The 278,128-nt window shown below is 40.2% G+C and overlaps 16 protein-coding genes across 17 annotated transcripts; 8 read left to right on the forward strand and 8 right to left on the reverse strand.

Annotated features, from left to right (window-relative positions):
* Positions 1-613: 613 nt before the first annotated feature.
* LOC139466797 (sorting nexin-24-like) lies at positions 614-18,251 on the reverse strand. Its single transcript, XM_071248493.1, has 6 exons — positions 18,143-18,251; positions 17,119-17,202; positions 12,394-12,498; positions 7,992-8,068; positions 5,966-6,057; positions 614-2,833 (listed from the first exon to the last, which is right to left on the reverse strand). The coding sequence occupies exons 1-6, from the start codon at positions 18,206-18,208 to the stop codon at positions 2,757-2,759; spliced, it is 501 nt and encodes a 166-aa protein (XP_071104594.1). The 5' UTR covers positions 18,209-18,251; the 3' UTR covers positions 614-2,756.
* A 5,892-nt stretch (positions 18,252-24,143) lies between these two features.
* Positions 24,144-26,698, forward strand: LOC139466805 (uncharacterized). Its single transcript, XM_071248503.1, has 2 exons — positions 24,144-24,909; positions 26,578-26,698. Exons 1-2 carry the CDS (start codon positions 24,241-24,243, stop codon positions 26,626-26,628), a joined length of 720 nt encoding a protein of 239 aa, XP_071104604.1. The 5' UTR covers positions 24,144-24,240; the 3' UTR covers positions 26,629-26,698.
* A 2,250-nt stretch (positions 26,699-28,948) lies between these two features.
* On the reverse strand, positions 28,949-32,935 carry LOC139466814 (ankyrin repeat and SOCS box protein 3-like). The gene is made up of 3 exons (XM_071248515.1): positions 32,853-32,935; positions 31,513-31,569; positions 28,949-31,014 (listed from the first exon to the last, which is right to left on the reverse strand). The coding sequence occupies exon 3, from the start codon at positions 30,464-30,466 to the stop codon at positions 29,306-29,308; it is 1,161 nt and encodes a 386-aa protein (XP_071104616.1). The 5' UTR covers positions 30,467-31,014; positions 31,513-31,569; positions 32,853-32,935; the 3' UTR covers positions 28,949-29,305.
* A 6,977-nt stretch (positions 32,936-39,912) lies between these two features.
* Positions 39,913-58,599, forward strand: LOC139474653 (ubiquitin-associated protein 1-like). Of its 2 annotated transcripts, none has more exons than XM_071258134.1 (9): positions 39,913-40,052; positions 42,301-42,401; positions 44,407-44,464; positions 45,247-45,320; positions 46,201-46,260; positions 46,931-48,055; positions 48,741-48,962; positions 49,627-49,728; positions 51,374-58,599. In XM_071258134.1, the coding sequence occupies exons 3-9, from the start codon at positions 44,419-44,421 to the stop codon at positions 51,497-51,499; spliced, it is 1,755 nt and encodes a 584-aa protein (XP_071114235.1). In that variant the 5' UTR covers positions 39,913-40,052; positions 42,301-42,401; positions 44,407-44,418; the 3' UTR covers positions 51,500-58,599. The 2 variants fall into 2 exon arrangements, with proteins under 2 accessions (XP_071114235.1, XP_071114871.1); XM_071258770.1 differs by having other exon boundaries at positions 46,931-47,944.
* Positions 58,600-60,047: 1,448 nt separating this feature from the next.
* On the reverse strand, positions 60,048-68,400 carry LOC139476249 (uncharacterized). Its single transcript, XM_071259436.1, has 10 exons — positions 66,840-68,400; positions 66,530-66,589; positions 66,192-66,244; positions 65,669-65,813; positions 64,677-65,228; positions 63,973-64,087; positions 63,439-63,571; positions 63,119-63,233; positions 62,678-62,787; positions 60,048-60,929 (listed from the first exon to the last, which is right to left on the reverse strand). Exons 1-10 carry the CDS (start codon positions 67,986-67,988, stop codon positions 60,824-60,826), a joined length of 2,538 nt encoding a protein of 845 aa, XP_071115537.1. The 5' UTR covers positions 67,989-68,400; the 3' UTR covers positions 60,048-60,823.
* Positions 68,401-68,644: 244 nt separating this feature from the next.
* On the forward strand, positions 68,645-70,819 carry LOC139466825 (elongation factor Tu-like). Its single transcript, XM_071248527.1, has one exon. It carries the CDS (start codon positions 68,645-68,647, stop codon positions 70,058-70,060), a length of 1,416 nt encoding a protein of 471 aa, XP_071104628.1. The 3' UTR covers positions 70,061-70,819.
* Positions 70,820-73,049: 2,230 nt separating this feature from the next.
* Positions 73,050-75,157, reverse strand: LOC139466830 (uncharacterized). Its single transcript, XM_071248541.1, has 3 exons — positions 74,969-75,157; positions 74,358-74,532; positions 73,050-74,027 (listed from the first exon to the last, which is right to left on the reverse strand). The coding sequence occupies exons 1-3, from the start codon at positions 75,155-75,157 to the stop codon at positions 73,111-73,113; spliced, it is 1,281 nt and encodes a 426-aa protein (XP_071104642.1). The 3' UTR covers positions 73,050-73,110.
* Positions 75,158-78,818: 3,661 nt separating this feature from the next.
* On the forward strand, positions 78,819-115,352 carry LOC139477461 (pinin-like). Its single transcript, XM_071260259.1, has 9 exons — positions 78,819-79,302; positions 82,082-82,136; positions 83,703-83,760; positions 89,867-89,977; positions 91,417-92,567; positions 98,538-98,560; positions 98,929-99,072; positions 103,329-103,370; positions 109,668-115,352. Exons 1-9 carry the CDS (start codon positions 78,928-78,930, stop codon positions 109,800-109,802), a joined length of 2,094 nt encoding a protein of 697 aa, XP_071116360.1. The 5' UTR covers positions 78,819-78,927; the 3' UTR covers positions 109,803-115,352.
* Positions 115,353-116,011: 659 nt separating this feature from the next.
* On the reverse strand, positions 116,012-127,249 carry LOC139466839 (tRNA modification GTPase GTPBP3, mitochondrial-like). The gene is made up of 9 exons (XM_071248554.1): positions 127,149-127,249; positions 125,816-126,102; positions 125,212-125,347; positions 124,567-124,720; positions 123,842-123,914; positions 123,201-123,344; positions 121,956-122,121; positions 120,012-120,362; positions 116,012-116,246 (listed from the first exon to the last, which is right to left on the reverse strand). The coding sequence occupies exons 2-9, from the start codon at positions 126,093-126,095 to the stop codon at positions 116,012-116,014; spliced, it is 1,539 nt and encodes a 512-aa protein (XP_071104655.1). The 5' UTR covers positions 126,096-126,102; positions 127,149-127,249.
* Positions 127,250-127,487: 238 nt separating this feature from the next.
* LOC139466843 (hsp70-Hsp90 organising protein-like) lies at positions 127,488-142,102 on the forward strand. Its single transcript, XM_071248568.1, has 8 exons — positions 127,488-127,633; positions 128,730-128,942; positions 130,723-130,791; positions 132,078-132,162; positions 133,808-133,908; positions 136,441-136,511; positions 138,878-138,936; positions 140,407-142,102. Exons 1-8 carry the CDS (start codon positions 127,622-127,624, stop codon positions 140,535-140,537), a joined length of 741 nt encoding a protein of 246 aa, XP_071104669.1. The 5' UTR covers positions 127,488-127,621; the 3' UTR covers positions 140,538-142,102.
* A 2,666-nt stretch (positions 142,103-144,768) lies between these two features.
* Positions 144,769-150,084, reverse strand: LOC139466847 (phosphomevalonate kinase-like). Its single transcript, XM_071248584.1, has 4 exons — positions 149,999-150,084; positions 148,813-148,876; positions 147,801-148,089; positions 144,769-145,094 (listed from the first exon to the last, which is right to left on the reverse strand). The coding sequence occupies exons 1-4, from the start codon at positions 150,082-150,084 to the stop codon at positions 144,943-144,945; spliced, it is 591 nt and encodes a 196-aa protein (XP_071104685.1). The 3' UTR covers positions 144,769-144,942.
* Positions 150,085-150,326: 242 nt separating this feature from the next.
* Positions 150,327-155,696, forward strand: LOC139466852 (tRNA (guanine(26)-N(2))-dimethyltransferase-like). The gene is made up of 5 exons (XM_071248595.1): positions 150,327-150,376; positions 150,494-151,919; positions 153,469-153,559; positions 154,428-154,706; positions 155,418-155,696. The coding sequence occupies exons 2-5, from the start codon at positions 150,523-150,525 to the stop codon at positions 155,529-155,531; spliced, it is 1,881 nt and encodes a 626-aa protein (XP_071104696.1). The 5' UTR covers positions 150,327-150,376; positions 150,494-150,522; the 3' UTR covers positions 155,532-155,696.
* Positions 155,697-156,158: 462 nt separating this feature from the next.
* LOC139478450 (IQ domain-containing protein H-like) lies at positions 156,159-195,430 on the reverse strand. Its single transcript, XM_071261307.1, has 23 exons — positions 195,223-195,430; positions 190,506-190,619; positions 189,211-189,338; positions 187,166-187,280; positions 186,609-186,728; positions 185,781-185,858; positions 184,949-185,120; positions 184,054-184,274; positions 179,660-179,793; positions 178,092-178,169; positions 176,040-176,148; positions 175,241-175,468; positions 174,558-174,708; positions 172,323-172,498; positions 171,337-171,609; positions 170,626-170,814; positions 166,866-166,986; positions 166,389-166,663; positions 164,876-165,055; positions 163,052-163,177; positions 161,457-161,518; positions 160,448-160,556; positions 156,159-159,432 (listed from the first exon to the last, which is right to left on the reverse strand). The coding sequence occupies exons 1-23, from the start codon at positions 195,280-195,282 to the stop codon at positions 159,340-159,342; spliced, it is 3,312 nt and encodes a 1,103-aa protein (XP_071117408.1). The 5' UTR covers positions 195,283-195,430; the 3' UTR covers positions 156,159-159,339.
* Positions 195,389-204,328, forward strand: LOC139479240 (alpha- and gamma-adaptin-binding protein p34-like). The gene is made up of 9 exons (XM_071262401.1): positions 195,389-195,533; positions 196,693-196,883; positions 198,306-198,405; positions 198,792-198,881; positions 199,437-199,526; positions 199,912-200,265; positions 201,755-201,862; positions 202,509-202,558; positions 203,630-204,328. Exons 1-9 carry the CDS (start codon positions 195,467-195,469, stop codon positions 203,717-203,719), a joined length of 1,140 nt encoding a protein of 379 aa, XP_071118502.1. The 5' UTR covers positions 195,389-195,466; the 3' UTR covers positions 203,720-204,328.
* A 1,632-nt stretch (positions 204,329-205,960) lies between these two features.
* LOC139466862 (TIMELESS-interacting protein-like) lies at positions 205,961-217,135 on the reverse strand. The gene is made up of 9 exons (XM_071248601.1): positions 217,051-217,135; positions 214,479-214,647; positions 213,583-213,673; positions 211,559-211,634; positions 210,544-210,666; positions 209,768-209,881; positions 208,326-208,505; positions 208,051-208,141; positions 205,961-207,270 (listed from the first exon to the last, which is right to left on the reverse strand). The coding sequence occupies exons 2-9, from the start codon at positions 214,624-214,626 to the stop codon at positions 206,627-206,629; spliced, it is 1,467 nt and encodes a 488-aa protein (XP_071104702.1). The 5' UTR covers positions 214,627-214,647; positions 217,051-217,135; the 3' UTR covers positions 205,961-206,626.
* Positions 217,136-236,797: 19,662 nt separating this feature from the next.
* Positions 236,798-238,807, forward strand: LOC139466873 (C-C chemokine receptor type 1-like). The gene has a single exon (XM_071248609.1). It carries the CDS (start codon positions 237,169-237,171, stop codon positions 238,333-238,335), a length of 1,167 nt encoding a protein of 388 aa, XP_071104710.1. The 5' UTR covers positions 236,798-237,168; the 3' UTR covers positions 238,336-238,807.
* The last annotated feature ends 39,321 nt before the right edge of the window (positions 238,808-278,128 follow it).

A 278,128-nucleotide genomic window follows, 5' to 3' on the forward strand; every position in this document is an offset into this window, starting at 1 on the left:
TGTATCCTTAGCCCTTTCACGATCGTTAGTGTTAGTCACCCCTTCACGTGCATGCATGCATTATCTCAGTTTTAAAGTGCTAGCCCACTGATTTACTACGCTTCAGCTTAACAGACAAGGCCCTGTTTCATTACCCTCAGTACCGAGCACCAGGCAAGATTTTTGTTTGTTTATTTGTTGTTTAACGCCGCACTCAGCAATATTCCATCTATATGACGGCGGTCTGTAAATAACCGAGTTTGGACCAGACAATTCAGTGATTGACATCATGAGCATCGATCCATGCAATTGGGACAATGACCTACATCAACCAAGTCAGCAAGTCTGACCATATGATCCTGTTAGTCGCCTCTTACAACAAGCACAGTCGCCTTTTACGGCGTGGATTGCTGAAGACCTATTCTACCCCGGATCTTCATGGGTCACACCAGGCAGGGACACAAGTACCATCATTTACCGTCTTTTGGTATGATGCAGCGGAATGAGCGAACCACCAACCTTCCCCTGCTGCAGCAGATGCTCTATCCACTACTACAGTGGCGGTCAGACAACATTAGAGGTTAAGTCAAGAAAAATAACCAAAGTAAACAAAACAAGTCAAATTACATCGCTGTATTTTATCAGTGCATGATTCAAGTAACAATTTATTGACAATAACAATGAAACAATCACCAGGCTACTTGACTGCCTCATGATTGAGTGAGTGAGTTGATTTTAATGCCACTTAGAACAGTATTCCAGTTACATATCTGCTTACTGCGGAGGGAAGTGGAGACATTTGTAGTCGGTTACCACTCTGGTGGAAACCATTGCTCAATAAACATAAGAATAGATCTGAATAAACATAAGAATAGATCTGTCAGTAAGGCATAGATGCAGATTGGCAAATGACGGTCATATTTCAAGTGACAGAGTAATTGCCAGTATTATTTTGGACAACATGTCACGATTGCATCAATAGCAGCACAGCAGACTGATTCAACATTGATTGACAAAAGCATCTCGGGAGACTTTGGGCCGGCCAGCACACACAGAAGTTATGCGGCATGTCAGAGCAGTATCTTAAAACAAACGTTCAGGCAGCAAACTACAGAAGACGCTAAAAATACTGAAATGGAATTTTGTTGGACTTTTGTATATGTTATGAATGACATTATTTTGTTTGTTTGTTATTTAACGTAACACTCCTCAATATCAAAGCTACAGGACGGCAGTCTCTAAATAATCGAGTCTGGACAGACAATCCAGTGATTGACGTGACTAAATGGGGAGGGAGCAACCAGCAACAATTATCCTCCAGTTTACACAAAACACATAATTGTTCACTGGGCACATTCTGAAAATAATGTGCTGTGGGGCCAAACGAAAATGTCTGGACTACGTTTCAAAGAATGAGTGTGTGAGTTGGGTTTAACGCCGCTATTAACAGTATTCCAGTTAAATGTGGAAGGAAAGCCTAAAGTGATGTAGGTCTCAGACGTTTACCACTTGGTGAAACCCACAAGCACGGGTATTGTGCTGACAAACCTAGAAACATAATCAGGGCAAACCAAGGGAAGCAACTCTGCACAGTGAATCGCGGCGCCATAGACGACTCGGCCAACCGTGCCCCCTTTCAAAGAATGAAATGTCTTAAAGTGCTGAGTTAAAATAATGGGAGTAGTAGATGGTCAGTCCTAGGGGGGGTACAGAACTAGAACAATTAATCAACAAGTAAAGTTAAATAAAATATTCATTTGTCCTACACATGTTTATCCTCATAACAAGAATTTGTTGATAGTGTATCCTTCATAATAAGTGCACTTGGCACTAATAAAACTGAAAAAGGTGGGAGCTTTATTTAAACCATACAGTAGCCTAGTGGTTAAAGCGTTCGCTCGTCACGCCTAAGACCCGGGTTCGATTCCCGACATGGGTACAATCTGTGAAGCCCATTTCTGGTGTCCACCGCCGTGATATTGCTGGAATATTGCTAAAAGCGGCGTAAAACCATACTCAGTCACTCACTTAAACCATACATAACAATTTCAATTGTTTTCAGAGGTGAAGCTTTTCCATAATAGTTACTGATAGACATTTATATATACCCCTTCTGCACTGCTGTTTTCTGTAAAAACATTTTTCTTAATGCCAACAAATATGGACTGTCATGTAAAGGTTTAGTTTTAGTAGGGTCTACATACAAGCATTTCTCACAGATTGGTCTAGAAGAGGATCAGGGGAGCTGATTAACCGATTAATGTATGCATCAACTCCTCCAATTATCAAATCTATGTGTAATATCCGTTTTGTTGACCTGGTTGTGACCATATTTCAAACAAATCATTCATATAAAGAGGCTAGTAGAAACTACCTCAGACTCATAAAATTATAATTCTACTTGCCCATAGGGTTTCCTGGCTTTTTGGCACATGCTGTGAATTACCTATCATTCTCTTGATTGTCCAATTCGCACTGCTAGACCTTTGGCACAACCTTCTGAGTTCTTAAAGATTTGAATGTTTTTTCATTGACAAGGACTAGTAACTCTTTGCAGGGCTAGCAAAATAATCCCGCTTGAGGTCATTTCGATCTTTGAAGAGTCTAAATGTGTGGAAAGCAAAGTACAAAGACAAACACAGGTACAAAGAGTCATGTCACATAACACAAAACTTCCTCCAATATCTGTAAAAATTCGAAATAAAAATTTCTTCCACTTTTCACAAGGAATTTGGTGACCAACACAATGTAAGATTCAATATGATGGCGAGTCTGTGTCATCTTGGGCAGCCAGCATCTCCGGGGGAGTACAGCCCCCTTGTCACCCCCTCAGCAACAATGTCGGGTAGGGTACCTGCGGTACGGAAACAACGTTATACTCCAGGACATAGACATTGTAACTGACACAACGTACGTTAGTGAGTGAGTGAGTGAGTGAGAGTGAGAGAGAGAGAGAGAGAGAGAGAGGGCCACCTGTGCCACCACAGTGACTATTGGCAATGACTGAGATAGTATTTCACATTAATCATATTAGTGAGTGAGTTGGGTTAATCGCCGCTTTTAACATTTTTCAAGTTATATCACGGCGTGCCAGCTTAATGTGGGAGGAAAGCCCGGAGTGATGCAAGTCTCAGACGTTTACCACTTCGGTGAAACCCATGAACACGGGTATGGTGCTGACAAACCTAGAAACATAATCGGGGCGAACTGAGATTCATAGGTTTCCACAATCATAGGTTTCTGGCGTGCCCAAGGGACGCAACTCTACACAGCAATTTGCGGCGCCTTAGACGACTGGGCCACCCGTGCCCTCCTTAATCATGTTAACATTTGCTTCCACAGTGAGGCAAAATCAACTCATCTGTTTGAGGATATCAGAGGTATGATACGGTGATTTGAAACTAATGACTGACCAATGAGAATCGCGTGTTTCAAAGTCATGGTAGAATGTGTAATAAAATGGTAATGGGCTGTGATTATGACAACCATATCTTGGTAATAATACAAATGATTTTAATGATTCAACAAAATTTGTTTTTTCCAGAACAGTCTTGAAGAAAGGCACAGTATAAGAACAATCCTGGGCCAACTTGCACAGAACACTCTTAGTTACGACTGACCATTGGCGCCTACAATCGACTTAACAATCACCATACAATTGTCCTATTCCACTTGCACAAACCGATCTTAGCGCAATTGTAAGACGGCTTGAATTTAAGATTGCGCTTTTAGCTAAAATCGAATCCTTCAATGGTGGCAGTACGATTATCTAAAACTCAACTCCTGTCTTTAGTTTTCTGCAAAGGCGCATAGCTTGCTGCACACACAGTAATGGAACCGATAACGACACACAACAGTACCTTCCTCCATGGCACCTTGCACAGATTAAGACCCCAATTATTTGAAGGAAATGATTACTAGAATGATGGTATATATTTTTGTTGGCATTAATACTGTCGTGATTTAGGAATTGTTTGCTATCGCAATTAGAGAAATACCTACTCATGTTTTGAAGAATTGAAATACGAATACATACCGATACATTCTTTAGTGACATAATGATAATGAAAATTTATATGAATAATAATAATATGTCCTATTAACATAACAAGTAAATGTATGATCGTCATCAATTTGGGGGAGATTTACGTAAAATACTAAATATATCCTTCATGTTTTCGCTTTGCTGCTATAACAAAGGATGTTATGATTACCTTTAAAAACACAGAAAGACGGAGGATTTCAAGAATGCATGGACCGGAAATAATAATAATAATAATAATAATAATAATAATGTTTCGAGAAAGCAGTTGTTTAATATATATTCACTGGGTATATATTAATTATATTGATAATTATTTTTAAAAGGAGTGAATTTTACTTTTGCTATTTATGGGATATTTTATGTCTCAACATGCGTATTTGTTTGTTTGATGAATACTAGTATATGTTTCTTTTAAATTCATATATAAAAACCCTTGTCCCCTCCCCAATCGATTTTAGAATTAAACATGTATGATTTTTCACTCTAACTTGTATTTATAGTAGATTAATTTAATGATAAACTAAAGACAAAAGAACTGCCATGAATGTGACCCAGAAGAGTGAGTGAGTGATGCCGCTTTTAGCAATATTCCAGCAATATTCCAGCAATATCACGGCGGGGCATACCAGAAATGGGCTTCACACATTGTACCCACTTCCGGAATCGAACCCGGGTCTTCGGCATGATGAGCAAATGCTTTAACCCTTAGGCTACCCAACCACCCCCTGACCCAAAAGAAATACAGGAGGAGCTCAGCGATTCTATAATATTAATACACTGGGCAAGGTAGATTCTATGCTACGTGCTTATACAAAGGGAAACCCCTCCCATCTAGTATATGAACTAAGATTAGCTGCCCTTGAGTTGTCCAAAAGGTCACGGACGTTACTAATCGCTTGCAGACAACTTAGGTTCTTATCCTTCCCTTGTTTAGCGAAAAGGTATGTTGTTTAAATTTTCTTTCAGCATTGAGTCGGGTGGGAATGGTACTTATAGCTATCGACTCAATATTTATGTGGTTCACTATCGCAATTAACAATATTTCTGACGTTAAATCTGTGGTGAATTCTGCGTATTGTTGAAGTGTCGATTCGAATCATAAAGTTAACAAAATAAAGAGGCTATGTTTGAATGTAAAGCAAATAATTTATGTGAAACAGACCCACCATCTTGTCAAGTTTATCCAGGGACCACAACAATCTTAACTACTTAAGATTGGTCCAGACCAATTGTACGTTTCGCTTGTAGCTTACAATGATCTTAGCCTACAATTGCTTTTGTGCAAGTGGATGGCGAAGCCTAAGATAGCGATCTTAAGGATTTACAATAATTGTAGCGCTAAGATTGTTATGTGCAAGTGGACCCAGATCAGTATGGTATGATTGGTTGGTTGGTTTGTTGCTTTACGCCACACAGCAATATTCCAGCTATATGATGGCGGTCTGTAAATAATCTAGTCTGGACCAGACAGTCCAGTGATTAATATTATGAGCATCGATCCACGCAATTGGGATTGATGACTGGTATCAACCAAGTCAGCGAGCTTGACCACCCGATCCTGTTAGTTGTCTTTTACGACATGCATAGTCACCTTTTACGGCAAGCATGGGTTGATGAAGCCCTATTCTACCCCGGAATCTTCATGGGTCAAGTATGGTATGAGAACAGAATGGCACAATAACAGTAGGGTAGGGTGCAAGCACAGTAGGGTAGGGAAGAACAGTAGGGTAGGGTAGAAGAGTATGGTAGGGTAGAAGAGTATGGTAGGGTAGAAGATTATGGTAGGGTAGAACAGTATGGTAGGGTAGAACAGTAGGGTAGGGTAGAACAGTAGGGTAGGGTAGAACAGTAGGGTAGGGTAGAAGAGTATGGTAGGGTAAAAGAACAGTAGATAAGGGTAGGGTAGAAGAGTATGGTAGGGTAGTATGAATGTGTTCTCACTGGTAGTATTCTCCTGGAGGAAGGAGTCGGCGGGGAATGAGATGACCGGCTGATGGCTGACCCGAATGTCCTGGCTCAACTTGTCCAGGGAGCTGAAATATACAACAACGTAACTATGGTAACATATCTGAGGGCTGAAATATACAACAACGTAACTATAGTAACATATCTTAGGGCTGAAATATACAATAACGTAACTATAGTAACATATCTGACGGCTGAAATATACAACAGAAATTCATGTCTCAAGATTGAAATACAGAACAAAGTCACTTCTGCCTGAGTGTCCATGTTATTATTATTTGTTTGTTTTGCAGGGCTATGCTGCAGTATTTCAAAGTATTAGTAACAAAGCTGACCTTGTTGTTCCAAGCACTGTTGAGTTACAAGGTCAAATGTAACTCTCACACGTTAACACAGATTTATGATTACCACATTTTCCATAAAACAATCTTAGCACTACACAAGGGCTGGAACGAGTCTATCCGGGTACCCTCCACCCTCCACCCTATTGCCCGACCCTACCCGGGTACCCTCCACCCTATTGCCCGACCCTACCCAGGTACCCTCCACCCTATTGCCCGACCCTACCCAGGTACCCCCAACCCTATTGCCCGACCCTACCCGGGTACCCTCCACCCTATTGCCCGACCCTACCCAGGTACCCTCCACCCTATTGCCCGACCCTACCCAGGTACCCCCCACCCTATTGCCCGACCCTACCCGGGTACCCTCCACCCTATTGCCCGACCCTACCCAGGTACCCTCCACCCTATTACCCGACGCTACCCGGGAAGCCTCCACCCTATTGCCCGACCCTAACCAGGTACCCTCCACCCTATTACCCGACGCTACCCGGGTACCCTCCACCCTATTGCCCGACCCTAACCAGGTACCCCCCCACCTTATTGCCCGACCCTACCCAGGTACCCTCCACCCTATTACCCGACGCTACCCGGGAAGCCTCCACCCTATTGCCCGACCCGAACCAGGTACCCTCCACCCTATTACCCGACGCTACCCGGGTACCCTCCACCCTATTGCCCGACCCTAACCAGGTACCCCCCCACCTTATTGCCCGACCCTAACCAGGTACCCTCCACCCTATTGCCCGACGCTACCCGGGTACCCTCCACCCTATTGCCCGACCCTACCCAGGTACCCTCCACCCTATTGCCCGACCCTACCCAGGTACCCTCCACCCTATTGCCCGACCCTAACTAGGTACCCCCCACCCTATTGCCCGACCCTAACCAGGTACCCCCCCACCCTATTGCCCGACCCTAACCAGGTACCAAATATTAACATAGAGTTACGAGTGTCATATTTCGACAAAACAATCTTAGAACTATGCCCGACCCTAACCAGGTACCCTCCACCCTATTGCCCGACCCTAACCAGGTACCCTCCACCCTATTGCCCGACCCTAACCAGGTACCCTCCACCCTATTACCCAACGCTACCCGGGTACCCTCCACCCTATTGCCTGACCCTAACCAGGTACCCTCCACCCTATTGCCCGACCCTAACTAGGTACCCCCCACCCTATTGCCTGACCCTAACCAGGTACCCTCCACCCTATTGCCCGACCCTAACTAGGTACCCTCCACCCTATTGCCTGACCCTAACCAGGTACCCTCCACCCTATTACCCAACGCTACCCGGGTACCCTCCACCCTATTGCCTGACCCTAACCAGGTACCCTCCACCCTATTACCCGACGCTACCCGAATCCCCTCCACCCTGTTACCCGACCCTACCCGGGTATCCTCCACCCTATTACCCGACCCTAACCAGGTACCCTCCACCCTATTACCCGACGCTACCCGGGTACCCTCCACCCTGTTACCCGACCCTACCCGGGTACTCTCCACACTACTACCCGACCCTAACCAGGTACCCTCCACCCTATTGCCCGACCCTAACCAGGTACCCTCCACCCTGTTACCCTTTTACCTGACCCTACTCGGGTAGGTAACTTGTATGTGTATTGTAACTTGTATCCTCACGGTGTTAATTTACTCACTCAATACTGTCAGAGAGGTTGCTAATGCCCAGAAACTTGAGGAGGGATTTCGGGAGAATATCCCCGTCTAGTGTTCCCTGAAACAGAAGGCATGATGAACAACAAGGACATAACAAGAAACCAGAACAAAGTGAGTGTCAACCAACTGATGTACAGGAGAACACTGAAACCGACACCGCAACAGAAACAAGGAGCCTCATGCTGAATATAGACAGCGCACCTGTACGAATTTCTGAAATGAATTGGTTAATTGTGTTGAACCCTGCTTTGAACACACCCTCTATTATCCAGTGTATTAGATATCCATCCCATCCTGATAAATACTTTAAAAAATGAATAATGGAACTTTGAACATACCTTTATTTTGCAAAAAATAAGTATGTTTCTTGGCAAGATAAAGCCAACAGATATCAAGGCCGTGGTTAACTTTTTTTGACAGGGGGGGGCAAATATTTGTACAAGTATCACTTGTCCCCTACTTGATTCAAATAAAACTGTTTTCTATAAAAAATCTAGGGGGGCAACTGCCCTCCCTGGCCCCTCCAGCTGGCTACGGCACTGGATATAAAACAGTATCTGTCAGGTAACCTTTCAGTGTTTTGTAATACTGTTACATAATTCGTAATGATGATGGACGTTTTCTTGAGGCATGGTATTTAACTGTCTGAAAAAGCCCAGTTTCCACCCTTGCCAAACTAGCCTGAGAATTTCTAGGTACGAGCATAGCGCCACCAGTGGCTATTATGGCATGTCCCTTCTATGTCCCTCCTATAGACCAATCAGATTCCCTCTCTCATATCACATGCATTTGCTTCAAACAATACGGTGGCGCCCTGTGAAGATGATATGATCAATAATCAAGATCAATATTGTAATAAAACCGGTCTTACTTCACGCAAAGTGCATCAAATCATGTGAGCACCTTGATTAAAAACCAGAAAAGATTTGAAAAATATCTGTTGACGCGAAGTTGATGGTACACATGCGTTGCAAATCCTGCAATCAACCGAAATCTGCACGACAGTTTACGCACCAGATGTTGATAAAGTTACACGATTTTGATCGGACTATGCATAGACTAACTAGTCCTGTCAAAATATTACTCCATAATTCCAGCCTAGTTCAGCTAGGGTAGAAAATGGACTTTGATAGTCCCTTCCAAGAATGACCACTTCTATTCTTTAAGGTTGGCAAACCCATGAAGGTTTAGGATTATAGGGCCATCACACCGACAAATGAGCTAGATTAACAATGGTGAACTAAGGTCACACGAGTTTCAACCCAACCCAAACTACCACCCACATTGAAGTGTGTCATTCTAGTTTTAATAATCGGGGTCGAAGCCATCCAAATATGTTCAAAGTTATAGAAAAAACAAACTGCTACAGAAATCTTGGGCATGTAGGTGAACGGCGGAGGTTGCCTTCCACCTAGGAAAAAGATGTAAGGTGTCTGAGAGGCCACACAACCATCCATCAATATCATGACACTATGTCACATTATGTTGGCTTGTAAACGTAAATGTGCTAACATAAAAACATAAATGGGCAATTATAGTGTCATATTCCATATACTATTTCACACTTATACTTTTTCTCTTTTCTGTGAGTGCCATTATGTAAATTGTGTATCTGGTGAAAATTGGTGAATTTTGAACGTATGAAACCGTAAATTATAAATTAAAAAGAAATGTCTGTCCTTTTGAAATTCTTATTTGAAATATAGGTTTGGAAAATTATTTATGTATCCTATCCTTGACAGTAACCCCATGCTTGTGACAACAGTGGCATGGTTACCATGGTTACACTACTACTACCTGCGGGCATAGGGGCAGTGAACCAAAATTAACTAATCTGAAACTAATGACGACCTAATGATCCCTGAATGGAATCTAACTTCAGCAATGTCAGACAAGTCCATTTCAAGTCCACTTTATTAACAGGGGGGTTAAGTTTGGTATTTCCTGCATATTCTCACAATCCTCACATCGATTATCTGAACCTAATACCCATTTTCTCCTAATAACAATTATCACATCTCTCCCACTTTTTGATGCGATGTGATCGTTCGGCCACTGCATTTATCTAAGTACCCCAGCTGAAAATGGGCAACAACTCACTAGACACGTCCGTCTCAAAACTAACGTCGTCCAATATGCGACATAAAGTTGTGAGCGCATATTAGAATCTCCAGAAATGATGTCATGATAGAACCATGTATTATTGTGAAAAAAACCACACTACGTTCTTTATTGCTTTTTGCGATTTATCATGTAGCTGTGTTATATTCTCTACCATGCAATCACGTAATGGTCATTAATTATGCAGCCAGATGCTAATCTCTGTAAGAGCTTGCTTTTTTCATCTGTAGTTGCATTGTCTCGTACCTTTATTGTCAGCCACAAGGGCAGACCCAGCAGTTTTGCAGGTGTCCGATAACAAAATCCTCTCTCAGTGGTGTGTGTGTGTGTGTGTGTGTGTAGACCTGGCACATTGTTGTCATTGTACACAGTTGTTTATCATGTCAGTTAGTGCGACAAAACTTGATTACAGGGTTTGGCAAATATAGACATGCAGGTCAAACTGTCTGTATTTTACACTGTATTCCATTGATCAAAACTATTGATACTATATTGACATTTGGTACCAACACTGATCAATACCTTGCCATCAGACCATGACCAACTGCAACACATCAGTTGCTGACAAGAGTGAACTCTTTACCCACGAGGCTACCAAGCAGCCCCTCCCGTATAAGACAGCTGGGTTGTGCACTCGTTTCATGGCCTAGTTATACAGCTGTAAGATAATTTGCTCTCTAAATACCAAACACATGAGCCAACTGTTTTTGTATTTCTTCAAACGGTTTTGTGCTGGAATGCATGAACTTACACCAGTGACACTGCTTGAGGAAAATTGTCAAATACCAAAAAAACACACGACCAGGAATGTAGAACAACACCTGTGAATTCCCAACCCTATATTATATGGCCATCTTCCTGAGGCAAGGGAGTTAACTGACTGTAAAATTCCAGTTTCCACCTTTGCCGAACTAGGCTGGAATTTCGTGGTTCGTCAGTCGCGCCACCAGTGACAAATACGAGTCATGTCCCTTCTACATCCCTCCTTTTGACCAATCAGATCTCACGTCTCATATTACTTTCCTTCAAACTTCAACAGGCGGCACCCAGTCAAGACGATCTGATTGATAATCAAGACCTTTATTGAAATCACTTTAGCACCTTGATCAATGCCCAGTTGACGGTACACATGCTCACCATGTTTACGAACAAAATGTCAATGTCGTTACACAATTTTGATTGGATTATGCATAAATTTGTTAGTCCTGCCAAAAAATAACTCCTTGTTCGGCAAGGGTGGAAAATGGACTTCTATAGTTAGTTAACTTCCTTACCTTGGGTAGATGATGTATGGAAGCACAGACATGATAAGTGTTGTCTTGAACTTCCATGTGCACAAGATGGGTGAGTGAACAGAGTTTTATGAATGAATATCACAGTGAGGAGCAACCAACCACCAACCAACCAAACAACCAACCACCATCCAACCAGCCAGCCAACCAACCACCAACCTACCAGCCAACCACCATGCAACCAACCAACCACCAACCAACCAGCCAACCATCCAGCCAATCAACCACCATGCAACCACCCACCAACCAACCATCCACCAACCACCAACCAACCAACCACCAACCAACCAGCCAGCCAATCAACCACCATGCAACCACCCACCAACCAACCATCCACCAACCAACCAACCAACCACCAACCAACCACCATCCAACCAACCACCAACCAACCAGCCAACGACCATGCAACCAACCAACCACCAAGCAACCAGCCAACCATCCAGCCAACCAACCACCATGTAACCACCCACCAACCAACCATCCACCAACCAACCACCAACCAACCACCAACCAACCAAACAATCTTTATTCATGATACTGATGAGGCCAAATGCCTATAGTACATGGTCTGGGGCTGAAACTATTACACTTTCTTAGTTTCATAGCATGATAAATAAACAGTCAGATTTCCGATAGTTTCTGTACAATCACATGTCATTAATTTACAAAATTTGTTAACATGTGGATTGTGGTAGAAATAGTTATTTAAAAATTTTGTTTTTAAATCATTACACTCTGTACATACACATAAAAAGTGAAATTCAACTTTAATACAACCACTTTTACAAATCCTATTTTCTCTAAAAATGCCTACATATCTGCCTGTTCATAAGTAAAATCATGGAAGCTACAAAAAAGTCAAGACAGAGCTATTGGGTCATTGATGTAGCAAGCCGACACTGAGAGCACGGGGCCACCCCAGCGCTCCCTTGCACAAGATACAGTTTGAAAGACATTCCTATGTACCTACCTGTAAATAGCTTTGTAAACCACTTCGTCTTTGCTCTAATACTTTGGAATTCCACTTGAGAACCTTTTTAGGAGGAAACTCAGGTGTTCTCATTACTTTCTTGAGCTGAAAAGCAATGTGATGCTGAAGTCATGTTTATGTAGCATAGTATGTCAAAGACATTTGAAAAATATTTGTATGTGATCATGATGACAGGAATAAAAACAATGAGGCAATATCGAAAACAAATGATTGATTTTTTGTGGCATTTCTTGGATGGCTAAGGGATTTTATTTCAACAAGGTCTGTGTATCAAAGACAAGGGACAGAACTCCTGATATATTATGCACAGAATCAGATCCAACCGAACAAATTTGGTGAAAATATGAATGTCAAATTGAGTATCATATTTGTGTTAATAATACATACAAAAACACATTATATTTCTATATGTGTGACATGTTGGCAGAAAAATCGTAAATTTTGATTATTTTTGCTCTCCATATTTGATTAAAATAGAGTTGTGAAGTCCAAAGTACTATGTAGATACTCATTAGGCAAAAACAAATACCAGTCTTCGTTCTCAGGTACCGTTCGCATCATCAGAAAGTCTGCCAAATGTTTCGGTTTTTATTTCCATTTTTGAAAAAATAAAAATTCCTAATACTTTAAAACAATGTGCACACAGTTACTTCCCTTTACATGCACACTGCCTTACTGTGAATCTCATGTTATGGCGACAATAGGACTTTGTATGCTTGTTTATGTAGGGAAGGGAGGACCCTTTCTCAGGTTGATGGTACACAACTATTTATTTGGTTACATACCAGTTCGAACAAGCCCAAAAAAGCCTGGATTATATGTTCAAAAGTCATTGCCTGGGAACCACTTCTTTTATTTTTTTAAGCCTTATATCTCCAGCAAATAAGCACAACAGGTACTATTTGTTCAGCCTTGCTTCATGGCTCTACTGAAAGATAAGTCCATAGATGTGTAGTAATTTTATCCTTATAATAGGCAAGTCTAGATAAGCGGACAGTCTAATGACATGGGGACAACATGTTCTTATTATTTATAAAATCTAGAAATTATGATTTAAACTTATAATTATTGGCTTAGAGACTTGTGCAAGTGTCCTGTTTTCCTCCTAAACATTTTTGGACATGCCATAATAAATAAATTGACCCATGAAAATTCGGCGTAGAATAGGTCTTCAGCAACCCATGCTTGCTGTAAAAGGCGACTATGCTTGTCATAAGAGGCGACTAACGGGATCGGGTGGTCAGACTCCCTGACTTGGTTGATGCATGCTCATGATATCAATCACTGGATTGTCTGGTACAGACCTGATTATTTATAGACCGCCATCACAAAGCTGGAATATTGCTGCGTGCAGTGTTGAACAACAAACAAACAATAAATCAATTATTACATTTTCATCCCCACCTGGCTCCCTGCCAAACATGCCGCACATCATTTTATTGTCCTGAAGTACCTACAGAAATATCACTGTGTGTTGCCTTCATTCTGTACTTGGAAGAAAAGCATCATCCAAACATCATGAGTCATGTGAATCACATCCATCAACAGTTTATGTACACAGATGTCTTGAACAGTTTGTTAAAAAATATATATACTACTCAAAAGAAGTTAAAGAACACCCAATTCTTTCATATTACTATAGTTAATCTCACATGCCAAGACAGATTAACTATAGTAATATGAAAGAATCGGGTGTTCTTTAACTTCTTTTGAGTAGTATATAAAGAATGCCTCCTGCCTCACATTTTTTTATTTCGATGCAAATGTAATAATTCATTTATTGTGGCCATAAATCGGATCACATATTTGTTCAGGTCAACCCTTGAGTTCAGCACAGACATCATGAAGTACCCAGACAGCAGTGTCCATCTGCAGAAACCAGGGTTCACCATGTACACTGTGCCTTGCCTCAGTGCATTCACTGACACCATCGACAATAGCACATCATTAACCATATATCACACATGCAGTTCTTGGAAATTTTGCCATAGATGGACAACCAACAATGAGTGAGTGAGTATTGTTTTACGCCGCTTTTGGCAATATTTCAGCAATATCACGGTGGGGGACACCGGAAATGGGCATCACACATTGTACCCATGTCGGGAATCGAACCTGGGTCATCGGTGTGACAACAACTAACAATGAAAGCACGTACAATGACATCCTCTAAACACTGGTGTGTATGTTCTGTGATACTTGCCTCAAGCCTAGACTATATGAGACAAGACAAAGATGCATGATCTGTGATGATGATGAAATGAAGCGGCATTGTTTGTAGTAGCAGAGTGAGTAATATTTCCTTAACGCCGCATCAGCAATCTTGCAGCTGTTCTATGTAGTAGCAGAACATGTATAGAATTCAAAAGAAATTAAAGAACACCTGATTTCTTCATATGACTATAGTTATTTTGTCATGGCTGGTGGGATTGCAACACACTGCCTTCCAATTGTGGGTCTTCTTTAACTTGTTTTGAGTAGTGTACAGAGCTCCAGATAAGCTGCGTATCTGCGTAAAATACGCATCAGAAATGCAGAAATATGCAGTGAAATAATATTCAACCGCATCAAATACGCAACGAACATTACAGATATCCTCCAAAAATAAAACTTGTGCGTATCATCAAAATATTGTGAAGTAACCCCACGTATTCGACTAGCAAATCAGCAACTTATTTTGAAATTATTTACAGACATTCCGTCAACCTTGCCATTCTCCACGATGACAGTTACATCATGATCATTTGCCATCACACTTTCTTGTGGAAGTATCGTGGTATTTTTGAGTCCTATAAAGCTCTCGAACCCACACGACACCAGTTTGCAGGGATTAGATGAATAGTGTTTTTAAATATTTAACTTAAATACCCACATGTGTAAAAACTAGAGGGTAACAGAAATTTGAATACCCAGATAGAATTACTGATACCCAATGATTTTAAAATGCATGGGTACAATACCCACAACACCCAAAGCTTATCTGGAGCTCTGAGTATATATATGTATCCTCGATGTGTAGCTTGTAGTATGAGAGAGAGTGACTATTGCTGAGCGCTGCATCAGGCCTATCAAAAAATATGTTTGGGTCCTCTTACGTGGAAAAATAAAAGAGGGTAGGTAGGTAGGAAAATTACTTTATTATTCAAATATTTTACACAGCATATTTATCACTAATGTCTCTTGTTGCATGGATGACAACAAAAACGTTTTTCACCAATGTCAGATTTACAATCAATCTTTAAACAGAGTAAAAAGAATTAATGGAACATGTTGAAACCAAATTGTCAGCACTGAACAAAATAATGAAAACATCAAGATAGAGTCGGGGGATTGTCTTATTTAATAAATCTGAGTAAGAATAGGTATGATCGGGAGTAAGATGAAGGTAGGGTCGGGGAACCAGATTCAAGCATATTTCTTTGATACGCCTAAGCATTCTTGCATCTATTTGTGGTGAGCATATGTGTGATCATTGATGATGAATAAACTGCACCTACTGTATTTGACGTAATAAGCGCCCAGGGCGCTCTCAAAATTAAAAATAGGGGGCTCTTATTAGAATATTACTTTGGTGGAAAAAACAGAGTTGAAAGATAAATTTTGTGGTTTATGCTGACAGTCTGAACTGTTTATTTACGACAGATACATTTTTCCAGAATTTAATTGCCCATAATTAAGGGTGCATATAACACATGAGTGTGTATTATACACGAATAAATAAGTCTTGTGTACATTGATAAATCGGAAGGGGGGCTAATTGGGATTGTTCACTAGCCAATATATTAGCAAATATCGCTGTGAGCGCTTATTAGAGCTGGGCGCTTATTACGTCGAATACGGTATGTCCTGTCATGCTTGTATCATTGTGACTGATTTGAGACAACCATTGTCTGAAGAACACTTGATTCCGAAGGCTAATTACCCTGTAGCCATGACATGTCTCCATAACTTAATTGCCATTATTTATAACACTCATCCCCGTTGTTAATCCTCACCTACATTTCATTGTATATTGACTGTCAGCCAACCTGGGCCACCATATCACATCCCGTTTACTACTGTTATTTATAGTATGACATTTATTGCCTTACTTGATCATCCCCTGAACTGGGTCAGTTCATCACGGCCATATGTCCAATGTCCAGAGCAACGTCTCTTTTGTCAGTCCATTGTTTGTTTCTATATATGTGTTATCATTACACTTTTAGACTAGGTATTCCGAGTGCTGGTGTTGGGACGACCTCGAGCAGGATGTGCAGCTCGTAGGAAATGTCCTGAGGTTGAGATGGAGCTCCGCACACCTCATGTATGCCTGAGCTGGAAGATCCACTCATCGCTGTGTTTGTGTTGTCAGAGCAGGTATTCCGCTCATTGTGTAATTGTTGTTTATTGTTAACATGGTGTGCATAAAACGTTCCGGGACTGTGATGTCAATTTTGTCCTTGATTCCCCCAAGAGCCAATTCCCTGTTGCGTGTTGACACTTGTACCAGCAGAACGTACATGAAGGATCAGTGATGATGGCATAGAGCGCCCTTGGTTCACTGGGGCACAGAGATTACATTCACAGTAATCTTCTGATACACTGTTCTGCATACATCACAAAGATCAGATCAATGAATATTGAAATTATTAGTACACACTGCTAAATCAAACACTGTTGTGTACATCACCAATGCAGATGTTGGGAACCAAATTATTCTACCTGTTTATGAAGTTCTTCAAACTCTGTGTATCTCTTCTCCACTGTGTGTAATCTGCCAGATACCCAAACCTCTAAGAAAAATACCTGCAATTAAGAAATAGAAGGTTCTACAGGAAAATAAAATCGAACTAATATCTAAGTTATTACCAGTCATTGAGGAAAGACAATGGCAGCAAAATCAAATATGTCATATGAATGATCATTCCATAACTAATATCTGGCCACATTGCACCCACATTACACCTTAGAGTGAGTGAGTATGGTTTTACGCAGCTTTTAGCAATATTCCAGCACTATCATGGGCATCAGACATTGTACCAATGTGGGCATCGAACCCGGGTCTTTAGGGTGACAAGCTGACTTTTTAACCACTAGGTATCACCCCCCCCCCCCCCCCCCCCATAGTATTCTTAGATAGATTACCAAGGGATGCCAATTGGTTTGGTGTGTTTGTCTAATGCTGGAGGTATGCTGAGGGCAAGTACACTTGTTATGGGTGTTCATATATATATATATATATATATATATATATATATATATATATATATATATATATATATATATATATTACTATCAGCTAGTATACACAGGCCAGTAAGCAAGTTTTTCAAATTCAGGTTAGGCTGCATTCCCGTTTACCCCCCCTCATGGTTCTCAGTTAGTTTTAGTTTGTCAGCACTGTTTTCAAAGTACAAAGGAAAATCACTGCTTAACACAGGACCTACATCTAAACGCAAGCACCTGCCTGCTTCCTTCAAAGATTTTCATAAATATTTAGGCTACTGTGTAAACTGAAAAGGTCACTGTAAGGTAAGGGAATACCTCTTATGACCTACTGGCTGGTGTCAGCAAAATGTCACGTAATGTTGAGAGCATGTTGACTCTAACATTTAAACGGATGTTGTGTTTGTTTATGAAGAGACTGACTTTTCATTTTTCTGAATTTCCTTACGTCCTTGAAGCTTGCTATTATTTCTGCAGCAATAGACGTATACATTGTAACGTAACCTCAGGTAGCACTCACCGTGAATGTGTTTTCGTGTTCATCTTTGATTTTCCGATAACTTGGCACAGAAGCTCGTATGAACATTGCGAAGGATGGAAATAAAATGCCTTCGTATGTTGACAGCTGTTAGCTGAAGGAGGGAGGGTCGTGTACTAGAGTGACTTCCCCTTGGTTGATACAAAATCTCAGTGATTATTGTTACAATCGCGGCTGCAATCAATACGACAAGACAATAGTGATGCAGAACATCACAATCTGGATGCAACTAAACATCGGTATAAATATGATGTTAAAAAGTGTTTGGAGCACAGATAAAAATGATCAAAGCAGTCTATATTTATAAATATAAATGGTCTCGATCCTGCATGTCATCAGTGGGTAGGATAAGAAGGATACTGCGGATCCGGGTTTTTAAAAAGGGGCGGGGAAAGGGTTCCACTTGGGACAGTTATTAGTAATTTTACTTTGTCAACCAATTCACGTGTCATTATGGTAGGAAGGAGTGAGTATGGTTTAACTCCGCTTTTAACAATATTCTAGCAGAGACCATATGAATATTGTAGTAACCGCAAATCTGCATTGTGTGCTATAATGGTACATAGAATTATTTCAGAATGCCTACCCGTGAAGATTCGGGGTAAATTATATGGTCTCTGATTCAAGCAATATCACGGCAGGGAACACCTGAAATGGGTTTTACACATTGTACCCATGTCGGGAATCGAACCCAGGTTCGACGAGCGAACGCTTTAACCACTAGGCTACCCGACCGCCCTCATCATGGTAGGAAATACGCATACAAAATGTCACCAGATGTGAAAAAACGGGGTGGGTGCATGCATGGTCACCCTCAGAATCCCTCGGGATCCGCCAAGTACTGCACACGACGTTCATTGAGGATCCCGCTAAAGTAACTGAGAGCTATACATATATACTCTTAAAACATAACCTACTCAAAACGTATGCCCAGTTCTCACAATTCCTCAGTATTATATAAGTCTGGCACTGGACACACAGCTAGACTAACATCTAGTCTCTGAAATGAACATATCGTACCGAAACAACAGTTGTTCGGTTATCTTAATAAAAATATTATAAAAGGGAGCCCAGTGACTCACTTCATTTTCAGATACTGCAGTAATCTAGACTTGCCAAACATTATAGACTTGCATGGGCTGTATTTGATATATATTTGTATGAGGGTCTGCAAGACAGACTATAGACAGCCTACAGTTGAATATTTAGAGACAGTAAAAGAGTTGGATTTTACGCCGCTTTTAGCAATATTCCAGCAATATCGCGGCGAGGGGACACCAGAAATGGGCTTCACACATTGTACCCATGTGGAAATCGACGTACCGAGCAAACACTATAGGCTAACCCAACGCCCCATGAATATTTTAAATTCCTGAATAGCAATAGGCACCCGTTCAGATGTTGCCAGATGTATATATATAAACTGTTTTAAACTAATGAGTTATCTTCCGGAAGTGAAACCTGTATCTTACATTTGAACGAAAAGTTTAACAAAATACAGATATCATGAAAAGCAAAAGGCACCGGTTCGGTAGTCATGTCTGATTTTTTTGCAAAGCTTCATGTTATGCTTTCCAAGTGAGAGATTATAATTATCACTGGCTCGTGTGGTCCAGACTAGATTATTTACAGACCGCCATATATGGCTAGAATATTGTGGCGTTAAAAAACAAACAAACAAACCACACACATATTGCTGTAAAGCCGTAATATAGAAAAGACACTGTGAACAGATTGATAAAACATTATTTCCCAGTATAAATAACTCATAAGTCACAAAATTATCATCGCCAAAGAAAAGAAAGTAAACCGTAATTTGACAACCAAATTACTTTCAGCTGGAGTACAATTAAGCGGGTTAATCGTCTTTAACCATTTATAGCTCTTTGGTTGTGTAATTTCAGCTGATTCGGCTTCTTCTACATATTACCTGTTGGATAGTCTAATATATGGTCCACGAAATAGAGTTATACATAAATTACTACAATTACTGGTAATTCTATAAAAGAAACCCTTGAGTGTTCAGGAACCCTAAAAACGGATGAGTTTGGGATGCTAAAACGGAGAATAGTATGAGAATGCAAATATATACTATGCAATAAAAGCAGGGGATATTTTGTTTTGAGGTGAAACTAAAGGAAATTACACGAAAGTAAGTGATTGGTGTGGCAAGAACATTTCCAAGGAAATCAAGTACCTAAACACAACCTTGTGACAGCCAAGAAGCACGTGACCTCGAACAGCACGTGCAAGGGAAAGCATGCCAGTGTTACCGTCGCCACTCAAACTCGGTTGTGAGCAGACACATATTGTTTTCTTGGAGCTAAACGCCCAAAGACACTTTGTTAAACACATTTAATCATTAAGGAAGCAACAGTATTGATCATGCATGCGCTGTTTGCAATGTGCTGAACGTTTACGTGTCACGGGGACCCCGTGAAGATTCGGGTTAGAATAGGTCTTGAGCAACAGATGCTTGCCGTAACAGGCGACTATGCTTGTCGTAAGGGGCGTCTATGCTTGCCGTAAGAGGCGTCTATGCTTGTCGTAAGAGGCGACTATGCTTGTCGTAAGAGGCGTCTATGCTTGCCGTGAAAAGCCTAGAGGAACCGGGTGGTCAGGCTCGCTGACTTGGTTGATGCATGTCATCGTATCCCAATTGCGTGGATCGATGCTCATGATAACAATCACTGGATTGTCTGTTCCAGACTCGATTATTTACAGACCACCGTCATATAGCTGGAACATTGTTGAGTGCGGCGTTAAACAACAAACAAACAAATCCTAGTGAAATAGAACTATTGGCATGAACTGACACAATTATAAATTATCCTGTTAGTCTAAAACTGGTTTCTTTGGCGATATGTGATAACAAGAGGTTTTGTTACAAACATCTGCCCACCAGCGTACAACGATGAAAAAACATTACTCATTATATGTGTTTACAATACCAACGGCCCCGTCACTATTTAAAGTGCATTTCTTTACTCTTATAATAAATAATCTTATTTACTCTCATAATATATATATCTTATCCAAATTTGACTTAATGCTCAATGATATGCACACTATTTAAACATGTTTAGATTATTAGAATAATACACAACGATATGCACTTAGTAGTAAACATGGTTAGATTATTAGAATGATGCACAACGATATGCACTTTGAAGTAAACATTTTTATATTATTAGAATAACAACGATATGCACTTAGTAGTAAACATTTTTATATTATTAGAATAATACACAACGATATGCACTTTGTAGTAAACATGTTTAGAGTCTGATCCAGACAATCCAGTGATTCATATTGTGACCAACGATCCACGCCGTAAAGGTACATCTTCCTGAGGCAAGCGAGTTAAAGGGCAAGTTCACACGGAAATGAACCTATTTTTCTTGTACTTTTTCCACATTAAAAGTGTTAACCTAGTAGTGTCATAGACAAAAATATAAAAAATATCACAATTAATTAACATATTTTTTGCATTAAAACGATTGATATTTTTCACATTTACCAAGTGTTCTATTTCCAGAACAAAAAACACCATGGCTTATGCCCCTTGCAATATGACGTCAATGGTGCCAATTGATAAACATTATGACGTCATCATGCTTTGTTAGAGCCGCTTCACGTGGTGTAGGTACAGGTGTGTGATTCTAGCGTCTCAGATGCCAGCCAGCATAGTGTTATGCTGAGTCACCACTGCGCCGGAGTGTGTCATAGGCCATGTTGTTTTACCGCAAACTGGTACTTGATATCTTTTGCGTTGAGAATAGACAGGGACCCAGTTGAATTGGCACCAATTACGTCATAATCTAAGGTGGAAAACTCAGGCCTGTTTATCTCGAAAAACGAAGGCCTCATAACGGCATAGCATTTTCACACTATTGTGAGCTTCCTACTTTCACTGTGAAAAAAATGAGTTTATATTTTCAAACACAGATACTAACTAATTGTAAAATTGCGTTTTGTTTAGAAAAAGAAAGAAAGTGATTTTTGCGTGTACACTTCCCCTTTAACTGACTATAAAGTTAGTTAATTCCCTTGCCTCGCGAAGATGTCAGGGTACGATGACAGCGACCAACCAAGTCACCAAGCCTGACCACTGTGGTCGCCGCTTAAGACCAGCACAGGTTGCTGGGGACCTATTCTAAACCGGAATCCCCACGGGGGCATACAACAAACGGAAAGGAACATGCTACAGGTTTACTGTGTTTAGTGACGCCCTTCACATTTGGTTGTATGAATGGTATCTGCGCCACGATTTGAAGTATTTCAGCTATATAACGGCGGCACGTATATAAACGAGCCTGGGCCAGGCAAACTGATATAAGGGTAACGCTATTTTATCATTTGCAGAAGCCCGAGGTCTTCCATTAACTGCCCGACAAAGGAGGGCAGTTGAAAAGACCGAGGGCTTCTGCAAATGATAATGCCCTGAAAAATAGCATTACCGTTATTCTGGCTAAAATGGATGGAATTTGTTATCAAATAAAAAGAAACAACAATGTCGATTTTGAAACATTTACTGCAATCAACACGAATGTCACTGACCCACTTTTACAAATATGGAAACGTCATAGAACAAACCAGATGACGTCACTTTTGAACGTTACGTCACTTATCCCTATCCTATGACGTCACCTAACAACGGGCCTGATAATGGCCCGTCGTCAAGTAATATGAGGGCATTATCAAGTTACAGTGGCCCGCTCATTTCTGAAACATGCGGGCGTTTTTATGATAATTCTATCCATTTTAGCTATAATGATTGATAGCATGAGCAACGATCCACGCCGTCGCTATATACGTCAACACGATGTTAGCCTGGGGCCCCGTTTTACAAAGCAATCTAAGCAGTATGACTGTCCTAAGTCTGTGTTAAAGTATGGGAGTAAAGATCAACTTAGGGCTACGAACGCTTTCTGGAATGGGGCCATGCAGTCCACTTGTGCAACACGATCAGAGAGCGCCGAGATGATCATTATTCCCATGGGCAGATACAGAGGACCACCCCCCCCCCCCCCCCCCCCCCAACCCCTCTCCCCCTTTTTAATTCGAATAAAATCTTTATTTCTGTATAAATTACCACCAAAGACAATGAATAGATCTTAATTGTGCGCGCGCACACACACACACACACAGTCGTAGTCTTAATTGGGGAAATTATTTCAGTCCGTAATTAGATAGTGTGCTACAGATCGTTAAAAATGTTCTATAAGACATAGACGACTGTGCGTATTTTGTCTTATTAATGAAATTGTAGTATGTTCCTATGTGTACAAGTGAATGTTGTATAAAACGCCTCAGTTTGCAATATTTCAATTCTAATCACATGTAATAAGTCGGGGCTGGGCGGGGCAAACCAGACATTGGGCAACGAACCACGCCCTCAGGACATGATGAAACAGTCAGCCTGGTGACAGCTCTCATAACCACCTGGTCCCACGTGTTCTTATAATAGCATGGCGTCAGGGGTCGAATTCTGCCCCGAAATTCCCACATTTACTTGTAAATTATTACCTTGCATTATATTTGTCTGTCTCACAGTCACTGGACTGTACATTTTCTTTCCACACAACTTTACTGTAAAGCTATATATGGCCCTAAATGAAGCAAGTCTAGATTTTCTACACGTTCTGTATATGTCATCTCGACAACTGGGGCTCCTGTTTAATTTAAATGAAGCTTGTTTCCATCAATATTATATATTTTTCTAAGCATTCGTCTTGCACTATATATACTCTATGTGATTATTATTTTTTAAAGATTTCATTCTTGCAATGGTTCATGAGCAATCCATACTTAGGGATCGAGTTTCCATAATTGATTTGTGCACAGCTAGTGCTCTGTTGAATGTGCACACCGAACACGTGACATTTTCTTTACCTATTGATCTTCGACAGTTCTGGTTGGTGGTGGGGAAATAGTTTGTGAACAGTTACATCCCTTGTCTGAGCATGCGCACTTCGATGCATCGTCTGCTAATCAGAAAGGAACGATGTTGATGTTTCGAATAATAATGTTCTTTACATAGAATTACTGGAACCCATGTGTGATTGTTTCCATGCATAATGGCCACAGATACCACAGTGCGACTTGAGCTCACCTTTAACCCGGAGGATGACGACAGCTGTCACCCTAAACGCAAGAAACGAATAGACAGTGATGGACTCTCCAATATGACGATGTGGTCAAAATATGAGTATCAAGAAGACATGGACTGTTCGAATGATACACTTTCCGCAACAGTTTCTTCAGGGGAGGATACAAGAAAGGGGTCAGCTGCGTTGTCGGAGTCATCCATACACGAGTCAGGGGACGATAAATGCAAAGAGACATTTAAATTCCCATCATTCAAATTCTACCGATTGCGCGTGCCTAGCTGGCGTTGGTCTCGGCAAAAGGAAACAGCGATTCACGGGGAACTGATCGAAGAACTAAGCCCAGAGAATACACTGGAAAGGGAGCAACGTTCAAAATTAGAGGAATCCGAGGAACATGTTAAACTGAGGGGGCATAGTTTGGAGAGGCGTTCTAGTTTGGACAGGCTTAGAAAAATCGGCATTAGGGCACGGCGATCACTGTCCACAGCGCTGACATCATTCGCTTGTCTGGGAGGCCAGCGGTTTGAAGACGACGATGATGATACACCGTATCTGTCGGCGAAACACGAGAGGGATTTAAACCCGCCAAGACTAGAAATTATTGATCTGCACATGCTGAACACCGTGGATAACCCGGTACAGATGATTACTGGTCCCTTTATCAGAAACGGCAATTGGGGGGTCGGTAGCCTACTGATATTTATTCCCTTCCTGCATTTGTGTTTGGTTGTTTTAGATGTATATCAATAACGTGTTGCCGATTTTGGATCAAATTGATTAGAGTCTAAGTTGTAATCTGGTTAATGTCTGTTAGGGCTACGCGCGTTTCAGAATATTCTATCATGTTTTGCCAGCTTCTGGGGTTGGTAATCAAATGTCATATAGGCCAAGGCTACCACTTGCATGAACAGGTCAGTACGCCTAGCTGTCTAAAAAATGTTAATTTAAGTAAGGAATATATTGGACATTTTTGGACTATTTGCCCTTTCAATTTCTATAATTGTTGCTATATGTTATCGTTATTCCGACAGTTATTGGTTTCTCCTGCCAAAAATCTAACTCTGATACGAACTACAGGAATTCATATTCATATTCCTGTAGGCCTAGATCATGTGGTTCATAGCTCAAAGCTCAAAGCGAATTTAAGCCTCGTATGACACGTGGGCCATAAAAAATGTATATTTATCTTTGTGAACAGCTACGAATTCCAGTGTATCAAGAACCATCTATTTCACATGTTACTTATTCAAAATTGATTTGGTGACATGTGTAGACACTCTTTCTGTGCTTTCTTTAGCCTGCCACGATAACTATAATGATAGCATATGTATTTGGAAATGGACTGACCTTAAACATGTACATTGGTGCACTGTTTAGTGTTAATGTGAGTACTATGTCAAATGACCAGTGTACTTAATTGGTCTTTGTTTAGAATGGAAATGATGGAGTACATATCTCTAATGTTTGCCCTTGGGCCTAGAAGAAAACTATTAAATGCATAGGCAGAATGTTGTAGGCAGTAAACTTATCTTAGGGAGAATTTGGATATTTTGGTCCCCTCCTTTTTAAAAATGCTGGCTCCCCCCATGAAATGTGTCATTGGAATTATTTATACAACCTAGCCATTAATTGCATTATATTCTGTGCATCCCTCATTGTTCTTTAGCACATCGATAAAAGCCTACACTGGCTACTAAAATGATATTGCTTGTATTACCCTATATTTATTTCAATGTATCAAATGTACATATATTGACTATTGAATTTATTCCTCTTTATTTCTGACTATCCAGGCAAAAGCTGTTCATCGTATTTATATTTCAAGGATTACTATATCAGAGATGCTACTTTCATGGTTACAAATAGGGATGACATCACACATTATGCTATATTCACGATTCATGTTATTATGTCATTATCAAACCGAACAATGCCTTCAAACATTGCAAGGAAACACGAAAAAACACAAACATCTCTTCCTGCCAGACACCATCGTGAGCTTGTTTAGTTTTCCACAATAGAAATTATAATGGATTGATTATGTTCAGTTATGGTTGCGGTATTTGCCAAAGAAATTTTATAATGAGCCGACTTCATGTGTTTGTTTTTATATTCTGTTCACTGTGGCACGCAGTATGACACAGAATGGACGTGGCCTTATTAATCATATATATGTCCCCAGAGGAGACCACTTTCAGTTCTTGAATCTTGAATTCTAAGTCAAAGTGATAGGGTTTTTCAAACAGCTAAATGAATATTGACTAATATTTTCACTTGAAGTGACATTATGTTTCCTATTTTCAGAATGCATCGGTTATTGATTCAAAGGACCATATCAAAGACACTGGAAACTGATTTCCCTTTCTCAGTTTCAAAGAACTGGTCGGGGCGCACTTAACTCTTCATTCAACGTGGTTTTACATATCTGTGCACTTACAAACATTATGCATGATGTATATTTACTTACTGTCATTAAACTAATTTTATAAATTGTGAAACACTTTGACTTATTGAACCAAGCACTATTCGGTGTCTTTCAGTAGCTGCATGCCCCAGCCTTAGAACCTGGTATTGTAGTCCTAGCCACTTGAAATAGAATCACGAAAATCGCCATGATTAATTCACGAAGATAACTGCACGTGTGTTAATACTTATAAAGTGAAAGAAAGCCATTCCGTCGATAAGGAATATTACCTACAGTAATGACAAAAATTGCAAAGTGTACTTTTAAAGAAATGTCCCTTTTCTTAGCGATAAACCTTTATAAGGTGGCTTCGATCAGGGTAATAATCAACAGTCAGGTGACTGTGAGCGGTAAAAATTAGCAGTGACCTTGGTCAACGTCGTTTTTAATACTACTGTGCATGTACTTTTCTTTCACATGGTGCTGGTAATGGACGTACACTGCACGCTACTAAATATAGTCGCCAGCAGTCACCTGACTGCCGATCCTCAGTGATGATGTTTATCGCGAAGAAAATGGACATTTCTTGAAAAGCAGACTTGTATTTTTTGTCATTACTGTAAGTAATATTCGTCGGAATGGCTTGTATTATTAGCACATATGAAGCTATCTTTGTCAATTAATCATCGCGGTATTTCGTGATTCTGTGTCAAGTGGCGAGGACTACAGTTCCCCAATGGATAAGGATAAGGATAAGGTATCCCATTCTTACAGAACAACCATACAAATACTTGTAATTTCCTCCAGTCCTTTCACAAGACAAGTTTTCATTACGAACGATTTGAAGGTTTTCATAAATCAATGTTCATTATAGGGACTAGCGATCAAAATGAGTTTCTGCTGCTGTGTTCCCGTACCCCCCAAGGTGAATCCTGGTCAGAATAGGTCTCCAGCACCTAATGTTAGTCGGAAGACCCTACCAAAATAAAGACCAGAGTGGTCATTAACCCACTATGTGTATCTCTTACAAATAGTGTCATCCGACACCGTACTGGGCACAGATAGCAGTTGGTCATGCTTTTAACAACTACAGACCGCATGCCAGGCGGGATTACGTACAATCCTCCGTGATATAGCTGGAATATTTCTGTCTGCGGATTAAAATTACATTCACGTACTCATCCAGGCTTCTGCTGTTAGCTCCACAGATCGATATGACCCGGATTTTCAATGTTTACGCATCTGTACTGTAAATCATTTATTAGTTGCCCTTTAGTGTAAACGCCTACAAATGTCCCCATCAGTCGAAGGGTTGGATATCCTGTTATTGCTAAACGAGGTCCTCACGTAGCTATTAGGTGTATTGAACGGTGTCTGTGATGTCGAAAAGATGTTATGCAATGGGAAATGTATTGTGTGTGAACTGCATCTCTCGTATAAATAGCAGTTAACCAGCTCGTCGACATAGCGGTGATTTGCATCTTTTCGTTCCTGCCAGTCGTAGCCATACTGAACGAAGTGTCGGATAAGCATGAAGATATTAATAGTTTGATAAAAAAAACAGAATTACCACGGTTTCATCATAGAATGCGTCATTGCTTGCCATACTTATATTTGTGATGCCGTTTTGACGGCGGTCTGTAAAGAATCGAGTCTGGACCAGACAATCCAATGATTGATATCATGAGCATCGATCAACGCAATCGGGAGACGATGACATACATCAACCAAGTCAACGAGCATGACCACCCGATCCCGTTAGTTGTAGATTATCCCAATGTGGAATATTGTAGAGTGCAGCGTTAAACACTGAACATCCAACGTGTTTGTTTGGGGTTTACCCTGTCAAAGGCAAAGCGGTTGGAAAAAAAGGTTTAAAACCTTCATCAACAGAGTTTGGCATCGTACGTACCTGCACGGTGCGTACAAAAACGTCACACCTGATTACTAAATGGTCATCGATTCTCGTGTAATTATTGATCCTCCAAATTAAAACCAGGAACACTGTAGTGATTTTGTTTTTCTAAAGCAAGATTGAATGAATACTTTATATGTGGGCTGCGGGTCAGAAAACTCTTCTTACTGTTGGATATCTGTAAATCTATGCTGATTATTAGTGTGCATTGTTGAAAGAATACGACTGGTAATCTATACATGTGCGGGTAGGTTGACATTTAAGCAATTTGTACTGCAACGTGGAAGGCGCAGGGATTCCATCTTGTGCAAGGAACTGAAAAATATAACTCCATCTTTCAGTCATATATTATTTATTCATTTAGAAAAATATATATACCCATGTTCCAATTTAACCAATTCGCATATCAATGTAATTGCGGTTTTCGAAGCTTGTTACAAACAACAATGTCGTCTTCTATTATTTACATATACAGATATCAAATATATACTCTCCAAAATCATACATCCCCCGACCATCATACTGCCTCATGCCTGGGAACTGATAACCTAATTAACGTAGCGACTAGAGAGTGTGTATGGATTTACGACACTTTCAGCAATATTCCAGCAATATCACAGCGGGGCACACTATAAAGGGGCTTCCCATATTGTACCCTTGGAGCATAGCGACTAGGAGAAAAAGTCCTATTACGATTGCATCGGTGTTGACCATTATAGCAGTGGCTTATCAAGGCAATATTCTCTAGAGAAACACAAGTATCGCTGGAGCCTACTGGGCAGAGGTAGCGTCTTCACCTTCCGAACCACACCCAGACCCAAACCACATCTGATCCTGGTTCTACACAGCATCTTCAAGCTGAGCATTTGGTATCCTTTCTCGTCCTTGATCGTTGACACAAACGTCCTACATATACATGTAGATAAACCCTTTGAACAAACCCACATGTTCCCTGAGCTGGTGATCTGTAGGCCATACAAAAATGCTAGTTCCAAGATTTGTGATCCTTTCTCAAACATGTGATTACTGACGATGTGTCGCACCAGTTTGTTCTCAGGACCGGAAGATGTAAGGTAGCCGTATTCTGACATAAGAGCACTGCGTAGTATTGGCCATGTGATATTTGATACTATTATTGTCTTAAAGGAATTGCATACGTTGTCTGGACACGGATCTACACCAGAAGAAAGGAGTAACTGTACTGCATCTGTATAATTTCTGTCCACAGCGTTTAGTAGATCTCGTGAAAATGTTTCGCCTTCAGCAAAGCTCGCATTTGATTCGAGGAGAATCTGAACAGTCTTAGTGTCTTTGTTTGCCAGACAGAAAGTTATTGGGGACTTTCCCCGATCGGTTTTGACTGAACTATCAGCACCATACTGCAGTAATAATTTTACAGTCTCTGTCTGCATCATTTGAGAAGCAAAATGTAAAGCAGAAACGCCATCTTCATCTTTGACATTGACATTACAACCTGATCTACAAAGTTGTTCTACGATTTCATAATGATCGTTCTTTACGGCCAGCATCAGACATGTTTTCAACTCCTTGTCGTTCTGATCTACATTTGCTCCACGCGCAAGCAGGGCCTTCACAAACTCAAGCTTTCCCTCCACACACGCCCAGTGTAATGCAGTTTTTCCAAATTCATCAGCTGCTGAAACATCCACACCTAACTGAAGACACCTATAGAACATACGTTGTTGATCCTCTTCAATGCATCCAATCAGGAGAGACTTCCGGTTTGGACCATTGATCTTTAGTGAGCCGCCATTTCTGACAAAACTATCCAAGACAGATAATCCCCCGTGGATCAAAGAGTAGAATAGGTCGTGAATGTTACTGTGATTCATCCGTTTCCTCATCATGGTCATAGAAAGGATGTTTAAGCACTTAGTGTAATCAGTGTCAGTCAGTCAGTACAATAACCCATGGCTGTACTGTAGAGGGGCAAGGGAGTTGACCATAGGAGTGATGCCGACAGATTTTGGTTACGGATCAAGGTTTCCAAAACCATAACAATGAATGGTATTATGTTCTTATGGGGATTGATGGAGATACGTCGTTGAAATATGCAGTCCAACAGGTACCATAGCACACACACACACAAAAGACAAAAAGCTAAATAGACAGAAATAAATGCAGACAAATTCTTCAGAATCTACAGACCTATATACAGCACGCGAAAGAAAGCTGAACCGTAACAGGGAGGGAACGTAAACATCATAATGATAGCATTGCCTTGTACACAAAATAACATGCAACAGATGAGATTATTTTGTTTGTGCTAAAGAGCAAACGTAACATGAAAGGCGTTCCTGGTCACAGATCTGGGTAGTCTATTCCTCTGTAAGCTGCCCTACGATGCCGACTGCATCAAGTTGTTTCTCTGCAGAACACGGCGTTCTAGTTCAAAGGAGTACTGAAACAGAGAGAAGTGTTTGCAAAGGCATGTACGTAGCATAGCATCCTACAACTTACCCGTCTTGTCACTGGGTAAGTAAAATGAGATTCCATGAGTTGTTGATATGGCTAAACTCAGTCCCACTCCAAATAGTTGGTTAAACATGATTTAACTAAATTACCTGCAATGGTGGGTGGTGAGTGTGAGTTTGAATTATATAAGATCATTTATTTTCAAACTATTACACATTAGATTTAGACCACTGAAGATCCGGGGTAGAGTAGATCTTCAGCAACCCATGCTTGCTATAAAAGGCGACTATGCTTGTCGTAAGAGGCGACTAACGGGATCGGATGGTCAGGCTCGCTGACTTGGCTGATGTATGTCATCGTAACCAAAGTGCGTGGATTGTCTGGTCCAGACTCGATTATTTACAGACCTCCGCCATATAGCTGGAATATTGCCGAGTGCGACGTTAAACAACAAACAAACAAACAAACATTATATTTAGCCTACCTGGTATTTTTTCATATCCGACCTGTCCCTCAGGTTACTCAGCTCAGGTCCGTCAAGCTGAAATATGATTGACTCAATCATTACTTTCGCTGTATTGTCTAGCTAGTGCCACGTCGGCATTTTAGGTAGAGGAACTTAATGTGATGGTTCAGGTGTTAGTCACAGTTTAGTGATGCCGCTTGGGCTTTTGGTCTGTCGTAATAGAGTGAGTGTGTTAGTATGGTCTTACACCGCTTTTAGCAATATTCCAGCAATATCACGGCGGGGGAAATGGTCTTCATACATTGTACCCATGTTGGGAAGCGAACCCAGGGCTTCGGCGTGACAAGCGAACGCTTTAACCACTAGGCTACCCCACCACTCTTGGTGTTGTATAAACAAAATTCAACAGTCCGAAGCACCATAACCTTTTTTCAAGAACCCCCCCCCCCCCCTCTCTCTCTCTCTCACACACACGCATTCTCTCTCTCTCTCTCTCACACACACACACACACACACACACATGGTCGGACCCCATGGCCGCTGTCAGATAGCTGGAAAACTGCTGACTGCCGTCATCCTGGTGAACATAATATGATACTGGAGAGGGATATTCGAGATATGCTGATAAACTAACGATCATAATTGACCATTGGATTCTGGTACGAGTGAGCGTAGCTACTCGACAAAGCGAATTACGGTGCCTTGGGCATCTGAACCTCGCGTGGCCAGTAGATAAGTGATTCCACCACTAGACCACTGATTCCACCAGTAGATCACTGATTCCACCAGTAGATCACTGATTCCACTAGTAGATCAGTTATTCAACCAGTAGATCACTGATTCCACCAGTAGATCATTGATTCCACCAGTAGATCACTGATTCCACCAGTAGATCAGTGATTCCACCACTAGACCACTGATTCCACCAGTGGATCAGTGATTCCACCAGTAGATCACTGATTCCACCAGTAGATCAGTGATTCCACCAGTAGACCACTGATTCCACCATTAGATCAGTGATTCCACCAGTAGATAAGTGATTCCACCAGTAGATCACTGATTCCACCAGTAGATCACTGATTCCACCAGTAGATAAGTGATTCCACCAGTAGATCACTGATTCCACCAGTAGATAAGTGATTCAGTAGATCAGTGATTCCACCAGTAGATCAGTGATTCCACCAGTAGATCAGTGATACCACCAGTAGATCACTGATTCCACCAGTAGAGGATCATAACTTAGATTCGAAGCCACAATCAGCGGATCCTAGAATGACAAAGGGGTGCAACTGTAGCACAGGTGCTGGGCCGGATCACCCATACTCCCGATCATAACTACTGAGCAGAATACTGGGTACCTGCAGCCTGCGTGTGATTTCGTGTACGTTGTATTTATCTGCTATCTTCATCTGAAGTCCCTGCAGCTCGCTCGGCCGCCCTGTGGAAAGCAAAATAATAATAATAATAATTCCGTCATCTGCCTTGATAAAGGCATGAGCGAGCAACGATCTAAAAAGTCACCGAGCCTGACCACCCGATCCATAAAGTCGCCACTCATGTATACGACCATGCAGCATAGGTAACAGTAAATGACTGAGTGAGTTGTGTTTAACGCCGCTTTTAACAGTATTCCAGTCATATCACGGCGTGTCAGGTTAATGTGGGAGGAATGCCCCTAGTGATGCAGGTGTCAGACATTTACCACTTCGGTGAAACCCACGAGCAGGGGTATGGTGCTGACAAACCTTGAAACATAATCGGGGCATAATCGAACCCACAACCATAGGTTTCTAGCGTGCCCAAGGGACGCAATTCTGCACAGAGAATTGCGGCGCCTTTGACGACGGGGTCACCCGTGCCTCCGCATAGGTAACAAGGAACCAGGGCCGGGGTGGGGTAGCCCAGCGATTAAAGTGTTCGCTCGTCGCGAAGACACGATTCCCCATAGAGCTGCAATGTGTGAAGCCCATTTCTGGTGCCCCGTCGTGATTATTGTTGGAATAGTGCTAAACGCGGCGTAAAACAATACTAGCACAATACAAGGAACCAATTCTAACCTGGCATTCCCACTGGTTTCCAGTTTATCCGGCTATCAAGACTAACATTTGAATACTAGGGCATATTCTAAGCCAAGTCCCGAGGGGTAGAGATCCTCTCATCAAAACAACTTCAGTGTGAGAAAACACTGGGTTACTATCTTGATAATCTAATTGATCTAAATCATATGGTAAGCACCTTCGGCGAGAAGCAATCAATAGAACATCACACGTTTTTGACATGATATTTGTTTGCTATGATTTCGTTATACGCTTGAGTTGCACAAGCTATTTCAACAATCAATAACAGAACTGCACCTACCATATATGAGTGCACAGCATGGCTATGTGAAAATAATATGCAATGGAAAATTATCTTTTCTGTTTGATGCCAATTGGGACTTTCTCCCATATTCCTTCTCAGCCAAAATAACCCTTGCTACAAGTGCATGTAAAGGGTCACGTGGCGTATCTGTACTTGAGGATGCTTTTGACTGAATGGATACTGCTATAACGCTCCATCTGAAATTGTATAGCTATTTCTGAAATATTCTAATGGGGAAGGAACTATGGCGTTGTACGGAAATGCGTGAGTTGGGCTTAATGGCGTCTCGAGCAGGGTTTCAGTACTAACACCGACCACGGAATTAAAAATCCATCGATCATACCGGAGGCCACGTAAATATGGGACTCGAACTCTCGATCAATTATCCTGGCAGACCTAAGGGATATAACTCTGCATAGCGAGTAGCGATGTTTGTGATCAACGGGTCACACGTGACGTCGATGTATTGACAAAAACATCCAGTTGTATGTATATAGCATTTACAAATGCAACACATTCCTCAGAAAATAATCAACAACCATAGATAAACTATGGTTACCGGTCTCGAGATAAATTAATGGTCTACGTAACGCCGGAGCTAACAACATGCGTGTATTCGGGAAACAGGAAATTGTCAATGCCGAGTTTAGAGTGGGTCAATCTGTACATAACCATAATCGTTTCAAGAAAAAAAAACATGGATGGACGTTCAAACCTACACATTCCTCACTTTTTTGTTTCGTTTATTTGTTGTTTAACGCCGTACTCAGCAATATTCCAGCTAAATGACGACGGTTACAAATCTTCTCTGAAGTAATCCTGTTGTTTGGTGGCATACATCGTCATGCATCAAGCGTGCAGCCGCATGGCCTCTGGGCTCTGACCCAGGGTACCCGGATGCTGTATTACGACCTTTTGCTATAACTGACCGATTATTTTTTTTTAGAATGCCTGAAGTGAATATGTGCAAAAACTACAAAGTTGTCTGGATTCTATATTTCATCCTACTATGTTTTATTTGGAGAATAAGCAACGAAATGTGAGGAGTTATATGGAATTATTTGTCCCCGACTCGTGTAATATCGGTTTGCGTTCCGAGCACGTTGCTCTTTATTACCCACAAGTGAGTGAGTGAGTGAGTGAGTTGGGTTTAATGCCGCCTTGAACAAAATTCCAGTTATATCACGGTGTGTCAGCTTAATTCGTACCTTGTTCACCCATAATGGTAGAATGATCGTGTAATAACTTTCCAATATTTTCAGTGCAATTTAGCGATTCTCAATGCTGATTGGGCAGTTGACTCCATAATACGCCACAATGCTTCATCGTCGGGAAAAAGCGACATGTCTTACATTGTTTATGACGTCACAACCACAAATTGATTACATGACGCCATCTTAAATTAATAGGCTACCATCGTTGAAGTTTATCTGTAGGGTAGGTATTCACTCGTATTACCTCGCAGTTCAATCCGTGACGTCATGAACAATACACGACGTCATACGACAATGTTCAACAAAATATGACGTCATACCCCTTATGGAATGTTGCGGGGATAGCCTCGTTTTGGAGTTTGACCTCAGGGTCACGCATAAATATTAAGTGACGGCTATTGAGTCACACTCGCCTCACCATTCCTAGACCACGTCCACGAGACCTAACCACACGTGTCTAATGGAGTTCAAATGCGTGATGTATGATGTGACCGGTCATGGTAGTTAATATGGATATATTTCATGTCTCCTTCGGACAGATTTGATTAAAGAGCCGAGGGAGCTCAAGTCATTGAATGTCTTTTCAAGCCTTTCCGTAAGCCAGATCGATTTTACCAAGATGATTTCTTTTGAGAATCACAGTTAATAGTTTTTAAAAAGTTCATATTTCCCTGGAGTAATGTGTGCATTTTAATTGACAACTCGGCAAATGGATCGAAATTGTTCTTTCATGTCTTTAACTAAAAATATGACTTTCGAAGAGTTACGAGAATCAGTATCGAATTGTGGCCTCGTATCCTACTGGTGGGTGGTCTCCCTTAAATTAAGCATTGCATGCTTGATTGGCTTCAGTTATCCATACATTCCACTTCATCAAGCAATTTGTATCTAGTTCAATCTGACAGGAACTGTTAATTCTCAAAAAGCCTAATTATTCGAGGCGTTTTCTCCCATGAGTACTCTGTAGCCCCTTGACGCCACACCTTTCTATGCAGCCACCTTCATATGGATCGATACGGATCGTATATATGTGTCTGATTACTGACACATTTTGCTTTTAACCATACTTCGGAGTAAGAGCAAGTCGCAACGATTATGCTCTGGTAAAATACGAGACTTATTTTTAATCTGCATAAGATTTAGCATCTACCCGAGGATAGGGAGTTAACTGACTTTAAAAGTCCAGCTCGATCGTAGTGCACCAGTGGCTATTACGAGTTATGTCCCTTCTATGCCCCTCCAATTGACCAATCAGATTCCACCTCTCATATCATTTGCATTTGCGTCAAACAAAATGGCGGCGCCCTGTCAAGACGATTTGATCTATAATCAAAATCTATCTTGTAATAAAAGCAATTTCGAACCGGATGTCGATTTCGTTACGCGATTTTGTCTATGCATAAACTCGTTTGTCCAACTAAAATATTACTTCATAATTCCAGCCTAATTCGTCATGGTTGGAAACTGGACTTATACATGATGAAAGATGAAAATGTAGACACCCGAGATCAATGCTGCATGGTCGTAAGAGGCGACTTCAATATAATTTTAGTCAGAATGTGAGCAACTCACTCCATATTTCTCAGTACAAATATAGTAGAACACGGATATAACGAACACGGATATAGCGAACAAACGGATACAACGAACTGTTAAAAAAATCCCCGCTTTATCTCCAATATAATATCCTATAAAATGTACGTATATAACGAACTCTCTACAGTAAACTGATATCTGATCTCAGGAACTCAGTAAATATAACGCGTAGCCCCTAAATGTTAGTATAGACCACAGGAACTCGTTGTTGGTCAGTATATATAACATGTAGCCCCCATATGTAAGCATAGACCACAGGAACTCTTTATTTGTCAGTAAATATAACATGCACCCTCAATAAGTAAGCAGAGACCACAGGAACTCGTCATTGGTCAGTAAATAAAATACGTAGTCCCCATATGTAAGCAGAGACCACAGGAACTCGTTATTGGTCAGTGAATAAAACACGTAGCCCCCATATGTAAGTAGAGATCACAGGAACTCGTTACTGGTCTGTGAATAAAACGTGTAGCCCCCATATGTTTGCAGAGACAACAGGAACTCGTTATTGGTCAGTAAATAAAACATGTAGCCCCCATATGTAAGCAGAGACCACGGTAACTCGTTATTGGTAAGTAAATAAAAAACGTAGCCCCATATGTAAGCAGAGGCCACAGAAAGTCGTTATTGGTCAGTAAATAGAACAGGTAGCCCCATAATATGTAAGCAGAGACCACGGTAACTCGTTATTGGTAAGTAAATAAAAAACGTAGCCCCATATGTAAGCAGAGGCCACAGAAAGTCGTTATTGGTCAGTGAATAAAACATGTAGCCCCCATATGTAAGCAGAGACCAGAGGAACTCGGTATTGGTCAGTAAATAAAGTACGTAGCCCCCATATGTAAGCAGAGACCACAGGAACTCGTTACTGGTCAGAGAATAAAACGTGTAGCCCCCATTTGGAAGCATAGACCACATGACCTCGTTATTGGTCAGTAAATAAAATATGTAGCCCCCATATGTAAGCAGAGACCACAGGAACTCGTTATTGGTCAGTAAATAAAACATGTAGCCCCAATATGTAAGCAGAGACCACAGAAACTCGTTATTGGTAAGTAAATAAAATACGTAGCCCCCATATGTAAGTAGAGACCACAGGAACTCGTTATTGGTCAGTGAATAAAACACGTAGCCCCCATATGTAAGCAGAGACCATAGGAACTCGTTATTGGTCTGTAAATAAAACATGTAGCCCCCATATGTAAGCAGAGACAACAGGAACTCGTTATTGGTCTGTAAATAAAACATGTAGCCCCCATATGTAAGCATAGACCACAGGAACTCGGTATTGGTCAGTGAATAAAACATGTAGCCCCCATTTGTAAGCAGAGACCACAGGAACTCGTTTTTGGTCAGTAAATAAAACATGTAGCCCCATAATATGTAAGCAGAGACAACAGGAACTCGTTATTGGTCAGTAAATAAAACATGTAGCCCCCATATGTAAGCAGAGACCACGGTAACTCGTTATTGGTAAGTAAATAAAAAACGTAGCCCCATATGTAAGCAGAGGCCACAGAAAGTCGTTATTGGTCAGTAAATAGAACATGTAGCCCCATAATATGTAAGCAGAGACCACGGTAACTCGTTATTGGTAAGTAAATAAAAAACGTAGCCCCATATGTAAGCAGAGGCCACAGAAAGTCGTTATTGGTCAGTGAATAAAACATGTAGCCCCCATATGTAAGCAGAGACCAGAGGAACTCGGTATTGGTCAGTAAATAAAGTACGTAGCCCCCATATGTAAGCAGAGACCACAGGAACTCGTTACTGGTCAGAGAATAAAACGTGTAGCCCCCATTTGGAAGCATAGACCACATGACCTCGTTATTGGTCAGTAAATAAAATATGTAGCCCCCATATGTAAGCAGAGACCACAGGAACTCGTTATTGGTCAGTAAATAAAACGTGTAGCCCCCATATGTAAGCAGAGACCACAGGAACTCGTTATTGGTCAGTAAATAAAACATGTAGCCCCATAATATGTAAGCAGAGACCACAGGAACTCGGTATTGGTCAGTAAATAAAACATGTAGCCCCCATATGTAAGCAGAGACCACAGGAACTCGGTATTGGTCAGTGAATAAAACATGTAGCCCCCATATGTAAGCAGAGACCACAGGAACTCGTTATTGGTCAGTAAATAAAACATGTAGCCCCCACGTGTAAGCAGAGACCACAGAAACGCGTTATTGGTAAGTAAATAAAATACGTAGCCCCCATATGTAAGTAGAGACCACAGGAACTCGTTATTGGTCAGTGAATAAAACACGTAGCCCCCATATGTAAGCAGAGACCACAGGAACTCGGTATTGGTCAGTAAATAAAACACGTAGCCCAAATATGTAAGCAGAGACCACAGAAACTCGTTATTGGTAAGTAAATAAAATACGTAGCCCCCATATGTAAGTAGAGACCACAGGAACTCGTTATTGGTCAGTGAATAAAACACGAAGCCCCCATATGTAAGCATACACCACGGGAACTCGTTATTGGTCAGTGAATAAAACACGTAGCCCCCATATGTAAGCAGAGACCACAGGAACTCGGTATTGGTCAGTAAAGAAAACATGTAGCCCCCATATGTAAGTAGAGACCACAGGAACTCGGTATTGGTCAGTGAATAAAACACGTAGCCCCCATATGTAAGCATAGACCACAGGAACTCGTTATTGGTCAGTAAATAAAACACGTAGCCCCCATATGTAAGCAGAGACCACAGGAACTCGGTATTGGTCAGTAAATAAAACACGTAGCCCCCATATGTAAGCAGAGACAACAGGAACTCGTTATTGGTCTGTAAATAAAACATGTAGCCCCCATATGTAAGCATAGACCACAGGAACTCGTTATTGGTCAGTGAATAAAACATGTAGCCCCAACGTGTAAGCACAGATTCTCTGCTTTCTAAAAGGGGGTACATATCTTACTTACTGACCAATAAGGAGGTCCTGTGGTGTCCACTTGACACTGAATCTTTGCCCAACTTGCTCTGTATCCACTAGTTCATGTTATGTCCGCTCCTCACTCAAGTACACAAAACAGGATCGTATCGATGAAGGATTACTCAAGTGAGTCATATGCCCATACTTCGCCAAAATACTCTAAATATAGGCGAATAGCCATTGAGTGTAAACATGCCCCACCGAGTGACGATCGACACGTTCGTTCGGACAGGGACAACAGCTTCAGGCAACACCTTCGAGGGCGATAACAGCTAAGCTGCAACAATGATTGAACTGTTGAGTATATTGACCTGACAGTGTCCTTGAATCATATTCCTCTTGATACATTTTGGTCACAGGCTTGGTCCACTGTACATGAAAAAGCAAAAAGGAAGGGCTTACCTACACAGTGGTGACAACTTCCGTGACTAGTCAAAGGGAGGTAAGTCGCGTCAAGTGTGTCTTATCAACGCGAAGCATTCGTTATATATATCTTAACGAGGTCAAATCTCACTTTTTGATACAATAGTTATTAAAAACTTTTGATTATACATTTCTAAATATAAAATCATGTATTATTTCTTTTTGACTTGCTCCTTTTCAACTTCTTACATTTTTGGGACTTATGGCAACCCCAAATGCAGCGGTTAAGCACGTACTGTCTGTAATGCTCGGGAAAGAAGTGTTTTCATATTATCTGAACATGAGCAAGCCGTTGACCCAAAATGATTTCTTGGGTGATAATGGTAAAACAGTTCAGACATGGTGAAATATTCTTCGTGGGTCACGGATTGTCTCATAGTCAGTTTTCTTCTCGACAGTTCGAAAATCGTCAAACTTACCGAGGTGCTTTATTATTTCAAATGTCCAGCATGTGAAAGCGTAATAAAGAAGGACGCTAATAGTCAGTATATGACGCATACGCACATGCCCAATGATGTTCATAAAACTATCAACGTTTCATCTAATTTTAAAATAATTATTTGACATTCCAGTTGGGACCCTGAAGGTTCGGGGTAGAATATAGGCCTTCAGCAACCCAAGTTGTCGTGAAATGCGACTATGCCTGTCGTAAGAGGCGACTAACGGGATCGGGTGGTCAGGCTCGCTGACTGGGTTGGTGCATGTCATCGTATCCTAATAACGTGGATCGATGCTCATGACATCGATCACTGGATTGTCTGGTCCAGACTCGATTATTTACAGACCGCTGTCATATAGCTGGAATATTGCTGATTGAGGCGTTGCACAACAAATAAACAAACATTCCAGTTGACCGAAAGAGGCGTTGTTACACCTCGTCCTATACAATATGATAATTCTCTTTATACAATCGTGTTACCAATATTCATAGTGCTTCAGTATGACTGCCGGGTGTATAGTCCTAAACGTAATTGCACACATTAAGAATCTGTCGTGACCCAGTATTCTAAAGTGCCGTGATTCGCCGTTCAGAGTTGTGACCCTTGGGTGTGATGGAAACCAAGCTCCTTCCCAGCGCGTGACACCTTCGTTACACACTCGGTATCGAGAGCTCCGCGAACAGACTATCGCTGTGGGGAGCTTGTGTCGGAAACATGATCGTGGGTTCGAATTCCAGATTCGCCCTTGAACACTATGTTTCTAGTTTTGACTGCACTATACAACCGCTTGTCGGTAAACATCTTAGATCGGCATCACGCCGGGCCTTCCTCATAAAACTGAAATACTGTTCAAAGCGGCTTAAGTTGCTGCAAGCAAGAAAATAATATGTATGTTAGAAAAAGGCAAATAGATTTGTTTCTATTTGCTAAATGCAACTGAAGGAAGTGGTGACTCGGTTACTAGGTTGATTGTGTGTCATCAAACTCCCAACGGCGAAAGATTGTTCATGATATCAACCACTGTTTTTATTGATATTGATATTGCATGCCACAGTTTAACATGAATACCCAACTCATACATAATTATACTTTTTCCGAGCCGACCTCTCCTTGTTTTCCCGTAATTGTCGAACGCCAGGTAACAACAAGCACCACATCTTAGCGTCTTTTTGGTATGACGTGGCCACGGGATCGAACCACCGACCTTCCCCTCACCCGACATACGCTATATCCACTAGACCATTGGTAAACTATATAACACTGCTTTCAATGTTTGTTCGTGGAACTTGTTCCGGCACTATATAAGCACGCGTTTTGGTATTACACAATGTGTAATACAGCTGTACTTTTATTAAACGGGTGATCTCTTCACGGGCAAGTAATAAAAAAATATTATATACTTGTAATAAGTATATATTTCATTGATAGAAAACATATAACTCTTTGGTAAAGTTGTGTCAATTCGGTGACATTTGTGTCTCATTTTAGATTGTACGTCCCACATAAGTTGTCATAACACTTGAGCCAGCAAAGGCACATGCAACTTTTTGATGATTAATTACTGTGCGACCAGATATATGCTCTCGGCCCTATTAAAAGTGTATTACGTAATCTAGGAAAGTAAATGCACCTCGTTCATATTTTATAGTCCATTATGCTGACCTTTTAGTTTCAATAAATATCATTCTTTCGCACTTAAGAAAGTCAACCCAAACTTTGAAGAAAAATAAATGCACTCTGGAACAGGACATTCATTATTATCTTTTGTATTGATTACAAGAATTCGTTTGTAAACACTGATTACCTCCCTTCTGTTGTTTCCGGAAGTGACGTCCGTGGAGAAAATGGCTGTAGAATGAGTAAAAGGGAACTAGATGTCAAGATCTTGTGACGATTTCGCAATGGTTTCATTGGAGATAAACTGATGTGTGAGTTCTGTATCCGATTATTTAGAAACAATTTAGCCTCGGTTGTATCCCTAATGGGTTTCCTTCTTCGTTTAACAACTATCGTGCAGGCGAGGCCTAGGCTAGTTTACATCGCAAAACAAGAAGAGACAGCTGAGAGATGGAACATGTTGAAAAAGTGCTACACAAATATGTTGTCAATGTTACCTCGAGGTAACAGGAGCACGTTTGCATCTCTTTGGAACTCATGTTTGGGAGTCTTGATTGTGACGAGTACTATCACATTATGGCTTCCTATCAGGCTCCAGATAACCTAAAAATATCTCGTAATTATCTTACAACTTCGAGGTCCATCATGTTAAAAATTAATGTTGTATTTATGGCTTCACATCATACAATTATTTTAGTTTATTTTTTTTTTTATATTTGTTAATTGTTTGAATGTGTGTGTGTATGTTGGAAGGGAATCTTGGCCATCTATTACCACAACCCGCAATATTTAAGAATGGACTTTCACTTTGTGTGAGTTCAATTAGCAGATGAACACACTAATGTTTTAAATAGAGTTATCAAATGGTCAGTTTGAGGTTTCAAATTTTAAACTTTGTTTCAGTCTAGTAAGCTCAGCAAATAATAGTCTGTATATCCTTGCATACAGTGTTTTTTTAATTGTGTATATGGGCATGACATGTATACTTTAAATAGGCAGTAACATTAGGTGATTAACGAGGTATAATGAAAAGATTATAAATGGGCCATATGAATTATGGTCAAAACAGGAATAAATGCAAGCTTGAGTTACAGTCCACTGACAAGACAATTTACTGTATTTTGAACTATTTGAAAAATTAATTTTATGATTAAATTACGTAGAAAATTATTAAATTTTTATACTTTTAGAAATATTTTTTTTAATTTGAAGTTTATACGATATACAGCTTTTCCATTGGACGAGAGGTCGGTCACATGACCGTGAAATTGACGTTCATAAGTGTATGAACGACACAATTTGACGTTCATATGTTTTTCACGAGACCGTGTTCTTGAAATGACGTAAACACAGACAGACTACTTCCACACTCTTGGGGAAACCCCTGGGAATTCCCTAGGACGAAAACATGCATAAGCGTTCTTTCTGATCATTTAGAACCTTTATTCTTGGTCTCAGCGTTTCAGTATATATTGAGAAATGTCAGAGAGCATGACTGCATGATTGTTCACAGATATCCTCGCTACGGCCCATCCTAATGAACAAACGAAGAAATGCACATCTAAACTATCGTAGTATCGACTTGATCCATGCATAGGTTGACATTGACCGTCTCCAGCAATCTATGACTTTACCTTTATTCACCTTTCAATGATCGGCCAGTTGATCAATGTCGCAAGCTCCGACGTTCATACAGTTTGGCCCTCACTCTATGATGGTTCATACTCCAATGAACTTACACAAAGTAAAGGTCAATTCTTAAATGAATGTATTTAGTACTCAAATGATTTTTCCAATTTCCCACAAATGGTCATTTCCCCAATGACCCATATACATTTTATTTTAAACAACCTACAAACAATAACTGAAAAAAAGATGTTTCTATAAATATTAGTTTCAGCAGTGAAACGTCTGCCAAATTGTCTTGAAAGACATATGAGCGTTGGAAGTACACATGCTGTGCAAATCCTGCAACCGACAGAAATCTCTGCACAACAGTTGACAAACCGGATATCGATTTCGTTCGCAATTTTGATGGAATTATGCATAGACGTTAGTCCAGCCAAAATATTACTCCATACTTCAAGCCTAGTTCGCCAAGGGTAGAAACTGGACTTTCATAGTCGGTTAACTCCCTTGCCTCAGGAAGATGTAAATAACATTGAGCATGTTGAGCTATGGGTCTCTAATTCTAAGAATGTTCAAACTGAAGTTGTACCTCTGGGTGCATTTGTGAATAATATCACTATTTTCTTGCCTTGCCTACAATTCAGCATGTTCAGAAACACTGACTCTGGTGTGTTCCATTTCTTGTAGATCACAAGAGAAATGGCTTACCCATACAACAGAAGTCATTCTAGAAATTCCAGCACAGGTATGTACTGATTATTTCATTCTCATCTTCTTTTAACATGAGTGAGTGAGTATGGTTTTACACCGCTTTTAGCAATATTCAAGCAATATCACGGCAGGGGGACACCAGAAATGGGCTTCACACATTGTACCCATGTCGAGAATCGAACCCGGGTCTTTGGCGTGACGAGCGAACGCTTTAACCACTAGGCTACCTGACCGCCCCTCTTTTAACATGAGTCAGCATGTGTAAAGTTATATATGTGATAAAGTGCATTGACATTTGAAGATGCAAACATCAAACTCATTCACTCAACCACCTGGCACACTGACGATTTACAGCTGGCAGTGTCAAGTATGATGCAGCGGATGAAAATATGAACATTTTTTATATTAATTTTCACTACTAATTAGTGTGTGGTGTAACAGCCATTAAAGTAAACATTGAAGGTATGAATCGATATTTTTTTACTTCATGCGCGACTAAGAAGTAAGATCGATACTTGTATCAGGAAGTAAAATATCGCGATCCTTCTATGCATTGGTGTATTGTCCCACCACTAATGAACACACCTATTTGTAACCTGTGTATGCATGGCAGGGGTAGATGTCATTGGTAATATGTAACTAGTCCACAGTTCATTTCGGACAAGTGATGTAGGCCTTTGTGTAAACATGGTAAACACGGAATGTGACTGCTAAACATGTAAAATGCATGTTTGTGAATTGGACAGATGTTGGATTATAAATGAGTCTGGCTCTCCTGGCTGACTTTTTGATCATGGTTATTGGATGACGTTTCAGGTCTAGCATCCAGTAATTCTTGTCTCGATGGAGTGCCTTTCAAAGTGGGACCAAAATTCAAACCGCCACCAAGGGTAAGTTTTAGCATTTTGTTTACAACTATGACCTGTGAAATGCATGCTTCAGAATAAATATTAAATGATAAGCATAGTCGCCTTTTACGGCAATCATGTATTGGTGAGAAAATGGTTCTGTGACAATTACCTCTATCTTGTGGCCGACTTACAGTGTGGTGAAACTAACAGGATCAATTATGATGTGACAAGCAAGTGATGCTACATCAAAGGTTATATCATGAAGTCGTGACAAGACAGCAACTGGCCAATCAGATAGCTGGATTCTTTAACAAGTAATTGGGGGCCCAGTCGTCTAAGGTGTCGCAATTTGTTGTACAAATTTGCGTCAATTTAGGCACGTGATGATCGTGGGTTCGAATCCTGCTTTGCCACGATTATTACATTTCAATATTTGTCAGCACCATACCCACATCATGGGTTTCATCAAAGTGGTAATTGTCTGAGCACTTCGGGCTTTCCTCCCTTATTAAGCTGACACATCGTTATATGATCATGAGTTCTGTTCAAAGCGGCATTAAAGCAGACTTGCCTGCTTACACATGTTACAAGCAGTGTTCGAAGTATGCACCTGGCGTAGGCACGTGGCAGGCAGATCTTGAGTTGGGCTCATAGTTTCAAATTTGTATGGGTCCCTATGGCCTGCAGTAAATTTATGTGTCTATTTATTTGTCACAATAAGCTGCAGTTATTTAAATGAGGACTTGAAGATTTTTCCTCGGGCCTGCAGCTTCTAATGTCCTGATGGCAGCCTGGCAGTTGTTTTTACTTCTTACTTTTTACACTACTTACTTTTTACACTACTTACATAATGTTGTTCTTAATTTCACCTATGATTCAATCACTCATACAAGTTTTCAATGATTTTGCCAATTTGCAGGTTTTCCTACCACCTGAGTTGAGGGATACAGCCAATGCCTCACAAGTTGTGAATGATGAAGTAGGTGCAATATAGTTGTCATTTCAGGCTTAAAAAAAATACAATAATTGGTTCTCAGGCAAATATGTTGTGGGAAAGGGCCTTCCAACATGAATGTATTCCTTGCCTGAGTAAATACTGAAATATAGTATTTATCTACCGTTGGACTTTATATTTGAGGATTTTTTTATTTAAAAAAAAATGGAAATAGAAATTAAACATGCGGCAAACTTTATGATGATGCAGGAGGTGCCTGGGAACCAAGACTTACTTTTTTTAGCCTAATATCTAAGACAGAACACACCAAGTTGAACTGCAGGTAACATGAAAGTCTGTTCAGTCATTTGTGACTTGAGCGAGGGTGGTTTTGTCCTGGGACCATTAGATTCTGTTGATAGGGATGTTCCTGATGACTAACTTAGACAATTTTAGTGTCGTCCACCCTAAATGATCAATCAGGTGACACCACAAACATGGCAAAGCTAATTTTGTGACAGTGATGTAATTGTGATATCTATGGGATGGTTGTTGAAGTGCTTGCTCAGCATTCTGAAGTTGTGGGTTTGATTCCCACATGGGTAAAATGTGTGTCCATGTTTTGTGCACCTTCCCTGAACTTACTGAAATTTTGCTGAAGCTGCATTCACTCAGCCACTATTATGATAACTTCTATGCTGCTGTTTTTTTCCAGTACCTGTTTGAGACGGAAGATGCAGTGTTGCGGTGGGCACAAGCCCGAGAAGAAGCCAAGGTGGAACAGGAGAGGCTGAAGGCAGAAAAAGTGGCCAATGCCATCCAGGAGTTATCTCAACCACAGGATTCAGATGACAGTGATAGCTCAGATGGGGGGGAAAACGGAACAGCTGAGGCACCATTCCAGGGAAGTGCATTACTCCCCCAGCAAGCACCTGCACTTCAACCCCAGCCAGCCCTTGCTACAATGTCCAATGATATCCTCACACCAGTTCCTATCATGCCAGCAAAGACTGTTGAACCAGCTCAACAAGAAACCACAAAGACTGTTGACCTTGATCTCGCCCTGTTTGAGAGGGAGGATGACCCATTTGAGAATGTTGAACGTCAGTTGATAAATGAAATGGAGGAGCTCAAAACTCTGTTAGGGCCTCTAAATAATCCACCATCAGACTTGTCGCCTAGCAACAATACAACTAACTGTGATACCAACATGTCAAATAACACATGCAACAGTCCTGCTCTTAATGGCGCCATGTCAAAAACAGATGTACAGAGCACAACAGCACAACAGCCTGGCAGTGATGGGGAGAGGTTGGACAGACACAGTCCAGCACCAGTGTTCGCTCCTCGGAGTCAGCCCTTTGAGGAGGGTGACTATGTTGAACTGAGGCTAGACTACAACAGTCAAGGGAGTAACAGTGTCTCCTTCAAGGCCAGTGACAAAGAGACAGTGGACAGTGTTGGCAACAGCAGCCCCAGGGTGGATCCTGCTGCTAGCAATAAGATATACAGACAAGTGTTACCCCCTATAGGTACCCCCATGTCCAAAGTCCGACCAGTGTCGTCCCCAGGGCTTGATAGTTTAGCGAAGACATTAAGTGAAAACACTGTCCCCGAGCCCAGTGCGTCGACTGTAGCCGCGAACTCGTCGACTGTTAGGAATGGCGTATTGAACAAGTACAGTCGACATTGTGAGACTTCTTCTGTCACATATGCACAAGAGAGTGAGGCAAGTATGAAAACGGCCCGAAGTAACCCTGACTTGAACTCCGAGTATAGCAACGTCTCTACCGTGTATCCTCTCTCTTACTCACCACCGTCAAGACCGTCGTCAGGACAGGTGGGTTGCCTGCAGTTTAGGAACATGGCTGAAATGCCTACTGACACCCTGGCCTTGTATAAATCATACCCCTTGACTTACAGTGTCAGCTTTGTTGAGATCATATTGACACAGTGATGATGGGCTATTTGATTCTCTACAGCATTACCATCAGTGCTAATCAGTGGCCGATGCTTATTTAATTATGCTGAAGAGTGAGTTACATGTATTACTAGATTTATAATAGACCTGATATATGCACACATTAGTTAATACCAGACTGATAACATACCTGACTTATGCATGCATGCATGCATGATTTTTTGCATACATCCTATTTCTGTTGTTTGTCTGATTGTTGTAAGAAATTGCATGTTACCATGGTTACATTTAACTACGGTAACCATGCCACTAACTATTCTAACTACTAACATTGTCTGTACTATATCGTTGTTTCTTTGTTGTTTTTGGTGTTGACTCTTCAGGAGTTTCAAGTCAGGTCTTTTGTTTGATCAATTTTACAAGCTCTCAAAAATAATTATTTTAATCTGATTTAATAAGATTGTGATAAACATGATAAACATTTCCTTTTTAATAATTATATTATTATTACAAGTATTAGACCTCTTATTGATATAATTTTTCCTAGTATCCTAAGTTTATGCTTCAGCCTCATGACCTAAATGTTGTGTATATTTGCTTGCAGAACTGGAACCCCTATAAGCCCCTGCCCCCGACACCTGACGCCATGTCCTCCTCGGTGCACTCCTCCTCCAGCAGCTCGGACCTCACCAGTCCCTCCGAGTTCGACCCGTACACAACCCTCTCCAGCGAGGCGCAGAAGTTTGCTGCTAACCTCATCTCCATGGGCTTCTCTCGACCACAGGTGGCTCGAGCTGTACATAAACAGGGAACAGACGAAAAACAGGTGAGGACTGCATGCTTATTTAATTAACTTGTTTGGGGTTTTTTAAAAACTCTTTTATCTCAGATCTGTGGGCATAATATTCTTTACACTTATATGGTGACTTTTACATTGAAATTGTAGTAAATTGGCAGGAAGCTAAAAAAATAGAAATAAATAAACATCATTTTAAATTTAATGTCAATCACTGGAGTGTCTGGTCTAGACTCAATTATTTACAGTTCACCGTCATGTAGCCGGAATATTGCTGAGTGCAGCGTTAAGCCAAAAACAAACAAATGATGACATTGTTCAGTACAATAATGCGAGACAAACCTGGCCTATTCTATAATCAGCCAATCAGAAAATGGTGGTCCATTAGTGGGCATTTCCTTAGTCCTTTTCATTTATGGAAACATAAATGCAGAACGATTGCTTGTTAACCAATCATATAGTTTCTCGCCACTTGACCACCACCCAGGCATCTGTAATGTCATTAAAAGCCCTTTCTTAGAGTATTAGGCATTCAACATGCGTAATTTCAGTCAGAACATTCATGCTTGCATCAGATATAAATCAGTTGCAGGTGATGCTATACCTGTCCAACCTATACATGGACATCAGGCAGTTCAGTTTAAGTCCCCGTGGACAGTGTAGACATTTAATTTGACTGTGGTCTTGTTTTCAGGTGGTGGAGTACTTGTGTCATGTTAACAATCTGGTGGAGAAAGGATTCAATCCAATCCGTGCTGAGTTGGCACTGAATCTGTTCAACAACAATTTCCCAAAGGTACAGTTGGCTTGACTGCGTTTCATTTGATTGAACTTATATGTTTTATTTAACTATGTTATGCATGTTTTGAAACCATGATGGACATGGGTCAGTGGTCTCGGTTGCCTAGTGATTAAAGCGTTTGCTTGTCATGCCGAAGAACGGGGTTAGATTTCCGACATGGGTACAATGTGTGAAGCCCATTTCTGGTGTCCCCCGCCATGATATTGCTGGAATATTACTAAAAGCGGAGTAACATCAAACTCACTCACTGTTAGTGTAACAGATGCTGGTTGTGGGCTGCCTAACAAATTAGTTAGTGGAGGTACCTGGGATAGATTCATGTACTACACAGACCTGTGAAGATCCAGGTTAGATAAGGTCTTCAGCAACCCATGCTTTCGAGCAGAGGGGACTGCTTGTTGTAAGAAGTGACTAACCAAATTGGGTGGTCAGGATCGCTGACTTGGTTGATGCATGTCATCGTATCCCAATTGGAGGTGTCGATGCTCGTGATGTTAATCACTGGACTGTCTGGTCCAGACTCAATTATTTACAAACCGCTGTCATATAGCTGGAATATTGCTGAGTGTGGCGTTAAACAACATACAAACAAAAACTACCTAATAGGACAAAGACCCCATCAGTTTGTCAGTGCAAGAAGAAAAAGAGGTAACAGATTGCCCATGGTTTGTCCACACACCGGCAGATCCCGGATTTTGAAGAAGGAGGCTGTGTACTGCATACACATTGGGCTTCACTGCCACTACATGATTGTGATACCTAAAGTTCAACATGGTGTTAAGACCCATCTTACCCAATCTCTGAAATGAATGGATTGCTTGTACTTCCCTGTTTTTGGTGTATATGTTGATCCACTAATGATTGAGAACAAAGAATATTTTGAAAGAAATCTTGAAAAAATGTTGACTATATATTTTTACTTATCCTACATTACTCCTACATCTGCTGCTTACCTGACAGAGCGTCTCCATGGCCTAGTGGTAGAGCCTCTGCCCAGGGTTCAATCCCCTACCGAGTCATACCAAAAGACGTTAAAAGATGGTACTTGTTACCCTGTCTGGTGCTCAACATTAAGGGGCTAAAACAAGGACTGGTCGGCTCGGAGTCAGTAAACTGTGTCTGAGTATGGTATAGATGTTACACTGCGACATGGTATCTCTGTGGGCTAGCACTATAAATCGACATCAGTCCGGACTAGTACAAGCAGCCACACACATGCACTCACACACGCACGCACGCACTCACGCACACGTGAATGCACATCGCTATGTAAGTGCAATAATCTTGAACGTAATGTTAAACCCAATTTCACCTCACCACCTCTTACCTGACAACAAAGAGAACAACACCTACCAATGGTCCTAGATGAAGAAAAAATGTTGTTTTCACATTCAGTCTACTTTTGAAAGAACCCATCGCCACTATCCAAATGTAAAAAATATTTCGATTTTACTAAATTTTTTGTTTTTAATTGTTAGCCTTTGATTCAAGAAGGAAGTGTTAGTGAGGGCCTTTACCCTGAAAGGTGGTGAAAGGTTATTATAGTTTAAGGGATGTAAAAGAGACTTTCTTGTTTTCACTCTAAGATAGGACTGAATCTGAATAGCTGTCTTGACGTGGCACATTGTTCATATTTCAGGCTGTGAAGTACCTCGAGATGTTTGTGCAGTTCCAGGAATTAGGATTTGGTGAGGACAAGATCCGAGAAGCCCTTGTCAAGGAGAACATGGATCGTGACAAAGCTTTGGACTTCCTCACCGCGTGACACACGCCACCAGTTAGAGCTGACACCGTCACTATGATCAACCTCCTTCGATTGTTAGTTCTGTTACACGATCTTTTAGCCATGTGTAGTACATGTACAACTACAAGACAAAACACTATGTTATCTTGATAAGTCAGTTTATTTTATATTTTTGTTCTACTGTTAAATTTGTTTTGTCAACTGGAAACATTCACTAGTGTGACATTTCACTGTTAACGAAACCAAGTGGTGTAAAATGTGTCATGCCTGGCTTGATGCACAGAAATAGTGGAGGTAATTCCAGAATCAGTGTTGCGAGGCAGTGATATGCATCACTGTAGTGAAATGGTGTGTGATAGCTTCACCATTTGTCCATTGAGATTTGTTTTCAACTTAGTGATCTCCTGTTTAACCTCAGTCTAACAGGATGACATGTTCGATTGCAGTCAGTCATAAACAGCATTTCATCCTAGTCCACGACAAAGTAACTTATTGGTTTTATGTAATGCACCCTGGGATCTGTCACTCAGGGGTTAATGTTGCAGATCATCACAAGGATACCGTGTGTGAAGCCTTGTCTTAATATACCCTTACTTGTTCGCATAAGACACCAGCTCCATCAGTAGGCCATGGTATAACATACCAGCTCTGTCACTAGTCCATGGTATAACACTCCAGATTTGTCACTAGGCCATGGTATAACAACCAGTTTTGTAACTAGGCCATGGTATTACTCCAGTTTTGTCACTAGGCTATGGTATAACAACCAGTTTTGTAACTAGGCCATGGTATTACTCCAGTTTTGTCTCTATGCCATGGTATAACACACCAGTTGTCACTAGGCCATGGTTTAACACATCAGCTCTGTCACTGGGCCATGGTATAACACACCAGTTTTGTCACCATGGTATAACACACCAGCTCTGTCACTGGGCCATGGTATAACACACCAGTTTTGTCACTAGGCCATGGTATTACTCCAGTTTTGTCACTAGGTCATGGTAAATGACACCAGCTCCATCACTAGGGCATGGAATAACACATCAGTTTTGTAACTAGGCCATGGTATTACTCAAGTTATGTCACTAGGCCATGTTATAACTCTAGTTTTGTCCCTAGGCCATGGTATAATACTAGTTCTGTCGCTAGGCCATGGTATGACTCCAGTTTTGTCACTAGGCCAAGGTATAACACACCAGCTGTGTCACTAGGCCATGGTTTAACACATCAGCTCTGTCACTAGGCCGTGGTATAACACACCAGCTCTGTCACTAGGCCATGGTATAATATGCCGGTTCTGTCTCTAGGCCATAGTATATGACGCCAGCTCTGTCACTAGGCCATGGTATAACACACCAGCTCTGTCACTAGGCCAAGGTATAACACACCGGATCTGTCACCAGTCCATGGTATAACACACCAGCTCTGTCACTAGGTCATGGTATAACACACCAGCTCTTTCACTAGGCCATGATATAAAATGCTGGTTCTGTCACTAGGTCATGGTATAACACACCAGCGTTGTCACTAGAACATAGTATAACATGCCGGTTCTGTCACTTGGCCATGGTATAACACACCAGTTCTGTCACTAGGTCATGGTATAACACACCAGCTCTGTCACTAGGTCATGGTATAACACACCAGCTCTGTTACTAGGCCATGGTATAACATGCCGGGTCTGTCACTAGGCCATGGTATAACACACCGGCTCTGTCACTAGGCCATGGTATAACACACCGGTTCTGTCATTAGGTCATGGTATAACACATCAGCTCTGTCACTAGGCCATGGTATAACATGCCGGTTCTGTCACTAGGCCATGGTATAACACACCGGCTCTGTCACTAGGCCATGGTATAACATGCCGGTTCTGTCACTAGGCCATGGTTTATCACACTGGCTCTGTCACTAGTCCATGGTATAGCACCAGCTCTGTCACTAGTCCATGGTATAACATGCTGGTTCTGTCACTAGGCCATGGTATATGACACCAGCTCTGTCACTAGGCCATGGTATATGACACCAGCTCTGTCACTAGGCAATGGTATAACATGTCGGTTCTGTCACTAGGCCATGGCATTACATGTCGGTTATGTCACTAGGTTAGGTATGTATGAGGGTGAATTTGATGAAGTCAAATGATTCAGAATAGATGAGTTAGAGTAGATTTATAGTAGATTGATTATGTAATAGCCAAGGGATTTACTTTTGTTTTTAGGAAGAATACTATGAAAAACTGTGATATTTGTGAGCAAACACACCAATAATGGAAACACATGTTTCTTAAGAAAGCTACTGTGTGTAGCTACAAGTTTGTATATCTGCAGTAGAAACTTCCCCATATTGATATATGTGCATTCTCATGTGTGTGGGTAGGAGTTTTGAATGAACACACAACATCTGCCCGGGACATGACCTAGTTGCTGCTACAAGGAGAGCAGCGGGATGCAGTCATGTTACTCTTCGTCATGATGTTTACCAGGGTATATATATGCTGTGGCACAAGAAGTGCCTGCTTATGTCTTAGTTCTGAAATAACTAAGGCAGACAAGTGATATTTTCAACATCATATTTGACAACAGGATGTTTCTTATTGAGTATTGGGCATGATCTTGTGAATCGAAACAGCCCATGCACCCAGTCTTATGAATTCCTCAACGAGCAGGTGATTAAGGGCAATGTTGATATATGGTAACTGAAGTGAAGAAACATTAAGTATCAAATCAGAATGAAGGGTTCATGTATATAGCTCAACATTTGCTAAGGACCTAAATAGTCATCTTCAGTTGAAGGTGTGGTCCTTAGCAAATATTGAATTGTATATTATTTAATCATTAGAACATTGTCATACTGTGTTGCCTGCTTGTAGGGCCTGTCAACAGTATTGCTATATTGCAGGGCTTGCCAGGAGAACTGTGTTGTAGCTAATGTTTTGTCTTTTATTATTTGCTCATGGTCAGATGAGGATAAATTGAAGCCAATTCTTTTTTTCGATTGTGCAATATGAACAGAGATCTTATGTAATTTCTGCTGTCTTTCTATATTCATGATGTTTGTAACACGTTTTTGTACTTTTGTAAAGAAAAACAATTTTAATTTAATTTTTGTTTATCATGTCAGTTTACTTGATCACAACTTGTATGTATTACTATTAAGGCCAGCCTGTTCTTTTCTTATTTTGCAATCGGCCTGTTGTAAATTTTGCATAAGTACAAAAAAGGTCATTGGATTAAAAAAGGTTTCATTAAATATATGTGGGTTTTTTCATATCCATACTTGTTATGCTTATTGAAATGTTTTAGATCCTTGTCAATGAAAATGTATATATGATTTACAGGAGTTTTAGGTGGGACATGCAGAATAAAAAGTCCATACAAAACGGTAATGAAAGTCTGGCCTACAAACAACTTGTGATCCTATTTTCCATACATGATATTATTAGCGTGATAAGCTGGGATGTAACTTCAGTGTGTGTTCAAGGATGTATCTACACCTGCTTACAAGCCAATATTTGGCCTCAAGTCTGCAGCAAATGCCAGTACAAAAATTCCCAAATTAAAAATTATATTTTCCTAATGCATGTAGTAAGATTATGATTAAATGCTATGGCTTTGTTGAGGTGACTTGTGTTACACAGATTACAAGAGAATAAAGAGGCAAAGGTTACAATGATTAGTTGTACAGTGTTGTATTGAGTGCAATGTTAAATACCTGTACGAAAATAAGAACTTGGAAACAAAAATCCCAATTTTGAAAAATAATGATTTGTTGCAGCAATTTGTCTGTCAGAGGCACTGTGTTTGGAACCGTAAATAAATCCATGGTGTTGATGGATGTGACTATGTTTATAACTTCCCCAGTTTGGTAAGGGAATACTGTGTGTGGTTGAGTGTTACGTGAGGTCAAAAGGCCTGTGTATAAATAACCTTTGTGTCATGATGTGCCTCGTTACCTGGTACTGACCCAACCCTGTGGGGATAGGTCCAATTTATACTACTCAAAAGAAGTTAGGGCATGACAGATTAACTGTAGTAATTTGAAAGGATCATGTGTTCTTTAACTTGTTTTGAGTACTATATATCAGATGAAGTGACTACAGTGAGGATCAGTCGGTCACCTGGTTAATTGTATGTCATCGTGTCCTGACATATGTCATTGTTCTTGAGATCAAACACGGATTTACCTGGCACAAACTTACCTTTACATACAAGCCATTGCAACATGGCGGAATATTACTGACTGTGGCATAAAACAACATCCAGTCACCAGTCTTTGTTTAATTAAAACAAAAATAGATTATATGAATTAGCAATTACTTCTAGTAGCTGTATGAAAGTGATAGAAACTTCTGTGTACTAACAGATTCTATCGACTATTAAGTTGAATGTTACTATGTAATCTTAGTGTACGACACAGAAATAAAATTTATTTTTCTCAGACTTCGGACAAGTGGTGGGGGCACGGGTGGCCCAGTCGTCTAAGGCGCCGCGATTCGCTGTGCAGAGTTGCGTCCCTTGGGTACGCCAGAAACCTATGATTGTGGGTTCGAATCCCGGTTTCGCCCATATATGTTTCTAGGTTTGTCAGCACCATACCCATGCTCATGGGTTTCACCGAAGTGGTAAATGTTTGAAACCTGCATCACTTCAGGCATTCCTCCCACATTAAGCTGACACGCCGCGATATAACTGGAATACTGTTAAAAGCGGCGTTAAACCCAACTCACTCACTCAGACTGTTGAACTCTTATGGTGGCAGGTTCATCTTATTAATACAAGAGTATATTATTGCCTCTGTAGAAGTGGAAGTAACATCTCAGGGTTAAATTTATTGCTTAATGTTTCACATGGCCATGTTCAGCCAGGATCCATTAGGTCACAGACCGGTATGTCAAAGCTGCATGCACCCTGTGGTATTTGCTCCATGTTGCTGATGACATGCAACGAGTGTGGACACACGGGGGAATCTGTCTCCACCTGGATTTGAGCTACTGGGAGATGTCTTCATGTGTAATAAGACTTGACATTATAACTTCACTTGTTAAGATCCTAGTCAAGTTTCAACAGAGCCTCATGTTAGTACACTATACTGACTAGGTGTAGCAGGATTACTTGGGGTATAGTGGGTTTTATGCGTTCAGCGTTAGGTTTTATACCAAGAGCCGTAGAAAACAGCTGGAAGCGGTTGGTATAAAACCTAATGCGGGACGCATAAAACCCCTGGTATCCCGAGCGATCCCGCTTTAACGAATATATCTTACCAACATGTTTTAATGCGACATTGTAAAAGAATTAACACAAATTCAAAATTCAGAAAGCAGCTGTTCGATTGAGCTGATGTTAGTTTGTGCCATGCCATGTGACTTCCACGGACTTGGAAAAATTGTGCCGCTTTTTGCTTTGAAGCAGGGTATAAGGGATTTATTCTGCCACTCAGAAATCCATGTGCAGCCTGTATTGCTTGTGGCAGGGTATAAGAGATTTATTCCCCCGCTGAGAAATTTATTACCCTCTAAGGCGCTACACAGTATTTTATCAAGATCATGTGGACCAATCAGATCTCATCATTCTGACATGGGGGTAATACAATGTGTTTTGTCAATATTTATTTGTCATAAGCTTTGTAGCATTTAGTTTCAACATATGCTTATTGTGGGGTCAAGTCCCCAGTTCAGTTGATTCAGAGCCTTTGTTTGCACCTGCCCTGTGCTTCTTCTAGATGTTACCTGTTTGTTGATCACAACACTAAAATATGAACATTGAATATTCTTAAGTGTGAGCGCCAATTCATTGTCACCATAAAATCATTTCTCATCACTTTAATTTATTCAAAAGGCACATTTTTTCTTATTTGTGTTATTCTGTTACGATTATTTTTATAAGCAGAGGAAAATTAACATAATCTCATAGTAATGAAAACTGATGCACTGTCATACTTATATGGTTTGTTATGGTTTTGCATCAAAACTCACTTGTATTATCACCTGTGTTTTAAAATGGTCAGTATATATTCTACTTAAAAAAATGTTAAGGATTACCTGATTCTTTCATGTTACTGTAGTTGATAGATTGACTATACTAATATGAAAGAATCGGGTGATCCTTAACTGTGTTTAGGTATAAAATATTGTCAAAGGTATGTATTACATGGAGTAGCGGGAATGTGAAACTATCTTCCATCCAGAGATAAATTAGAGACACTGATGTTTGCTACTCCACTGTGCCAAAGGACTAAGATAATCATTAACATGTATCAAAATTAGTTATTTGAACTAGTTATTCAAATTGTTAAAAATTAATTCTGTTCTAGTCTCTATATGTCAAATTTATTTTCACTATGTTCCCAGGTGCTAATAGTCTGCAGTTGAACTGTATTGTCTTTAACAGAAATTTCAAAGTGGATGTAAAACTTCTCTTGATGATATAGGTTTTCTTTTGGTTAACAATCAAAATACTGAGTTCCCATTCACACTGGACTGTTTGAGGTATGGTTTTGAAGTTGCGATGGATGAGAGTGGGTGATTCGTTTAAGATGAATTATACACCAGCTATCAATGTCCTGACCGATTTTCTAAGGTGGCACATTTCACATTGCAGACTTTCATCCTTCAGGTACTCGGGGAGGGATCCATGGGTGAGAAACCCAGATTCACCCCGATTCTGATCCTTGCTTTTTCAACACCATGCTCATGGGATCCGCCAACGTGGTAAACATTCGAGACCTACATCACTTTGAGTTTTCCTCAGTCAGTAAGCCAATACATGATTTATTTGAAATGCAAAATTCAATGTGGCGAAAGTCCCAGCTTACTCATTGTCAGGATTTTGTACACTACCGTACGTCATGTTTCATACACAGAATATGTCGTCAGTTTTACAGTGAATATTGTTAATTATATTTTGTTTTTCAATATGGTTGTGCTTTCATGTGTTTTGTACTCAGATGACTGTATATACATGCTGTTGTTTCTGTGTGGATCTCGGCTCTAGACAACCATCCTGTATGTATATATTGATTTGCATGTGTATATTCGTGCCACCTGACTCGCTATAGAGGAACTGTCATGTATATTTATCATTGTAAATTCAAAGGTGTTTAAAATTTCAGCTGATGTACAGAATGTATATTAAATGATGATCTATAGAAAAGTGTATTTGTTTTTATTTGGTAAGTTCATCAAAGAGTAGCTTATATTTCCAGGCTGTTGAACAAGGGTTCTGAGTTTTAGTAAGAAGTTTCCTGTTATTCAAAGTAATTGTAGCAGCAACATTTTGTCCATGGATTCCATGTTTTTGCGGAGATGCCAGCAAATTCGAATTTGACAGAATCATTACAATATATAGGAATAATATCCATAATTAATTATTAAATCACATTTACTAGGCAAAAGAAGTTGAACACCCCAATTTTTCATATGACTCGAGTTAATCTGCCTGTCATACATAATTTTTCATTTCATGACAGAGTAACTATAGTCATATAAAAGAATCAAGTGATCTTTTGTATATATTATTAATTTGATAAGAAAATACATTTACAGTAATTCAGACAAGTGACTGACCTTGTTTCAGGCACTGTCAAATGACCAATAAATAAACAAGTCCTAATTATTTTAGCTTCAAGGTTTACAGAGTTCTGGTGATGAAATTTAATGGGTGATTTATTTTTATCACTATACCTTACAGTTAATCATGATAATAATAGTAACTAATTATTTTTTAACCAAACAATTCTTCGTTTCCATCCACCAAAAATGATTGACTTCTATGGAGTATAGTAACTGTTCTGGATACATCTGTGTAAGCACTTCTCCCTTAGAGTCAGGAAGGGGGCGGTCGGGTAGCCTAGTGGTTAAAGCGTTCCTTCGTCACGCCAAAGACCCAGGTTCGATTCCTGACATGGGTACAATGTGTGAAGCCCATTTCTGGTGTCCCCCGCTGTGATTTTGCAGGAATATTGCTAAAAGTGGCGTAAAACCACTCACTCACTAGAATCAGGAAGATCCCGGGCCTGCAGAATATACACAGCTCCAGTGACTTACTCCAACTGGCACTATCTTTCCAAGAAAATCAATATCTGTTAAGCATTTATTCTGTTTCCTTTAAGTGTTTTGTTTAGTGATGACATCGTCTAGTAAACAGAAAAGCTTTGTTACATCATTTTTTCATTCACTTCCAGCACAGCCCATCCGTCATTAACAAATCAATCCAAAACACTGCTTGTGTATGTGTCAAACTGACTGTATGTTAGGGTGGGACAATTTTCAAGTCCTAGCTTTAAGTTTATCAAGTCATCAATGCCATAAGCTTGTTCTTTTGGGGTGGTATATGCATCAGTGGCCATCTGAGGGCAGACACTCGATTGTGATCTGCCTCAGATTGGGATCATCGTACCGTGAAGGGATGGATCAATACTCACAAAACCAATCAATGATTTCCCTGCTCTAGGACAATACATTTTGACGGCTGCCACATCTGTTTGTATTTTGTTACTGTATAACATCACTCACTATCGATTGATGATTTATTACTTGTCAATGTGCAATTAGAACAAACTCTCCAGCCAATCAAGATCAAAATACTTTATTCACAGATTTACCACAGTGTCTAGCTGCATATTTTATTCTTATACTTAATGTACTATACTATGATCTAAACAAGCAGATACGACTTGTACATAATTCCTACAAGTTGAACATAAAGACCAATAATACAGATACACTTTGAAAACGCATATTCAAATTTCTGTAATATTTGGCAACAAACATGAAATCAAGTTTTTCTGGGTATATAATAAGTACATCATACAACAGCACCACCAACTGAATTATTCATAATTTATTAGTCATCACATGACAAAATATAATTAAAAAATATCTTATCTCAAAAACATAAAGGCAATAGTTAATAATCATATTGAAATCAAGTTCTTAGAAAAGTATAAAACATTAGTACACATTATAATAGAATTTTTAATCTGATTAAATATGTTCAAAACTAAATGTATCGACTTTAATTCAAATAAAAGGCTTTATAAGTATTTCTTTGAATTTGACGGTGACAAAGTAGACAAAAGTTTATTGATAACAACTTTAATATATGTAATAGCGACATTTCAGTATACATCCTTATACCGTTGTCAAGCAGGACGAGTAATGAACGTGGTACAGAAATATATATGGTAGGTGAAGGACTCAAATATGGCTGCCTTCATGTACTTTGAGTCGGCTGCTAGTAGAAGGTGGTATCACCCCCACAATGTTGTATGATGTGGACATGACGTCTTCAATCTTGGCAGCACAGCTGCAGATGACGACCAAAGCAGCAAGCACGCTAAACAATGCTAAGCATTTCGGTGTTTGTTTCCCTTCTTGAGCCTGCTCTCCTTCAGCTTCTGAGCTTGTCTGGATATCGTCTTGTTCAAACTGCTGTACTTCTGGCTGTCATTCCTGTCAGAAAAGGTGATAATCAAGAGTTATCCTCCTTGGACCATAATATTGATTGATACCAAAGCCAACGTAATTAAAGGAAATAAGATTGACCATCTGCATTCAATGACAACGGAATACAACTTCAACTGGGGTATTTCAAATCGTAATACTTGTAAGGATGTTAAATTATGAGTAGGTATTAGGCTAAAAAAAAATAATAGTCTTTGTTCCCAGGCACCCCCGGCATCATCATCAAGTTTGACGCATGCTTCATTTTAATTTCCATTTCCTTAAATATTCAAAGTCAAAAACCGTATTCCTGTACACATGTATTAACTCATCAAGGAATACATTTATGTCCGGTGCCCCTTTCCCACAACTGTTTTTTTGGTTACATACTAGTTTGAACAACCCCCCCAAAAACAAAAAACACCACCCGAATGCACTATATTTTCAAAAATTATTGCCTGAGAACCAATTATTTATTTTTTTAAGCCTTAGTTTAATTATTTTTTACTGGTACACAACAATCTGAGCACTCAAACAACAAGCTGGATATATATGTAATATTATGTACTGTACACAGACAACAGATTAGATATCTTAAAGTGAGTGAACACTTAGATTTGATGTGAAAATAGTAAATCTTAAGATTTTTCCATTTTACAAACTATTTACAGATCACTAAGCCATTCACCAAGATAGTATTCATAGACATAGTTCAACCAAAACTAATTAAGCTCAGTAAACATTTCATGATATAATGTTGTACCTACTGAACATATCAGTGATAACAAAACAAAATGTCACTTATTCATGTACAACGTGTACCAACAAACCTCAGATAAAACAATTTGAGGGTCCTGAGGTAGGTCATACTATAAATTTGTGTGTGTTTTGTCTGTTGTTTAACGCCACACTCAGCAATATTTCAGCTATATGACTACGGTTTGTAAATAATCAAGTCTGGACCAGACAGTCCAGTGATTGACACCATAAGCATCGATCCACGCAATTGTAATACGATGACATGCATCAACAAAGTCAGCGAGCCTGACCACCCGATCCCGTTAGTCACCACTTACTCATATTTTAATAGTTTCTTATCCTTATACAACCTATTTCACAATCCCTCTCCCTTCGATCCCATCCCCCGGTCACTGATCAGAGCTACCTCCCCTTGTACACCCACTTTCCACTCATCTGAAGGCTGCTAACAACATTGTATGGTAAGTATACTAAGATATAACAAGCGTATAGTCAACGAAGTCATCTATATCCCCCGCCATTTTAACACGTCAGGTAACTGACCCAACATTTCTCTTAGGCCATGTCAAAATAGTTACAATGGAAATTCTAAAATAAACGTTTATAAAACTCCTAAATAGCAAAAGGCATCAGTTCAGTTTGTGTCTGGTAAACATGCAAAGTTATGTAAGAAATTATTTAACGTTTTTTGAGTTACGCTTCGGAAACAAACAGAACCCTTATAGAACCTAAGTCCAACTTGTTGCCATGGAAACGTAAAACATAAAATTTATAAAACTCCTAAATAGCAAAAGGTGCCAGTTCAGCATGAGTCTGATAGACATGCAAAGTTTCGCAGAGAAATATTTAACGGTTTCTGAGTTATGCTCCTGAAACGATTTAGAGACGGACGGACGGAACCCATTTCTATATCCCACGCCAACTTTGTTGGGGCAGTGAATAATATATATTGTAGTGTATATAAAATACTACCTATGAAAGAACTTCAGTGCACTTACTTGCACATCTTGACCTTGTTGCGACATCCCAAACCTCCCTCCCAGTGTGAGGACTTCCCTCGAGTCAACATCTGCTGACAAGTCACACACGGTCGGTCTGGGGCATACATCTGAATAAAAGAATAATTACACTAACATTAGATGTCACAAATCTTACATCACCAGGCATGGTCAGGAAACTGTAGATGTGGCTAAACATGCTTAAAGAAAAATAATTTTTATGACCGTTTTGGGGCATCTACTACAACTGGTAAAATGAAATTGTATATGAGTCTCTGCCAAATGATAGGACAACATGCATTTCTCTTTCATTAATTTGTTCTAATGTTAATCAACTTTTTTTCAATTTTCAAAGTGAGAAAAGTATTGTGCACTACATGAGCATATTAATAAGATTTCACAACGTGAATAATATGAAGATTTAAGAACATGAATGCTTACCTGTTCCTTACAGCAGAAGCCACAGATGACTCTGTTGGCAAACACCATCTCATGGCCATCGGACTGCTCGTCATGACACACATCACAAGGGTACACCATGCCACAACAGGGAAACCTGCAATACACCAGGCAGTTGGTCAGGAGGGGTCAAAACCTTGGTGTAATAGCCGTCACAGCATCACATACACATTGTGACAAGTTACACAGGTTCAATGCTGATTTTTGTTAAGTATGAAGCTTCGGAGTGAATTGTGTTTTATGTGGTCAATGGTGTTAGTGTTGTACAGCAGGATTCATTTCTGTTGTCAGTTTCCTCTCACCTGAACCAGCGGTAACTCTTCTTGTAGTGTTTGCAGGCACCATTGTCTGGTAGTGGCTTGCCCTCCTTGATTGCAGGGTCCTTTGGTACCCTTCGTTTCTTAATTGCAACCTCATGAACCTTCTGCTTGGGGTCTGAAATAGAGAAACTGAGGTTAGAAGAAAATGTTTAAGAGGACTCCCAAGATTATATGCAGGGTTTGATCAATAATAAGGTTGGTACAGATTTGTCCTCAACAAATTCAAGGCCTTTTCTGGGCTTTTTCAAGGCAGTTTTAGTCAAATACAAGGCAAATAAATAACAAACAAGAAATTCACTCATTTGACTGATGTACACAGCCTCAAGCTTGTGACTTCACGTTTAAATTACTCGTTAGCAAGCAGCTATAGTGCATATGTTAGCAGACATTCACAAGCATGTTTGTATTCTGTATATAAATAGTAAAATAAGTTAATGAACTCTGAAATTCAAGACCTTTTCAAACCTGTGCCGCACCCTGAATAAGAGTTGATCTTGTCTTCCCAGTACAACCTACCTGTGACAACACCAGATGGCTGAAGTTGAAAAAACTGTACAGTATCCGTAGCAATCTTCATCTTCTGATGGCAGTGACGACACCAGGTGTTGGACACCTGACCAGGAACCAGACCCTAAAATTCAACAAAAAATTCTAAAATTATTTAATGACAATCAAAATCTTCTCTCAGTCAAACATCTACATTTGGTTTTCAAATTGGATAGGGGCTGTCCAGGCGACCTGGATCCCCCCTTCTTGATCTACCTCTGTGACAGTTTGTGACTGATTGGAAATAACAATGGGGTTAATGCTGCTTTAGCTATTTTCAAGTAATATGGGACAGGGAATCCTGACGTGTGCCTCACATAGGTATAAAACCCTATTTTCGGTATGACAAGCAGACTTTGACCACTAGGCTACAATATCACCCCAACATAATCAAGAGTATGAACCTTGAAAGTCTACCAGCTACTTAGTAGGTCACCAACAGATAACACCAAAAACAAACCTACAATACTACTTCCAAGACTAAGGATACGATTAAGTATACAGTCCAAGAAATACAAACAAGTCTGAATTAATTAAATTTGGGCACTGAATACTGTATAAGATCAAAAATCTTAATCAGTGCACCAATGCCTATCCCAAGATAAACCTTTATACCGGTATATTATATTATATTATGTTGTGTTCAACATGAAGTTGGCAAGATGATAGCTTACACTGATCTTCGACTCTTTAGAGCAGTTGACACAGCCAACCCTTGCTTCGCAATCTTGTAGCACAAGGTCAAAGGCTGTGCAGTTTTCAAGGTCAAGGTAACCCATGACTGAGGAGAACTGGTGCATGAGCACTGGTCGGAAGGTGAGCAGTTGGGACTGGTTACACTTGGTGCAGGACACGGAGTTGATTCTATGAGAAGGAGTGTTGAAGTCAGTGTGGTTCTTGCATCGTCCACACTGAATAGTTATGTGAATCTTGTCACACATCAGGGTGTTTGCTCCTTCTCGCAACTGCAGATTTTTCAAACTGATCTCCGTTCCTTTCTTCTCCGTGTCCATATCACGGTCAGTATTGTGAGAGGCAGGTGTAGGCTCGCTGTCCGCATCTGAGCAAGTTTCCCCTGAATCCACGTCGCTGTACTCATCAGAATCTTCCTCCGAGCCATCCAGTTCCAAGTCCTCGTTATTTTCTGATGCCTTGTACTTAGTCTGCAGCTCAGTGGCATTAATGAACTGAAAACCTGCTGCCTTGGCCACAATTTCTCTTTTCATCTGTAAATAAAATGCATCTCTTGCCTGAACATAAATGGATGACTGGATGAGAGAATACACAAGTTTAGTTTCACACTGCTTACACCGACATTCCAGCAACATCACAGACAGGGGCTTCACATGTCTGTAGCCGAAACATGGCAGCAAATCATTTGGCACTGTTTGATAAATTGGGGGATTCACTAAAACATAGTGTTCATACACAGTCTCAAAAGTTACTTCATTCAATGAAATTACATCTTAAACATCCATAATTTTAAGCAAGACACAATACGATAAAGAATAAAGATACATGTATTACTACCCTGTGTCTCCATATAAATACCATAAATCAGGAATAAGAAATAAATCTTGTTCTCACCACTGGCTCACACAATACAGGTTTTATTCCTAATAACTGAGGACAAACAACCTTAATATATTACCAGTGCATAATTTACCTGTCTCAGTGCTTCAGTAACATTTGCTTCAAGGCTCTTGTCAAACCATCGGAGAAATGGTCTGAAGATAATCTCATAATTTCCTTGTGTTTCCAAATAGTCCCTTTTCTCCTTCACCCAACCAACAACACAACTGTCCAGGTATCTGTGGAAATCATATGATCCTTTAGAGATCAACCACATAAAGATAATCAAAAGATCTGACAGCTTAAAAATAATCATGTTTAAGTCCTCAGTAGGTGACCATAGTTAAACATATTATAATTATTTTGCAATCCATACTGGAAATATATTGATAGTGCGTCCTTCATATTCATGGAATATAAATTGTTTATTCAGCTGTATTAGCATGTTTAGATAATCTCTAAATTATCATGCGATACATCTTCATATTCGAAACTCTAGTATAAGACAAATAATTTACCCAAGCTGATTCTTTTGTACTGGTAATGTTACTTCATTTTTTAATCATTTTATGCTTAACTGTTTTGCTCAACATGCACAAAAACAAGACAGCATTTACCTTCCCACTGTAGCTGGCAAATCTTGATCCTCTGGCAGAGTGATACTCAGCATCTGAAACATTTAGACTCGAGACTGTATCACACAATTTATTTCTGTCCAGATCATGTGGTGGAAACAACATCTGCATGTCAAGTACCTTGTTTTATCTGTAATATATGTCATCATTAGTTATAATTGATGCTAAATTTTAATAAGAAAATCCACTCAAAAGGATCATCAAACAAATACCCTAACTTAAAAAGACTTTTCTAAATAAAACATCTGACAATTTCTTCTCTAATTAAACAAGAAACACAAAGTACACTGTAGTAATAGGCAATAAAGCCACAAACTTACCTCACGGGGGTAGGTAGAAGGAATAGTGAACTCAAGTTCAAAGTTCTTGACATCATATGGCTGTAAAAAAGATGTAACCATGGTAACAGCTAAAGATAAAAGTGCTTTTCTCAAAGATGGCTATCATCATGATCATTAACACAAAGTAAGAGTAATTATGAGTAAATAAATTCATCATGTTGATCTTCAGCAGGTGTACAATCCACTTAGAAATTAGTAGTTTGATATACATTGGTTTAACATATCTACTATGTACTATTTCAGCATATTCAATTAAAGTACAGTACGGCATTGAAGTACCGGTACTTACCCAATCAGGGTCACTTGGATGGAAGTTGACATTGCACTGAAAAGTGTCCGGACCATCATTAATGACTTTGCATCTGTCTCTGGGGAACCTTTTTTTCAGTTGATCAATCTCTGTCTTTCTCAGATTATCCATTTCTTCTTGAGAAGCTGTCTCTCTTCTCAAAAGGATTTTCTGATTTGGGGGCTTAACAGGGGGCCTGCTGGGAAAGGTCTGCTGTCTTTGACCTGAGCTCATCTGTTGTCTGGCTCCAGAACCATTTGTAGAATCCTTAGATTCAGCCGCAATCTTGGTATTGCCATGATTACGTGTTTCTTGAATATCAACTGACTCATCAAAATTTTCAATCAAATCATCCATCATGTCCATGGGATGCCAAAACCGACATCTCTCTCCCCATCTGCAGTACCCTTTTTTGAAATAAGGACAAAGTCTCTTATTGCTTCTGGTTGGGTCAGGCCGATCAAGCGCACTCTTTGATTTCTCTGAGGCTTGCACCGTTTCTTTCTTACTTTCTTGATCGATATTTTGTGATTGTTTAACAACTTGTCGATGGTTTTTGTCATGTTGGAAATGGCACCGTTGCCCATAGTGACAACGTCCAGTTCTAGCAAAGAAATTACAAATTCTTTTTTCATTCTTCTTGTCATCATGAGAAGATGTTTCAGGTCCTTGTTGTCCGTCTACTGCTTGTGAATCATCTTCATTATCTTTTTGTTGAAAAGGTAACGAATCTGCAGTGGATGGGACTGGAGCAATTGAAGATGCTTGACTTACTGCATGTTGAGTGTCAGGAATTTCGTGAAGAAAACGACACTTCTTACCAAAACTGCACCACCTGCGTTTAGCAAAAAAACTGCATATTTTGATACCTGAGGTAGTTTCACTTAAACTGTTGCTCGCCTGAGAAACAACCTGATCACAGTTTTCTTGATTTAGGCCTTCATAGTTACCTTCAGGGGTGATCTTGGGATAACTTTCAGCTGGGTTCAAGAGTGACGGAGGGGATTCTTCAGCAAGTGGTCTACCAGCTTGGTGATCACTAGCAGTTGATAAATCTCTCACTGTGTGCTGATATCGACAAGCGTCACCGTACCGACATATCTTTCCTCTTGAATAAAATCTGCACAATTGTCCTGAAGCAAATGACATAACCCGATCAACTGAACCTTCGATTGGCTGTTGCTTGAACAGATTGATCTTTGTTTTCAAATCCTCTGAACTTGTTGATTTGAACGTGATTAAATTTCTTCTGCTGTTTGAAGTTTCCAGCAACAACGCTTCCTTTAAGTCTGCAAAAGACTTGGCGAAAATAATCACTGGTTAGATTGTCAGGTGACTGTCCTATCTTACTAGGTCAAGACCTAAATAATGCAAACAAAGCTGAAAAAAGTACAAAACGTAAAACCTCTGTAATAAACTTAACCTTACTACCTCACTCCTACAAGAAGGGAGGAATAGGCTCGGAGCACTGATCAGTGAAGACGCCGGTATATATATACACCTGGTGGGTATTGCACCACAAGGGCCAATATCTCCAAATTTCACTGTATCAGTTGAGGGGAAGTTGTGCAATAATGTTACCGGAAGTGCCTTACAACATCTGACAGGAAATTACTACACGCTAAATCCTAGTTCTGTAAACACTTTTTAAAATTAAACATATCATGTGAACATTATTAACATACAATTGTAAAAATAATAATCCCTTGTTAAAAAAGTTTGGAGGTAGGAAATTGAGACTTTCATGGTCTCTAACATTTATCGTGAATATTGTTACGCAGGGTCAAGGTCACAGAAGTACAAACATGGCCGCGCACATGTTTCAGTGTCTGTGGCGTGTGCCGGGGCGTTTTAATCTGCTTACTACAAGATCGCTGTTAAATGAAACCAAGGTTAAAATAACTTGGAATGCCCTAAAGCCTTTTTGCACAAATACGCCACCGTCGAACACTGTTGATAAGCCACATTGTAATATTGGGACGATAGGTCATGTTGATCACGGTAAAACCACTTTGACAGCCGCTATTACCAAAGTACTTGCAAGTAAAACAGGAAGCAGAACCCGATTTATCAAATATGATGAAATTGATAGAGCGCCCCAAGAAAAGCTTCGTGGAATAACAATTAATTCTACTCATGTAGAATATGAAACTGATACACGACATTATGCACATACAGATTGTCCAGGTCATCTTGATTATGTCAAAAATATGATCACAGGAGCCTCGCAAATGGACGGAGCAATATTAGTGGTTGCTGCTACAGATGGCACTATGCCACAAACAAGAGAACACTTGCTTCTGGCACGACAGATTGGGATAAAGAATGTTGTTGTATATATCAATAAAACAGACATGGTAGATGGAGAACTTGTTGAGCTTGTGGAATTAGAAATTCGAGAGCTATTGACTGAATATGGATACAACGGAGATGAAACTCCTGTTATTGCTGGATCAGCACTTAAGGCTTTGCATGGGACTGATCCAAGTATTGGTGAGGACTCGATTCACAGTTTGTTGAAAAGCATAGATAAGCATGTGCCGATTCCAAATCGAGACACATCCGGTCCGTTTTACATGCCGATAGAAGCAGCAATATCTGTTCGTGGCAGAGGAACAGTTGTCATTGGTACTGTGCAACAGGGGGTTATTAGGAAAGGTGATAGCGCTGATATTCTTGGATTTGGAAATGCTCTGAAAACCGCAGCATCTGATATTCAGGTTTTCAATAAATCGATTCCTCATTGTAGTGCAGGTGAAAATGTTGGCATTCTTCTCAGAGGTGTGAAATCTGAATTTGTTCAAAGAGGAATGTTTTTATGTCATCCTGATTTGTTTGAACAGAAAGATACGTTTGAGACTCAGCTTTATGTCTTAACAAAGACTGAAGGTGGTCGGTCAAAACCTTTGACAGACAAATATATTCAAATGTTGTTCTGTAACATGTGGAATATTTCGGCAATGGTGAAGCTTCCTGAAGGAAGGGATATTGTGATGGGAGGAGACACTGTTACAGCAACTGTGCTACTTAGAAAACCAATGGTATTCACTGTAGGACAGCGATACACGGTTAGAGAAAATAAACTGACTGCCCTCACTGGTGTGATAACTAAAGTGTTGCCTTCGCTGGACATCAGAATCCAAGGTTTCAATTTTGAACGACCAAGAAGTCACAGAATAGAAGGAAATGCTTGGCTAACTAGGAAAAGAAGACTGACATGATTGTTAAGTTGACACTGGAAGCAAATCATCAATATCATGATTATGATGTACTAGAAACTGTTTATTCATCATGTTTATTGAAATCAGAAATATATTAATGGGATATCAGCATGATCAAAGTTTTCTGTTGACATAAGGCCATCCACGCTTTTCTGTGTTTCTCATCTCCAACCTAAACCAGCAAGACAGTGGGCGGGTTAAAAAAATGTATAATTATTTTTTGTGAAATTAAAAATCTGTTTTTCAATAATTGTGTAACTTATTTTATGAAATTCTGAAGTTGAACACTTGCTAATAGTCTTTAAATATATTTATGATGCAGATTGAGTCGTTTTGCCTCAGGAAAATTTTGATAAATATAGCTGAAGAAATATCATGCTGACCTGGTTTTTTTATGTGTGTGTAATTGTATGAGTACTTTTATTATTACATCGTTGCATAAATTTCCACAGCGGCAGGGGAAATTGAAATAACGAAAACTTTTTTATTTCATGTCGGAGGGGAGGAATTCAGGGTGGGCAGGAGATAGAAACACAGAAATATATATGGACAGCCTAACAGCTATTGCATCTTAGTTAGGGAAATGAATTTCAGTCTTCATGGCAACTATGTCAATAGTAAACATGGCAAAGGTGCCATCACTATTTCCAGTTAAGGTTTGTGCAGAGTTTGTGTGATAGACCCAACACCATGAGAATGATGAGTAGTTATTAGAGGTGGATTTGCTGTGACAATATGTTGGCAATGAAAGAATGTGGAATAAAGACTACAAATTAAATTCAGGTTCTAAGTGTACTTCTTTACCACGTTTCCAGGACCTATTATGATGTACTGTGAAACCCCATCAGGCCAGACTGAAATATTTCCACTGAATTCGTCTGGATAAACAAGTAATTTTTAAAGAGGAGTATCCTTTGTATAAATGTAGAGCAGGGTTTTTGGACTCTCAGGTTTGGGGTTTACTATAACAGAAGAAAATAAGGACCAATCAATTATCAAAGAGCTTATTTCAGTAAGCATGCCATTTGATTGTCCTGTTCTGAGTTTGGTAGCCCCTTTGGGATTTGTGTTAGAATTGTTCCCCAGTAACAAAAATGGATCAGATGGTCAGACTGTGAGTCATCATATCCTTATGGCCAGACTCTATTTTTTACCTGTCGTCCTGATTCTGCTGGGAGATTGCTGGCTCCAGCTTCAAACAACATTCACACACTGTTGTGTACAATATGTTGCTCTGGGCATCATTGAAAGTTCACGTCAGCTTGTGTCATGTAGCATTTTCTGTTGTCAGCTATAATTATTACAATTTGACACCTGCTCTGAAACCATGTGATGAACAAAAACAATAAGTTAGGGGATGCCCAACTCTTCTTAGGAGCTGGATATTCACTGTACCAAGTTGTGTAATTAGGTGGGCTAGAATCCTGACCGTGTTTGAATCCCAGATTAGCTTTGGTTCGGATTCTTGGTTTCTCGGCACCATACATGCATAAAAACATTCAAGACCTGCATCACTTCAGGCTTTCATCCCACATCAAGGCGACACCTTGGGATATCAATGAAATACTGTGTGAAGCAGAAATACATCCAACTCGTTCACCATATTTACTACAATGCGCTTGTGATCTAAATAGACTGAGGTGCAAAAGAAACAATACCTCCCCATTGATTTTATCATGTTTGATTTTCAATTGAAAATATCTTAAGCTATCAATATTATATTTTAAACATTAACTAACTGTACTGGTGCTTAGTCAGCACTCATCTCAAAGAATATGTCTACCATGATAATTTGACTTATAACTCTTCAAGATATAAACAATATTTTTCTCCCATGATTCACAGCTGCTCATGGGTATCTCAGACATCTTATCTTTGAAAATAAATAAATTTGCTTTTTTACAGCACAAATTTACATTTTAAATATGATATGAGTCGTGGTGGCAAATTCATTTCTTACCCCAGTCTTCATTGAACCACTATATTTTTACACAAAATAACCCAGCCACAGATTTCTTTTTACCAACTGTTGCAGGAAAGATGGTTACATGATTACATTAAACAACAGCTCTTTCAATCTTCAACAACATAAAATATAAACTCGGTATACTTTCTTTTCCCTCTCTGTTTATGTGGGACATGCCTGCATTATCTAAGACCTGCACACAATGTGCAGAATTCTGCACAAACCTGACAAAATATTAATATGAAGAAACAACAAAAAAGACAAATACAGACAATTGTGTTCTTTAATCATGTTTATGACATTGTACAACTTTCATTAAAGGCTTAACATATTTGTCTTCTTGTCTTGTATTAACATTTCAGGTTACATTTGCATAAGATATATGATGTTTAACTTAAAAATGTCTGACTTGATTGGACTGAATAGTATAAACAAATTAACAAAGTAATTACTGTGACCTTGAAAGACACATAACTGTTAAACATAATTCTTAACTTTATGAAAACAATGAATCTGAGTGGAATCTTTTCAACAACTTGCAACAAAATGTAAAAAAAATAGAAAACTGCTTCAGCATGTCATATTCAGTGTCTAATGAACAGATAAAATCACAACTTCAGTAAATATGGTGAAATGATAGATATGGTGTTATGAAATGAGTTAAGAGAAACAGAACAACAATACACATTGATAATATTGGATTTTCACTTAGGGTCACTGCTTCGTCTTCCTGTTTGATCTCAGTTTCATCTGTACCATCAGTATAGAGCATGCTGAGCTCACTTCTGAGATGTGGAAACCTGTGCTTCTGTTCATCAAATATCAATTGAGTGGTGGCAAAGGAGGTCGTCAAGAAGAAATGGCGCCGAGGTTAATGGAGACAAAGGAGGTCATCAGGGAAGTGTTTGGAATGTAGCACTTTGAACACACTTTATTGTGTGGATTTGGTGCATTATAAATACGCACATTATTATTTTTATTTGGCTCCGAGGTCAGAGGAGACAAAGGAGGTCACATGATCAGTCTGGAATGATTCTGTTCTGAGGTTACAATAGGCCTGTTGACAATACATCTCTCTGTACCCTCAAAGAGCAGGACATCTTTTCTCCAGCATAGTTTCTGTGTCTGAGGCATACTCAGCATAGCATGTCACTTGCCTCCTCAAAGGATATGAAATGTCATTGGTCTTATCAGATCTTATCTTCACATGTTCCTTGTGTGGACCATGCTTGTTGGAGGTGAAGTTCATCAGATCTATTTGGAGAGGTAGCTTGGTGGACTTTGGTGCTGATGTTTGGCCGATGCCTGTAGAGGCAGTGTCTGACATATCTGTGATCGGTTCATTGCTGCCACATGGATTCACCTGGGAGATGTCCGACTGGGAGAGAGTCAATGATAGGGAAAGAGAAGAAGGATGTGTTCTTGATCCAGAGCTTTGTGACTGAAGAGAATTCTGTTTGAAGTATGTGTCCAACGTTCTCATGCGAGGTTCCTTCCTAGACCTAGAATGAGTGATGACTGTGGCAGCCTTGCCTCTAAAAGATGTCACTTTCTGGTGTTCAGACTTAATATCACAATATATTAACCCTTTCCCGTTCCCAACATGTTTTCTTTGACTGTTACTAGTGTTCGGTCCTGTATCTTGTTCAAATTGGTGATGAGCCTGAGAGCAATTGAATCTTTGAACACTTTGGCTAGACTTGGCAGGTTTCGATTCTCTTTGCCTCCACTGTTCAAATACATCTTTTGACAGACATAATACTTCACTGCCAGCCTCAAATATTCTCCTCAGCTTGTCAGGACTTATACGACCAAAAGGTGGAAACGGCCAAGGGCTGCACGGGTAGCTGTCAATGGAGAGCTCTCTCCTGTTTAGGGGCTTTATTGCCTGAGCCAGATTCAGACATGATGCCAGTTCATGATGCCAGTTAAATGACATCAGTGTCCCCACGCATCTATCAAGGATCTTGACCAATGTTGTGAAGCCGTTCTCTGATAAATCTGAAAAGAAAGGATACTGGTTCTTACACATATGCAAACTTCAGAACCCTCCTCACTAGTTTCTTGGTTTACCATCATTATTCCCCCATCCCCCCCCCCCCCCCCCCCCTTCTTTAAGAGACTGGTATGAGTTGAGCTGATATGAAGGGACATGGTTGGCCCAGTCATGAAAAGGGTCTCATTTAGCTGTGCAGAGTTGCTTCCCTGTGACATGCCAGGATCCTATCATCTGGGTTAGAACCCTTTATTTGCTCTGATTATGATACCTGGTTTGTCAAATCAATACAAAATACATCCAAAAAACAAGAAACAAAAATAGTATGTCCTGACCCTGTTTTCCGTGTTCGATGGTAGTAATCCAACTGTTGGCAAGATGAGTCAGAAGTCTTTTTGGATCATGGACATCATTAGTTGTGAGAAAGGTACTGTTGTTTACCAAATAGTCAGTCAAGAGGCTTAGCATGGTGCATCGATCCACAGTGACATCCTGTGACTGGGCGAGATACTGAAAAAATATTTTGCTCTTTGAGGAATAAAACAACAAATTTAGAGCAATGTCATATTTTGATTTGCTTGTTTGTGATATGTATACAAACATGCAGCTAAACTGCCAACTCCCATTACTTTACAGGAAAAGAATACCAATTATTTTTTTTCGAACAGGCAGTGTTTTGACCAGTACCAACAATTTCAGGATTTACTGAGTATAGGTCGAGAAACATATATCTAGGTTATGAGAGCAATTATCAACTGTTTGAACGATACATATTACGATTTGAGGTCGCTGTGTGCTTGAATACCTAGTCTTGGACAGCCGAAGCCGAATCCGCTACCCACCCCTTAAATAATTTGCGAAATCACAGAATTAGGTCGGAAAATAAAATTCAATTTAAATATGTATTCCACAAAAAAACATTCCCCTGGTGCTTAGTTCTACTTACCAACATTTTCCAAAGTGTCTTCCATGATAGATCGCCATACAGAGTACTGAGTAGCGATATGTTGGACAAGGCCACAGTGTCGTCTGCTAGTTTTATGACCTTCTGAACGTTCTGGTCATGACCGGCTAACAACTCACACACGAGGCCATTGCTGAAGAGCTCACATGGAACAATATCAGAACTTGACATGACCGACAAAAGTAAAATTTACGATGTAGTATAGAATACCTTCCTTTCTTTTCCACAACTTGATTATCAGAACTTGTCCAGCTGATATCGTCAACGAGACATCAGCAGGGCAATTACCCAGTCAGTGCCAACCTTTCTAACTTATCACACGGCAGGCGGAAATTTGAAGTGGCCAATCAGGATACAGATAACAATGGAGCCTACTTCTCAATGATCAGATTCGAACTTGGCAAAATGCCATCGGAACGGTGTGGGGGAATCGCTCCAAATAATATCAACCACTGGTTTGTCTGGTCCAGTCTAGATTATTCACAAACCGCTGTCATAAAGCTGGAACATGGCTGAGGGCGGTTAGACAATATATATAATATAGACTGTCCAGGGGGTACGGACCCTCTTCTCTCATCCCCCAACCACCCACCCAATTTGAAAACCAAAAGGAGTATTGTGTTGGCAATATAATTGACTTAGGGAGGATTTTGATATTTTAGACCCATCCCTCAAAATGCTGGATCCGTGCTGGATCCGCCCTTGCATACAGAAGCGACAAAACGCTTTCCACATAAATCACACAAAATCTCTGAAAAAAAGCAGAGTCCATACTATCATAAGCATGTGTTTATGAATCACTATCAATAAGTGATGATGCCAGTTGTTCGCGACAAGGTGAGTGTATCCTGCCCCGACGGGGCACCCGTCACCTGACTTATCTCGTGACCTGAAATATATAGTTGTTATATTTTCATCTACACAGTATAAACTGACGACCAAAAGATACTTTACCATAATTTTAAACCACTCTAGTTAAAAAAAACACAAGAGGTAATCGCATCAAGTAAACTATCGAAAAAAAAATAATATCTCAACGAAATCCAAATTTAAAATGAGTCATACATCACCCGATTTTGGCATGCCAGTTGCCCGAGGTGAGGTGGGGTAGCAAAAACAAACAAGCTTTCAACGTAAGTTCAATAACACGTCACATTAATAGCGTGTATAACCACTCCCTGCTATAAGACACGCAAAAACTCTCCGGCGCTCAGAAAAAGTCAGTCGTCTGATGACGTCATGTGGGATACGTCCCAAATCTTCTTGGGGGCCTGGATCAGTTCTTGTCGGTTGGCAAGAGGATGTGGTCGCTGTCGAACACGACGATTCATGACATCCCAGAGGTGCTCTATGGGGGACATGTCTGGGGAGCGTGCAGGCCACGGCAGCACGTTGACGTTGTTGGCTACAAGGAAGTTCTGTACGATTCGGGCTGCATGGGGTCTGGTGTACAGTTGTCATGCTGATAAAATACATAACATGACATCTGTTGTAGAAATGGTAGGACATATTCTACCCAACACCATAACATCCCGACCACCATACGGAACGACCTCCTGAACGCAACATGCCGCCGCTCGTTCTCCCATTCGGCAGTATGCCGTCTTCCATACTGCTCGCGTAGTTTCGGTTGTCCAAGCAGCACGTGTTTTTTTCACTTTTTCGCACTTTCTACAAATGAAAAACGTGCCGTGGACGTGTATCATTTTTTGCATAGAGCATTGTTGTATTTGGACGATGTGTTTTGCATGGGTTTGCTTTGAACTTGTGTTTTTTTTTAAATCGTTGCAATTTCATTTTTAAAGTTGGCTTAGTTTTTTTTGGCTGTCAGTTTATGACCTATTCCAATGTTTGCGAAGAGACCCATGGACGGCAGCGTGGCATTGTTAAAAATAAATGAAATAAGGTAACAATTGTAATTCCAACAACTGATATTTCCACTTGAGCTCAGGAAACCCAGTTATTTCTACTTTTTCGCAGAACAATACCTATTTGTAATACATAAATTTCGAGTTCACAGTGCGTTCTTTAGAGAATAAGAAAGACACAAGTCTTAATTACGGAGTATCTGTCTCCTGTGAGGCTACGGCGAGTAATGTTCAACATTAAGTCAAGATGAAAAGACAATCCACACTTCCTCATTGCTCGTTTATTATTCTCTAAATAACGCACTGTGAACTCGTCATTGGTTTATCTGTCCCTGGTAAACAAATGTTGCAAGTCTCGCGAAATTCATTCACTGAGGACGGATAATTCATACTTCGTATTAGCTCGTTGCTATATTCTCTCAATGTTTATGTGAAGATGTTGTCTAAATGTTCATGCATTCAGAAAATAAGCATGCTGATTTTGAGAGTAGATATACCGTTTTTCTCTTAATATATAGCGCCTCGATCGGCACTTATATTCTTTGAACACGTTTCCAAACTCATCGGATAATGGCGACCCTTCTGTAATAAGAGACACGTCGCATGACATATAAACAATGTGGCATAAGCTACAGTCATTATTAAACTGACATAGATTGACAACGATAATGATACACTTCACCTACATTTTATGTGAAATACAGGAATAAAAAGAAATTTGGAGATGTGGACTGCATTACTCGATTTAGGAAATTAAAAGTGATAGGGGTGTTGAATTCGAAGATCCAGCTCTTGAATTCATAAGTGGTTACCAAAAACTGTACAAAGAAAGAGAGGATGGTGATAATGGCTTTTATTTTACATGTTACATGTTGAACAATGTGTCCTTTCATACACTGTTATAAATAGAGGATGGTTACCTCGATCATCACTATCAAACATCTACGCATAGCCATACATCACACACGAGTATTCACACACATGTAGACAACTGTTTTACGTCAGCACTATCAAACATCTTTTACATCTACTCTGGACCCGTGAAGGTCCGGGATAGAATAGGTCTTCAGCAACCCATGCTTGCCGTAAAAAGCGACTAACGGGATCTGGTGGTCAGGCTCGCTGACTTGGTTAATGCATGTCATGCTCATTATGTCAATCACTGGATTGTCTAGTCGATATTGGATTATTTACAGAACGCCGATATATCGCTGGAATATTGCGGAGTGCGTCGTTAAACGACAAGCAAACTTTCCTGGTAAAAAATATGTTATTGGTACCAGTGTACCGGGGCGTCACGAGACCGACTGTCGCTCATATCGTGAAACTATAAAACAAACAAACAAAACACAGCATCATCGTCCTCTCATAGAAAAATGCTTGGGTGCGAATCAGCACACATTTCGGATGACTGAAATGTATTGTGAATATCCGTCGCCAATCGTATCTTTCCGTAACACAACAAGGCATTCGGCGTGTCCCGGAATGACACGAGGTGGTAACATTGGTGACACACCCAAATTCATTTAGCAAAATACCTAAGTCGTTATTATTCCCCAAACAACTTCATATTTGAGACTTGGATGAACCATACAATACAAAAAAAGTTATCAACAGGTTTATCAATACCGTTGTTGAAAACATCGAATAGAACGACGGACTTGTATGATAGAACTTAGTCTCAACAGAGACCATAAAATATATATATATATATTTTTACGGTCTCTGGTCTAAATGGTATCAACTCATTGTTACGTTGAAGCCAGTCTGCCAACAGAGGTCGCTGGCATAACCAGTGATTTTTTTAGACTGTAATCCTCTCCTCCTTAGCGGCTGCACTAAATGCGAAGGGCAGGCAAACCAGTCTAGTGATTTTTTTCCAGGCTTGACGGAAATAGCCGAACGTGTGATTGTGTTGAAGTTCGTGAAATCAGAGTTAACTCCCCTGATGTTGCCAACTAAACCGTTGAGGGCGCTAACACTTGTATTATTTCTCATTGACACGTTCACAGCAACACGACAGGTGCCTCAAATTTTGATCGAAAAACGTCATAATTTGAGTAGTTTCAGATTATGACAGCAAACGGTCGAGGAACAATGAGACCCCAAGGACGTGCACCACCGTTTCTCCTAGTTGGCCTGTTAGTAGTAATGTGTATCCTTGGGTACAGTTATTGGAGTGTAGCAAGTACGAGCAGCGACCAAGCTTCACAAATCGTGACACTACAAGATGAAGTTAGAATATTGTCAACGCGAAAAATGGAAGCTGACAAACGGAGTGAATCTTCAAATGACCAAATTCGGACTCTTGAGAAACGAAACACAAATCTGATGTCTGAGTTACAAGAAAAAGTAAAAGCAATGGAATCAGTTAAAAGTGAACTCAGTCGGAAAGAAGAAGACCTCAGGAATTCTAACACCGAATTGGACAACAAAGCAGAAGGACTGGTGAGTTGTTCTCAGTGTTTGAGCAGAGTTTACTGCTTAAAAAAAGCTACCAAAAATCAACCTACATGTTTCCATGGTTATGCATGTTACAACGGGTTGCGGTGGGTCCTAATCACGTACACAAAACGACCTCGCACACGGAAATTTCGGTAATTTCTTCGATCTACAGAGTTTCGTACGTAATCTCGTACATGAAAAAAACGTTAGTACACAGTTGAGACAATGGAAATATATACTATGATTATTTGGAATTAAAAAAGTATTTGTCTATTCAGTTGTTAACACGCATTCACATGGTTTTATTTGTGTGAAGTGTTAAGTTGAAAATGAGAACACACTATTGATTTGAATTAGGGCTGGGACATACCGGTAACTCAGGTCGGGTTGTGTACGAAGTTTCATACACATGTTACTAGAGCTGGGACGGGTAACTCGGGTACTCAGGTCTTGTGGGTCCTGAGTAGGACCCGGGTACCCACTTGACTACCCGGACCCTTGGTTAGTCACGTGACATACTGTCTAATTACATTAACAACAAAACTCAATGGTTACACTACAAGCATAGCTAATGTTCACATTTCTTTCTCACTATGCAGGCATTTGTTCTGACTTTTATATGTTTGAGTAGGGATAAAGCGTTGATTAACTGCAGTGTATATATGATCATGTATCTAAATAGTTTTTGCTAGGGATGCGGTAAAACAATTACCATTCGGACATTTTGTAACACACTTTTGAGACCTATAACGGGTTTCCGGGTAGGGCCAGGTGATAGGATGTCGGGTACCCGGATAGTAAACATGGTAAATGTGGTCTCGGGTACATGTTACGACAAGCACTTGCTTTTTCCTCTGATAGTTCTTTCTGGGATGCTAATTCCAAAAATTGTATGTTTAAAAACTTGAGCCATTCTTGTGAAGACATGGTTATCATAAGACTTTTACCAATAACTGCTTACTCATAGGTAATGTCATGCTCTGATTTCTAGTGTCGCTAGTCATGCTTTTAACATGTTTCATAAGAAGCTATGATGCATGATGTAATTAGAATAGTAAGAGCAGTCGAGGCGGTAAGCTCAACCTCTTCGAGTTCCCCCGAAAGATTTGTCTGTTTTCAAAAGTAAATGGTTTGGTGTGGGTAAAATTAGTTTCCATGATATGAAATTTGCTCTGTGACCATGCTGATGTAGGCTAGTGCAGAATAAGCTGCAGTAACCATATCTCCGCGCTGCACCCAATAAACGATTTTGATATTGACTTGTCGCAGCACCATGTACAGAGAGCATGTGACTGTCCCACAATCTTCCTAATAGATGACATGCAAATTAAGTTAATATAATCTTCGGGGCTAATAGAATTAGAAACTTACACATTTTGAAATATTTTCTTTTAACATGTACATGATGTAAGTTTCAGATGATTACTCTATACAGACTGCAGTCGCTGCTGTTCATTTATTGTGATATACCAAAGTAGGGTCCCTAGTATCCCATGCTTATTATAAGAAACAACAAAAAGGATTGGATGGCTTTGTATATTGATACTAGAGCCCCCAGCCCTCACTCATTTCCTGTATACATTCCATCCTTCAACCCTTATAGTGAGACTATACAGTTAGTATGGTTAGGTAGTACAGTGGTCCCTCGCTACAACGCTACCAATGGGGTCCAAATAATTATAATTATAGTTATAGACGATGAGCCGTTAAACCGAGGCGGAGGCGGGAGAGCGAGCTCGGCCAATCTCACGATCTTCGCCTTGTCTCGCACATTGCAATGATACAAGTTATTTACGGTTCATTGTGTAAAAAATATATCCATTATGTTTTCGCCGTTTGTTATTATTTACAAGCCTTAACTGTCACATTCAATGTGAAAGTACTCTACTTACATGAAAATATCGATTGATTATGGTAGTAACAGACGCAATGAGTGAAGAGCCAATCACAATTCATTACACAAGTACAGAGTGTTTCAGTGGCATTGATTGGTCATGTTGCTTAAAATACGGAAAACGAGAGTTTTGACCAGCACTAGAATTTATTACATGTGCACATTCATACAAATATAGATACACATTCAAGCCAGATTAATTGGTTTGATACGGTTACTTGATCCGAATCAAAAGGAATGACTGTCGTGTTGTCACAGCAACTACATGTGAGTTGATAGTGTCGCCTCAAATTGGATTGTCCACTAATTAAGAATATGAACTTCGCTTGTGGTTCTCTTTTATTGCATGCATGCACTTCTAAGATCAAAGGATGTATAGTGTGAAAAGTTAACTAGCAGAACAATCATATTTCCAGGACTTGCCGCGGATGTTTTCAAACAGATTATTAGAACTCCATTCAGCGATAAACATTTGATTATGCAATGAGAAGCGTTATGTGCAAATGAACAACGAACAGCAATACAATCATGTCTGTGTAAAACTCTCAGTATAAAAAGTGTACATAAATTTTGGGAGCTCTGCGTTACCGCGCGTAGTAACCGAGGTGGCGCTTTATCGAAGAGCACAATAGCGAGGGATCACTGTATACACAATTAGTTGAGCACATCCTCCAACCTCAAATGTTTTTGTATCACTGAATAAAGGTGAGCTTCCGTACCTGTGGTATTCTGTTTCATTATTTAGATGTTGTCTGGGGAAATTAGATTGCCATCTGTAAGTTTCTTCGATCTATGCGGGACATTTTGAGGAAGTAATCTCTCTGTGAACACTGTCTTTACATGCTGAACTGTCTAAAGACTTCTAACATGCTGATTCTGTGATTTCAGACTAAATGTGAACAAGACTCAAATGGAATTAAAGAAGAGCTCCAAAAATTGAAAGGTAATTTACAACTAACTAATAATATTTCAATAATGTTCCAATTAAATGATCATGTGCCAGGATTCATACAAAATCGCATTAGTGGTGATTTTTGTGAACACTGTTTGAAATTGAAGGGCCCTTGGTGTTTGCTGCTATGGAATTGAATCTGGAGACGCTCTAAATATTTTGCATTTCTTTTTAATGACTAGGTCATGACAAAGACCCTTTGATTTCATGTTTTGTTTTAAGCACTGGGATTTATCCAGAATTCTAAACTAAAGGCCCCGATCATTGCTTTGTTCAAAATGGCATTTCTTTAAGTTGAGATGTGTTTATTTTTTCTAGTATGTCAGTGAAATATAGGTTATCCCTACAAAGCAGTAACATTAGCATTTAGTTAAACAGTAAACTACAGATATAGCGAACTCAAATGGACCACTAATTTTAGTTCGTTATAAAAGTAGTTTGTTATAAGCATATTTACAACATCTATACAATAAACGACCGGGACCAAAAATAAAGTTCATAATACGAGTATCCGTCTGTTTGTTGTTATAAGCGTGTTCATCATAAACATATTTTACTGTATATTTTAACATGAATTGGGAACATTTTAGTTCCACTTTTGGAGTTTTGAATGATATTTGCTTCAGATTTGGGGCCGATTCATAACATAACCATTGCCAACCTGGAATAACAGCTTCAGTATTGTGGTTGTCTGTCGGAAATTATGTGGTACATGCCGTTGTCTAGTCATTATTGATCATGATTTGAGATATATTCTACGTATTGGAGAAAACACGCTCACGAGGTTTTGGTAGACAGAGCATGCCATGGGGAGAGGGAAAAACCAAGGGGGCGAAGTGTTTTTCCATGCTGATAAACCGAAAAAAAGAAACTTAAAACAACATTTATCAACATTTTTATTTTTCGAACATACTTTCCATGAACCTTACGAAACACGCGTAAAATATCTGTTGCTGGCGTACGGATCTTGAAAAGGACATTCTAAAAACCAGTGAGGCTTATCAACACCTCTGTAACCTCGTGGTACACTCACTGGGCTACAGATAAGAAGGTTGCGAGTTCGATCCTCGGGAATTGAAGAAAACATTTGTCATTTGATTTTACATTTCATTACATGTTACAATCTGAACGGAAGTTATATTAATAAAATACCCAGGACATTATATAAAATCCCTGGGATATTATATAAAATCCCAGGGACATTACAACGTTCCTGTTTATGAGATTTAACCCGACTGAAAAGTAAAACCTCATAATAGGTCTTAATGCCTATAGAAAGAAGTCTCTTACTTAATAGCGATTCCAATGAATAGGTTTATAATTATAGTACAAGTCTTTAAAGGAAGGTGTTTTCTGGTCCTTGTGTCCATCAGTTAAAGAGCTTAAGGTTGTAATTGTTAATGTGCAAATGGAAATAGGGCTTACTACACTACCGATGTAATGAAACTTGTTTTATTTGCAGTTGATGGACATGAATAATGCAAAGAATAAAGGACAAGGTTTTCGTTTAATAGACCAGCAGCATTTACATTTTGTTCTTGTAATTTTTGTTTTCAGAGGAGACAGAGTCTCTTAAGGGAAGTATGGACAAAAAGCCAGCGCAGTGTGATCAGAAGTAAGTATTGTCTTTCTATCAATCCCTGTAGGGATTCTGGTTAGAATAAATTATTTGTCCCGAGCAACAACCTATGCTTGTCGTATAATGCGACTTGAGGGATCGGGTCAGACTTACAGTTGAATGTCTGTCATCCATGGCGTGGATCGTTGCTCATAATATTGATCACTGGATTGTCCAGCAAGGTTTGGTTGTTTACAGGCACAGTCATAAAGCCTGAATACTACTGAGTGTGGGGTTAAACAACAAACTTTCTTCATAAAGTAGGTTCAGTTACAGGTGGGGTGGTAAGTTATAAAAGCCTACACAAACAACTAGTTCAGTCAGATCAACAATGACACAATTCACTGAAAACGAATACAGTAGGACAGATTTATCCAGGTCGAGTTAGAATGTGTTCAATGAGGTCACACACAAAAGAACAAATTTAGTAAGGTCTACAATACAACATGTTCATTGTGGTAATATATGTTTGGTCAGATAACCGGTTTGGTTTAGTTTGGACCCCAAAAAACAGGTTCAGTGAACATGGTCAGATCTTTAATAATACAGGTTCAGTCATGTCAACACAAAAACAGGTTCTCCAGATCAAAATAAGAAACCGGGTTTAGACAGGACAAACACAAAAAATAGGTTCATGTCAGACATTAAACAGGTTCAGTCAGGCCACCAATAAAACAGATCCAGCCGGGTCATGAATAAAACAGGTTCTGTCAGTTCAACAATAAAACAGGTTGTAATCTGTACCAATAGTGCCTGAGTCCTATCATAACATCAAGTAATACAAAGCCTTCCACTATCACGGCCGTCTGGAGGGCACTTGTAGCCTGAGGTCATGAGCATGTATGTACATAATACTATTACTTGTTGATAAGAAACTTGATATCTAACAGAAACATTATTAACACTATCATGATGAAGTTGATCCTCAGGCTGGGGTACATTACCATGATTGCTAGGGGTGTTTATCACCAGAGGTAACAGTCATTACGATTTCGGTGGATTGAGTCATTCCAATATCGTGAACCATATACTGCCAATCCGATTATATTTACAATTTTCTTGAGAAACATCCTAGTCATCATGGTCATTTACACTAGTTATTGACCTTGTTAAAAGACATTGTCACATACAAACCAGTTAAGTAAACAATAAATAATTTGTTTTAGCTTGTGATTTTAAATGTTTGTTTTTTAGGAGATTGGATGATGACATGCAATGGATGATTCACGTTTATTGACACCTTATAGTTAGTCATGCATAAGGTGATTTCCCAGATATTCCTATTGCCTCCCCTTGGTGTGGGGGTGGTGAGTCATCTCTGTATGAGTGATGGCAATCAAGAGTGAACTAACAACAGTATTATGGAAGGGGGTTCTTCCGGGGACCTGCAGCATGAGGACGACTTACAGAGTTCTTCATCATGCTGTTGTCACAGCTTCCTCTGACTTTACCACTAGTACAAAACATGTCTAGTATGATCTGTTTTGCTCTAGTTAGCCAGTAATCCAGATAAAAACAAATATTCATTGTGAGAAATGTCCTTTTTAAACACATTCCACTTTTAAAGTCTGAACTAGGCTGAGGGCTATCTGCACTAGGCTGAGGGCTATCACTGGCTTATTCAATGCTGCTTTGTGGGACAGGGACTCGTAACTTGGGTACCCAGTTCGGGTGGGTCCTGAGAAGGACCCGGGTACCAACAGGACTACCCGGACCCGTGGTTAGTCAAGTGATATAGTGTTTAATGACAAAAAGTCACCATTACACAGTGGTTATACTACAAGTCGCTAATGTTCCCATTTGATTCAAACGATGCACACGTTCCTTTTGATTTGTATATGTTTGAGTAAAGATAAAGCTTTAGTCAATTCAGTGTACGTGTGATCTGATTGTTTGATACATCATTACATGTATCTAAATTTTTTTTGCCAGGGCTGCAGTTAAACAATTCCCAATCAGACATTTTGTTCCAGCTCTTGAGATCTACAGTGACTACCAGGGTAGGGTCGAGTAATAGCAGGTTGGGTACCTGGGGAGTAAATCTGGACTCATCCCAGCCCTACTGCTGTGTTTTATATATTCAAAGTAAGTCTCTTGGATGTCAAGTGATGAGAAATCTGTAGATCCTGAAAATCAATTTGAAAAGTCCCAGGTTGAAAAGGTAAAAATGATACAAGAGATTGACTTGGAACCATCGAAGGTTTGACTGCAAGGGTGAATTAAGGGTGAAAGCCAAATGATGACATCAGAGTAGGTTTTCTTTGAATCACTGGGTGGGGTGTAATAATTTTGTGCACACAGACGTTGTTCAGCCACTGAAGCCAGCGTGTTGTCATGAGTTGTCAATGTGGCATGCCACATCTGTTGTCGGAGTACATTGGGGATCAATAGTGGACAGCAAACCTTCTGCCTCATAGCAATGTGGTATTGTATCTCAAACAATGACTTTCCCACCACGCTGGCTCCTACATTTTTGTAGACATAGCAGACAGAATACTATTTACAAAGTCCATTATCTTAACATAGATACATGATTTGTAGATTTAACCAACAGTTTGATAAACATATTCATTTGTATTTTATTCTAGTATGATTGGTTTTAGTCTAGTTCGCTCAGTTATATTTAAGACCAAAACCATCAGAAATATGCTTTATGAGAAATCCCCTTTTTTCCAACACATTTTGCTATTAACACATGCATGATTAAGACATGGACACCGGTCAATTAGTCCTGGAAATGGAGAAGGACTACATGTTTTCTCCCCAAATCTAGCTGTGTTACTTTAACCACAAGTCTGAACCAAGCTGAATATGACTATGACCACTCTTGGATGGTCTTGATCTCAAAGTAGAGATAATTAATGGATAACAACTTCTTCATTTACTGTAATGGCGATGTTTTGGAATAGATCCTTATACTGTTGTATAAGGATCTATACTGAAACATCACCTTCAGTCAACTTCTAAGTAATGCATATCAAACAATTGGTCTTGATGTATCATTCATTTTGGTTCAAGTTCAATTTTTTATCATTTGAGTGGCAAATAATACAAATTTAAAAACATTCTTACCTAAGAAAAGACTTAAAATGATGGATAATACCTCTTGCCTGTATCTGATATGCTTTTATTAGACATTAATTTTCCGATTGCAATAACCCATGAATTTAAAGGATCATATATTCCTTAAGCTGCCATATCCCCATCTTCCTGAGGCAAGTGAGTTAACTGACTATAAAAGTCTAGTTTCCACCCTTGCCGAACTAGGCTGGTATTATGGAGTTACATTTTGGCTGGACTAACTAGTCTATGCATAGTCCAATCGAAATCCGGTTCGTAAAGTGTCATGCAGATTTCGGTCGACCATGTTCACCGCTAACGCGTTGTCAACAGATATTTTCTAAATCTTTTCATGCTTTTAATCAAGGTGCTCACGTGATTTGATGCACTTCGCGATGTTAGACTGGTTTTATCACAATATAGATCTTGATTATCAATCAGATCGTCTTGACTGGGCGCCATCGTTTTGTTTGAAGCAAATGCAAGTGATACGAGAGGTTGAATCTGATTGGTCAATAGGAGAGGCATAGAAAGGACATAACTCGTAATAGCCACTGGTGGCGCTAGGATAGAGCCCAGTAATTCCAGCCTAGTTTGGCAAGGGTGGAAACTTGACTTTTAAAGTCAGTAAACTCTCTTGCCTCGGGAAGATGCCATATCCCCATCTCTTCATATTAATGACTGTCAAGCTGAAATATTTCTGAGGCATTTAGTGTTCCCGCTGGCTTTTGAAACTGCTTGTCCTGGTGTCTTGCAACTCTAAAAATTACCAGTCCCCTCTAATTTTTGTCAATCCCAACTTTCAACAAATATGAAAATTACCTGGTTTTAATTCCTTCAACATCATGTTCAATGCAATGACTTCCTTTTTGCAGTAACTTAGTTAGATCTACAGGTCATTCACACAAAGTCCAGTCATAAATTTCTCCTTTTTAAAAATATTTTTACTCTAAGTCACTAAAAATACATATTTAACCTGGAAGCAAGGCAAAATGTTATTTCCTTGCACTAAAGTTGACAAGGGGAGACCCTGATGGTGACAGACAAGCTGACTACATTAGAAAAATATACTTATATGAATATTGCCAATGTTTTGTGAAACAAGAAAGATTTATAAGGTACTCTATTTGCGGGTCCACAGGGACTGTCTGTCACACGAAATATCGGTCAAAGCCTAATTTTACCGGTAAAAAACTGGTAATTACCGGTAAACAGGAACACTAGGCATTGTTATCCCTAGAATTATAATGGAAGGTGTTTATGCTATATACAGGGGAACAGTTATGGCGCAGGTGACAATTTTTACACCTTGATCAATAATGTTTTCTATAGATGATAGGGCAGTGGGGTAGCCTAGTAGTTAGGGGTACAATGTGTGAAGCCCATTTCTGGCGTCCCCCGCCATGATATTGCTTGAATGTTACTAAGAGCAATCTAAAACCATACTCACTCACTCTATAAATTTCAAGTTAAGTTAATATATTTTATGCAGTCCGCGACTTTAGATATATAACACTAAAATGTACCAGAAACGATGCTAAGTGTCAAAGTTTTTAGCTAGTAGACTCAAAAGGTTTTGGCACAGACTGTTTATGTCCAACAATTGTGACAGTTGTTAGTTTTCACTTGTAACCATGGTAACTTGGGCTTGAGGATGTGGCACATCATCCCACTAGTGGTAGGACAGTAGGGACAATTAATCCATGACTTGTGGCAGATGATGTTTATAGGATACTGTTAACATGGTTTATCAATAGGATTAATCAAGATTTGATTAATAGTAAGTAACAGCTGAACAATCTTTAATAAATGGACATGAAATAAATGAATAAACGTTCTAGAGTTAATAACTTTTGTTCAAATAATATTTTTGTATTTCGCAGTAATTATTTAATTAAGTAGTTGAAGTGTTCTGGTCCGCCAGTAAGCTATCCAGCTCAGAAGATCCGAATGAGCTAACGTATTGGACGTAATAAGCGCCCTGCTCTAATAAGCGCCTACGGTGACATTAGCAAATACATTGGCTAGTGAACCATCCCAGTTAGCACCCCTTCCGATTGATCAATGTACACAAAACTTATTTATTCGCGTATAATATGCACTGATGTGTTATATGCACCCTTAATTATTGGCAATTAAATTCTGGAATAATATATCTGTCGTACATAAACATTTCAGCATTAACCACAAAATTTATCTTTCAACTTTTTTTCACCAAAATAATATTCAAATATTTCTAATTTGTGTCCAACTGACCCTTATTTTTCTACACAGCAATGATCTTTGAACACAGTGAATACCTCAAGGCTTTATGCACCATACCACATCAATTATCCCTGGGTTGTATGTAATGTATCATGTTTTCCTGGTCTTGACTGTGGATACTTCAAGATTATGTGCACATCCTATTATGTTTTACAGCACTATTCATGTAAAATCATGACACAGTCATCAGAGATCTGTGAGATGTACCTATTCATTATATGCATCTATATTTCATCTTGAATATATTTATAGGACAAGAGTGCAACCTTATTTTGTCTGGTGCAACTGGGTTTTCAAGTCAATATGCACCTGGTGCAAGTTAAGCGAAGTACTTTATATCGAGCCCTGTGTAATTTTCTCCTTGCCTTCATGCTACAGAACATGTGTCAATTGGAATGTCCACTGCTCAAAGTAAGTTAAAGACCACCCGACTCTCTCATATTACTATAGTTAAACTGTCATGGCATGACATATTAAACATAGTAATATGAAAGATGTATGTGTTTTTCAACTTGTTTAGTGGTCAGCAAGTGTTTTGGTTCTACTTTAGTGTATGTTCGTTTCTATGATTAGTAAACCAAGATAAAGTGTGTCTGAGACTGAAAGTGTGACAAACTGTATGTTGTATGTTGTTGTCGTGTTTCAGTTCCTGTGAAGAACCTATCAGGAACATTTTGACTGTACTGGTAAATTTGTTGTCATGTTGTTTCAGTTCCTGTGAAGAACCTATCAGGAACATTTTGACTGTACTGGTAAATTTGTTGTCATGTTGTTTCAGTTCCTGTGAAGAACCTATCAGGAACATTTTGACTGTACTTGTAAACAGCTTGGGAAGACAGCAGATCATTGCGACACTTCAGAGCAACAACATTGACGCCAACAAGTTCATGTGAGTCCTCAGTGCCCTGTGTCAGTTAACCAGCATTGTATCTAACAGGAACAATAGTACTTCCATCGCAGTGGGGTTCTGGGATGCCGGGGACAGAATAGTAAGGACAATAGTAGTTACAGGCCCGTTAAGATCTGTGGTAGAAAAGATCTTCTGCCACCCATGCTTGCTGTAAAAGGTGAATATGCTTGTCGTAAGATGCGACTAACGGGATCAGATGGCCAGGCTCTCTGACTCGGTTGATGCATCATGTCCCAATTGCGTGGATCAATACTCATGATGTCAATCACTCGATTGTCTGGTCCAGACTCGATTATTTACAGACAGTCATATAGCTGGAATATTGCTGAGTGTGGCGTTAAACAACAAACCAACACACAAACAAAATAGTGGTTACATTGTCACAGGGATTCCTGGTGAGAATAGGGCCCCATGCAGCACCACATATTTGTCACAAGAGCAAAAGTTACATCGTCAAATGAGTCTCTGAAGTTCACAGGGATTCCTGGGTCAGAATAGTTGTCACTACCCCACAACTAAAAGCTGACCACTGAGGATTCGGTGGTTACAATCAATAACAAGATGTGTCTTGATGTTTGTGTGGGGTGTTGCCCAGAGGACTTGGATGGCTTCTGATGCCGTCAACCACTGGTCTGCCTGTCCTATATTTGATTATTTACAGGCTGCTGTGATATTGCTAGAAAACTGCTGTCTGAAGTATTAAACACCACTCATTCCCCCTATCTTACTTTGCAGTGTTTTTGTGTATGAACTATTCAACAATAATTAGAGAATTTAATATCCTCATCAAATACATGTTGTAGCTGATTTCAATGTTATACTACTTGTGTTTAGTTTTCTTGCATCACTTGGGTTTTACATGCCACTTGAAGCTGACATGCAGTGATATAACTAAATTACTGTTCAAAGTGGTGGCTTGCTGTAAGAGGCGACTATGCTTGTCGTATGAGCCAACTAACGGGATGGCATGGTCAGACCTGCTGACTTGGTTGATGCATGTCATCATATTCCAATTGCATAGATTGATGCTCATGATATCAGTCACTGGATTGTCTATTAGAGACGCAATTATTTACAGACCTCCGTCATATAGCAAGAATATTGCTGAGTGCAGCGTTAAGCAACAAAAAAATAAATCAAAGCACTGTGAATTTGTTTATGTGAAGTTGAATACAAGTGAGTTTTATGTAATGTTCTGGAATATGTAGGAACCTTACATGATAGATAATCAATCCTGCAGGCCAATCTGAAGTTTCTTACATCTGTAATCTTATTACTTGCTTACGTTACGTCTCTTGGGCATGCCAGAAATCCCGATTCAATCCTGACTTTCGTCTCACATCAAGCTGACACGCTGTGATATAACTGGAATACAGCAGTGTTAAACCCAACTCACTCACTCATGCTTACCTTTCCAGCCCTGCTGAAGGTGTCCAGCAGCCCGGAGTCAACCCAAATCTGCAGCCACTCAATCCTGCAGGCCAACCAAAGACTGGTGATCAACAGCCTGTAAACAACCAGGGGCAGCCTGCAGGAGTGAACCAACAGAATCTTGGAGACCAACAACCACCCAAGAATCCTGCTGATCCACAACAGCTACAGAACTCTGGCCAACAACCACCCCAGAATCCTGCTGATCCACAACAGCTACAGAATGCTGGCCAACAACCACCCCAGAATCCTGCCGATCCACAGCAGCAACAGACCACTGGCCAACAACCACCCCAGAATCCTGCTGATCCACAACAGCTACAGAATGCTGGCCAACAACCACCCCAGAATGCTGCCGATCCACAACAGCTACAGAACGCTGGCCAACAACCACCCCAGAATCCTGCCGATCAACCTCAGCAGGGGCTCAATGTTGTTCCGCAGCCCAATGTGAATCAAGAGGAAAATCCAGGTCAGCAGAATGTAGTTGGGGTAGAAGGGAAGGGTGGTATCTCAGAGCATGAAGCAGGTGTGTCTGCAGGTGTAAATAGTAGTGCCATGCATGAACAGGGTAATAGGGAGGTGCCAAGTAGTGAAGGAAAGGCTGATAGTATAGCAGTTGGGAAGGAGTCAAATGTAACCACCACCACCACCATCACAACAACCAGTGGAGAGCCAGAGAGCAAAGAAACCAGGAAGACTGAAGAAACGAAAAGTGGAGGTCTTTTGAAAGGGCTGTTGGCAAATGCCAGGGGGCTAGAAACAGATGTCAAAGGTTCAGCAGGGAAAGTAGACAGGACTGAAACTACCAAAGCTGGAGAAGCCCCGACAACAAATGGAACATCCAAAGAAGGGCCAGTGGCAGACAGCAGAGAACCTGCAGCAGATGTCACAGGGTCTGCTGAGGAACTCAAGGACACTGAAACAACCAAGTCTGGCACAAATGGTACTTCCAAAATAGTAGCAGACGGCGAAAAACCTGCAGCTGACGACAAAGAAACTGGAGATAAAGACAAGAAAACAAGACATAATTTTAAAGAAGGTCAAGGCCCAGTAGAGAACTTTAAAGGCAAAGAAGGCTTCGAAGTTCTTGATGATTTTGGAAAAGAGCTGAAGAGACTCGATAAGTCGAAGCATGGTAAGCTAGATGGGACTCTAACAGATATTATCATTGCCCCCGTGAGGTTACCTCTTGTTCAAGTTAGTTAATAGTGACCAGGATAGGATGGATTATGATCACTAATGTAGTATACATGTCACATTCATTGAGTACACTGATTACAGATGAGTTACAATCAGATAATGACATTTAGCATCATCGCTCAAAGATCATGGAACTGAAAACATCCTGCATCATGTAAGTAACATTAAACAGATATCGTTGGCAGTTTTGAACAAGTTCATGATAAATCCACATCCTATCCTGGTGTTGTGAAACGTTTGGCACCTCCCTTTTGCAGTTAACTGACTGTGATTCTGCTTGTAGTGTCACAAGCTGTTTCTCAGCTTCTTTTAGAGCATTTCTGATGCATGCTATTTTCTTATGCTTTTGAGCATTGTTGAGTAAGAATGTTGCAGGTGAGTATATTTTATCGTCAAAATGGGGATTATTTGTATCCATAATGAAAAGGTATATGTCGTTATTGTGACGTGGTCAACATGTTTGATCAACAAATTGCAATATGTTATAGGATTTAAGATAGGGAAGGATAACTGCATTTTGATAGCTAGGTACAGTGCCAGGGTGCCATTGTACAAAGCGATCTTAGTGCCAAGGTGATTGTAACTCCCATACCTTGACATAGACTTACGACAGTCGTAGCGCTGAGGTTGTTTTTTACCACTGCACCCTGGACTTCTTCTTCCAACGGTTCATTATCCACCCTTATTAGTGTCTAGGTCCTTTGACCCTTGAGTCTTTTTCATGTTTATCATCCACCCTTATTAATGTCTAGGTCCTTTGACCCTTGAGTCTCTATCATGTTTATCATCCACCCTTATTATTGTCTAGGTCCTTTGACCCTTGAGTCTTTTTCATGTTTATCATCCACCCTTATTAGTGTCTAGGTCCTTTGACCCTTGAGTTTTTTTCATGTTTATCATCCACCCTTATTAGTGTCTAGGTCCTTTGACTCTTGCGTCTTTATCATGTTTATCATCCACCCTTATTAGTGTCTAGGTCCTTTGACCCTTGAGTATTTATCATGTTTATTATCCACCATTATTAATGTCTAGGTCCTTTAACCTTTAGTCTTTATCATGTTTATCATCCACCCTTATTAGTGTCTATGTCCTTTGACTCTTGCGTCTTTTTCATGTTTATCATCCACCCTTATTAGTGTGTAGGTCCTTTGACCCTTGAGTATTTATCATGTTTATTATCCACCATTATTAATGTCTAGGTCCTTTAACCTTTAGTCTTTATCATGTTTATCATCCACCCTTATTAGTGTCTATGTCCTTTGACCCTTGAGTCTTTATCATGTTTATCATCCACCCTTATTAATGTCTAGGTCCTTTGACCCTTGAGTCTTTATCATGTTTATTATCCACCATTATTAGTGTCTATGTCCTTTGACCCTTGAGTCTTTATCATGTTTATCATCCACCCTTATTAATGTCTAGGTCCTTTGACTCTTGAGTCTTTATCATGTTTATCATCCACTCTTATTAATGTTTAGGTCCTGTACCCTTGAGTCTTTATCATGTTTATCATCCACCCTTATTAATGTCTGAGTCCTTTACCCTTGAGTCTTTATCATGTTTATCATCCACCCTTATTAATGTCTAGGTCCTTTGACTCTTGAGTCTTTATCATGTTTATCATCCACTCTTATTAATGTTTAGATCCTTTACCCTTGAGTCTTTATCATGTTTATCATCCACCCTTGTTAATGTCTGAGTCCTTTACCCTTGAGTCTTTATCATGTTTATCATCCACCCTTATTAGTGTCGAGGTCCTTTGACTCTTGAGTCTTTATCATGTTTATCATCCACCCTTATTAATGTTTAGGTCCTTTACCCTTGAGTCTTTATCATGTTTATCATCCACCCTTATTATTGTCTAGGTCCTTTGACCCTTGAGTCTTTATCATGTTTATCATCCACCCTTATTAATGTCTGAGTCCTTTACCCTTGAGTCTTTATCATGTTTATCATCCACCCTTATTAATGTCTGAGTCCTTTACCCTTGAGTCTCTATCATGTTTATCATCCACCCTTATTAATGTCTATGTCCTTTACCCATGAGATTTTATCTTGTTTTTCATCTACCCACGTTGATGACTATGTCCTTGGTCCTTATGAATTGATCATATTTCCTTATAAATGTCTGTTATTGACCCTCCTGACTTAATCATCCACTATGAAAGACTATCATCTCATCCTGAATGGAAGTCAGGATGGGTATTAAGTCTACTCCTCGGCCCTGCTCATCTACGCACACAACAAATGCCCCTCAGGCAACGTTTCATGTTGCACATCCAACATGTACCATTCTAGTTGCTTGTTTGGTACCTTTATCTCTTTATACAAGTATTATAAGGATCACTAACTTTCTGATAGGCCAAGTACCAGTAACCTTTTAAGTTAGGAAACTTGTGACCTCATTAAAAAAGAAAATTGTTATCAGGTTATGGTCAACTGAATATCATTACATAAATTCACCAGTGATCTAGGATTATTACTGTGTGAAATTACCCGTGGAGATCCGTGTTAGAATAGGCCTTCAGCAACCCATGCTTGCTGTAAAAGGCAACTATGCTTGTCGTAAGAGGCAATTAACGAGATTGTGTGGTCAGGCATGCTGACTTGGTTGATGCATGTCTTCTTATCCAAATTGCGTGGATCAATGCTCATGACTTCAATCACTGGATTGTCTGGTCCAGACTCGATTATTTACAGACCGCCATCATATAGCTGGAATATTGTTGAGTGTGGCTTTAAACAACAAACAACCATCCAAACAAAAGTGTGTGATGTGTTCCTGCTTGTATGACAATATTTTCTGTTCAAGTTTCAGGTAAGATGGTTGGTTCAGTTGTTGCAGCCAGGTTTTTACTCTGTTGTAATGCTTATTGATGTTCAGCATCTGTTTATTGCATTATGGGAATTCAAGGGGTTTTTCTCGAAACAAATGACCTTATCCCATTATAAAATTATATATTTATTGGAAATAATCTCTGTTATATATCTTAAGTACGAACCTGTCTGAGACCTTCATACTATGGAACCCTGTTTAAGATCTGGGGTTGAATTGGTCTTCAGCAACCCATGCTTGCAGTAAGAGGCGACTAACAGGATCAGGTGGTCAAGCCTGCTGACTTGGGTGATACATGTCATCGTATCCCATGCATTGATTGATGCTCATGATGTGAATCATGGTCCAGACTCAATTATTTACAGACCGCCGTGACATAGCTGGACTATTGCTGAGTGCCACTTTAAACAACAAAAACACAAACAAACAAACAAACAAAATCATCGTCAGGATAAGGAGATCCTAGGCATGTGTAGGAAGGACAATTCTCCAATTTACCTGATTCTATGCCTCTAGGCAGCATCTGACAACCCCTCATGGGTGGCCATGCCAGGTGAAGTCTATGCTAACTTCAACTGCTCATTCTAAATGTAGGCAGCATGCTTTCTTGAACCCATCTTCCTGAATCAAAGGTGTTAAGTGATTGTAAAAGGTCAGTTTCCACCCTTGCCGAACTATGCTGGAATTTCTGGGCTTGGTTGAAGTGGCACCAGTGGCTGTTACAAGTTACGTCCATTCTATATCCCTCCTATTGACCAATCAGATTCCACCTCTCATATCACTTGCTTTTGCTTCTAACAAAATGGCCACGTCCAGTCTGATCGAAGCCCTGAAGATCTCGGTTAGAATAGGTCTTCAACAACCCATTCTTGCCGTAAAGGCGACTAACGGGATCGGGTGGTCAGGCTCGCTGACTTGGTTGATGCATGTCATCGATCCCAATTGTGTGGATCGATGCACATGATATCAATCACTCAATTGTCTGGTCCAGACTTGATTATTTACAGACCGCCAACATATAGCTGGAATATTGCTGAGTGCGGCGTAAAACAACAAACCAACCAATCAAACCAACGATAGTGAAGAACTATTTTGTAATAAAATGGGTCTTACCTCGCAAAGTGCATCAAATAACATGAGCACCTTGATTAAAAACATGAAAAAAATTGGAAAATATCTGTCACCGCCCCTTTGACGGAACACATGCTCTGCAAATACTGCAATTGAACCGGATGTCGATTTCGTTTCGTGATTTTGAGTATGCATAGACTCAGTAGTCCAGCCAAAACATCATTCCATGATTGCAGCCTAGTTCGGCAAGAGTGGAAACTAGACTTTTATAGTTAGACATCCCCCTGACCCCGGGGAAGATGTCTTGAACCAGACGTCTGCTTTCAACTGCAATTCAGCTTCATTTTCCAGTGATCATCATCAGTTATAATCAATAGTCAATCAGTTCCCTGTGCTAAAGTAGCGATGAAATAATGTGCTGGATTATATTTTATACTGAAAGTCAACCTTATCTTATTTTATGTGTAAGGCCATATATAAACATTCTCAACAACTAGTCACGACTTTCATTTAACATGTTTAAGATTAAGATTATCAACATGTTTTTTTTTATGTTGTTGTTTGTTTTATATGATTAATGGCCAATTATTTGGAACCATTAATTTATCATGGTTATGACAACAATAACTGATCCTGAGAATTATTATGTTCTTGTTCAAAATCTATGTGCTTATTTTGTACACCTGTTTTTTTAATGCACTTATTTTGATGCTTCAGTGTGTACATAGTATATTGATTGGGGTATGCAATCTTACTAAAATCAGGTTTTGGTTCTCGTTACAGCTAAGCTAAGGTCTGAGGACATCCCATTTCGGGTTTTGTCTGTGACCTTTTATCTGACCAATCAGAGCATCGCTTTTCAGATTGGAATGTCTTCAGTCTCTGTTTAGCTATAGTGAGAACTAAAATAGGATTTTAATGAGGTTTTTTTCTTTCTTTTTCTTAACATAGCCTATCACATAGATATAGTGCTACAATTAGGCACTGATACTGCTATCAACTAAAGAAATCCAAAGACTTTACAAATCATTTTGTTATTTATGAAAATTATGTGACTCTGTTAGGTTGTATTTTGGTACTACTGTTGTTTATCTGAACTGAAGGTTGTGATCCCGAGTCATGTTCTGATGAAAGTCGGTCATTGTCCAGGGGTTTAGATTACCATTATAACACAGGTGGCCTGGTCTAAGACGATGCAATTCGCTATTTGTCTCACCTGCATCACTTTGGGCTTTCCTGCCATGTTAAGCTGACACTGTGATACAACAAAATACTGTTCATTTACTGACTCTATCACTAATCCAGATAAACTACATCTTCCTGAGACAAGAGTGTCCACTAGCCTTTTTATCAAAGTTTTGCCACATCAAGCTCAACTTTCCTTTGCTAAATATGATTGGACTATCGCACATAGGTTGATGTAGGCTAGTGGACACGCTTGCCTCAGGAAGATGGATAAGCTAAAGAGCCCCACGATTATGATATCCTCTGTATCAAACATATGGAGTTGACTTTATTGTACTGTGGTAGTAATTTGTTCTTCAAATTATAGTAACTGACACCTAGCCTTAATGTTTTAACGTTGTTGGAATCAGTGTTGATACTGTGTTTCATCAGATATTGTTGTAGATGATAATGTTTTCTAAGGCATGATAGAACGACCTTGCTATAAGTTGACGTAATGATGAAAGTAAGATTGTAATTGTGACAAATGTTATATGTGGAATAACACTTTCTTAGTAAAGTACAGATTCTCATACTTTTTGGGGTTGAGTCCTATCTGGGATTTGAACCCACACTGCCAGAGTGAGGCACCTAATCGCTCAGCCACCGGGGCTTCCCCAAGAATGAAAGTCTGACAACTGGTAGTCTAGATCACATACTTTGTGTACCCCTCTGGTTACAAGATTGTAATTGACAAGTTAGTGTAACCTTGAAAACTGATGAACGTGAATCAGTGATGGTGTGTTTCTGAAATGATCTCTGTTTGTGTTCCAGGTGACAAAGATGCTGCTAATCAGGTAAGACATGATTATATTCCAGACTGTTATAAATGGAGTTGCTCAACATGCTAATGTGGCAGTTCCTCATGCTGTTGATCAGACAGGACATGATTCTGTTACAAATGGAGTTGCTTATTGTTCAGGGTTTTGATTGACTTCAAAAGGTCTTGAATATTTAGGTCTGTCTTGAAAGTGCTTCAACTTTGACCTTGAAGAGGTTTTGAAAATTGATATTGTGCCCTGAGTAGACAGAAGTTTTTTTTATCTAAATATATTTTTTTTAATTCAAAAACTCAAATTCATTACGAACCCAGGCTTATGCATACCTGTTGATAAATAAATACCTTGCTCATTTCAACCTACCCAATCAACCTGGTATCGCCCAGGAAGCTCACTTGAACCCTGCTGACCCATTGCATGATGGGAGAGGCCAGGCAATTCCATTGCTCGCTGGTGATGGTGACAACATAGCCTTTGATAATGAAGAGGTAGATGACAAGGTGGCTCAAGGTCTTGATAGCCTAGAGGAGGTATTGTTACCATGGTTACTGTAGCCTTGTCTGCATATTGGGCTTTAACCTTGCTTTGCTGTAATGGAGGCAATCCATCTAATACACAGATCATAATGGACTAGTGGTTTATCTTGGTTATGAGAAACTGTTGGGTAGCCTGATGGTTAAAGCGTTCGCTCGTCACGCCAAAGGCGATTCCCCACATCACACTCACTCACTCACTCATGGTATGTAACATTGGGGGTCCAGATCAGCTGCATGTTTGCATAAAATATGTAAGATATATCACCATTACCCAGTTAATTGAGTTGAATTTTAAAAAAAACACCCTGTGTATTCCTGTATTGCAATGTATACTGTATTGCTTTGCACATCTTTATTTACATCGAGTCCAGCATCACACGTACATTAACTCTGCTGCAGGGAATAATGCATAAAAGAGGCACCATCTCCTGCTTGTTGTTAATTAGACAACAATATCACTGTTATGCAAATTAGAGTTCACCTGAAACAGCATTTCAATTAGAATTATTTTTAAAAATGTCTACTCGTTGGTGTAGAACCCAGTAGGCTGGACCTAAGGGTATAAAATATGTTTTATACCCAAAGAAAACTATCAATATCCAATGTGAGAGTTAACATGTGAATAAATACTCAGTGCCGAAAAACAATTATCTGGAGCCCAGAGGGATGTCATGTAATGCAAAGACTATTATCTGAAGCCCTGAGGGATGTCATGTAATTCGAAGACTATTATCAGGAGCCCTGAGGGATGTCATGTAATGCCTTCTGCATGATACAATGCAAATGGCAATACTAGAAAGATATCATGATACTCTATTCGAGTGAATTCTCAATGTGCCAGGAAGAGACCGCTGCTGTCAACCAATTGTCATTTCCCTCACATGACTGGTTAATTTAGGCTTGTTCAAGTATTGTTGGGTAATCACATTTGCATTATGTTTTGTAATTGACGGTGATTGCAAAACTTGGTAAATATTACTCTTTGAAAATCAGTTCAGCATTAAGATTTGAATCGCTACATAAGTAGGAATATTGTGTAATGTATCATCAGGTTTAAATTCACAATGCATTGATATACAACTCAAAAGAAGTTAAGGAACACTGATTCTTTCATAGTACTATAGTTAATTTGTCTTTGAATAACAGATTTACTGTAGTAATATGAAAGCATTGTGTGGTCCTTAACTTCTTTTGAGTAGTATACATCAGTGAACCATGACACCCTATAACTAGATATTTGGAGAAAGGCAACAAGTCCTCCCAGACTTAAGGCTGGGTCTAATGATGAAGAGCTCTTCCTGCATCATCACTGATCATGGAGGCTTTTTGGCCAAAATAGGAATTTGTGAGTTAAATGTGGTCACCTGTTCCTGATCACATGAAGAGGGAGGAGGGTAGAAGCTATACCCTGGATTTCACAATTGTGTGTTTGTTTCCAGTCTGTCGGTCTCATACAACATGGTGTAAATAGATGTGCAGAATTAAACTGGCGGGCACAAGAAAGTATATGTCAATGTTTCATAATGGCTGAAAATGAAAAATGCAAGAAATGGTTATTCATGGTGATGTATTTGATCAAAGTTGTGTTTTGAACCTTAAGTTTGCAGTGATTGTTTTCAGCCTAGTAACATTTTGATAATGTTTGTAATTTTGGGTCAAATTCAGTTTTTAAGTGCGTATGTGCGTAAAATGCGCATCAGAAATGCGGAAATACGCAGTAAAATAAAATCCAAGCGTATCAAATACACAACCAACATTACAGATAAGCTACAAAAAAAGCCAAACTCACTCACAAATGAACTTTATCAAGAAATAATAACACCAATAACAAATAATATTGGTTTGCAATACTGGTGTTATTTCAGAAATGTGGACAAAATTTCCATTTATGATAAAATACATTCCCTTAAATTTAAATGATACATTCTTGAACAAAAGACTCAAAGCAAGAAAAGGTAATTTTTTGTAAGATGGTAGCAAAAGATATCTATCTGACACATTGACATTACTTTGACTTGGCAAACCATATGACAATATGGATCATCTCATACACAAAACTCAGTACTTTTTATACACATTCCATAATTTTTCGCAGGTAATAGGTTACTGACACAAACACAATAGCCACTTCAGCCTTAAATTTCACTCACTTCAATTTTCTCTCTTTCTTTTGATTTTTCTACAGCATTTTATTCTGCCATTTGTTGCAGTAAAACTTTTGGAAAATAGTTTAGTTTAGAGAGTGTGTCAACAGACACACATCACAGTACATTGCCCTGCCTCATCGTAGCTTATCCCGCCACAATTTGTCTTGCGTTTTTTTTTGCAAGGATACTAATGTTGACAACAAGTCTGATTGTGTATTGTGCCATTGCTAATGTAGGGAGGCGCACTAGAATATAGACAGAGGTGCTGTTGAAAGTTTGCTTAGCTCTGTCATTTTCTTGTTCTTGGAGCACTAATTAGTTAGTGTCCTGAATGTTTATCTCCGGCAATATTCATCGAATATTCGGCATTATCCGAAAGCTTAAAGTGTTGGTCTCCAGTATCTCTTGCTTTTCATTTGACAAAATGGGGATAGGGTGGTGAGGCTTTGTGTCTGATTGTGTCTGAGTTTGTCTGATTTTGTGTCTTCATGACCTGACAGGGCGGTCTGATAGCCTAGTGGTTAAAGCGTTTGTTCGTCACGCCGAAGACCGGGGTTGGATTCCTGACATGGATGCAATGTGTGAAGCCCATTTCTGGTGTCCCTGCTGTGTTATTGCTGGAATATTGCTAAAATCTGCGTAAAATCAAACTCACTCACTCACTCATGCCCTGAGTATTCCAGTTGTATCACGGAGTGTCAGCTCACAATGGGAGGAAAGCCCAAAGTGATGCAGGTCTCAGATGTTTGCCACTTTGGTGAAGCCCATGAGCATGGGTATGGCATAGACAAACCTATTCGGGTTGAACCGAGATTCCAACCCATAATGATAGGTTTCTCACGTGCCTAAGGTAGGCAGCTGTACATCAAATTCAACGCCTTAGCCAACTGGGCCACCCGTGCCCCCTTCATGCCTTGAAGGAGTGGAATGTTGATTGTGTTATCAAGCACTGGATTGCTTGGTCCAGATTGGATTACATTCAACAAACAAAGAAAAGCAAACTTGGTTACTTTTTTAAAACTTTTTTTTAGAGGAAAATCTTAGTGCTGAGGTAGGGCTTCAAGTAGGCATTAGTGGTCCAGACTTGATACTTTACAGGCTTCTGTTATATAGCCAGGATATTTCTAAGTGCTGCATTAAACACTACCACCAAACAAACATAATTTTTGAGAACCTGGAAGATGGAGTTAAATGTTAAAACGTGAGTGATGCTTTGCTTGTATTTTGTAAGAAGTAGCCATGTTTTTTACTCATGTTGATGCACTACCCTGATCTTGTGAGCAATAATAAGTTCATATGAATCCAATACAAAATAACTGAAGACTATATCATTTTAATACCAGGTGAGAGATACAGTGTATACGTGTATAAACAATACTAACAATATCACTTGGTTCATGGTATATAACAAGATATAATGGTCCAATTACATTCTCATATCTATCTGATAGATTTTTTGAGGAAATTACTGATATCATGGTCCTCAATATATGTGATTGTACATGACTAGAAATGATTGATAATTACTGACATTTACCTTGGTAAAGAACTTTTTGTTTGAAGTACCAAGAATTCAAGTTAAAGAAACCAACTTTGGTAAATCTCATCCACAATGGTGCTTACAGTACATTTTTCTACTAAATACAACAGCTAGCACATCTGTGTAGCGTATGAAAACCACATACCGTATTCGACGTAATAAGCGCCCAGGGCGCCCTCAAAATTAGAAATATGGGGCTTTTATTAGAATATTATTTTGGTGAAAAAAAAACAGAGTTAAAAGATAAATTTCAAGGTTTATGCTGACAGCCTGAAATGTTTATGTACGACAGATATATTTTTCCAGAATTTAATTGCCCATAATTAAGGGTGCAAAAAGACATGAGTATACACGAATAAATAAGTCTTGTGTACATTGATCAATCGGAAGGGGTGCTAATTGGGATTGTTCACTAACCAATATCTTAGCAAATATCTCTGTGGGCTTTTATTTGCTCGGGGCACTTATTACGTTGAATACGGTAAATTAATGTATTGCAACTGAACAATGTGAATGATGGGTGTAAGACATATAATAAAGGATCTATCTCTGTTTGCTTACAGGAAGGACACAAAGAGGGGGATGATAAACTCAAGTTCGAACCTGTGAGTATGCCCCACCCCTTACACAGTGAACAGTTTGCTGTGTTCAGATATCCCCCAACCTCCATCAATCAGGAATTTGAGCTATACCTGTGTTCATACCTGTGTTGCCCATAGCCCTCAAGGAAGGTGTGGGTTGAAATTAAACTTTCCATGTTTGTTCAAGGATTTTGTATGGTGTACGAAAACCTCACGTGACCCGTGAAGTTGTCTTAAGGAGACGTTACATCTTGAAGTTGTGTGTGTTTGTTGAAGCTGTTTCATGTCACTTATAGACAGTGAGCTTCATGTCTTGGTGTGATACCATGGTTACAGGATCAGACACTCAATGTCCAAGTCACAGTTTGATTTCAGAAAAATTTGTAAACAAACATACATCAAATTGCAAATCAATGAGACGAATCTCGATGTGACAGAACATCCATGATGTTGACTGAAAGAGATCTACTGAATGCAAATGATATAATTGTTGAAAGGTGTTTGACAAGGATGTAACGATATTGTACTGTTAGTAGCTGGTTAACACTTGAAAAGTTACTTTTAAGTTGAAGTTGATTAACATACATAGGATGGACTCTTTATAGCCCAAACAAGGGCATGTCTACATCAAGATAATGGGAATATGATGATAGCTATGTATATTATCTATAATGTTCTATAGAGATACATTTTAGGGCTGGCATGAATCCAAATTTACTACACGAGTACGATCCCCCTATCATCCAACCCTCCTGCTGTAGTTGGATACAAAATGATTCGGAACTGATTTATTGGAGCCCTTGCAAAATCTGTTTAGATACACATATAGAACTAATGTTAACTGAAGCTTTATCTTTACTCAAACATGTAAAAGTCAGAAGAAATGCGTTCATCGTCAGAAAGAGATACAAACATCGGCAACTTGTGGTGTAACCATGGAGTTTTATTGTTTTGGTCATTAAGCAAAATATCATGTGACTAACCATTGATCTGGGAAGTCCTGTGGGTACCTGTGTCCTACTCAGGACCCACCTGACTCGAGTACCCAAGTTACACTTCCTAGCCCTAATACATTTTCACATATTTAATGTCAACCAAATATTTCAAAACACCGGCATCCGATTGGCCATGCTTGTCGTAAAAGCCGACTAAGCTTGTTGTAAGAGGTAATCGGGTGGTCAGGCAAGCTGACTTGGTTGATGCATGTCATCATATGCCAGTTACGTGGATTGATGCTCATGATATCAATCACTGGATTGTCTGGTCCAGATTTCAATTATATGTAGAGGGCCGTCATATGCTCATATAACAACAAACATACAAACAAATTTTATGTAATTGTGTGCTGAGTCTCAACCGTAAAGACTGACTGCTCAGTGTTTACTACAAAAAATATTCCCCAAGATATTCGTGATCCTTAATTTGTGTGTGTTCAGTATACCATATGTAAATGCCTTGGAGAAACATGAAAAGTTCTCTAGCAATTTCAACCACATTTACCTTCACAAAATGTAACAATACATACCTCATGTTTTTGTTTGTAAAGAATATATTGTTTTGAAACAGTATTAGTTTTTGCAAACCTTTCTTGAACAGAAATGCTATATGTTTTCATGCCTGTTTTTCTTCCAGCACAATAACTAAATAAGGTAACAGACTATGTCAGCTACTTGGTGCCGGGTTTTTTTTGGTGTTATGGCCCAAGTTGTGTTGAGTGAGAATATGAGAATGCAGTCTTCCCTGAAACCAATGAATCCTTTTTTTAGTGTTTTGTTCATTGAATTTAGTGCTAAGATGATTGTACCTCATATACTTTAACACAGGCTTACAATAGATATGGTGCCAAGATGATCGTAACTCTCATGCTTTAACACAGGCTTACAATAGAAGTAGTGCCAAGATGATTGTAACTCCCATGCTTTAACACAGGCTTACAATAGAAAGAGTGCCAAGATGATCGTAACTCCCATGCTCTAACACAGGCTTACAATAGAAGTAGTGCCAAGATGATCGTAACTCGTATTTAACACAGGCTTACAATAGAAGTAGTGCCAAGATGATCGTAACTCCCATGCTTTAACACAGGCTTACAATAGAAGTAGTGCCAAGATGATCGTAACTCATATTCTTTAACACAGGCTTACAATAGGTGTAGTGCCAAGATGATCGTAACTCCCATGCCTTAACACAGGCTTACAATAGAAGTAGTGCCAAGATGATCGTAACTCGTATTTAACACAGGCTTACAATAGAAGTATTGCCAAGATGATCGTAACTCTCATGCTTTAACACAGGCTTACAATAGAAGTAGTGCCAAGATGATTGTAACTCCCATGCTTTAACACAGGCTTACAATAGAAAGAGTGCCAAGATGATCGTAACTCCCATGCTCTAACACAGGCTTACAATAGAAGTAGTGCCAAGATGATCGTAACTCGTATTTAACACAGGCTTACAATAGAAGTATTGCCAAGATGATCGTAACTCCCATGCTTTAACACAGGCTTACAATAGAAGTAGTGCCAAGATGATCGTAACTCATATTCTTTAACACAGGCTTACAATAGGTGTAGTGCCAAGATGATCGTAACTCCCATGCTCTAACACAGGCTTACAATAGAAGTAGTGCCAAGATGATCGTAACTCGTATTTAACACAGGCTTACAATAGAAGTATTGCCAAGATGATCGTAACTCCCATGCTTTAACACAGGCTTACAATAGAAGTAGTGCCAAGATGATCGTAACTCATATTCTTTAACACAGGCTTACAATAGGTGTAGTGCCAAGATGATCGTAACTCCCATGCCTTAACACAGGCTTACAATAGAAGTAGTGCCAGGATGATCGTAACTCCCATGCTTTAACACAGGCTCACAATAGAAGTAGTGCCAAGATGATTGTAACTCCCATGCTCTAACACAGGCTTACAATAGAAGTATTGCCAAGATGATTGTAACTCATATTCTTTAACACAGGCTCACAATAGAAGTAGTGCCAAGATGATCGTAGCTCCCATGCTTTAAAACAGGCTTACAATAGAAGTAGTGCCAAGAGGATCGTAACTCCCATACTTTCACATAGGCTTACAACAGGTGTAGTGCCAAGATGATTGTAACTCCCATACTTTAACATAGGCTTACAATAGAAGTAGTGCCAAGATGATCGTAACTCATATTCTTTAACACAGGCTTACAATAGAAGTAGTGCCAAGATGATCGTAACTCATATTCTTTAACACAGGCTTACAATAGAAGTAGTGCCAAGATGATCGTAACTCCCATGCTTTAACACAGGCTTACAATAGGTGTAGTGCCAAGATGATCGTAACTCCCATGCTTTAACACAGGCTTACAATAGAAGTAGTGCCAAGATGATCGTAACTCATATACTTAAACATAGACTTACAATAGGCATACTGCCTAGGTCATCATAACTCGTATACTTTAAAATAGACTTACAATAGGTGTAGTGCCAAGATGATTGTAACTCCCATACTTTAACATAGGCTTACAATAGAAGTAGTGCCAAGATGATCGTAACTCCCATGCTTTAACATAGGCTTACAATAGAAGTAGTGCCAAGATGATCGTAACTCCCATACTTTAACATAGGCTTACAACAGGTGTAGTGCCAAGATGATTGTAACTCCCATACTTTAACATAGGCTTACAATAGAAGTAGTGCCAAGATGATCGTAACTCCCATACTTTAACATAGGCTTACAATAGAAGTAGTGCCAAGATGATTGTAACTCCCATACTTTAACATACGCTTACAATAGGTGTAGTGCCAAGAGGATCGTAACTCTCCATACTTTAACATAGACTTACAGTAGGTGTAGTGCCAAGATGATCGTAACTCCCATACTTTAACATAGGCTTACAATAATTGTTGTGCTAACATCGCTCTGTGGAATTATACTCAGTGAATTTGAACATCCATATGATATTTACAGCATTTTCAAATGCAAGGACAGAAATTAAAATGGCACGCTTACCTTAAATATCTGCCCATTAAGGCATCCTGGTTAGTAGAAATTGTCTGTTTTAAAGTGTACATACTTACTATCATTATGTGGGCGAGTGGTGAAAAGTCTTTTTCATGAATGCAAACTGGTGTAAGCATTGTGGCTAATATTGCCTCCACTGTAGTGTAGTACTTTGACTTGTTAGCGTAGTGGTTAAAATGGTGAAGGTCCGGGTACAAATCTTCACATAGATGCTCTGTGTGAAGGCATTCTTGGTGTCTGCCCCAAGATACTGCATACCTTAGACAAAACCCACGCTCACCTACTTCAGGTAATTGGCTCTCCGACTTAGGTTGGGAAAAGAATTGGTTTTCAGCAACCCCTGCTCACAGTAAGAGGTGGCAAACTGAACCGGGTGGTCAGACTCACTGAATTGGTTGATGCATATTTTATCCCAGTTGCTTAGAACGATGTTCAATATGTTAATCCCTGGATTATCTGGTCCTGACGCTTTTTTACAGACCACCATGATATGGCTGGAATATTGCTGAGTTACACAACAAACAACCCTGCTTACATCATTACTTTATCAAACACCTAGACTAACATTTAGTCTCTGAAATCTTATATTACACAATATCCTTCTTGACTCTAAAAATAAAATAAAAAAGATATGTGGAATAGAGCTAGCTTGAGCTGGCTAGACTTGCTTTTGTATGCATTTCTAGATTATTATTATCCCCGGCCAACGAAGTAAGCGGGGAATATAGAAACGGGCTCCGTCCATCCGTCACGTTTTGTTTCCGGAGCATAACTCATAAACCGTTCAATATTTTTTTTCAAACTTTGCAAGTCTGTCAGGTACATGCTGAACTGGTGCCTTTTGCTATTGAGAAATTTTAGAAATTTTAATTTTTACGTTCCATGGCAACAAGATGGACTTAGGTTCCAAACTCATCTTTTTTTACAATTTCCATGACAAGTTTCCCATCGGTTAAAAAGGTTGGGGTTTGTTTAGATTCAATTATGTCATAAATTCTGCAACAGGGGCGGGGGATATAGCCACGTTAGTGGCAAACTCTTGTTTTTTCATAAAATAAATATATTCCACGGTCATGGGCAGGACTATCAAACACCTTGCATGCAACTGTGATATGTACTACTAAAAAGAAGTCAAAGAACACTCAATTCTTTCATATTACTATAGTTAATCTGTCGTGTTTCTTTTGTTTGTTTGTTGTTTTACGCCACACTCAACAATATTCCAGCAATATGATGGTGGTCTGTAAATAATCGAGTCTGGTCCAGACAATCTAGTAATTGACATCATTTTGGATACATAATTGGGATACAATGATATGACTCAATCAAGTCAGTGAGCCTGACCACCCGATTCCAGTTAGTCACCTCTTACGACAGTGATGGATTAACTATAGTAATTTGAAAGAAACATGTATTCTTTAAATTCTTTTGAGAAGTATATATAATTAAACACTATTCATGATTATTAGTGTCATTGTTTACTGTTACATGGCCCTTTGGCGATTCCATGGTAGAACTGCCTGACTACATGTCACTGGAAGCAGATAACCTGCAACTGTGCTCTTGCTGTCACTCACTGGTTTACCTGGTCAAGACATTATCAATAGCACAAATAATGCCGCCTGCAGCATCCACTCACTCACTCATGCACACTGGGATGTTTCAGAAGTGTTCATTGACTGTTTATACATGGAAGTCCAAACCATAGAAGCGTGGATTACAAAATGTGTGCTCACGTCACCATGTTTGATTGTTGGGTCAACCCGATTCTCATGCGTTTTATTGGTTGATGGCTAATTCACTTTTGTGCATTGGCTCGCGGCATATACTCTGCATATGTTTGCTCCAAAATGGTTAAATGTGTCAAAGAATTATTTCTTCGTAAGTAAGGTGAGCTACTGAACCTTGTTTGTTTATTTATTTCTATATGTAAGATGTAGTTTTAGGATTATCTTGCCTTTACAGTTCTGTGTTATAATTAGTCCCCACCAACCTATGTTGGTCATAAGATATGACCCAACAGCAGAATATCAATCACTGTTTTTTTAGTGTGTGTTGCATTGAAAGAATATAGAGGTTGAATTCCATTTCAACTCTCTCTTCATTGAAACTACAGCTTCTGAGTTGAGTCTTAAAGACAGACATAGAAAAGCCTATCGTAGGTTTTAACTTGGCAATATCATATATGAGACACCTAGAATTTAATTTTCAGTAATCATATTTTTACAGCAAATATTACACTACCTTTGAATTTGCAGACACCTAATCATGCTAATAAAGAATGATTATTTTATGTTTGTATTTTTGCAGCTTGGAGAAGAACTGAAACATCAAGGAGATATAGAAAAGGATGAAGATGCAATCGACCGTATGAATGACAATATGGCTCTTGAGGACAAAAAACCAGAGGCGGCGTACAAGATTGAAGAAAGTGAAGGAATATAGACAAATACTTGTAATATACTTAGTAAATGGCCTCTTTGTGTTTATTGCAAGATATCAAATAGTTTTTATTAGAAATATCTTATTTAGTTGATGTTACTTATCTGGGAAACAAGGATCAGAGAATATGTATTCATATTTGTGAAATTATTTAAAGTATCAAGAGGACTTGATTTACGATAAACTTTACTTTTAGAAGTGCTTTTCTAAATATTTATCTTGTTGTGGTCAAGTTATATGATAGAAATCCAACAACGAATGGCTGTTATGCAAAAGTCAATTACAATTACTATTGACAAGACAGGAGTATTATTTGAAGTCACTGGACCATGTAGACTGGCAGGCTGATTTGTACTGTCTGTCTGTTGTTGGCTGTTTGTGACAGACATGTCGTTTGCCTCAGTATTGAGAGAATGTGGTAATGTTGCTTACTTAGACTAGACATGATATTAATGTCCCATCCTTTTGCAAAATATACTCTTGGGAATCTTAAGGTAAGACAGACTATGAATGTATTAAGCACTGGTATTTAGTTTCCAGTGATAGCACTTATGAAAGACTACATATTTCACATCGACTTGAGTAGATTTAGCATTTCAGTACTTCAGCAATTATACAACTGGAGACGGAAGTATATCTCTATCATTGAAATCCTTCTGATAAGTGATGAAGGGATGAATTTTGAGCAGGGTGCACATTTGAATACAGTAGTTTGGCTGATTGGATAACTTTTTGATCCATGGATTTAGATTAGGGGATTGTTTCTGAGAATATCGGAATTTAGCACTTGGTTTTCTTTCTATGCATGCTGAGGTTTGTTATATCCCATGATGAAGGTACCTGGAACACCATTCATACTTAGATTCAAGAACGTTTTGTTATCCTGCATTGGATTTATGGTGCATGAAATCTCCTTTCATTAGCTTTTAGTTATTCCTGGTATTCAACTATTACTGTCATTAGTAATATCATCATTAACATATTCTCTTCATGATCGGGGTAAACACACAGAAACTATTCAATCCCTCGATTGGGTTCTGCGTGTCCATTTCCCTACCATCCTCAAATTTTGGATGAAAAATTGTGAATCTATTTTAGTTAAAGGTTATGGCTTTAACAACGTTAACTCACCATAACCACAATTCCTTATGAACATTACATTCCGAGATTCTTAATGTGTCATTGCAGTTGTATATTCGAGTGGATGGTTGTTGTAACATAGATTAAATAGGACGGACAGATTTGCTGGGAAAATGCTGTCCTGCCTGTTTTATTTTGGTTTTTTTAATGACAGTGTTCGGAATTAAGCATGATGGTCTCGGGGTCCTTGGCATAAGCTTCGGGGCGGTCGGGTAGCCTTGTGGTTAAAGCATTTGCTTGCCACACCGAAGACCCGGGTTTGATTCCTGACTAGGGTACAATGCGTGAAGCCCATTTCTGGTGTCCCCTGCCGTGATATTGCTGGTATATTGCTAAAAGCGGCGTAAAAACATACTCACTCTCACTGGCATGAGCTTCATTACAGTTAGATTTGTTTTTTGTTTGTTGTTTAACGTCGCACTCAGCAATATTCCAGCTATATGACGGCGGTCTGTATAAATAGTCGAGTCTGGACCAGACAATCCAGTGATTGATATCATGAGCATCGCTTCATGCAATTGATATACGATGACATGCATCAAACATGTCAGTAAGCCTGACCACCGATCCCATTAGTCGCCTCTTACGGCAAACATATTCACCTTTTACGGCAAGCATGGGTTGCCGAAGACCTATTCTACCCCGAATCTTCACGGGTCTGATAACAGTTAGAGAATCAGGGGGTCTGTAGATTCAAATTCCAAACAAGACCTCAAGGCCCACAGGGCACCCTTAATTTCGAACACTGTATGATGTCATTGATTTTGTGCAAAATGAAAATATAGCTGTTGGTAAAACTACTTACGTATATGTTTCATCTGTGTTATAACAATGAGCACAAAGCATTATTATTTTTCTAGTGATTTATTGATGAATGTGTACATATATTGCCTTTGAAGTCAAGTAACTGGTATGTGTAAGAATTAAATTCATATTCAATATTGCAGTTCTACAGAAAATATTAGAACAATTATGACAAGTATGAGAACCAATATTTCACTTGCCATGTTAAATGAACAACCTCAAATTTGATTTTCATCGTAAACAGAAATAATAATGTTTTGTTTTAAATATCGCTGGTACATTATTCCAGGTTGTGACTTCAATGACTGATCGATGTGTGACCGATGTGTGCAGATATATGTGATGTTTGCGTATGTTGTGTTGACAGCTTACTCTGGTAACAAGTAAAAGTTGGTGTGAGAGGCTAGCCCAGCAGGTCAGGTGGCCAACCAAAGCACATCAGTCCTGGGTCAGTTTCCCTTGTGCTCACCATCTGTTACAGCAACAGATTGCAGCACCTCAGTCTCCCTCACTTATTGATGATGATGAAGAGTAATGCTTCCATTTCACAACACTCTGCTTAGTTTCACTTGAAGCGTCATAGTCAGAACACGAGAGAAATCCTTTCTTTTTCCTTCTTTCCTATCAAAAGGGCAACATTTTATATTTTCATGATTCACTAGCCTATGTTGCTGATTTGACGTTGATATGGAATTTGGTGTCTTGTATCACACCCATGCATGTATGTGGGGCTCACAGTGGTCAAAGGCCTGCATCACTTTGGCTTCACTCACACTTTAAACTGACATGCCTTGCCATATAACTGCCATATAACTGTAATACTGTTTGCACCTAGTGTTTAAATGATGCTAAGTCCCTGTTGGAATTCCGGCTCAGGATAGGTCCCCAGCAACCATTGCTGATAGCAAGAGTTGACCAAATGGATTGTCTGGTCCAGACTCAATTATTTACAGACCAGAGTGCAGCGTTAAACAACAAGCCAACCAATCAGCTGTTAAAAGTGATCATGTTCATGTTGGATTTACTTACTATTAGATCTTTTAGATTGAGTCAGCTGAATATAGAAAAGAGAGAATATGACCTTAAAACCCCCCATTAATGATCTCACTTTAGTTTCACTAAGTATGTGTATTTGAGGGGCCTCACTGATGTGTACATGTTTCATGTTAATGTAGATGTATTTATTTACATAATTCTGGTCTGAATTATTTTCTGAGATTGTAATCGTGTTGTGTTTAGTTATGTTTTTTTTATATTAGAATATTTGTAGTTATGGCTGAACAAAAGCTATGGGGAACAAACATTCATGTATTAATATATATATCACAATATCTATAGACCCATTTTTGCTTGTGAAACTGTGATAAAATCCAGTGATTACGAAACTGAACAAGAATGAGACTATATTTTGCAACTCGCTCAGTCAGTGGAGTAGTTTCGCTAACATTGTTACGTTGCATGGTGTGGTGTGACAAGTGGAGAGCAATGTCAGTGTTTATTTGTCAGTGGTGTTTCTTACATTGGAGATAAAATCACATCTTTTGTCATGGCCGAATGCTCTTCGTGTGTAAGCTTGGCCATAATGTATTCAGAGCTAGTGAGGCAGTAACTTAGTTGGACAAATAGTCTAGCATGGATATCTGTTCGTGTCAAATCAGATCTCTCGAATTTCTCACAATATTTGTCAGATTATGAGCTGTAATGAAATTGGTGGTGAAATGGCAAGGAAATGGTCAACTGAGAATTTTTGGTAAGGTGCTGCCTAGGATTACTATATACCGTATTCGACGTAATAAGCGCCCCACTCTAATAAGCGCCCCCTGCAATATTTGCTAATATAATGGCAAGTGAACAATCCCAATTAGCACCACTTCCGATTGATCAATGTACACAAGACCTATTTATTCATGTACATACACACTCGTGTGTAATATGCACCCTCAATTATGGGCAATTAAACTCTTGAAAAATATATCTGTCGTATATAAACATTTCAGGCTGTCAGCATAAACCTTGAAATTTATCTTTCAACTTCTAATAAGAGCCCCCTATTTCTAATTTTGAGAGCGCCCTGGGCGCTTATTACGTTGAATACGGTAATTAGAGGTGGACACAAGGAAACGGGCGGGCGGGTGGCCTTAGTTGTCAAGTCGTCTAAGGTGCCGCAATTCACTGTGCAGAGTGGCATCCCTTGGGCGTGCCAGAAACCTATGAATGTGGGTTCGAATCCTGGTTCGCCCCGATTATGTTTCTAGGTTTGTCAACACCATACCCGTGCTCATGGGTTTCACCAAAGTGGTAAACGTCAGAGATGTCCATCACTTCGGGCTTTCCTCCCACTTTAAGCTGACACGCCGTGATATAACTGGAATACTGTTAAAAGCGGCGTTAAACCCAACTCACTGACACTCATGGCTTAACAACAACAATAACAACAACAACTATGCATGTACATAGTGGCCTGGGAATCGGTGGGTATGTTGTGAAGCCCCTAGTTTCCCACTTTCAGTCTGTGTTGTGCCTGTGTTCTACATAGGAGGCACATGGAAACATCACTTTCAACAGGAATTTTGCTAATGGATGCCGTTTGTAAGACTAACATTTAATTTTTCAATTCAGAAAATGTGAGAACTTAGTGTGAAGACACATGAAAAGATCAGTGTTACTTTAAACTGGTTGCTGTGTCTGTGGGTGAGTTCTAAGTCATTCGATTCATTTACTCGTGTCAAAATTTGAAGTAATGTGGTTGGTTGTCTTTTTGTTCAGTACGCATCATATTTATTGACTGAAAGTCTTTCAATGTTGCCCATAATCAACCGAGTTGTGCTTTCTTGTAACTGTATTTTCAGGCTTATATAAATCACGTTTCCATTTTCACTAAAAGGTGCTTAATATATACCACTAAAAAGAGGTAAAAAAACACCCGATTTTTCATGTGATTATAGTTAATCTGTCATGGCTATCACTGGGTGTTCATTGTCTTCTAGTGAGTGGTATGATATTGGCAGATGGCTTTCTACAAGAACAAAGTCTGTATTTTGCTAGTTTAAAAGTGACGTGTTTTATGTTTTTTCTGAATTGTTGAATTGGTAAATATAATTTGTATGATTAAGATTATATTTATCGCCGACACAGTTATGTGTTGTCTGTGACCATCAATATTGTTCAAATGACACCTGCTATATTTGCAAACAAATTACTCAACACAAAGTCCACCATCACTGATGCTATTTTTCAACCACATTCTGTCTTGCGCTTGTCTCATCCTCTCCAGTCAGGGGTATGTTCTGTTTTGAAATGTGAAGGGTTTTGTTATTTGGAAGATTTATAACAATGGTTTTCAACTAATCTCAATAAAATTAAAACTGATAAATTAAAATGGGAAATTTCAGGAAAGGTTTTTTATTATCAGGTAACAGTTGGGTTAACAGTTATTAATAGGTTGCTAGGTGACAACAGAGCGGTATCCATGACTGGGGTAGTTTTTCATTACCTGTATATGTGGGTTTTATACAGATGTGCATAATATATGTTTGTTCATGTGGTTTACATATTTTGTACATTGTGGGCGAAGACAACAGAGGGAAATAAATTGTTATATACACACCAGTTAATGTGTTTGTTGGATGTTTGCAGTAAAACCATGTCCTGAATATATTCCATTGTGTGGGTCATAGCCTGGACTCAGTTACATGGTCACTGTTATAGATGGAATATCGCTGACTGGGGTACAACCTGCTTGTCACAAGTGACTAAACTGTGGATTCAAGTTGAGACCTGGGTCCTGTTCCTCAAAGCAATCTTTGCGTTAAGGGGGGCACGTGTGGCCCAGTTGTCTAAGGTGCCGCGATTCGCTGTGCAGAGTTGCGTCCCTTGGGCATGCCAGAAACCTTTGATTGTGGGTTCAAATCCCGGTTCGCCCCGATTATGTTTCTAGGTTTATCAGCACCATACCCGTGCTCGTGGGTTTCACCGAAGTGGTAAACATCTGAGACCTGCATCACTTCGGGCTTTACTCCCACATTAAGTTGACATGCTGTGATATAACTGGAATACTGTTAAAAGCGGTATTAAATCCAATTCACTCACTCATTTTGGGTTAAGACAATCGTAACTCTTATACTTATACTTTCAAGAAACAGCGTAAACCATGTAATATAATAATGAACATAGTTACCAACCCTTAAAGGTTTGCAGTGGCAATTCGAACCTGTGAGATGTGATTCCCAGCTGTAAATATATTAACAAGAAAGTATAAATTTAAATATCTATTTCCCAATACAAAAATCCTTGAAAATAATGTCCAAAATATCTTCTGAAGTTATCTTCCCAGTGATTTTCCCAAGTTCCCGAGCTGCCTTTCGAAGCTGGTGAGCAGACAGAACAACATCTGTGTCCTGCTCCAGATTGAGGTAGGATTCAAGATGGCTGACACACTGAGTGAGATGGTGACGGTGGCGGGCCTTGGTCAGACTTGGGTTGCCAGACAGAGGATTCCCACATCTGAGAAAAAACATCTCTTTGCATCACAATCTTAGAAACTACTTTAGCTAACATTATGAACTTAATCATTGGTCTTATTACAGTTTTACCTGATGCAGTGTCTCAAACATGTGCCTGTTCATCATGTCAAGAAATTTGAAGGAAGGACAAATTGAAAATTAGACCAAATGTTGCTGTTCTCTGTTTAAAAGAGAGCCTGGAAACTAAGAATTATACATTTCATTGCTTAGACAGCACATAATAGCAAAAGATCGGTGTATCTGAATGGAATGAGACAAGAATTGATCTCAATACACAGTTACTGTGATGCAACACAAACACTGGAGAAAACTAGGACAGCTCCACGGCAGCGAGCGACATTGCTTATTCTCTGTTTTGTGAACAAGATATTGAAGAAGGGGGAAAATAAGTACAAAACAGTAACTTCACAATCGGTGGCATGTTTCAATGAAAAAGCCTGGTTTTGTTTTCAACAACAAATATAACCTACTTTGTTTTACCTAAAAAATGCAGGGATATGTCACAGATTTCAAACTCAGTGAGTTGATTAGCAATTCATAAACATAAAAGCTTTATTGACAAATCATACGAATTCTCCCTATCCCTGTACTGGGGCACTCACTTAAGATCTTACTCTGTGGTATGCAAGATCTTACTCTGTGGTATGCACAGACACCCCCTGAGCTAAGATCTTACTCTATGGTATGCACAGACACCCCCTGAGCTAAGATCTTACACTATGGAATGCACAGACACCCACTGAGCTAAGATCTTACACTATGGAATGCACAGACACCCACTGAGCTAAGATCTTACACTATGGAATGCACAGACACCCACTGAGCTAAGATCTTACTCTATGGTATGCACAGACACCCCCTGAGCTAAGATCTTACACTATGGAATGCACAGACACCCCCTGAGCTAAGATCTTACACTATGGAATGCACAGACACCCACTGAGCTAAGATCTTACTCTATGGTATGCACAGACACCCCCTGAGCTAAGATCTTACACTATGGAATGCACAGACACCCCCTGAGCTAAGATCTTACACTATGGAATGCACAGACACCCACTGAGCTAAAATCTTACACTATGGAATGCACAGACACCCACTGAGCTAAAATCTTACACTATGGAATGCACAGACACCCACTGAGCTAAGATCTTACACTATGGAATGCACAGACACCCACTGAGCTAAGATCTTACACTATGGAATGCACAGACACCCACTGAGCTAAAATCTTACTCTATGGTATGCACAGACACCCACTGAGCTAAGATCTTACACTATGGTATGCACAGACACCTACTGAGCTAAGATCTTACACTATGGAATGCACAGACACCCACTGAGCTAAGATCTTACACTATGGAATGCACAGACACCCACTGAGCTAAGATCTTACACTATGGAATGCACAGACACCCACTGAGCTAAGATCTTACTCTATGGTATGCACAGACACCCACTGAGCTAAGATCTTACACTATGGAATGCACAGACACCCACTGAGCTAAGATCTTACACTATGGAATGCACAGACACCCACTGAGTTAAGATCTTACTCTGTGGTATGCACAGACACCCACTGAGCTAAGATCTTCCACTATGGTATGCACAGACACCCACTGAGCTGAGATCTTACACTATGGAATGCACAGACACCCACTGAGCTAAGATCTTACTCTATGGTATGCACAGACACCCACTGAGCTAAAATCTTACACTATGGAATGCACAGACACCCACTGAGCTAAGATCTTACACTATGGAATGCACAGACACCCACTGAGCTAAAATCTTACTCTGTGGTATGCACAGACACCCACTGAGCTAAGATCTTACACTATGGAATGCACAGACACCCACTGAGCTAAGATCTTACTCTGTGGTATGCACATACACCCATTGAGCTAAGATCTTACTCTGTGGTATTCACAGACACCCACTGAGCAAAGATCTTACTCTGTGGTATGCACAGACACCCACTGAGCTAAGATCTTACTCTATGGTATGCACAGGCACCAACTGAGCTAAGATCTTACTCTATGGTATGCACAGGCACCAACCGAGCTAAGATCTTACTCTATGGTATGCACAGGCACCAACTGAGCTAAGATCTTACTCTATGGTATGCACAGACACCAACTGAGCTAAGATCTTCCACTGTGGTATGCACAGACACAAACTGAGCTAAGATCTTCCACTATGGTATGCACAGGCACCAACCGAGCTAAGATCTTACTCTATGGTATGCACAGGCACCAACTGAGCTAAGATCTTACTCTATGGTATGCACAGGCACCAACCGAGCTAAGATCTTACTCTATGGTATGCACAGGCACCAACTGAGCTAAGATCTTACTCTATGGTATGCACAGACACCAACTGAGCTAAGATCTTCCACTGTGGTATGCACAGACACAAACTGAGCTAAGATCTTCCACTATGGTATGCACAGACACCAACTGGGCTAAGATCTTACACTATGGAATGCACAGACACCCACTGAGCTAAGATCTTACACTATGGAATGCACAGACACCCACTGAGTTAAGATCTTACTCTGTGGTATGCACAGACACCCACTGAGCTAAGATCTTCCACTATGGTATGCACAGACACCCACTGAGCTAAGATCTTACACTATGGAATGCACAGACACCCACTGAGCTAAGATCTTACTCTATGGTATGCACAGACACCCACTGAGCTAAAATCTTACACTATGGAATGCACAGACACCCACTGAGCTAAGATCTTACACTATGGAATGCACAGACACCCACTGAGCTAAAATCTTACTCTGTGGTATGCACAGACACCCACTGAGCTAAGATCTTACACTATGGAATGCACAGACACCCACTGAGCTAAGATCTTACTCTGTGGTATGCACATACACCCATTGAGCTAAGATCTTACTCTGTGGTATTCACAGACACCCACTGAGCAAAGATCTTACTCTGTGGTATGCACAGACACCCACTGAGCTAAGATCTTACTCTATGGTATGCACAGGCACCAACTGAGCTAAGATCTTACTCTATGGTATGCACAGGCACCAACCGAGCTAAGATCTTACTCTATGGTATGCACAGGCACCAACTGAGCTAAGATCTTACTCTATGGTATGCACAGACACCAACTGAGCTAAGATCTTCCACTGTGGTATGCACAGACACAAACTGAGCTAAGATCTTCCACTATGGTATGCACAGGCACCAACCGAGCTAAGATCTTACTCTATGGTATGCACAGGCACCAACTGAGCTAAGATCTTACTCTATGGTATGCACAGGCACCAACCGAGCTAAGATCTTACTCTATGGTATGCACAGGCACCAACTGAGCTAAGATCTTACTCTATGGTATGCACAGACACCAACTGAGCTAAGATCTTCCACTGTGGTATGCACAGACACAAACTGAGCTAAGATCTTCCACTATGGTATGCACAGACACCAACTGGGCTAAGATCTTACACTATGGAATGCACAGACACCCACTGAGCTAAGATCTTACTCTGTGGTATGCACAGACACCCATTGAGCTAAGATCTTATACTATGGTATGCACAGTCACCCACTGAGCTAAGATCTTACTCTGTGGTATGCACAGACACCAACTGAGCTAAGATCTTCCACTATGGTATGCACAGACACCCACTGAACAAAGATCTGCTCCTGTTCCCAGGGTTATGAACGAAATGCATGTCAGCAGCATCAATATAAAATAATATAAAAAAACTTACGCAAGTTTGACCCTCTCTGCCAGCAGGTTTGTAAAGTTTTTCATTCCTGCCCCTGTCGTACAGGACAGAGCTGCTGTGGGAACATCCCCAGCAGGACAGGGTGGGTTCCAGGAGGGCACCAGATCACACTTGTTGACCACCAGCACTGTGTGTCTGTCCTCACTCTGCTGTACAGCATCTTCAGCAACCGCCATCTCTCTCTCTGCTTCACGGTCTTCATGCTTAGTTCTGTCAGTCACTCCAAGGTCATGCAAATGGTCACTTACAAATTTGTCCACTTCAAAATTGGTGTGATCCAAAGAAAATGTTGTCGCATCCACAAGAATTATTTTGATATCTGCTTGCTTTGCCCTGAAAAGATAATGACATGGTTATTGTAACAGCTTTGCCAATAGGCAACCTTGCCGTTCCAAAGTCCTTTATTTCATCCGCTCCTATAATCTTTCTCATTAGTTTCCATGGAAATGAACAAAACAAATTTCAGAACTTCTGTAGAAAACATTAACAGCATTCCCCAGCAACCCAAAGAGAAGATCAATATGAAGTACAGTATTTGACGTAAAGAGCGCCCCGCTCTAATAAGCGCCCACGGCGATATTTGCTAATATATTGGCTAGTGAACAATCCCAATTAGCACCCCTTCCGATTGATCAATGTACACAAGACTTATTTATTCGTGTATAATACGTGTATTACATGCATCCTTAACTGTGGGAAATTAGATTTTTGAAAAAATACATCTGTCGTATATAAATATTTCAGGCTGTCAGCGTAAACCACAAAATTTACGATCTTTTAACCCTGTTGTTTTTCACCTTAAATAATATTCTAATAAGAGCCCCCTATTTCTAATTGTGAGAGTGCCCTGGGTGCTGAATGTGTCGAATACGGTATTTCGTCGCAGGATCTTTCAGGGGAGACAAGCATAAGTCATAAAGGAAGGAAGCATAAAAAACTCTCCCCATCTCAATTTGTATCCTCGTGTTATGGTTTTCTCAATTACGTGTGTAATAATGATCCCGATACACTAAACTTAAGTCTTTCCTTTGAGAAAAATTATTTCTGTTAACACTTGCATGATTAAATGACCATGTCTTGCTAATTTGATAGCAATAATGCTTCGCTGATCGAGACGAGTCGATCAGGCGCCATCTTGTTACCGTCACATGATTTCAAGCCCTCCATTACAGTCCAGTTAAAAATAGACGCACAACATATGGTCCGTCACAGGAAGTTCATAAACATTTTCCGAATATTAACATTGTGTTACTGTATTTCATTCTAATTATCTCTTCGGGAAAAAGTCTTATAGAAGTCAACTATAAATTTACAAGCCTTGTTATCTTTCAATATTTTGTTTTTAATTAAGAAAAGGTAAATAGTGACTTGTGAATTTGTGATAACATTGAAAATGTTACTTTTAACTTATTATCTAAATTTCGTCATTTATTGACAATTTCCTTCGGTGCTGGCATCAAATGATCTTACTTATCAAATAAAGTATACCTAAGAAGCCAGCCCGCCAAATTCCAGCCAATCACCAATCACAACATACATCATGTGAGCAATATTCTTTTCACCCTGAACATGGCGTGTGTTACAATGACATGTAAACGATTTCTTTTCCCATGTTGACAATAATTATTTCAATGAAGCTTCAGCGAATCAGTATACAAATTTCATGGGTATCTTATTTGATACGCGATCACATTGGTTTTCTTAGAGATCTACGATGTCATTGTGACTCTTTCATTTTATATACAATAGGATAATTGCCAATTTTATTGAACAGATGTATAATTACGGGTAATTGAGCACGAGTCCAGTCTTACCTATCGGGTACTCGAGTCCATATTTTTCAACCCGTTGAAACCCTGCACTCTCATATGCAGAAGCAATCATTCATATCAACACACTCATTAAAAATACCTGAGAAAGTCTTACCTCTCTACTGCTCGTCGTACCCCCTCCTTCTCCACAGCATCCCCTGTCTCTCGAAGCCCCGCAGTGTCACTCAGCAGCACCGGGTACCCGCCGATGTTGAGCGCCGTCTCGACCACGTCCCGCGTTGTGCCAGCAATTGGGGAGACAATGGCAGCCGGTCGCTGACCTGTAGTTACAAAATAAAAAATTAAGAAAAATCAAACAAATGAAGAACATGTACAAATGTAGGGTTTTATCATTGATCTAAAAAGCAGACACACATGAAAGTTTTGTTTCTTAAGGGGTCAAGCTAAGAACTCATTCTCAGGTAATGATGGTATAAATGCATTAACCCAGAGTTTGGGGGCATCAAAGGTCCCATATAACCTTTCTTGTTGTTAAAGCAACATTAAATACGGATCAAGTGGTTACAATATGGCTGATTTTATTATATGGTGGCTAGTGTTATCAATATGATAAACCGATCCGATAAACTTGGTATAAAGAACATTCCTAAAATGATAAGATAGGCTTTTCCCAATATATCATGTCTTGAAGTAATTTGGCACTGGTGATAAATTGAGCAGTTCACCCAAACATGACAATATAAGGTACATGTAAAGTGATTATTACAATTGTGTTTTATCTTACCATAAATATAAATTGAGGTGAGGTTAATGGGGTTTAATCACGTCCAAGATTATTGCACTTATACAGCGACGTGCATGCACATGTGCACATGTGGCTGCTTGTACTAGTCCGGACTGATGCCGATTTATAGTGCAAGCCCACTGAGATACCATGCCGCAGTTTAACATGAATACCCCAATCAGACACAGTGTACTGACTCCGAGCCGACCAATCCTTGTTTTAGCCCCTTAATGCCGAGTGCCAGACAGGGTACAAGTACCATCTTTTAACGTCTTTTGGTATGACGCGGCTGGGGATCGAACCCTGGACCTTCTGCTCTCTGGGCGGACGCTCTACCACTAGACCACGGAGGTGGTCATAAATAAAAGGAACATAATAATATGTAAAATAGTTTTTTCAATATGGCTGCCAGGAAATGGAGCCTATCTGACAAACTGGGAAGTCATCATTGGTCAGAAGAGGAATGTGAAGTTTCCGAGGAGAAGGTGTCTACAGTGTGAGAAAGTTAATTTAAAGAGAATTTAGGAGCATGTCCTTGAGTGACAGACAAACAAGCCATGACATAATATCACTTGGCTTGACAAGAGCAATTATATCCACAATTGATATACTTACAAAGTGCATTCAGCAGACTGCTCTTGCCTACATTTGGTTCTCCAATGATCGCAACACGTACACCAGATCGTAACCGTTCACCTCTACGGTTGTCATGGAGATGGCTTTTCATTTCGCCGACCATCACTTTTACCTCTGATCTTGCTGAAAATAACACACCAATAACATCTGACAGATCTCTTAATTCTTATTTTCCATTTGAGGATTCCAGGTTAGACTAAGTCTCCAGAAACCCATGCTGGTTTTAGTGGTGACTTAATGGATGGCAGACTCAGTGTTGTGGTTGATACCATCCAGGGTCCCGTTCCACAAAGCGATCTTAGCGCTAAGACGATCGGAACTCTTATACTTTAACATGGGCTTATGACAATCCCAGTGCTAAGATCACCTTGTGGAACAGGATTCAGGTTGATAGGCGTGGATCATTGCTCATAATACATCTATCAGTGGACTGTCTGTTCAAGGCTCGATTATTTACAGGCAGTATCATATTGCAAGATTATAAAACAACAAACAAACAAACCAGACAAACTTAATTCTCGAAAAAGAAAATCATTATTTTTTTATGGAAATCAATCATGAATAAGATTAAACTTGCAACCCACAAAATAATTAATTAGAACATTTGCAATAAGACTTACCATGATGTAAAACGCCATCTTCAATATTCTCATCTTCACTGAAGTCTATATATGCCTCCACATTGGCAAGACACTGAAACAGTATTGAAACTTGTATGAAGTATATGTGTACAACTAATAACAGGTTCACAGCCCAAACAACATTGTATATGTGAAAAGCTGTATGTGATTCTGACTGGTACAAAAATATTAAGTGGGAATGGATCACGGAAATCTCTTTGACTTTTCACTGACATGGAAATTTGTCGCACGATATTCTGAAAAGGAGACACAGGCTACTTACCATACAGAGGAAGCCCATGCCTATAGGTACAACACAAGAGAAGAATGGCTGTGGGTGTGCAGGTGCTTGTCACTGACCCTCCTGTTCCTGCTACTTTTCCCATGACACTACACCAAAAAATGTAGTTTTTCAACATCCTTCCCCTCTACCAGTAATATATTTTTTACCTTCCTGATCAGGGCTCTAATGGATATTTAAGTACTCAAGCATTGGTTAGATGGAATCCCCGACCAAGGGAGATAACTCACATATTCACTTGTGTTGCAACGTGGGAAAGAACGGTATAGTTCCTTGATGCATTTTCACTGAGTTGATGGTGAGACAAACTGAAAACTGTAGATCGTGCTGCATATTACCGTTGAAATAGACTATTTGAGTCCATCTTTCTCTACTCGTCAGAGCCCTAAGTCCTGATTCACCAGAGAACTACCGAGTCTCTCACCTTGATGATCCTCTTCCTCCAAGCCATGTACATATTGCCCAGGTCGCCCTCCATCTGGCGTAGAGCTTGGTGCCTCTGTGCCTCAGTCTCTGCTGAAATCAGGTCCGACAGACCCTCCACCTCTGTCAGGTCCAGCTGACCATTCATATAGGCCCTGTGGATGGGAAAGTCTATGGATCACTGATAGATATAGCGGTGATGATCCAAAATCCCTATAGATGATGATAGTAATTTAGTAATTATTAGTTAGTAAGATTATCCTATGTAATGCTGTGACCTGTCTCATAAACCACTCGACAAATGAAGGACACCCACGTTTGTTCAAGAACCTGATTTTCAAATTGGCAGCCATAATGAAAAAGCTATTTATGGCCATTCTTACTTAGCCATTCTAGTCTAAAATGTAATGAAATTTGGTATATATGTAGTTAGCAATGAGATCCAATATATTCATTCTGTTATTCACAAAATTTTACCTTTGTTTGACCTTCAAAATTTGACCATGCTCTTATATTCTGATAAAATTCACTTCTTCACACTGCTTGTTGCCTGTAGTGATGACATCCCAATCAGATTTGCCACACCTGTCATATTGCAAAAATGTATACCGGTAATTCAGCTTTTGCCACTGGAGTATTTCCGTACCTCTTTGTGAACTCTCCAGCTTCAGCATGGCGGAAACCAGGGAGCTCCCCAAGCGCTGTCAACATCGCTGTCACAACAGCAGCACCGCCGTGCACCTGGAACTCTGCACAGTCCTCGCCTGTGAAGCTCCGGGGCCCTGCAACAACAGCATCACTTTAGCACTGTCTACTACCTACAACTGTGAACTTAAACACGTTTACTTCTGACAACTGTAAACAGTACCACTGTTCTTATTTCTTTTACAGGATTCCTTAGTTAGAAAATCAATATTTGTACATTCGTTTTGTAAAATATACCATCACATCACATACAAGTCAACTTTTGAAACGGGTATTTCTAATTTTCAGATTAATCATATACATGTATGGCAACTTGAGATGTATTTATATATGGTTAAAACATATTTTATTTTGTAAATGAAATTCAGAGTGGTAAACAAGCAGAACATTGCTTATATAAATAATAATATCTAATCAGCTCATCTAACAAACATTGCACTGGATAATATTTTCATTGAAGAGTGTTAAATTTAATGTCACATCAACAATATTTCAGCCATATCGTGACAAGTTTTCTTCAAAGAAGTACTCCCAACAATAAGTACCTGGAAACCAGAGCACGAGTCCCTTGTCTATCGCTTCTGTGGATTGTGGATGGTAAATCCTTCGAAGAGCTGCTTTCCGAGGTGGAGGGATTCTTCTCACCATCTGCCGAAGTGATTCTGATGTGGAAGGTCCGGAGACCCTGATAACAGCAACTCCTGCCCTGCCGTGACTGGACGAAAGGGCAAAGATTGTCCCCCGACCATGCAACACTTGGTGGGAGACTCTCCGGCATTGGGTGTGTCCCAGGTGGCAGGCCAGGTGTTTCATCCATGACATCATAGTCAAACTGGGAATAATGCAGCAGTGTTTAGACATGGTATCTGGTAGCATCTTTATACATTAAATACAGCTAAATGGCTCCTGGTAAAGGGACCACAAGGTTGATCCCCGTTCAGGAGGAATCAGCTAAAATGAAGAGTATGTAAAGACATGCATGATTTTTTGGGTATGCTATATGAGTGTTAAAAGACTTAATTGTTATGTATCTACTGTAATAATTATGAAATCTGTCCATTAAAACCTTTACAATTGAAATTATTTGGAGGTATAATAAAGATACCACATAGTCAGAAGCACATGTATGCAGCATAAAGCGAGCACAGAGACACAGCGGAACACGCAGGGAAAGCAATAATTTACGTTCGCTTCATCGGGCGCCTTTCATCATTCCTAACAGCCTAACAGCGATCACGATCTGTTTCTTACAGCCCCACACATGCTCTGACCAAACTTCTGGTGGAGCTTCATGGGAATCAACATTTGAACATGAATAATACAAGATGTTGATGGCAATGGGACCAGAAAACAGTATCTTTGTGTTTGTATGTTAAGAAACCGCTTGTTTGACAACTCAATTATTGTTGATAATGATGACAATTATGTTTTTTTTAATAATAAACGTTCTTCTAAATATCAAGTACGTATTATGACCAACTGGTCCCTTATATTAAAAGATGTATTTGTCTCCGTCATCCTTGTCTCTATAAAAAATATACACTTTTGTTGTATAGAAAGCTCCTCTTCAATTAAGATTCAAAATAGCACAATTTTTGGATACCAGATATCTGCGGTTTCTGTAAATGATACATGTTGATTCATGTAGTCACCTCTTACGACCATCATAGGTTGCCAGGGAAACATATACCTACCCTTGGAATTCCCACATGTCCGAGTTTGTTATGGGTTAATAAAAGCAAAATGCAATATTTTAACACATCATACTCAAAGAATGTCGGAAGAGTTTAAGTTGTCATCTTGTAATAGAAACGAACTATCAAATGATAAAACGATGCCATGAGAATGCAGTCCGGGCCTGTCGGGGTTAATACTCACTGTCAACTCAAAGCGCCTTTTTCATTCATCTCTTAAACTGGAGGATATTAACTGATAACTTCTAACGGGAGTCAAATCAAAACATTACAAACCGGAAGCACGTGTACCTTTGCTCGGGAATCCCCTTGAAATTAATGTTACTAAAAATAGCAACACTAGCAATATCGGTATTTAACACGATTGTATGCCATTTAGGGGAGACGTACATCTTTAAAATATTAACAAGTTATTCTGTTACCTACTGTCTGCGGACCGATCTCTTTGAAGAGAAGTACCAATGGTTCTGTGTATTACTTCCAAACCAGTTTCTCTTTTTGACGTGACCGGAAGAGGGGGAATCCTGGTCGTCGATCCATTTGAGGTTTAGCTGGGGTTGACCGGTTAATAGAATGCGACACAAATATTGATCGATTAACAAAACCAGCATTAATAACACCTTTGTTCTCATTGACAGGGAGCACAAACTGACCAGTATGAATGCCAAGGTAAAACATACAAAGTTTATATAAATTCTAGCAGCTTTAATCTAGGTTTCACGATTTTGTTTGGAAATTGCTGAATCATGTGATAATGAAGTTTTGTATTGCATGCATATTTATCTCAGTATAATAACTTTTGTAACTTCTCCTACTTACTGTATCCTTTCCTTTCATAAAGGTTTGAAAGGAAGTTGTTGAACTATTTCACTCGTACCCGAAAATTTAATTTAGTGGATTAAATCTACACCCTGAATCTGTGGACATCATAATCACAGCGCTTGTGTGTCATCGTTCCACATCAATGTGCATCGCTACTCATGCATCCCACCTCAGGTTTGCATGGATGACATTCCATTATTTACAGGCTGTATTTACTGACACTCAACTGGAATATTGTTGACTGAGGCTTGAAAAAACATAAACTCACTAGCATATATAGTGTCTTTTCCAATCACAATTATCAAATGCATTGTATGTCAGACGATTCTAAATTTACTACCTGGATACCTAACCTCCTGCTCAGTATCCGTCCTAACCGAGTTGCCCGTCCCAGCCCTAATGTCAGACTCATAATTTGAAATATTTAACCTTCACAAGATAGGCATAAGGATCTATAGCGAAACGTTGCTTTTCACTGTATTAAAGAAGTTGTTATCCATAAAAATTGTGTCTATCTTGTCATCCGTCACCTTTAAGTAATGCCTATCAAACCTTTGATTACCTTTGTCTGGTGGCAAGCCATGAGATGATCTAACAGTGTATAGGCCCCCCTCACGTCTCTTGAAGCCTTTGAAATTCATGCTAGTCTGCTAACCCGAGACAGCTAAATTGTGCTGCGGACAAGTTAAAATCCAGTGAAGGTAGTCCTTATTGACTAATAGCATTTGAGGGTTACAATTCTGAACCAGTTCTAAATGCTTCAATTTGCTACCATTTGGACCTGAATAAGACTGACAGAAAATGTAATCATATTTAAAAAATTGTCTCGTTATTTCAAGCAGGACTAGCTTCAATATAAAGTTTTCACTAGACCTCTGGACGAGTTTAAAAAAATCGAATTTTTAATTCTGCTCATGGCTAATGTTGCTTTGTTATGATCCAGAGAGCAGACGAGTTGAAGGAACAGGGCAATGAATGTGTCAAGAAGGAAAACTACATGGAGGCCATTATCCACTACACGCATGCCATCAAGCTGGACCCATCCAATCACCTTGTATTCAGCAACCGGTCCTTAGCCTTCCTCAAAGTCCAGCAGTACTATCTAGCACTAGATGATGCGAAACAGGCCATCCAGCTACAGCCTAAGTGGACAAAGGTGTGTTGTTGTCATGTGTGATATTACACTTTACTCAAGATGTCGAGATGTCAAGGGTTTACTTGACCTGTAAAATGTTATTACTGTTTTATTTGCATTGTCTGGTGATTTCAGAAATGATAGATTCTGATTTGTTGAACTGCTTTTGTTGGATAGCCTGTCGGACTTTCATTTTGTGGAAGCTTTGTTGGCTTTGTGGGTTGAGTTGTTGACTTTGTTTACTGGTGATTATGTGCCTTAATTACTTTGAGAGTGTGGGTCGAATCCCGGATGGGCCTCCTACCAAAAAAGTACTTAAATTTATACTTTACTTAGAAAATGTAATCCCAAATGTAACATTTGTTGTCTTTTTGCATGGCTTACTTCTGACAAAGTTGACATGATCATTCAGGAATGTCGTGGACAAACACTAGCTTTAGGGTGTGAATCATCTTCCCAAGGCAGGGGCGTTAACTGACTCTAAAAGTCCAGTTTTCACCCTTGCCGATCTGGGCTTGAATTCCGGAGTTACCTTTTGACGGGATGAATGAGTCAATGCAAAGTCCAATCAAAATTGTGTGAAGAACTTGACATCTGGTTCACAAACAACATAGTTTTAACGTTTGCATTTTGAAGCATTTGTACCGCCAACTTGGTACAGATATTTTGCAAATCTTTTCATGTTTTTAATCAAGGTGCTTAAGTGATTTGATGCACTCCGTGAGGTAAGATAATTTTATTACAATACAGGTCCTGATTATCGATCAGATCGTCTTGACAGGGCGCCACCATTTTGTTTGAAGCAAACGTAAGTGATACAAGAGGGGGAATCTGATTGGTCATTTGGTGGGACATAGAAGGGACATAACTTGTAATTAACAACTGGTGGTGCTATGATCAAGCCCAGAAATTCCGGCCTAGTTCGGCAAGGGAGGAAACTGGACTTTTATAGTGAGTTCACGCCCTTGCCTCGGAAAGATGGGTGTCAAGGTGTATAACAGGTTTAAAGTAGTGGTTCATTCTACAAACTCCTGCGTAATCATAGCTATTTGATGTCTCACTGGACACTTGAAAGAATGGATGATGTCATGAACAAGTTAGTTCCTTGGGTATACACTCAAAGGAAGGAATCAGTAATTGTCCGTCATGCTTGTCACCTCTAAATATGACCACTGATGACCACTGACAGGACATGACGTAGGAACAGCCCTAGGTGATGCACACAGGATTCCGACTCTCCTCGAATCAAGTGTGTGATTAACAGAGTGAGAGACTTTTTCCCAAAGGTTTACCAAAAGCGCGACGACCCAGGATAGATTATCGTATGAGGCCACTAACGGGATCGGGTGGTCAGGCTCGCTGAATTGGTTGATGCTCATGATATCAACCACTGGATTGTTTGGTCCGGACTCGATTATTTACAGACCTCCGTCATATAGCTGGAATATTGCTGAGTGTGTCGTTAAACAACAAACAACCAAACTAAAAGTTAAATTTGACAGATGCTGTTCAGTTGTCTAATCTTCTGGTGCAGATCTGTTTCCAGACAATGTAATTAGGTACATTATTATTGGGGTCTTGCCTAAGCTTATCCTAAGGGGCAGCAATACTTCGCTACTATATGAACAAACAATATACTTGTGTGCCTCATGGCGGCCAATAGTCAGTAATAGTGATAACGTTGTGTTCATGTTTTATATGCTTTTATGAACACAATGTTGACATCTGCGTTATATCTTATTCATTATCTGCATGATCAAATATTTTGTTCTTCTGGTCAAACAGTTCTTGTTGATTTCAGGGCTACTTCAGAAAAGGAGAGGTTGAGTTTGCAGTTGGAAATTATAACGATGCGGTTATGTCATACAATGTAAGTTATTCAAAGGTCATCTTGATGCTGATTCAAATGATTCATGTACATGATGTATGCAACAAAATGAAGTAATCTTTCCTGTGTTTTATCTGACAACAGTGCTTTTATCACAGTTTTGACATTGAACATGCTGTCAATGAAGACTTACTGGTACTATACGGGGCGGTCGGGTAGCCTAGTGGTTGAAGTGTTCGCTCGCCATGCAGAAGACCTGGGTTTGATTCCCGGCATGGGTACAATCCGTGAAGCTTCTATCTGGTGTCTCCTGCCATGATATTGCTGGAATATAGCTAAAAGCAGCATATAACGATACTCACTCACTGCTGGTACTGTACATACACACCTGGCCAAATGTTATGTCCCACTTACTGTATATTTCCAATTAAAAAAGACATTTTTACAAATTGATGTCAGCATGTTAAAATACAGAAACTGAAATTGAATATCTAATAACATGTTTTCTAACATTTCCATGGCAATGGTTATTTGACTACCCTTGTGACATGCCTCAGTACTTGCGACCTACCTTTGAAGATCAGGGTTAGAATTGGTCTTCAGCGACTAAAAGGCGACTATGCTTTTTGTGAGAGGCGACTAACGGGATTGGGTGGTCAGGCTCACTGACTTGGTTGAAGCATGTCATTGTATCCCAATTGCGTAGATCGATGCTCATTATATCAATCAGTGGTTTATGCGACGTGCATGTACGTGTGTATGTTTGTGTGGCTGCTTGTACTAGTCCGGACTGATGCCGATTTATAGTGCTAGCCCACTGAGATACCATGCCGCAGTTTAACATGAATACCCCACTCAGACACAGTATATGGACTCTGAGCCGAACAGTCCTTGTTTTAGCCCCTTAATGCCGAGCACCAGACAGGGTAACAAGAAGTACCATCTTTTAACGTCTTTTGGTATGATGCGGCTGGGGATCGAACCCTGGACCTTCTGCTCTCTGGGCGGACGCTCTACCACTAGACCACGGAGGTGGTCATAAATAAAAGGAACATAATAATACGTAAAACAGTTTTTTCAATATGGCTGCCAGGAAATGGAGCCTATCTGACAAACTGGGAAGTCATCATTGGTCAGAAGAGGAATGTGAAGTTTCCGAGGAGAAGGTGTCTACAGTGTGAGAAAGTTAATTTAAAGAGACCTTCCGCTCTCCGGGCGGACGCTCTTCCACTAGACCACGGAGGCGGTGCTAGATCATATGTAGAGGTTCGGGGAATATGAAAATAATCCTGGACAAGCCAGGTAATAGTTGTGGGTTTCCTTGACAGAAAGCCATGGTCCTGGATGCAACTGATGTGAAAGTGAGAGACGCCATCAACAAGACAAGGTCAGCCATGAACAAGGAGAGAAAAGGTACTACATCGTACATCATCTCTGGTGGAAAAGTTAGTTTGTGGTATCAATACAAGCTGTTATACCATGCACAATATGTGAAGCAGTTTGATAAGTATTATTGTTCAGTTTTGTTGTTATAGGATGAGTGAAAAGTTTTCTTGGGACTAAAATGAAATATATACCCACTTGTATGCAGACAGAATACATCCTCACTTTGCTTGTTCAATTCTCTGTATGAAGGTTGATGTATAAGTTCTGAGCCTCAAGTATAATGAATTGCAATAAAGGTATTGGAGTTAGATAGGCATAATCCACTTTGTGCACCTGTTCCCTGGTATTTGTTTGAAAGTCAATGTCAAAGGTATTGGAGTTTGATAGGCACAATCCACTTTGTGCACCTGGGCCCTGGTATTTGTTTGAAAGTCAATGTCAAAGGTATTTGAGTTAGATAGGCATAATCCACTTTGTGCACCTGGGCCCTGGTTTTCATTTGAAAGTCAATGTCAAAGGTATTGGAGTTAGATAGGCACAATCCACTTTGTGCACCTGGGCCCTGGTATTTGTTTGAAAGTCAATGTCAAAGGTATTGGAGTTAGATGGGCATAATCCACTTTGTGCACCTGGGCCCTGGTATTTGTTTGAAAGTCTATGTCAAAGGTATTGGAGTTAGATAGGCATAATCCACTTTGTGCACCTGGGCCCTGGTATTTGTTTGAAAGTCAATGTCAAAGGTATTGCTGTTAGAAGGGCATAATCCACTTTGTGCACCTGGGCCCTGGTATTTGTTTGAAAGTCAATGTCAAAGGTATTGGAGTTAGATGGGCATAATCCACTTTGTGCACCTGGGCCCTGGTATTTGTTTGAAAGTGAATGTCAAAGGTATTGGAGTTAGATGGGCATAATCCACTTTGTGCACCTGGGCCCTGGTATTTGTTTGAAAGTCTATGTCAAAGGTATTGGAGTTAGATAGGCATAATCCACTTTGTGCACCTGGGCCCTGGTATTTGTTTGAAAGTCAATGTCAAAGGTATTGGAGTTAGATAGGCACAATCCACTTTGTGCACCTGGGCCCTGGTATTTGTTTGAAAGTCAGTGTTAAAGGTATCGGAGTCAGACAGGCACAATCCACTTTGTGCACCTGGGCCCTGGTATTTGTTTGAAAGTCAGTGTTAAAGGTATCGGAGTCAGACAGGCACAATCCACTTTGTGCACCTGGGCCCTGGTATTTGTTTGAAAGTGAATGTCAAAGGTATTTGAGTTAGATAGGCATAATCCACTTTGTGCACCTGGGCCCTGGTATTTGTTTGAAAGTCAATGTCAAAGGTATTGGATTAAAAAAGGCACAATCCACTTTGTGCACCTGGGCCCTGGTATTTGTTTGAAAGTCAATGTCAAAGGTATCGGAGTCAGATAGGCACAGTCCATTTTGTGCACCTGGGCCCTTTTTTTCGTTTTTGCACTTAAAATCAGAGTTGCATGTTATTAGTTTTCACTGGCGTGATCCAAATGCTTTCAAGTCTAAAATTTCAACTTTTGAATATGATGTTTCATATACTTGTTACAGTGTTTTAGTATGTTGTTGTCTGACATTTGTTGTGATAATATAAAAAGTGATCCAGCACATGTGATGTCAGATGTAGAAAGTGATGTATTGATTGTTCAGCGAATGCCCGTCTGCCGTGGAAGTTTGCAGCTGCTGGTGGAGGAATGGGCCTTCTCATTGTGATCGCAGATCAGTACCTGGCTAAAGAACCTTCCATCACTGTGAGTAGACAACACAATCATCAAAAATGATTCTGTAGCATTTCATTGGCTAAAATAGCAATTTGGGGGCATTTATGTTTCCATAAACCCGAAAAAACATTAGGCCACGTCTGCTAATGGCTATTGTATCTTGATTGGCTGATAATCGAATGGGTGGGGCTTGTGTTGTATTATTGCACTGAATGATGTCACAGATTTCATACTGTTCACTACATTTTTTTGTACTAGTTAATGCTGGGACGGGTAACTCGGGTACTCGGGTTGGGTGGGTACTGAGCAGGACCTGGGTATCCATAGGACTACCTTGACCTGTGGTTAGTCACATGAAAATTGTTTTATGGCAAAAGTTATCTAGAATTCTATGGTTACACTACAAGTTACTAATGTTCACATTTCTTTCTGACTATGCACCCATTACTTCTGACTTTTATATGTTTGAATAAAAATAAAACTCCAGTCAATTTCTTTGTGTGCATAACAAGATCGTTTTATACGTGTATCTGAATACATTTTGCCCGGGCTACGGTCAAGCTATTCCCAATCAGACATTCATTTTGTACCCAACGCTTGAGACCCACAGCAGGTACCCGGGAAGGGTGGGTAAATTTGGACTCGTCCCAGTCCTGGTACTTATCATTAAATAAGGTGTCTGCAAAGTTATTACTGCTGACCTTTTTATTTATAGGAATTGACGTCAATATGTTTTTGTGTTTATGGCATCTCAAACTTAAATCCAGTGCGCACATTGTGTAAATCTGCAATGCAAAAAATATTGAGGTCAATTCTTATAACTTCCCAACTGTGCTCTGTCTCAAAGAGTGAATGTAGCAGTACAACTGTCTCAAACAGAAAAACATTACTGAACCCTGTCAACATCGTATTCAAGTTCTTTTATATTGCACCAAATTTAATTCACCAAGTGTATGCTTATTACTACCCCAGTCTTTGGATCAGAGTGCACTTGATTTTCATTCTCAGCTCCCTCGGGAGTATACAACCCAAGCTTCCTGTCATGCGGTAGACGGTTAACAGTCACATTACCATCTCATCCTACTGGGTACCCATTCACTGCTGGGTGATCAGAGACATATTTTGAACAAAGTCACTTGCCGAAGGAGACACAACATGTGCTTCAGTGTGGGGCAGGACTCTCAGCAGTCGAGCTGCCGAACACGGTCACCCACCAAACCCATCACCTAATTTGTGACCTGTGTGCTGTTCACAGGACCACGTACCACCATGTGTATAAGTGTTCATATTCTGGCAGTATGTGCCATGTTTACACAGGTGTGTGTGGTGTATTTCTGCCATGACTGTGAGGGTTGGTCGGGTAGCCTAGTTGTTAAAGCGTTCGCTCGTCACGCCGAAGACTCGGGTTTGATTCCCCACATGGGTACAATGTGTGAAGCCCATTTCTGGTGTCCCCCGCCATGATATTGCTGGAATATCGCAAAAAGTGGTGTCAAACCTTACTTACTCACTCACTCACTCACCAGAAAGATCCACCATTGTATGTGTGATGCAAGTGTGATTACAATCTTTTTTCAAAGGAGGGATGCTCGTAACGACATGTAGATGAATTCAGATAGTGTGAGTGATGGTATTGGGGAGTATTGTTTTTGTTGATAAGATATCAACAAATGATTTAGTTATGTTTATTGTACTTTCGCACTTTGTCCGTCAAATATAAACCCTAAAGAAATTAAACGTTTCTTGGGCATCGCCACATCACTTTAAATCCTGCGTGTTAGTCATTTAATTGCCAGTGAAAACATCCAGACATGGATCTGCTCTGCCCAGAATGCCGTCAGATCGCTACTTAATCGCCCAGATCGTCATCGGAGCGCTATCGTATCACCTAAGAGTGCCGCCGATCGCCACGAAAGACTAGGACCTACCCCTCTGCGAACCAAGCATAGAACTCATGAGCGCCTCAGAACGCTACAGGTTTATATAGGATCAGACCCAAAATTCTGCAATCGGGTCACAATAGGATCCACAGGTTGCCTAGATCGCTCTGGATTGGAGTAGAGCGCATTAGTTCGCAATGATCACCATCGGAGCACAAATAGAGTGCCACGTACTGGATCGCATCCTGATTGCCTTGGATTGCAAAAGGAGCGGGAACTGATCGTGCCAGATCACCACATTTTGGGTTGTTTGGTTATGAGCAAAGGTCTTCAAGTCGCTATTGGATCACATAGATCACTACTGGATCGGAACAGGAGCGCTATCTGATCGTCATCAGATCGTAAGCTGGGGCGGTCGGGTAGTCTAGTGGTTAAAGCGTTCGCTCATCACGCCGTGATATTACTGGAATATTGCTAAAAGCGGCGTAAAACCACACTCACTCACTCCCAGATCGTAAGTGCCCCTAGATGAGGAGACCTTTGGCGCTCCCCCTCAGAGCACGTAGAGCGCAGAAGAGCGTCGTCTAGTGGAATGGGGTTATATGGGATGTGTGTGAACTCTGAACCCTCTCTGCGACTGTGTGTGGTGTGCCTCCTCAGCTGTCTGTCTCTGTTGTTTCAGTATGTGGTGCTTCAACTATTGCTGATATCAGTTTTTGCAGCTGCAGGCTATGTCATTGCCCTTGGATACAGGTATGTCACTCTCCTTGCTTCAACTATTGCTGATATCAGTGTTTGCAGCTGCAGGCTATGTCATTGCCCTTGGATACAGGTATGTCACTCTCCTTGCTTCAACTATTGCTGATATCAGTGTTTGCAGCGCTAGGCTATGTCATTGCCCTTGGATACAGGTATGTTACTCTCCTTGCTTCAACTATTGCTGATATCAGTGTTTGCAGCTGCAGGCTATGTCATTGCCCTTGGATACAGGTATGTTACTCTCCTTGCTTCAACTATTGCTGATATCAGTGTTTGCAGCTGTAGGCTATGTCATTGCCCTTGGATACAGGTATGTCACTCTCCTTGCTTCAACTATTGCTGATATCAGTGTTTGCAGCTGTAGGCTATGTCATTGCCCTTGGATACAGGTATGTTACTCTCCTTGCTTCAACTATTGCTGATATCAGTGTTTGCAGCTGTAGGCTACGTCATTGCCCTTGGATACAGGTATGTCACTCTCCTTGCTTCAACTATTGCTGATATCAGTGTTTGCAGCTGTAGGCTATGTCATTGCCCTTGGATACAGGTATGTCACTCTCCTTGCTTCAACTATTGCTGATATCAGTGTTTGCAGCTGTAGGCTATGTCATTGCCCTTGGATACAGGTATGTCACTCTCCTTGCTTCAACTATTGCTGATATCAGTGTTTGCAGCTGTAGGCTATGTCATTGCCCTTGGATACAGGTATGTCACGCTCCTTGCTTCAACTATTGCTGATATCAGTGTTTGCAGCTGCAGGCTATGTCATTGCCCTTGGATACAGGTATGTCACTCTCCTTGCTTCAACTATTGCTGATATCAGTGTTTGCAGCTGTAGGCTATGTCATTGCCCTTGGATACAGGTATGTCACTCTCCTTGCTTCAGCTATTGCTGATATCAGTGTTTGCAGCTGTAGGCTACGTCATTGCCCTTGGATACAGGTATGTCACTCTCCTTGCTTCAACTATTGCTGATATCAGTGTTTGCAGCGCTAGGCTATGTCATTGCCCTTGGATACAGGTATGTCACTCTCCTTGCTTCCTGTTGCTGATATCAGTGTTTGCAGCGCTAGGCTAAATGTATATGTGGTTGTGTGATGTATATCTTGTGCATTACACTGTAAATCTTGAAATTAATGCGTCTCCAAATACGACTGCTGACCCCTAACCAAAAATGCAACTCCCCCCCATCTCCGCCCTGTCCCCGCCCCATCTCCAGTAGAATGATATATCCTTACCTTAATCTTAATCCAATCAAACAGCAAATAGCACTGCTTATTAGCACTGAGTAGAGAACGTCTGTAAAAACAATAAACAGTTTTCCTAAAAACAACACAGGTTATATGTTTATTTCTTTGACTGGCATTAAGGAAACAATAAAGTAATTGAACCAACAACAGTTCACTGATTGGTATGCGGAGAACAGACTTGAAGGCAGATGCCAAGGCAAAGGCTGTAGATCTGAGGATAAGAGTGATGAAGCCTATTGGTGCGTGCTGGGTCGTGTCAGCCTTTGACACAGTCTTGCGTAGGTGGGGTCTGTCTGGACTGATGGGGTACTCAATGTTGCCTAGTTTGACACGAGTGAGTAGAAATCTTGACCCCAGCAGTGAAAGTGCCCATTGTGTGATGTCTGTTCTTTGGATGACATTGTTATTTACTTGTTACAACTGCTGCTCAATAAACCGTGATGTGGAATATATAGGTTTTTGTGTTTATATTGAAGTTGGTATTTCAGCTAAACAAAGTGTGCAGTGAGGCCGTCTTATTGTTGATAGTCATTTTGGAGACATAAATGCAAAGTTTAGTTAATGTGAGCAAAGACCACTTGCATTTGTTCGCAATTAATCACATTAGTTTCAAGATTTACTGTATACCTGGGGGGGGGCACGGGTGGCCCAGTCGTCTAAGGCGCCACGATTCGCTGTGCAGAGTTGCGTTCCTTGGGCACGCCAGAAACCTATGATCGTGGGTCGAATCCCGGTTCGCCCCGATTATGTTTCTAGGTTTGTCAGCACCACACCCGTGCTCGTGGGTTTCACCGAACTGGTAAAAGTCTGAGACCTGCATCACTTCGGGCTTTCCTCCCACATTAAGCTGACACGCCGCGATATAACTGGAATACTGTTAAAAGAGGCGTTAAACCCAACTCACTCACTCACTCACTCACTCACTGTATACCTGGTGCTGATGTATGTGGTTGTCTGATGTATATCTGGTACATTATAGATCTGCTGTCTCATGTATGTGGTTGTCTAGTTCAAACCTGCTGTATGTGGTGAAATGTTTTCATCACAGTGAAAAGTGTCTGTGGTTCAGTTATAGGATATATAAATTATTGTTTCTGCTGGTTGTTTCAGGTTTTTGCTAAACTCACAGAAATCCTCGTTACTGGAAGCACCAATAGATTTACTGTCCGGTGAGTATCAGAGTAATACAAGCTACGAGGAGCTGGGAATTATGTGGAGTGGATTGTTAACATAAACTTGGGAATTTCACTTTATATCAGACAAAATTAGTTCACTGTGACCTACTTATCACTGTGAAATTTCTGTGATACGTTCCAAGTACAAGTTCTCTTATCCTTTGATTGGGGGGACACTTTTTCAATTTGTAGTTCCAGGTAGGGCAGGATACGCTCACCTTTTTCGCAAACTCCTGGTATTATCACTATTTGATAGTAATTCATTAATGCATGCTCATGATATTGTCAGAATCTTACATTAGACCCTTTCAGCAATAATTTCTTTTTAGTATGGAAAAGGTTCTGTAGCTTTGATTTACAGATCCGCTGACAAGAAAACACAAATTATATTTAAAATATTATTATCTCATACCTGACTGATCCTTGTGGCTCTATAAATATAATAGACAACATTAACTGCGATATAATTAAGAAGCACAAAACAAACATCAAATATTTTGTTAAACTGAAAAAACAAACTGTTAACCAAGAAAAATACATTTTTGGGTCTAGATACACGTTGACAATATGTTGATGTTGAAGCGACACTATGAGGATGTTGTTATTGTAATGACATTGTTTTGATGTTGTATGTCACTTACATTTAAGGATGTTGAAATGACAATGTAAAGATGACAAAGTAGACACAATTTATCTATATTTTACTGTAATGGTAAGATCCTTATACCGTTGTCATGCAAGACTGAATAATGAGTATCTTTATTTTACTGTAATGGTGATGTTTCCGTAGAGATCCTTAAACTGTTGTCAAGCAAGACTGAATAATGAGTATCTTTATTTTACTGTAATGGTGATGTTTCCGTAGAGATCCTTATACTGTTGTCAAGCAAGACTGAATAATGAGTATCTTTATTTTACTGTAATGGTGATGTTTCCGTAGAGATCCTTAAACTGTTGTCAAGCAAGACTGAATAATGAGTATCTTTATTTTACTGTAATGGTGATGTTTCCGTAGAGATCCTTATACTGTTGTCAAGCAAGACTGAATAATGAGTGTCTTTATTTTACTGTAATGGTGATGTTTCCGTAGAGATCCTTATACCGTTGTCAAGCAAGACTGAATAATGAGTATCTTTATTTTACTGTAATGGTGATGTTTCCGTAGAGATCCTTATACTGTTGTCAAGCAAGACTGAATAATGAGTGTCTTTATTTTACTGTAATGGTGATGTTTCCGTAGAGATCCTTATACCGTTGTCAAGCAAGACTGAATAAGGAACATGGTACAGTATAGAAATGGTGTTGATTGCCATGTCTCCATGTAGACGATGGAAGAATTTTTTGATTGACATTTATCAAAAATTATATTGAATTGTGTCTTTCTAGGCATTTCTGAGAAGTGGGACGGATGACAATCAAACAATTCACTGTAATGCAATGTAATGACTGTCTTCTGTCAAACAGAGATGGAAGGCAAGCCATCAGGCCAGACAAATCCTGAAGAATCTTCCCAAGACACGTCTGAGTCAGGAAAGCGCCATCGTAAAGGAGGCACGGGTGCAGCGAGACAGAGATACAAGCAGGGAAAGACCTGATGACCTCACGACAACATCGCTGGATACACTGTACATACGTCATACAGCCATCAAGGGTTAACACACGTCACACTTTCATTCACAAATTGGTTTTAGGTTGTCAATGAAAAAATTAGTCAGCATATAACATAATTAAAAACGAGTTTCGTCGGTTATCCGTCCATCCATCTTGATTTGTTTCCTGGGCCCACTTGCACAGAGTGATCTTAGCGTTAAGACTATCGTAAGCCTATGTTAAAATATGGGAGTTACGATCATCTTAGCGCTAAGATTGCTTTGTGCAAGTGGGCCCTGATCTTGATACTGAAACTATCCAAGATATCTTCATGGAACTGGAGACACATATCGTCCAAATTAAAGTGTAATTTTAGGCTTAAAAAAATAAAAGAATTGGTTCTCAGTCAATATACTGCAGAAAGGTTGGTGTTTTTAGTTTTTGCTTGTTCTAACTAGTATGTAACCAAATAAACAGTTGTGTACCATCAACCTGAGACATGGTCTCCTCACATAAACAAGCATACTCCTATTGCAGCTATGACCATAACACAAGATGTGCAGTAAAGCAGTGTGCATGTAAAGGGAAGTAACTGCATGATTTTTTGGATCACATTGTCTATAAAAATTAAGATTTTAAATTAAGTTTTGGAAAATGGAAATAAAGACGAAACGTGTGGGAGACTTTATGATGATGTGGGCAGTGCCTGAGAACCAAGATTAAAGGGCTGGGACGAGTCCAAATTTACTACCCGGGTACCCGACACTCTATTACCTGGCCCTACCCGGATAACCGCTATAGGTCTCAAGAGTTGGGTACAAAATGTCCGAATGGGAATTGTTTTACAGCAGCCCTGGCAAAAACTATTTACATTCATGTTCATGTATACACTGCAATTGATAGACGCTTTATCCTTACTTGAACATATAAAAGTCAGAACGAATGCCTGCATAGTGAGAAAGAAATGTGAACATTATAACTATACTAGCTTGTAGTGTAACCATTGAGTTTTATTGTTAATGTCATGTTATTGTAAACAGTATGTCACGTGACAAACGGGTCCAGGTAGTTATGTGGGTACCTGGGTCCTACTCAGGACCCACCCGACCCGAGTACCCGAGTTACCCACCCCAGCCCTACAAGACTATAATTATTTTTTAGCCTAACCAAGTTGTGCATGTTATCAATTAAGAGAACTGCTGTGGTGGGCACAGCAGGAGAAATTTCTGTCCCCAGATTGCAGGTCAGTTTGTGATAGTAGTGATAAAGTGTTCAACATTTGTCGCAGATTTGTACTCCGGTCAAAGGTCAAATTGTTGACACATCAGGGGTTAACACAATGGTAGATGAAGTAAGGCAATTATCTTTGCCACAACATGAACATGCTATGCAGTACGTGAGAATCCCTATCAAGGGTTGAGTAGTATAACCTGATTAGATGGGAAACAAGGCAAGTTGCTAGGACAGCTGTCATAGCTTCCCAAATTGAGAAGAATTAGTAGTATTTCTGAATTGTCTCATTCCCTTAACTTTAAAATCTGACATTTTTCGGAAAGTAGTCTGAAGTCTGTGTCTACATAAGTTCTGTTCAGTCTACATAATAAAACTAAATTCCACTGAAAGTGATGTTGAGACCCAAGATCGGTCTAGTAGACTCAAAAGTGTTTGGCATTACATTATGATATATATACTACTCAAAAGAAATTAAAGAACGCCTGATTCTTTCATATTACCATAATTAATCTGTCATGGCATAACAGAATAACTACAGTAATATGAAAGAATCAGGTGTTCTTTAATTTCTTTTGAGTAGTATAATTGCTGAATGAAATGAAAATGCCTATATTGTGATTTTATCATATGCACCATCTGTTAGTAAGAACTAGACATGTGGTTACTGTTAATTGGGTTTGATAAAAAGTACAATTACTGGAAATTATTGAAAAGCTTTAATCAATTCTATTTGAGGTGAAGGGCTCAATATTTCATATACTCTTATTAATCCTACATGCCAGTACAGTGACGAGTTTATATACATATTCAGTTTTGGAGTTGGCAAAAGTTAAAATGATCATAGATAGTGAGAATATATCTTAACCAAACCATTTTGTAGATTTGTAAATTTTACGTGCAAATTATGTTCAGTTTATGTTATGTCTAATAAGATCAGCATGTTCATGCACTGTACCACTGTATGTGGGATTCAAACCAGGTCAGGGTGACGAGTGAGCACAGTTAACCACTACACCATCCCCATTGATGCAATGAAAAAACAGAACGCTGTTTGACTAGCTCTATCTATGAATGAGATAACTGCAGACATATTCCTGACTGCTAAAATATAGTGAAGATGGGTGGCCTAGTTGCCCACTTGTCTAAGGCGCCGCGATTCGCTGTGCAGAGTTGCGTCCCTTTGGCACACCAGAAACCTAAGATCGTGGGTTCGAATCAAGGTACGGCCCGATTATAATTCTAGGTTTGTCAACACCATCATGTGTTTCACCGAAGTGGTAAATGTCTGAGACCTGCATCACTTCGGGCTTTCCTACATTAAGCTGACACACCGTGATATAACTGGAATACTGTTAAAAGCGGTGTTAGACCTAACTCACTCACTCCAATGACATAGAGTTGTTGCCTTCTGATAGGGGTATACAAGAACATGTTCTAGGTTTCATATACCAACCAGTGTTTTGCAGGCCAGTCCGTAGCAAGCCCACCCCTTTTTTGCTGGTTGAGACCACCCCTCCCCACCTTTTATTCATCATGCCGTGGTTTCTAAGATTATTAAAAGAAATTTTGTTTTGAAACTCATAAAAATCAGATCTTCGTGTTGCTACCACTACACATAAAGGAGCGAGCACCAAGATCTGACTTGACTGAGATTGTCTTGTACCCTCATTTTTGTTGTTATTTTGGGTACTGGTTTCTATCGTAATGTGATTGCACCTCTAGTATATATTCATTATCAGGGATCATCTCGTATCACATAGTCAGGGCATGCTGAATCGGAAATCTGTAAAAGAATGTGACAATACAGTGTGATAAAATCACTCTGTCAAACCCTATTATACTGCCACCATCAGTGAACATGTAATGTCACATAAAATATCTTACAGTCTCATTAAGGTTAGATCTTCGTGCTCGCTACCGCTACTTGTGTAGCAGAAGTGAGCAATAAGGTCAAATTTTTTTAGATTGAGATTGTATATCACAAGTCTTGATAAATTATTTTTCTTCTGATTTAAGATCTACCACTAGGGTGGATTTGGCACCCTGGTGTAATGTGGTTCACCCTGTGTCTGAAAAGACTGATGGCAGCATGATGGGGTTTGACTGCAAACTTCTAGTTGTTGTAAAAGGTATGATGAAGCAGTTTTATAAGAGTGTATGTGAATGTGATAAAAGAAATTGAATTTTTTTTAAGTGTTGATTTTTCAATTATCTCCTTGACTTGTGCAATTACACCACTCACTCACTTGAGACGGATACTCCATGGATGTAAGAGAAGACTGACGGAATCGGGTGGTCAGGCTCGCTGACCTTGTTGATGCATGTCACCGTATCTCATGATGTCAATCCCCACTTAATTATTTATTGACATTGCTGGAATAATGCTGAGTGTGGCGTTAAACAACAAACAAACATATCGTAATCCCTTGCAGCTTGTTGGTTATTCACTAATCATTCTGTCCTCCAACAAAACATCATCCAGGTTGATGCATGAAATCCATCTCATCTCAATCCTAAATGTTTAATAAGGGACCGGTCATAGGCTACTGATACACTAAAGTACTAAAAATATGCTCCCCTAATACTTGTCCCTAAATTGCATTATAAAATGTCCATTTTGCCATGACCCTCCCTTTCCGCTCCCCCTGCCCCTCTCAATAATGACCGGTTCCTTAGACTGAAACTTTGCTCTTTCTTTCTTTAACACTGCACTCTGCAATATTCCAGCTATATGATGGCGGTCTGTAAATAAACGAGTCTGGACCAGACAATCCAGTGACTGATTCATGAGCATTGATTGGGATTTGGGATACAATGATATGCTTCAACCAAGTCAGCGAGCAGGACCACCTGATCCCATTAGTCACCTCTAACGACAAGCATAGTCGCCTTTTATGACAAGCATGGGTTGACCTATTCTACCCCGGATCTTGACCGGAACTGGACTGTCAACATGCGCAAATGAAAAAAAGAACCATCGATACCTTTGAAGATAAAATCAGCAGTTTATCATACAACAGTCATACTGGCAACATTTATATATTATTCATATATTTCTTTCTGTCAATACATGGCATTCCATCCATTTTGAATCATGCACCTGTTCAGGTTTCCTTCGATGATGAAGCTAAGTAGTGTAAAATGTAGTCTTAATGTATATGCCTAAAATGAGGTGTGTTAACTATTGGCCACATCCAACTTCTTCTGTACATCGTCAACAATTGTATCTAGACCTGTTTCAAACAGGTTGATATTGCCATTATTCTTGAAGATGTAGTCCCAGTCTAAGACACTGTCCAGTCCACACTCTGATTCCGCATCATCTACACCTGAAGAAGTAACAATGTGACAATCAATGACAAATCATCTACACCTGAAGAAGTAACAATGTGACAATGACAAATCATCTACACCTGAAGAAGTAACATTGTGACAATCAATGACAAATCATCTACACCTGAAGAAGTAACATTGTGACAATCAATGACAAATCATCCACACCTGAAGAAGTAACAATGTGACAATCAATGACAAATCATCTACACCTGAAGAAGTAACAATGTGACAATCAATGACAAATCATCTACACCTGAAGAAGTAACATTGTGACAATCAATGACAAATCACCTACACCTGAAGAAGTAACAATGTGACAATCAATGACAAATCATCTACACCTGAAGAAGTAACAATCTGACAATCAATGACAAATCATCCACACCTGAAGAAGTAACATTGTGACAATCAATGACAAATCATCTACACCTGAAGAAGTAACAATGTGACAATGACAAATCATCTACACCTGAAGAAGTAACATTGTGACAATCAATGACAAATCATCTACACCTGAAGAAGTAACAATGTGACAATCAATGACAAATCATCTACACCTGAAGAAGTAACAATGTGACAATCAATTACAAATCATCCACACCTGAAGAAGTAACATTGTGACAATCAATGACAAATCATCCACACCTGAAGAAGTAACAATGTGACAATCAATGACAAATCATCCACACCTGAAGAAGTAACAATGTGACAATCAATGACAAATCATCCACACCTGAAGAAGTAACATTGTGACAATCAATGACAAATCATCCACACCTGAAGAAGTAACAATGTGACAATCAATGACAAATCATCCACACCTGAAGAAGTAACATTGTGACAATCAATGACAAATCATCTACACCTGAAGAAGTAACAATCTGACAATCAATGACAAATCATCTACACCTGAAGAAGTAACAATGTGACAATGACAAATCATCTACACCTGAAGAAGTAACAATGTGACAATGACAAATCATCTACACCTGAAGAAGTAACAATGTGACAATCAATGACAAATCATCTACACCTAAAGAAGTAACAATGTGACAATCAATGACAAATCATCCACACCTGAAGAAGTAACATTGTGACAATCAATGACAAATCATCTACACCTGAAGAAGTAACAATGTGACAATCAATGACAAATCATCTACACCTGAAGAAGTAACATTGTGACAATCAATGACAAATCATCTACACCTGAAGAAGTAACAATGTGACAATCAATGACAAATCATCTACACCTGAAGAAGTAACAATGTGACAATCAATGACAAATCATCCACACCTGAAGAAGTAACATTGTTACAATCAATGACAAATCATCTACACCTGAAGAAGTAACAATGTGACAATGACAAATCATCTACACCTGAAGAAGTAACATTGTGACAATCAATGACAAATCATCTACACCTGAAGAAGTAACAATGTGACAATCAATGACAAATCATCCACACCTGAAAAAGTAACATTGTGACAATCAATGACAAATCATCCACACCTGAAGAAGTAACAATGTGACAATCAATGACAAATCATCCACACCTGAAGAAGTAACAATGTGACAATCAATGACAAATCATCCACACCTGAAGAAGTAACAATGTGACAATCAATGACAAATCATCCACACCTGAAGAAGTAACAATGTGACAATCAATGACAAATCATCTACACCTGAAGAAGTAACAATGTGACAATGACAAATGATCTACACCTGAAGAAGTAACAATGTGACAATCAATGACAAATCATCTACACCTAAAGAAGTAACAATGTGACAATCAATGACAAATCATCTACACCTGAAGAAGTAACATTGTGACAATCAACGTCAAATCATCCACACCTGAAGAAGTAACAATCTGACAATCAATGACAAATCATCCACACCTGAAGAAGTAACAATCTGACAATCAATGACAAAACATCTACACCTGAAGAAGTAACAATCTGACAATCAATTACAAATCATCTACACCTGAAGAAGTAACAATGTGACAATTGGACTGTATTAAGAGTAGTTAACTTATTCTAAGAGAGATATTTGGAAAATCGGAATTTATTTATCTGCCAAATGCAAAAAGAAGGGGAAGGTGCATGCAACGTGCCAAGTCAATAATTTCATAGCGGCACACACGTGTCGTGAGACCCCTCAATGTTGAATTGCACATAACAGTATCATTTATAGTATTAAACGTATCAAAAATTAATTGTCAGTTAAATGCAATATTTGACAGCACGTAAATTTAGCAAAGGAATAATGTGGTAACTATAACAAATAAATAGAAATAACAAGAATTTATCACATTTCTTCACCATCATACATTAGTCAGTCAGTACAATGAGGTCAGATACCTTCCAGTCGAGACATGGGCCCATTACATTGTAGATGTAGACTTACAACACCAATATTCCAGATACATGATGGTGGCCTGCATATAATTGAGTCTGGACCAGACAATCCCGTGATCGATAATGCGTGCAACAATTCACATCATTGGGGTTCGATGACACAGAGTCAACCAAGTCACTGATCCTGACCACCCCATCCGTTAAGTCGCCTCGTAAGGCCAGCATACCTTGCTGGGGAGCAATTCTAACCCAGCACCCTATTGGAGTAATTAAATTGATAATACACCCTATCCTGTATATTAGATGCAGTCATTAATTAAAGTAATGTGTACCTGACTGAAAGACAAATCCCCTGGCTTTGCGGACATCTTCATCAGCTTCTACTCTGACAGTCCATGTGATGCTGGGATAGTTTTGTTGGAAGTATGCAATGTCAGTTAATCTTCTGGCATCACTGATGATCCAAACTTTCTTGTCGCTTCCTTCTCCGGATGTCACAATACGGCAGAAATACCCGGGGTCTGCATTCCGCTTCTCTTCCCCCCACCGGATCATGTCTGGTCGATATCGCTCCTTGTATTCAGATGCATCTAAGAGACGTGTGATGTCTAGCTGGTGTTCCTAAATACAGGTATCCAGTTGATTATTGTACAATTTAAGGGATCACGAAAAATGTATCCAGTTGATTCAAGTTACAATTCAAGGGATCAAGCAAAACAAATTTATATATAATATATAGGCTCAAAGCTGTTTCCAACCTAGAAAATATGTTATTTGTTGTATTCATGTAGCCATACAACCATGTCAGACTTGATTTTTTTTTTTATGTCTTGATTAACACTATTAATTGCACATACTTTAAAACATGATCCTCTTTTTATTCAGTGAAGAAAATATATTGATTATTGCAACTTAAACGAGTGACTGCATAAATAGCAAGAAGTATTGACATTGATGGATGATCAATTACCATGATTACAGCCAGTCCAAAGTAATCCAACAGATTAATTATACAAGAGTCTGTCCAGACATGCTAGGCATCAAGAAATGAATCAAGTTTGATCAGGAGTTCCTAGTTTACTGATTCTACTTATCAGGAATCCAATGATTATAAAAAAAGAAGGATTCATCCAGGACCCAAGACGTATCCAGGGAGGACATTAACATGTAGGGAGAGAAAGCTTTTTTTACAAACTTGGAGGAATGGGTAAACTTGGAATGCCTTTTATGTTGTGATAGGCTGTTGTTAAACTGAAACATCTCAACTATAATAGTGTTTTATTAAGTGTGTGCTCAATTGGTCAAATTCTCAGTATTTGTATACAATTATTTACTGGTTATCACCTTTGCATATTGCCCCTTGAGGGGTGCTGACAAACGCATGATACAACATTTCTCGTTTCCAATCCTGAAAATGAAATATAACAATTAATTACAAAGTCACACAATAATTGCCTTGTGACATCCAATAAATTAAAGCAACAGTTTTTAATGATTTCCAGCAGAGTACATAAAACTTTGATTATAGGATTAATGATTACTACAACATGCTCTTGTGTAGAGGATTATGAATTCGATACATTACGAATACATTACTGATTTGTGCTCAATTAAAATGTTAATAATCTGTTTCAGTAAATAGTTTGCTTCCACTATTGATTTAGTATGAGTTGATAAATTATCATAACCATAACACCAAACAGACATGTGATAAACAGACCGATATGTGATAAAGGAGAGTGGAGTGTGGTTGTTGGGAATGGAAAATTAATGGTGCTTATCCATGTCAGCTGGTGAGAGTGAAATAGATTAAAAAATTGTGTGATTATTGTTAATTGGAGAGTTATGTGTCATGTCACACGCTTCAGGGAAATATATAACAGATACAAACTATAGAAATCACCTGAAACAGCATTATACATGTTAAAAGCAGAATTATACTACTCAAAAGAAGTTAAAGAACACCTGATTCTTTCATATTACTTTAGTTAATCTGTCTTAGCATGTGAGATTTACTATAGTAATATGAAAGAATTTGGTGTTCTTTAACTTCTTTTGAGTAGTATATCTATCAAAAGTCGACTCGTTGGTGTAAAAGTGCAAAACAGACAGGGCCCAAGGGAAAGAAAACACTGAATACCGAAAGAAAACTACCAATAAATACAGAATATGAATGCTTACTTGTGAGTATAGATATTCAATCATAATTGATAGACTACCCTTAAAACTGCAAACATAATCAAGAATACATAGATCTATATAAATAATTTTTTAGCAACTGTTTAAAGTTTTTGTGAAAACACATTGACTCCAAAGTCACAAGCAGCACATTAAACATGACAAACAAAATATATATAGATGCTTATAGTTGTGTCACCATGGTCAGACAATCACCTGATCTATCATCCTGATCAGCTGATTTGTTGTGCAGAACAGGGCTGTTTGTTTTGACTTACTCGGAACTTGTCATCTCGCAACCTATTTCTGATTCAAAGCCACACATAACATAAAACACGTATTTATAATGTACCGTTGTAGTAACTTCTCAGTAACATAGTCCTTGCCAGATTTTCTCTTTCCACTAAAGACGAGAACTGCTACCGGAACGTGTGCCATTGTTACTCGCGTTATCACGACAGGGCGACGAACGGATTAAAGTGTGTCATTTCCGACAACATAGTTAAACAACTAATTCACTCATTTATTTAAATCACAAAGCATTGGATATTAGTTAACAGTATTTGTTTTAAAAATATAATAACTGCACTGCGATGCAAATACAATTTATAATTGTTAGATATGGAATCGAGTTCTAATTCGTTCCTTTCCAGTAACGGATGTAGTTAAACACGCGAGATGGTGGATTTCGCCATGTGGAACAGGTGTTGCATTGCTCATCATTGAAAAAGTAATCATATAAGCAACTTTCAAAGCTGGCTTTTTCATTTTTTCAAATTACATGTACGCAAGGCGATTTTGTTTGTTCTGATTATAATTTTATTACGATGTCCTTGTTTCTTTACAGATCTCTGATGAATTGTACTGTTGAGTTCGATGACAGCTCTTTCAGTTTCAAGCAAAAGTTTCCATATAGTACACACTTGCTTAAGGTTTCGTCATTTGATTACTAGGGTTAGGTATATACGGCCAAGAACTGTTGTCGTGCCTAACAGATGCAAGATGTCTGCGACTATAGATGTGACGGTCAATGAAGTGAAGGAGGGTAAAGCAGAAGTTCTAACACCGTCGTCAGTCTTCTACAACCCGGTACAGGAGTTCAACAGAGATCTGACGATTGCAGTCATCTCGGAATTCGTCCATGACCATTTTGATACAGTGAGAGAGCGAGAAGCTAAGTTATTGAGAAAGAAATTAAATTCACTAGAACAAAATGATGCGGCAACTGGAGAAGACGCGAAAGCCAAACAACAGACATGCAGTGATGAAAACAATTCCGATGATTCTAAAATTGATGATTCCAAGTTAACAGCTGGTGTCTCCCACCCAAATGGAATTAGAATTTTGGAAGGTTTGGCAGCATCTGGGCTTAGATCAGTCCGGTTTGGCTTGGAGATTCCAGGTGTGAAAGAGGTCATTGCAAATGATTTTGATAAAAATGCTGTTGGTTTTATTGACAAAAATATTACCAAGAACGCATTGACAGGCCTTGTTCGGTCGAACTGTGGAGATGCTGCAATGGTCATGTACCAAAATAAAGGGCTGAAAGATAGATTTGATGTTATTGACCTTGACCCTTATGGCAGTCCATCTGTATTTCTCGACTCGGCTGTCCAGGCCGTGAGAGATGGAGGCCTTCTCTGTGTCACTTGTACAGACATGGCTGTCATGTGTGGAAACTCATGTGAGACTTGCTACTCTAAATACGGATCTGTGTCATTAAAGGCAAAATTTTGTCATGAAATGGCTTTGAGAATAATCCTCCAGTCGGTTGAATCGGCAGCAAATCGATATTCACGTTACATTCAACCACTTATCTCAGTGAGTGCTGACTTCTACGTGAGAGTATTTGTCAAAGTGTTCACAGGCCAAGTGAAAGTGAAGCAGTCCGTTACAAAATTAGCTTATGTTTATCACTGCACAGGATGTGGATCACATGTTCTGCAAAAACTTGCAAACAAGACCCCAACCAAGGGAGACAACTACAAGTTCACACCAGCAGTGGCACCATCTGCACAACCAGTATGTAATCATTGCGGATTTAAACAACACATCGGTGGCCCAATATGGGCAGACCCCATGCATGATAGAGACTTTCTTACAAAAGTACTACAGAGAGTATCATCCAATCAAGACCTGTTTAATACATCGGAGAGGATTCTGGGAATGCTGAGTATGATGTCAGAGGAGGTGGAAGATGTGCCGCTGTACTACACCCTAGACGAGGTCTGCAATGTTCTTCACTGTACTGCTCCCAGTATAGTTCAGTTCAGGTAGTCTTGATGAAGAGAATCTGTCACCTTGTCTTTTCAGTGTTTCACCCTAACGCTAATCTGTTTGCCTCCATCCACGATTATCCAGCGTATTATATGTCCATTCTAATGTGTAATGATAGGACATTATTCAGTATCAAAATTTGTAACAAGTCTTCAGGACAATTCCTTTGACAACCAGTCAGTGTCCTAGAAAAAGAACTGATCTGAAATCCAGTTACCATGATTGACACATACCCTGGACCCAGGTGCTTCACTATAGAAGTGTCAGCACTGTCTTCATCTCCCTTATCACAAATTAACACAGAATTTCTGTCTCTTTAGCTTGAAATCAATAACCAGTGAAAATGCCCCTTCTGAGTTAGTGAGTGAGTTGGGTTTTACTCTGCTTTTAACAGTATTCCAGTTATATCCCGGCGTGTCAGCTTAATGTGGGAGGAAAGCCCGAAGTGATGCAGGTCTCAGACGTTTACCACTTCGGTGAGACCCCCGAGCACGGGTATGGTGCTGACAAACCTAGAAACATAATCGGAGCGAACCGGGATTTGAACCCACAATCATAGGTTTCTGGCGGGTCCAAGAGACGCAACGCTGCACAGCGAATCGTGGCGCCTTAGACGACTGGGCCACCCGTGCCCTCGCCTCTTCTGAAATCCAATTCATCATATAAATGCATTCAAAATCATGACCTTATATATTGCATGATGTGAGCAGGCCCTTAATCATGTTGATATATTTGAAAAAAATAAATGCTATAAAAAATGGTTCTAGATGTCATGAGCATGATCAGTATAAACTAATAAAGTGAGTAAGTTGGGTTTAATGCCGCTTTTAACAGATCAGTATAAAGACATAATACGCCTGCTTATTCCAGTCATGAAAGGACCCGTGAAGATTCCGGGGTAGAATAGGTCTTCAGCAACCCATGCTTACCGTAAAAGGCGACTATGCTTGTCGTAAAAGGCGACTAACCGGATTGGTTGGTCAGGCTCGCTGACTTGGTTGATACATGTCATCGGTCCCAATTGCGTGGATCGATGCTCATGATATTAATCACTGGATTGTCTGGTCCAGACTCGATTATTTACAAACTGCCTTCATATAGCTGGAATATACCTGAGTGCAGCGTTAAACAACCAACCAACCAACCAACCAACCAACCAACCAACCAACCAACCAACCAGTCATGAAAGAACAGTGCATGGAGTCATTGAAACTGGTCTCAATACAAAGCTTTGAACATGTTGAATGTTGTTGAATGGGTCCAGGGCATACTAGTATGTCATAATTTTTATGATAGAATGGAGATATGATACACTGGATAAGCAAGGATGGTTGGATTTGTACTTGTCCTAATCATTATTGTCTCACACTAGCCACGCTAACAGACGAGAGTGAATTTCAAAGGCTGTGTGAATAGTTCATGTTTATTTGATTGTGTTGATGGACTGGGTCACATATGTTCCCCTACGGAAGTGCACGCAAGTTCTTTGTCATGTATCATGTGTATGGTGTAAACCTTGAAATAATTGTTACACTTGTGTTGAAGGTCAGCTGTGCTGAATGCTGGTTATCGAGCATCACTAACCCACTGTGCCAAGAACGCCCACAAGACTGATGCACCTGGGGAGGTGGTATGGGTACGTAGAACAGATTTATGAAGTTGCATATTGAAAATGGAATTTCCATGTTTGGTCAAATTTGTTCTCATACTCCTTTTGATATCAAGCATCAGAGTTTTTCCACTTTTATCAACTCGTGTTGATATATTTGGTATCAAAAGACACTCGGATGAGATTCTCTATGTTATATCATCTCTGTTACTAAGGACTTCCGAGAATATTAATGAACCGCATGTGCTCTGAAGCCCTGTGCTGATTATTTAACATGTATTTTAAGGTGATTTCATAGAAATGAAATCCATCGTGATAGAGTGAAGGAAATCAGAAATGGACAGTCCAAACTTTGTATTTTCTGTCTGATTAGAATTTTCTTGTTAAACTTTTCGTTCATGCTAGAATGGAATTATTTTTAATAATTCAACATGTTAAAACCTCAAGACCGTGTGTATCCCATTAACTTATTATTTGCTTCTATTTTCAAATTGTGTGCAGGACACAATATTTTGTATCCGGTAAAACCCTGTTATCATGTGTAGAGTGAACATCATAGCCTTGATGATAGTTTGATGATATAGCCGGGGGAACAGGTGGCCCATTCCTCTAAGATGCTGCAATTCACTGTGCTGAGTTGCGTTCCTTGGACAAGCCAGAAACCTGTGATCGTGGTTTCGAATCCTGGATCGCCCAGAGTATATTTCTGGGTTTTTCAGCACCAAATCAGTGCTTATTGGTTTTACCAAAATGGTAAATGTCTGAGACCTGTATCACTTCAGGCTTTCCTCTCACATTAAGCTGGCACACCATGACATAACTGGAGTACTGTTCAAAGCAGCGTTAAACCCAACTCACTCACTCACTCACTATAATGCAGGTTTTTTTCCAACAGGACATAATGCGAGCATGGGTGAAGGATCACCCAGTGAAGGCAAGTCGGCTGCAAAGTGGGACCCCAGCCAAGGCCATCCTGGACAAGGAGCCTGTGACAGAAGTATCGTTCAGCCTTCACCCAGACGCCAACCCCCAGTCTCGCCAGAAGGGGCTGCTACGATGGCAGGTGAACCCTGAGCCAGACTGGGGGCCCAAGCCCCGGGCCAAGAAGTCCAACACAGAGGAGAGTCTCAGTGAGAAGAGAGACAGGTGTCGAGGCAAGAGGAAGGACAGACAGGTGAGGGGTTGGGAGTTAACCTTTGCATACGTCTCATAAACATGTGATGTTCAGGAAGTATGCTTGGAGGATTTGTGCTCAAGTGATGAGCATTAGTGTGCCTCAACACTACAATTAACTTGGGTGAGTCTCGTCTTAATAACAACTTTCAAGTCAAATCCTATCAATGATGGACATAACAGCTGAGAGGGGCGCGGGTGGCACGGGTGTCCCAGTCATGTGCAGAGTTGCGTCCCATGGGAATGCCAGAAACCTATGATTGTGGGTTTGAATCCCGGTTCGCCCTGATTATGTTTCGAGGTTTGTCAGCATCATACCCGTGCTCGTGGGTGTCACTGAAGTGGTAAACGTCTGAGACCTGCATCACTTCGGGGCTTTCCTCCCACATTAAGCTGACACGCCGTGATATAACTGGAATACTGTTAAAAGCGGCATTAAACACAACTCATAACAGCTGAGAATTAACACTCAATTCGACTTAAGTCAGTTTCCTCTTTGAAGTATTATTATTGTCAGCCATATTGATTTCACAAGATCTAATATTTCTTTTAGATGTGTATTTACTGGAAATTTCTTCGGTCAGTGGATATTAACAGTAATAAAAAACTCATGAATAGATCTAGAAGTGGACACTTGTAAAATGGTGACTTGATCTTTAGCACCAGTGTTGTATTGTGATTCTGTGTATGTGTGTTGGTATTTGTCTTCCAGGGGGACAAGAGCTTCCTGAAGCAGTACCCATGTAAGAAGTACAAGACAGGGGAGTGTGACATGGGGGACGGCTGTGTCTACAACCATGACATGGAGCAGGAGCAAGCACAGTGATTTACAAACAGTGAAGCTCACCATCTCTCTGTGGGCTTGTTTTGTGTAGGAGATATGTATACAAAGAGCTGATGTTGACCAGTATAAGAAGGAAGGTCACTTGGTGGCAGTGCTATGTGACCTCTTCTGTGTATGATAGTAGTTACCATGGTTACATTGGACTCTGTAATAAAACTGTAAATATGTGAATATATCACTTTTAATAAAACCTGATGTTATGCATTTTTATGTCATCTCTTTTGTGTAGACTTCTGTGTTGTTATGGGCAGTAATTTATTAGTTCATCATGGTGATGATCCATGGTTGATTTCCAAGATTGGTAAATTGTATGAAGCCCATTCTTGGGGTTTACTGATGTGACAATCTTGCTAAAATCAGCACAAATCCCTCACTCTGTCAGCACCATACCCATGCTTGTGGGTTTCGCTGAAGTGGTAAACGTCTAAGACCTACATCACTTCAGGCTTTCCTCCTATACCAAGTTCACAAACCGTGAAAACTGGAATATTATTCAAAGCCAACTCACTCACTCACAAGCACGTATATGTTTCTAAGGAGAGTACCACAAATAACAAACACTGCAGATAATGCTTCAAGGTTTATATATTGAAGTGGAATGTTCTTGATATTCCTGTAGCCAGCAGTTTCAAAAACCTTTGGAATGACATCTCTGTGTTATCAGCACAGATAACATCAGGAGCACGTACTGAGACAACACTGATCCAGTACATTGTTTGGCCACGGGAGCATCCTCCAGCAAGGAACAAGCACTCTGAGCATTGTCACTACCATACATAGTTTCACAAATACAGTTAAAGCTTGTTAGTCCATCATGACTGGAATATATACTACTCAAAAGAAGTTAAAGAGAACATCCTTTTTTCACATGACTGTCATGGCTGACTTTAGTCCTATGAAAAAAATGGTGTTCTCTAATTTCTTTTGAGTAGTGTATATATACACAAGGCAACATTACATAGCATCAATATTTGTTAATCAATGTTAACATGGACATTTGCTGATCCAGGTAAATTTTACAATCCGGATTAACGAGGGTTCACTGTACAATGGTCATGCTAGGAATAACTGTGGAATGGACTTATGCATGTTACGGTTGTGCGATTCAGTGTCTTTATTTTGTAGATCATTCTAACAACAAATCCTTCATCCTTCTGAAATAGATTAAGAGTATTTCATCAACTAAAACTGGAACAACAGTTTACCATCTTAGGAGCTCTGATACATTTTCATGATTAATTAGAAAATATTAAAATCCCTGTAATACCCAAAATTTGCAGTGCAATAAACTACCCCGTGACAAGAATACCACAAACTTAATCCAGAACCATAACAGTATATGAACTGTTAGCAGATTACTGGCCCTGCATCCCACCTACATACACTGAACACGCTGTGATGGGGATGGCAGCGTGTACAGCACTATCACGGACAGTCCATTGGAAGACAGACACTACTTCTGGCGGAATATGCTGACAGGATATGTATTGTATTTAGCATATGCTACAACAGTGGAAAAAACCTGTTCAGCGACAATCAATGTACAATGAATAATGCACAACTCGTTCATATCACAGTTTTAACCAGACATCTAATTGTGTCTCCAACATTAGCATAACATAAAGTAAATTGGAATATTTAATACTTTGGTTATTACAGTGGACGGATAATGATATAAAAAAGAAAAAAAATATCTTAAAATCATCAATACATAATTGCTTTGTAAATATGGGATAAACTGAGAGTATCAGTTTATTGCAAAAAAGCTTCCCATAGTGCTTATAGATACGATATATCGTGGGCGTACCACACTGGAATGTTGTTTGACATCTACTGGTAAGATACATAGAAAATGATACACGTTAATTTACATAAAACACAAATAATTTATAGTCAAAAATTGCACCCATGGTTAATGATTATATTTGATTAAAATGATGAAAATATCTTATATTATGTACATTGCGTTGATTATATATTTACAGTTATTATTTACAAATAAGAACCTGTTTGAGTAATGATGAAACATCATGGACAGTTACAACCTCCAAATCTTCAATGTTTCTTCAATGTCTTTCTGTAAGCCGAACCTGTCGTGATGATCATGATGATTAGGGATTGTACGAGATTTGGGTCAATTGTCTTTAAACTTGAAAAACCAAAGCGCCAACCTTTCAGAAAACCAAACCAACCACGCTTTAAGAAACACAACAGCAACAGAATCCATAAACATAGCAGCATCCTCAACACAGCAGGGGTGAAACGATACAGCCAAGTCACGATACAATACGTATCACGATACATGGGCCATGGTACAATACATAGCACGATACATGGGCATGATACCATATGTATCATGATATATGGGCCACGATATGATACATATCATGACACATGGCCACGATACGATACATATCATGATACATGGGCCACAATATGATACGTATCGTGATACGCATATTTACATCAAATCCCATGTAAACTTCATGATGTTCATGACTATAAATATTTCAGAGCAGGTTCAAAGGAAAAGCTAGTTGCAGACATATGTTTGTAGCGGCTATTTTGGTAGTGAACTTGAAAAGCTAGTTAAACACATTTTGCGATATTTGACTGACCCAAAAATGTTAGGGGTTATAAATGAGTAGTAAGCAATTTATTTTACGAAGTATAACATCGTGTATTGAGACAGAAAAAAAATGTATCCTATCGTTGCAAGAAAACTCACGATGCACCGATGTATCTTTTCACCCCGACAACACAGCAGCATGGTTCAAACATCTTCAGTTGATGTGAGGAGAGATCAATAATCATATATATACTTCTCATCTTTTGATAGGGATATTATTATTATCTCTTGACTCACCCCACTTATGTGTGTAATTTATAACATCTGTGTGATTTTATGAAGAATTTTATGAAGTATCTTATACCCTTATCAAAAGTTGAGTGGTATACAACACGAATAATTGAGGTGACTATTGAAGGCATAGTTTCATAACTACCTGTGTCATCCCACAACATAGATTTCCTTGCTTAATTTGACATGAGGACACAGCATTAGATGTTCCCGATTCAGCAGAGTGGGAGTAATGGAGATACGTCGGATTATTGTCTGACAGTAACTTATGAAACTTTTCAAAATGTTATTCAAAAGTCTCTTTAAACAAGGTGTATTTTGGATCAAAGTGAATTTAGAAGTAAATAATGAACACTACAAACAGTTGAAATTTTAGCTTATTTATGTATTAGCATCAGGTAGACAAGTGTGATGAAGCAGCAGGTGGAGCAATGGTTGCATCCCCAGTAGACAACAGGTGTATATAACATGTTGGCATCGTCATTAACCGTACTCTGCAATACATCTGTACAGATTCTCATTGTGTAGAAATAATAAAAAAAAATTTAAAATAAACTGATGACAGAAAATGCATCTGGTTTCTTACCCCAACAATATTGCCAGTAACCATGGTAACATGATTATGCTAACCAACTCGTAACATTTTAGTCCTGAACTTTCAAGTTGTATGTATTTAGTTTACCCGGTGAAATATTAAATATTAGTTTTATTTTCAAATGTAATATATCATGTATAGTTAAGTTCAAATGGAAGGGTTTGGGATGGCATGACTCTGTTGATAAAATATCGCTTGGAAAATGAGATATTGTGAATGAGTTTTCAAGGGTGTGTTAATACTTTGTAAAATCCATTTGGCTTTGCATGTTCAGCAGTTTTTAGTGTTGATCATGGAGGACATGATCTCCCCCTGTGATGAGGGTAATGCTGGTCCTAGTCCTCGTCCTCGTTCTGCACCTCCTCCAACTGTTCCTCCGCATTCTGGATTGTTGTTCCCAGAATTCCCTCTATATCCTCTATGGCGCCCTGTAGCAGGAATAATGTGCATATCACTTTAATCAATGTCTCAAGTCAAGTACAAGGAATCTATAAATAACATGATTCCTAGTTTCCATGAGGGTTGGACCAAGTGAAATACAGGTACAAGTGTGAAACATGCTGTTTACCCGTAATTGAAAAATGCTTATTTTGAACATCTTTTGGTTATTTATTCTATTTCTTTACTATTGTTAGAAATTTAATACCAACATGATCAACATGATGATATGTTATATACCCAAACCACATTTTTATTTTAAACCATAAAACAATCAATTGTCAAGCATAAACAATAGACATCAGAAGATGACAAATCCTGTTGGCCCCCACAAATTTGAAAGAACAAATCATCTGACTGTTACTTTAATTCTAGCTAAATCAGAGAATTTCTATCTAATCTGTCTGTCCGTATACAAGAGTGGTTATTGAGCTATCAAAACAATACCATAGAATTGGGATTTGGAACTTTGTATTTGTATGTCAAGTAAACACCCAAATGAACAGAGTCTAATTCAAACTTGTTGCTGTGGAAACTTAAAAAGATATAAAGTCTAAAGTCTTTAAATAGCAAATACAAAATACTTAAAGACAACGAGGTCTTTGTGTGCGAACCATTTCAAGAAAGATTACCTATTATAGAGATATGTTCCGAACAAACACACATGAGTCAAAGTGATTAAACATGGAAACTGGAATAAATTTATGACATTTCTAAATAGCAAAAGGCACCACATTAGCCCCTGGTTAATACATGTAGCAAGTTTGGATGAAGAATCTTCACAGTTTTTACAGTCAGACAGTCAACTGATATCCAGTCAGACAGTCAACTGAAATCATCCTCGCACATTGTACCCAATCGAACCCAGGCCTTTGCTGTGACGAGTGAATGCCTTAAACACTAAGCCACCCTACCACCCCGAGATGATTCGGACATACAAAACTTGATCACAACAATTGCAATGCAAGCAAAAGAGGAAAACGCTCTCTGAATGAAAATGTCTACCTTAAAGTTAGTCTTGCCCTGCATGTTGGGTGCCGAGATCTCTTGGTGGATGACTGACATGTTGCGAGCGAACGTAGCAAGTCCCCCTTGCAGGTTGTCCCCGATGGTGCTGTCATCAGAAACACATGTTTATTGACATCACAAATGTATTATGACATCAGTTATTGACCACAGCATTTTCTGTTGATGTGTACCCGAACAGTTGTGAGACATGAAGGACTTTACTCACTAAATTGAGTACTGACTAAATTCAAGTTTGTTTGAAAAATAAGAAAGACAATATACAACAATGGATGCAAAATTGATGTTGCCATGGAGAATGCCTCATTTTTGATCAAATTGGGGAGTTTACTTATCAAGGGGGGTAGAATAGGTCTTCAGCAACCCATGCTTGCCGTAAAAGGCGACGATGCTTGTTGTAAGAAGACTAACGGAATCGGGTGGTCAGGCTCGCTGACTTGGTTGATGCATGTCATCCTATTCCAATTGCTTAGATCGATGCTCATGTTGTCAATCACTGGATGTCTGGACCAGATTCGGTTATTTACAGGCCACAGTCATATAGCTGGAATATTGCTGAGTGCGGCGTTAAACAACAAACAAACAAAATTAACAAAATAAACAAAACAAACAAAACTTATCAACATGATCAAGGAAAGTATTCATACACAGTGATGAAAGTGTGGAAGATTTCAGGGTCTTAAATATTTGTCTTGTTCAAGATAATTTCACTTCTTTCATGACGTTCATGCATTTGTGCTGCTTACAGGATACTGACTCTGAGAAGCACAGTCCTTCTATTATGCTGCAATGCCGAGTGCCAGGCAGGGTAACAACAAGTTCCATCTTTTAACGTACCTGGGTTTGACAGCCAGGGGACTGAACTACCAACCTTCCCTCTTTCTGGGCCAACATGTTATCCACTAGGTCACAGACGTTCAGGTTTGGAAGAACTTTGAAGTTTGATTTATGTGTAAGATATACCAATAAGATACAGAAAACAACTCACAGCATTCCCAGTCTCTCCCTGTTGAAGCTGTCCACTAGGGTGAACACAGTACCCTGCTTCTCCTGTAACCATAGCAACAAAATCTGTTGTCAGGGACGAGGCTTCAAATCAGATAGAGTTATCTCCCCTTGACCATGTCCAGGGCCCACTTGCACAAAACGATCTTAGCGCTAAGACTATTGTAAGCCTATGTTAAAGTATGGTAGTTAAGATCATCTTAGCGCTAAGATCGCTTTGTGCAAGTGAGCCCAGGTTGTGTGTGTATTGTGTACAAGGTTTCACTGAAGTAATCTTTCACAACATGTATCATAAGGTACTCACTGAAACACTTTTATCAAATGAATGAATTGTTTTGTGTCTACTGTGTGAAAACAAAGACTTGGAGAAAGATATTGGTGTTTACTTTGTTTTCCTCTGCTGAGTATATTGAAGAATTGACTTCTAATGTTTTTGCATTTTCGGAAGTATAAATGTAAAAAATTGGTGTGCACAATGTGTAAATCAGCGTGTACGTCAATAAATGCAGGAATATTGAAGTCAATTCATAAACAGACAAAGAAGAGAAAAACAAAGTAAACGCTAATATCTTTCTCCAAGTCTTTGTTTTCACACAGCAGACAAAACAGTTCACAGGATGCTTCTATATAAGCATTGATACAAAAACCTGTAGAGAACTGTATGAAACCTGGGATATGAATCAGCACAATAATAAACACAAGCCCCACCCACCCCACACACTCTAATATCAGCCAAACAGGAAACAGCTGTTCAGTAGTGAGCGTGGCTAAACTGTTGAAATATACATGTAAACGTAAATAAAATTACATTGTACCTGGTTAGCCAATCAAATGCCTTAGAATCACTTGCAATTGATGTATGAGCTGTTTAGTCATGAATATCATAATACAATATCATAAACATTACAATCTCATTAAAATCATATCTCAGTTCTTGTGATCTCTAAACAAAGAGGACATCCCATTACAGAGTCACGTCAGAACGACTTTTCGTCCAACCAATCAAAGCGTCGCATACCGGATGATGAAAGTGACAGTCGAAATGTGTTTTCTGATCATGCAACCTCAAAAACATTAACACAGGGTATTCCAAACGACAGTTATGGCCCCTACGACTAATTCCGTCAAAATTATCGTCTGTCTCTCGCTTCCGTGGGATAGACATTTTAACACAACCATATATTAGACATTCCGGAATTTTCGTTTGTTCAGTTTTCAAAATTTTAATTGAGAACTGTGTCAACATATTTTTCAAGCGTTGTCTGAAGGGAAGTTGCCAGGTTGAAATAAGTGCCGTAAAGCTCGAGAAAGCTGCTTTCTAATTGGCTGATATCGACTTCTTGTTAGTTGTTTCAGTGGTTGGTCAAAGTTTGCGAAGGGTCGTTCTGACGGGACCCATAATGGGATGTCCTCAGATCTTTGTTTAGCAGCAATGAGAACTTAGATCTGATTTTAATGAGATTGTAAACATTATGAAAATGAATTATGCAGTATGGTATTTAATTGCAAAGATATTCAATTGTTATATATAATCCTAGACTGATAAGATTTTTCTGACAATGAAGTAAGTCGGCATACCTTGATGTCATATCCTATGCCATGTGCCCGACACATCTGGAAGAACACGCTATAATGGACGACGGCCAGGTTTGTGTGGAGCAGATGTGTACTCATCACGGCATAGCGAGTAGAACTGGGAGAGGCCTGCACAGAAATACAACGTGGTGAAATCCTGTCATCAGAGTCATATCTAGCAGTTGTAGTCCAGATATACAACAACAGCTACAATAAATACCGAAGTAAAGGAGTATTGAAGGGAATGAAAATGCCTGGTTTTGGATGTAACTGTGTCTCTCGAAATTCAGCTTAGAGAACAAACAGAAAGGCAAGTTATCTCCAGAGCATTCATACATCTGGTACATGGTTAGATTGCATCGTGCTTTTGGGTCCTGAGTAACAGTTTTTCAAATATCGTAGTTGCTACTAGGGCTGGGATGGGTAATTTGGGTACTCGGGTCGGATGGGTTCTGAGTAGGACCTGGGTACCACAGGACTACCCGGGCCCGTGGTTAGTCATGTGATATATTGTTTAATGGCAAAACTTATCTAGAACTCTATGCTTACACTACAAGTCACAAATGTTCGCATTTCTTTCTGACAATGCACGCATTCCTTCTGACTTCCATATGTTTGAATAAAGATGAAACTTCCATCAATTTCGGTGTATGCATGACCAGATTGTTTTATACGTGTATCTCAATACATTTTTCCAGGGCTATGGTCAAATCGGACAGTTTGTACCTATCTCTTGAGACCTACAGCAGGTACCCGGGTAGGGTCGGGTAATAGTGGGTGGGTACCCGGGTAGGGTCGGGTAATAGTGGGTGGGTACCCGGATAGGGTCAGGTAATAGTGGGTGGGTACCCGGGGAGTAAATTTGGACTCGTCCCAGCCCAAGTTGCTATGTACTTAAAAGGATTATCATTTTGACAACAGAAATTACTGAAAACAACAATGAATTTACATAATGTTGGTGAAACTTTCATAGTCATGTAGAAAATGTAGACCCTAGAATAAGATGGTCAGCAATGAGACATGTATGTATAACAATAGTGAGTCAAAGTGAGTGAGTGAATATTGTTGCTGGGATACGAATACATGCATCAACCAAGTCAGCGAGCCTGACCACCCAATCCTGTTAGTCGCTCTTACAACAAGCATAGTTGCCTCTTTTGACAACCATAGGCTGCTGAAGACCTATTCTACCCCGGATCTTCACAAGTCAAATCGAATGGAATGGTGAGCATAATACATATGTTTTATTCTTACACAAATAATCAATGTTTTAGACTTATTTTCACACAATCAAGAAACTAAAGAAGCATATGAATGTTATGTTTGAGTGAATCTCTTCACTTATAATATAGTGCCAAATGATTTGCCGCCATGTTTGTCTACAAAAACACTCACACATCAGGAAACACCCAATCTAAACTTATTTGATCAAGAAGACATTGATTATTGGGCTTAAAAGTAGTTCCTGCCAGGCAATTTCGTTTGAATATTTATCGGAGAGTGATACCAAGTTTATGGGAATGGTTTGTTGCATCGATAACACTATACATTGTATGACAAATGTATGTATAAGTGGACCCGTGAAGATCCGGGGTAGAATAGGTCTTCAGCAACCACTGCTTGCCGTAAAAGGCGACTAACGGGATTGGGTGGTCAGACTTGCTGACTTGGTTGATGCACGTCGTATCCCAATTGCGTGGATTGATGTTCATAATGTCAATCACTGGATTGTTTGGTCCAGACTCAATTATTTACAGACCGCCGTCATATAGCTGGAATATTGCTGAGTGCAGTGTTAAAACAAACAAACAAACTGTATGTACTTACCTCCTCCTGCCCCTGCAGTCTCCGACGTTTGGGTTTCTTGTCCGTCTTGTTTGGTGAGACGTTGAGTGTGTGTGTGTCGGTGTCGAGGGAGCCGGCAGTGACGTAGCACACCAGCTGGAACATGGCGAGGGTGTCGCTGTACCGGAGACTCAAGTCCAGGGCCCACAGTTTCTGTTCCATCTGAACCCACAGGACAAGGGACACATCAGTGTTTCACAGACACTACATTGATCATCAAATGAACAAAAGACCCAACTGTTAATCCTGTCAGCTGTTCATTATGTCAGGTCTTTGAAAGGCATTTAGAAGTGATACACATAAGGAAGAGAATATATGGATGTCAACATCTTTATTATGAGGAACACAATGTTTCGGAGAATATGTTTATTCCATCAGGTGAATGAATGCCATGAGGCAGAGAAGTGCTAATAACACCCACCCTCTATCAGCCCTAATCACCTATCAGCGCCAATCATCTGTTGGCTTCCCTTGTTAGCTTCCACCCTTTGTTATTTTCCACCTTTTGCTATCTTATTAATATTGTTGTCCTTACATGTACATATATATGCTCTCTGCCTCATGGCATTCATTCACCTGATGAAGGAGTAAGCAGAAACGATGTGTTCCTCACAATAAGGAAGTTGACATCCATATATTCTCTTCCTTATGTTGTTTTGAGGAAAATTATCATGCTGGTGCCGTGATGATACGTACGTGCAGACATAATTATCTCCCCTTGACCATGCTTGTCTATTTCACCAGGGAGATGTGTTTACAACATTCATGTTTCTGAATATGGCATACTTGATAACTGATTTACTGAATGAGTTGTTTTATGATTGCTGGAAGAAATTGTGGACTTGAAGATGTTGAACTGATGTCCAAGTTTACTTGTCATTGTTAAGTTGAATGTTCAATGACATGCTAGGACAAAAACATATTCCTTGTTCTTCATATTCCTGTTCATAACTACAAATCCTGAACATCAAAAATGCTTGTACTTCAATCAGCAGCATGAAAACCATCTTATTCACATTGTGAGTCTATTACACTCGTAAATATTCCTCCCCTTGACGTGACATTACACCGATGCACAGTGAAACCCTGTTAAACTGGACAGTATCATTTCCAGTGAAATAAACTGGATAATCATTTATCGATTTACTGAATCAAGGTTGAGGATAATGTCCTTTAATTAAGTATTGTGTTCTTCAAAAAGATGGTCTAAGGGAGCAGTTTCTGGCAAAAATGTAGTCTGGTTTTACAACCTTCACTATATATGGACTCTGGTTGAGATAATTAACCTGCTCTAACACTGGAGCACGTCTGAAGAAGGAGCACCTGATAACTCTCCAACCAGATAAAAAATGCAAAAAGAAAAATTAGTTTCAAAAAGTGCTGGTAAGACCGCATACTGAATGGGTAAGTAAATGGTCAAGCAATGCCTAAATTGGTTGTTGTAACAATTCTAAAAAATGAGAATATAGGCAGAGATTCAAAACATTTAACCTACCGTCTTTCCATCAATAAATGTGACAAAATCTACGGTGTAATATCCCACAATGCTCCTGGACTTGCATGCCTCGGCCACTTTGTAACACGCTGTGTTGAGAGTGTCGGGCTCAATGGAAGACTGAGGGAGGGACAGGCCCCAGCAGGAGAAGGGCGTCTCCGCGTGGATCTGATCTCCACACGTGAGAATGTTAATGACGCCGCTGGGCTCAATCATCATGTCGACCGTGACACACGTGATGCTCTCAGACGGTGGACATGCTTCAATCACGCCACCTGGCGATAACAAGGAGGATCTTCTCATTAGCTTGTCAGTGAGCAGGCTGACCTTACATTTGTAAACTAACCAAGTCCTAAATGATAAAAGAAACTTTGATGACATCTGTGATGCTTTTGTGATAAATATTTTATTCTTTACAATAAAACATGTAGAACCTGACCAAAGCCATTGCGAGATGAAAAGACTGAATTATTGTACCTTGACTTAAAAATGCTTCCAGAAATGTGTCCCATGTTTTGTAGATGTCAGTGTTGATGGGTGTCGCATGCTCAGAGAGGACATCCGGGATCTCAGCATGGATCTTGATGTACGCAGCTTCCTGATACATAGAAACAGACATGTGAGACGATCATTGACAGACAAAAACAGACATGTGAGATGAACATTGACAGACAAACACAGATGTGATAGACGCACATTGACAGACAAAAACAGACATGTGAGACGAACATTGACAGACAAAAACAGACGTGATAGACGCACATTGACAGACAAAAACAGACATGTGAGACGAACATTGACAGACAAAAACAGATGTGATAGACGCACATTGACAGACAAAAACAGACGTGATAGATGAACATTGACAGACAAAAACAGATGTGTGGCGATCATTGATAGACAAAAACAGATGTGATAGACGAACACTGACAGACAAAAACAGACGTGATAGACGAACATTGACAGACAAAAACAGACGTGTGAGACGAACATTGACAGACAAAAACAGACGTGTGAGACGATCATTGACAGACAAAAACAGACCTGAAAGACGCATATTGACAGACAAACACAGACGTGATAGATGAACATTGACCGACAAAAACAGATGTGATAGATGAACATTGACAGACAAAACCAGACGTGTGAGACGCACATTGACAGACAAACACAGACGTGATAGATGAACATTGACCGACAAAAACAGATGTGATAGATGAACATTGACAGACAAAAACAGACATGTGAGACGCACATTGACAGACAAACACAGACGTGATAGATGAACATTGACAGACAAAAACAGACGTGATAGATGAACATTGACAGACAAACACAGACGTGATAGATGAACATTGACAGACAAAAACAGACATGTGAGACGAACATTGACAGACAAACACAGATGTGATAGAAGAACATTGACAGACAAAAACAGACGTGATAGATGAACATTGACAGACAAACACAGACGTGTGAGACACACATTGACAGACAAACACAGACGTGATAGATGAACATTGACAGACAAAAACAGACGTGATAGATGAACATTGACAGACAAAAACAGACATGTGAGACGAACATTGACAGACAAAAACAGACATGTGAGACGCCCATTGACAGACAAAAATAGACGTGTGAGACGAACATTGACAGACAAAAACAGACGTGATAGACGATCATTGACAGACAAAAACAGACGTGTGTGGCGATCATTGATTAGACAAAAACAGATGTGATAGACGAACATTGACAGACAAACACAGACGTGATATTAGATGAACATTGACAGACAAAAACAGACATGTGAGACGAACATTGACAGACAAAAACAGACGTGATAGACGCACATTGACAGACAAAAACAGACATGTGAGACGAACATTGACAGACAAAAACAGATGTGATAGACGCACATTGACAGACAAAAACAGACGTGATAGATGAACATTGACAGACAAAAACAGATGTGTGGCGATCATTGATAGACAAAAACAGATGTGATAGACGAACATTGACAGACAAAAACAGACGTGATAGACGAACATTGACAGACAAAAACAGACGTGTGAGACGAACATTGACAGACAAAAACAGACGTGTGAGACGATCATTGACAGACAAAAACAGACCTGAAAGACGCATATTGACAGACAAACACAGACGTGATAGATGAACATTGACCGACAAAAACAGATGTGATAGATGAACATTGACAGACAAAACCAGACGTGTGAGACGCACATTGACAGACAAACACAGACGTGATAGATGAACATTGACCGACAAAAACAGATGTGATAGATGAACATTGACAGACAAAAACAGACATGTGAGACGCACATTGACAGACAAACACAGACGTGATAGATGAACATTGACAGACAAAAACAGACGTGATAGATGAACATTGACAGACAAACACAGACGTGATAGATGAACATTGACAGACAAAAACAGACATGTGAGACGAACATTGACAGACAAACACAGATGTGATAGAAGAACATTGACAGACAAAAACAGACGTGATAGATGAACATTGACAGACAAACACAGACGTGTGAGACACACATTGACAGACAAACACAGACGTGATAGATGAACATTGACAGACAAAAACAGACGTGATAGATGAACATTGACAGACAAAAACAGACATGTGAGACGAACATTGACAGACAAAAACAGACATGTGAGACGCCCATTGACAGACAAAAATAGACGTGTGAGACGAACATTGACAGACAAAAACAGACGTGATAGACGATCATTGACAGACAAAAACAGACGTGTGTGGCGATCATTGATTAGACAAAAACAGATGTGATAGACGAACATTGACAGACAAACACAGACGTGATATTAGATGAACATTGACAGACAAAAACAGACATGTGAGACGAACATTGACAGACAAAAACAGACGTGATAGACGAACATTGACAGACAAAAACAGATGTGATAGAAGAACATTGACAGACAAAAACAGACGTGATAGATGAACATTGACAGACAAAAACAGACGTGTGTGGCGATCATTGATAGACAAAAACAGATGTGATAGACGAACATTGACAGACAAACACAGATGTGATAGATGAACATTGACAGACAAAAACAGACGCGTGAGACGAACACTGACAGACAAAAACAGACGTGAGACGAACATTGACAGACAAAAACAGACGTGATAGACGAACATTGACAGACAAAAACAGACGTGTGAGACGAACATTGACAGACAAAAACAGACGTGTGAGACAATCATTGACAGACAAAAACAGACCTGAAAGACGCATATTGACAGACAAACACAGAGATGTGAGACGATCATTGATAGACAAAAACAGATGTGATAGATGAACACTGACAGACAAAAACAGACATATGAGACGAACATTGACAGACAAAAACAGACGTGATAGACGATCACTGACAGACAAAAACAGACCTGAAAGACGCATATTGACAGACAAACACAGAGATGTGAGACGATCATTGATAGACAAAAACAGATGTGATAGACGAACACTGACAGACAAAAACAGACATGTGAGACGAACATTGACAGACAAAAGCAGACGTGATAGACGATCATTGACAGACAAAAACAGACGTTTGGGCGATCATTGATAGATAAAAACAGATGTGATAGACAAACATTGACAGACAAACACAGATGTGATAGATGAACATTGACCGACAAAAACAGACATGTGAGACGAATACTGACAGACAAAAACGGACCTGAAAGACGCATATTGACAGGCAAAATATATGTGTGAGACGAACATTGACAGACAAAAAAATGCACTACAGCATCAACCAAGTCACTGAGTCTGACAAAACAAACCAATTAGTCACCTCTTACAACCAGCAGAGGTTGCTGGGGACCAGTTCTAACCTGGAATCCCCACGGGGTAAACAATAGGAAATGTAAGACGACATACCTCTGTGGACCCGGCAGAATCCAACATTGATGTCTCACACAGACAATTGATATACATGTATCTCAGATGATCCTGAGCACTAGTTTCATCTGTTTGTGTCTGACAAAATTGTAATTTCCAAACCCAGTGACAATCTCAGAACATATTATACTGACTGGTTGCCTTTGGTTTTGTTCTGTACTTAAAGGGTCCTGAGCCGAGTAAATCTAATTGACAAAATACATGACATGTTTTTGTACATAAATGACCCCTATATTCCCGTTGTCCGGCTTCTGACTGACCTGTGCCCACTTCTTGCTCCACTTTTCTCCATACCGGTGTGACTCCTTGAGAGCCCAGTTGTGGCACTTGAGGTAGCCGGCGATGTCACAGTAGGCAATGCCACGGCCATCAAACTCATCATCTAGCTTGAACAGCCAGCGCTTGACTGTCAGGTTCTCTGTGACCAGCTGGGCAAGGCACTCATGAAGCTGTGGGAACACACAAGCTGACATTCACCTGGCTTTACCTGCATGGCTGTTAGCTTAATTAGATTTGGATCACTTTCACTTTGAAGATGACAATTTGAGTTACTTAGAATTGCCAGTCTTATTTACTATTTGATGTCCGAGAGTTTCTTTAGGGGCCTACAGCATCCGACACCCATAAGAAATCCATCATTTCTATAAACACATTTAAAATACAAATCACTTATGTTTTATAGAAGTTTCTGTTTATACAGACAGAACAGGGTGTCACTTTTGAATGCAATGGCATCAGCAGACATGGAGGACATTATGTTTCCATGACAACTGACCTAAGCTCCAGTTAAGTTAGTGACACACATTATTTTACAATGAACCTTTGTATGGATTGTCTCATCCTATACCACACAGCCACCTTGCTTCAAATAAAAAAAACTAAAATCATCCAAACAAGATATTGATGGCCTCAACAGTGAATGAAATACATTTCGCCATGCATACAGAGGCTACCTCCTCTAGTCCACCCACCTGACCGAGACTGTAGATATCGTACTCTCCGGGTGGGACGTCCACCCCAGCACTGTTGAAGATCCTCTTACTCCCTGATTTGGTTGAGTACAGGTGAGCTACATCTGGCTCTGGTGACAAGATCGGCACATCCAGGATGTCAGCCACGGCCAGGTCATCCTTGTGGGGGATCCCGGTCACAATGAAGGCTTCACGGCCACGGATCAGGTTCTTGATCCTCTTCAGTGTCTCTGGGCTGTATCTGAGCAGCGTGGCAAGACACATCCGATGAGTCTGAAATGGAAGCCATTCAGGTCAGACTTTATAAGCTGCAGAGAGGACTTTTTGCAAGCTGTCTGTTTGTTGTTTAAGCACCCAGCAATATTCAAGCTATATGACGACAGCCCGTATATAATTTAGACAGACAATCCAGTGATTGATATTGTGAGCAATGATTCACTCCATCAGTGTACGATGACAGACATCTCCCCGAGCCTCATCTGAGTTGTGAAATATCAGATATCAGCAATTCTTCCTTGATAGATACAAAATGTAAACTAAATGGTGAACAGGCCCTGGCTTAGTCTGCCCACAGTCCCTGAACCATATAATTTTCCCTCCAGCCCAGCTCTTTACTGTCATGCTTTAGCTCTAAATGAAGCAAGTCTAGATTTTCCACAGGTTCAGGCTCAATCTCCCATCTCACTTGTTGTTTAACCAGTTGTTTAATTATCTCAATAAAAAAATAAATAAAAAGGAGCCCAGAGACTCACTCCTGTACTGCAGTGATCTAGACTTGCCAAACATTACAGACTTGCATGGACTGTATTGGGTATATTTGTATCAGGGTCTGTATGACAGACTATGAGGCTCCTTTTCAAGTTATTTGTTTCTAACAAAATCAATACAAAGACTAAGTGTTATTCCAGCCCTGGCTGTGAGGACTACAGTTACATGGCATGGTACAGCATGATGGATGTGGAGACACGGTCTGCTCGGACACTTACTGGGAAACTCTTGATGGCCTCGGGGACGATGATCTTGTACCTCTCTGCCATGTCACACTGGTCCTCGACCACACCACTGTCTACAGCCGACTTGAGCCCCAGCAGTTTGAAGTAGTACTGTAGCGTCTCATCACTCAGAGGCACGGGGGACACAAAGATTACATCAACATTGGGATCTGAAGCAGAGACAGCCGATATGTGAGATAATCTCTCACTCCATCTCCTAGCTTGCTAGGTGTCGTCCAGAGACCCCATGAACAGGCCTAGGGCAGACATTGGTTGAGGGAAGATACTAGAAAGATACTGAATTAGCGAATGATAATCTATATTTCACCTACTTCAAATCTGACTGCCTATAGACATATATGTATAACACATATTAATTTTTAATCAAACTAAAAACTGTCTAGATTGATACAATGTCATATGCTTGAAACTGGAAGTTACCTCTGAATGATCTAAGAACGAGCCAACAAACATTCATTCTTTGTAGTTAGAATAACAAATGTCCCTCTATGTATAATGTTATCATGTTGACATGTTGATTACTATATCCCCCCGTTTTTCAAACTTGGGGGATAAAAAGAAAATGGCTAAAGGAGGTGCCTAGAAACCAAAGCCACTACCAGTTTTAATGGACATGAAGACATACTTTCCATCAAAAAGATTTCAATGTTGAATTTCTGCCAACCCAAAATTAAGGTTAATTTGTAACTCGCATTCTGATTGGTGCATTAGACTGTGTAGCATAGCAAATCAAATCGGCTAATGATAATCAAGGGTGGGTAATTTAAGATCGCGAGAACCCTGGGAATGGATCCTGGGGTTTGGACATTTACCAAGCCCTGGAGATATAGAGGATGAGTAGGACGCAATGAAGGAGTACCAGTTGAAACATGCCATGATTAGCTTAGCTGAAGGAACCTACATAACAAGATGATGGACAACCATCGTCACAAAGTTTCATAATACATGTGTTAAGTGAATAGTTGAACTCTTTGTCTTGTCATATAAGATTTTTATGAGAAACAACTGTTTGTTTGTTGAATGCTGCACTCAGCAATATTCCAGCTATATGACAGTGGTCTGTAAATAATCTAGCCTAGCCCAGAAAATCCAATGATTGATATCATGAGCACTGAGGACACAATCAACTGCAATCAACGAAGTCACCCAGCCAGACCATTCTATCCATTTGGTCGCCTCTTACGACAAAACATGGGGTTGCTGGTGACTTACATTCTTACCCTGACTCCCCCACCGGTTAAAAACAACAGTACTGACAAAGACCCAACTCTGACTCCCCACCTGTTAGAAACAACAGTACTGACAAAGACCCACCTCTGACTCCCAACCGGTTAGAAACAACAGTACTGACAAAGACCCACCTCTGAATCCCCACCAGTTAGAAACAACAGTACTGACAAAGACCCATATCTGACTCCCCACCAGTTAGAAACAACAGTACTGACAAAGACCCACCTGTGACTGCCCACCAGTTAGAAACAACATTACTGACAAAGACCCATCTCTGACTCCCCACCAGTTAGAAACAACAGTACTGACAAAGACCCACCTCTGACTCCCCACCAGTTAGAAACAACAGTACTGACAAAGACCCATATCTGACTCCCCACCAGTTAGAAACAACAGTACTGACAAAGACCCACCTGTGACTGCCCACCAGTTAGAAACAACATTACTGACAAAGACCCATCTCTGACTCCCAACCAGTTAGAAACAACAGTACTGACAAAGACCCACCTCTGACTCCCCACCAGTTAGAAACAACAGAACTGACAAGGATCAATCTCTGACTCCCCACCTGTTAGAAGCAAGAGTACTGACAAAGACCCATCTCTGACTCCCCACAGGTTAGAAACAACAGTACTGACAAAGACCCACCTCTGACTCCCAACCAGTTAGAAACAACAGTACTGACGAGGACCCACATCTGACTCCCCACCGGTTAGAAACAACAGTACTGACGACGACCCACCTGTGGCTGCCCAGCAGTTAGAAACAACAGTACTGACAAAGACCCACCTCTGACTCCCAAACCAGTTAGAAACAACAGTACTGACAAAGACCCATATCTGACTCCCCACCAGTTAGAAACAACAGTGCTGACAAAGACCCATATCTGACTCCCCACCAGTTAGAAACAACAGTACTGGCAAAGACCCATCTCTGACTCCCCAACAGTTAGAAACAACAGTACTGAAGAGGACCCACCTCTGATGTCACACAGCCTAGCCATCTGGGTGTTCTGGCGGATCCCAAACTCGTGTATACTGTCCCGGATACTCTGGATCAGTCCAAGAGATGGCAGATGGATGACCACACGCTTGGACATCTTGATCCGATCCCAGGATGAGGCAAATTTCTGAAGAACACAGCAGATTACCTTGATACACTCTTTCTTCAAAAGATTTTATAGTTATTTCTACATACAATAACAATGCCATTTCCTGTTATAGATTTCAAGAAAAAAATGTTTAAAAGACTAAACATTGTCAGGTAGTGTTCGACACGAACACTGATGCGCTGGTCGTAAGGACAACTAAAATTAGATAAAGGCTGGTCCGGTGGTCTTGTGTATACAAAGTAACCACAGCTTGTGCGACTTTTGAAATCACGTATAATCACGCAAAACCAGCAACTTAGGAACAACCCTACATGGTACAGTGGTTACCTTCTTGGATGGATTCTCATTCTAATAGCACAAACCCTTTTTGGTCAGGACCATTGCGCCTAGTAGAGATCCAACAGGCCCAGTAGATTTTTCAATATGGTTGTCCTTTGGACCACTGACATATTTGGTCAGTGTCAAACATTGGACAGGTGGATCTTTATTTAGTAATGAGATTGGTCTGGCCTGAAGGTTATCTTTTGGCCTTCTTGGTGTCTCCACTCACCTTTGACCTCATCTTGAAGCTCTCCAGCTGGTCTAGTCGGGTCTGTTTCAGCTGCTGCCGGACCTTCACCATCTTGATGTGCATGATCCAGGAGATGGCAATCACACCCGCAGCCCACTTGTGGCGCCGGTATTCCAGGTACACGGATCGGTCCTTGTACCGGCGCCATGATGCCTGGATATGAGTGGCAGCCACCTGCTGGCCATTGTAACCAAGATAGCGACGACCCTGAAAAATACATTCCGTCACAAATACTAACATCTTGAAAGGACATTTTTGGAAGCTATCACTTCATTGGATCAATATTAGGACATTTCCCGTGAAAGTGTAAGCATTGCTATAAATTATCACCAATGAAGAAATGACATGTATGCCTCTTTAGGATCATGTATGTTGTTAGAAACAAGATACCACGTTCATCATAATAAGCGCCCTGGGTGATGTTTACTACGCCATACACTTGTTAAAATTTGTTTTCAGAGATGGAGGGGTAGTGAACAAACTTAGTTCAAACACTGATTTTACTTTGTTTACTCTTGATGCAGACCACTGAACTTCCTCAAGGAGGGAGAAAACCCCATTCGTAGGTCGTTGAAACACACAATCTCGGGTATCGTGCTGACAGATCAAGAAACATAATTAGGGCAAATCTATGATTTGAACCATGAGAAGCACATCCTGGCACTGCCAAGGGATGCAACTCTGCACAGCAGGTTACCCTCAGTGCAAATGAAGATACAATTAGACTGCTACATACTTCTCACATAGTTTCACAGTTAGTTTCTAGGCTACTACACACCGGCCTACGTATGATGGCCTCCACGTCCTCCCGGTTGACTATCACTGTCAGCAGGTCCTCCACAGTCGGGGGTCGCTCCAGCTCAAACTCCATGGACAGATCGGCCAGTCTGGGGATATAGAGTCACAGCCTACAACATTTTATCTTGCTGGACTGACAGTCCTATTGATGATATTGATGATTATGAGGTGAGTTGAAATGGGGTGTAATACTGTCTTTAAGAGTGCTGCATTAACATAGTGATGTGCATACATGTATGTGTGCGGCTGCTTGCACTGATTCGGACTAATGAATGCCAGTTTTATAGTGCTAGCCCACTAAGATACCATGCCACAATACCCCACTTAGACACAATATACTGACTCCGAGCCAGCCAGACTTGTTTCATCCCCTTGATGCTGAGCACCAGGCAAGGTAACATCAAGTACCGTTTTAAAAGTCTTTTGGTATGACGCTGAGCAGACTCTATTCACTCGACCGTATAGTCATGCTATTATGACAACAATGTTGTATGAGTGAGCAAGTGATTTTGGTTTAATGCTGCTTTGTATTCCAGTTCTATCACAGCATGTCAGCTTGATCATTTGTTGATGTTGGAAGATAGCCCTAAGCAATGAAGATCTCAGACTTTTACCATTTTGGTAAATCCCACAAGCACAGGTTTGGTGCTGACTGACCTAGAAACATAATTTGGGCAAACTGGGATTCGAACCGATGATCACAGATTTCTGGCATTCCCAAGGGAAGCAACTCTGCACAGCAAATTGCATCGCCTTAGACGACTGGACCACCTGAGACCCCAGCGTTGTATGACACCGAATGAGGGTTTAGGACTCAAATACAGGGCTTGAAATTAACATAAGCATGCTAGTCCAACAAAATCCTCGGGAACTGGTATGGTGCTGTCATACCAAGGTGCATGATCAGGGGAATAATCAAAGAATCCTTGTACACCTAAGGGAAGCAACTCTGCACAGTGAATTGCGACATCCTATGTGAGTGGCCCATGCATGACCCCACTTGACAAACAGGGAATACAACAGATCTTTGTCCTTTTGAATGAACACTGTGACCTTCAAAGCCTCCTCTCTCTTTCGACTCTATAATATTCATAATTTTGCATACAATTTGTTTTCCTGTTTATAGAAATTCCCAGGACAATCAATGTTTGGAACTACATCGAACATATCAGCTTGTTACTCCTTTGGGTCCGGTCAATTGGGTATTTTTAACCAATGAGTGAACCGTCTTCAAACACAATTCTGCTTAAAACCTAATTTTCACATGTGCATGTGATGCCCCAAGTGTCTCACACATGTCATAAGCTCACAACAGCCATACATGTCTATGCAACAATTACAGTCCAAGACGAATTCTGCATAAAATTATCAACATTCTGCGATACAATTACAAAAATTCTGCAGTAAATTCTGTGGTAAAAAAAACATTTCTCCCTAAAATATTTATACAAACTAAATTTTCGAAAATAACCCAAGTACCCAAGTTACCCGAAATAATTTCCCAAACTGCGATAATAAACAGTTATCATTAGATAACACATACAATTATGCAAACAATTTGCATAGTGTCACCAATATTTATTTTTGGTTAGATTTAAACATGGTTTATGTAGTCATAATACCACAAGAACTTTAAAAGTAAGAATTATTCATTTCAAATTTCATTTCAATGCAGGATTCATATTTTGTATGATTGAATCACATTTGTGCAAAATTCAAAAGAAAAGCTTCAAAATAATTTAATTAGTGTATTGATTGATAAAAACAGGCAAATTCTGTGATTTTTCTGCAATTCTGCATCGAGTTACATTTTCTGCAAATCTTTCTGTGATTGCAGGAGCACAATCTGAATAGGCTACATTGGGTGATAAACCACAGTGTCGTTGTACGACTGGCTTTCAAATGTTTCATGCACATTTGTACGCAAGCAGCTCAAATTGGGTTATGGTAGTTAGTTGTGAGTATTTAATGCAAATACTCAGCTTATCTGAAGCTCTGACATGTGGGTAATACAGAGACGAAAGGGACTCACTTGTCTCCACTGATGAAGGCGACCGGCACAGAGTACTTCGTCATCAGTCTCTCCAGGTGGCGGATCATTGAAACTATGCTGTAAACATAACAGTATGATTCACAACAACTAATGATTAGTTAGAAATATTGAACACACTTAACATTTTCCTCTCAAAAGTCAATATTACTGTTATTTGTTTTTCAAAATGAAACAAATCTAATTATCTTGAATATAGTTAAATGTTTATGTCTTGTTTAAGGTGAGTTAAAACTTCTTAGAAAACAAAAAGGGCATGAAATGTGTAAAAACAGGTATGAAATGCTCAAATTGAATTCCAAAGATTATGGAAATTGACTCCTAGAAAAGCCCCAGAAACAAGAGGTCACCCCGACTGGTTAATGTATGCATAGACGTAAAAACATGTACAAAATGCTCAAATTGAATTCCAACACAAAGTTATGGAAATTGACTCCTAGAAAAGCCCCAGAAACAAGAGGTCACCCCGACTGGTTAATGTATGCATAGATGTAAAAACATGTACAAAATGCTCAAATTGAATTCCAACACAAAGTTATGGAAATTGACTCCTAGAAAAGCCCCAGAAACAAGTAATCACCCCGACTGGTTAATGTATGCATAGATGTAAAAACATGTACAAAATGCTCAAATTGAATTCCAACACAAAGTTATGGAAATTGAAAGCCCCAGAAACAAGAGGTCACCCTGACTGGTTCATGTATGAACAGTTGTTGGACACTGCTGAAGGTGAGTTTTGTGATATAAAACAAAAGTTCAAAAATAGAATACACTTGAAATCTGTTAACACTGCTTCACATGGAGAAATGAAAACAAGAAATTGTAATATGTATGTTAATGATTATTCCAGTCACAGAGACAAATTGGTTTCATACATCACAATGTCTAGACCTGCAGTGACGCCAGCATGTAGGGCTGGGAAGGGTAACTCGGGTACTCGGGTTGGGTGGGTCCTGAGTAGGACCTGGGTACCCACAGGAATCACGCGATATATTGTATAATGACAAAAATGATCTAGAACTGTATGGTTAGACTACAAGTCACTAATGTTTGCATTTCTTTCTGACTATGAATGCATTCAGTCTGGCTTTTATATGTTTGAATAAAGATAAAACCTCCGTCAACTTCAATGTATGCATGACCAGATCATTTATAAATATGTGCATCTAAATACACTTTGTCCAGGGCTACGGTCAAACTTTTCCCAATCAGACAATTTATACCTATCTCTTGAGGCCTAAAGCAGGTACCCGGGTAGGGCAGGGTAATAGTGAGTGAGTGAGTATGGTTTTATGCCGCTTTTAGCAATATTCCAGCAATATCACAGCGGGGGACACCAGAAATGGGCTTTGTACCTATGTCGGGAATCGAACCCGGGTCTTCGGTGTGATGAGCAAACGCTTTAACCACTAGGCCTCCAAACTGCCCCGGTAGGGTAATAGAGGGGTAGTAACATTGGACTCATCCCAGCCCTACCCGCATGTATAACCAACCCCCTCTAATGAAGTATTGGTACAGTTTGCTGTGTGGCTGTGTACTCCGTGACTCACCTGCCCCAGGTCAGACAGTAGTGCTGTTTGAAGGCCAGAAACTCGGGCTGGGAGTCCCGCACCTTCCCGTTCTGCACAGCGAACCTGTGGCTGAGGGCCTTAAAGTCCCCGCTGGCTGGCGTCGTGGGGGGAGGCTGAAACAGACATGGGTGGTGGTGCAGGGTACATCCTAAGTCTGCTGCTTGTTTGATAGTTCACAACTGACTATACTGATATAAAAATTAAAACAAAATTATTAGTTGATGGGCAAAACTACAACCCTTAAAGGTATCTAGAAATTGGAGCGACTAGGCATCCTAAGTCTGCCTCTTGTTTGATAGTTCACAACTGACTATACTAATACAAAAATTAAAACAAAATTATTAGTTGCTTGGCAAAACTACAACCCTTAAAGGTATCTAGAAATTGGAGCGACTAGGCTATAATGGCATCTTTGCTAGTCAACTATAATTAGCTTAAAAAACTATGTTCTTGATACAAAGAAACAAATCTATTCACATTAGTCTATTCACATAAGTCTATTACATCAATTCATCTAAAATGAAAAGAATAAAAATCCACTATAAATTAGTTTTACAGAACTAGGAAATTACATCAATCCATTTTACTGTCGTGAAGTTTCTTCTTCAACTTTAATGACCAGGCTGCCATTCCAAAAAGCTATCTTGCTGCTAGTTGTGTTACTGTTGTAGCTCAATGTTAAAGCATAAGAGCTATGACAACCTTAACGCTAAGATGGCTGTGTGTAATGGCACCCAGGAAGTTGGTACCATGGTTACAGAGGTCAATAGAATATAGCCCTGAACATAGACCTAAGAAATAGTATGCAGCACAGAGCAGTGATAAAATGAAGCAGCGAAGACATGGCAACAGGTGAAAATTTAATAAACTAGATTTTAAAATTTTTAATTCTTAATTTCTGATGCCAAATAAGCCATTCAAAATATGTAGTGAAGCGTTGTAATATTATTGGAAAGTGGATATCTTTTAAATTCATTTATAAGATAAATATTTAACAAAAACTCATTTATAAGCAAAGGTCAAGCTCCGAAAGAACACCAGGTCAAACGAAGGTTCAACTGGAAAGGCGATCAGTGACAATAAGAGAGACAACTCTTGTCATGTACACAGTTGGCAATAGTCCGTGAGCGAACAGACACAGGAACATACAAAACATCTACAGTAGACATAGATAGGTATACAACAGTATCTACAATGCTACACGGAACATGAACAGGAGAAATACCCAACATGCATGCATTACCACTATGACTAGGGGCCACTAGGAGAACATATGGAATAACTAAGCTCTGAGGCTAATCCCATGCATAATGTTCTGTACAGTGAGGCTACAGTAAGAAAGAAATGTAGAATCCAGAACTACCCTTTTTCAGTGTTTGGGAAATTAACCCTGAAATATTACGTGGTCCTTGTTATAAAACTGATGTTAAAAAACTAAAAAGATTAGAGGGGCAATAGATTCAAATACTACAGCAGCAACTTCAAGGATCCTGGGCCCCACCTTTAATTTTGAACACTGCTTTTCATCTTAATTATAACCCAACCCAAATTCCTAGAAGCTCAGGCATGTGCTGACAAGACTTTTATGTCAGATAAGTACTGCTCATTTATGACATCAAGGTCCTAAAAATATATATGTTGGCATGCCACTTAAGTGTGTGAGAGTTATCCCCCCTTGTTATTTACTTATCCTTGGATGAGAAGAACAGTGTGGACATTTAACAGCATTTTGTTCAAATTTTGCATCTGCAGATAAGTCAACCAAGTCCCGAACCCCAAAGAGTCACAGGTTTTCGTAGAAGTTTAGTTCTTCTAGTTTAGAGTGACACCATGTTCTAATGAAGTGATAGGGTAGACTAAGGAAGCCCTTCCCCCAATGGCAGACAGTGGCTACAGTGGGGTGCATGCAGTGGCAGACAGCACAGACAGTCAGAGTCAGGTGACAACTTGTGTTTACCAATGGTGGAAGCTGAAATGTGTACAGGCATCACAACATTTAGTCATCTAACCACGTCTACATGTCTCCAATATCTAGAACATCTTACACAGTAAAGCAACCTCTACTTACCTTTCAACATATATACATATTCATATGTACCCATCTTATCAAAACTGATCATATGGTAGAGCTTTAAAAAAATATTTATCATTTAGGTCACAACAAATTGAAAACTTGTTCATAACAGCCGAACAGTAGTTATAATTCAAAACAAATGTGGATTTCGTAATAAGGCCATAGGGGCGGTAGGGTAGCCCAGAGGTTAAAGCATAAAATTTACTTTTCAAGCTGAAGACCCGGGTTCGATTTCCCTCACGGCTACAATGCGTGAAGCCTATTTCCGGTGTCCCCCGCCGTGATATTGCTAGAATATTGCTAAACGTGGCGTAAAACAATATTCACTCACTGACTTACTAATAAGGCCATAAAAATAATTATTACGTTATCTCCAGCCTGCTTCACTATTTCATTGTCTCCTTGTATCTACAGATGAAGAACATCAATGAGTGTAGCAACGTTTCGATGTAGATTCTTACACCGTTATTAAGCTGGATAACAGTGTAAGAATCTACATCGAAACGTCGCTGTATGCAATAAACCAGAAGTTGTTATCCATAAAGTTGTAAGTCTTCTTATTTGAGAAAGATGTTCATAAAAACTAAAATGCCCCAACAATTCATTTACCTACAATTTGCAAGGAAATCTAATAATTAATTTATTGTGGCCAATGAGATAATATTCAGCTACAGTCTGCAACTTAAGCCTCTTGTCCAAACCCGTAAATTCTGTTCGGTCTCGTGAGCCCAGCTAATAATATTCCACATGATAACACTAAAAGCTCCTGAAAATGATGATGCTAAGAGCCTTGGTCATGCTAGTAGATTCAGAAGTGTTGGGCACAGATTGCCGCTACAGAATCAAGTCCCTGATCGGAAGTACTAACTAGTTCACAGAATAATAGCTCGACTAAGAAGTATAAATGTTGATTCTTAGTCTTGATCAGATCTGTTCTGAACAAGTACATACAACATACTAGAAAGGTATGCGATGAGGAAGAAATCTGAATAACAAATAACGTATTCGACGTAATAAGCGCCCAGGGCGCTCTCAAAATTAGAAATAGGGGGCTCTTATTAGAATATTAATTTGGTGAAAAAAACAGAGTTGAAAGATGAATTTCGTGGTTTATACTGACAGCCTGAAATGTTTATGTACCCATAATTAAGGGTGTGTATAACACACGAGTGTGTATTATACGCAAATAAATAAGTCTTGTGTACATTGATCAATCGGAAGGGGTGCTAATTTGGATTGTTCACCAGCCAATATATCAGCAAATATCGTCGTGGGCGCTTATTACGTCGAATACGGTAATCAGTTTGTTGTGACCAAAAACAACACTGGTAAATATTCCTCCAATGCATTTTCTAATGAGAGAGTGAGTTCAAATAACATGTTGCATCCGCAAATCTGAGCCACATAGCGAGGGGTATTTCATCTTCTATATAAACTTCTATATAAAGTCCTATTAAAAATGATAAAATCAGAACAAAAAATTTGTTTTCAGACAGCAAGAAAATAAAAAGAATATAAAGCTGTGCCAAACTGTGAATACTTGTTAAAAGTGCTTACACTGAACCAGTGTGTGTTGATATTTACGTGAATCAAATTCACACAAAAACACAATCAAGTGTACTTATTCCTTACCAAGCACCTACATGTCAATCAGCATTAACATAAAAGTGTAACCTATGAAAGTTTTCCTTTGGGACCATATCTGCCTTAAACTATGATAAACAAAGTTCAAACAAGTACAGGACATGAGTACACACAAGGCTAAATCATACACATCCGCTACAAACTACACTACAATAACAACATACCTCTGCCTAACTATACTACTAGACTCATTCTGTGGATTGTTCATATATAAACTATCTAAGACACAAAAGCCATGGGTGATCACTGTCACAACTAAGAACAATTTCTATAACTAGAGCAAAAGGAAAATAACTATGAAACTATGCAGCAGTACATGAATAATATATATGGCAGAACCTCCATTACCTATACTACTGATCTCAATATAATTGATGGTCAAATATAATGAACAAATAAGAAATAACTGAGAATAAGTCTGTTTTCATATATAATCTTTGAAAATAATCTTTTATGTTCTGATAAAAATATTTTATGTACACACTGAAATGTTGTTTAAATTTGAAAAAACTGCAAATAATACCATAAACAGTCCATCCGTCATGCTAATACCAATCGTTTAACACTGTGGATGCTGAATTTGAATGTTGTAAAATATTACATCAGTTTTGCGTCGTAAATGCTCCATTAAATAACAAGTTAGCTGGCTACTCACCAGGGGCTGAAGGGTCATTTCATATGTCCTGATGGTGGCTGGGGTTTTGGAAAAGCCGGTAACAGACGACATTCTGGTGCGAGCAGATGTGGAACGAGTTTCAGGCGAGGGGCACGCTTTAGATGACATCGATGGCATCTTGTTAGAGGAAATGTAAGACTCAGACACCCTGCTGTCATACTGGTTGTCAAGGTGGAGCCCTGCATACTGATTGCCCGATTCTGTAAATACAAGGTGATGGCACATTGTATTCAACAAGGTTGAAACGATACAGCAAGGTCACGATGCGCATCACAATACGTATCACAATGCAAAGGTCACGATATGATACGTATCGCGATATACATATTTAGGTCAAATCGGGTGGAAACTTCTTGACTATTAATATTTCAGAGCTATTTCAAAAGGAAAAAGCCATTACTGTTTAAAGGGGTGAAGGAAGGGTTTGGGAGGCACATGCCCTCCTAGTTGGGCTGGGTGGGTCCAAATTTACTACCTGGGTACCCACCACCCTATTACCCGACCCTACCCGGGTACCCGCTGTAGATATTTAGAGATAGGTACAAACTGTCCGATTTGGAAAGGTTTGACCTAAGCCCTGTAAAAATGTTTTCAGATACACGTGTAAGACGATCCGCTCATGCATGCACTGAAGTTTAATGTATGAAGTTTTATCTTTATTCAAACATATAAAAGTCAGAAGGAATGGGTGCATTGTCAGAAAGAAATGGGATATTTATTAGTGACTTATAGTGTAACCATAGAGTTTTAGATATTTTTTGTCATCAAACAATATATATCACGTGACAAACCACGGGTCCGGGTAGTCCTGTGGGTACCCGGGTCCTACTCAGGACCCACCCAATCCGAGTACCAGCCCTACCTCCCAGGTTACCTGATATAGCTGGTGGTTTGTTCCGGTCTTGAGGGTCGTGTAAAGGTGCCACCATTTGTTTGACTGGGGAGGGGTCAAGGGTCAGCTGGGCAGCTGGTGGTATCAGACCTCTCTCCAACAGACTCAGGATTCCCATCTGAGCATCATCCTCATTGATCGGGGGAGGAGCAAGCTGCTCACACAAACATTGGGTCACTTAACCATGTCCATTAACATAATTTATGAGTTTTTATCACAATATTGTCTCCAATCATTATTATTCACTGGTACAAAATGACAACATATTTTTTAACAGGATGAAACATGAAATGAAATTGATAATCTTAATCAGCGATATTGTTATTAATTACCCGTGTTGGCATACATGTATTATGTCAGCTGGGGAATCAGAATGTGATATTATTATTTGTTTGTTTAGCACCACACTCAGCAATATTCCAGCTACATGACAGGGATCTGCAAATAATCAAGTTTGAACCATACATTCCAGTGATTGACATCATGAGCATCTATCTACACAGACAGCCAGATAAACCGATCTTGTTAGTCACCTCTTACAACAAGCATTGGTTGGATAAAGACCAAATCTAACCCGGATCTTCATTGTGAGAATGCAATGACAATGGACATTTGCAATGCGCCATATCCACACACCTACACATGCTCGTAGTGCGACATAAGAACAGTAAAAGAAGCACATACAGTAATAAGTAGTGATAGTAAAGTGTGAATAGAGAGATCTCATCTCATTTTGCTCTGATTACATGTTTCCTTGATGAAATACCTGTAATCTGACAGCTATCTATTGTTACACTTGTGTAGAATGTCTCACCTGAGCATCAACCCTGTTGGCTTTTGGCAACACACTCAAGTGTTCTATGGTTGAGCCCATGACTGGCTTTGGTGGGGGCTGAAATTGAAAGCAAGGAAGCATGAGCAAGACTTCACTTATGTGCTTAAAGGGGCATCTGCGGTAGGAACTACCGCACTCTAGTGGGTGGAGCTTATATGAGTGATATGACAGGTCAATATGACGTCCTGATAACACACACATTTCACTGGTTAATGCCTAAATGGGTGACGTCATGTAAACATCCACCCACGTGGACCGTTTGACAACAAGGACATAAGTTTTAATGGTAATAAATAACTATCAAACGATTCCAAGACTTTTCAACAAACGCGTAGTTCTTTGCTTTCAAACCCTACCTGCCATGTCGCCAAACACGATTGATTCGATTTTTTAGGATAAAACTACAGAAAATTTATTGACTTATATCTAGATATGGAGCCATTTGTTGTATCCATGGTTTGTCATTCAAGTTGATACGAAGTTTGACGGTCAATGGTGATCTTATTTGCGTATGGTTTTCAAAAAGCTTCTGCCGACACTCGGTTGTGTTTACATTGGCAGTCATTATTCATAACTGAAACACCGCCACCTTGCGGGCTATTTATAGTCAGGGTGGGGCTTTAAGTGCTTCCCAAATATCACACCCATCTGTTGATCCCCAAAACCATGGAGCATCAGGGGGAGATAATTCTGCCAGATAGCACTGTGAGTTGAAAGTCTGGGCTGCTTATATTTAGAATGGAAAGTAAAAATAACAAAAACAATTGTGACATTTGATTCAATAATGAAATATGAGCCTTCGCTTACCCTTGCCTCTCTCTTGTCTGCAATGAGAGGTAGTTGGATGCCATAATTCTCCTGAAGGACGCTCCGACTCTGTGAGTTGTACGGGTTGTAGACTGCTCGTAGACCCCACTGCTGCTTGTGCTGACAATACAGTCAAACATTCAAACATTCAAACATACTGTGACAAGAAATGCTTTTGCATTTATATGTTTCTGTTAGAGTCTATTTGTTAGTTTGTCTGTTTGTTTTTTGTTTAATGCCGCTCTCAGCAATATTCCATCTATATATAATTTATTGAGTCTGGATCCAGTGATTGACACCATGAGCATTGATCTACGTAATTGGGATACAATGACATCCATCAATCACGGCAGTGAGCATGACCACCGGAACAAATGAGATGCTTCTTACAAGAAGCATGGGCTCCCAAAAACCAATTCCAGATCTTCAAGGGGGGCTTCTGGTAGAACCAGGAAGGGTTTATCAAACAGTTCCACATTTACAATTCCACCGAGCATCTCATCAGACAATTTAACCAGCTATGGCATGAAGAAAGAGACTGGTCCGTCAACTGTTACCTGTTGTCCAGGTGTCAGACCCTGGCTCTGCACCGGTTGTCTGAGGGGTAGTTTAGCCCCAGGGGGTAGTGGCTGGAAGGACGGCCTGCCCCCCAACGCTGGATGTGGCTGTTGACTGCAATAACAAAGAACATTTGTAAACACATAAAACATAAAGTGAGACAATTCAGCAAAAACTCAACATTCACTGCTGCAGTTTAATATAAGGGACACATATTACCCACTTGTCACACCTGGTCTAATCAGGTATTTACTGGGTGTATCTAATTGTGAGTCTTTGGGTCCCAGGAATGACCCCTTGTACAATCTTTGACCCCTTGTACTTCAGAAATTGTCTTGATTAAGGTCAAGGTCGGGATGTGATGTGTCTGGACTGGAAGTTCATGGCCTGTTAAATTTGTGGAGCTTTGAGGAAATGGCATTGATGGGGGTGTTTCTGCTTCTGAGAGTGGCATTATAATTGTTACCCTGGACACAGAACATAACATTAGCTGCATTTTACCAGCAAAATATTGCGTCACACATGGATACAAATAAAAAATGGATGTCAATAATGTGCACATTTTCTCATCAGACACAAAAGTATGGTTGTTTGTGTCATTAAAACTAACTCAACCAAACTTGCACATAGAAAATATCTGACAATTTGATCATGCGTTATGTAATGACTTAACATATATTATTAGAGTCAACTGTGCCACATTTGTCCAGAATGTAGACATCAAGTGCATCACATTGGTCACTACTGAGATCTCCCTAAATTTAAAGTGCCACGAACCATTCATCATCACTCGTCCCTTTCCGTAACCTGCAACAAGACTTGTCCCCACGTGGAAGAATGTTATGTGCGAAAATATGACAAACCAATCAGACTGCGCATATGACTTTAAGTTCTTCAGTATTCTGGAATATATATATAAGGGGAAATATACGTGACTCCTAACGTCAATCATTACAAGTGGACAATTCTTTTAGCTGTGCATGTTTGCGCTTAGAGGTAACCCAGTCGCAAAAATGGCCACGAGAGGGACACGAGTCGCTATTCAGCTTGTCCCGTAGTAACCCAAATTGGTCCTGAATGGCCATGAACTTCCAGTCCAAACACATCACTTTCAGACCTTGACCTTAATCAAGACAATTTCTAAAGAAGATCCAAATATTGTCAATGTCTCAAGATTGTACAAGTAAAAGTTCAAAAGTAATTGGCGATGAATGACGTAACAATGTTTTACAATAACTCAAAGATGACCTTGACAGTTGATGGACATACAACCAACATTTCATGTTGTACGATTTGTAATTATACATACATATATAAGGTGAGGTGAATTGGGGTTTAACGTTGCGTCCGAGATTATTGCACTTATATAGCGACGTACATGTATGTGTGCGTGTTTGTTCGGCTACTTGTACTAGTCCAGACTGATGCCAATTTATAGTGCTAGCTCACTGAGATACCATGCCACAGTTTAACATGAATACCATGCTCAGACACAGTATACTGACTCCGAGCCGACCAGTCCTTGTTTTAGCCCCTTAATGCCGAGCGCTAGACAGGGTAACAACAAGTACCATCTTTTAACGTCTTTTGTATTACGCGGCCGGGGATCGAACCCCAGGCCTTCCGCTCTCCGGGCAGACACTCTACCACTAGACCACGGAGGCAGTCCATATATATATAAAGTTTAATGCCAGTTAACTGTACTGTTACATAGTAACAATCTTAAATGTTGTTTGGAGCTCTCTAGTTTCTTCGGGGAGTTATATACCCGGAAGTAGAAAGATGTATATGGTTTCAAAATGGCAAATCGGCTGCTAACCACTGTGTGAGTTACCACGAATATATCAGATCATTGGGGAGGTAATTTGAACAGCATCATGTCAGCTCATTATGACGTAACAAAAAAATGCAATTCATCGAAGGATACATTACTGTCGGTGTCTTTGATCTTTTAGCGAGGCATCTTAGAAAAAGAAATCCAAATAGGGTAACTCACATAGTGACATTTTACCTATAATAACTAGCTTGCTTAGCTGCACCCAACCTTCCATGATGGCGCAAGTCCCACGTTGTGTCCAGCGTAGTGAAGTGGTCATCGTGGGTCCTCCAGTCCGACAATGGCAAAGTTGTTACAGAGTTATTGATTTGGTGGACGACTTCTTCGGTACGACGCTGCACACAACAGAAACATATGGTTGTGTCATCAGATGAAACAGCAAGACATGAGAAAGATGTAATTTATTATTATACAGAATTGTCACCGTAAGACTGGGTAAACATGGTAAAGTCCTGCAGGTAGATATCCGGATGATGAATATTAGCAGGAACTCTCATTTCCTGTACAGTACCCAAATAGTGAAAAGTAGAAAGATAGTAGTGAAATGTACCCAGATAACAGTGAAATGTACCCAGATAATAGTGAAACGTACCCAGATAATAGTGAAATGTACCCAGATAATAGTGAAATGTACCCAGATAACAGTGAAATGTACCCAGATAACAGTGAAATGTACCCAGATAATAGTGAAATGTACCCAGATAATAGTGAAATGTACCCAGATAACAGTGAAATGTACCCAGATAACAGTGAAATGTACCCAGATAATAGTGAAATGTACCCAGATAACAGTGAAATGTACCCAGATAACAGCGAAATGTACACAGATAACAGTGAAATGTACCAGATAACAGTGAAATGTCTCCAGATAATAGAGAAATGTACCCAGATAATAGTGAAATGTACCCAGATAACAGTGAAATGTACCCAGATAACAGCGAAATGTACCCAGATAATAGTGAAATGTACCCAGATAATAGTGAAATGTACCCAGATAACAGTGAAATGTACCCAGATAACAGTGAAATGTACCCAGATAATAGTGAAATGTACCCAGATAACAGTGAAATGTACCCAGATAACAGTGAATTGTACCCAGATAACAGTGAAATGTACCCAGATAACAGCAAAATGTACACAGATAACAGTGAAATGTCTCCAGATAATAGAGAAATGTACCCAGATAATAGTGAAATGTACCCAGATAACAGTGAAATCTACCCAGATAACAGTGAAATGTACCCAGATAACAGCGAAATGTACCCAGATAATAGTGAAATGTACCCAGATAATGTATATTTCAACTAGATCACAGCGCTCTGTGAATAATTGCGTCTGGGCAAGGCAAACCAGTGGTTGATGGCATGAACAAACAATTTATTTGCACTTGTGTATGTATAACATTCCAATCCTAATTAAAGTTGCCAAGTAGATTTAACATGGGGAACTGGGGACCTACGGAGAGATGTCATGTTTGATGAAGAAACAGATCTATGTGATACCTGCAGCCCCTTTTCTGTCTTGGCAAGGGCCGTCTCCAAGTCAGCTACGTTGATGGTGCGTCCATCCCCCTGAGCCAACAATTGTTCCTTCAGCTGTCGTAGGTCATCTTGAACCTAAAAACAAATACAAATACAGTGTATTACTGCCTTGGAACAGCTTGCCCTACCTTATTCATAAAGAGAAAATATTAACTAATCCATTTATCCATGGGTATTTATCATGGAATAATCCAACTGTAAGTAAAAGGATAACTAAATATTGGACCTAGAACTTGGCAATGATAAAGACTGCCCCATGCATAATATATACAATGCAAGATAAAGGTGCAAGTCAGGGAGGCTGTGAAATTGAAATTGGAAAAAAGGGGGGATAAATAAATTGCAAATGGTTCCATGGTATTTGATTGCCTAACCAAGCACTAGGGCTGCAACGAATACACTATGAGGCGAATACCATAATATACCAAGACATAAACGTTTCTGTCCCCTCTGTGTTGTAAGTGCTATCGAAGATAAGTTTCACTTTTGTATGGTGTGTCCGTTCTATCTTGATCTGCGGTCTAATCTCATACCCAGTTATTATCACACGTACCCAAGTCGTGAGAAAATGTCCTTATTATTCAGCTCAACTAATCAAAGTATTTGCAACAATTTAGCAAAATATGTATTTCTTGCTGGTAAGAAACGTAATTCCATTTTCAAGGGAATACCTGTGTCATATAATTAACTCCAATAGTAACAGTTTGAATACTGCATTGTAAATCTTATAATTCAGCGCTCTGTCATATTTGTATGCCATCATACTCTGCACGTGTATAATGGGCCGGTGGCCTCATTACCTGAATAAAAGCATCATCATCAATATGATAATATGATACGTATCACGAATATAGAGTAACAAATACGAATATTTATTCATGAATACAATAACAACCTATCAGTTGATATATGATTTATTTTGTTCAATACTTGTAGAACTGTACAAGGAACAAAAAACATAACAAACATGGAATTTTAGTTTGGAGTTTGTCTTTAAAAGACAACATTCTTTTTCAGAGAAATCAGCTTGTCCACATTCTCTAGAGCCAATGTTGCCCTCTGGGCTGTCACAATGCAGTACTGTCCCCAGCAGTACTGAATACCCTTTCGCTTGGTAAAGATGTTGATTGTATTGCCAACAAATACTTTGCTACCTTGCAAAGTAATGGATATTTGTAGGCATGCTCATGCCACCACTTGAGTGGATTGGAATAGATATCAACTGAATCCTCTCCAATGTAGGTTTTAATCTCTCTGGCAACCTGCTCTTTCTTGGTCAGTTTAGCAGGTATATCACCAACCACAAAAACGTCTCCAAATAATGAAGACAATGCTGTCTTTTTGGGTGGGTTGATAATTCCATCCTCCTGCACCACAGCTGTGGGCACCTGTATTGGCAGATCAGGTAGCGGTGGATCACTCTGCGTGTCCTCTTGGCCTGCACCAGAATTTTTTTCTCCCCATTTATGTTTCATTGTACCATAATATACTAGGCCACGCCCACAAATGGACAGCTGTTTCCTCTTGGCTGACAATAGAATGGATGGGGCTTGTTTTGCAGTATTGCACAGAAAAATGTCTCTGTTTCGTATTGTTGTCTACTGGTTTTGTGTTGATCATGTTGATGATTAAATAAGCATCCTGTGGAGTTATTGTTGTTGGCATATTTATTTATAAAAACTGACTTCAATATGTTCTTGCGTGTTTAATATAGAGTCATAGATGTGAAAACTGGTGTGCACACTTCAAGTAAATCCATTGCATGCCACCTTTTACGTTCATATCAGCATAAACGCAGAAAATATTGAAGTCAATTATTCAATTATTTCATTTATTATTTATTTAAATAAACATGCCCATGATATTTTGTAACTGCATTCTGATGGAGCATGTGGACACCGGTGCAAAACCAACATCAGACTTCAGAAGGACATTATGAGTGAGTGAGTATGGTTTTACGCCGCTTTTAGCAATATTCCAGCAATATTATCGCGGGGGACACCAGAAAATTGGCTTCACACATTGTACCCATGTGGGGAATTGAACCCTGGTCTTCGGCGTGACGAGCATACGCTTTAACCTCTAGGCTACCCGACAGCCCAGTAGAATGTTATGAAGGCATGAATCATAGCTATGTTTTAGCCACCAGTTGATTCAGATAGTAAGAACAGAGGTGTACAATTTCACAGCTACATGCCTGGGTCGTAGGAACAGCTAATTATGGCGTCCAGGATATATAAAGAAATCAATACTATTGACTAAATAGTTGAAGGCGTTTGTACCAGTAGGCATAGCCATGTTCTCTAGCCATGATAGCCCTACTGTCTCAACTTTGTCTCAAATAAGAGGTGCAGAAATCTCACGTGTACTTTGGCAAGTCAAAATGTACTTGTCAATAGTTAAGACTTCTTGTCTATGTTTAAAAGACCTAATCTTTTTCCACGTATGTTATCTGTCATTTGTCATATCTGGGATTTGGGTTGAGGGAGATAAACAAGTGACTGACGAAATACATAAGGTAAAAGGCTTGATATGTCATAAGGAAATGTAATTAGTAGAGACTAGGGCTGGGACAGGTAGCTCTGGTACTCGGGTTGGATAGGTACTGATCATTACACGGGTACCAACAGGACTACCCGGACCCCTGGTTAGTCATGTGATACATGTATATTGTTTAATGACAAAAATTATCTGAAACTATGCACACATTCCTTATGACTTCATATGTTTGAATAAAGATAAATCTTCATCAGCTTCAGTGTATGCATGACCAGATCGTTTTATACAGGTATCTAAATACATTTTTCCAGGTCTATGGTCAAACTATTCCCAATCTGACATTTGGACCCATTTCTTGAGACCTACAGCGGGTACCCGGGTAGGGTCGGGTAGTAAATTTGGACTCATCCCAGCCCTAATCTCTTGAGACCTACAGCGGGTCGGGTAGTAAATTTGGACTCATCCCAGCTCTAATCTCTTGAGACCTACAGCAGGTCGGGTAATAAATTTGAACTCATCCCAGCTCTAATCTCTTGAGACCTACAGCAGGTCGGGTAGTAAATTTGGACTCATCCCAGCCCTAATCTCTTGAGACCTACAGCGGGTCGGGTAGTAAATTTGGACTCATCCCAGCTCTAATCTCTTGAGACCTACAGCAGGTCGGGTAGTAAATTTGGACTCATCCCAGCTCTAATCTCTTGAGACCTACAGCGGGTCGGGTAGTAAATTTGGACTCATCCCAGCCCTAATCTCTTGAGACCTACAGCAGGTCGGGTAGTAAATTTGGACTCATCCCAGCCCTAATCTCTTGAGACCTACAGCAGGTCGGGTAGTAAATTTGGACTCATCCCAGCCCTAATCTCTTGAGACCTACAGCGGGTCGGGTAGTAAATTTGGACTCATCCCAGCTCTAATCTCTTGAGACCTACAGCAGGTCGGGTAGTAAATTTGGACTCATCCCAGCTCTAATCTCTTGAGACCTACAGCAGGTCGGGTAGTAAATTTGGACTCATCCCAGCTCTAATCTCTTGAGACCTACAGCGGGTCGGGTAGTACATTTGGACTCATCCCTGCCCTAGTAGGGACTACTTTACTTACCCCCAGCCCAATTATTGTTTCATGGCCCTACCCATATATTAATTTTGGCACACACTCCTCTTTTTTACAATAATATGTTGGATATCAGTGTTTTACTGGATGTAAAATTTGGTGTACTACAAGCATACAAATTGGGAATGAATGCAAATAATTTAATTGGGAGTCATGTGTAGTGTGTATGGCTGTTTGAATCAGTAAATGTATCAAATTGTATCGATTGAATGTTACATATAAACTGACATTAATATTCTGGTACAGTAAGCATTCAGTATGTCGGTGGTTGATTGTCTTCAATCTGACATTGAAACCCTCATCTGTATTTGGCTTAATGCTTCTGAGCATGTGCAAAGATCTATTTTTTTAAAACATGCAATGCGCATATCTACAGCCTGGCCAAACCCAGGTTCATGCCTTGGACCCGTCATATGTACTTATTGGGCTCGAAAATTGATAAGCCCAGGTAAATCCCTGGATGCCATAAAGAATCTTGTTATCAAGAGGAATTAAGGACCTATACTTTCTGTCATACAGACCCTGAAACATATACATCCAATATAGCCCATGCAAGTCTATAATATTTGGCAAGTCTAGATTACTGCAGTATGAAAATGAAGTGTCTCAGGGCTCCTTTTCATTATATTTCAAAACCAAAATTTAACAACTGTTTTTATCTGTGAAATATGTTCATTGCAGAGGCTAGATGTTAGCCTAGGACCAACAGTACTTCCAGGTGATCTTTCCAATGGTTAAAGGGACCAAAAGGAAATCTTAAAAGATTATATGAGCTACCATACAAGAAAATGAACCCAGTAGGCCAAGTGTGCTCGATTGAATACATTATTTGATCTGACTGTAAATGCCTTAGATTTCGAGCTCGGTATGTTTATACCATATTAAAAGCAGGTTCATACATAAGATATCTTGAACACTTTAATGAGTTATTTGCCTCCAGAAATTAGGCACTGTAATGAGATGTCATGGCATGGGGAACATTTACACTGCACGCTTCATTAGCTTGCAAAATGGGTGTCAGTACTGTCACTTTGACACGAACCTTATCAGTGAGTTGAAGGAGACTTACTTTGACAAGGATCTGGCCAACATCTTCAGGTCTGGTATCAATCTCAGTCATGACTGGCATTTTGGAAGCCTCGAGGGTTATTTAGTCCCTGTACTTCACTTAATTAAAGTTTATCATTGATGTTTGTGGTGGAGGGGCTATCAACAACAATCCGAGGTACGATCCACATGTCAAGCCCCTGACGTTTCGCAGCAACAGATCAAACAGCAGTAAGTGATGACGTACTACACAGTCAACAACAAACATGGCGGCGCCCTGTGCATTATTTGCTTCATGTACTGACGCCTTCGATCCAGACGAGTTTATCAGACGTGAGTTGCGTGATCTGTTTGGCATTGTGTTTACTTGGATCTGTCGCCTAAGAATGATAAAAATATGTACATCTAGTGTTGATGTTATGTCTCAGAATACGATTCTCTACTCACTAAGAACTTCTGATTCATGTACACACAGCGCAGACTCCAAACAGTAAAATATCGGGACATACTTTGCCACGCCTACTTTTTCAAAACATGTGGCATGTTCATTTAGAAGTTTGAATGGATTAATTGAGTGGTACTGTGATATGTTGTGACGCCTTTGATACCACAGAATGTAGGAAAACTTGAAATATTGGTTGGAGCATTGTTCCCCTACAACCTACGCTAATTGTGTGAGGTATAAGTTATGTGGGGACAGGTTGATTGCGTGTCATCGTACCATGTAAATCTTTGCTCATATCAATGAGACAATTATTTATAGGCTACCACTATATGGCTGTAAACTTACTGAGTGTAAAATTAAACATCAAACAAACAGCATAATACAAATTGTCAGTGTATGTGGATACTAGACGTTTTGTACACACCCTTACCTAAGATTCGTACCTGATGGTGAAGGTATTTGTTTCAACAAGTATCGTTGCCTAAAGGAAAAGATGTAGTTCCTAGTCAGGGGTTTATCTAAACCTGCTCAATGACCGATATTTGGTCCCAAGTCTGCCGCAAATGTCAGTAAAAATTCCCAAATTGGAATTACAAATTTCCCAATTCCTGTAAATATTTATAACCAATGTTATGGCATTGTAGAGGTGACTTGTATGTCACTGACAACAGTGCCCTTAAAGTGGAAGAGGCATTAATGCTTATATCTACATTATCGCTCTGAATGCAATTTTAAAATATCTCCAAATTTAAGAAAAACCAAACCGTTTTTAAAAAATCCCAATTTTGAACAAAATAATTATTCTTTTCACAATTTACCTGCTATGGGCACGTAGTTTAGAATCCTAGATAAATCCCTACTACTACAATTCTGACAGTTTTAAAGAAGATTTTTCATACATTTCTACTGGATACATTTCTACTGAATTACATATGTCATTGATTATAATTTATATGTGGCTGTCTTGTATTGTTGATTCTATCCTATGATATGAAAAGTTGTTTCTGACACTTGTCACAGTGAGTATTTTTGTGTGTATTGTTGCAGTGATTTTAGACACAGAGATTCTCCCAGCTGCTCAGCATGTGACAGAGTCTATAAAAGCCTACGACTGGCACATTGATACCAAGTACTACACCGCTGATGTAAGCCTGTGTACATCACTGAAGAGAACCATAGGCAACCAGCAGTTTGCTACAGCAGTGCAGGCCTTCATTGTCTACTTTGACCCCAAACAGGTACAGTTTGTTTGGGGTGGTCGCCGGTTGGGTAGCTTACTGGTTAAAGTATATGTTCATCATGCTGAAGACCCAAGTTTGATTCCCGACATGGGTACAATGTGTGAAGCTCATTTCTGGTGCCCCCCTCACCAGCTGTGATATTGCTAAAAGCGGCGTAAAACCATACTCACTCACTCACTACAGTTTGTTTGTTGTTTAATGCAACTCTCAGTAACAACCCAGTAATCCAGCTATAAGTAAGTGGGTGAGTGTGGTTTTGGCAATATTTCGGCAATATCACATCGTGGGAGACCAGAAATGGGATTCACACATTGTAGGTAAATGGGGAATCAAACCCAGGCCTTCTGTGTGACAAGTGAACGCTTTGACTACTAGGCTACCCCACTGTGGTGGGATGATACACTGATGCACTGGGATTCACGATTTTTTACTTCTCGATACAAGCATCAATCACAGTTGCACACTAGGTATTGTGATACGTATCGGTTAAGGAGTAAGGTCTTGTGATACATATCGGATCAGGAGTAAGGTATTGTGATACATATCGGATCAGGAGTAAGATATTGTGATACGTATCAGATCAGGAGTAAGGTATTCTGATATGTATCAGATCAGGAGTAAGGTATTGTGATGCGTATCGGATCAGGAGTAAGGTATCGTTATACACGTATGTGTATCAGATTGCACAGTTGGTGTGTCGTCCCAGCCCTACGATTTAGCACGTTTAGATTTTCAATAGTCTCAAACTAATGGAGGGCAGTCGGGTAGCCTAGTGGTTAAAGCTTCTGCTCGTCACGCCGAAGACCCGGGTTCGATTCCCGACATGGGTACAATGTGTGAAGCCCATTCCTGGTGTTCCCAGCCGTGATATTGCTGGAATATTGCTAAAAGCGGCGTAAAACCATACTCACTCACAAACTAACAGACTTTTGACCGTATCTAACCCTGACATTAATACGCTTATGAAAAGGACCAATATTCACTGTTCCAAATTGATTTCCTCTTTAGAAAATAGTTTTCAACATGTTAAAGGTGTTGGAGCCATTCTGTCAATGTTGGACACAGGGCTGACAAAATGTTTCAAGTCATCCACAAATTAATCATTAACTGTCAAGGTACAGTAAAGTACATTGTTTATAAGGAACATGCTTATCATGAACTGATGGATATAACAAACTGTTGTTTTTTTCCCCTGCCATCTGCTGTATATATGCTGCATTTATGCTTTCAACAAACTACAGTTATAACAGACTAAAATTGGTGGTCCCTTTGAGTTGGTTGTAACCATAGTTTACTGTATCTGACCTACAGGAATGGAACATGGAATGTTGTCAGTAATATAGATCAGCAAGTCTTGGGGATTCATACTAGATCTACACTGATTAACTTACTTATTGTGAAAATATTCTTTTTTTCAAGGAGTCAACATTTGAGCTGATGAAAGCCTGGATGCCGTATCTAGAACAGATTGAGCCAGAGATTCTTATCCTTGTGTGTAACAACAGCTCTCACACTGATGGTTGGTCAATGTATTTTTGTTAATCTGTGATATATCACTCTTGCCTTCAGTTAGTGGCATACGTTATAGAAATTCAGTTCTAGTTTTTAAGGTGTATATCCAAAATATATTTCTGATGTATGATGCGTTTTTAAATATAATGGACACGGTGTATTGATTATTTGTAGCAAATGTCATGGTTCGATATCAAGAAATGTCTGCTAGCCGAGACTAGAAGACTTGTATTGTGAATTACAACCTGTACCATTAGGTAAATGATTACTCTGTAGCCTATTATTTTCCCAGACGAGGGAACATACAATATATTTGTTAACCCTGAATATAAATGATATGGTTTGTCCCGCTGAAAGTGATGTGTACATTGTAGTTTTGTTGCATTGCTACAGCGGTCGGTAGAGTAGCTGCACAACAGTGGTGTATAGACAACTGCTTTGAGCTGGTGGAGTTGAACCCAGTCCAGGACAAGGAGGAGGAAGGTAGGGCGGATAGCTTGGTGTGGTAGTGGGAGGGAATGTTACATAGTTGATGACAGACATCAGTGACGCGTAGATGTATCAGGAAATGTGTTTGTTGTGAGTTCTGGCTCATTTTTTAGGGGTATTGCGGTATGCAAGACAGAGAACAGAAACATTGTCTCATGATATAGTTAGTGAGACGAACTTGTGAATAGACTTCTTTTAGCTTACTACTGGTGGACATGTCTGTAGGATCATACTACAGGTAAGCTGCTACAGGTAGATATGTCTGTAGGATCAGTCTTGTACTAGCTTGGTTAAAACATGAAGGGTTGTAAACTTGATTGGTATGATATCATTATTGACCTAAGTACACATCAAGAACAAGAGTCCCAGCGTTGAAACTATAGGTTTTCATCCACTCGTCCTTATAATGATAACATGTAGCAAAATCCTTAAAAACAGCAAATTTCAACTAGTCCTAATCATACCTTACCTAATGGGCATCCAGGCAATGGCTACAGGACTAGTACCAATTTCTAACACTGGAATCCACTCATGGTCTTGTGTTTGCAGATCTGGAAGATGACTTTGTGGAGACAACTGGAATTAGGCGGATTATTCAGGCTCTTCATGCCCACACATGGCCGAATCTGGAATTGAAACGTGAGACTGTTATCCCTTTAGAGAACAATCTTCAAACGCAGATATGAGAGTTCTACTCACCAGCTCTCTTAAATCAAGCTATTTTATGAAGGAGCTAGGCCTGTTTTAGTAGTTTTATGGGGTAAGAATTTGATATATGCTCATTGAAATAGATTTTCCTGCTCCCTTGAGAAGTAGTAGAAACTAAGGGGTGACTTTGGGTCCTTGTTGTCATCTCCTGTGATAACTGAATCAAGGTATCCCCTAAATCTGTAACTTGACTTAGGTTTATGACTAGGACTCTTGATTTCAATGCTTAATTTGAACATCGCTGAGTGTTGCAGAGATTACCTATTTCCCTCTGTAGTGTATTGTCAGTAACATATATACATGATTTCTATTTCAGAAAACCCTGTTATTGGTAGTCCTTACTATCGTCAGCTTTTGAAAGAAGAGTCGGAACTGAAAGCTAATGAAGTCAAATCTAATTCCAAGGAGTCCTGTGATAATGAAACAGTGTCAAACAATGACAGTGAGAAGTCCAAGTCAGGGTCCAAGTCAGAGGGAGACTCAGGGCACTCTGCCCTAGGGGAGCCTGTGGGGGGTGGGGAACCTGCTGTGGGTGGGGTACCTGTAGGGGATGGGGTGCCTGGAGGGGGTGAGGAATCTGTAGGCAGTGGAACAGACGAGGCATCTGCACTCACAGCTGAAGGGGGAAAGGCGACAAAAAAGGAGAAGCCTTGTAAGGATGAAATAATAGGTGAGTAGCTGCAGGTCGGATGTTCTGGTTCTTCTTCATCTCAAGGTGGTTGGGATGTAGCCTAGTGGTTAGAGTGTTTGCTCATCATACGGAAGGCTTAGGTGCAATAGGTACCATGTGTGAAGCCCATTTCTGGTGTCCCCCACTGTGATATTGCTGATGTCACTTCATCTCAAGCACTTGTCTGACTAGATGACTAAGACAATATGCATTGCTAGGCCTATTTTGGATTTAAAAAAAAAAAAAATGTTTACAGAATTTAACACATGTCAGTGCGATCACTAAAATGCAAATTGTGCATTATGTTAAAGAAATGAGTTGTATTAGTTTAAAGCCAATTAATATGAGCAACAGTTATTTTAATAATAAACAATGTTTCGATAGATTTACTGCCAAATATTGGCATTTAGAAAATCCTAGATAAATCGCCAGGTTTCATTTAAGTTGTATGAGCTTGGTATGCATGGTATGCATGGTATGCATGCATTTGATCAGATGGGCCAGATGACACAACAATGATATCTTGAGTCAAAGTTGTTTATTTGGTTACATATTTGATGACAAGAAGTATGTGCGCACACAGCAGCACTTTTTACCAGACTGATGTCTGTTATTCCCCAGCAACCCATCTCCCTTCGTCACATGTCTCTCCCATAGAACATTACTTACCAGTTATATGTTATCCTGCAAACATCAAATGTGATCACTGGCTGGGCGCTGCCATCTTGAATGGAGTCTTGATCTTGCGAGATCTCGTTACATTTATGAACTACTTTTAACATTTAACGCATTTATCTGTTTTTAATTTTAATCTGTGCCTCCAGCCCACATTTGTCTTTTCATGTCGTGTCTGTAGTTTTTAGACATAGATCAGCTGTTGCTACTAGACAGGAAGACATTTTATCTTCACAAACTGACTTGCACAGGAGAGATCACTAATCTCTCTGCCACTGATGTTGGTCAGATGTATCTTTTACACTCACACTGCTTATTTATGTTTACAAACTAAACAAGTTGGAAGAACGATTTTGGATGATAAATAGAATCTCACCCTCATGTCTAGTCTGTCATACAGACCCTGATACAAATATATCCAATACAGTCCATGCAAGTCTATAATGTTTGGCAAGTCTAGATTACTGCAGTATCAGGAAAATGAAGAAAATCTCTGGACTCCTTTTTATTATATTTTTATGAAGATAATTTAACAACTGTTTTTTTCTGTAAGATATGTTCATTTCCAAAAATCTTTTGATATCAGTTGATATTGATATAGGCTTTCTGAGGAGTTTTAAACTTTTATTTACTTGTGTTGATATATTTCATATCAAAATGATGGTGAGATTCTATTTATCATCCAAAGTCTTCCAGACAACTGACTCAAGCTGTACAAGGTCTTGTCTTTCATCCTTTCCTGTGTGAACAGGGGAGGTAACTCTGTGACAAGAGCTGTGTAGGTGATATGATGACCCCGTGTTCTCTATGACAGACAACCTTCTTCCTGAGGATGACTTAGCTTTGTTGGCCTCCCTGGGGAATGAGGACGCAGGGGAGGAGTCATTTGAGGAAATGTTCGAAAAGCTCAGAGTAATGAAAGGTGATATTTTAAACCATGTTAATGAATAGTTAGTATATTTAGCGCCCCCTGGTATAAATAGAATGCTTCTTTTATTACTTGATTTACAGATTACTGTATTTTTCTTAAATTTTTGGATGGATGGTTGAATTTTTCTGAAGTAAAATATAAGACTTACTTTCCAAACATGATCTCTTGAACATGTTAGATCTCCTTGAGGGGTAGATGAACCTAAAAGACATAATTATGTTGTCTGGGGTGCTTCTTTCAATGGCTAGTTGTAAGATTACATCTTTCTCTTCCCATTGGGAATTACCTTGAAAATATTTATTCACTGAAATATGATATCACTTTAAAATATTTATTCACAAAAATATCACTGGTCCATGAATATATAAACATCCACCCATCGAAACATAAGGACAGGGCACATGGTATTCATCTGGTTAAGATTCCACAAGCTGCTGGGTGTGACCGATATGGAAATACTTTTCTAAATTTTGTTAAAATGACTAACTTGCGGAAGCATGACAATATATTGTTTGAAAATTTGCATAACTGATATTGATATCCAATATAGGTTAGTGTAGAGCAATTTTGATAATTTAAAACCATGTTAGTGAAATATGTGTATAACCATGTTGATGAATGTGTAATGTATTTGTAGAGAAAGCTGAAGGTATGCCTTTGGATCAGAGAAAAGCATATGCTGAAAAGGTGAGTTGTCTCCCTTCCTTCCTGGCTTTTCACCATCTCTCTTTTTGGCCTTAAAGCAGCAGTAAAAACACATTTTTGGGCTAGCTTTGTCTGTTTCTTCTCTGAGTACAGGAAGCTAATCACACCAACCCCAGTACCGCAACAATTCACCTGCTTGAAAATATCTGTGGTCACATTCAGCATAGGTAATCATTTTAATCATTTTGTGTTTTCCTCACATGCTAAGCCTACACTTCATTACAAAGCTGTAAAGTCCAACTCACTGATATACAAATTAAGTTGAATTTAACATCAGTGCAAATACCGTATTGGACGTAATAAGCGCCCCGTTCTAATAAACGCCCACAGCAATAATTGCTCATATATTGGCTAGTGAACAATCCCAATTAGCACCCTTCCGATTGATCAATGTACACAAGACTTATTTATTCGCGCATGATACGCACTCATGTGTTATATGCACCCTTAATTATGGGCAATTAAATTCTGAAAAAAATATATCTGTCGTATATAAACATTTCAGTCTGTCAGCATGAACCACGAAATTTATCTTTCAAATCTGTTTTTTCCACCAAAATAATATTCTAATAAGAGCCCCCTATTTCTAATTTTGAGTGCGCCCTGGGCGCTTATTACGTCGAATACGGTAGTATTTGTCATGGCTTGTCAGTTTACTGGAAAGAAATCCCCAAGTTGCGAGTCGAGGTTGACCACTTGGGTGTATCCAAAGGGCATGTTTGTTTGTTTTTTAACGCCGTACTCAGCAATATTCTAGCTTATGATGGCGGTCTGCAAATAATCGAATGTGGACCAGACAATCCAGTGATTGACATCATGAGCATTGATCCACGCAATTGGGATACGATGACATGCAACAACCAAGACAGCAAGCCTGACCACCGGATCCCGTTAGTCTCCATTTATGGCGAGCATGGGTTGCTGAAGACCTATTTTACCCCGGATCGTCACTGGTCCTAAAGGGCATGGTTATGATGCTGATCATTCCATAAGAGGGAAACTATTTCATTATAAATACTTTATGTTTGCAACGCCATTGCATGTTTGTTTCAGATTGCAGTGTCATTTTGGAAAGCTATCGGTGGTGACGATGATGAAATCCAGGGATTGGATGATCTGGAGGACGAACTAATGCCATCTTGAAAGGAGCATTATGGGATGTGGAAGCTGGTCTTCTGCGAATATTCCACCCATGTAACCATGGTAACCTTGGAATGGCATCAGATGACTCTCAGTGTTGTGCTTATTGTGACAAAGCCAGATGTAATGCTGTTCATTGCAGAAGTGTTACCTCAGAAAGACAACTAAATAAAGCTTGTCTCTTTGGACATGTGGTTGCTGTGAGTAATAAAACTTCAAATACCGTAAATGTCATTTCATACTCGAGTGTATGTTTAACAATAATACAGATTCAAGAGAGAAACCCTGTAATAATTTCCTATGATGAACTGCAAACCAGTTGCCATGGTTACAGGAATGCGATGATGCAGTCAACTCATTGATACTGTGTGCAGCAAATGTTTGATAAATCGAAAACTGCTAAATTAGCAGTTGGCTTATCTCGAAAATATACTTGATTTTTATCTTCTGAGAGACTGTGCCTGCCAAAATGCTTGACATGTTGCTGAAAGGTCCATGGGCTTGAACTTTGTGGCATTATGTTTACAATTACCTGAGAATACATGTATTATACTTTCAAAATATGTGATATTTTGAGTTTTTACAGTTAGGATGGGTTACTCTATTCCACTGTGTTGTGAGCTACTCACCAAGTTGTAAATGTTGTTTATCATATAATGAAATAAAGATGTACGAATATGCAGCTTTTCTTTTCATAGCCCTATGTTCACTTTGTGATAATCTTTGTCACGTGAGCAACTGGACACAATGTATACCAGCTGGAGCTCCTAGTGTTTATATGTATCCAGAATGCACTTTGTGCAATATAGTAGCTCGAACTTTCTCTGGTTACTTTAGGACTGAAAGATATTTTATACTTACTTTATGTGATACACTAGTATGATGAGGCAGCAATGGAACTTGTCAATGTACTTTGATACCAAGCTTATACACTCTCCAAAATGATAAAACAAAGATATAATGTGTATCACATTATATAGGGTATATCAGAAAGCATATTATGGTGAATTGTGAATTGTGAATTGACAGTGCATTAAATTTCAAAGTTTAGCTTAAATCAAGCTGAAGTCACAGTCTCGCATAGTATATCCGCTGCCAATCTCCAGAGGCAAGGGAGTAAACTGAAAATAAAAGCCCAGTTTCCACCCTTGCTGAACTAAGCTGGAATTATGGAGTTTTAGTTTGGCTTTACAAACAAGTCTTTGCATAGTCCAATTAAAATTTTGAAACAAAATTGACATCCAGTGCAGATTTCGGTCGACTGTAGTATTTGCAAACATGTACTGCCAACTCTACATCAATATTTTTAAGACCCATTTTATCACAATATAAATTTTGATTATCGATCAGATCATCTTGACTGGGAGCCACCATTTTGTTTGAAGCAAGTGAAATGAGCGGTAGAATCTGATTGGTCATAGGAAGGGCATAGCAGGGACATAACTCTTAATAGCCACTATTGGCGCTATGATCGAGCCCAGAAATTCCAGTCCAGTTCTGCAAGGGTGAAACTGGACTTTTACAGTCAGTTAACTCCCTTACTTCGGAAGATAATACGCTACGAGTTCAACATGTTCAGTGAGAACAGTATCACTGTCTGTGATGAGAGCATCACATTGCAATTTTCCTTCTGTCATGTTGCTAAGAATGGTGGATTGAAAGCTATGTTAGAGATCATGTGTTGTGTTGCCACAGCTTTGAAGAGTATATTTCTGTTGTCACAGCGTGTCAGCTCACAGGAGGAAAGTCCAAAGTTCCCAATCTCGGTAGAAACTTGCACAGGCAAGGGGCACAGCTCTACATTGCAAATTGCAATGCCTTAGAACCATGTGCAAACAAATTAATATTTAGTCACTTAATGTTGCATCAACAATATCTTGGCCACATGAACATTATGTAGACATGTCAGATCATGATGAATACTACTGAACAGTTTATGTTCATCATGTTCATATCTGAACATGCTGAACAGAGCGACAGCATCAGCTACGATCCACATGGATCATACTGGCATTCTCAGCAAAACCACACATTCTCCCCACCATCTTCACTAGTTGGTGGTTATGACATGCAATTTACCAACCCCCAAATGCCAACAGGACACATCTGAAGAATTCAAGTACTTCTGAAAATGGAGATTCTGAACCGTAAATCTTCTCCAACATCTCTCATGAAAATAAATAAAAACAAAGCCGGTGAATAGATTTAATGATGTCTGTAATTTAATAGTTCATGAAGCATGTTCATATCCTCTGTAAATCAATGGCAGAGCCTTGGGTATATATTAAATCAAACAAAAACAGCATTGTTGTTTGGACTACAATGTCCGCGATTGGACTACCAATACATTTACGCCAATAGTCATGAGTTGCATTATAGGATGGAAGTATTATTTGTTGTGTAATAGTTCATTAATATGTATAACATTTAGAAAGTTGAGTAACCGGTAGTTACACTGTATCCAAGGATGAGGTGAGGTGGACGTTGCATTCAAGATTTTTTCACTTATGTAGCGACATACATGCACATGACGCATGCGTGTGTTGCACTGTGTGTCTGCTTGTACTTTTATAGTGCTGACCCACGGAGATAACAGGCCACAGTTAAACACGTATACCCCACCCAGTCAGTATACTGACTCCGAGGTAATGGTAAAAGTATCAAGTCCTATTTTCTTCAATTCAGAGGTATTTTACCAATGTATTCACTGTATACAAAACCTAAATTTTGCATTAAAGCATCAGTTAAGCACAAGTCTCTGTTAAGGCCTAGATAAACCCCTGCATATTTAGGTTGCAATTAACATTATGTTCTATCATCGCTGTGTCAAAGAAGAGAAGACATCTGCAGCACTAACATGACTGTAAAATGTGCCCTGACTTTAATTACTTTGTCCTCCTGTTTTAGAAGTTAATCACTGTCTAGACCATCCATAATCTGATCTGCTGTCTGCTGCTCATCAACTAGGGGGTCTTCTATGGACTGTTCTGCCGACTTAGTGCTGCCTACAATCGGTTCATCTGGTTTTGATAATCCCTGCTTATCGGATTGTTCCTGATGTACATTTGTATCTGATGACTCACAAACTTGATGCAGATTACTTTCCAAACTGTCTTTACGAGAATCATTCGCTGACTCTTCTGTTGTAGCTTCGGGCAACTCAACTTTTGAATTTTCAGAACATAACTTCTTGCCTCCTGTTTCCCGAGAGCAACTTGAATCTCCAGAAGGCCCATGGGTTGTTGTTTTAGCTTCATCAGCCTGATCTACCTCCATGTCCGTGGCGTGTTCTGAGAACCTGTTAACAGGCAGTGTGCCCTCGGTGTTGTCAACCCTTTCCTTACAAGTTGTAGGACTGCTTATGATCGGGTCCTTGGAAGATGGTAGGCAAATACTGTCTTGTGTCCGACTATCAACTTGTTCAGTATGTTTAGAAGAATGGTCTGTATCCGACGCCTCCTTTATGCTTGTGTGCTTGGATTCTTCTGTCTGTTCAGCTGGGGTTGACATAACAGCAGGGGAAACATCAGATCCCACAGACTCTTTATTTGAATCTGAAATGAAAGTTTGTGTTAATAAATACTCATCATGGGATTTGACATCTTGTAATAGTGAGTGAGTGAGGTTTTACGCCCCTTTTAGCAATATTCCAGCAATATCACGGCGGGGGACACCAGAGATGGGCCTCACACATAGTACCCATGTCGGGAATCGAACCCGGGTCTTTGGCGTGATGAGCTAACGCTTTAACCACTAGGCTACCCGACCGCCATCAATCTTGTAATAACATATACAAGGCAGCTGAAAAGCCTTCATGGTTGTCATGACGTTATAATATTTGATGTGATGTCACTTCTATGAGACATTTCATTTGACCCTATTCGCATTTCCAGTCACGAACTAACAGTATGATGGCAGTCAAAGGGAAGATGTTAATGTCCCTCATAAACATTTCACAAAAATATGTGTACACTGGCATCTCGACTTGATGGCGTTTAAGTAACTATCAGAATTAACTGATGGAATCCCAATTGGGATTATTATTCAGTGAGTAAACTAGTCCTCTGCCTGGGTTGCGCATGCTTGCTGGTGCTACATAACAGCCAACTAGCTAGCTGAGGCGAAGCATTATAGGGCAGTGAACCAGTTTAATTCAGCAAGGAGTTGTGTAAAAGGAGGTAATTACAAATCTTTTTTGAAGAATACAATGCATCCTGCCAACTTTCGCACTTATCCGATGGCAACAAAATCATATTTTCCCCACTTGCCAGGCAAGTCGGACATACTTATTGAACACCCCTGCCCATAGGGGTGTCCCAACTAGCACCACTGACCAGTTGTCTTCTGAGCTAGCCTGGCAGCCCTCTTCTCCATGGCCAGTCGTTTGTTTCTCTCCATCCTCTCCTTCTGTTCAGGCGTCATACCCTGCAAGGACAGGATCATTGTGAGTGAACAGCATTATATTCCATCATGACCATGACGTGCAGTAATTCAGCTCTCAAGACGACCAGGTGACGTGAAATGGTTTTTGAAGTCACGTTAAACATTGCACGCACATAGCGATGTTGCATATGTATTGTGACAAAACTGATTTTGATACCCATCTTACGTTAGGTGTGCTATTGAGGGTGGTGCTGGGCGTGGTGACAGGTGCCCTGGCCTCTGCTGCAGGGGTGGTGGGTGTGGCCAGTAGGGAGGTGAGGGGGGCCTGCTGGGATTGCGACCTCTTCTCCTGTTCTTCTCGCATAATTTCATCGAATGCCTCCTCTGCATCAAAATCTTGTTGACCCTGGAAAAGGGGAGCGAGTGAATTTCTTCAAACAATTTTTTTTTTCTGTCATGACGTTACACATTGCTAATACATCAATTCTAGTTTGGGAAAACACATTCCCAATGTAGTACTTTATTTTTAAAAGAAGCTTACATGCCTGTAGCTTCCTTCATTACAAAGTTATTTAAGCACTTTAAGTTTAATGACACCAGTTCCAGTATGCATTGGTATGTCCAATGCATTACAACTTTGAAACCGAAATTCCTGTCTCTAGCAACCTTGACAAATATGAAAGCGCTTTTGCTCTTCACCTTGACCTTCAATTTCTGTTTTTTTTTCAACCTAGGCATATGACAAGTAGGGTAAGTTATCTTTTATCATAACTGGCTATAAATGGTTTGATTTTTCAAGACTTGATATGAAATTCCCTGAAATTTGAGCAAAGTTTCATAGAAATGAGACCTCTACTGACCTTGAACTTATACAGATGTCATTCAAAACACCATCTTATACATGCTAGAGGTGAGGTCAAATGGGGTTAAACGTCGCGTCCAAGATTATTGCACTTATATAGCGACGTGCATGCACGTGTATGTGTGTGTGGCTGCTTGTACTAGTCAGGACTGATGCCGATTTATAGTGCTTGCACACTGAGATACCATGCCGCAGTTTAACATGAATAGTGAGTATGGTTTTACGCTGCTTTTAGCAATATTCCAGCAATATCACGGCAGGGGGGTCACCAGAAATGGGCTTCACACATTCTACCCACGTCGGGAATCGAACCCGGGTCTTCGGCGTGACGAGCGAACGCTTTAACCACTAGGCTACCCGACCGCCCCTTAACATGAATACCCCACTCAGACACAGTATACTGACTCCAAGCGGACCAGTCCTTGTTTTAGCCCCTTAATGCCGAGCGTCAGCCAGGGTAACAACAAGTACCACCTTTAAACGTCTTTTGGTATGACGCGGCTGGGGATCGAACCCCGGACCTTCCGCTCTCCGGGCGGATGCTCTACCATTAGACCATGGAGGCGGTCTACACATGCTAGAGATCTTGTATACTAAACTTAGTCCAATTTCATAAACATTCAAGTTACATGCAAGCTTTATTTATGCCTAGAAGATACTGAGGACATTGACCTCCAAGGTCCTCCAACAAATCAGAACCATCTACGGCAGTGAAGCTCAAATTTGCGCAAACACAATAAGACCTGTTGAAGGGGACTGCTTAATCACCAGGATTATTATTCCTGTAGTTTCTACCCTCTACTCACCCGACGAACTGGTCTCTCTGCCTCGGTCTCTTCTTCCTCCTTATCATCTTCGTTGTTATCCTCAAAGTCCTCCTTCAGGATTGGTATGTCCAGGCGCATCTTCTTTATGCACGTCTAGCAAATACAAATAGATAGAAAGCTGCAATGTAACATGATGTAAAAAAAAAGTTCGTCCCAATCTATATTCCAATCTTCTCAGCAAAAAGCATGAAAGTACAAGCAACCATTGTAACCAGTTTTGGAAATTAGGGATGAACTTGGGGTCTTTGAAGTTTGTAGCTAGGGTATTTTGAAAAGGCGTGGAAGTGAGCTTCCTTTTTGTAAATCAACAATGCCTAAATTCAACATGTTCAAGTGTGTTGTCATGAAAATGTTTTGCAAGAGTGAGTGAGTGAATAGGGTGTCACGCTGCTTGTAGCAATATTCCATCAATATCATGGCAGGGGACACCAGAAATGGGCTTCACACATTATACCAATGTGGGGAATCGAACCCGGGGCTTTGCCGTGACAAGTGAACTAATTAACCACTAGACTGCCCCACAAGCCCTGTTTTGCAAGAAAAGCCTTTAAAATTATATACTGTAGCAATAAGAATGATAAGGAATCACTTGGTGACAAACTGTAAGAGTTTGGGGGTGGTCATTTTGCTTGTACTCTCCCCCCAAAAAATATATATAAAATTTAAAAAAAAACAAAAAATAAATAAATAAAAAAAAAACATCCCCCAAGGTCACAGTTTGGGTTATAAAACTCCTCACACTGGTGTTTGCCTACCTGCACCTCCTTCTTGGTACCCAGCTTCTCAACGCGCTCCAACACCTCGTCAAAGGGCATCATGGGAAACAGACGGTGAGCCCAGTGTTCCAGGTACTTCATCATCACCCTCAGGTCTTCAGCCTGGAAATACACAATCGGTTTCTCACTACATCGGCATGTCACAGAACAGAACAAAACACCTTATGATTGATGACCTAATATTCAAAATCATGTACAAACATCTTTCTCCAAGGGTGAACAGACCGTGAAGTATTGTACAACCAAGGTAGACTTCTAAAGTATTTTATCCAAGGCATTATCATAATCTGTTGGGTAATTTGAGACAAAATCCAAGTAATAAAAATATATTACATGGATTTGCTGACATGGCAAATCAGGTATTTCATAAAATAATAACCCAAACACTTAGGTTATCACTTCACCTGACAGTGTTCCTTCACAATATACTCCAACTCAATACTGTTTTACTGACTGACAAAATATGTCCGCTCAACATATGTATGCCAAAATTGAAATGTAACTTCTGTCCTCTGCATGTTGTGAGAACTGTTTACCACTGAGTGAGTGAGTATGGTTTTTCAGCTGTTTTTAGCAATATTCCAGCAGTATCACGGCGAGGGACACCAAAAATGGGCTCCACACGTTGTACCCATGTGAGGAATTGAACCAGGGTCTTTGTCTTGACGAGCTGATGCTTTAACCACCAGGCTACCCCACTGTCCCAGACTATACCACTGTCATCTTTAGTTACTAACATAATCCATAATGACCACGGTGCATATACAGTGATTCACCTAAACTTGCTCAGAGACAGGTATATGGCCCCAAGTCTGCAACAAATGTCAGTTAAAATTCCCAATCTGAATTAAAACTCTGCAGAATTTACATTAAAAACATCCAGTTTTGAAGAGCAATATTTTCCCAATGTGCCTGCCAAGGGCACCGAGTCTTAATTCCTAGATAAACCCCTGATTTACTATAGAAGAAGGGCCATTGGGCATAGAATGCTGACCTCATGACCTCGACCTTTGAACTTGACATCCTTGAAAACCCGAGGTAGAACAGGAATTCCTCTGTCTCCGCTCAGTCTGCCAGACAGAATACATTCATGCAAATAACATTCAACATGGTATTCATAACATCTTCAATATCGTTTGGTATACACTACGTACTGCCACCACTTGTGAATATATACAGCTGTAAGGGAGTAAAAGTGACTCAGTACTTCAGTCCGGTAATGAAATGAAGCCATGTTTGATTATCACAAGGTCAAACAAGCTCTACTCCCTGCAGGGGAGATCCCTACCTTTGCTCGATAGTGAAGCAATGCGCAGAGTTGATGGCTGCAAGGGCATTGCAAATGTTGCATGAGAAATACTGCCACCATATCAATGAGCACTCACAGTGGTTGAAAATTCAATCAAATGTTACTAGACCAAGGGCAAGTATGACCAACATTCTTACTCGCCTACTTTCAAATGTTCTGGCCCAAAATCAAGCTAATAAATTCAGCAAAATGTTACATCAACAAAACTAAGAATCAGAGACACACCTATTCTCCATGGATTTCTGTAATAAAAGAGTTAATCTGACCCATTTGTCTTATTTATTCACTCCTTATCTTATCTTCAACACAGACACAGTGAGTCTTAGAACACATTTGCTGCTGCATGATACAGGCTCAGGTGCAGCCTCTTTTACTACAGACAAGATATGTCTAAGACATAAGCTTGTCTCCACCACCGAAGAAACTTAAAATAGACTGCTATGACATGATCTGGCATTTGTGAAACCGGCAATGTAAATTGTAATTGTAGATATCCCTATGTGTGCTTATGGGGTAAAGGGAGGCTACTCTATCCTTCACTAGCTGGAAGGTTGTGATTTGATGTGTGCTTATATCACATGGAAGCAAAAGACTGCAGCTTCACGTACAGTGATCTCTCGCTATTGTGCCTTTCAATATAGTGCTAACTCATTTGTAGCGAGCAGTAACGCATGGCTCCCAAAATTTATGAACATTTTTAACAAACTCAAGTCTTACACTGACACGATGTGTTTTCCCAATCACAACAGGACATTTCCTGCTGATCACTCAACACCGGGAATACCAATTAACAAATCCAAACTGAAGTCCGCAATTTAGTCCTATTATTACACTGTCTGGTTATATAAAGATGTTTGTTGTATATCTGGACTGATGCTTGTAGCATATTTATTAATTTTAGTCAAAATTTCATTCAATGTTGTTTAGATTAATTTTGGTGAAAGTGTGGGTAAAGGGATCGGTTGATCGCACAACTCACCGTTATTTACAGCAACCACAGTCAGGTTATACCTATTGATGCCTTGAAACAAACTTTAGTGGAAGGGGAATGGATACATGTATCATCAATGCCATACCTTGGCTCGTTACAAGTCATATTTGTTGTAGATTGACTGTTATGTGTCAAAGTTTTCTCCTCGGTGGTGACTGGTGTCATCAAAGCTAGGCCTAACAAAGCTTCAAAAGTCGGCACTAGACCTAACTCGCATTACAAATTCGAAGAAATGTAGTCAACTATCTGTCATTCCATTTCCAAGAAGCATGTGCCATATATGGAATTGTTACTACGATTTATCACTGAAACCAGCCTGCTTCTTGTTGACCTGACATTGAAGTGTATTAATCCCATTGGTTGACTGGTGTCGCTGTATGCAAATTATTTTGCCAGCCTGTGACACAAGCAAAATATCAGCCAGTCAAATATCGTAACATGACAGGATTACATACTTCTGAAACTTGACCCAGTTAATTTTGTGTGCTCTTCTAATCAACGCCGCAGGAATGTTTTCTTGGTCTGTCAGTGAGATGTCATTTCATCTGTGACACGTCTCCATCCTCTTCCTATGACTAAGCATTGCGTGACTTTATTTGCATGGATCTATCTAGGAATCTCGGAGCTCCTACCAGGCAAACTAATCAATCTTTATGTTCAAAATTGGCACAGAGCAGGTCTAGATAAATCCATGCCAGACACAGAACAAGATACCAACCTTGTGGCATCTAGTTTAGGCTGTGGTCGCCTCACCACCTTCTTGCCTGCACCTCGCATCCCCTTCAACTTGGCCAGCACTTCAGCATTTTCTGCAGAAGAGAAGTCCAGCATGGAAATATGTCATAATAAAAACATACCGTATTTGACGTAATAAGCGTCCAGGGTGCTCTCAAAATTAGAAAGAGGGGGCTCTTATTAGAATAATATTTTGGTGGAAAAAAACAGAGTTGAAAGATAAATTTTGTGGTTAATGCTGACAGCCTGAAAAGTTTATATACGACATATATATTTTTCCAGAATTTAATTGCCCATAATTCAGGATGCATATAACACACGAGTGTGTATTATACGTGAATAAATAAATCTTTTGTACATTGATCAATCGAAAGGGGTGCTGATTAGATTAAGAAATATCGCCATGGGCGGTTTTAGCTGGGGCACTTATTACGTCGAATACGGTATCTAGATTTGGGGAGAAAACAACCCGTCACTCTGGATTGTTACTGGTCTAAGACTAACGAACTAGTGTCTGTATATACCCTGATATATATACAAAAAACTTTCTTTGACATATGACTAGTCTTCATACTTAAGCAGGGTTCTGGTTTTTGTTGCTGTAGAATTTGAATCTACAGAACCCCCAAATCTTTAACAGTTGACATAAGGGTTGGAAAAGGATCTCTCGACGTTCATCTTAGTTTCAAAACCTGTGACCATGGTGACATATTGCAAAATATATTCTGTACAGTGCTGTAAACACCCAGCATGAATGTTCAACAATACAACAGCAATCGCTGCAATGGTGTAACTGACAGCAACACTAATGTTAATGACCATGTTGACTGATTTCTATCATCGTTAACATCCCACTCATATATATGTGGCAAACTTCACCTGGGTCCTGACTAAGGGGCACATCATCGTCTTCTTCACCCAGGGGCTGCAACTCCGCCGGGAGATCCGGCAGTACTGAGGGGAAATCTCCATCATTGTCATCTCCGTTTGCGAAGATCCCATCCATATCTAGCGGCACAGACTCCATGTTCAAATGCCTTCTCTGCTGCTGTGATTAAACATAACAACAAACTTTAACCCAGTTTCCTTGTCAAAATATTCTGATTGAAGGTTAAAATAATTTTTAAAAATTCTGGAAAAGGTGATCAGCGCTGTCAACCATGTTTGTCCAGATGGACTCAGCAATCTTGTACAGTATTACTCAGTATAATGAGTAAGTGAGTTGCACTTGAAACAGTACTTCTTTTATATGAGGTTCATGTGGGAGAAAAGCCTGAAGTGATGCTGGTCCACACCAGCTTTGTTAAATCAACAAGTACTGGCATGGTGCAAACATTGAAACATAATCATGATTATTCCAACCCACATCTGTAGATTTCTGGCATGGTTTCAGATGGGTTGGTTATTTTTTACTGGCAAGCCAGGATAAGTTGAGTTGTGACAATTAACCCTGTATGACTATGTATGTCTCTATAACTACACTGGCGCATACCATCGTGATAAAAGGGGTAGTGGGTGGTCCATGACAAGTAGTACGATGGATATGTGCATGTCCCATCTCGGCTAACAACAACTTCTAGAGGCGAGTTCAACAGCACATAATAGTATGTGCTGATGTGAAAATGGTGACAGAAAATTTGCACAGATAACAACAATTGAGAAGTAGCTGTAACCACGGACTTGTATATATTGTCTGTGCTGTAACAAACCAAATATGGCTGCCAAAACTCTGTGTACCGCCTACTTGTCTCAAACACGTTTTGTGAGTTGGTTCAACTTATCGTGGATGGGTTATAGCCAAAACGGCACCTCAACTCAAGCGAAAGCGGCTACTATTGCCTGGCGAAAACGTCAACTTACTTTTTTTTTTTACCTTGGTCAAATAAATGATATTGAACATTGTAACTTGCAAACACCAATAATTGTGAGATGATAAAACAAGTTTACATTAGAAATTGGCCTCTACTCCAACTATAATCCAACTTAGCTTATACGCAACTCAACATATTGTGAAAACATAACATGCTTTGAAGAAAAAAAATAGAAATTAAACTCACATGGTCTCTTACAAACACAAATAATTGTGAAATTGTGAAATAAAACAAGTAAGAAATTTCACCCCTACTCCAGTTTACTTGCCTACTCTGATTGGGAGGCGCAGTTAACTTATTGTGAAAACACTATATGTTTTGAAGTTTTAAAGCCCTTTACTCAATTTAAGCTGAAACTGTATTCAAGAGGCCTTGCATGGTTATGTCAGATAACAATTATTCACAATGGCCTTTCGATGTGTTGCATGCGAGAAGAATGTCAGAAAAAATCAACATGCTGTATCCTGTGATAACTGTGACCAGTGGACCAATCGTGTACTGGACTTTCTATGGCCCGTTATCATGGTTATAGAGAAATTTGCAGGACTGAAGAAGACTTCCCATCCCGCTGTTTGAGATGCGTAGATCCTGTCATTGAAGAGGTCATCGTTAACTTTGATGTCAGTTTCCAATCAGAAGATGCAGAAGAAATGAGAGTACCAGACCTATCGGAAATTCACATTACGGCTTCAGATGTAGATCTACTCTTAGAAGACGAAGATCACTGTAACAAGTAACTATTTTATTTCAAAGTATTTGTCAAAATATATAATTAAAAATATAATAATAATAAGAACTGTATATATGAACATATGTACTTATCTGTGAAAACAGGATATACCATGTAAATACCTCACATACATGTAATGTCTTGCGGAGTTGCCGTTTTAGCCTGCACCCATCCTGGATTACCAGTAACTGAGTAAGTTCAGATTGAGTCATCCAAAATATCCTAAACATCATTGTCAGATTTGACAATGATATATCAAATGTTGCAACTTAAAAAAAACCTATGAAATTGACCTTAACTTTAAACACTGCTGTAAGGGGCGCAACTCTATACATTATTTGAGGCAGAAAAAACGATGTCAGATTTGCTTCAAAAAGTTCAATTGAATACCCCTGCACACATACATATTCGACCTGCGTGTGTGTTTATTATTGCTGAATGCTTTTGTTTACATAATACCTATCTTGTTGTTTTGGTGGTACAATATACAACAGATAGTTTAGGTAAACGGATGGAGAGTTAGCCAATTACTAGTATTAATAGTAATTAATAGTTCCAATATCAACTTTAGATGTCTTAAATTGTTTGATAATTGAGTTAATACACAAGTTCATTAACGAGTGATAACTGTCATTTTCATTTTGTTAACAATAATTAGAGAGATATGTCTTCATGCCCAATGTTGAAATAGTGTCTGTGAATGTGATTGTATTCATAAACACTGATAGTAAACGAAACAGCTGATGACGATGTGTGAGAATGTTGGCCGAGGAATTCATGATGAATGCCCTCCAATATATATTCAGCGGATCCATGAGCTAATTACAACTTGTCATTCGTCTAAACTTACGTCAATCTCGTATGCAACACAGCGTCTCTGTTATAACGTGAAGAACACCAAGCTATCTTAGATATCGAAGGGCAGCTGTTTCGCGGCAAATCCTTTGAACTTCGGAAGTTGAGTTCACGCATGCGCCGATTTTCATCGTCTGCAGTACTTCCGGTAGATATCTAAACTTACTGTGCCTCTCATAAAAATAAGTGTAGTGGAAATATTGCCATGAACCTATTACCGTTGGGTTTGCACGGATCCAGTCTGAATTATTTGAAAACAAATGAGGAAAATCTTACAATTTTTTTATTACAATGGGAATTTTAGAAGCTGTAGATAGAAACAGTTTGTATTACAAATGTACACTGACTACTGTACACCACGTTTTTCAAGTCTAAAAGAAAGTAATCATTTGTTCTTCATATTTCGGCGAAGATAAGAACGACATATATGTTATGTTGCAGCAAGAAATGTTTCGAAAATTGATACTTCTCTTCAATATGTTAGAATATGACCTCCACAACGAATAGAGTGAGTGAGTTTGGTTCAACGCTGATTAGAAAGTTATTTCAGTTATTCGGGTATATCACGGCGCGTCAGCTTGATATGAGAGGAAAGCCTGAAGTGCTGCCGGTCTTAGACGCTTACCACCATGGGGAAACCCATGAGTACGGGTATGGTTCTGACAAACCTAAAAAACACAATCAGAATTCGATTTTTCTGGCATGAATATGTGGGACGAAACCTAGTCTTATTATACGGGTACATATACTTTCTAGGTGAGATACACTTACAAAATGTGTGTTACTATGCAATGAAACCTATTAATTTCTTTATGTTTTTGAAAACGTCAAAAGTATTCAAGCTTAAAACGTCCACGATATCCAACTGAGATATTACCGTCGTGTGTGTGTGTGTGTGTGTGTGTGTGTGTGCGTGTGTGTAGGTCTTCAGCAAGTCATGCCTGTCGTAAGAGGCGACTAATGATATCTTTTTCTAATCACGTCACCTGAAGAAATTTACATCTGTACTTTGGACGCCGCTACTAGTGAAAATATAAACTGTCAGGTCACACGAGATAAACATATGTTTCTGCATAGTGACGGGTTCCACCTGTGGGGCAGGTTATGCTCACCTATTTGCGAACATCTGGTGTCATCACTGGCTAAACCTGGGGCTAAACCAAGGACTGGCCGTCTCGGTATACTGGGTCTGTGTCTGAGTGGGGTATTCATGTTAAACTGCGGCATGGTATCACAGTATAAATCGGCATCAGTCCGAACTAGTACAAGCAGCAACACACACAGGGATGCACATCGCCATATATGTGCAATTATCTTGGACGCGACGTTAACCCCATTTCACCTCCCCTGGGGGCAAGGGTGGCCCAGTCGTCTAAGGCGCCGCGATTCGCTGTGCAGAGTTGCGTCCCTTGAGCACGCCAGAAACCTATGATTGTGGGTTCGAATCCCGGTTCGGCCTGTTTATGTTTCTAGGTTTGTAGGTTTCACCGAAGTGGTAAACGTCTGAGACCTGCATCACTTCGGGCTTTCCTGATACGACTGGAATACTGTTAAAAGCGGCGTTAAACTCACCTCACCTCACCTCACCTCACCTCCCTGTTTAAAACTTGAATCTATATAGCAGCATGCCAAGCATGTTGGATGGCATTACCCAATACCGTTGTACGAAACATTAACATCATCGACTTGTGACAGAAGAAGTTGGGCAGTGATTGGCAGGTGATGAATGGTATTCCAGGTGCACAGCCGTTCAATCCAGCGGGGAGTACCTGCGTCCATTTGTACAGGTAGCGTTATCGACCGCCTGTCTCACCTGACAGGTAAATAGATGAGTTATAACGTCGGTAACTGCGAACCTCTTTTCTGAAGCGGCCGCCTGCAATAGAGGAGGACAGTGCAAGTGATGGGTGGCAATGTCCCCGTCTTTCCCGTTTGAACAGCCAACGTAGGAGACTGTCGGGTACGTTGCTTTGTTTTATACACAAGAACTTTTCTCAAGGTAGGATATTTATTAGCAGGGTGAATGGTTCATGTATTTGGTAACATTGACACAGGTTAAGTTGTTGTTATTCCTAATTACCATTTTAATAAGTTATTTGACATATAAAAGGTTGCAGTCGTATTAAAGTGCAGTGTTGTAGCATGGCACTGTACAACTATAGTGAGTGAGTGAGTATGGTGTTACGCCGCCTTTAGCAATATTCCAGCAATACCACGACGGGGTACACCAGAAATGGGCTTCACACGTTGTACCCATATCGGGAATCGAGCCCGGGTCTTCGGCGTGACGAGCGAACGCTTTAACCACTGGGCTACCCGACCGCCACGTACAACTACACCATTGGCGATGCTGTATATATTACAAGAACCAATAAACTATTGCTTGTTGATTCTTTCTAAACACATCATCGGATCAAGTCCATATAGATCACCTTTAAGGTCGAAGGCAGACAATACCCGTGAAGATGCTGGGTAGAATAGATTTTCAGCAACCCACGCTTGCCGAAAAAGACGACAATTCTTGTCGCAAGAGGCGACTAACGGGATCGGGTGGTCAGACTCGCTGACTTGCTTGATGCATGTCATCGTATCCCATCGTATGCGTGGGTCGATGCTCATATCGTTGTTATCTTATTCATTTTGTTGTCCTTACATGTACATATATATGCTTTCATAATAAGAAGTTGACATCCATACATTCTCTAACTTATGTATAAAAACAGTTCAAATATTATTGCAGCTTTTTGATAGATTGTTTTTCTAAGAAAAGTGTCATAAGTGCCCCTATTAACCCCTCCCAGGGTCTCCCATTTCTCCCCACCTCACATCCCAGGGTCACCCATCTCTCCCCACCCCAAACCCCCCCCCCCCCCCCCTTCCCAGGGTCACCCATATCTCTCCACCCCAACCCCCTCTTTCCACCGCCACCTGTCTCTCCCCACCCCATCCCACCTTTCCCCCTCCCAGGGTCACCCTTCTCTCCCCATCCAATCCAATCTCCCCACCCCACATTCAAGGGTCACCCGTCTCACCCCACCCCATCCCACCTTCCCCCCTCCCAGGGTCACCCATCTCTCCCCACCCAATCCGATCTCCCCACCCTACATTCAAGGGTCACCCGTCTCACCCCACCCCATCCCCCTTCCCCCCTCCCAGGGTCACCCGTCTCAAACCACCCCCTCCCCCCCTCCCAGGGACACCCGTCTCTCCCCATCCCACTCCCCCTCCCAGGGACACCCATCTCTCTCCACCCCAACCCCTCTTTCCACCGCCCAATCAAATTTTAATCAAAGGGTGGATTGGCTATATACAACATGCGAGATAGTGCATGGGAATAAATCTCGAATCAATTTGCGTTTGATAGTCATATGTACAAAAGCATATCACCAAACAAATAATTTAGTTATATGTTTTTCATACTTTTGCGCATAAAGCGTGTTCCCTTCCCGTACCCTCGAAAGACGACCTTGTTGAAACAACTGAATGGGTATATGACATTGCTGTGCTACCCTATACGACTGTAAGAACTCTTGCAGAGCCGGCTCCAGGGAGATGCTGTAATCAATGTGCGAGTGGTAGCAGGATTACGTCTCCCAGCCCCAGTGTCGTGTTTACTTACAGGCAATGTCAATGTTTGTCCAACGTAACCAGTTGAGTGAAAGGGTAATCAAACTATCCTTAATGTGTCAAACAGAAGGCAACTGGCACATTCATAACAGCAATCGGGCTAAAACGATGACGCGGATACCAGAACCAGGACTGAGAGAAGCGATCTTGTCTCACCCTGTATGTCCGTGGAATAAATCGACCTTACCAGGTACATATATGCTCGATAGACTATACTCAACAATACCGGGCACATCACATTCGGTACAACCCGTGGGTATTATACGTCTGGCTATGTAGGCTCCAACCCCCAAACATTTCTTTAATATAGATTTGGGAAACAAATTCTGTCAAATTATCCGCTGCCGCCTCAGATTCGGATGTAGTGACCTAAACGGAAATAAATTCGATAGATGCATAATTGACAGCCCAGGTTGTTCCTGTGGTCACCACTATGAAGACCCGCTACAATACTTCTTTGTTTGTTGCCATACTGAACTAATTAGAAGCAACTTATTATATTATATAAAATGATATGATATAAATACAGTACTTTACGGATGTGAAGGCCTGTCATCTGAAGCAAATCAAGAAATTCTTCTATCTGTCCATACTTTCATCAAAAATTCTGGTAGATATAATCTTAAATAATATACTCTTAAAAAAGAAGAAACGCAAAACGGATATTTGGGGGGCATAAAAGCAAACTAAGTGGACCAAGAGGTTCAAAATGAAAAGGTTTAATGTGTTAATTTGTCAATGACAAATTTCCCGTATCAAAATGATCACAACAGGCACATGCAAACCAGTAGACCCGTGAAGATCCGGGGTAGAATAGGCCTGCAGCAACCCATGCTTGCCGTAAAAGGCGACTATGCTTGTCGTAAAAGGCGACTAACGGGATCGGGTGTTCAGGCTCGCTGACTTGGTTGATGCATGTCATCGTATCCGAATTGCGTGGATCGATGCTCATAACGTCAATCACTGGATTGTCTGGTCAAACCTCGATTAATTACATACCGCCGTCATATAGCTGGAATATTGCTGAGTGCGGCGTTAAACAACAAACAAACAAACATTAGTCGGGAAACACGTACGATTCGGAAAAACGAACCCAGTGCATTAACAGAAGGGCCATGGAGCTACACGAACTGCACGTGCAGCAGCACTATGAACGGTATTAAAGTACAGGGTTTTTGATTGCCTGGCATCTGCGTCAATCGAACAGTGACAATTCAACAATATTCCAATATTAACTGCAATTCCCTAGTTTGACTTGTACCATATGTTCCCGTACTTTTTCAAATAAACAATTGACTCTGCGTGTGTTCATGTCGGGTGCCACAGGTGGGGCAGGATACGCTCACCTTACCGCGAACACCTGGTATCATCACTAAGTGGTAGTGATCAATAAGTACATACTTATGACATATAGCATGATATATGACATAAGAGCCGAAATCGATGTTGTTGATGAAAACCCTGACACATCAGCCTCTTCCATCTGTCCATACTTTCATCAAATATTCTGGTAGATATAAACTTAAATAATATACTCGTCATAAAAAAGAAACGCAAAACGGATATATTTGGCTATAAAAGCAAACTTAAAGGACCAAGAGGTGCAAAATGAAGAGGTTTAATGTGTTATAGTGTCAGTAACAAATTTCCCGTATCAAATATGATCACAACAAGGGACATGCAAACCATCAGTCGGGAAACACGTACGATTCGGAAAAACAACATGCCAAGATTAACAGAAGTGCAAAGAAAAAGCGCCATGGGCCGCTTGCAGGCAGAGGAATCCCGATCAGCTGTAGTCAGACTTTTCAACGTAGCACCCAGCACTATCACAAGGCTATGGGATCGGTTTCAACAGCATGGGCCAACACGTAATCGGCCCAGGTCGGGACGATCAAGAGTAACCACCCTTGCCTAAGATCGCTACATTCGACTGCGCCACCTTCGTGAAGAAACGACCACATACATCTCAACCGCATCTCAAATACCCAGACTGCGCAGAATCTCCGACCAGACCGTACGAAACCGTTTAAGAGCAGCAGGCCTACGTGCAAGACGTCCTGTTCGACGCGTCATATTGAGTCGACAACATCGTCAACAACAACTGCATTGGTGTCGTCAACACAGGGTATGGCCTCAACTGCGATGGAGAGATGTCTGGTTCAGCGACGAATCAAGATTTCTCCTCCGTCGGGTCTATAGACGTCGGGGAGAACGTTACTCCGGAAACTGCGTACAGGAAGTGTACAGGTTTGGTGAGGGTAGCGTTATGATGTGGGCGACTATCTCTCTCGTATATATATATATATATATATATATATATATATATATATATATATATATATATATATATATGGTCCATATCCAGGGCAATCTTACGTCTCAACGATACATCAACGAAATTCTCCAACCACACGTCCTCCCAATTGCAGCCAAGAGCAACGGTGTATTCCAGCAGGACAACGCTCGACCGAATACAACACGGATCAGAAGAGCCTGTCTACACAACAACAACGTTGATGTTCTCCCCAGGCCCTCCAGATCCCCGGATTTGAACCCGATAGAACACCTGTCGGATTAATTGGATAGACGCCTACGCCGACGTCAATCACAACCCCAGACGTTGCAGCAGTTGGCTTTTGCGTTGCAGGCCGAGTGGGCTACCATTCCCCAGGATGTGATTCGCATACTCGTCTCTTCCATGGGCAGGAGATGTCAGGCCGCTATCGATTCCAACGATGGTAGCTGATCTTCACCTTGGACTTTTCCTATGTACCGATAACTGAGATTACTACAATCACCAAGTGTTCTCCCACAACATTTTGGCTCAATACTTTGTACGTTTCCTCGTATAAATGTATTTTCCTACCTCACACAAATCTGGCTTTGCGTTTCTTTTTTTGAAGAGTATGCACCAAACTACAATATATATGTATCTTGTGAACATTATGTAGTACTTTATACTACGAATAGCCCCATGATTCTGATTATCAATACCGGACACTGCTGATCATGCTTGATAACTGACCACCAAGGTATTTTTGTGTAAATATACTGAACAACAAAAGTTCCTGTGACATTGAATAAGATTTAATGCAAAGTTATGCTTTTTACCAAATCTGAATCAATTTCGGTTTGCAACAGATAAAAGACTCCTGTAAGTGTACAAATGGTTTAATTTGCCATACTGACTTCAGAAAATGCGTGATTTCATAAAAAAACATGAACATGCCAAAATGTCAATTTACAAATCAATAGCGTGTGTGTCCACCTCTGGTTGGAATGCAAGCAACACATCTTCGTCTCATGGAATGGACCAGGCGTCGCACAAAGTCCTGTGGGATATATGTCCATATCTGCTGGAGCATGTTTCGAAGTTCCTGGAGTGTCTGTGGAACACGTGGTTGACGTCGAAGGCGCCGATCCATCTCATCCCACATGTGCTCGATTGGTGAGAGATCAGGGGAGCGAGCCGGCCAGTGGATGACATTCACGTTGTTTTGTTGAAGAGAATCCTGAACAAGTCGAGCAATATGACGGGCGGGCGTTGTCATGTTGAAAGGTAATGGCGGGGCCATGACGACGCAAACACGGTAGAGCAACAGGGCCGATGATCTCGTCGCGGTAGCGCTGTCCATTGAGATTTCCCTCTACCACTATCAAACGGTTCCTCTGTCTTGCTGTAATCCCACCCCATACCATATCGCTGCTGCCCCCGAACCGATCTTCTTCCATGGCACAATGATTGACGTAACGTTCACCCCGACGTCGGTACACTCGAATCCGTCCAATGCTGTGGCTGAGGTGAAAACGAGACTCGTCAGTGAATAGAACTTGTCCCCACTGCATGGCCGTCCAGCGAGACGCTGTCTGCACCACTGTAGACGTGCTTGACGGTGGTTTCCTGTCCTTCTGGCGACAATCCCGGCACATCTGAGGCGGCGACGTACGGTTTGTGAAGATATTCGTCGAAGGCCAGGGATGCTTCTTGCAGTCACTGTTGCTGGCTGGAATCGATTTCGTAGGTGTGTTGTTCGAATCCAGTTGTCTTGTCGATTATTGGTTACGCGTGGCCTGCCGCTCCGAGGATGGTCTCTGACTGCATTCGTCTGTTGCCAACGTTGCCATAAACACCAAATGTGAAAAATACTCTAAAACAAAAATTATGTTTAAACCGAACCGAAATCGTTCAGTGGACTAACTTCTCGAGCAGATATTTTTTTATGATTAAGGGAGGTGTTTCGTTTTTTTTTGTTTCATATTTTTATGCATTTGCACCACATAAAACAACACTATGATACTAACAGTCGATGCTGAACGGTTCTCTTTGGTATGATCAATCTTATTCTCGACTACTGTGTCGGTTGGCATTTTTACCAATTCTATTGACCCGTGTGCCGCACTGAACTCCACTGTACATAAGGGCTGGGACGAGTCCGAATTTACGACCCGGGTACCCACCGCTCTATTACCCGACCCTTCCCACTGTAGGTCTCAAGAGATAGGTACAAAATGTCCGATTGGGCATTTTGTTTTCCATAGCCTTGGTAAAATGTATTTAAATACATGTAATAAACAATCTGGCCATGTATACACTGAAGTTGACTTAAGTTATATCTTTATTCAACCATATGAAAGGTCAGAAGGAATGGGTGCATAGTCAGAAAGAAATGCGAACATTAGTGACTTGTAGTGTAACCACAGAGTTCCAGATACTTTTTGTCATTAAACAATATATAGGCAAATCAAAAACTTCACATTTTTAAAAGTAATCCCATATATGATATACAACGGACAAATGTATCAGAGAAGGTAATTTTTAATCATTAATGTCCAAAGAAGGATTTTAATTAACAGTGGTAACCATAATTTGTTCTAAGCACCTACGGTATTCGGTAATAACATCAACAGTTTAAATCATAAGTCCCAAGCACAGAATCTGATGGCACACAAGTTCAGTTGAGTGTATGGCCACCAGCTGCGTGACAACTGCCACACAACGCCTCCGCATGGACCTTGTGATGCTTGTGAACACATGATTGGGAAGACGACGCCATTGTTGCTGCAAAATGGTGCCAAGATCTTGCAAATTCTGTGGTTGGTTCTGGAGAGTGCGCAGACTTCTGCCAAGAGCATCCCAGACGTGTTCGATGGGATTGAGGTCGGGAGACTCTCCATGACGTTGACTCCCGCATTCTGAAGGAAATTCCTTGTCAAAATTGCTGTGTGGGGTCTGGCAATGTCGTGTTGGAAGATCAAACCGGGTCCATCTGCTGGCATAAAAGGCAGAAGTTCTGGTGCCAATACCTGGTCGCGGTAAGCAGCAGCGTTGAGGTTGCCACGGATGACAAGAAGCCTGGAACGTGCATTGCCACAGAAAGCACCCCACACCATGACACTTTCGCCTCGAAATCTGTCAACTTCCTGTACACAACACTGGGCGTAACGTTCATGACGGCACCTCCACACCCTCGCCCTACCATCAGCAAATCGAAGATTAAATCGGGATTCATCGCTGAAGACGATTTGATTCCAATTCCTCTGGGTCCATCGTGTGTGTCGCTGTGCCCACAATTGACGTTGACGTCTGTGTAATTGAGTCTGAATCGGTCCGCAGTATGGCCGTCGTTCTTGAAGGTGAGCAGTTGGTTTCAAACAGTTTGCACACTCAGTCTACCCTTAAACAGTTCATTTCTGGTTGATGTAGACGTCAGATATCGGTTACGGAGGTGACGTAAGACAATCGGACGATTCTCATGTGACGTCACACGTGGTCGACCTGGCCGAGGGCGATCAGCGGTGGTACCCGTTTGCTGTAGTCAGTCGACTACAACCCATCGTCCTTGCGACTTCAGCTACGGACGTTCCCGTCTGCAACATGCCGATGGCACGTTCACGTTGCACATTTGAAAGGCGTGGCATGACAAATGGCCGTAAAGACTTTTGTTTTCTTGTGTTTTTCTTTTTTTGTTAATGACTGCTAACAAGTATGTCTGAAAACAAGTGCGGTATTATGGCCACGTGACCAGTTGCACGTGAAAAAACACTTTTGCCACTATAGTGCTGTGCACATGATTTTGATCGATTCACCTGCACAAAAACGGGTGTTATCTGAAGACAATACGTGGCCATTACTGTTTAGATACGCAATAAGGGCCCACAATGATAACTGGTCAAAATGTTAAAATGTTAGGATTGTGAAGTTTTTAATTTGGTTCAGTATATAACGTGTCTAACCACGGGTCCGGGTAGTCCTTTGGGTACCCGGGTCCTGAACAGAACCCACCCGACCCGGGTCTAGGGATGCATGGTAGACAGCAAAATGCCCAGTTGAATGTCCACTTGTACATTAACAGAAAAATCTCATAAAAGTAACAACACGCAAATATTTTATTAAAAGACTGCAATTTAAGACAAGTGATATATCTGTTTGGTTATTATTTGCTTTTCAAGGTCATCAAAATCATAACAAGATTTCAACAGTTGTGGTTGAAACATATTTTGTAACAACAGTCCTTTCGTCTAATTTCAGTGTAGGAAGTCACCCATTCACTTGTCATTATTTCGTCCTACCTATATCATTGTTAATAGGTCACTTCTAAGTAACCTGCGATTTCCTTTGCCTTTTTATTTCTGACTACCAGCCCGATTGTTATTGAAAGAGTGAGTGAGCGAGTTTGATTTTACGCCACTTTAAGCATGACCCTAGCCTATACTTAGGACTAGGAATACCAAGAGTGGTCTTAAACCACTGTACCTATTTTGCGGAATCGAACCCTGGTTTTCGGCATGAAAAGCGGACACTGACAATAAGACCAACCCCTTCCATATATGATAAAACAAATACATATGATTGGACCTTTAAACAATACTATTTTTAAATATTCGATTGTCATACAAGCACTAACGTATATAATAAATGCTCGAAATTTTGTTCTCTCCACAAAAAGTAGGTGAAAATAACAGATGATTACCGAAAAAAAAGAGGTATCGAGTGACGGTAACGGATGGCCAAGAACATGGGAAGTCTAAGTGTAACATGACAATCAATAGACCACGCTGGCGGGTAATGTACGGGCGCAAACAGCCAAGAAAAACGACAGGGGGTGTTGCAAAAAGATGGATGTTTGAGATGACTTGATTAATAACGTATCATGTCCCTACGGTTGGTCAAGCATTCGTCTGTACAGCGTAGCATAGTCCGCATCAATCTCCCAATGCCATTTTAAGGGAGTCTTGTCCTCTTGCAGCGCCCGGCCCTGTTCGGCCAATGTAACGTGTGGCCTTTGACTTCGCCATACACGTCTCCAGATCATGTCCCAGACATGGTTTATGGGGGAAAGGTCAGGACTCTTTGCTGGACAATGCATTCTCGGGAAGTTTTTCTTCTGGAGGTTGTCATTTACGATACGTGCACGGTGGGGACGTGCGTTATCATTTTGAAAGACAAAACAAACGTGGACCAGCATGGCGCGCAATTGGCACAACTGATGGCTCCAGTATGTTGGTTGGTTGGTTTGATCTTTTACGCCGCACTCAGCAATATGCCAGCTATATGACGGCGGTCTGTAAATAATCGAGTCTGGACCAGACAATCCAGTGATTGACATCATCAGCATCGATCCACGTAATTTGGATACGATGACATGCATCAACCAAGTCAGCGAGCCTGACCACCAGATCCCGTTAGTCGCCTCTAACGACAAGCATAGACGCCTTTTACGGCAAGCATGGGTTGCTGAAGACCTATTCTTCCTCCAGTATGTTGTCTCGGTAGTACCGTCCAGTGACCCTTCCATGGACAATAGGGGCGGTCGGGTAGCTTAGTGGTTAAAGCGTTCGCTCGTCACGCTGAAGACCCGGGTTCGATTCCCGACATGGGTACAATGTGTGAAGCCCATTTCTGGTGTCCCCCGCCGTGATATTGCTGGAATATTGCTAAAAGCGGCGTAAAACCAAACTCACTCACTCACTCACTCCATGGACAATATGCAGTGGCGTTCTTGCAGTTGTAGTGATCCCGCCCCATATCATTACAGACCCACATCAAATCTGTCATGTTGCCTCACGTTGAAGTCGCATGGTGTTCGTTAGGACGTATCCAGACACGTCCATTGTCATGCTGAATGTATATAGTGTATCTGGACTCATCCGAAAAAATTGCACGTGATCATTGGTGTGCCCATTTTAATGTTCTGGTCAGTACCTGGAACCACGGTGGCCTGGTGCAAGTGTAAAACGATTTGATTCGTATACTTCTTAAAGCCCGGTTTCTGATTAATTGATCCTGGACTTGTGTTGTTGACATAGGGCGCCATAGGGAAACCTAAAGTCTGTAAATCATAGATTGAGACACTTTGAACATATTGGCTACCTCTCGCTAGCCGTTCATCACGCTGTAGACGATTCGCATTCTCAATCTGATCACAAACACTGCATTAAAACAAGCGTCGAGATCTTCTTTCTTACTGCGGATAATGAAAATGAACTACTTATGGCTCAGAGCTACTCGACAACCTTTTACTGAAATGTCAAAATCAACCATGACTCGCACCCACGTGCACGGAGTACACTCTTCAAAAAAGGAAACGCACAGGTAGTATGGGTAGACTACACAAAAATGTTGGAAAATGTTGGTGGCCTGATATTCGACAAACGGTGCGTCAAAACGAAGCCATTGTCGATTTGCAATGTCTTAAAGAGCATTGTTTTCACACTTGTTCAAAAATATCACGGAGGAAAATAGTAAAGCAAAATGCACGTGCAAGTTATGACATTCGTAACTCATGGTAGTGGCTATATAATAATTTGTCATTCAATCGCGACATTTTTCAAGTTCGAAGATGCCGATATTCATCCCTGTTTTGAGAAGGAAATCGGATCAGACTGTCAGGAACCATCTTCGCGAGGCTGAAATCCGACCCATCAACAGCAACGCTTGCGTTGGTGGCATACCTTAAAGCGAGATGGAAGACAACGTGTTTATCGTCGTCGAAATGAGCGTTTTGCCCCATATTGTGTACGTGAATTCGACAAATTCGGTAGCGGTAGTGTCATGGTGTGGGGGGGCCATATCCTACACCGCGACATCTGACTTGATTGTGGTTTAGGGAAATCTGACAGCAATTCGCTACATGAATCAAATTCTTCAACCTCACCTTCTTCCAATCATTGACCGCCAGATGGAGCTGTTTCAACAGGACAACGCTCCACCGCACACAGCTCGTGTCGGGGTAGATTACCTTTATACTGCCAACATCAACGTCTTTCCCTGGCCGTCAAGATCTCCAGATCTCAACCCAATTGAACACCTCTTGAATGAACTCGATCGACGTGTACGTTAACGTCAGAACACGCCGCAGACACTCCCACAACTGGCCAACGCGTTACAAGCAGAATGGCGCAGATACTGAGATACTGAGTTCAGCGCAACCTTGTGGCCTTACGTGATTTGACAATGAACAGTTTTCAATGCCTTTGTACAACAACAACATGTGATTTTCGAGTTCCGAACACAACTTTTTCACCTTATGAAGAACTAAAATTCATGATCAACCCAAACCGTACGACATGTTTATTCATCGTTAATACTTCACGTGTGTGATGCACCATGTTCCCCCATCACCCGGGGATACAAGGATTTAAGATTATGATATGTGAAGTAGTAGTGATGTGTGTCTGTTTTGAGGAAGCTAATGAAATGAGTCCGTGTATAACTTTGTTCAAACCTTCCTCAGCCTGACATTGAAGCAATGTGTGGAGAAGATACCATAAGGTCACAGCACGTGTTGCACACGATGTCAAACGATGAAACTTTGCCGTTTGTGATCGAAATGTGCTTTCCCCATCTTTCGAAACAGGCCGTCGTTAGATTCGGATACACAGCAAAGCGGGTAACGGGTGTACGAGTGTACATATCAGTGAAGAATTGATGAGGTGTATATGAGCCCCTCCACAAATTTCCGGGGGCACGGGTGGCCCAGTCGTCTAAGGCGCCGCGATTCGCTGTGCAGAGTTGCGTCCCTTGGGCACGCCAGAAACCCATGATATGTGGGTTCGAATTCCGGTTCGCCCCGATTATGTTTCTAGGTTTGTCAGCACCATACCAGTGCTCGGGGGTCTCACCGAAGTGGTAAATGTCTAAGACCTGCATCACTTCGGGCTTTCCTCCCACATTAAGCTGACACGCCGCGATACAACTGGAATACTGTTAAAAGTGGCGTTAAACCCAACTCACTCACTCACTCCACAAATTTCCATATTCATGCGCCTTGAAACTCCCTTAATATTCCGTGCTTCTTTTTGGTGCTCCTTACGCGATGTAAATATCTGTTTAGATCTGTTTTATAATATCAATACAGTGCTTTGTCATTCCCCCATCTTCACTACCCAAAAAGACAACCATAAAGAAGCAAAAAATAATGATAATAAAAATCATGAAACTAAAAATCCGTTAGAAAAAAGGACAACCTATTTTAAAGCTGGAAAAAACCTGTAAGGCTGAAACATGCCCCCGACTGCGCAACTATAGCCATATTCCTGATTAGCTGCCATTTTGACCATCTGATCCACATATCAGTTGGCTTTACAAGACTCGGTACTTGGGAAATATATACTCCTCAGCTTTTGATATAGATAATCAGATATGTCAGACATATTTAAGTATACACATGTCATATTCTGAAATTAATTTTGTATCATGGAAAGATAAATATAACGTTACAATATACCTATCAAACGCATCTTCCCGAGGCAAGTGAGTTAACTGACTATAAAAGTCCAGTTTCCACCCTTCCTGAACTAGGCTGGTATTATGGAGTTACATTTTGGCTGGACTAACGAGTGTATGCATAGTCCAATCAAAATCGCGCACCGAAATCGAAATCCGGTTCGTAAAGTGTCATGCAGATTTCGGTCGACTGCAGGATTTGCAAAGCATGTGCACCGTTAACTCGTTGTCAACAGATATTTTCTAAATCTTTTCATGCTTTTAATCAAGGTGCTGACGTCATTTGATGCACTTCGCGAAGTAAGACTCGTTTTATCACAATATAGATCTTGATTATCAATCAGATCGTCTTGACTGGGCACCACTGTTTTGTTTGAATCAAATGCAAGTGATACGAGAGGTTGAATCTGATTGGTCAATAGGAGAGGCATAGAAAGGACATAACTCGTAATAGCCACTGGTGGCGCTACTATCGAGCCCAGTAATTCCAGCCTAGTTCGGCAAGGGTGGAAACTGGACTTTTAAAGTCAGTTAACTCTCTTGCCTCGGGAAGATGTATCAAACATAAAGTAGCATATTCTCTCCAGGGATGGCCTGCATTGTTCCCTATGCACTATACAATAAGGGCGAGAGGTGATGAAAACAAACTTGTTCTAGTTTTGAGTCAAATGTCCACTTATAGTCTCGGGGCTATTCTCTCATCATTGTGTTTTGAGATCCAAATACTGTTTTTGAAAGATGGTTGATAGCCACGGACCTCATTCCGGTCTCGAATAATGATATAACTCATTTCGTTTGGTTATTTATATAATTATACATAATCTAAATGAGATTCTTGTCATCACTGTCAACTGTTATTGTCACGATCCAGAAATTTTATTTTCATTTCGTGCTGAAAACATGATCAGCCCGCATCCACAATGACACATGATACGACTAGCTTACATTGCCGTCAGCATTCATGCTGAATATGGGGAGATGTATAAAGCTGCGAGGACATCAAGCACCATCCTCTTAACAAGAAGGTATGGCCAATATGTGAAAAAAATCCATGCCTTTGTTTAAGAAAAAACGACCAGTGGGAGTTGTTTATCGCGCAATAAAACACACCAGAGAGAATAAACCATGAGGGACGAATCGTGAAATACACCACGCTTTGTTCTTCGTTGTTCTTTGCGACTTATCGCGTAGCTATCTTATATAAGCATTTAGACGTTGAGGAACATGAAGTCAAGACAACGTTGTCGCTAAAGGCTACTTCTTTGTCAGGTGAATATCGAGTAAGCCTAAGTAAGTTAATGCATGGACATGGTGATGTGTTTACACAGGTTAATCCCCGTTACAATCTTATCTTTGTACATTGATAGTGTTGATAATAAAAGCGACAACACCCTTGCCATAATCATAAAAATATATCGGGTAAAAGTTGTGTCTATTGTCCGATTCCGACCATATCAAAAACATGTGTTATTGCTTCACTATTCAATAGTGATGATACCATGTGTTTGCGTAATGTTGAACGTATCCAGCCCCACCGGTGTCACCTGTCAGAAACACATGCACAGGCAAGTCAATGTTCACTTGCAAAACACATTTGCAAGACTCAGTTAATTTGTTTTGATAAGTTACCTAACCAGTATATGTTTTCATCTGTTATATATTGTTGACTTCAAACTTCATAGGTTAACCTAAGCTAGTTTGACAGGCGACGAAAACAGTGCAGCATAAAGTAAATATTTCATCTTTGTCACAGTCACAGCTTATGTTTCCTCAAGAGGTTAAAAAGGCCCCCTCATGGCATTGCCAGGGCACTGAATACTGTCTGTAGCAACTTGGCATTAATTTTTTTGTAACTGTATAATTTGTCATTCCCAGAAGACAAAAAAAGAGAGATCACAATCAATGCTAATATGAGAAGACTGTATCATTACTGAACCAAGTCACACACAAAAAAACTATTTTTTACCGACTGTTCCTTAATAACATCTTCATTAGAAAGTTATATTTATTAATGTGTCCTTACCTGCGTGGAACATACATTTTATCTTGCAGTTATAGCACGGCTGTACCTGCTGACGGTAATTATAACGAACTGATCTTTCCATGCAATCATTACACAACTACCTCGAGCCCTGAACAGCTTAACTTCGCTCAGATATTTTTAAACGTCCACGGGAAGTGAGTGATAATTAGTTTTATCATCTGTCTCATCTCGGCCTCTGGGCTTACAGTGAGTGAGTATGGGTTAACGCCGCTTTTAGCAATGTTCAAGCAATATCACGGCGGAGGGACACCAGAAATGGGCTTCACACATTGTACCCCTGTCGGGAATCGAACCCGGGTCTTCGGTGTGACGAGCGAACGCTTTAACCACTAGGCTACCCGACCGCCCCACTGAGATTACAAACAACGTTTTTAGATTATCTGGATTCTGGCCACACACGATAAGTTGAACGAGACTGTATCGACTGATATATCACACTCTGATACACGTGCTGCTCTAAATAGGATGACTCATGGTTAACTAACGTAATGTAAAGGAAGCCATCGACCTATAACCAAAGGCTAGAAGAGCTAAAGTAACAGGTGACTTAAACACGTCATGAAATTGCCTTTCTGTACACGATATAGTTTTTGTTTTAACTACCAATTTTGACTAACAAAATGTGTAAAAAAAAATCGTGACGCTAAAATATAACACCTCGTTGTGGGATAAGCAGCGCTTGAAACGAGCACGATCGTTACCATTAATAGACTCAACTCAACTTTGAAAGGGATATTGTATTATTCTATGGATTGACAAACTCATGACGTATTCGAATGAGAATGAACTGTAGAAAAAACCCTACAACAATCGAAAGTATATTATGCCATCACATAACACTTAAATATCGCAGGGCTGGTTGGAATATGAATATTTAGGTATAACCACTGTTTTGTAATGTCATTAATCGTTGTAGCAAGTGTCGTCCTAGGTCACGTCATAGCTCCAAATGACGCAAGGCTCGATTCTTGGTATTTTTTATATGTAGAGTTTGTTCAGGTATGAGTGAGTGAGTGAGTGAGTGAGTGAGTGAGTGAGTTAGGCTCAACAGTATTTCAGTTACATTAGTGCTCTTCAGCTTAGTGTGACTGGCCTAGTGTGACCCTACCAACCGTAAAAGCTACCTAAAGGATCTGGAGGTCAGGCTCGCTGACTTGGTTGATGTATGTCATCGTTTCTGAATTGCGTAGATCGATGCTCATGATGTCAATCACAGGATTGTCTGGTCCAGAAATAATTACTTTTACACACCACTCATATAGCTGGTATCTTGCTGGGTGCGAAGGTAAACAACAAACAAACAAACAAATGTTCATAACGTTGGAGGAAAGCCCATAGTGATGTAGGTCGTACAAGTTAATCGCACAGATGCACCACGGGTACTGTATTCACGAATCAAGGATAATAAATGAGCGAATTCGAACCTACGATCTTAAGAGTGAGTGAGTGAGTGAATGTGTTTAACGCCGCTTTTAACAGTATTCCAGTTATATCACGGCGTGTCAGCTTAATGTGGGAGGAAAGCCCCAAGTGATGCTGGCCTCTGATGTTTACCACTTTGGTGAAACCCACGGGCACAGGTATGGTGCTGACAATCCTAGAAACATAATTGGGTCGAATCGGAATTCGAACCCACAACCATAGGTTTCTGGCGTGCCCAAGGGACGCAACTCTGCTACAACGAATCGCGGCCCCTTAGACGACAGGGCCACTCGTGCCCCCTACGATCATAAGACCGTGTAGGGGAAACACGTATACACAGCAAATTGCGACGTTATAGACACCTGGATATGAACAGGCGAGGGAACCCAATATTGAACGTAATTACAAATATAAACCACGGTATGACCTAACATGGCATGACCTGGAACAGGTGGTATGGCTAACGTATTCGTCAAGCTAAGATTTATAGCTTTGAAACATTTGTTATCGACAGCTGTGGACATTAAAGTAATAAATAGCATAAATTGCTCGTCAATCGAAACTCAATGCAATTATTTTAAGTGGGATTTCACGGGTGGCCCTGTCGTATCAGGCTCCACCATTCGCTGTGCTGAGTTGTGTCCCTTGGGCACGCCAGAAACATATGATCGGTTCGAATCCCAGTTTGCCCTGATTAATATGCTTCTAGGTTTGTCAGCACCATACTTGTGCTCTTGGGATTCACCGAAGTGGTAAACGTCTCTGACTTGCATCACGGGATTTCTTTCCACATTAAGCTGACACGCCGTGATATAACTGAAGTGTTGCCAGAAACCTATGATTGTGGGTTCCAATCCCGGTTCACCCCGATTATGTTTCAAGGTTTGTCAGTACCATACCCATGCTCGTGGGTTTCACCGAAGAGGTAAACGTCTGAGACCTGCATCACTTGGGGCTTTTCCTCCCACATTAAGCTGACACGCCGTGATGTGACTGGAATACTGTTAAAAGCGGCGTAAAACCCAACTCACTCACTCACACTCACTAGTCCGAGAGTAACGTCCGAACATATGGGTTCCAGGATAAAAACCGGAAGTGTTAAATGTAAAACTTGCAATACGCAACCAATCTACGTTTTGAAAACACTGATCTATATCATTTTCAGATCCAGCATTGCTAAGACACGGGACACGTGACCCTAACAACCAATGAAGTCAGGACTCTGAAGAAGGAAGTTAAGTTACCACGCCCCTTCCAAGACAGCGCTAATCACATGCTCGGAAACAATGTGGTATCCATAATGCAAGTGGCATCGTTGTTTTGACAGACTATTTAATAACATTACACATGAGAGCTGAGTTACCACTCATGTGACGCTCATTAATTCACCAAGGAATTGATTGTCCCGCAATCAGGGCGCTTGGACCAGTCTCGCTAGCCTGGAGATAAATATCAAGTCGATATCCTTTCCATTAGACTGGTGTTTACACCTTAACGATGCTATTAGTAGTAATGTGTAGACAGTTTTGAGTTATTTTGTCACAGTATCCAATCAATAAATATATTTCTCAAATACACGGTTGTACACGAGAACTGCACTGTTACAGAAACAGCATGTCTGAATTGACATCCTAGCAACCGTTTTTCGTTATATCTCGTTATGTCTATTTTTCGATGGGTTATATCATCTTTCTGACAAAACTTCTAAATCAAGCGCATTACTCCTTAAAACGCTAGTAGCATTTAACTGGACTCTTCAGAGGGGTGATATATATCGTCTGCGACTGCGAGCGTACTACCTCTATCAGTTTTGGTCCGCTTTGGAATATTGGCATGCCAGCACGTCTTTACGGTTATACAAAGTGAGAGTGACCTATTCATGTGTCAACTACGTTCTAGTACAAGTAATGGACAGTGAGATCGAAGGTTTGACTGAGAGTTATCTAACCTCTTCCATAATGAAGAGCGCTGAGATAGTCTATGTGCTTGGGTAATGAGCACCATTACGCTGAAACTGCCTTATGCCGGAAATTGTGGAACGTTGATTGCGATTGATCCTTCGGGAATCTGTTCCCCGTTGTCAGAATAACGAGGGAGGCCATTCATTCAAGGGGCTGAGAAATATCAATATCATATCAGGTTTTCTGAATCGGACTTACACAATATAACCTGAAATATATTTGATGACGTCTATTGGAGTCCCATATGACATGTGTCTACCTGCACTGTGACATTTTCGGAACATTTTATAATAAGGGCTGATCTTGCACGCCATCTGAAACCAAGCAGACATGCCAGCGACAATGACCACGACAGCTGACGCCACGGTCACATCAGCAGCGACCGAAGACTACACCCAGTATCCCGAATACAAGGCTGGTAGTCTGGTGTGGTCCATCTTCCCACCCATTCTAATATTCTTCGGCACAATCGGTAACGTGTTGTCCATTGTAGTCCTCAACAGGAAGCCCATGCGAGAGTCCACGGTGTCCATCTACCTCACTGCCTTATCTGTTATGGATATTTTGGTCCTCTATACTGGTCTAATGCGGCAATGGCTGCGTGTGGTCATCGAGCTGGACATCCGGGACGTCAGCGAGATGTCCTGCAAGATCCACATCTTGTTAGTGTACTTCACCCTCGACATGTCAGTCTGGCTTCTCGTCTCAGTCACCATCGAGAGATTTGTGTCTGTGATGTTTCCATTAACAGTGAAACGATACTTTACACGATGTAAAGCACTGGTCAACATTGCAGTCATTGCTGTGTTGTTGTTGGCGCTCAACTCGCATTACTTGTACGGCCTTGGTGATGTGGAAACGACGACAGATGGCGCAACAACCATCGAGCACTGTGTATCACTTTGGAATGGTTACGAACATTTCGAGTTTCATGTCTGGCCATGGATTGACCTGTGCGTGTATTCTCTTATACCACTGATCGTTCTCATCATTGCAAACATCTCCATCATTCAAAAAATTCTGACCAGGAGAAGGAATGCTCGGCGAATACATCCCGTGGTTTCGACGATAACATCAGAACAAAAGCGGTATCAAGACAAGAAGACGTCCTCCATGACGATAATGCTTCTGGTTCTGAACTTAGTATTCTTCTTGTGTACCACTCCTATCAGCGTGTATCTCATTGGGGAACCCTACTGGTTGGACGATCTCACACCACGCCAAGAAGCAGTCTTGTCCCTTGTTTGGGCAATCACAAACATGCTTCAGTATACGAACAATTCAATTAACTTTCTATTATATTGCATCAGTGGTTCTCGCTTCAGAAACACATTAAAGGAACTGTTTCAGCGTCGGAATAGAGTCCGTCCTAGCAATTCCATGACAATGCTGCGGAACAGTCAAAGAGAGGCTGACGCAAGCGGAAACAGGAACGGAGGCAACATGCGCAATGGTGGTAACGAAAATGGAACCAGTCCAAATACTCTTCATGTATGAAGACACGAAAAACTATACGAAAAGTAATGAAACTATACGATTGTTTTAACAAGGGACAAGGAAATGCCATTTAACAATGCCTCTACAAACATGCCGTTTATAGATAACCTTGTTATAAGGGCAAAAACATATTTTCTCTTTCTTAAACTTTGACAACCACTGAATATTTCCTGGCCTTGTCCAAAATACTTTCACCCTTATTCTTTTTCTAGAAGTACTATCGTAACGGGTTCGTTCGACAACTCATCCTGTCCAGTGCCAAGGCACACACATACAATTTCGAACAGCGGTAGACTGAAAATAAATAAAAGAGTCATCGAGTATGGTTTTTCGCGGCTTTTAGCAATACCCCAGCAAAATCATAGCGAGGCACCAAGGAAGGAAATGGGCTTCAGACAAAGTACCAATGTGGGGAATCGAAGCCGGACCTTCGGTGTGACTAACGAACACGTCAACCACTAGGTTACCCCACCAGCCACTGAAATAAGGAGGGAAAACAATATGTTGTTAGATATGTTGTTCGTCTAATGATATTGTATGGGTCTTTGAACAAGAGATAGTATAATACGGTCTGTATTATCATATTGAATAATATATTTATCATTATGTTTATAACGTCCAAACTGGTCTGATGAAACAATGGCGTTATTGCGAGGTAAAATGAAGGTATTCAAAACATGATATATTCCCGTCTTGTTTCAATATTAGGTTTAAAATATTATTGTCAGTATGTCTTATATACGTCAACAACGACATCATGTCAGAGCGAAGATTTTATTATCAAATCTAGAAATATTATATTTTCCTATTGAATTATTTTGAAAACCGTTGAAACTGTTTAGTGATATTATATGGAATGTACTGTGTTGATTATTAACTCTCTATTATCGGTATAAGTTGTATAATGACCGTTTCTTTGTTGTGTCAAATGTTTTGCATTATTGAATGTATTTCGCCAGCAACGTGTTTGGATTATCTATGTATATTTTTACTCTTAATACCTTATATTACTAGATCAAACAAGCAATAATTTTCATGTGATGTTAGATGCGATACTTTTGACATCAACCATCCAAAGTTAATTATTATAAAGGAAAATGTAACTTTTTATATCCATTTTTTGTCAATCATGTCCCGGTGCATCATGGTATGTCGGGAGTGCACGTGCACTGTTAGAATGCCAAGTCTGAAACTACTTGCATGATTCTATGAACTATCATCGATTGATCGCGTATCACTGTTATGTGATGAATCAACAAAATGATAGAAACGCGCACTTCACCTTATAATGAGTTCATTCATTCATAGTTCGGAAGCTGCAAAATTTTGATTGCATTGATCCATTTTGTCTCGTGTTCATGTTGTGTCAATGTAAACCCTTAAGGTGTGCATTAAGGGAAACCGTTGTGTATTGTGATGTATGGCACAACAGCAATGATAGGTTAGATCATGTTTAAATATATCAAAACGTACACGTCAGAAAATAATCAGGCTCGAATATTTGCCCATACATTTTCCATGGGGCGCAAAAGTTAACTCAATATGAAGGAATCACTAAAAAAACAGTGATGACGCCAGGTGTTCGGCAAACATGTGTATGTTCATTAATATGCAGTGATGATGTGTGTTACATAGAAACCTTTTTCTTTACATTTTTATGACCATTCTGACAAAAAAGTATATTTGAATGTGGCCTTAAAGAACATATGAATTCTTCATGGACTATACAAGCTATGTGTATTCCATAAAAAGAACACAAATAAATGTTTGAGCACATTATGTATTATTTCTTTCAACAACATAACCGGCAGCAGTGCAACACGTACAGTAGACTACGGTTAAAACGAACACACTTAAAACGAACTGAAGAATATAACGAACTTACGTTTTGGTCCCCATTATTTGCTGTAGTTATGCTGTATATATGCTTATAACGAACTACAGTTATAACGAACTTAAATTTTTAGTCCCTTTGAGTTTGTTGTAACCGTGTATTTAAATAATTATGTAAACTTGATCAGCGGCAAATATATTCGCTAAATCGCACGACTGAAACAACACCCACGTCAAACTACAGCTCGGTTTGACATAATTACGAATCCTACTCCATTGATTCTGTCTCTAATTTCACTGACCTTGTCCTCGCAAGTAAGCGCAAACTAATTAATCAAAACTTGGGTCAATGGAGAGGTACTTTATCCCATATGTAAATTCGCCTATGGACATGTTGGAAAACGATCACAGAGCTTGACAGATAACAGTGAATTGAGGACACGACGTGCGTATACCCCGGCGTGCAGAAGGGTTAGGATGGTGGGAAAAGCTTGTCTGTGGTTAGCAGATTAGTGGTACCATCTGCAGAACTGTTCTGCCAGTCGTCTTCAACCAACAAACATGCGCTCGAGAAGCCTCAATAAATACCTGCTCCTCTGGACACAGTTCACATGTTTTACATGGAATATAACATATGGTAATTATGTAAGACAATGTTTTGTTTGCTTGTTTGTTGTTTAACGCCGAACTCGGTAATATTCCAGCTATATGACGGCGGCTATAGTAATCGAGTCTGGACCAGACAATCCAGTGATTGACATCATGAGCATCGATCGACGCAATTGGGATCGATGACATGCATCAACCAAGACAGCGAGCCTGACCACCCGATCCCGTTAGTCGCCTCTTACGGCAAGCATAGTCGCCTTTTACGGCAAGCATCGATGGCTGAAGACCTATTCTACCCCGGATCTTCACGGGCCTGTAAGACAATGATGAGATCGGATATGATTTATTGGTCGTGAACCATTTCCTCCTCCAGTGACCACAATCTCCTTCATGGCGGATACCCTCCAGACGGAATCTGAGAACTAAAGTCGTAGTTTATAGCTTATCGTGTCTATTATATACAATTATGTATTACATATATCTGATGACATACTAACACGGTACTTCTGTACAGGTAATTTGTTCTTTCTTGATTACAGTCTGTACTGTTGATTGCATGACACATGGTACATGTCACCTCACCCCCAGAGATCACTCGCAAAGTTATACAAAGAGTGAGCATACAGTCTTGCCGCTTTCATCAATTTTACAGTCGGCAGGGGGGATCAACATGATGTTTCCAGAATGAATTTCGACCAGTAAAACACTCGCGACATGAATCGTGAGTGAGTGAGTTGGATATAACGCCGCTTTTAACAATATTCCAGTTATATCACGGCGTGTCAGCTTGATGTGGGAGGAAAGCCCGAAGTGATGCAGGTCTCAGACGTTTACCTTTTCGGTGAAACCCACGAGCACGGATATGGTACTGACAAACCTAGAAACATACGGGATTCGAACCCACAATCATAGGTTTCTGGCGTGCCCAAGGGACGCAACTCTGCACAGCGAATCGCCACCCGTGCCCCCTGAGGTGAAGTGAAACGGGCTTTAAAGGTCGCGTTCAAGATTATTGCACTTGTATAGCGACGTCCATGCACTTGTGTGTTTGTACTAGTGCTTGTACTAGTCCGGACTAATGCCGATTTTATAGTGAGATACCATGACGCAGTTTTATCATGAATACCCTACTCAGACACAGTATACTCCGAAGCGACCAGTCCTTGTTTTAGCCCCTCAATGCCGAGTGCCAGACAGGGTAACGACAAGTTTGTTTGATTGTTGTTTAACGCCGAACTCAGTAATATTCCAGCTATGTGACCGCGGTCTGGAAAAAATCGAATCTGGACCAGACAATCCAGTGATTGACACCAGGAGCATCGATCTACACAACTGGTATACGATGATATGCATCAACCAAGTCAGCGAGCCTGACCACCCGATCCCGTTACTCGCCTCTTACAACAAGCATAGTCGCCCTTTATGTCAGGCATGGGTTGCTGAAGACCTATTCTACACCGGATCACCACTCACTTATCAAGCGAGGTCTCACCAAGCAATACTAAAAACAAAACTAGTTAGGAGACTTTATTTTCGCACGTTGACATCGATCACAAAATTGATTCGTTCAGTGTATCCGTCGACACGTTCTGTCTGTCCTCTTCCTTTGACATCACGCCGAGGAGAAACTGACCACTGAGGCACTGTTGATGACAGCACAGGTTCGCTTGTTCTTTTGTATTCCTGCACACTTTCACTTCTGTGGTCAGTTATTTCAGACAATCTGCTCTTCAAAGCCCGCCTCGTAGCGGGTTGCTGCCGATGGTCACTGAGAAAGCCTGTCAAGCCAGCCTCCTCGCCTCGTCTCCGCACCGTCCCACGAAGCGTGTGCATGCCCACATCTGCTGTTATACCATACAGTCGCACTCGGTTTCTGCAATGGCCGCAGATAGAATGCGCTGGCAGGCTTCTTATCAGGGCTGAAACAAATACATACATTTTACAGTAGTAGTTGGTATACCATGATCATATTTTCTTTTGATTTGGCCTGCAAGCTCATTATTAAAAAAAAACAGAACAAAAAAGGGCTGAATACGCATCCTTGGCGTACACCAGTATAGCAGATAAAAGAGTCTGAATACATGCCGTTTTGTTTAACACATGATATAACTTCCTTATAAATACCACATAACAATTTACCCATTTTATTACTGACACCACGTGAGTTAAATACAGACCATAACTTGTCTCTACAGACTGAATCGAATGCTTTAGAAAAGTCCACGTTTACGTCAATTTTCCACGTTTACGTTGAATATACCTATCTATAAGAGCCTGGAGGATAAACATATTATCAGTGGTAGAGTAACCTTGTCGAAAACCTTCATGCTCTTCCTCAATCTTATCAAGTGTATCCGACCACAATAACAAGCGTTTATTACTAATGCTAATAAATATCTTACTGAATATACTGGTAAGTGTAATCCCTCTGGAATTTTCAACGTCTGTCACTGAGCCTTTTTGTGAATTGGAACGATAGTACCAGGTGTCCAACCTTTTGGAAAGTAAGTGGAATCCATTATTGTCTAAAATAATATTTCCAAATACGACAGGGTGTTATCAAGAGAGTATTTAAATAATTCTGTTATAAGTCTATCAATTCCAGGGTTTCTCAAGTTTTTCCGATTTTGAATAGCAGATTTAATTTCTTCTTTTAAGATCATCATTATCAAAAGAGTTCAACGGTCACAGTGTACACTTCTAATCCTAGGTTTACCCAACAACTAGTCTCACCAAACACTAAAACACACATGCATAATAATATGCATTCAATCGGGGTTCGGTGACACAATTAAACAGAAGTAACCACCTGATCCCCCAAGTCGACCCATGCGAAATTCATGGGTTTCCATGAGCAGTCCTGTCATGGAACAATATCAGGATATATAACAGCCGAAGCTCATCTTAATAGATGATGAAAGATGTCCATGAACTTTCGTTTTCATAATTGTTTTTGCATACCTTATATTCTAGGTGAAGAACGTAAGATCTACTTACTTACTTACTTTAGAGATTTAACGTGCGCTTTCCGACTGACACGATCTACTGGGAATTTCATATTTGATTTTATTCGTTCCGATTGGTTGCAGTAGCATTGGTAATACATGCTTCAGAGATGTATGATCAGGTTTTTTTCGATTACTAAAATAACATTGCATTGTACTGTCAATGTTATCATACGTTTGCATCAAATTTCCTGCAAGAATCTCCATAAGTGTGTGCTTACTCTGTTTCAGGGGTTATGGCTTCCACATCAGACCATACTCTGGTCATAAACACTCTTCAAAAAACGCACAGGTAGATTGTAGTTAATTGAGCCTGACTACACAAAAAATCCATCCGGTATATAAATTGGATATATGTTATTGGAAAATGTCGTTGGCCTGATATTCGACAAACGGTGCGTCAAAACGAGGCTATTGTTGATTTGCAATGTCTTAAACGGCATTGTTTTCACACTTGTTAAACAATGACTTGGAGGTAAACAGTAAAGCAAAATGCACGTGCATTCGTAACACGTGGTAGGGGCTATAAAAAGGCAAGCACAAGCCAATATTTTGTCATTCAATTGTCGAATTCAGTTCGAAAATGCCGAGACTCAGCGCTGCCGATCGAAACATCGCAATAGGACGTATCCAAAGAAGAGAATCGCAGACTTCTGTTGCACGCCACTTCAACGTCCACCACAGCACCATTTGCCGACTTTGTGACCGATACATACAGTTCAATTCCACCGGCCGACCGGCCGACCAAGAGTTACCACCTCTGCACAGGATCGCTACATTCGACTATTCCATCTACGTCATCGCATTGCCACAGCTACGGAGTCTGCAGGACGCATGTCTGGTTTGAGGAGGATATCGGACCAGTCTGTCAGAAACCATCTTCGCGAGGCTCGAATCCGACCCAGAAGACCAGTTATCTGTCCCTGTTTTACAACAGATCAATCGACAGCGACGCTTGCGATTGTGCCTTACCTTACAGCCTTGGAATGTGAGAAGATTGAAGACGAGCGTTGTTTAGCGATGAATCAAGATTTCTTCTTCACTGGCGAGATGGAAGGTTATCGTCGTAGGAATGAGCGTTTTGCCTCTCATTGTGTACGTGAATTTGGTGGCAGTAGTGTCATGGTGTGTGTGTGTGTTTGTGTGTGTTTGTGTGTGTTTGTGTGTATGTTTGTGTGTGTGTGTGTTTGTGTGTTTGTGTGTGCGTGTTTGTTTGTTTGTGTGTGTGTGCGTGCGTGCGTGCGTGCGTGTGTGTGTGTGTGTGTGTGTGTGTGTGTGTGTGTGTGTGTGTCTTGGTTGTGGTTCAGGCAAATTTGACATCAAATCGTACACTTACACTTATCCTGTGCCGAGGAGATGCAGAGCCGTGATTGGTTGGGGTGGTCACTCGAGATACTGAGTTCAGCGCAGCCTTGTGGCTTTATGTGACATGACCATTAAGTGTTTTCAATGCCTTTGTACAACGACAACATGTGATTATCGAGCTCTATTTTTTAAGAGAGTATATCATGACGACCACTAAACATATTGTCTTACATGATTACTCAACTTTACCCATGTTCTACCCAGACGTTTCTCTGTACCATTTTGTGAATAAAATAATAAATCTATTTGCGATGTGGTTTACGCATCGAAAAACAACATCACAGTCTCAAATTGCGATGTTGTAACGGGACACCGGGACAGTGGGATTCGAACACAATTCCTCGGTACCCATGCCCGTTCGAGTAACATAACACAGCGTAACGCATCCAAGTGAGTGAGATAGCGATTACGTTTTTACGCCGCTTTTAGCAATATTCCAGCAATATGACGGCGGGGGACACCAGAAATGGGCTTCACAAAATGTACCCATGTCGGGAATCGAACCCGGGTTTTCGGCGTGACGAGCAAACGCTTTAACCTCTAGGCTACCCCATAACGTATCCAAACCTTATGGAGAAACCTTCGGGCGATCTAAGGGATCTAATCAGTGAAATATTCCCCGGTCCACCTTGGGTGATACAACCTTTGTTCACGAATTATCAGCTTGGTCCAATATTGATGTGTCGGTTGATTGTCACATGATACCGGTTAACGGATAAAAGCAGTCCCCCGTCATACAATTCCCCGGGCAGCGTCCGGTCTTGCAGCAATAGGAACCTACAACCATCCGGCTTCAGTTACGGTACCTAGACTTATAAAAGAGATATTAACCCTCTGTGAAAACTATCGATGATGTGACATGAAAGTGCTGAACAGGCCTGAACAGCCCACTAGCAATACGAGCGTTAATTGTGTCTCCTTTGTTGAGCAGGAAGCTTGCTGAGTGCTGTATCCGATTTATCTGTTGTTATAGTTATAGCATCAAAGCGCCAGGGACTTTGCTAAATGTGACAGGATGATGTTACATTAGGATGCGGTCCAAGCGCTAACTGAGAATATAATTAAGACATAATAGGTGCGGTGACATATTACTGCTCTTAATGTTGTCGTTGTTTGTTGTTCAACGCCCATTCACAATATTACATCTCTATGACAGCGGTCAGGAAATAAACAAGTTTGGACCAGACAATCCAGTGATTGACACCATGAGCATGAAGCCTGACCACCCGACCCTGTTAGTCGCCCCTTATGGCAAGTATGGGTTGCTGAAGACCTTTACTTACCCGGGTCTTCACGGGTTACTGCTCTCAATGACGGTGAATCAGTCTACACTCTAATCATGGCACTTTAACTGCGACCAGGGAAAACTAATCTCTATTTTCAATGCTCGCTTACTATCATATAACATATACTATAATTACAATTTTGAGAACAGTTTTTCTCCAGCCGAACTTGTTACTTCGTTGTAGTTATGAGTGAGTGAGTGAGTGAGTATGGTTTTACCCCGCTTTTAGCAATATTCCAGCAATATGACGGCGGGGGTCACCAGAAATGGGCTTCACACATTGTACCCCTGTCGGGAATCGAACCCGGGTCTTCGGCGTGACGAGCGACTGCTTTAACCATTAGGCTACCCGACCGCCCCTTGTAGTAGGCAGTAATCCTTTGACTTCTCTTGAGAAAAACAAAACATTATTTTCTTTTGTTTTTTATAAGGTAAACCATTTCTCGTAACATTTTTGAACACGAACTCGCAAATCAAGTGAGTAAAGTAATTTATATAGATATCTCCATCATGTTGTTACTCGTGACATTTGCTGACCTCAACAAGGTGTAAGGGGACTGGACCTGTTTCATGTTCAACCATACAGGATTTCCAATCAACTCTCTCATCAAAACGTTCACATCACCTCTACCCAAACATTTTGTACATATTTTACTGCACTCGACACTAACAATATAATCCCCAAAGACGGTGTAACAAACATTACATATGTATAATTTCTGCATCTACATACTATTGGCTAATCTATCAATAAACAACCAAAACAATAACAGACATAAACTAAGTCCTTGCCGTATACCAGCAGGACATGAATTCATGCATGGCTTTTACACTGTGATACATAGTAAAACTTACCACATGTCACTTCTCGGAAATGTCAATCACATATTGTTCCTTTGAACATCTTCAACGGCTTCATAAAAGTCGACCAACACACATAGCGTTTAGCATATTTGTTTCTTATATGACTGTAGGATAATCAAATTGTCTACTGTAAAATAGCCTAGTCTTAATCCCCCGATAGATTTCGACTGTATTAGACTAACATACTCACCTCTTTTTGACAATTGATGATGTATCCTTCACTGCACAAGAGGGCGGTGCCTCGATAATTATTAGACTAAGTGTTTTTGTTGCGTCTCGTGAACCCAATCAACCAAGTCACCGAGTCTGACCAACCGATGAACCAAATCACCGAGCCTGACAACCCGATCAAACAAGTCACCGAGCCTGACAACCCGATCAAACAAGTCACCGAGCCTGACCACCCAATCAACCAAGTCACTGAGCCTGACCACCCAATCAACCAAGTCACTGAGCCTAACCACCCAATCTTCCAAGTCACAGAGTCTGACCACCCAATCAACCAAGTCACTGAGCCTGACTACCCAATCAACCAAGTCACTGAGCCTGACCACCCAATCAACCAAGTCACTGAGCCTGACCACCCAATCAACCAAGTCACTGAGCCTGACCACCCAATCAACCAAGTCACTGAGCCTAACCACCCAATCTTCCAAGTCACAGAGTCTGACCACCGAATCAACCAAGTCACTGAGCCTGATTACCCAATCAACCAAGTCACTGAGCCTGACCACCCAATCAACCAAGTCACCGAGCCTGACCACCCAATCAACCAAGTCACTGAGTCTGACCACCCAATCAACCAAGTCACTGAGCCTGACCACCCAATCAACCAAGTCACTGAGCCTGACTACCCAATCAACCAAGTCACTGAGCCTGACCACCCAATCAACCAAGTCACCGAGTCTGACCACCCAATCAACCAAGTCACTGAGCCTGACCACCCAATCAACCAAGTCACCGAGCCTGCCCACCCAATCAACCAAGTCACTGAGCCTGACCACCCAATCAACCAAGTCACAGAGCCTGACCACCCAATCAACCAAGTCACCGAGTCTGACCACCCAATCCACCAAGTCACCGAGCCTGACCACCTAATCAACCAAGTCACCGAGCCTGACCACCTAATCAACCAAGTCACTGAGCCTGACCACCCAATCAACCAAGTCACAGAGCCTGACCACCCAATCAACCAAGTCACTGAGCCTGACCACCCAATCAACCAAGTCACTGAGCCTGACCACCCAATCAACCAAGTCACCGAGCCTGACCACCCGATCAACCAAGTCACCGAGTCTGACCACCCAATCAACCAAGTCACCGAGCCTGACCACCTAATCAACCAAGTCACCGAGCCTGACCACCTAATCAACCAAGTCACTGAGCCTGACCACCCAATCAACCAAGTCACCGAGCCTGACCACCCAATCAACCAAGTCACTGAGCCTGACCACCTAATCAACCAAGTCACCGAGCCTGACCACCCAATCAACCAAGTCACCGAGCCTGACCACCCGATCAACCAAGTCACTGAGCCTGACCACCCGATCAACCAAGTCACCGAGTCTGACCACCCAATCAACCAAGTCACCGAGCCTGACCACCTAATCAACCAAGTCACCGAGCCTGACCACCTAATCAACCAAGTCACTGAGCCTGACCACCCAATCAACCAAGTCACCGAGCCTGACCACCCAATCAACCAAGTCACTGAGTCTGACCACCCAATCAACCAAGTCACTGAGCCTGACTACCCAATCAACCAAGTCACTGAGCCTGACCACCCAATCAACCAAGTCACCGAGCCTGACCACCCAATCAACCAAGTCACTGAGCCTGACCACCCAATCAACCAAGTCACTGAGCCTAACCACCCAATCTTCCAAGTCACAGAGTCTGACCACCGAATCAACCAAGTCACTGAGCCTGATTACCCAATCAACCAAGTCACTGAGCCTGACCACCCAATCAACCAAGTCACCGAGCCTGACCACCCAATCAACCAAGTCATAGAGCCTGACCACCCAATTAACCAAGTCACTGAGTCTGACCACCCAATCAACCAAGTCACTGAGCCTGACCACCCAATCAACCAAGTCACTGAGCCTGACTACCCAATCAACCAAGTCACTGAGCCTGACCACCCAATCAACCAAGTCACCGAGTCTGACCACCCAATCAACCAAGTCACCGAGCCTGCCCACCCAATCAACCAAGTCACTGAGCCTGACCACCCAATCAACCAAGTCACAGAGCCTGACCACCCAATCAACCAAGTCACCGAGTCTGACCACCCAATCCACCAAGTCACCGAGCCTGACCACCTAATCAACCAAGTCACCGAGCCTGACCACCTAATCAACCAAGTCACTGAGCCTGACCACCCAATCAACCAAGTCACAGAGCCTGACCACCCAATCAACCAAGTCACCGAGCCTGACCACCCAATCAACCAAGTCACTGAGCCTGACCACCCAATCAACCAAGTCACTGAGCCTAACCACCCAATCTTCCAAGTCACAGAGTCTGACCACCGAATCAACCAAGTCACTGAGCCTGATTACCCAATCAACCAAGTCACTGAGCCTGACCACCCAATCAACCAAGTCACCGAGCCTGACCACCCAATCAACCAAGTCATAGAGCCTGACCACCCAATTAACCAAGTCACTGAGTCTGACCACCCAATCAACCAAGTCACTGAGCCTGACCACCCAATCAACCAAGTCACTGAGCCTGACTACCCAATCAACCAAGTCACTGAGCCTGACCACCCAATCAACCAAGTCACCGAGTCTGACCACCCAATCAACCAAGTCACTGAGCCTGACCACCCAATCAACCAAGTCACCGAGCCTGCCCACCCAATCAACCAAGTCACTGAGCCTGACTACCCAATCAACCAAGTCACAGAGCCTGACCACCCAATCAACCAAGTCACCGAGTCTGACCACCCAATCCACCAAGTCACCGAGCCTGACCACCTAATCAACCAAGTCACCGAGCCTGACCACCTAATCAACCAAGTCACTGAGCCTGACCACCCAATCAACCAAGTCACAGAGCCTGACCACCCAATCAACCAAGTCACTGAGCCTGACCACCTAATCAACCAAGTCACCGAGCCTGACCACCCAATCAACCAAGTCACCGAGCCTGACCACCCGATCAACCAAGTCACCGAGTCTGACCACCCAATCAACCAAGTCACCGAGCCTGACCACCTAATCAACCAAGTCACCGAGCCTGACCACCTAATCAACCAAGTCACTGAGCCTGACCACCCAATCAACCAAGTCACCGAGCCTGACCACCCAATCAACCAAGTCACTGAGCCTGACCACCTAATCAACCAAGTCACCGAGCCTGACCACCCAATCAACCAAGTCACCGAGCCTGACCACCCGATCAACCAAGTCACTGAGCCTGACCACCCGATCAACCAAGTCACCGAGTCTGACCACCCAATCAACCAAGTCACCGAGCCTGACCACCTAATCAACCAAGTCACCGAGCCTGACCACCTAATCAACCAAGTCACTGAGCCTGACCACCCAATCAACCAAGTCACAGAGCCTGACCACCCAATCAACCAAGTCACTGAGCCTGACCACCTAATCAACCAAGTCACCGAGCCTGACCACCCGATCAACCAAGTCACCGAGCCTGACCACCCGATCAACCAAGCCAAATCACGGAGTCACCGATCAGTGTTCGTTGTCAGTGTTAATTTGATTTTTTATTCTTTTTTTTGTCACCCAAGCTTACAACTAGCTGATAATAATAAATCTGTGAACCTGGTACCACGTTTTCATTATGACTTTATTCTTGTTTGAATCCCGCATCCGAGCCACATCGCCCATTTATGGAATCAAATTATCGTAAATCTTAATTTCGCCGTTTCGATTTCGATTTCCTTGACCGTTTTGACTTATGACATTTTGATGTCGGTTGGATCCGAAAAAGGAAGCCAGATCACACTTTAGTTCAACCCATTACTCACTTATGGGATAACATTTACAAAGTGTCAGTGATACACATGAATGCACACCGGGACTCGGTCTGACGTATCGAATGTATGGTGTGGAGTTAACGACAACGGCGTGTCCATTTCACGTGAACGACATCGTGTCAAAAAGTAGGATAATTTCCGATCAAAACATCCGCTCAAGGATGAAAGTACAGCGATCAATAAGCGGATGTTGTCGATACGTTCGCGGTGTTGATATAACCTAGCGAGAAATATTCAAAATATTCATATGTCATGGACAGATTATCTGATTTCTTTTCCAATTGTTATGTGTCGATTCCCAAATTGAAACAATATGTTAACCCAGAAATCTGTACGTAAAAGAACTCACGAACAAACAACCAGCAAATGGTATTCATTCAACAATTGTATTACAGAATTAATAAATCAATTTAAATTACACAATTGAATGGTAGTACAATCTTCAGTTGCAGTATAAAATGTGAGAGCAGTGGAAATGACAATGACAAGAATAATAATCACATCGCCGCAACAGTGGTCAGGCTTCCGAGACAGGCCTCGGCTGAACACCAGGGTGAAAAGTGATCTTCATACGAAGACTGGTCTTGATGTAATGTAAGATGAAAAGTGAGATGACAGGCATGACGCTCCACTTATATTGTCTAACTGACTTCCAGCACTTTCCACACAGTGCTTGACCAGTTCAGTGTCACTAGAACATCACAGAATATTCCACATGTTTCTATAACGCTTGACATCCATCCATGCTATTCCAGAAGTTTACAGATTCGAGCATCTAAACAATGTAATACAGTGACAATAAATTTTTAACAATATATTGCACTGCATATAACACTCTCCCCCTTTGAAGAAGAAAGTTTGAACACAGAGAGAACATTCATTGTTTATAAAAGTACAAAAAACGATAATCACAGTAAATAATAGTATACATGATGAATATGAAAAATGTTAACAAAAATGTAAATCATGTTTTCAGTCAGAACTAATCACATTCAACCAACTGGAGACAATGAATCAGCAATACCGTTGTCTTTGATGTGCTTGATGTCTAAATACAATTCTTTCAAAGAGGCTCAAGCGCAGTAGCCGTTGGTATTTGCTCTTAATTTTATGAAGAAAAGTCAGTGGATTGTGGTCAGTGTACACTTGTATAGGAAACGAAGTAGTACCCATGTACACTACAAATGGTTGCAAAGCTAACAACGTAGCAAGAGTTTCTATTGCTTTCTATTTCAATGGTGCAATAATTTTTCTGATATTTGTTATTTTTGTGTGAATAATAACAAACAGGATGATCAACGCTCCTGCTCCAGCTACAATAGCATATTCTGCTAATTTAAAAGATTTTTCATAGAGAACAGGAGAATTCTGGCTTTAATTTTCTCAAATGCACCTTGAGAATAGCTGAAACAGCTCAAACTAAGGAAAATAATTGAACAGATTTTTTTTTCAATACAACACATCAATACACTTTTTGTTAGCGATGTTTGGGGAGTTTATCCACGTTTCGTAGAAGTCCTTCTCTTGGCTGTCCAAAAAGTGATCCATAGTTGCTATGACGTCATCGTTTAAGCCGAAATTGGTTCCGGATAGAGCTTTTTTCATGTTTGGGAACCGATGGAAGTCGGACGGAGCCAGAATAAGGTTGGTGCTGAAGGAGTTCAAAGCCACACTCGTGGATTGTAATCACGGCAATGACTGATTTGTGAACTGGCGCATTGACCCGATAGAAGAGCGCACTTTTTCTCTGCTTTTTCTTGGTCTTGATTTCATCCCATAATAGCCTCAAAGGTGCAGCAGAATATGCTCCGTTTGTTGTCTGACATTCGAGACTCTCCCTGCCACGCATTAACTCTGCTGCCCACTTCTTTTCGGAAACATAGCAAGAGGCATCTTCCTTCCTTAGTGTGGGACTCATATCTTTACTGATCACTTGATCACTGTACGCTCCTAAAGTTTGTCCTATACCTAATGTCACAGACCTCTGCGTTTTAACTGGCTTTTAACAGCGGAACAATTTACTCTGGTCATAGTGGAATCCAGAGGCGGGATCCAGGGGGTGCGGACCCCCCATCCCACCCCACCCAAACCTTATAAGTCAACCCAACATAGTATTAGTTGTCCTTCATTTGGGCGTTTCTTATGTGATCAATGCAGTCATTTACAATATCATGCAGGTTGCACCGCTGACGGTTACGTGATATATAGAATAACCGTATAAATAATAACACAGCCAGTGTGTGTTCTTTCCATGTAGAAGATATGCATAAAACGACAGAGTACAAAAAAGAATTTCCTTTGTGTGGGTGGTACCTATGTCCAAGAAGGCTTATACGTTTTGTACAGATCCCTGATTCACCTTGGAGACGCCCGATCGTGACGCATACATGTATACGTGAAATGGTAATAACTTTCCTTATTCGCTTCTCTTCTATACCTTAGGTAGGTAGCCTTGTGGCCGAAGGCCATGGTTCGATTCCCCACATTGGTACAATGTGTGACGCCCACTTTTGGTGTCCCCCGCATTAATATTGCTGGAAGGTTGCGAAAAGTGGTGCAAAACCATCCTCACCCTCTCTGTACCTTGTGCCGAGTTTTGGGCCCAGTCAAGAGTTACATCCCTTATATTGAGAATCGTCAAACACCACAATACATTCTACGAGCGCTTCTATAACTAAAGACACTTTTCGCACAGACCTTTTCAAGTTCATGTTCACGTGATTGCTTTATTTAACGCAACAGTTAGCAATATTCCAGCGATCTGTAAATAATCGATAAATATTTTTTAAATGTAATTTAAAAGTTTTTTGTGTGAAAAACCAATCGGAAGGATTGGGTAATTAGCGGCCTGACCACGGTAATTTTTCTAACGTGCACCTCGCGAATTGACAGACGATCAGTGTAAGCACGGATCAACCATTGTCAGTCAGCTTTATCGTACGTGCAGCATTAGAAGCACCAACTTCAAGTAAATGTGGGTTGAGTTTTAACAACATGGAGACCGAACTGAGAGATTACTTAATCAGCCAGCCTCGCCCCTTTCCGTACCCGCAAAGATCTATTTTCAGCGGAAATGTCCGATCGTCCTGAGAGCGACCATTACTTTGACATTTTTTCCTTACAAATCGATTTGTTACTTTCAATGTGAGTCTGACCGAATTTGCGTTGGCGCAAGCCCATGTCTTGACATTTCCAAATGATGTACATCGCCAACAGTTGCAGCTATACATGCTGGGCACAGGTGCGCTGGGAATAAACATGCTTCAACTATTTCATTAAAAGATGTTCAGTATCAATTAGATAGTTTCACAGAACAACATACTCGTGGCTTACTGCCACAAGCAGGATATATAGGAGAATTGTCTAGAGGACTGATACTGGTGAACAGACAGAAGTGTTGCTGAGCCCGATTTAGAACCCTTACTGACTCTCTAACGTTTTCAGCTACCGCCGGTCCTAAGTTACAATCTAGCTTAGAAATATATAATCATCGTTTTAATATTTTATTATCCACTCACTCTTATGGCTGAAATCACCAAGCTCGTTAGAAAAAAATGAACAAATTTCCCGTGTCCCCCTAAAAACATTCTTGTGTTCTATCGAAAGGCTATTCAAACTCTGTCTTGAGCTGCGTCTCTTTTCGTTTTGTAATTGTATGTATCACAACATCGCATTGAGAGAACAAGAAGAAATCCCAAGAGAATGCCCTGTCTACTTTGTTGCACCACGAACCCATGCTTGTCGTAATTTATTTTAATCAAGCTAGAATGTGAATGCTAGTATCACCCATTTTTTATTTTTATCTGTAAATAATAATAATAATAATAATACTAATAATAAATAAAAATAACAACAACAACAAGAACAAGAACAACAACAATCATAATATATCTGTCACCAGACAGTAGCCATTATCGAACATACGTCAGCGTTCAAAGTGATTCCACAAATAACTGGAAGTATATCATTACAAGCTGATTAATCTACCATTCTGTATACAAGGAAATAATGAAAAATGGATCAGGTAACAGTCAAAGGCTTTTTACGCTCTCAAAAACACCTCCCGAGTCGAATGTCGATCTAGATTGTATAGAGGAAAAAAGGCCTTAGCTATAAGAATCCGCTATGTGAATGTGCGAAAAATAGGCAAACATCGTAGGTTCCAATAGAGGCGTCTAAATGGATCAGGTGGTCAGAGTCGATTATTTACAGGCCTCCGCCATAGAGCCGGAACACAGCGGAATAAACGCCTTGCACACCTTAATTAAGCAGTAAAAGCCTAAGCTTAAAATGTATTTCCACCAAAAACTCTACTTCCAAGGCCGCACTGGGGCGGTCGGGTAGCCTTCGCTCGCCACCAAACTCATTCACTCACTCACTCCATGGCCGAGCTGAAAAAGAAACACTTGGAAGAAAGCGTTCGTATGGCAAGACGTTTTCACATATATTACGGAATTACAGATATCTTCAATTATTTTAGAGAAATCGGTATAATATTCAAAGATATTAACAATGTTTTATAAATCCCAATTAATAATTGAAGTTATCTTCAATTAATTTCTGATATTCGAAATAATAAATATATTTTTAAATGTATTTAAGATAATAAATAATTACCATCATTCTGTAAATAATTATTTATTAATTCAAGATATTTTGGAATTAATTCAATATATCTTGAAATATTTGAATCATATCCACAAATACATTACAGATATCATGAATTCATTTAAAATATCTGTACTTAACTTCATGATATCATCGATTCTGACCGTTACAGATATCAAAAATCAAATTAGAGATAACATTGATAATTTTGACGATATCTTTCTATCAATTGTTATCATGTAATATAAGTAACATGAAAGAATGGCAGATGAATTACCGCGGACCCATAAAGGGCGGGAAATAATTTAATATACATCCGGCTACATTTGCGTAAATTCTCCCGGTTTAAAAAATTGCGTCAAATGACGCGCGTCTTGTGCAGGAACGTTCTGTGCAGCACTCAAAGCAATTCTCGGAAGAGGTTAGGATACTCACAGCAGTGATGAATTTCAAAACATGGGCTCTGAATTGAGAAGAGCGATGAGACGGAATTCACTTGTTTATTTATCAGGAAGACTTATCACTAACCCTCTTCAGCCACAGGTCCCTTCTAATGGTTACAATTATATATACAAACACATAAAAAACAAATTTGCAACACGTAGCTGAGAACAGAGTAGCCCGGTTACTGGAGGGAAATTATGCGACAAACAGAGAAAGCACAAAGTGTTAGGACAGCATAGGTAGTCCCAGCATAACTTGAAGCATGTAATCTCCATACCAGCTTGTTCTGAGAATCAAATCTAAAATCGTCAGTTGGTTGACAGTAAACAGACTGGCATTGCCTCGTGTTTTGGTAAATGATGTCTACGCAGAAGTTCCAGTTCTCGGGACTCCTGTCTGAGCCACCCACTTATATAAACAACGATGGAGCGTGATGCTGATAAACTGGGTATACTTTCGTTTGCCCCTTAGTTTAAAAGGAATAAAATGATATATTGATATTTTTTCTGCAAATCCGCTGTTCTGTGTCTAACTCATGCACATGGTGTTGTAGGGGCGGCAGGGTAGCTCAGGGGGTGGCGTGCTCAGTCGTCAGGCAGAAGACTCGGGTTTGAATCCCTGCATCGGCAAACTTAGTACTGCTGATAGGCGCCATCGTCTATTAGTGATCCCAAGATTAGTTTGCAGGGTTCACTCCCAAAACTTCTACATGCCAAAACATCTACAGAGAGTTGTCATGGCTGATTGAGTTTACCTATTGTTATAATGGTATAGTCCTCCTGTAATTAAGAAGACTCATTAGCTTCTCTACGATGTTGTTTTAGAAGGGCAAGGAAGGGTACTTTGGGAAGATTACAGATGTACCTGATGAAAACAACTTATTTGGAGATAAAGAAGATTATAATAAAAAGACCCTTCAACTGAGTTGACGATGATGCTCGGTTTCCAATACCTCTGTGGAATCACCACCAGACAGCCGGCCCTCGCACCAACAATATTGAGGGATTTCACCATCGCCTTAACAGAACCTTACCCCACCGCCACCCGAATATCTACCGATTTGTAGAGGTGATTAAGAAGATTGAGTGTGCCGACAGGACAGAAATCGCACAGTGAGACTTTGGTGCCGCCCCACCCAGCAGGAAGCGAGTTTACAGAGAGACTGAAAATCGCCTGAGACGTCTTAAGGACATGTTGACTCAAGGACAGAAAACCCCCATCGAGTTCCTTGATGCTGTTGGTCGTCGTCTCAAACTTGGTAAAGAGACTTGAAATATAGTAATTTTAGTGCAGTATGTGACAGAATGAGGCCAGTTGTGACGTTAAATTAGTGTGGGGTAAAACTAGCCAACAACCAACCAACCAACCACATAAATGTAAATTGGATAAAGACGTCTGAAGGCATGGTTCAGCTGACAAAACATTGGCACTTTCAGTCAACAAACGTAGTACGTCACCAGTACCAGTAATTCAAACAATTCAAGATATCAAAAAAGAATATGAAGATATATGTATATAATTTCAGGATATCAGGAATTGAATTACTGATATACTTAAAAAACATGAATTGTTTATATCTTTTAATCAAATTATGATAATTATTATCATTAATCGAATTTAAGATATCATCTATTCTTTTCAAGATATCAGCAATATGCTTCGTCATATTCGTGATATCGCTGTTTGTTTGTTGTTTAAAGCTCTGCACGCTAACGTCGAACCCATTCGACAGAGGTGTCCATCCCCGTGCATCTGATGTCGAACCCATTCGACAGGCGAATAGCATAACAACAGCCCAAAATAAAACTCGCCATATCTATTTACCAAGAAGGCTTTGCGTAACATTTAAATTACGTATGACATGCATAAATGCTCAGCTTGCTCAATATCAAAACGTTCAGTCATTTACTTACCTCAAAAAGAAAATATCGCGAGTTAAAAGTTTCGGCCAAACTTCTCGGCACACATCTACCAGGAACGGCCATTGTTGACTTTTGGCACTTCACGTTGAGCGGCATGCAGTCCGATATTTTCTTTATAATTTCATCATTTTTCCTATTTGATCATAATTTTTTGTTTGCTGACGAAAGGAAAACACTCATGTTCCTTTATTTCTAAAAATTAGCAACTTTCGGTGTAATTAATTGTAAACAAAAACAATCTGAATCGTAACATCATCGATTGGATGGAACTTGTACGATCATGGCAACGGTAGTAAACAAACAACTCCACATGCATAGTTATCCCGTTAGACTATTACAATCATTTTGTTACATCTAACTTAATTTTCTAGAATTATTGACACGCATGTATAAATCTTTGTAAAAAGAATTTCATTTTTAAAGAGTTTGCAAATGATTTCGTTTGATAAATTTTCCGACACATTGCCAAGCCGACAAACGTCAGTGATACGTTTGGGCGTGGCCTAACTCGCGATTTGTTGAGTCGAACAAAGTCAACAAACACTGCGAAAAATGACAAATATTGGATGATACGCAAAATCTGAACTGATATACATTCTAGGTAAACCATTCAATAGCAAAATAATGCATTTTACGAGAAATAATCAAAATACTTGCAATTTTAGCTATCATTTCTGAAACCGGAAGCACGTACCGCATGTGACACATGGAAGCAAAATATGCAAAAGTTGGTAAGCTATCATAAAGAAATTCCGAAATAGATTCCAATTCAAAAGAAAATACATAATTTACTATTTTTCGTCAACTATTTACTATTTATTGATCTGGAGAGCAGTCTTCACTCTTATTTGTTTCATATTTCTTCGTGATTGTCGCCATAAAATGTGTAAGTCTAAATCCGAAACTGTAATGGATTTCACGCTCGATGATTTTAATTTTAAAATATTTTCTATAAACGAGCGCAACGGAGAGCGATCCAACGTATTGATATGCCATAATAATAACATAATATTGTTATTGGTCTAACATTACAAAAAGAACAATTTAAATATTAAAGATGTTGTTGAAAACTTTCTGAGAACCTCCCGTCCTCTGAACCGATAACATTTTGGTACACAACGAGGTAGTGTAAATATATATAGATTCTAGGCTCCTATTTATATATATGTGTGATTTTGTACCCAAAACAAATTAAATTGTACCCAAAATACTTTGTGAATTTGTACCTAAGAAAATAAGACAATAGATCTATAATTATATTTATGTTTTAATGTAGATGAACAGAACACATAATAAAATATTTCATCAAGTTCCAAATATGATTATGACTGATCCTTGAAATTGATTGTTTAGTTTTGAGAGAAAACTGACGTCTTGTCACTGAAGGAGAGGCCAGTTAAGTTGGTTAAACCTAAGTTAGAATGAATTGTTTTGATAGGAAAGTGATATTATGTTAAGTTTAAGACACCAAATTAATGTATATCTTTGAAATAATTCTAGGTAGATCTACAAAATCACATACCCATTTGGGTAACAAATTACTAGAAATTTTGGGTACAAAAGTCACCACTGTACATTTCAACTGATTTTCGTGAATCAATGGGATAAAAAAAATTCGTCTGAATGATTCCTTTTCTCATTTTTTAAGACAAGAATTTGTTTTACATAACAAAACAGGCAGATCTACACGGATCACGTTTAGTCCTAAAAATGTGAAAAATATGGACACCTCAGAAATGAGGGCTTACAAGGTTATAATTCTACCTAACTAGTCACATGGTTTCACTTAGATCTAGGTCTATCTAAGAAAAGTCCTTATGAAAATCTGTTTTTATTTTTTTTATGACACTTACATTTCTGGCACTTAGACAAAGAGTATTCAAGGAAAGACAGATATGTTTTTGAATGAAAATATGACTTTCCTTTATAATTCTTTTTTCATGATGACAGGGGAACTTTTATACACACCAGCTGAGGAAGTTGTGATACTGTGATTGCATACAAAGAAAAAACAGTTTGGAAGCAGTACCTGTATGTATAAAATAGACCACATAAGGTGAACAAAAGTAATGGATTGGCTGACTGGAAAAAATACATCTGGCAAGGGTAAACATGTACACAGGCATGTTTCTTTTCATTCCAACCAGAAGACTGAGATAGCATTTTCTAAGAAACCTATGGCAAACTTACCAGCTTATGTGCCACCATGGTTCTTGTGATTAAACAAATAAAAATGTCATGTACTGTTACAAGTACTGTTACTGTAATTAAATTAAATTAATTCCTATTAAATTATATTTCAGAATTGTTTTATTTGGAAACAAACCACATAATGCACAAAATTAATGTCCATATGAGTTTAGTATGTATATGTTAAGGATCTGATTTAATCATTATTCATGGAATACTAAAATTAAAATGATGACATCAGAGAGTTACTTATTCACATAGTTGATTTTCAGAGTGCAAGATAATAATTGTTGAATAAATATGTTTAAACTAAAGATAATAATTGAAGTTTGATCAGTTACACTGTGTTGATGCAAAGACTAATATTTACTGTCCCCACACACCATCATTGTGGGAAAAATAACTATTAAATATAACTTAAAATTTTAAAACCTGTAAAAAGCTGTAAATAATTAAACAATTACAAATCTATCATCAATGCGCAACCATGGTGGTCTTCATATTTTTGGAATAAATTTAGAAATCCTTCGTGAAACTGTTCTAAAATCATACTAGAATCTATGAATGTATTCCCGAAAGGAAACCTATCCTAAATGTAATGTGGAACTACCACCGAAAATATGTACGTAGAATTTTATTGCTTATATATACCCTATCATTTTCAGCAACGCGGGGATGTTATTTTGAAACACGTTTTGTCAACCCCATTTTCGCGCACCTGTTGTTGAGGGTGATCTTGCTGATCGACGATATCCATAGACGTATTACGTGGGATACACTTGTTGTAGTGAAACTTATCAGCATGTACATCGCAGAAATATGAATCATGTCCCATTTATATTCACAACATTGAATGGTGATTCTTAAATATCAACAGAAGTTCAAATAAAAGATACCGAGAAACTTGCATGTGGCATGTTGATTTATCGTCTACCGTTTCCGGGTCACGGGAGCATGCAAGGTCAAACGGATTAACTAATACGCGAATTATATCGTCAAAGTCACATTTTTATTTCATGTTAGTGGTGATTACTGATACTGTGTATCGACTTATATTTTTGCTGTATGTGATAGGCGAACTATTTAAAAATTTACTGTAATTGTTTTGTTTCGAAAGCTTATCAGCAGACTACCCCTGTCTGTGACATCACATCCGGTGACCTTTGCACTAATTGAAATAGTGCTGTCAGAATTCACGATCTTTATTTTCATTTTTCTCTCGTCATATTTATTGGAATATGACGAATAAAACATTCTTCGATTGAGAAGATCGTCAACTTTCGCCAAGTTATATTTATAAAGGCAATGTAAACTTTGTTGATATTAAAATAGCAATAAGTTATGCAGAGGTCGGGCGAAGCGCGCCATGTTTGATTTTAGGACGTCTACTAGCATCATGACACGGGTTGTTTATTTCTGTATATCGTAAATATTCAACCAAAACGCTTGAAATTAGGATTAGTGAATATTTATAAGTCATTAATTGTTTCCTGCAAATTTTATAACATGACACGTCAGATTAACCCGAATATTCGTATTTCTGCAACCGACATGATGACCTCGAAAATTAAGTTATTTTTCTGTTTAACGTTTAGATAATAAATTCACTGAAATGGTTCATAATTTACCATCGCGCTGATATATGCCGATTATAAATCCCAAATTTTTACTCAATTAAAATTATGATATCGGAGATATGATTATTGAAATCAATTTGCAAAAATGTTACGATATTAGAGGGTTCCTAGCATGAAATGCAAACCACCTTCAATAACGCAATTCAGGTAAGTTCAAGAAAATTAACAAATTTTGTGTTCGCTTTGGTCTTAACCTTGGTATGATTGAAAACACCAGGATATTTTTATATAGAATTGTGTAGTTTTCTATCGGGATTAAATGTGCAAAATATTTCTTCAATTGGCCCTTGTTTAATGAGGCACCGACTGTTTGAAATCACCCACCCTCTTTAGAGCGCCTTATGCTAAAATTAATCCAGCAGGCAGGGGTAAGAAGTGTGAAAATAATTCAGCAGGCTAAAGGTTAACGTCGCAATCAGCAATATTCCAGCTATATGGGGGCGGTCTAAATAATCGAGTCTGGACCAGATAATCCAGTGATTGACATCATGAGCATCGATCCACGCAATTGGGATACGATGACATGGATGAACCAAGTCAGCGCGCCTGACCACCCGATCCCGTTAGTCGCCTTTTACAGGAAGCATTGGTTGACCTATTCTACACCGGATCTTCACGGGTCTTCGTGATGTCGTACGTTTTTTTCTCATATCTATGATTATCCGTATTTACGATATCTTTTTCAAGATATCTTCAATTAAATACAAGACATTATCATTTCAATTCAAGTTATCTCTAATTTATTTCAAGACATCTTTAAAACAATTGAAGGTGTCAATAATTTCGTTATGAATGTGAAAATGGTTTGCCATACGTTCGCAAGACCTTTCTCCCGTCATCTGTGTGGCCATGTACGCATACAGGAAGAGGCAGGGATACCATTGTCGATGGTGAGTTGACGCGTTTGTCGCTTCTGTTGATAATTTTATCTGGAATATATGTAACTATATCCTACATTGTCTGGCGTGTCCCCCTCTTAATAGGGAAATGGCACTGAAGACCACAACTAGTCAATACATAGACATGCGAACTGATGGCCTTGGGTGTCAGATGGTGTTCCTGGTTGTAATGGGGGCAGTGTGTCTCGCTGCAGATCCCGAGGTCGGCATACCACAGAAGGAGGTTGGACATGTATGCATCAACATGAGACAACCTGCAGTAAGCAAAGCTGAAGGGGGAATTAAATCCGTCTACGTTGTGTCTAAATACGGTAGAACATATATAATATATATGATTTAACGAACTACAAGGGACCGGAAAAATCAGTTCGTTATATACGTTTTCGCTCGGAAACGACGACCATCTTGAATAACAGTTCGTTGTATCCATTTGTTCGCTCTATCCGTGTTCTACTGTACATGGAACTACGTTTATAACGAACACGTCTATTACAAACTGACGGATACAACGAACTGTTCGTTTGGTCCCGGCCATTTGCTGTATATTTTATCATATATAATTGATGGATATAACAAACACGCTATATATTTAACACGCTGTTTATATAACTTCGGAATAAATACCACCATATATATATATATATATATATATATATATATATATATATATATATATATATATATATATATATATATATATATGTACAACTTTTAAATAATCTATTTAGAGACAGTGAACATCGATATAACAGCCAAATGGTCAAAACGTGAAATCTCGCGATCGTCAGGACAAAGACCCGGGTTCGATTCCCAAAATGGGTCCATTGTGTCAGCCCATTTCTGGTGTATTGCTAGACGCGGCGTAAAGTTATAATCAGTAACTCACATGTCAAATACGATACTATCACGTTTTTAACAAACATGTCTATATGGACCAAATTGTGTAACTTTGACAATAAGTTAAACGAATACTTAATTGTTATACGTACTGCAGGATACGTACATCGCAGAACGAGAATCGGATGGTGCAGCGGGTGACCTCTATATCTCCTATCCCGTCAGTCAAAAGGGACGGTCAAGGCTGAATGCAGGAAGCTAGGCAATAACTGTTGTTGATCGGGTGACACATATTGTATAAATATGTCACTCTATATGAATATCATAATGCACTACCGTGTGCGTTCTATAGCTATTGTTAATGCTACCACAGCGGATACTGCTTTGTGGGCATGAGGAAATCGCTGTGGGAAACAGGAATGAGATTCATCGTGCGTACTTTAGGATAAAAGAGGACATTGTCAAATCAATGTGATCATATAATCTTACGACAGCGTCTACTTTTATCATATACTGAGTCAAATTAAAAACTTCATATTTTTAAAAGTAATCCCATATATGATATACAGCGGACAAATGTATCAGAGAAGGTAATTTTCAATCATTAATGTCCAAAGAAGGATTTTAATTAACGGTGGTAACCATAATTTGTTCTAAGCACCAACGGTATTTGGTAATAACATCAACAGTTTAAATCATAAGTCCCAAGCACGAGAATCTGATTGCACACAAGTTCAGTAGCGTGTATGGCCACCATGTGCGTTTACAACTGCCACACAACGCCTCCGCATGGACCTTGTGATGCTTGTGAACACATGATTGGGAAGACGACGCCATTGTTGCTGCAAAATGGTGCCAAGATGTTGCAAATTCTGTGGTTGGTTCTGGAGAGTGTGCAGACTTCTGCCAAGAGCATCCCAGACGTGTTCGATGGGATTGAGGTCGGGAGACCTTGACGGCCAGTCCATGACGTTGACTCCCGCATTCTAAAGGAAATTCCTTGTCAAAATTGCTGTGTGGGGTCTGGCATTGTGTTGGAAGATCAAACCGGGTGCCAGTACCTGGTCGCGGTAAGCAGCAGCGTTGAGGTTGCCACGGATGACAAGAAGCCTGGAACGTGCATTGCCACAGAAAGCACCCCACACCATGACACTTTCGCCTCGAAATCTGTCAACGTCCTGTACACAACACTGGGCGTAACGTTCATGACGGCGTCTCCACACCCTCGCCCTACCATCAGCAATTCGAAGATTAAATCGAGATTCATCACTGAAGACGACTTGATTCCAATTCTTCTGAGTCCATCATAAGTGTCGCTGTGCCCACAATTGACGTTGACGTCTGTGTAATTGAGTCTGAATCGGCCCGCAGTATGGCCGTCGTGCTTGAAGGTGAGCAGTTCTCAGACGGTTTCGAACAGTTTGCGCACTCAGTCTACCCCTAAACACTTCATTTCTGGTTGATGTAGCCGTCAAATATCGGTTACGGAGGTTACATAAGACAATCTGGCGATCCTCTGCACGTAACGTCACACGTGGTCGACCTGGCCGAGGGCGATCAGCGGTGGTACCCAATTGCTGTAGACGCGTCTGTAAATCATAAACAGTCCGTCGACTACAACCCATTGTCCTTACGACTTCAGCTACGGACGTTCCCGTCTGCAACATGCCGATGGCACGTTCACGTTGCACATTTGAAAGGCGTGGCATGACAAATGGCCGTAAAGACTTTTGTTTTCTTGTGTTTTTCTTTATTTGTTAATGACTGCTAACGAGTATGGGTGAAAACACGTGCGGTATTATGGCCACGTGACCAGTTGCACGTGTAAAACCACTTTTGCCACTATAGTGCTGTGCACATGATTTTGATCGATTCACCTGCACAAAAACGGGTGTTATCTGAAGACAATACGTGGCCATTACTGTTTAAATACACAATAAGGGCCCACAATGATAACTGGTCAAAATGTTAAAATTTTAGGATTGTGAAGTTTTTAATTTGGTTCAGTATACTTTTATGATAAGAAATATTATCCTGCTGGAATGATACATCTTAGTCGTTAGTTCGATAACATTTGTATAACTGCAGTAGTTGTCACAAAAGTTGTAGTAGTTGCAGTAGTTGCCGTGGTTGCAGTAGTCTCAGTAGTTGTGGTAGTTGCCGTAGTTGCAGTAGTCCAGGTATTTGTAGTAGTTGCAGTAGTTGCCGTAGTTGCAATAGTCCCAGAAGTTGTAGTAGTTGCAGTAGTTGCTGTAGTAGCAGTAGTCCCAGTAGTTGTTGTAGTTGCAGTAGTTGCCGTAGTTGCAGTAGTCCTAGTAGTTGTAGTAGTTGCCGTAGTTGCTGTAGTCCCAGTAGTTGTAGTAGTTGCCGTAGTTGTCGTAGTTGCAGTAGTTCCAGTAGTTGTAGTAGTTGCCGTAGTTGCAGTAGTCCCAGTAGTTGTAGTAGTTGCAGTAGTTGCCGTAGTTGCAATAGTCCTAGTAGTTGCAGTAGTTGCTGTAGTTGCAGTAGCTGTAGTAGTTGCAGTAGTTGTCGTAGTTGCAGTAGTTGCAGTAGTCCCAGTAGATTGAATAGAGGATCTCAATACAGTGGAGATGAAACCTAATGCAATTAATGTGAAGTAATATTGGTGAAAAATATCTTGGCAATACATCGTCAACAAATATGCAGACCTACCATGTTGCATATTAATGTTTGCAGTGAGTGAGTGAGTGAGTTGGGCTTTAGGCCGCATTTAACAGTATTCAAGTTATATCACGGTGTGTCGTCTTAATGTGGGAGGAAAGCCCGAAGTAATGCAGGTCTCACATGTTCACCACTTCGGTGAAATCCATGAGCACGGGTACACTGCTGACAAACATAGAAACATAATCAGGGCGAACCTGGAGTCGAACCCACAATCATAGGTTCCTGGAGTGCCAAAGGCACGCAACACTGCACTGCGAACTGCAGCGCCTTAGACGACTGGGCAACCCGTGGCCAATCATGTTTGTGAAGTGCCATTTCACAAATCATGGATCATAAACAGCAACATATGTACATTGCCGAATTATCATGATATAATTTTTTCATATATTTACTCATTTTATATTTCATATATATAATAAATTCAAGTTCAGCGTCCGTTGATCCGCTACACATTTAGTTCCCCGTGGGTATTCCGGGTTAGAAGTGGTCCCAAACAACCTAAGATGGTCGTAAGAGGCGAATTATTGGTCCAGTGTTCTGCACACGGGTCACAAATAAGGCGACGTTAAACAGCACTTGTAGCGGAGAGTAGATGGATGGGTGACAGTGTTCAGCAACTTGTCTCTCGGGAGTTTTTAGGCACGCGATCCCGCCCTGCACTGATGCACAAAGAGACTTTGTTCGAAATATGTCTGTTTTCACCAAGCGGTTAATGGGTACCTGCTAACATTACATGACTGTAAACATTCCAGCATCTCATACAGCGGCTGGTTTTGTATTCTCCCTAGGGCCTGAGAATGAAATTAGTGAACGCAGATCCAGATCCTAGATAATGATGAGCTTTCACTTGATGAATGGAATCTGATGCCTCATAAATGGACTTATTATTTTTGTCTCAATCACTCAGAACAAATTATTTACAGGGCGCCGTTAAAAACTGGAATAGTGCTGAGTGCTAGGCACTGTGATATAGTGGCAGTACGGTCCGCTCTCATAGCCCCTAGATCAACATCTTGACGTTTATGCCCCGCACCACAAATACGATTCAGCAGCTGAGTCAGTTGTCAGCACAGATAGTATGGTCAATATCGCCTCGGCGGAGGATAGAATTAATGCAAGACAGACATGGACATAGCCAGGAATAAAGACATTGACGTTGACGATGCAAGACAATGAGAATGGCGGGTTCGGAACCACAACCTAACGCCCTAAAACACCTGACACAATGACGTAGACAATGCAAGACAATTACAATGATTGGTTCGGAACCACAACCTAACGCCCTAAAACACCCGACACAATGACGTAGACAATGCAAGACAATGTCAACGACGGGTTTCGGAACCACAACCTACCGCCCTAAAACACCCGGCACAATGACGTAGACAATGCAAGACAATGACAATGACGGGTTCGGAATCAAAACCTACCGCCCTAAAACACCCGACACAATGACGTAGACAATGCAAGACAATGACGTGTTCGGAACCAAAACTTACCGCTCTAAAACACCCGACACAATGACGTAGACAATGCAAGACAATGACGTGTTCGGAACCAAAACCTACCGCTCTAAAACACCCGACACAATGACGTAGACAATGCAAGACAAATATCGTGATCGGAACCAAAACCTAAAGCCCTAAAACACCCGAAACATTGAACACGGACAATGCAAATTCTCCGTGCATGTTGATTGGGGGTCATTCCTGATATGACTCTTCAGTGAAAGGTTGTCAAATCGCTCTCATTTTTGTGTTAATTTTCATCATCCATAGTATCACGAATGCTTTCTACTCTTGCTTCAATGAAGTATTTGGGATCAGATTGGGAAGGCATCATCTACATGTTGAACGACTGAGGACTATTTACATGATTCTGGTAGAAGTGGTAGAACATATAGCCAATATGGTCAATGTGTCTGTGTTCAGTCTGTGATATGCAGACTTTTGAACGGATTTTTGCAGACACAAAATGTTTTTGACCCGTACAGGGCGCCCTAGGCCAACATCACAAGTCTATGATCATTTAATCAGAAACAATCCTTTAGGAAATCGAGCCCCAAAAGCCAATCAAATCGCTGTTTACTTGCGTCAGGCCACCGGTGTTCAATTTACGGACCAGACGATTAGAAATCGTCCACATACAGTTAGTCTGCATACTTGGCTACCACGTGTTGCACCATCGTTAACAAATCGACACATTCTTGTCAAACGCGAATGTTGTTTCGTGCGTAGAAACTAGGGTAATTTTCCAGATTCACTTTGAACTATCTGGGTGTGGTTGGAGGCTTTCTAACGAACGTCATGTGAACGTCAACGTAAGGCAACATGACAGATTTTTGGGTGGGTGTCTACTAGTATGGGGGAGTATCACTATGGCTGCCAGAACGCCACTGCATATTGTCCCTGGAAGGGTCGCTGGACAGTATGTCCGAGACAACATACAACCGTGTCGTTACCGCGCCATGTTGCACAGTCCACGTTTTGTCTTTCCAAACGATAAAGTCTCTTGCCCACTGTGCACGTATCGTATCTGACTATCTCCAGCAGCAAAACACCACCAGAATGCAATGACCAGCTCCTGACCTTTCCCTCATAAAACACGTCTGGGACTATGAGACGTGTACGACGACGTCAACGGCCACCGATACGTTAGCAGAGCGGGATCAGGCGTTGCAGAACCAGTGGTCATGACTCCCACAAATTGACTTTGGGAGATTGATTCGGATGAAACGCCGAATTAACGGATGTTTGACCAATCCTGGGGGCATAACTTATTAATGATCAAGTCATGTTTTTACTACACACCATTATCGTCTTTCTTGGTTGTTTGCACCCTTACGATACACCGTAACCATGTTCTATTGATTGCCATGTTACACCTGGGCCTTCCTTTTGTTGTCCATCCATTACAATCACTCGGTGCCTATTTGTATTTATGTAATCATGTTACTTTCGAATATCCCCGACTTTTTATCTAAGAGTATAAATCCCTAGTATCTCTTTGCTGCACGGGGCGGTGGGGTAGCCTAGTGGTTAAAGAGTTCGCTCGTCACGCCGAAAACCCGGGTTCGGTTCCCACATGGGAACAATATGTGAAGGCCATTTCTGATGTCCCCCGCCGTGATATTGTTTGAATATTTCTGAAAGCGGCGCAAAACCATACTCGCTCTCTCTTTGATATAGAATAGAATAAATAAAATTGTTTGAGGTGGTCGATCCTGATTGTGTGTCACCATACCTAGACTGTGTCGGACATCCTACCTGCCACTGGTTGGCCTTGCCGACAGATGCCGGAATATGTATAGATATATATTTTTAACAGATTCATTTACAAATATAAAGTTACAGTTCTTCCACGATCAGGATTATACGCCGAACTTGTTGCAGGATGTTGTTGTTTGTTTTTTGTTTAACGTCCCACACGATCCCATTAGTCGCCTCTTACGACAAGCATAGTCGCCTTTTACGGCAAGCATCGTTGCAGGATGTGTATTCTCAACGTGACCTCAAGCCATCGATGTCGCTATTATTGTCGATTACGAAAAAGAAATTAAAACGAACCGAAGATCAAACTGACATTTGTTTATTTGAAACTAAGAGAAAGAACAGGTGTACTCGAATATGGCTTCGTATACCGCATATCAAGATGCAATGTATTTAGATACACGTATAAAACGATCTGGTCATGCATACACTAAAGTTGACTGAAATTTTATCTTTATTCAAAACGGTGTATCTGGTGTAGGAGTTGTATCAGAAATGTACTATATTTCTACCTCCGCTTTGATAGCTCCCAGGATCCATTCATGTTGTAAGCTGACAATGGTCACGCTGTCGCCCACGAACATGAATCTGACACAGCGTGATTTTGTTGAAATACCATCCCAAACATTACAATATTAACATATAGTCCCTTAAATAACGTTTGTATGAGGTTAAATAACATGATAAACTGAGGGGCCAAAAAAGTATATCGAGGTTTATTTATGTAATTGAAAATTGAAAAAAAAAAAAGTTGTTAAATTGGTGTATGTCTATTTGACCATCACTCATTCACGCAACATTCTGTAAAAAGTAACTTGTGGTTGGGTTATTTTGTGTAAACATAAAATGGTTCAATGAACACTGGGGTAAGAAATGAAATTACATCCGCATGACTCCTACTATGTTTGATATGTTTAAATTGTGCCGAAAAAAGGGCAGTTATTGATTTTCATAGCCAAGTTGGTTGGTTGGTTTGTTGTTTAACGCCGCACTCAGCATTATTCCAGCTGTATGACGGCGGTCTGTAAATGATCGAGTCTGGACCAGACAATCCAGTGATTAATATCATGGGCATCGATCCACGCAATTGGGATCGATGACATGCATCAACCAAGGCAGCGAGCCTGACCACCCGATCTCGTTAGTCGCCTTTTACGACAAGCATAGTCACCTTTTACGGCAAGCATGGGTTGCTGAAGACCTATTCTACCCCGGAATCTTCACGGGTCTCATAGCCAAGATGCCACAGATACCCATCAGCAGTTGTGTAATATTGTACAGAATACAACCATGTAGACATATTCTTCGAATGCTGACTAAGCTCTAGTAAAGTTAATGGTTTTGCATATAATATCGCTATCTTAAGATATGTTCGATTGAAAATCAAAACATGAGAAAATCAACGGAGATATATAGTTTCTTTTGCCCCTCAGTATATATTCCATAAGGGAACCCTCGAGTACAACGAAACCGTGACACTCTCTCTCACTCGCACAAATATGGCGGTGTGTTACCCTCAGTCATCGGTCGTAACGAATGTGGATATTCGTTTCGTTTAAATACAGAATATATATTTCCAAAACAAAATTACACATTAGAAATTGTACATGAATATCAATAGCTTACATACTAGGAGACAATAATATTTCATCCCAATTAATCATTCAAATAGAAGCTAAAAAAAAGGTGAGTATATTTTCGCCTTTTATGGAGTTTCGAAAGGTAATGGAGACCGATTAATTTCTGGCGTTTGACTTTTTGAATCTTTGTTTACCCTGGCGTATGTGCAATGTTATTTACCCTGGTGTACGTAATAAATAAAACAATTGTCAGACTTTATTCAGCAAAAAATTACCATTAGTGATTAGAATAGACAGGACACACTTAAGCTTAACTTCCAAACCTAGAAATATGCACAATTGAGGCCATTTTTGTATTGTTTTATGACAAAATGCACAGTTAGTTTCAAATTTACGTGATTGTTCCGCCCAAATATATGGTGTGTCCTATCTCCTTGGTTTCAGGGTGTGTATATTGTATGAATGTGATTCATGTAAAACATTGAAGTACAGCCACCGTGAGCTGCAGGTCGACACAGTGATAAACAAACACCTCAGTTGTTCATTACGTCTCCACTCATTGCTTCTGCTGATGGATCCGTCCACATTTCCAAAAGAAGGGAAAATAATGTTGTTGTTTTTTCTCTTGAAAATAATATTTCAAATCCTTCTGGTAATTTTTGTTTCAGTTTATTTGACTGATTGGTCATGACTATGTTATATGTTTACAACATTTAATCATAGCAAAATGAAGACTTTGATCTTTGGAACCTGGACCTCCTAAGGGACGTAACTCTCCACACACAATTGCGACGTCTTAGACGACTGCCGCAAAGAGTCCACGTTTTTTCATACACTAACAAACACATTTTGTTTTGTTTTTCTTCTCATTGAAGATAGAGGGGTTGGATTGTCAACGACACTTTGATTTTCCTTCTCAATGAAGATAGAGGAGGCAGATTTTCAAAGTTTATTTTTTGTCATAAGAAATCAGAAAAATAGCAAAGTTCTTTGATCCGCTACATATCTGTAACACACAACGAATCTAGGTATTGAGTAAAAGTGGAGTAGGGATCGACACAGCTGTTTTCATATTCATATTTGATCACGTTTCAGCCTCAAGCAGGCATAAAACTCGTATCCTAGGTACATGCACTGTGTCTTCGGTGTCGTTCTCCTTTCGTGTTCTGATCAGATCCCACACATATTCCCACATTAGCAACACGGGATGTTAAACACCTTGTTTGGACATGGCAGGAGTAGGTACTACTGCAACTGCTTCATGGTCTGATTAACATTGTTTACGTATTTTATTTTGTTTTTGTTCTGGAAAACATGTCAAGTACAATATCGTGTTTGAGAAGCAGTCCTAAATCAGTGGCATTAGTCACTAATACAGAAATAGTTAGTACATGAGTAGAAAGTTTATTTCATTTTAGCAATGATGTAGAGTGAGTGAGTGAATGAGTTTGGTTCACTACCGTTTTTAACCGTATTCGTCATGTAACGGCGTCTTAGCTTGATGCTGGGGAAAAGCCCGAAGTGGTGCAGGTCATAGACGTTTAGCACTTTGGTGAAACCCACGAGCGCCGGTATGGTGCTGACAAACCTAGAAACATAATCAGGGAAAAGCGGGAATCGAACCCAAGGGACGCAACTCTGCACGGCGAATTGCAGCGCCTCAGATGCCTTGACCAAATCTGCCCACAAGATGTTGTAGAGTTATGCTTCATAAAACGAAGAATGACCTTTAAAGTTTCACTCATGTCGGGAATCAGTGGGTTTCACTAAAGCGGCATGGCCGCCTGGTCCCTGCGTCTCCCAGTTACATTTGTTCGCTAATATCAAACTGACACACCGTAACATTACTTAGTTTCCTCAAATGGGGCGTTAAATCAACTAACTCATCCGCATACAAAACTGTGAACACTGAGGCGGACCGGACGTCGGATGCCGGACGCCGGACGCCGCGTCGTTGTATACGCTCAACTCCACTTCACAAGAACACAACTTACTATCTCAGACAGATCCACTGTAGATAGCTGTAACCTAAGAATACTGCAGGGTGTACTACAGTTACTGTATATACGTGTACATACAGATCGTGTTGCCAGTGCCAATGCTCTCTGCAGGTTCCCGTGGCGCTCGACGTCCATAGCGCCAGTTCATCATAGGACGGGCGTAGGAGAAGCTATTTATACCACGGCAGCTCTTGAAAGTACTGTGTGCACTTAAAGCGTAAGCGTGTCTTATACTCGTAGAGATACATCGCAAGCTAGGCTTTTAGCGTTATAACACTGACCATATTCTGACGAGAAAGTGCTATCACAATTTCCATTATCGCGTTTAACGGTACTTTGAATAGACTGTCAGTTATTCTTCCCCGCCCTGAAGGCGGGGAAATATACGGGAAACGTTAATTTTGTAGCATGTATGTCGACATGCTGGTTTATTTGAAATTTCAAGCCACGCATTTACGGAAACAAAACATACAAATCATGTGCGTGGAATGTTGATGCTGTTCTTTTCCAGCAATAAGAGATACTTCAAAATCGTCTTTATGTAGTTAATTGATGCATCTGACCGTTTCTGGTCATTAGCTGACATGATTAAACCATTCATGTGTAATCAGATGTCCTTTTTTCCTCAAGGACTAATTTTCTGATTTTCACGGTGCATACAAAAGATGAACTGTGCTCCGGAGATCGTAAATAACAGCATAATAAATATTATGTTCTGAATATGCTTATTCATGAACAACGACGACATCTCAATTTAAATGTAATATGGCTGAATTCCACATTCTACATACCACACTTTTGATTGTTTGGATGCTCATGTTCACTGGAAATATTTGGAATAGTTATATTCCGTATTTTGAATTAACCCAGTCCCCCGTGTTTTTTAAATCAGTGCACCGCACATAGCCTCATGTGAAACGTTTGGTAGCAAAGTCAAAGCAACATCGGAGTAGTGTGTCGGCGAATTTGCATCAAGGCTGTAATATCTTTCAACCGTTTAATGGAATTCAATGTACAGCCGTAGCTCTGGTCAGTCATATATTTTGTGTCCCATGGCTCAAATCTATTTGCGTCTCTACCGTGTTCCACTGACCTCGATAATTTGTTGGATGAAGGCACAGCTCTCTACAGTCACATAGTTAACACCGAAGGCTATGAGGGGTAGTCAGGTCATAATGAGCTCCCAGCAGACACTCCCCCAAACGATATTGTCTACATAACAGATCAGTTTTGTGGCTCCTTCACAGGTGCTCCAAATATTGAAACAGGGAAAACAATTTCATAGAATCATTTCAAAAAGCAATATTGACATCCCCGTCACTTTTGGTAACTTTTAATGATGTCTCCATTGCAATTTTTACGGATTTTGATTCGTATGCATTATTTGACTCTCATCAGCGGAATGGTTTGGGTCAGATTGATCCGAATGGACAAGCGGTTTTACTTCTGTTTAGTAGTATGGATGAATTGTTATGTTACATCTTAACAGTATATCAGGCGACTATGCTTGTCGTAAGAGGCGACAAACGGGATCGGGTGGCCAGGCTTTGGTTGATGCATGGCATCGATCCCATTTGGTGTGGATCGATGCTCATGATATTAGGCACTGGATTGTCTGGTCCAGACTCGATTATTTACAGAACGCCGTCATATAGCTGGGATATTGTTGAGTGCGGCGTTAAACGACAAACCAATCAATCATCATCATAAGAACTCAAACCAGTCATTGTTACAAGTAAAACACATTCCACAACAGTTACTGACACTGGATAAAAAACAGTACATAGAAAAAAACAAAGTAACTCAACTCATCATGATCACAATTACTATTCTTTGAAAGAAAGAAATACACAAAAGAAACTGACCAAAAAACGTTAAACAAGAGACGAGGAATCTCCGTTATTGATAAGTCCCGGTATTGAAATGTTCTCCAACTACTTGATAATATTTTGAGTTGTGACCAATAGACCTTTTCTAGTATGACTTTTTTGCCATATGTATTTTCATTTACCTTATTATAACCAAATGCCAAGTGTAAAAAGAATGTGATCTATTATTTGAGTATGTGCATCTGCCAATGTTGTTAGCAGTTTTGATACTATTTCCACATGTTTGCATTTGTGCCAGAAACTGCTTCCATTTCCTACGATCTCCTTTTTAAATAAAGACCCAGGTTAGTATAGGACTTCAGCAACCTATGCTTGCCGTAAGAGGCGACGAACAGGATTGGGTTATCAGGCTCGCCGATTTGGTCGATGCATAACATCATATTCCAATTGCGTAGTTCGATGCTCTTGGTGTCAATCACTGGATGATCTGGTCCAGACTGGATTATTTACAGACCGCCGTCATATGGCTGGAATACTGCTGAGTGCGGCGTTAAACAAGAAACTATTTTTAAATAGACCTACCCTATGCAAATGTATCAACTGTATTGCCAATTACTCAACATAAATAATATTTTTTTCCACAACAGCGTTGTGTTATTTGTGATTAATATAATTATGCTCCTTCATGCCTTTCAGTAACATCAGAATTATGCGTTTGTGAGGCATCACATATGGCGGGGAACTTTGATGCTCTGCATCAATGTTTTCTTGTTCCTTCTGGATCATGTTATTGTTCGAGAAAGGGGAAGGTCGGTGGTACGATCCCCGTCCGTGTCTTTCCAAAAGAGGTTTAAATGATAGTACTTGTTTTTTCCCTGCCTAAAATTCGACATTAACGGGAGAAAACAAGGACTGGTCGGCTGGGAGTCAGTATACCGTGTCTGAGTGGAATATTCATGTTAAACTACGGCATGGTATAGTGGGCTTATTAGTACGAACTAGTACAAGGAACCACACGTTCGTCGTTATGTAAGTGCAATAATCTTGAAAGCGACGCTGGTCACATACAGTGAGTGAGTGAGTATGGTTTTGTGCCACTTTTAGCAATATTCCAGTAATATCACTGGAAATGGGCTTCACACATTGATATTAATAATAACACTACTACTACTACCACCACCACCATCACCATCACTACTACTACTACTATTACTACTACTACTACTACTACTACTACTACATCAAGATCCGGGGTAGAATAGGTCCTCAGCAACCCATGCTTGCCGTAAAAGGCGACTATGTTTGTCGTAAGAGGAGACTAACGGGATCGGGTGATCAGGCTCGCTGATTTTGTTGATGCATGTCATCGTATCCCTAGTGCCTTGATCGGTACTCATGACATAAAATACTGGATTGTCTGGTCCAGACTCGATTATTTACAGACCGCCGTCATATGGCTGGAATATTGCTGAGTGCGGCGTTAAAAAACAAACAAACAAACTACTACTAGATTGATTGTGAAGGCACTTGAAGGTTATGCAGAGGAGCTTGTTTCACCGGATTTTAGAACTGGGGAGACATAGTCTGATTTAGATCTAAGAGAAATAATCCGTGCGGCTGTATTCTGAACTTTTTGTAATTTGTAGAGTTGTACCCATGTGGGGAATCGAACCCAGACCTGTGACGAGCCAACGCTTTAAAGGGGAAGTTTACACGCAAAAATCACTTTCTTTCTTTTTCTAAACAAAACGCAATTTTAGAATTAGTTAGTATCTGTGTTTGAAAATATACACTCATTTTTTTTCACAGTGAAAGTAGGAAGCTCACAATAGTGTGAAATTGATATGCCGTTATGAGGCCTTCGTTTTACGAGCGAAATAGGCCTGAGTTATCCCCCTTAGATTATGACGTAATTGGTGCCAATTCAACTGGGTCCCTGTCTATTCTCAACGCAAAAGATATCAAGGACCAGTTTGCGGTAAAACAACATGGTCTACGACACACTGCGGCGCAGTGGTGACTCAGCATAACACAATTCTGGCTGGCATCTGAGATGCTAGAATCACAAAACTGTACCTACACCACGTGAAGCGGCTCTAACAAAGCATGATGACGTCATAATGTTTATCAATTGGCACCAATGACGTCATATTGCAAGGGACATAAGCCATGGTGTTTTTGTTATGGAAATAGAACACTTGGTAAATGTGAAAAATATAAATCGTTTTAGTGCAAAAAATATGTTAATTAAATATGATGTTTTTATATTTTTGTCTATGACACTTCTATGTTAACACTTTTAATGTGGAAAAAGTACAAGAAAAAAAGGTTCATTTCCGTGTGAACTTGCCCTTTAACCACTAGGCTACCCCGCCGCCCCAGATCACATACAGATGTTATTTGTTTGTTTGTTTGTTGTTTAACACCACACTCTGCAATATTCCAGCTATATGACGGCGGTCTGTAAATAATCGAGTCTTGACCAGTGGTTGACACCATGATCATCGATCTACGCGATTGAGATACGATGACATGCATCACATATAGACGTTATCGCGAGGTGTATGCCTCATACTGAATTAACGGAATGAGTTGCAGCAAAAGCGAGGGAAATACTGTTTGAGATTGTTAAATAACACTACCCTTCACACAATGTTTCAGATTTGGATGGGAAATTTGAAGTGTTCATTTTAAGAAAACCATAATCAAGGTTTTTGTTTGTTTGTTTGTTGTTTAACGCCACACTCAGCAACATTCCAGTTATATGAAGGCGGGCTGTAAATAATCAAGTCTGGACCAGACAATCAGACATGTGATTGACACATGAGCATTGATCTACGCACCCTGAATACGATGACATGCATCAACCAAGTCAGCCTGACCCGACTCGGTTAATGGCCTCTTATGCTAATCGCCCACA

Source organism: Haliotis cracherodii, unplaced genomic scaffold, assembly GCF_022045235.1.
Source record: "Haliotis cracherodii isolate W230 unplaced genomic scaffold, xgHalCrac1.p SCAF_1, whole genome shotgun sequence".
Classification (NCBI taxonomy): domain Eukaryota; kingdom Metazoa; phylum Mollusca; class Gastropoda; order Lepetellida; family Haliotidae; genus Haliotis; species Haliotis cracherodii.

Coding starts and splice junctions, on each gene's coding strand:
- LOC139466797 (XM_071248493.1), bottom strand. CDS start 18,208: ATGTTCATACGAGCTTCTGTGCCAAGTTATCGGAAAATCAAAGATGAA. Junction 12,499..17,118: donor TTGAAGAACTTCATAAACAG/GTAGAATAATTT, acceptor ATTGCTTTTCAG/CTCAAGAAAGTAATGAGAAC. Junction 6,058..7,991: donor AACCTCTCTGACAGTATTGA/GTGAGTAAATTA, acceptor TGTATATTTCAG/CTCCCTGGACAAGTTGAGCC.
- LOC139466847 (XM_071248584.1), bottom strand. CDS start 150,084: ATGGCACACGTTCCGGTAGCAGTTCTCGTCTTTAGTGGAAAGAGAAAA. Junction 148,090..148,812: donor TCAAGGGGCAATATGCAAAG/GTGATAACCAGT, acceptor ACCTGTATTTAG/GAACACCAGCTAGACATCAC. Junction 145,095..147,800: donor GGGATTTGTCTTTCAGTCAG/GTACACATTACT, acceptor TTACTTCTTCAG/GTGTAGATGATGCGGAATCA.
- LOC139466852 (XM_071248595.1), top strand. CDS start 150,523: ATGACAGCTCTTTCAGTTTCAAGCAAAAGTTTCCATATAGTACACACT. Junction 153,560..154,427: donor CACCTGGGGAGGTGGTATGG/GTACGTAGAACA, acceptor TTTTTCCAACAG/GACATAATGCGAGCATGGGT. Junction 154,707..155,417: donor GCAAGAGGAAGGACAGACAG/GTGAGGGGTTGG, acceptor TTTGTCTTCCAG/GGGGACAAGAGCTTCCTGAA.
- LOC139466839 (XM_071248554.1), bottom strand. CDS start 126,095: ATGATGTCATGGATGAAACACCTGGCCTGCCACCTGGGACACACCCAA. Junction 123,915..124,566: donor GGAGGAAGAGGATCATCAAG/GTGAGAGACTCG, acceptor ATACTGTTTCAG/TGTCTTGCCAATGTGGAGGC. Junction 120,363..121,955: donor GTACGACGAGCAGTAGAGAG/GTAAGACTTTCT, acceptor TTATCTTTTCAG/GGCAAAGCAAGCAGATATCA.
- LOC139466873 (XM_071248609.1), top strand. CDS start 237,169: ATGCCAGCGACAATGACCACGACAGCTGACGCCACGGTCACATCAGCA.
- LOC139476249 (XM_071259436.1), bottom strand. CDS start 67,988: ATGTCATTTGCTTCAGGACAATTGTGCAGATTTTATTCAAGAGGAAAG. Junction 66,245..66,529: donor CTTCTACCTACCCCCGTGAG/GTAAGTTTGTGG, acceptor TAAATGTTTCAG/ATGCTGAGTATCACTCTGCC. Junction 62,788..63,118: donor GCTTCTGCTGTAAGGAACAG/GTAAGCATTCAT, acceptor TCTTTTATTCAG/ATGTATGCCCCAGACCGACC.
- LOC139466862 (XM_071248601.1), bottom strand. CDS start 214,626: ATGGAGTCTGTGCCGCTAGATATGGATGGGATCTTCGCAAACGGAGAT. Junction 210,667..211,558: donor TCAAAGGTCGAGGTCATGAG/GTCAGCATTCTA, acceptor GTGTATTTCCAG/GCTGAAGACCTGAGGGTGAT. Junction 207,271..208,050: donor GCTAGCTCAGAAGACAACTG/GTCAGTGGTGCT, acceptor CTTTCATTTCAG/ATTCAAATAAAGAGTCTGTG.
- LOC139477461 (XM_071260259.1), top strand. CDS start 78,928: ATGACAGCAAACGGTCGAGGAACAATGAGACCCCAAGGACGTGCACCA. Junction 82,137..83,702: donor AGAGCTCCAAAAATTGAAAG/GTAATTTACAAC, acceptor TTTTGTTTTCAG/AGGAGACAGAGTCTCTTAAG. Junction 103,371..109,667: donor ATAAACTCAAGTTCGAACCT/GTGAGTATGCCC, acceptor GTATTTTTGCAG/CTTGGAGAAGAACTGAAACA.
- LOC139466843 (XM_071248568.1), top strand. Junction 132,163..133,807: donor CATGAACAAGGAGAGAAAAG/GTACTACATCGT, acceptor TTGATTGTTCAG/CGAATGCCCGTCTGCCGTGG. Junction 138,937..140,406: donor ACCAATAGATTTACTGTCCG/GTGAGTATCAGA, acceptor TCTGTCAAACAG/AGATGGAAGGCAAGCCATCA.
- LOC139466825 (XM_071248527.1), top strand. CDS start 68,645: ATGGCCGCGCACATGTTTCAGTGTCTGTGGCGTGTGCCGGGGCGTTTT.
- LOC139474653 (XM_071258134.1), top strand. CDS start 44,419: ATGGCTTACCCATACAACAGAAGTCATTCTAGAAATTCCAGCACAG. Junction 44,465..45,246: donor TTCTAGAAATTCCAGCACAG/GTATGTACTGAT, acceptor ATGACGTTTCAG/GTCTAGCATCCAGTAATTCT. Junction 46,261..46,930: donor CACAAGTTGTGAATGATGAA/GTAGGTGCAATA, acceptor GTTTTTTTCCAG/TACCTGTTTGAGACGGAAGA.
- LOC139478450 (XM_071261307.1), bottom strand. CDS start 195,282: ATGCCAGTCATGACTGAGATTGATACCAGACCTGAAGATGTTGGCCAG. Junction 190,620..195,222: donor TTGGCCAGATCCTTGTCAAA/GTAAGTCTCCTT, acceptor ATTTGTTTTTAG/GTTCAAGATGACCTACGACA. Junction 178,170..179,659: donor TACTGTCTGACCTGGGGCAG/GTGAGTCACGGA, acceptor TTATGTTTACAG/CATAGTTTCAATGATCCGCC.
- LOC139466805 (XM_071248503.1), top strand. CDS start 24,241: ATGGCCACAGATACCACAGTGCGACTTGAGCTCACCTTTAACCCGGAG. Junction 24,910..26,577: donor TGAACACCGTGGATAACCCG/GTACAGATGATT, acceptor TCCTATTTTCAG/AATGCATCGGTTATTGATTC.
- LOC139466814 (XM_071248515.1), bottom strand. CDS start 30,466: ATGACCATGATGAGGAAACGGATGAATCACAGTAACATTCACGACCTA.
- LOC139466830 (XM_071248541.1), bottom strand. CDS start 75,157: ATGTCAAGTTCTGATATTGTTCCATGTGAGCTCTTCAGCAATGGCCTC. Junction 74,533..74,968: donor AGACACTTTGGAAAATGTTG/GTAAGTAGAACT, acceptor ATATTTTTTCAG/TATCTCGCCCAGTCACAGGA. Junction 74,028..74,357: donor CATCGAACACGGAAAACAGG/GTCAGGACATAC, acceptor CTTTCTTTTCAG/ATTTATCAGAGAACGGCTTC.
- LOC139479240 (XM_071262401.1), top strand. CDS start 195,467: ATGGCGGCGCCCTGTGCATTATTTGCTTCATGTACTGACGCCTTCGAT. Junction 200,266..201,754: donor TTGTAAGGATGAAATAATAG/GTGAGTAGCTGC, acceptor TCTCTATGACAG/ACAACCTTCTTCCTGAGGAT. Junction 201,863..202,508: donor AAAGCTCAGAGTAATGAAAG/GTGATATTTTAA, acceptor ATGTATTTGTAG/AGAAAGCTGAAGGTATGCCT.